At 37.3% G+C, this 285,941-nt stretch overlaps 6 protein-coding genes across 10 annotated transcripts; 4 read left to right on the top strand and 2 right to left on the bottom strand.

The window, feature by feature from the left end:
• Positions 1–7,758: 7,758 nt before the first annotated feature.
• Positions 7,759–47,367, top strand: LOC140161010 (glutaredoxin domain-containing cysteine-rich protein 1-like). Its single transcript, XM_072184388.1, has 4 exons — positions 7,759–8,330; positions 28,212–28,460; positions 42,066–42,131; positions 44,686–47,367. Exons 1-4 carry the CDS (start codon positions 7,845–7,847, stop codon positions 44,863–44,865), a joined length of 981 nt encoding a protein of 326 aa, XP_072040489.1. The 5' UTR covers positions 7,759–7,844; the 3' UTR covers positions 44,866–47,367.
• A 35,801-nt stretch (positions 47,368–83,168) lies between these two features.
• Positions 83,169–226,929, bottom strand: LOC140160081 (uncharacterized). The gene is made up of 11 exons (XM_072183352.1): positions 226,623–226,929; positions 217,562–217,710; positions 153,413–153,934; positions 148,403–148,565; positions 147,891–148,011; positions 144,563–144,682; positions 142,112–142,171; positions 122,993–123,065; positions 97,190–97,305; positions 95,832–95,958; positions 83,169–84,139 (listed from the first exon to the last, which is right to left on the bottom strand). Coding segments are annotated over exons 1-11 (2,424 nt in total). The 5' UTR covers positions 226,625–226,929.
• On the top strand, positions 119,113–239,957 carry LOC140161009 (UPF0462 protein C4orf33 homolog). Of its 3 annotated transcripts, none has more exons than XM_072184387.1 (6): positions 119,113–119,222; positions 233,341–233,555; positions 235,316–235,373; positions 236,287–236,347; positions 236,742–236,938; positions 239,253–239,957. In XM_072184387.1, the coding sequence occupies exons 2-6, from the start codon at positions 233,363–233,365 to the stop codon at positions 239,338–239,340; spliced, it is 597 nt and encodes a 198-aa protein (XP_072040488.1). In that variant the 5' UTR covers positions 119,113–119,222; positions 233,341–233,362; the 3' UTR covers positions 239,341–239,957. The 3 variants fall into 3 exon arrangements, with proteins under 3 accessions (XP_072040488.1, XP_072040487.1, XP_072040486.1); XM_072184386.1 differs by lacking the exon at positions 119,113–119,222 and adding an exon at positions 227,249–227,406 and having other exon boundaries at positions 239,253–239,956; XM_072184385.1 differs by lacking the exon at positions 119,113–119,222 and adding an exon at positions 227,420–227,625.
• Positions 239,958–243,605: 3,648 nt separating this feature from the next.
• Positions 243,606–248,291, top strand: LOC140160080 (UPF0462 protein C4orf33 homolog). The gene is made up of 5 exons (XM_072183351.1): positions 243,606–243,693; positions 245,009–245,066; positions 246,480–246,540; positions 246,821–247,017; positions 248,204–248,291. Exons 1-5 carry the CDS (start codon positions 243,606–243,608, stop codon positions 248,289–248,291), a joined length of 492 nt encoding a protein of 163 aa, XP_072039452.1.
• LOC140161008 (UPF0462 protein C4orf33 homolog) lies at positions 248,234–256,433 on the top strand. 3 transcript variants are annotated; one of them, XM_072184383.1, is made up of 6 exons: positions 248,234–248,345; positions 251,705–251,919; positions 253,369–253,426; positions 253,874–253,934; positions 255,001–255,197; positions 255,644–256,433. In XM_072184383.1, exons 2-6 carry the CDS (start codon positions 251,727–251,729, stop codon positions 255,729–255,731), a joined length of 597 nt encoding a protein of 198 aa, XP_072040484.1. In that variant the 5' UTR covers positions 248,234–248,345; positions 251,705–251,726; the 3' UTR covers positions 255,732–256,433. The 3 variants fall into 3 exon arrangements, with proteins under 3 accessions (XP_072040484.1, XP_072040483.1, XP_072040482.1); XM_072184382.1 differs by lacking the exon at positions 248,234–248,345 and adding an exon at positions 250,359–250,766; XM_072184381.1 differs by lacking the exon at positions 248,234–248,345 and adding an exon at positions 250,359–250,938.
• Positions 256,434–264,020: 7,587 nt separating this feature from the next.
• On the bottom strand, positions 264,021–278,188 carry LOC140161007 (uncharacterized). The gene is made up of 7 exons (XM_072184380.1): positions 277,998–278,188; positions 269,404–269,575; positions 267,831–267,917; positions 266,250–267,155; positions 265,679–265,925; positions 264,970–265,143; positions 264,021–264,278 (listed from the first exon to the last, which is right to left on the bottom strand). Exons 1-7 carry the CDS (start codon positions 278,011–278,013, stop codon positions 264,042–264,044), a joined length of 1,839 nt encoding a protein of 612 aa, XP_072040481.1. The 5' UTR covers positions 278,014–278,188; the 3' UTR covers positions 264,021–264,041.
• Between the last annotated feature and the right edge of the window lie 7,753 nt (positions 278,189–285,941).

The following is a 285,941-nucleotide window of genomic DNA, read 5'->3' as shown; positions in this document are numbered from 1 at the left end:
ACTGCTAATGTGAGGCCGTCGTAGGTCGTACGGGGCTCAAACTCGGTGGGTGGGTGTAGCTCTGTCCTGGCAAGAAGAAGTTTATGTTCGTTAAGTCATCCGACCCCGGCCCCCCCCCCCCCTCCCAGGGGTCATTTGAGGTCAAATGACTAAAGACTGTCATATGGGCATGAAACTAGGTCGTACGAGGCTCAAACTCGGTGGGTGGGTGTAGTTCTGTCCTGGCAAGAAGAAGTTTATGTTCGTTAAGTCATCCGACCCCGGGGCCCCCTCCCAGGGGTCATTTGAGGTCAAATGACTAAAAACTGTCATATGGGCATGAAACTAGGTCGTACGGGACTCAAACTCGGTGGGTGGGTGACGTTCTGTCCTGGCAAGAAGATGTTTATGTTCGTTAAGTCATCCGACCCCGGGGCCCCCTCCCAGGGGTCATTTGAGGTCAAATGACTAAAAACTGTCATATGGGCATGAAACTAGGTCGTACGGGACTCAAACTCGGTGGGTGGGTGTAGTTCTGTCCTGGCAAGAAGATGTTTATGTTCGTTAAGTCGTCCGACCCCGGGCTCCCTCCCAGGGGTCATTTGAGGTCAAATGACTAAAACTGTCATATGGGCATGAAACTAGGTCCTACAGGGGCTCAAACTCGGTGGGTGGGTGTAGTTCTGTCCTGGCAAGAAGATGTCTATGTTCGTTAAGTCATCCGACCACGGGGCCCCCCTCCCAGGGGTCATTTGAGGTCAAATGACTAAAGACTGTCATATGGGCATGAAACTAGGTCGTACGGGGCTCAAACTCGGTGGGTGGGTATAGTTCTGTGCTGGCAAGAAGATGTTTATGTTCGTTAAGTCATCTGACCACGGGGTCCCCTCCCAGGGGTCATCTAAGGTCAAATTACTAAAAAGTGTCGTATGGGCATGAAACTTGGTAGGTACAGTCAACATTTAAAGCAGCATTTTTGAAGGTCATTTTGGGGTCATCCAAGGTCACCACGGGTCATCTGAGGTCAAATTAGTAAAAGCTCATATATGGGCATGAAACTTGGTAGGTACAGTCAACATTTAGAGTTATAAGTTTAGGTCATTTTGGGGTCATCCAATGTCACCCTGGGGTCATCTGAGGTCAAATTAGTAAAAATTGTCATATGGGCATGTCACCATCAGCCTGGTAATCGCGCCCAGCCGAGAACCGCCAAATATGGGTAACCGCCTAGTCTATTTTAAAACTGATGCATCAATGACTATGTTCATCATGTCATATAGAGGCCTTGCATGCGACGTATCATCCCGTAAATATGGCGGACTACTCAAATGCATTCAACAAAAGCATGATTGCAATCTACCGTGACAGTTTGTCTCACACACATAATCCTGCACTACGATCAAATAGGTTGATGACAACATTTGATTGAATGGACTGCACTCCGCCATAACTACGGTGAAGGACACCGGTTGAAAACCTTTGTTTGGAGCCAATCAGTAATTTCATGCAGGGCCTCTATTGTATCATTCTCACATAGATATAGAAATACTAAATTCGTTCACTATCTATATTTTTACTTCTAGTAGAGCTCCAATCTAAGGGTTAAAGTTATGTTTAGGTTAGGTTAGGATTTTTAAAAGTACCCAGTACAGTGAACCTTATGGTACAAATGCGCGCGAAAATTTTAAAGCATAGGCCTATTGAAACTAAACTGGTGAAATATGGGACAAAAGTGGAATAAATTCGCGCAAAGCGCTAAAAATGGCATTTTGTGGCTATAAAATGGCCAAATATGAGGTTAATTTCGACACAAACCAATACACAGGCGTCAATATTGGGGGGTGATTATATTGACCATCCCCTGGCAAAATATTGTGGCATTTATCCCCCCCGATCTACGCCTATGTAATTTAGAGCCCTGTGACTCCATCGGTCTCCCTCCTCTCTCTCCTTCCCCCCCCCTCCTTCCTTTTTTCTTCCTCCCTTGGCGGAAACTCTAATAGGCACAAAGGACCAATATGCGATACGTAATCTATTTCCTCTTCTTTCTATATCTAACCTCCTTGGGCCTACATATTAGTACTGATATATCATACGCTGGCGAAATTACGTAATTAATCGGATTAATTAACATACTGAGCAATAGGTGAAAACAATTTTGACAAAAGGAGTTGTCCTTGTCAATTTGTAGACATGTACTTTTGATTATTTACATAGCTTCTTCTCCAATCACTGTGTAAAACATCCATCCAAAAATCTGATTGCTATTATTATATGGATGAATGGACATATCACAAAAGGATTGCTTATCTCAATAGGGCATGTAGGCCTACTTAAGCATTTTTTTTTAACTGACCGGCGTTATTGGGCGTTTTATCGGAGGTCACCGAGTAATGCCGAAGATCAAAATCGATTTTATGTATTGTGTATGTATCATAGGACGCTCGTATTAATTGTCTCTATGCGCTTGAGAATTCAACAATATAAATAATGGTAGCTCTATTATAATACACATTAATGTTTTAAGCAGATAAAATTCCAAAATATAATACGTTTTCTGCCTTTGCTTGTCACGTGGTAGGCCTATGTTGAAGTTGCGATTATATTTTTAAATAAGTTTCAGCTGAATAACAAGAAGACAAGTGGCCTAGTGGTCTAAGGCGCTAGGCTCATAGAGTACTAAGCGTTGCGCCGTGAGTTCGAACCCCGCCTCTGCCAAACTTTAAAAGAAGTAAATTAAAATTTGAATTTTTTTAATTTCATATTTGGGAAATGTGACTGGGAGAATTTATGTATGGTGTGGAGTGGTGTGATAGGGCATGTACTTTAACTGGCCGGCGCGGTCCGGTGACTAAGTCTTTATTGGGCGTTTTATCGGCAGTCAACGAGTAATGACTTAATTCCTGTTATCTACCCAGTAATGTTTGCTTCTCTTAATTGGATCCCAAATAATTATTGGGCCAAGGTTATTATCTGCATGGTATATTAATTGAATTTCAATAAGCCTTTGATAGTGATAATGAGTTTCTTGCTTTTTTATATTCCATAGTGTCGCACATTTAATATGTGATCCTGTCTTCTGGAGTACAAGAGTATGCTCTCACATGATACTTGATATGTGATCCTAATACAGTGTCTCATGTTGGTTTTCGTGTTCTCCTACCCACTATGGGTGCACATGCCCTACCTGTCCGATTCCACTGGCGTTCATTGAGTTCGGATTTGAATGAGTTAATTGATCAAATGTCTGTAATGTAAATGATTCTTTTCTCATATATTTTTTTTTTGCTTTGTGTGTGTGTGTTCTCGGCCACCGCTCTTGTCATGTCTTGTTTGTATGTTTGTTTGGTTTTTGAGTGTTTAATTTAATTGTCAGGTGGTGCAACATTTTCTCAGGCTTTTGCTTTTAGTTGCACCTCCTCCATCTTGTTTTTATATAAAGTTGTTGGTGTTATTATGTTTGTGCTTTTTGATGGAAATAAATTGAATATGAATATGAATATGAATATGATGGAGAATTATATAGCCAGAGGATGTAGGAGTCATTATGCCTCAAATCAATAATTTATTGTAAGATCAGTGCAGAGTACGTTAGATATGAAAATGGAAGAACAAATTTCTATACACCTGATCCGTGAACTGTGTCTTTTTGAAAGACTCTTCTTGTAAAGGTTTTTTTAAATCAAAAACCACGTTAGTTCCTTATATTAACCACAGTTACTCTGGTTACCATTAAACAAAGGCTATTCGATCAATTTTAAACGGGAACGAAAAGTATCGGCGAAGGGCATCTATGATGAACTATCTCAGGATTTCGTGTTGTTTTGACAACATTTTCTATGTTTTTCCCAAGAAGAAAAGCCCCGAGGCCGAAAGACCCCATTTTACCGGTACGCCGTCAGCTCCCAAAGACTCAAAATTTCGGGGAACATATACACCAAAACTTGGTGATGTGGCCCCAGGGTTTGTTGGTCAGTTAGTTTATCAGTATCAGTCAGGATCTGATAGTTGAAAATATTGAGTCTTTAGTTTTTAACCCCATAATTCGATTCATTAGAAAAAGTTGGAGGACATCTCCCATAATCACCCGTGAATGGTGAATTGACTACGTAATAATCATAGGCCAACTGCACGTGTCCACTCCTTTAGGCCAAAAACACAATTATTGATTTTAATGTGTTATCTTCATCTTTCATGCAAAAAAACAAAACATAAAACACCAAGCATCATTGTTTCGTAGTGAATCAAGCAGCACTGGCATGTACAGAAGGCTGTGTATGGCGGTGTGCTACCATTCATACTACCGTGAGTTTTTTCATAAAAATATCAAACTCACTCGATAGTATCGACCATAAGATATAATCGAACCAAATCTGGACACCATCCGGGTATTTTCCCTTCATGTAAATATTGAATATAATGCCCATATTTGGCAAACAATGGTACTCAATAATTGGCTGAGGACGGCGAGATGTATATTTGGTGATGATGTCACAGCTCATTAGAGTTTGTCACTCGGTCTAAGGCAACTTGTTGTAATGCTTTTAAAATGAATTTGTTTAATATTCGCCAAAACCTGATATTATTTGTAATTAGGTGGGAGGGGGGGGTAGGGCTGACTAATGTTGGCGAGCAGAGTCAATTTTTTTACTACCCCAATTATTGTGGGTTGAAATTATTTGATAACCCCTGTTCGGGCTGAAAATGTTTATGACCCGGGCTCCCCTTCCACGTGACATGTAATATATAGGCCTACCTGAAACAATGTTTTCCGAAAAGGGTCCAAAGGGGGAGGGAGCAAGCATTTTTTGGCAGGTAGGGCCTAACTGAAAAGGTGGGGGAAGAGATTTTGTTTTGGAAACCATTTTTTACGCCCTAAAAAGTGTAGGAAAACGTCAGGCACACGTTCAAATATGCAAAATTTCGTGCTCGCTATGGCGCATTATAAAGACACGAAGGTTTTAAATTTGGGTTCCCCAAAATTTTGCACCGGGGGCGTGGCACGTGAAACTTAAAAAAAGGCGGTCAAAGTTTTTTTGGCACGTGGAAAGGGGGAGATTGTTTGGCTCCATGCAGTGGCGTAGCGTCATAGCCGAAAAACGGCTTGTGCCCCCCAATCAGATCCGGTGCCCCCCAATCATGGTCGGTGCCCCCCCCCCCAATGATCGGACCCACGCTACGCCACTGTTTGGCACAGTCACAGGGGGGAGGGGCAAGCGATCTTTGGCAGATCATTTTGAATGAATGAATGAATGAATCTTTATTTCCATAATAAAAAACAACAAAATACAAAGATATTCAACATCATAAAAATAAAACAAGACAATTATGGAGGAGATGATCGAAAGGCCAATAAGGCCAGCATTGACCATCCCCTTACAGAACTAAATTAATACAAAAACAAACAAACAGAGTATATTAAGCCTATCACACAAGAACAAAAACGGGGCTCCAAAAACTAGTTGTAAAATGAGATTAGGTGTTCACAGTTTTATAATAACCAGTTTCCTGATTTTCTGGATGTACATATATAGGCCTACGTGTACCTTGCCATTCCAAATCCAGGCGCTCTTTACCCATACTGCATGTTTTACCAGATCTTGCGCTCTTGTTAATAAAGTCTGGGTGTACGGCGTCACCATTTCTTGTACTCCGATTTTAGTTCCTTTAAGTTTTTTTCTTTCAAGGATGAACTTTGTCCTGAGATTGTGGTGGGTAAATTTGGCAATAATGGGTCTTGTCTTACCATCTTTTGCATACTTGCCGAATCTGTAAGTGCGATCCAAGTCATCATCAGTCAGAGGCAATTTCATCTTTTCGTTTGCGAGTTTCTTGACGATTTCAGTAGTATTTTCGTCTTTTGTTTCAGGGATTCCGCTGATTACGACAGAATTTTGTCTGGATTCAGCTTGTAACTCGAAGATGGACATTTGACAGAGTTCGATGGTTTCAGTTTTGTTGTTCAATTGACGCTGTAAGTTATCCTGTGTCTCTTTCAGCGCATCATTTTCACAGTTTAAGTCGTGAATTTCGCCATTCAGTTTCTCGATTTCAATTTCCTGCTGATCAATTTTGTGTTTCAGTGGAGCAATATTTTGCTCTAGTGTAGCTCTAAGATCGATGGTTATAGCTTTCATAAAAGCTTTGAATCTCTTACTGTCCATTAGTTGATTTACTGCATCATTTTCGTCCTGTTCGGGTTCTTCCTTTGGTTCCGGTGCATTGTCTGGTTCAGTTTCTTCGTTTGGATGATTTTGTTCCATTTTGTCCATGTCATTTATTTCAGTTTTAAAAGTTCCATCATAAGCTATCATGCAAGCATTGGTATACTAATTACCATGATATTACTATGCTGTATTGGTATACCGTGTACTCAGGTTGATGCCTGGTTGTGTTGGTCAGTTCAGCTTAAATCGATTCACATTGCGAGAGCGACCGATTAACACGTCCGATCAGCACGACTACATCAGCTCATCTGAGAAATTCATCACCTTCAGGCTTGGGACACATAAAGACTACCATACTGCAGTTACTGTCCGTTTTCCTATACATAATACTCTTTCCCATTGACGCGTGACCTCTACAAATAGCCTACGTTAAAAGTATGGGGATATGCCTAGTTAACGTCGCTGTGTGAAAAATAACCGGCCAATATTAAAAGTACTCTTCTAAAGTTCTAGAAAATATAGTTTTGTAACACTGTCCTAAATTTTTAGCTAATTTAGATGTTTGGAAATATGCGTACTTTGGTGTTTTAGTTAATGTTATAGGTAATAGTACATTGCCTAGTTAACGTCGCTGTGTGAAAAATAACCGGCCAATATTAAAAGTACTCTTCTAAAATTCTAGACAATATAGTTTTGTAACATGTCCTAAATTTTTAGCTAATTTAGATGTTTGGAAATATGCGTACTTTGGTGTTTTAGGAAGGATAGGGCCTATGTAAACGACAGATAACACCAAAAAATATGAAGAAATTATTTCCAAACCGTGTTAAGTCTGCAAACCACCATATGTTTCTCATTTTCAAGAACGCTGGTTAACAATAAGCACGTATTGCCTCATTTCGTAAACAAAGACCACACACAATTGTTCTCTAGCGCTCGCTTTATAATCGTTCACCCAACTGAAACTATAATCCCAGCGCATTGCTCCATTGTACGTGTAAAAGCAGAAACATATGATGTGTGTATTTAACCAGAGAAAATATGATTTAATCCGTTGAGCTGTTTTCAATGAGTGTTATCTTGGTTTAATAGCTTTTAATGGGGTTTAAGTCCTGCAAAGGTCGAATTGAATTCTACTGTAGACATGACTGCATCATGCCAGGCGTATTTATAGTTTCATGTGCCGGGTTCATGTGTAGACTTCGGGGGGTAATGATTATACTGGGGATCATTCATAAAAACAGGAGGTTATAAAATTATTAAGGGCTTTTAATTCCTTTACCTTCAAAATTTGCACAATCTTACTTCAAATCATTGCGCGTAGCGCATTATAGGCCTAGTGGTGGTGCAATTATAATTATGAGTATCAATAAAACATAAATGTCACACGAACACCTGTTCGCTGACCAAAATAGAAACCAGCACCGGCTGCGCTGAGTTGAGCTATAAATTTATTTTTAATAGCGCCATCATTTTTATATGATGTTGCCGTATTGAAACAATAGCAAAAACAGCAACCACCTGATTCTCCTGTTTCTGATAGGGTTTTGAGGTTTACGATTTCAATAAAGGTAAACTAGTGCACCAATTCAATTAATTTACTTCATAACTGGCAACCCAGTATCCAAGTACGCTGCACTTGTTATCAGAATGGTGAACGCCTAGGTAGTGAATCATTTAGCTAAAATTGACATTAAAATGTCAACAATGGCTCACATGAAATCCAACAGAAGAAGTCTACCAGATAGACTACAGTTTATAGAAACAGTACCGGAGGATTCAGAACTCGACACACTAAGCGAACAATTTGCCAACAAAATGCGACCAAGTGCGAGTGATAATCATCTGACCAACGGCAACGGGGATCATACAACAGGTAGCAATGGCATCTCACACGGCTCACCAAATAGACACGGTAAAATGCCACCTCGGGTATCCGTCAAAAACCATCGAATCAACAAACAAACATCTCCGACTAAAGAGAACACATATTTTGTAAATGAGAATGGTAAGCCACTACGCCCTTTGGAAGATGATAGAACTTTGAGGTTTGTCGGTAGACGTGGTTTAGCGGTGGGTGACGGTGAAGATATCACGTCCAGTAAAGGGACGGTGCGGGGTGTGAAAAACCGTGTGCGAGCTGGTATCGCTAATTTTACCTATAAACCATTGGATTACAGCAGAGTAAGTATAGCCAGCAATTTTGATTATTTTTTATAGAATAAACAGCGTAATAAAGGGATAAAATTAAATAATTTGGTAAAAATTTCATTTGATTTTGAATGAAGCTACAAACAACAGCTGTACGGTCCGACTGTGATCATATGTATTTCAAAATACAATGCGAATGCACAAGTTTGGTGGTACAAGGATCGCTGTCAGTGCTCAACCAATATGGCATTTGTCTATCCGATATCGATTTAATAATATCGGTACCTGCGATATCGGTATAAAAATGTTTTTAAAAATGTCTATCTTTAAATTACCGATATCAGATCGGATCGGATATATCGGTAAAAGATAGAAATTTTTTTAAAATTATACTGATATCGCAGGTATCGGGCAGATATCCGATCCGATAAATTGGTTGAGCTGGGACCCCTATGCCGGGCCCCTATGCTTCTGCTGCAAACAGTCAAGTTTGCTGATGACAGAAAGCTAGCAAATTAATCAAGTGGCAATATTAAATACTAATGATGTCAACTAATGACTATGCAAGATGACATACATACGTACAGAGTATATGAAGACCTGATGAGACAAAATTCTGATAAATATGCAGTTGATGCACTTTCATCTTTAAAACCATTTCACATTAGCCCGAAACATCATGGCCCTACAGGGTGTATCAAAATGATTGGTACCGGGCTATACATGTGACATTTGCTAATTAATATAGTTTTTGTACTATAAATAGAAAGGGACATATATGTTAACTTATTGATCTAATAATCTGAAGATGATTGGTTGATGCATCTGGGAGCTATTGTTATTTAAACGAAGATCGACGTAATCATGTTTTTACTTACACAACACAAGATGAATAGGTTCACTGCTTGAACTTTATTACATGCTCTTCAATATCTCACCTCAGTCTACATAACAAAAATTGCTTTACACATGCTTTTAGAAAGATACTCCCGAAAGATAGTTCCTGAAGTCCCTGCCTGACGACTCTGGCAGTATGAGGTGAAGCCCTATCTTGAATGAACTTAACACCTGGGATGAATCCGTTGTGTAACTGCCCATATCAAATTGTAAAACATTGCAAGTTATAGCATGTTTGCATGAGATAGTCCTTGCGCTTGAAAACTGTCTTCAAAATATTCTCTGCACTTCTCCATAGCTTCGTGTCAAATGCACGCTGAAGTGTGGAATACTGTGGAAAACTTTTACCAGGTCTAACCTAACCTACACTGTCAACAGTCTATAGCCATTCTGCCCGGGGGGGTCACTCCCATTGTGGCCTGTACACCATCCGCGATAATCAACTTTTGAAAAGCACCCTAAACAAGGATTCAACCCTTGGCTAAAACAATACCCTAAACAGGGATTTTATTCCTTGCATCAAATTTCATACCCTAAATTTCATTTTCGCGTATTAGCAATTGCAATTTTGCTACCCTTTTTTCCCATTTTTCACGTTTTTGACACCCTAAACACGGTACGCGCGTATCGTTCCTACCCACGAAAAATAAAGTTTTCTAACGTGAAACAGTAAGAAAACAACTTTGACCCCATGCGGAACATTTCCGGGTCATCGGGTCATTTTTCCCGGGGTTTTCATGAATTTTGGCGCTATTGGGCTTTGGCCTATCAGAGCTGCTCTTGCATAGCGCTAGGTCACGATCATTTCCGGGTCAGATTTTGCATGGGGTTTCCATGGCTCTATGACGCTTTCGTGCTTTGACCAATCAGAGCTGCTCTCTCAATTGCGCTAGGTCGTCATATTCGGCGATTTAATTCATTGCATTATTGGATTCCAGTCAGGATAGACGGAAAATTTTTACTCCCACCCACCACTCCCAATTTAAGGGGAGCTCTTTGGGTTTAATAAAATAATTTAAGCAAGTGCAGCTATTCAAGAAAAATCATAGTCTGTTTATAAAAGCAGGTGCTGTCTTCCTTACATGAATGAGGAAAACAAGAAAAATTTTTGTTTTGCATGATATAGCATGTGTTGGGCATGCTGACTAAGCGCTATAAATACATTTAAATGAACTTTTGCACACAACAAGTGGAAATTAATTTATAAACTCCTGACATGTTCGGTCAGTTTTAATGGAATAATATTAAATTTTATCATAATGCTTATAGCTGCAGCAAAGGAATTAGCATCAGCTTATAGCATCTTTACTAATGCAAAAGCCTTGTCTTCTAGAAAAAATTAACAGATAGAAAGGAATCCACACAGAAGAAAGACACTTCAACCAGGATTTTACAAGTCTGTTTAATATTATTTAATCCATAAAAAACAAGTCAAATATTTAAGAAAAATGGAGATGTTTGTTTTATTTTAGCTTACATCGTCCAATTATATGCACTTGTATTCCTATATCTATTATTACGATTCTTTCACATTCATTCTTTCAGTCTTTGTATTTCTTCCAGGTAGGATTACCTTGAGGAATCTCCAAGGTGCCAACCTTCGAGCAACTGTTTGTATGCACTAATCACAGAATGAAAATTAATTGATTGAAAAATTCCAGCCATTATAAATTCCCCTTTGTTGGGTTTGTGTGAGCACCACGTTCCTCAGCACCGCTTGCTGTAGAATAGAAATTGGGTGGAGTAATTTTACTCTTATTCTGGAGTTCACCTTTTGATTGTGCTTGATTGGGATTCGGATTCTCCAGTAGGGTAATTACTGTTGAACAGAAATTGGGTTGAGTAATTTTACTTTTATCTTGGAATCCCATCTTTCTGATTTTCCTTTTGGATTTGCCTTGGGGTTCAGATTCCTCAGTTGGGTTTACTGTCGAACAAAATTGGGTCGAGCTGTTTTGCTCTCATCTTGGAATCCCAGGCATCCTTGTTGATTCAGGGTTGTGTACAAACCCTTTGCTTTTAATGATGTAATGGCTGGAATCTTTGCAAATTTATATGAAATAAATTATTGTCTATCCTGATGGCCAATAAGTAGACCAAAAATTCATGGTTCCTTGCGTTTCATTGTCTCCGTCTGGGGTTAACTACCCTTTTTACGCATTTTCATTATCGCGGATGGTGTACAGGCCACAATGGGAGTGACCCCCCCGGGCCATTCTGCCACACCATCTACTTAATAATAGTAATCTCAATACAAGTTAAATTACCGCCCTGGAAGGTGTTGATTCACAAACTTATTTCACCCCACCTAATTCAATAATAATTACTCTCAACCAATAAATATGAATGAAGAAATAGGCAAGGAAAAATGAAACATTTCCATGATTTTCAACATAACATTCTCACAAGGTATTTGTAGTAAAATATAGCTTTGAAAATGGTGCGCTACTGATCCAGCGTTACAAAGAAAAGTGTAAAAACACCTTTCCTTTAGAATCATGTAACTTCTGAACAGAATATGTTATATCTTTATGATCTAAAATTCTTAGAGAAGATAAAACTACTATAAATACAAAAACAATTTACCCCAAACTGGTACAAAAAATAGTTTTAAAAATCGGTAAAAAATGAAAAGTCGTTGGTACCAATCATTTTGATACACCCTGTAGTTGTTCCTTCCTCACCATATGGCCATGAATGCCATACGTGCACACTGCACGTACATGTAGAAACGGGGCAAATCCTATACCCAATGACCCCGTTTTTTCAGCAGCCTACACTGAATGGCCCCCTTTTTTGAACAATTGAATTAGTCCTCAAAATTGACATTTCAATGCGCTGTACGTGCATTTTCAGCAAAATGAATGAGTTTTGTCTATTTTATACTGTAAAATTGGGTAACTAAAAAGCTATGTTTGATTGTCAATGATGTGAAATTTTGGGTGCTCACATAGAAAATCACCCCATTTTTGACGTTGCCAAAACCGAATGATCCCCTTTTTTCTGAAAATTTCTACACACAGGTACATCACTTTCATATTCGAGTGCCCCCCGCACGCATACATTGTAGTTGTCATTTGGCGAGGTCTCTTGGCGTGTATGTTGTCACTTGGTCTTTGAATGTTTCTGAACTTATTATGTCAATTAAATTGTCCGGAATGTAGTTCCATCGAACGGCTATGGTGCGTGGAAAAAAGGATTGATGATAACAGTCTTTTTTGGTATGTGATCTTACATGTATGAAGGGGTTTTCAGGGACTGTCTTTTGGAATTTGCAGGAGAGCATTAAATAGCTCTTCTGGAGCCTTCAAGGAGAGCTGTTTAGAGCATTTGCAATAGAATGTAAGGAGAGAATGGTCATTTAAGGAGAGCTAAAAATCACTCTCCTGTATCAGATTTAAGGAGAGCAGTAGAGAGCGATTGCTCTCGCTCTCCTCAAAAGGCAGTCCCTGAGTTTTTTTTGTTTTAAAGACTGGATGGGTGTTGCATTGGGTTGGTGGCCACCTAATTTTTGACAATCCTATATACAAATACAATGCATTATAATGGTCAGTCTGGCAGCTTTCCTTCAGAGTTGAAGGCTGTCCCATTGAAGTTAATACTAGTACAATGTAGTTTATTTGGTGACACTGTGTGGTGAGTAATATTTGCAGAGAAAGCTGGCATTAAATACAAAAGGTTAGCAGTGTAAGGGTCCCATCCTCTGATCTAGTGTACGGTTCTCAAGGTGTGGTCTTTTATGATTTATACGCTGTGGATTTCAAATCAGTGGGGCAGAAATATGTATACCAGCAATTGAGGGTACAGTACTAGTGTTGGCCGATCCCGATCTGTGAATCGGAGATCGGTGCCGATATGGACTGCATCGGCCTTGAATCTGAATCGGCAAATGAGCTATCAGCTGCCGATCTAGCTTACCGATCTCTGAACTTGACAGTAATAAAAGTACACAACAATTCTTTAAGCTTACCATTACTTTCTTATGTAACATTACTACTATTTAATGCCAATATATTTCCAAAAAACGTTGTTACCACCGCAAGAATCATGTCGTTTCATACTGTATTTTATAATATTATCCACTCAGTGACAACACTCCCGACTGTACAGTGCGTCCCTGAGAAAAATGTGTAAACACTTTAACACTCGACATGTGCGCCCTTCAATGTCGGGTTTCCCAAGGTGAATTTGAGGGCATGTTATTTTTAGAATTGCGCACATTCGCGCTATTCCTCCTCACACGGACGATTTCATCTCTTAATCTCCGAACACGTGAATTCTTTCTGTAAACAACTCTGCACAACCAATCAGGATGGGAATTCGCGGTATTCCCCAATACGTCATATGCATAAATTATTATAATATCGATGGAGCTGATTTAGCTGCAGGGTCATCGAATCAATTCGCATGAGTGATTACGCTAACTTGGTACACACGCAAATCAAAGTTGATTCATGGAGAAGAAAGAAGAATAAAACAATCAAGAGAAATGGATTAATGATTAAACTTCCGACAATCGGAGGCACTGAGTGAGTAACGCTGGGACTTGGGGTGTAAAATGGTATTTTATTTGGGTTGATATTAACATGAAAAACCTCTAAAAACGGTCATCATATTACATAGTTACAGGTTTGGGGAATTAAGCTTTGACTGTTAACATTACTGGGGCCCGACTTGAATGAACTTGTACTGGTTGTAAAATAACATTTAAGGAATCTGAATCGGGATCGGATCGGCCCGATCTGCTAATTTTCAGATCGGAGATCGGCAGATCCGATCTTGGGTTGGATCGGCCAACACTATACAGTACTTTAAAGACCCAATGAAAAAGGGTATGCATTGCAATGCAATGTTTTTACATTTTTGACTTGAGTCAAAAATTTCTTGCTCCCCAATTTTACCCTCCCCACAGGGCTCATAATTATTGCACAGCCCCTTAGTGGGGAAGGCAAATGTCCAGAAAATAGTTTTCATGACCTTCAAAGTCAGATTGTGAATGCTCGCACAGTATTATAGTTAGGCAAACTTCCCGCAAAATTGTCACCCGAACTATTTCTACTGCGAAAATTACCGCATTCACCAACATGTATTACCGTACCTCAAATGGTGGTTTACTGATTCACTCGCATCACCGCGCATTCAGCTTCAACCGATCTGTTTTTACTGGGCCCGTCCTGCACGCTGTATAAATTAATACCAGTCATCATCATCATCATCAGTCGGCTGCGGAGCAGGCGACTACAAGCTTTCTCCAACTGTTGCGATCTTGGGCAAGCGAAACAATTTTGTTTGGCTGCAGCATCCCTTCAGTATCTCCCAGGAGGTGCTGTACATACTGTAAGTACAGTGTCCGCGGCCGTCCCGGTTTCCTCTTCCCATGTGGTGGAATATAAAGGGCATATTCTTTCACAGGCTCGTCATCTTCAAGACGCAGTATATGGCCGAGAAATTTGAGTTGATGAATCTTGACTCTGGCAACCAGTGGAGTGGTGTTCGTCAGATTGTAGATGGTTTCATTTGGGATCCGATCCACACGCTTGATGTTTAACATGACTCTGTAGCAAGATGTTGCAAAGGCATTGATCTTGTTTTCCATGTCCTTGGTGATTACCCATGACTCGCACCCGTACAGAAGGATAGTGACACAAGTTGTCTCAAACAGCTTGATTTTTGTTCCGATTGGCAGGGATGGGCTTCTCCAACAATTCCAGCGTCAATTCCAGAAGTTGATTTCTTCAGGAGGTAGTCTACCAGGATAATGAACAGGAATGGTGCCAACACATCACCCTGAAGCACTCCAGTTGTTACTTGGAAAGGCTCTGAGATCCTCTCCAGTCCCACCCAAATGGTTGAACTTAAATGTGCAAAAAATACCAAACATTAAAGTGTGGTGGGCAACTACAAACTGATCAAGTTGAGCTGTCAGATAATCTCCACTTTTTTTAACAGACTGTACATCATGCTCATGTACCCAGGGAAAATCTGTAAACACTAATTGATTGGAAACAAAATGCACTTGAAGCTGCTTGGGAAGTGCTAGTGCTCGAACCCGGGAGTCGGGACCTCTGTTACCTACAGGGGTGTGAGAGTTCAGATTAAATCTGAATTCAGATTTTTTGATCTTGATTTTTATCTCTTTTTCTGCACTTCCTCGGTACAAAAGTATAGGACCTTTCCAAATTCCAGACTTTTTCAGATTTTTTTATCTGTGGTCACTCACACCCCTGTACCTAGAACTAGTGGTACTGTAGTACAGACCACAAAAGAATTAAAATACCAATTATTTTCACCCCTGTATAATACAATGTACATGCAAAACAAAGACAGATTATAATATAAGTCATAGAATCAGCAGCCAATAGTCGCATCTTTTGGCTCGGATTTAAGACCTCATTTGGTGAAATCTGTCGAGAAATAAAGACACAATGATCCAAAATCCCACATGATGCAAATTCAAAATTTTGCAGTTTGCTCCATTGCATGCTCTATTGATTTGTACACAAACATGACAAAGCTTGAACTCTAACAAGAGAAACATTGTAGCACCGTGCTTTCCATTGATCAGAACATGAAACACAAAGTTTTGATTTTGTTCCTTCAATTAGTTTTAGATCACGGTTTCTGTAATAATTCTCAATCGATTTCAACAAATGTGGTCTTGATTGAATCAGAGCTATTTAAAAGGGTACAGGTATTAACTGCTAGTTTTAGTTTTGACATATCTGTCTTTGTTTAGGGTCAGGGGTGAAAATAACTGGTACTGGACTACCAGTAGATTAATTCTTTGCTGTCTACATGTATATGCCTGCATCAGGCCCGTGCATGAGGAATTTTTTTTGGGGGGTGCTGATTTTGAAAAAGTGGACTTTTTTCCGGGGGGTGGGGGGCGATTTTGTGAAAAGTGGACTTTCTTTCCAAAATTTGGACACTTTTGACGAAAAACCAGTAAAAAACCTGATTTTTTTGCTCACTTCGCTCATAAATTCAGAAATTCAGACTTTTGTACACTTTGGCAAATTTGGGGATGCATCCCCCCCCTGCGTCTGAGCCTGGCCTGCATGCACTGTGGACCATTTTCCAAATTTATGCAATGACATCATCTGACATGTCAAACTAACTTGATAAAGACCTAGATAATGAGAGATTGTATACAGAAGTTTCAATGTACCTTATGACTTGTTTACCAATGGTCTACACTGTTACTGCCTTAGACAAACAAGTCTGACTTCAAAAGTTGTAAAGTATGTTGACAGTAATGACCTTAAATGTGTGACACGATCTGATCCACTCACATTTTGAAAATTGAGTTACTAGCTTGCTCATCATACCAAAGCTTACGTACTGATTTTGAAATCCCTACACTAGGGCTGCTGTAGAGTAGAACTTTCATTGTCGACAATTGTCAAATCTCAAGATCCAACGTCGCAAGTTGTTGACAAAGCAAGACATGATAGACATCAATAGAGTCCAGATATTAAGTTCAGAGGCCACATTATATGTGTTACCAAATCTGTAAAATTTTACCTCTGCATGCAAAAGCTTGTGATATTCACCTCATACTCAAGGAAAAACTGCAGTGGTGCATGTCACTTTTATTTTATTTTAAAAATCGACCCCTGTTTGGTGTGGTTGGATATGATCATATGAATATGATCATGACATTTGATATTGTAAAGTTGTTGCAGGGGACTCCCCTTAAATGTACACACCTACCAGTATGTATAAGAGCAAAAAAAGTCATACAAAGTGATTTTTTTCCTCCTGTAGGGCAATTGACCCTAAAATGAAACTAAAATTTTACAAATTTAGATGTGTGTTTGCAAGCACAATCACATACATGTACATCCACATCAGCCCTCGAATTGTGATCTGAAGGGGCACGGCAACTTTTTTAGGGCAAGTTGATAATTGCCTTGGATTTTCACTGAAAAGGCAAGGCAGCACAGCAGTTTGTAATATTTCAAGAGGGCATCATCAATGATCATGACAACTGTTGAAAAATTGAGAAGGGCACCAAGGCAATTTCTCAAAAGTGAAGAAAACACACACAAGATGATTTTATAATGAAGGGGCAGGGCTGGGGCACCGACGGCAACTTCATTAGAGGGCATGGCAAGTAACTGCCATGGGTGCCGTGGGTTAAATAGAGGGCTGATCCACATGGAATATTCATATATGATAGTGGATGTATAAGAACTGCAGACTTCTATGCTTTGTGGATGGTGCTCGGGAAAAAAAAGACATAAATGCGATTTCTGACATCTTTATGTAACCCTTACAAAATTTTATTAATTTGCCCTTGTTGAAAGAATTGTCTTGAAATTCTTACATACACTTTAACAAATAAGGAGCTGATTCTGGCTGCAGAAGTTTATGTAGATGTAGGCTAATTAGGGTACTGTACCTGTGCAGACTTGGACCACCATGCTCAAAGCCCAATGATGCTATAATGTAGTTAAAATCTGGGTTTTTTTTAGCTTGTGAGTTGGCATTGAATCTAGAAGTCATTGTTGCATGCAAATTTTCAGTTTTCAATTAATGGTCTGACCTTTTACACAACTGACTGACTGCCAGTAGTGACTTGTCAAGTGATCAGAAAGTGCTTTCGCTTAATTTGTCAGGTATTTAGGGCATGCAATACATGTCTGTGACTTCTGGCATACATGTACTCTTAGAATATAAGAATGGAAGTATGGAACAACTGCCTACCCCTATTCCAGAAACATATCCAGGACTAATTTTTTTATGCTAAAATAAAAAAATATTATCCTGTTTTGCCAAATGAAACAATGGCACAAAATAATTGACCCACGGGGGGGCGACCCCCCCCCCCCCCCCAAAGTCCCTTTTTACCAAAAAAGTCCCATTTATGAGCATAGCAAGTGAAAAAATAGAGGTTTTTTATGCCTTTTGGTCCAAAAATGTCCAAATCTGCCCCCAGTCCAAAAAGGTCCAAATTTTGAGAAAAAAAAGGTCCGCTTTTTCAAAATCAGCACCCCCCCCCCCAAATAAATCCTGGCTATGGGCCTGAATGTGGACGAAAATTTGGCTTTCCCGCTCAAATCCTGGCTCCTTTAGTCAAATTCCATACACTGTAAGCCAGAATCTCTATTCAGGCCCTAGATCTTGGAATTTTTGTTTTTTGCCCTCACAAATCTGTGCAGGCCTGAATATATAATCAACATAAAGTTATATTACTGTACTGACGCGAGTATAGTCCCACCTTCGAGTAAAGTCCCACCCCCAAATTGTCGAAAAATTTCAGAAATTAAAAAACATTATATCAATGCATTCAAATTCAATGCATTTTGAAATCATAAGATAGAGTATGACATGAATACAAATTATCAATTTTCATATTAAAAATACAAAACATCTTGAATTTTTTTTATTTTTTTAAAATTTTTTAGGTGAACCATGAATGATCCTAGCATTTAGGTCTAGGTCCAGGGACACTACAAAACCGAAAAAATAAAAAACTTTTTTAAATTCGAGTATAGTCCCACCCCCAATTTTGAAAATGTTTACCCCAAAGCGGGGTGGGACTATACTCGCCAGTCACGGTAATTGAAAAGGGCGTACTCCAGACCTTGTAATAAGCCAGAATTTCTGATGGCAATTAGGGCCCTTGCTCTTAAATATTTGGGTCGTCACAAATTTTGAGGGGGTGAGACGAGGCGCAGATTCAGGGGGGAAGAAGAGAAGAGAAAGAAAAAAGAAGGAAAAAAGAAGAGAAAAGGGAGAAAAGGAGAAGGGAAAAGGTTAAATTGCACGTATAGTAGGCCCATATTATGCCTAAATCGCAGTTGGGTAAATCTATATAGGTCTGTGATTATTTTGCTTGACGGCGGGTCCTCTGCCCAAAAGCATGCGAAAATTACGGCGGGCCCGCCGATATATAGGGCCCGTCACATTTGGTCACCGAAATCATGTAGGCCTACATCTGTGCCGACTTCAATTCAACATGGATCCATGCATGCTTTAATTGCGAATCTCAAGCCTTAGGCCTATAAAGTGTCAGAGTAACATGTAAAATTTTACAAATTGAGTTCGGGCCCTTTTCTGTTTTAAAAAGCAATCATGTTATATAGTGTAAAAATGATGCACCAAATGGCTTCAATTGGACCTTCATTTTGGAAAATTTCCAAACTTCTCAGGGGGATATCCCCCTCAGACACCCCTGCGTATACAAACAAGTGCCCGTTTTCGTGTCTGTATTTAACACCCACCACTTGATGTTTAAACCAATAAATCATACAATAACAGTGAAAAAAGTGAAAAAAAAGTGGCTTTAATTGGCCTGTCATTTCGCAAATATTATATTTTCGGCTTTTTTTAAACTAAAATTTTGCACAATAATATAGTGCCAAAATGGTCCACCAAATGGCTTCAATTATGTCTTCATTTGTGACGTGTCATGTCAAAAGGAGACACTTTTGGGCAGGATCATAAATGGAGAAATAGCCAAAAATCTGCCCGGGGTGATTTTTTTCACAATTTGGGTTTGTTGCGAATTTGTGATGTTATAAATATTTAAAATATTGTCTGATAGTTTCAGACCGGAATATAACTGGCATCTTGTATTTTTTGAGACATTTTTCAAGGTAATTCCTACCCTCAACATTGTCAATAATATTTTTAAAGGCCGATATCTCAATTTCCAATTTTATGATACCATAACTTACTTAACTCAATATCTTTGCTTAGGAATGTCCGATTTCATTGGGGAAAACAGCGTTGTGGAGCAAAATATCTCTTTATTAAAGATATGTAAAAACCTCAAATTTGATAACCTGCCCAAAAGTGTCTCCTTTTGACATGACACGTCACATTTTGCAAAAGTTTCTCACTTCTGAGGGGGCACATCCCCCCTCAGACACCTGAGGATGAGGATTGCCAAGGTTGAGGATTGCCAAGGTTAAAGAATGAAATAAATACAGTTCAATTGTATTGCCAATGTTTTTTTTTGTGCAATGGTTCACAATACATCATTTGATTAGGGGCTGTGCAATAATTTTTTCAAATTGCATGCCAAAAATTGCTTGCCCCCCCCCCCACAAAAAACAAAAAATCGGTTGTCCCCCTTGGCCTGCTAAAAATCTTTGCTCCCACCCCCTTTTGCACATGCCAAAATTTTTTGATCCCAATTTGCAAACTTTAAATTATTTAGATATTTGTTGCAAGCACAGTGAGCAAAATAAAGCAAAGTGTAAATTTAAGCGTTTCTGTACTGTTTTCCTATGCCTTTTTAGAGCGTTTTATTTTTAAAGACGTCCCATGAATGTGTGCCGAAATCGCTCCCCCCTTGGCTTGCAAAAATTTGCCTCCCCCCTTTCAGCTTGCCAAAAAATTTTGCCCCTCCCCCCAAAAAAAAATTAACTCTCCCACCAGGGTTATTGCACAGTCCCACTACCTTCTGAATGAATTTGTTGAGGAAGATATCTATTGGACATAATTATATGCTGAAAATAAATCTTACTGATATCATTGTGTAATGTGTATGATCACTTTTTATCTGTTTGTGGCTGCAAAATACAGGCTGTGTAGTGTAGAAATCTGTGAAGTGTCAAACTCTCTACAATTTCCATATTGAAGTACTTGTTCTGAGACACACCCTGTTGTCACCATGTACCTGCCATTTTCTTGTGTTGCTATGACAACCTGGTCTAAATGGGTTTAATAAGCATGAAAAATTGTCTCTGAGGTAATAGCAGCAGAATGCCAGATTTCATACAGTATTAACAGGACATTTAATTACAAGTAGCCACACTACATCACCAGCAATTTTGTAAAAAAAGACCTTTATATTTCCACATTTTTTTAAACCTTTTTTTATACTTTTGCAATTTTGGATGACCAGAGTGTCGGAGATTTAGGGGCTGTGCAATAATTATGAGCCTGTGGGGTAAAATTTTATAATGGCGTGCCAAAAATTGCTTGCCCCCTCTCGGGCTGCCAAAATTGCTTACCCCCACTCTTGGCCTGCCAAAATAACACTCTCCCCCCACCTCCGCCTCAGCCTCAGCCAAAAAACAAACTTTAAATGCTCTAGATATATATGATGCGATCGTAGGGTGCAGGAAATTTTGTATATTTGAATGTTGCTGTAGTGTTTTCCTAAGCCTTTTTAAAGCGTGTTATTTAAAAGGTGCCCTGTAAATTTTTGTAGTCACCTGTGTGCATTTTATGCAACTTTGCAGAGAGTGAATGGGTTTTTGTATTCTGATTAAAATATTAAAACATTAAAACATAATACCGTTATTTAACTTCATATCAGTACACCAGCCATTTACTTTCAAGCTGCAGTCAGGTAAAATTATAGAGCAGTTATCGTACCATAGCTGAACCATGGGTCTTTGGCAGTAAATTATGGTAACGACTGTCACCCGAGGGTCATACCTTCTTGGGATTTAGAATTTCCAGATATAGACCCAAAATTGGAATATCCACCTGAGTCTTATGATGAGTGTCACCCCTAGTGGGCAAATTATTTGTATCTTTACCTTTTTATAAATAAATAAATAAAGCACACTTCAACAATTATTCCGCTGCCATTAGGATATATCAGAATCATTTCCGCTTCCACAAGTCCGCAACTGATGCGCAGGTACTCTCAGCTGACTTAGATTGTGATTACCCCAGCAGCTCCCCATTTTACACCTGGGCGGAGTGAAGCAATTGAGAATTAAGCCGTCTTGCCCAAGGACGCAACACACTGGCCGCGGTGGGGCTCGAACCCACAATCTTTCGATTATGAAACTCGCGCCCTAACCATTGGACCACCGTGCTTCCCGTTGCTTATGCCTTCACCGGAGGTATTATGTTTCCTGGTTGTCTGTCTGTGTGTCCATCCATCTGTCTGTCTGTCTGTCCGAGCTTGCGAGTGCAATTTCTTGGAACTGGTAAGGCTTATAGTGATGCAATTTGGTGGAGGGGTAGCAATTACCTAATTTGCATAATTTATGCATATCAAGCAAAATAACATTGTGCACAGATGATCTGGAGATCTGTACAAGTTTCAGTGATGAAACTTGGTGGAGAATAGGACAGCCAGAGGTTCTTGACCTGAAATTTGCATAATCACAAGGTCATTGTGAGGTCATTTGGAGTCATCCAGGGTCCAGGTACCGTTAATAATACCGTTAACGGCACATTAATGAACCAGGTGTGTACTTTCATCGAGCTGTAGTTAAGTAAACATAATGACAAGTCAATTAAAAGGATTTAGATTTTAAATGAAACCTACCCTTCTAAATAACTCCAAGCAATTTCTTTTCTGATTAACAGTTTCTAAAACATAATACCATGAATGTCACATTAATGAACCAGGTGTGCACTTTCATCGAGCTGTACATGTAGATAAGTAACAATAATGACAAGTCAATTAAAAGGATTTATATTTTAAATGAAACCTACCCTTCTAAATAACTCCATTTTTTTTCTGATTAAAATTTTATAAAACACGTACCGTTAATTTGATATATCTGTGAACCAGGTGTGTACTTGCATCGTGCTGTAACCCCCCCCCCCCCTGCTAAGCGACCAAACCCTGGGCCCAAACACAAACACACACAGCCCACTTAGGCATCGAGGGAAAAGTTTAAAACATTCCATAAATCCATTGCCAATGTGCAGTGTCTTTCCCCCTTCTAAAATAGCCTCTGTCCCCAGCAGAAACACAGAATCAAACCAAAACCTGTACTAACTTAAACTACAGCTCTAGAGTCCATTAGTTGAAGTGCCATATAAAGTGTATCTACCATTCATACAAATTATTATGCTACTGACCATTCCACTGGTCACTAGGCAAGTGTCCAGATCTATACAGACATAATGTATTGCCGTTATTTACTTTGTTATTTGGGTATTATTAAACACCGCCAAAACAAATACTAGTTATTTGTGTTTTATAATTGCATTCATAATCAGGTCTCAGATTAATGGCTGGAGTACCTGTGATTCAAGAGGAGTAGAATTCCTGTGTTGTGACCTATATTTTTTCTAGGGTGCCAGGATTGCTGATTTGTTTGAGTTTTTTTTAATAAATATAAAAAAATCAGAATTTAGATCTATTTTTTTTTTTCATTTAGTCGGGCTCTCATTCACGCGCGGATGGGAAATAGTGTTCACTTTATGTTTGATACGGTTTCTAGACTGAAATTTTATAGAACACGCTCCCGTAGTCCACTTTAATTAAAAATGTGCCCAAAGTGCTTTTTCGGGGGGTGACGCTAGAATGGGGGTCAAAATTACTAAAAATGTATTATAAGGCCAATTGTGGTGATTTTGGTGCAGAAATATATGTTTATGGACATGAGAAAGTCATTTAGACAGTTTACAAAATCCAAAATGGCTTCCTTATGTTCCAAAATTCAAAATGGCGGCCAAAATGGTGAATTTTAGCCAAACTTATTTGAACGGCTTTTTCAGGCCGATGGTGGTGATTTGAGTGTCTATGAATATGTCTGTGGGCATGAAAAAGTTATTTACATAGTTTATCAAAATCCAAAATGGCTGCCTTATACAAAAAATTCAAAATGGCCGCCAAAATGCCGAACATTATTCTAACTTATTTGAACGGCGCTCTCGGCCCGATGGTCATGATTTGGGTGTAGGTATATGTTTGCCGACATGAAACAGTCATTTACATTGCTTATAAAAATCAAAATTGGCTGCCCTATGCCTAAAAATTCAAAATGGCGGTCAAAATGTCGAATATTAGTCTATATCATTTGAACGGCATTCTCAGGCGGATGGTGGGATTTTGGTGTCCAGTTATATGTTTGGGGACATGACAAAGACATTCAGCTAGTTAACAAAATCCAAAAAAGTTGCCCTATGGTCCAGAATTCAAAATGGCGGCTAAAATATAAAGATATTCTTAGGCCGATGGTAGCGATATTGGTGTCTAGGTATATATTTGTGACATATAGGCCCCTATAGTGTACATGACCAAGTCATTTAGATGATGAAATCTTAAATGGCTGCCCTATGCTAAAAAATTCAAGTGGAGGTCAAAATGTTATATTGATTACACATACTTATCATATAGACACCCAAGTTCTTGGGACTTAATTTTTGTTTTAAATCTAAGGTCGCCGTGTCACAATATAATCACTACTTGTAATTGGTACATAGATGCCCAAATTATTCAAAATGTCGCCATTAACCAAATAATCACATTTGATGTCCATTGATCTATTATGATTTAAAAAGGTGGCCAACTGTTGTATATCCCGTAAAAGGTAAACGATTTCTATCTTTAAATCGGGGTATTTGAAGATCGGCCATAATATGGAACATAATAATCATTATAACGCAATTAAGGAAAGTGATTAACTCTAGAACTACTTAGGGGGTTGTACCACCCTTAAGGTTTTTCATCCGCCATAAAAAAAACCGCGTCTTTACGCCCAAACGACTTAAACTAATCGAAGATCCATCCTGTACGCTCTTTTAAGTGATACAATGTTTACCCCAGCACCTTACCCGGGGTATGACCGACCATCAAAGATGATTGACCATAGAGGGGGGGGTGAGGCCCACCATAGGTTTCTACAGTAAATACAGTTTCATTTCACTCTTGTAAAATTATTCCAAGATATATTGACTTTTTACTTGTTAGTTAGGTTAAAATAGTAATGTTCCTTTATATTTAGGAGACAATTCGGTGAAAATCGCATTTTCGTAGAATTTTTGGAAGAAGATAAATTTTGCCTATACTTTTGTAAATAACCAGAATTGAATACATTTTTACAAAAACCCACCCAAGTCCATCGAAAGTGATTTTGAAAAAACTAAAAAACAAATGTGTATCATACATGCGGGGTATAGGCCAATTTGGATTTCACATGCTAATACTAGACCCACGTAGAGGGTTGATTTGGATTCAACTTTTATACATATGATAGGCATATGTATAAGCAACAATTTTCCATGCTTAACTCAATTTGGCCAATGTATGGACTTGGGTGGGTTGTGCATTCATATATTCAATCTTGCAAGGATGTGCTTACATTATGACGTCATAGCGATATTATATGGGGAATGTTTGTACTTCTTTTGGTATCACTGGATAGAGGAGACCCATAGCTATACATTGGTACCTAATACAATTGAAAATTAGGGGCAACACCTCCCCCCTCTTCGTAGTCCGTGGTACAAAATAAGGCTCAGTAGTTCTCAGTAGTATATAGCGAATATTCCTTGGAGTCAGTAGGTAACTGCGAAAGCTGGATTTGTTAGAAAGCCATCACATTCGATTGTTTGGTAATAATATTGACCAAGACCTGATATCTTTAAGGCGAGTGTCCATTGAGCAAGGATAGATGATAAACAATAATTTCTACTTTTAGCACATTAATTTCACTCATAACAGATCAAAAGTGGAAACGTGTGTAAGTTTAACCCTAGAACTACTGAGCCATATTTTGTAACACGGACTACAAAGGGGTGGGGTGTTGCAACCCCCCCTAATTTGCAATTACAAATGTCATATGCCGTTCTATTTAGTACCAAAGTATAGCTATAGGTCTACTCTCTCCAGTGATTCCAAAAAAAAGTCCACATTCCCCACATAATATCGCTATGACGTCATAATGTGAGCACACCCTTGTAAAATTGGGACATTTTGGCTATAGGCAAAATAGATTCGGCCAAAAAAATCTACGATTTTAAATCTAAAGTGCGATTTTCACAGAATTTTCTCATATATAAAAGAAAATGACTATTTCAACCTAACTAACAAGTAAAAAGTCAATATATCTTTGAATAATTTTACAAGAGTGAAATGAAAATCATGATGGGCCTCACCTCCCCCACCCCATGGCCATCTTTGATGGTCGGTCCTACTCCCGGGTAAGGTACTTGGGCAAATATTTTATCACTAAAATGAGCGCAATTGATGGATCTACGATTAGCTTAAGTCGTTTGGACGTAAATACGCGTATTTTTAATGGCGGATGAAAAACCTTTGGGGTGGTACAACCCCCCCCCTACTTAGTTTATCACTTTATTTATTGCGTTATAATGCTTATTATATGATGTTTCATATTATGGCCGCCAAGGTCTTCAAGTGCCCAGGTTTAGAGATATAACTAGTTTACATTTTACGGGATATACAACATTTTCAATCGTCTTTGGACTACCCTTAAATCATAATAGATCAATGGACATCAAATGTGATAGTGTTGGTTAGTATTAACATTTGGTTAATGACGCCATTGTGAATATTTTGGGCATCTATGTTCAATTTATACCGGGGTAAGTGATTATATTGTTACACGGCGATTTTAGATTTAAAACAAAAATTAAGTCCCAGGAGCTGGGGTGTCTATATGATAATTAGATAAAATCAATATAAAATTTTGGCCACCACTTGATATTTTTATTCATTCTAGTCATTCTAGATTTCATCAACTATCTAAATGACGTGGTCATGTACACTATATGGGCCTATATGTCACAAACATATACCTATAGACACCAATATCGCTATCATCAGCCTAAGAATATCTTTCAAGTAATTTTTACTAAAATTCACTATTTTAGCCCCCATTTGAATTTTGGACCATAGGGTAATTATTTTATTTTGTAAACTAGCTGAATGACTTTGTCATGTCCCCAAACATATAACTGGACACCAAAATCGCCACCATCGGCCTGAGAATGCCGTTCAAATGATATAGACTAATATTCGACATTTTGACCGCCATTTTGAAATTTTGGGCATAGGGCAGCCATTTTGGATTTTTATAAACAATATAAATGAATGTTTTATGTTCTCAAACATATATCTACACCCAAATCACGACCATCGGCCCGAGAGCGCCGTTCAAATAAGTTAGAATAATTTTCGGCATTTTGGCGGCCATTTTGATTTTTTTTGTATAAGGCAGCCATTTTGGATTTTTTTAAACTATATAAATAACTGTTTCATGTCCACAGACATATTCATAGACACTCAAATCAACACCATTGGCCTAAAAAAAGCCGTTCAAATAAGTTTGGCTAAAATTCACCATTTTGGCCGCCATTTTGAATTTTGGAGCATAAGGAAGCCATTTTGGATTTCGTAAACTGTCTGAATGACTTTCTCATGTCCATAAACATATATTTAGACACCAAAATCACCACCATTGGCCTTAGAATACATTTTTAGTAATTTTGACCCCCATTGTAGGGGCACCCCGAAACGCACTTTGGGCACATTTTTAATTAAAGTGGACTACGGGAGCGTGTTCTACGCACAATTTCAGTCTAGAAACCGTATCAAACATAAAGTGAACACTATTTCCCATCCGCGCGTGAATGAGAGCCCGACTAATTATTTTGATTCCAAGCATTTTTGATATGAGAAGCAAAAATGTGTATGCTGCATAGAATATACATACTTCTGGTTGTGGTTCCCACAATTCACACCACATTTTTGCTCACATCATAAGGGAAAAAAATAACCGGAGGTAAAAAAGGCAACTGCCTTGGGTGCCCTTTTGGATTGGTGCCCCTCAAAATGTTTAACTTTGGATGTATTCTTTAGCATGTGATTGTCTTGGTGCTCTAACAAGCTTTTGCAGAATTACCTGACTGCCCTGGCAAATGCCAAAATGAACTTTTTTCCCTGTACCATCTAAATGAAACTTATCACAGACAATGCATATCATGAGAAAAATATGAGCTTTCTTCTGATACCAAAATCTCACTTTCGATGAGGAAAAATGGGAGATGAGGCTGTCGATTGAGTCCCTTTAACAAGATAATATCCTGCATAGAATGGTGAGTGATATCCAGTTGGAATCCATGCACCCTTTAATATGGAAGACATGACCTTAATCATGTTAATGGCTTAATCTTTCACACAGGGAGTGTGAATTTTAAAAGCCACCCATTTTGGTAACCCCATTTGGAATTGACACTCCCTGTGTGGAAGATAGGTGGTTATGGATTTCAACTGTAATAGCCCAATTTGCCAGAAGAGATGTGGTTTGGTTTTAATTATTTTCTTTTTCCTTTTTGCAGAAGTATATGCCAGTGAACAACCAAGACGAAGTCGGTAAAATCATCATCTACACTACAAGCATGCGCATCGTCAGACAAACCTTTGACGATTGCCAATTTGTACGAAAACTATTTCAAAACCATAGAGTGCGCTTTGAAGAGCGTGATCTCTTTATGAACATTGAATATCAACGAGAATTACAAGAGAGATTAGGAGAGGATCAACCTATCACACTGCCAATAGTTTTCATTGATGGAGCCTTAATAGGGGTACGTATACATCAGGGTTGTATAGCTAGCCCAAGTTGAGTGCCGGCTAATTTTACAAATGTATGATCAAATTTGGAGCACAGGCTTGGGGCGCAATCTTATTAGTGAACGTGATGGATCGGGGAATAGGCTGAGGGGTATCACTCTCCTATAAATGTTGTTTTTTGCTCTTTTTATGATGAAAAAATCATCTGTTAAAAAAATATTTAATTAAATTTAAAAACAAATTTTTGAGAGCTGGTCAGCCCCGATCTTATAATATGAAACTGGTTAATTTGTTTTTGTTTCAATTTTTTTTGGGCATATTTGTAATGTTTACACATAATTTTAATACACCGAAATGGAATTGGCCAAATGGATTGTGTTTGTCAGGTCAGCAGAGCAATTTTGGTATTATGTCGCATTCATATACATTATTAGTCCCCACTCCCCTTTGATATCCATGTTAAATGGACAGAAAACTTTCCTGACTGATGTTACTACAGTCCCATGTCTTTTATCTGGCCACAAGGCCTTTTTTGACCATTTTGGATTTTTTTTGACCATCCCCCACCCCCCGAAGTCACCTTGGCTCCCTCTGAAAAACATCCTGGCTACCTATAGCCTATGCTTTTATGGATGTATCAATGCCCATGTTTGTATGTGGTTTCAGCATACATGTACACATAGTGTTGCTAAAATCAAGATTGGACATTGGTCCTTGGGGAAAGTCCAAAATTATGAATAAACTGTGCAGAACCAAAGTCCTGTTTAATTAATATTTTAATTCCTGGTGTTATTATAATGACATCATACCTAGATAACGAGTCTTTGATATGTAGATTTCAGATGTGTCTCTCAAAGTAAATCATAGCAAAGCAGAGAAGATATCGTACTCTTCCCAGAATCCTTTGCAACATGATGCATCACCTCATTTCATCAAATAACACTCATATAGTATAACTTTGTTGTACAGGTTCCATTTGTTTTCATTTTGCGAGTAGACTGGCTAAAATGGGTTGGTAGTCAAATATGAACATTTAGTCACTGTCGACCCATGTTGCACTAGATAGCAAATCAGTACAGAAAATAGAAATGGGGGAAATGCATTATGGGAAGTGTTAATTATACCATAGATACTGCTTTTGATTCATGAGTATTAGTATAACATGTAACAGCTGTTTGGGGAATTCCCTTTGTACAATAAATAACCACATCCCTATGCACAAAGTCCATAATAGTAACATGTTTGCGCTGAAGGTAATTAGGGTGTGACATCTTGAATATTCTGAAGAGTAATAAGTAGTGTCAGTGAATCCATTGCTAGCTTCTTGAAATGGCATTGAGCATATGTGAAACCATTAACCATAGACCCTGAAATGTAATGAATATTTATCATAGGCTTATGAAGCAGAGGAACTTGCAGGGGCCCAGCCCCTCAATAATTTTGTTCTGGGGACTCAGCCCCCCCAATAATCCAGATGAAGTAAAAAGATGTGACCAGATACCGGAAAAATTTCCTGACACCCCCCGGTACCTCCCAGGATGGGTCATCAAAATATTTTGTTTGGTCATCACCCCCCCATTGCCCCCAATATTAAAAAAAATCTTCCAAAGCCAATGACCTATGATCAATTCCAACACAGATCTTTACTTGTGATTGTTTGCCATGTGATGCATTTACCACAAATAGGCCGCATTTAAGGGGGTACTACACCCCCTCGATAAATTTGTGTCTATTTTTGCATTTTTCTCAAAAACTAATAACACAGTGGTAACAAAAGTTATGTATATTATAGGGGCAAGGAATCCAATTACTACCCTGGAATTTCAGTGACCCAAGACGAGCGGTTTGTTATTTATGATCAGAAATAAGGTACCGCTAGGATGTACCTCGCTTCCTATCATATATACTGAACCGCTTGTCTTGAGGCACTGAGATTTCAGTGTAGTAATTGGATTCCTTGCCCCAATAATATACATAACTTTTGTTACCAGTGTTTAATTATTTTTTGAGAAAAATGCAAAAATAGTCACAAATTTACCACATGGGTGTAGTACCCCCTTAAGGGGGTACTACACCCCTGCCCAATTTTGTGCCTATTTTTCCATTTTTCTCAAAAATTATAGCGCATTGGGGACAAGTAAGATATGTATATTATAGGGGCAATGACTACAACTACTGCACTGGAAATTTTATTTCAGCACAGACAACAGTTGTGGAGTTTCAGTCAAAAATGAGGGAAACCAATATTTGATCAATAAATCAATAATTACTTGCTTTGAGTTGCTGAATTTTCAGTGCAGTAGTTGTAGTCCTTGCCCCTATAATATACATATCTTACCTGTCACCAATGTGCTATAATTTTTGAGAAAAATGCAAAAATAGGCACAAAATTGGCCAGGGGTGTAGTACCCCCTTAATGTTTGCAGGACTAGTTTTGAGATGTAGCCCATTGAACTTTTCAAAAAAACATTCTTAGTCAGTGGCTGTGGTTAAGCTTGTAAGCGCTAAATTACATTAGGGACCGTTCACAAACACTTGTAAGGGGAGACCTGATGCGAAAAAATTTCATCACGAAAATTTTTCGGGGCCCCCTTTACAGACCTCAAAAATTTCAGGGCCCCCCTTTTTGACATGAAAATTATGGGTCAACCCCATAGAAAAGCATATAAACATAAAAATATTTTTTTCAGGCCTCCCTAGGAGGGTCAAAAATTTTCAGGGCCCCCTTTTTGTATCAGGCCCCCCTAACAAGTGTTTGTGAATGGTCCCTTAGTCCCTGCATGTTGTCTATCGCACGGTAGAGGATATGGTCCGCATCGTTTATGGAACACGCTTGTTGAGGTGCACACTAGCTGCGCGTAAGTAGCGCATTGTAAGCGTAGTGCGTAATATGCCACACAGTTTTCGTTCATTTTAGAATAAGGGGAGTTTTCATGACTGTACATGTAAGTTTGTGACTTATTTTGTCCAAAATAAAACTAGATTTAGTTGACAAAATAATAATTAACTGACTAAAAGAATGAGAATAAACAATAGGAATTTTTGTCTTAACTATCCTCTACTGTGTGATAGATGACAGACAAGTCCAATGTTTTATTGTCGCTGTGCCAGCATCCACTACTCAAAATATTGGACCTGCCTGTTGTCTATCACACGGTAGAGGATACATGTAGTAAAAACAAAAATTCCTATGGTAAAAGTATGGTTTATTCTCTAAGTAGTAAACAAAGGATTTCCCATCCCATTTATAAATTTTTACTACTACCTTGCCAACAAACAATATGGACATACCAATTATAAAGGTTATTTTGTGAAGTATTTGCTTTTAAAAATCCAATATCTCGAAAAGTGAAAATGCCGATATTATAGCCAATTTGTGGTGAACGAGTACATGGGTAAATAGATTCTGTTATGTTGTTCCTTTGCAGTGAAAACTTGTGAATACAAAATTTGTTTACACCAAATGTTTTTGAAGTCCCAATCATATATCCCTTTGTAATGACCTGTTTTACTACAAATTAAATAAATAAAAAATGGTTCTCAAAATTACAAAAATGGTAAAATAACAAAAATGCAGATATGATATTCTTGCAATAACACAGCGGTTTGTTTTTCATACTGAATTGCAATATGTTTAAAACCTTAATGTACACTTTCAAGTTTCAGTCATCATTATTCATATGCCATATATTATAAAGTGTTCTTAACAATAAGTTTTCTGGTCATTTTAAGCCAAACTAATGAGGTAAAATGAAAGAAAACTCAAAAATCTTATCTGTGGTGTTCTTGGGGGATTTAATGACCAAATTCAGACATTAATTCAAAAATGCTCCGTTTTCCTAAAAGCACAAGAAATTTGGATGAATCCAATATAGGTGTAAGTTGTTGGGACTGTGTAAACATTACGAATATGCCAAAAATCGGGTCTGAAAAAAATGAACCAAACTCATTTTAAAAGATAGTATAATATGGCTTTAAACGTAAGTTTACTGACTTTGTAAGACTGCAAAGAAGCTGCTGATGTAATTTTACACTAAAATAATAATTGGTGATGAAAACATAAAATGAAGACCCCATTTACACAGAGCCTGAAGTCAATCATTATAGTCGAATTTGAACTGGACTTAAGTTCATTTGTGTGTAAACAGGGACCGCTGTGTTTTGAATTCAATTTCAGAAGTCGACTAGCTTCTAATGATGATCCAGAGCAACATTTGTCAACTTCCAAACTCCACTTTTGCAGTGAAATTGCTCATTAATATATAATTTTTACCAATATTTTGCTAAAAAACAATGCATAAATGTTCATAACTTTTTAAAACAGAATCTTGGCTTCAAACTTGGTCAAAGTGTTCCTGATGACTTCCATCATAATTCATGCATAATTAATTAGCTAGCCACTTTAATTTGCATAATTAATTAGCATTTATGCATATTAGCTCATTACTTATGCAAATATTATAGGGCGGCTTCACTATATAACACTTTGACCAAGTTTCAAGACAAAAGTATACAAAATAAAAGTTCTTATGCATTGATTTTTAGCGAAATATTAGCAAAAATTACATATTAATGAGTCTTTTCAGTCATAGTAACTCATACATTGATTATTGATAAAAACAATAAGATACACAGAAAATATAAATTGATATATTATGAAAACTGTATGTCTGATTTGCTTCAAACAAAAGGCATATTGGTCAGTGTAAGTTAGCCCTACTCTATTAATCTGTTTAAAATATGCTCAGATCATTTTCTAGTTTCCAGAAAATGCCTCATATACCACCTTAACCCAGTTCTTTGACAGCAGGAAGTTGCTGGTAGTTTTAAGTATGTCAGATGATGTTATTATTTGCTTATTTTATCTCTTGGCAGATAAAAATGATTATAATGACCTTTCTTTACCGTTTGTAAAGTGTGAATTAATCATTGACTTATTATTACTACCAGATATGACAATATTCCACCTATTTTAATCCACATACTTCCCTAATCAATGGACTGTTCTAGTTAAAATCCATACACCCCTTATGAAAGACATTACCTTAATCTTCAAACGGGGGTTACCTGATGGGTGACTCCATTTGTAATCTACACCCCCTTTGTGGTAGATTAAAGGCACTAGGCGGTTACCCGTATTTGGCGGTTCTCGGGTGTCGCGATTACCTGGCTGATGGTGACTGTACTCACCAAGTTTTATGCCCATAGGACAGTTTTTACTAATTTGACCTCAGATGACCCCATGTGACCTCGAAATGACCTTCCAAAATTTAGCTCTAAATGTTGACTGTATCCACCACGTTTCATGCCCATATGACAGTTTTTAGTAATTTGACCTTGGATGACCCCAAAATTACCTTCAAAAAATTTGACTCTAAAAGGTGACTGTACCCACCAAGTTTCATGTGCATACGACAATTTTTACTAATTTGACCTCAGATGACCCCTGGGTGGCCCTGGATGACCCCAAAATGACCTTCCAAAAATTTGACTACAAAAGTTGACTGTACCCACCAAGTTTCATGCCCATACGATAGTTTTTACTTATTTGACCTCAGATGACCCCTGGATGACCTCGGGTGATCTTGGGCCACTAACTGAAACAAACTTGTTCTGTCTGAGGTCCAGATGCACCCATCCACCAAGTTTGAGGAACGTGCGACCCCTAGTCTCCAAGAAAATAGGTGGAAAACAGTTTTTACTAATTTGACCTCAGATGACCCCGGGTGACCTTGACCCACTAATCAATACAAACTTGTTCTGTCCTAGGTCAAGATGCACCTACCCACCAAGTTTTATACCCATATGACAGTTTTTACTAATTTGACCCCTAGATGACCTCTGGTGACCTTGACCCACTAACCAATACAAACTTGTTCTGTCCCGGGTCAAGATGCACTCACCTGTCAAGTTTGAGGAAAGTGCGACCCCCAGTCTCCGAGAAAAACAGTTTTTACTAATTTGACCCCTGGATGACCCCTGGATGACCTTGGGTGACCTTGACCCACTAACCAATATAAACTCGTTCTTCCTCATACCAAGCTGCACCCACCCACCAAGTTTGAGGAACGTGCGACCCCGGTCTCCGAGAAAAGAGGCGGACAGACAAACAGACAGACAGACACACACACAGACAGATTGTGGTGAATTATAGTAAGAAGATGACATCCATAGGTGCTGTATGGATTTCAACTGGAATAGCCCATTACCTGACACTGTGGAACTAAACTTCTACGCACCTACTGTAAAAGTGGACATTTTCACGCTACATTTATTTGCGCGCTTTTCGCGTTCCAAGCTGCTACCGCGAAAATAACAACGCACGAATATGTTCCTTTCAGGCATGAGAATTTTCAGGTTTAAGCCTGAATTCAGGCTTTTTTGTGGTCCAAATTTCCGCACTTTCTTTTAATTTCAGCCCGTTTTGGGCCTTTTTAGCCTAATTCACGCGCTTTTTCAGGCTTTTTCTAACTTTTCAGGTTTTTTCATAGATGATCATTCTCATGCCTGTCCTTTTGTGTATAGGCCATTGTAAGGAAACTTAAGGTCGCAAATTTAGAAACAAATAACAGTTCAAAATTGGCAAAACGCGAAAAATTAATCAAGCAAAAATTTCCATTATTACGGTAGTTGGAAGTGCTGCTTTCAGCTTTCAAAGCACAAAACATGAAATTTGGCATGCAAGAAGTAAATTAAATCTTAGGAAAATCGTCTGCATATCAATTTGCTACATTAAGGATGTGACATATGTTCTAATTAACAATTTTATTATCAGAGTTTGGCCAGTGGCGGTGCCACGGGGGGTGGGGGCAAATACCCCAGTCAGAACTCTTTCCCCACCTGTTGCCCCCCCCCAGTAAAAACCCTAAAATACAAAAATTTCCACTTTTTTGCAGCAATTTTGCACAAAATTTGTTGATTTTGCCCCCCCCCCTGAAATTCACTTTGCTCCCTCAATGCCCCCCACTCCCGAAAAAAATCCTGGCGTCGGCACTGAGTTTGGCATGAAAATACCCAGTATGACTATTATAATAATACAGGAATCAAATTTCACTAGTCACTAGCAAATGGAGTGTATAAAATTTGCTCCAATTTTATCTTGGAAAATTACATGTGCACATTGCACCAGAAAAAAGGGTTTGGCACTCAAATATTTTGTGTAGTAATATAACTGAAGTATGTATAATATCCACACCTCAAAAATTAACAATAGGTGGGTTTATATTATGAATACAGGACTTATGAGACAACAAGAAAATTTTGCACTAATGAAATAGTAGGGTAGTGTTTTGACATGTAACAACCTTTTTGTCTCGCCTGAACTTTGTTCAGGATGGGACTTAGTAATCACTATTTCTGTCTGTCCGTCCGTCGTCCGTGGGCGTGGATGTGTGTGTGTGTGGATGTATGTGTGTCCGTCCGGAGCTGTATCTGGGGAACCGTAAGACTTACGGCGACGCTACTTGGTGGGAGGAAGGGTATCCAAGTTTGCTCCGTAACCGTATGTTTTCGGTGAAAAATATGCAAATTAACATAGCTAATTTGCATAATTTATCTAAAATCAGCGCAAATTAATAGCGGAGTTTGTGGACAGACTATCTCAAGATCCGTCGGGCGCGTAGTAACGAAACCTGGTGACAGGAATGATACACACCTGCTGATCACCTGATTAGTTTTTCGCTAAAAGTATGCGCATTTAGTTGTTAATTTGCATAATTTATGCGAACGATTCTACAAATATGGTTGGAAATCTGAAGAAATCCGCCTTATGGAGCTGTATCTGGGGATCCGTAAGATCCATAAGCCCTATGATGATGAAACGTGGTAGGGGGTTGTATTACCAGAGGAACTCAACCCGATTTGATTTTCAGCGCAAAACATGGTAATTAAGTACCTAATTTGCATACTTTATGCATAAAATGCAAAACCTATTTTCTCGGAGACTAGGGGTCGCATACGTTCTTCAAACTTGGTGGGTGGGTGCATCTTCACCCCAGACAGAACAAGTTTGTATTGGTTAGTGCGTCAAGGTCACCCGAGGTCATCCAGGGGTCATCTGAGGTCAAATGACTAAAACTGTCGTATGGGCACGAAACTTGGTGGATACGGTCAACATAACGTGGTAGGGGGTAGTATGACCAGAGGATCTCAACCCGATTTGATTTTCAGCGCAAAATATGGTAATTAAGTACCTAAGTTGCATAATTTATGCGTATTTGATGCGTATCAAGCAAAAAACCCTTGTGAACAGCTTATCTGGAGATCCGTATAGAACAGTGGCGTAACTTGGTGAGGAGTAGTGGGGCCAGAGGTTCTTGACCTGATTAGATTTTGAGCGTAAAATATGGTAATTAAGTACCTAATTTGCATAATATATGCGTAATAAGCAAAATACCTTATGAACAGATTATCTGGAGATCCGTATGGGGTACAGTGACGTAACTTGGTGGGGAGTTGCGTGGCCAGTGGTACTCGACCTGATTTTCAGCGCAACATACTTTATCCAATTTCGTGAGGTCAAAGGTCACATACAAGGTCAAAGGTCAACTGAGGTCACCAAATCTTTTAATAACTAATTTTCAACTGTGCATCACATATCCAACTAACAGCTTGATCGATTATGTAATTAAGGAAATATGACGACTTTAAGATAGTCGCTTTCCATGTAAAGTATAGCAAAGTAGCACTTTCAATGAGTGATAACTCGTAAAGGAAGCATCTTTCTGTTTTGATTTATTTGATGAAATAGTTCTTTGGTATTGCCAAATTTGATTTTTCAGAGCAACATACTTTATCCAATTTCGTGAGGTCAAAGGTCACATACAAAGTCAAAGGTCAACTGAGGTCACCAAATCTTTTAATAATTAATTTTCAACTGTGTATCACATATCCAAATAACAGCTTGATCGGTCATGTAATTAACGAAATATGACGACTTTAAGATAGTCGCTTTGCATGTAAACTATAGCAAAGTAGCACTTTCAATGAGTGATAACTCGTAAAGGAAGCATCTTTCTGTTTTGATTTATTTGATAAAATAGTTGTTTGGTTTTGCCAAATTTTTGGAAGGTCATTACGGGGTCATCCGAGGTCACTCAGGGGTCATCTGAGGTCAAGTTATTAAAAACTGTCGTATGGGCATGAAACTTGATGGGTACAGTCAACATTTCAAGCCAAATTTTTGGAAGTTCATTTTGGGGTCACCAGGGGTCATCTGAGGTCAAATTAGTAAAACTGTCGTATGGGCATGAAACTTGGTGGGTACAGTCAACATTTAAAGCCAAATTTTTGGAAGGTCATTTTGGGGTCACCAGGGGTCATCTGAGGTCAAATTAGTGAAAACTTGTATGGGCATGAAACTTGGTGGGTACAGTCAACATTTAAAGCCAAATTTTTGGAAGGTCATTTTGAGGTTACTAGGGTCATCTGAGGTCAAATTAGTAAAACTGTCGGATGGGCATTAAACTTAGTGGGTACACAGTCAACATTTAAAGTCACATTTTTGGAAGGTCATTTTGGGGTCACCAGGGGTCATCTGAGGTCAAATTAGTAAAAACTGTTGTATGGGCATGAAACTTGGTGGGTACAGTCAATATTTAAAACCAAATATTTGGAAGGTAATTTCGGAGTCACCAGGGGTCAACTGAGGTCAAATTAGTAAAAACTGTCGTATGGGCATGAAACTTGATGGGTACAGTCAACATTTATAGCCACATTTTTGGAAGGTCATTTCGAGACCACCAGGGGTCATCTGAGGTCAAATTAGTAAAAACTCGTATGGGCATGGAACTTAGCACAAGGGGTACAGTCAACATTTAGAGCCAAAATTTTAGGTCATTTCAGGGCCACCTGGGGTCATCTGAGGTCATATTAGTAAAAACTGTTGCATGGGCATGAAACTTGGTGGGTACAGTACAGTTACAAATGTACCATCAGCCAGATAATCGTGCCCAGCCGATAACCGCCAAATTCATTTACCTCTCTACCAACAGTTATCGCAAAAGCAGGCGGTCACAAAAGCAGGCGAGACTCGTGGTTCGAGAACCGCCTTGTTTATTTATGTTGTCTAATCATATAAACTGGGGCCAAAAAGAAACTTATAATTTTTCACATGGCCATATCTTGCAAATCTGTCCATCAAAATGAACCTAAATTACACACAGGACTACTTCAATACTCTACTCTAATGACATGTCAATATCCAAAAGGCTACCTTACTGACACAACTGAAAAATGCACTGGCATGGAACCGCTTGTGTATCACATGTTACAACCTGGACATTTCGGCAACATCAGTGGCATGCGCAAAGGGGGGCAGGGGGGCACAGGCCCCCACTTTCGTTGGTCATTCAGGGGAAATCAGTCATTCGGGGGAAATTGGAAGGTCCCGTGGAAGGAAAAATCTCTGAGAAATTCAGGGAAATCAAGAATATTTACATATGGTGTGAAAAAAAAGTATTTATGAAAGAGTCCGTCACTTTTAACGGTGCAAAAACATCAAAATTTGCCCCCTCAAAATAGGATTCCTTGGCCTTTTAAAATGCTAAAACCCCAGACCTTCAGGAGGAGGCTCTTTCCCTCTCTTTGCTTTCCCCATCCCTTCCTCCCTCTCTCCCCTCCTTCCCTTCTGCTTTCTCTTCCTCTTTCCTTTCCTCTCCTTCCCTTCTTCTCTCTCTCCTCTTTCCTTTCCCCCACCTTCCCTTCCTCCCTCTCTTTCCTTTCCCCTCCTTCCATTCCTCCCTCTCTTTCCTTTCCCCTCATTCCCTTCTTCTCCCGCTCTTTTCCCTGTTTCCTGTGCATGGGAATGTATACCATTTTGTGACAATTTTTATTTTAGTAATACATGTATGTAACTACATGTTGCATTGATCTTCTACTTTATGAATCAAGATATATTTATAGCATCTGTCTTATCATTTATGACTCATAGTTCCGGGGATAAAGGACAATTTCATGTAATTTTCCCCAAAGTTTGCAGAATTGAACATTGGACAGCCTTTGCTGAATAAATATCCAATGAATATTCAATGATAGGCATAGTCAATGATAACTATGAGTGTCATATTGATCTAAAATTGTTTTTATGTATTTTTAATTTGTGAGCAACTCACAATATGGGGCATGTGTAGTATTAGCGTGTTTCTATTGAGCATTGTGGATCTTAGTAATTTCTTCAATTCATTGCGAAAAAATTAAGCAGCAAAACTCAAGAAAAGAAGACTGAAGATATATGTTCGTATAAAATAATCATCATAGTTCTCGTATCACTTCATGCCATGGTATACATGTATGTAGTAGCAGTACATAGCACCTGGGTCTGGGATGGTCTGTCTGCATTGGGGAATCCCCATTTCTAATTTTGAGGATTTAGTATTGTGCGCAAGAAAAATAAAATAAAATAGAAATATATGATCTCGGAATTTGATCTGTCACAGTTTAATTTCACTTAATTTATGTTTCAGTGAAATAGTAACAACATAGCAACATAATATATTTTAAAAAAATTAATCGTAATTTTCTCTGAAGCATCCAATGCGGAGCTGATTTATTTTAGCTACAGACAGCTGGATTCATCTGTGGTTGTAAACTTTTAATTTTTTTAAATTTTAGTTCTTAAATATTCAGCAGAAATGTATATACATTACTATGAATATTGTTCTGCCATTTGTTATTAGCGAGTCAAGTATTTTTATACAGGGTGTCCCAGAATGATTTATACCGGAAAAGATGGAATTTTTTAGGTGTGAACGGCATTTCTATTGGTCATATTGTTTTGCATTTTAAGTTCTACATATATTTAGCTTTCTCAGATTTTTTAGATTTTAAAAATTGGACGGTTCTAGTAGAAGTTAGAGAGGATTGCGTAAAAATGATGAATTTCAAGTTTCGACAAATCAACCTATTTTGAAAATCTGTAAAAGTTATTTGGAAAATGTTATGCAGTATATTTGTTGTGTCCTGTTCTTACTTCTACTAAATAGTCGATATCTATCGTTTATTTATGATGCTACGAAGCAATCCTTGTATGGAATAAAGGATTTGCTATGCTTGAGTGACCTTTTAAAAACTATTCTTTATTTGGCGGCAGTTTTGAAGCCAATTATTGCATTGTGTGAGTTTCATCATTTGAAATGCCGGCAGAGATTGAATTTCATAAAAGTATAGAGAAGGTTCGTTCTTAGTGTCACAGCATACATTTATGTCCACAAACCCACAGCTACGTGACGAAGAAGATAAAATTTTACTGCGGAGGATGCTTGAGGGAGTTATATCCTCTGTAATAATGACATTTTTGGGTAAAAATTGTGGCAAAAATCACATAAAAAGTATGTTTTTCAACCTAAATATCTGATGTTATATTTAAATGTTTCACTTAATTCCATATCAAGAATTATTTAGCATTGTAAGCGCTACATCTGTGCCAAATTTGGTGTATTTCCTATAAAAGAATGTAGGATTTCTCCAATATATTGCACAGTGCGGCTGGACGATGGTAATAAAATATCCATGTGTTATGATGCCTTTGCACTGTAAATTACACACATGCCGTTTTTGTCCATTTTCAGTAACAGCAATGTCACGCGAACACGAATCAAGCTATTTCCATGAAAGTCACAGAATAAGTAGGAGACATATGTGGCATTGTATTGCACTTATTAAGATTAGAAACACTGTTGACTATATATTTTTGATATTTTGTTCAAACACAGTATAAATCATTCTGGGACACCTTGTATGGCAAGGCCTTTGATATTTTGCAAAAAAAAAAATAGTAAACAAACAATTAAGTTTTGCCAACACAATGCAGAGATCAATTTCGCAATCACTTCTATTTCCTTGCTTGTATGCACACTATCAGAATGGAGTGAGTTTCAATCAATTGGTGTTTGCTAGTAAATGTCACCGCTATTATCCTTCCTCAAGAAGGAAAATGTTACCTTAACTCTCACCACTACTCGCCGCTAAATAGCAGGGAAGCGCAGTTTCTATTGAGCAGAATTAATCTCTTATAATAAATCTGTCTGCTTACCGGTAAGTAGTCCCGATAGAAACACATCGCCGTACGCGTGAGAATAACATGACTGAAAATTTAATTGACAAACTGAATAAATCAATGCATGAATGTACTTTCCATTACAGAGAATGTACTTTCCATTCTACATTTAGCAAATATGCAATAATGCAAAAAAAAGCAGTACTTGTCCTTATAAAAAGTCCTGGAGGTACTTTAAGTTTGGTTTGGGTGGGGGTGTGCTGCTGACATTTGGAGAACTTGAGCCATCCATAAACCAATTATGTCTAGAAATATGGACCCATCACAATACCAAAAGTCACATTTTTGGCAAAATTTAATATAAATTGCCAACATTAATGACAAATTTTGAAAATTTTACTGCAGTTACCTGAAGGCAAAATTGGGCTATTTTTTAGAAAAAAATCGTGAAAAAGTGACCCATCCATATAACCAAAATTGGCATTGTAAAAGGGGTTGCTGATATGCCAAATGGCCAAAAATGAGACCTGTATAGTACCGAGTCCCTCCCCTGATAAAAAGTAAAGCATATCGGTTCCATCAATTGATATTTTATCTCCATTTAATTTTTTTTCTCTTTTTATAGGATGTAGAGAGATTAGAAGAATTGAATGAGTCAGGACAACTACGGAAGATTCTGGAAAGATTTGAGGTAAGATTGCCCCCCACCACACACAGACATTATCTTGGCTAGATTTGAGGTTAAGATTACCCCTCCCCCCTCCCCACCACCACCCACCACACACATAGACACTTAAGTTTGTTCGTTTTTGCTTTTGTGCATGTCCTTAAAGTCCATACATGATGTTATTAGTCTCATATTTTATCGCCAATTATAAACCAAGCAAACTTATCTTGGCCATAATTTATTTATCTTCAGAAAACTGCCAGCTGCACTTGCTCTGCTTCCTTGGATTTTCAATGAATTCTGATGCCCTTCGTTGATGGTTCCGTGTCTTCCAAGGGCGTACCGGGGTCCACAGAGGCAGGAGGAGGGGGCAAAATTTCCAAATTGTCCCATGCCCTGCTGCAAAAATTCCTTGACCAGGAGACTAATGTGAGCAAAGTGCTAGAAAATATTGAATTTTAATGCGAAAATGAGCCAAAGATGAGGCCAATTGTTGCATAAAATGCGGACAAAGGAAGATACAAATTACAAATTGTGGTAAATTTTACTCCAGTATATTTTGAGAGAAGACCCCCTCCCCCCGGTACGCCTGTGGTGTTTGGTGGGTTTATTTTGGTGGGTTTTTTTATGTCAAGACATCAAGGCATTTAGGGCTCATATTGAAATTCCCTTACACAGGAAGGTGTGCGCCATCCTGCAGCTTTCCTGTGCTAGCCTTCTTTTGTTAAAATCCTGGGCAGGGTGTATCACTGATGCATATAATCCATCCGTTTTATGACCGAGCTTTCCTGAGTCGCGCGCTTAGCGAGGGGAATCCTGCCTTCTTTCTGTGTGAAAACGTGGTAGGGTATTTCAATATGAGCCCTTACAGCTCTGAACATTATGGTAAAGCTGATGGGTTGGCGCTTTAGACGGGGCTTTAGATACCTAAACCTCCTTTTGGCATGTTTCACAATTCCTGGGATGTGATATGGGAGTGCATTCCATGTGCTGGCTGATGTAGATGGAATGAAGGAACGTTCATGACTATTGCATTTGAGTAAATTTACCTTAAAATTAAAAAAAAAAGCACAGCAAAAATAGCTTATATGTGATGCGATCAAGCAAAATCAGTCGGAACTCGGCAATAATAAATTTTCAGTTTCCTATAGGATAGTAAAAAGCATTTACAAAGCTAGATTTGGCAGAAAACCCCATTGAAATTGAACAACCAGTTCCAAAGATATGAGCAATTACAGAGTTTCCCAAACAAGAGGAAACAAAAGGAAAAGTTTCCTTTGTTTGGCTATATCTCAAAATCAATATTTCCGAGTTCCGACTGATTTGGCTTGATCGCATCACATATTACCTTGACTCGATCAGTATGGGCATCCATCTTGATATGTAAACATTGACAAAACTTAACCATTCATATTATGCTTTTGAGTTTATTAACTAATATTTAAGACCCATCAGTGATCCCAGTGCAAATTTAAAAAAATTAAAATTATTTATAAATTGCTTAAAAGTCATTCAAATTGTCATTTGGTATTTTTGAAATGAAAAATTTGGCAAAAAAACGACGAAAACAGCAGTATTGACGAAGTTGAAGCCCCATTCAAATATATGTAGCTAATTAATATACATTTGTACTGCCAGTATATAAATTACAGATTCATGTAAACTTTCGGCTAAACTACTTTGTATGTTAGCACATCTATGACAATGACAAAGGTACCAAAATCTGAATTTTGATGATTTTTATTATCATCCGGATGAGCATATCACTGAATGGGCCTTTAATAGAAGCCTCTTCATATACTACAATGCACACTAATAAAAAAGTAATATAAATTGCCTAAAATAGCCAATTTGATAAACAATAAAACAAAATGCTTCTGTCATGTGTTGAAAAGTACATGAATGCTATTGCTATGATGCACACAACAATAACACTTTCTATAATAATGAAATAAAAAGTACTATTTGTGTGTGACTCATTAGTAGCTATTGTATCATTGTCATTGTTATTTTCAAGGTTACAACTTGCATCAATATAAATTTGCGGTTTACGTACGATGTCAGTAGGCGGAGAGATTCATTCACTATGTTTTCATTTTACAGAAATTCAATCATACACTCGCTGGATTTAGATGTTTAGCTAACTTGGAACTTGTTCAAAGACTTTTGTCTGACACAGCATTTATTTTATAGGCCTAATTGGCATGCATCCAACACTTTACTTGGAAAACTACTTTTACAACAAAGGAAATGGTTTTTTTAGATTTTACGTTTTTGGCAGGAAATCACATATTTTTGCACTTTAAAAAAAATCCAAAATGGCATCCAAAATGGCATATTTATAGCAGGCATGGCATGTTGACTATGGGGATCAACGCTAAGTCAGGTACCACATGAGCAAACTCACACGAAAGAAACTTTGAGGGATGTCGTCAGGTCAGAACGCTGTACCAAGCGCCAGCTGAATTCGAAATGCACGCTTAAAGGGCACAGGCATGGAAGATTCCAGTCTGTGTGTTTATATTTATAAATCTATGATAGCAGGCCTAACTATATGTATTTTGTGTTCTTTTCACAGAAATTCAACCCTACATCCAACTGTGCAACATGTGGAGGATTCCGTTACACCCCCTGCACAACATGTAATGGAAGCAAGAAATCTCTGCTACGGAACAACTGGACGGACCATTTCCATGCTTTACGCTGTACATACTGTGATGACAACGGGTTGCAGAGATGTCGAGATTGTAACAAATAGTGTACATGTATATATAGTTTATTTATTCCCAGAGAAGATATCTTACACTTCCCACAATGCATTTCTTCCATTTCGATAATCTGTACTGCTAACCAGTGCAACATGGGTCAATGGTGACAGAAATGTACCTCAATATGTTATATTGTTGATCCATTGATTATCCTTTATTGGTGCATTGTGGGATAGAAAAGGGGGCAAATTAGCGATTGATTTCCCCCTTTTCTATCCCACAATGCACCAGAAAAGGATAATCAATGGATCAGCAATATAGCCTATGAACAGAGCACAGCCAGAACTTGTAAATTATGTTTATTTCATGACTATCGACCCATGTTTAGCCAGACTATTCTCATCATGAAAATAAGTAGAACATGTACAAAGTAATGGGAGTGTCATTTGATGAAATGAGGTTATGTATCATGCTGCAAAGGATTCTGGGAAGGGTGAGATATCTTCTCTGATTTTTCCCGTATATAAAAATACAAGCTCATAATTTCTCAGTGAGCTTGCAGGTGCTTGATGTAAAGCATGTATCACTAGGATCCACAACATGCTCATCTATCAAGGCACAGGTCTTTAACCCCAATACATTTGCACATTCATTGAATGACCTTTGTAAATTTGGGTACAAAAACTCATACTCTGCAACTTGAGGTCAAATTTTGCACTCAGGTGGTTTAATTGAGGTTATTGAACTATGCCATTGGGATGAGGCCATTGTGGTTCATAGTGTATTACCTTACGCATGCTTGTGCCAGCTAGCGTAAGAAGTTTTTGCAAAGTAAGCTAATTGCTTCAGTTCCTGGTTAAATATAGTTTAACATTGCATGGCACCATTTGTGACCATATAAAAGGGTCCTTTGGCAAAATATGCATACTACTATTATCTGCTCCAACTTCGATGACACACCTCTGTCATTTTCAAAGAAGTATTAGAATGACTTCATAAGACAGGTGCCCTGTTCAATTCTTGGCAAATCAATGCTGTATTGATTACATGTTTATTTGCTCCATTGCATTTTATACACCCACAAACCTCCTCTGACAGTGACTGGAATTTGTCCAGCGTGATGTCACTGTAGCATGATCACATTCCAGGCGGCGGATGACATGATCGAGCCGGCAACTTGTGAAACCGCCCGGCCGTATGGCATTTTCCAATATACATTTGTACTCGGTTAGTTAGAACCCCAACGGTTTTAGCTTGTATTTATATTATTTATCAACATTTTTTTTGTGACATTTCAAGCGTTTTAAAATTTCAAAATGATCCCATTCAATTACACGGTTGACGATGAAAATTTACTGAATTTAGAGAATGCAATGCGGCCACCACCTGATCACATTCCACTCATATAATAGGCTATTCCAGTTGAAATTCATTCATCCCAAATAGAAGACATGACCTTAATACCCCAGATGCAGGGAGTATAAATCTCAAATGGAGTCGCCCACTCAGGTACTTCCATTTGAAATTAAAACTCCATTTGTGACAAGATTAAGGTCATGTCTTCCATAGGGGGTATATGGATGTCAACTGGAATAGCCCAACAGACCTGCTGTGTGTCATTCAAACTCGGTCACAGCATTTGAACTGTAATAACACTCGCATTATGATTTTTACATACACGTGAATAGCACTATTAAAAAGACTATAATAGTCAATGAAGCACTAAATCAGGTTTTTGAATTTTTTAAAATTATAGGTGTGCTAACATACAAGTGATGAGACTGAAATTAGTGACCTTGACATTCGGCTATTCCATTTGAAATCTGCACTATCCCTGTGGAAGATTTTGGAAATATCTTCCACAGTGGGAGTATGAATTTCAAATGGAATTAACACATTATTCAATTCTATTTGAAACTTTCCCTAAGATTCAGGTTGAATCTTTTTAAGAGGGTGTATCAAATGGGGTGGCCTAATATGTTCATTCCATTTGAAACTCTTACTCCCCCTGTGGAAGATATTTCCAAATTCATCCACAGGGGGAGGGTGGATTTTAAATGGAATAGCCCAGTTAGTCAGGTGTCTGCCCATACAGACGCTTGTCACAGACACATGAAATTGAATGGGACTTAATATTTTACAATACTGCTGTTAAAAAAATATATACAATGTACAGTACATATATAATAGTAAAAATGGATTTATCCTTACTCTATTCCCACAAAATGTTGAATATTTTATCACTTTTGCCGAGATCACTGCATAGTACATTTTATATCACATTCTGGTGTCTGCTGGTTCTGTACATGTAATGTATGAATATATCAGTTATTATAGCAACAGACACATGTTTAACCACAAAGCATAGAGAAATTAAGAAAATATGTGCACTAAGTGTAAAATATATATATATAGTCTGTATGTGTGTGTGATCCGACCAAGGTCAAATCTTATATGATTGTTGTCAGTTTGTTATTTTGTCAATCTGTGATATTCACAATAGCTTAACATGCACTGTAGAAGTCTGGTGACCACTTTACATGTGTATTTTGACAAAAATGTTACATTATGTAAAAACTACAGTAAAATTATGGAGGTTTAATGCTTAGGACCAATGACAAAATTGTGTTTAAGCTTTGAGTGATTCTGAGCAATTTGCTTACCATGTATTGCTGGAATTAAAGGGAGTAATACAGATTCCATAATATGGGAACTGATTTTTATTCAGGAAACAAAATTGCTATTGTAAGAATATTGTCATTATTTTGAATTGCAAGATACCCTTCACACTGCATGTATCTTGGTACTGTACATTATTACATAAAACATCAATGTATAATGCAGCATGCCTCAATATACTTTCTCAATTTTGGGGACTACTTGTCCCCAAAATTTAACTTTCCGGAGCTACTTTCAGGATTTCCAGGGCTAAATACCCTAATTCTTTATTTAATTTGAGCCACAAGCCTCAAAATAGGTTCCTTACATTCTATTAAAAATCACCTGTAATTAAAATTTTTTTAGGGCTATTTTGGAATTTTCAGGGAAATCACCATTAGCCCGTCTATTTTGAGCAGCTGGTGTGAAGGTATTATGGATTTCTAATAATAAAAATAATTCCAGAGATGTTGCTGGATACTATGTTTGGCAACATGCTCAACTGGCAGTACAAAGTTCTTTAACCCATGCATACTCTTTCTGTGACCCCAGATTGAGTTGGGTACTTAAACTCATACTCCATAACTTAGGTCAACTTTAGAGCTCTGATATTGAATGCAGGGTTGTTGAACTTTGCATTGAAAGTGATACTATATTTTTGCTGCTACTCGGTGTACAACTTTCAGCAAAACCAGGATCCAAGATCTCAGTGATATGAAATGGGCTATTCTGGTTGAAATCCACATACCCCCTATGGAAGACATGACCTTTATTCTCCCATACAGGGAGTGTGAATTTGTGTGGAGTCATACATTCAGGTAAATTGAAATGCATACTCCCTGTCATGTCTTCCAAAGAGGGTATATGAATTTTAACTGGAAGAGCCCAGTAAATCAAATAGAAAGGTCACAAAACTTGTGACCGTAAGACTGACACAGGTGATGTAACCACCAAGTAATTTAACAAGCAGTATCATTCAATACAATTTTGAAAATCCTATTGACAATTTTGAATTGCATGTATGATTTCTGAGACTTTTTTAAATTATTATTTATATTTTTTGTATTTCTTTATGTACTTTTTTTTGTGTGAACATCTTTATTGAGGTAGCCATTAGTACTTTCATGGTTTATTTACTCAATTCTAAATGCACCTGAGGGGAGCTGCCTCAGCCAATATCCCAGCCCCAGGTTGAACCTCTGCTAAAGATGAGGGACCTTGTGCACCAGAAGCTAGAACCTAACTACTGCACCATGCTCCCACTCATAATTCAAAACAAAGGAAATAGACTCTTCTCTTTAACTTTTCTCCAATCATATATTTTATTATTGAGCTAAGAACAATTATAAACAGGTTCAACATTGATTCTTACATCCGTACATCAATTCAATAAACCTGTATTCCAAAATCATGCAATTTATGTCAGTACTGGTCATTCTGTGCGTTATAATTGTTTGTATATTACTATTTATTTGTGTGTTGTGTTTATATTGATATATCTGTATATATTGTACACCAACGGGGTAATATGCGATGGTGCATTACACTTTGCAATGCATTGTGGGACAGTTTTGGTACAGTTGAACCCTGACCTATCGGAAAAATTGCTTTCATTATTAATTATTCATTTATTATTGTAATAATGTTATCATTTAAAATATTTTCAATAATTAGGTGGTCACATTATAATATTTATATTGGGTTTTTTTCTAATTTTTTAGAAACAATCTTTTTGCAAGCACAAAAAAAAGTAATTTTCCCAAGAGGTCACAGATCAGAAGTACCAAAATTTGTCAAAATTGTGACCATCCACCACAACTGAGCCCGGATGTCGCCAGTGCCACTATTGAGATATGCTCCATTGAACTTAACAATAAACAATAGGAAACAAAGGATTTATTGACTGTTTTATTGATTTTTCACTACTTAAATGTCAAGTACTATAGACATGATATACATCATTTTAAAGCTAATTTCAAGCAGAATATTTTGGTTGAATATCTCAAAAATGATGATTGGCGACTTCAGGGCTCAGTTGTGCTGGATGGTCACAATTGTCCCACAATGCATTGCAAATTGAATGCCAAATTTGTCTTATTCAACTTGCTAGACAACCAAACTACTGAATGAAGCAAAAAGTACTAATATTTGAATTTGATAATGTTTCTAATCTACTCAGCCAAACTCTGTTTCTACCACATAAGAGTTTTTTTCACTTGATTAAACATGCATGATTCTGCAAATACACTAATTGCTTAGCACTTGTTTTTGTACTCATATCAAACAAACTCATTAAGAGTTGGGCTTTCTTTGATACCAGATTGTGGGCTCCTGTCACTGTCTGGGCGATACTAAATACTGTTAACACCATGGACATGCACTACCAGCCTAATTATCAGCCTGACAGCCTCTAACAACCATTTTGATTGGTTACAAAGAGAGTTATATCATGTATTGAGCCAATCAGAGATATGGTAAGAATAGTCGGTAAGATCTAAAAGCTATATTTTGATTGGTTACTCGGGTGATTTTATGATGTAACTAACCAATCAGCACCACTGTTAGAAAGGATATGTAGTGTCCATGGAGTTAGAGGGGATCAGTTGTGATTCACAATTGGCCTCTAGTGACATACAACCTAAATGATCTTTTTTGAGGATGTCACTTTTTTGAGGGAAATGATAAAAATGGAAAACAAAAGCAAGAGCAACATAAACATGTGCCATAGTCCATCTGGCTTCCTTAAGAGATTGACGTCAGTACTTACTACTTTGTCGGAGTTACTTTGTGCGTATACAGATGTACCACCTTCAAATGCACATGTAAACACGCCAGTTCTTTAAGTCAACGCGCACAATTCATTTATACTAAGTGCACTGGAGCATGCACTGATGTCACTCTCGAAAGGAAGCCAAATGGATTATAGTAGTATAGCTTATACATGAACTTCTTGTAAAACAAGGAAATATTCAAGTTGCCATTTCGTATGTAGATAATAATTCATTGTGCCTTCAATGTCATATTATGCATGATTCTCTCAGAATATCTAACCAAAAATACATTTAATAAATACCATACGATCAAATCCAGTTAGCCAAAGAAGTTGTGTACACTTTATTTAAACATAGATCCAATGTGTTCTGTAAAGCATTAAATATAATCATGTATGTCTAGAAAGGACTGTATTTTGATTGTACTTCTAAAAAGAGGAACTCTTCTATTTGACAAGGTTTTTTGCTAAAGTTTTACAAATAAGTGTTAAGAGAATAATCCTAAGGGTTATGGTGTAAAAAGTACGGACACATGAATTAGTAAAGTAGTTGAAACTTTTTTAGCTAAATATGAGTATCCTATATGCATGCACTGAGTATTGTTATGATAGCTTATTTTCTTATTGTCACCAAAATTGTATTCCAGTTGAAATCCATACACCTGCTATGGAAGACATAACCTTAATCTTCCACACAGGGGGTGTAAATTTCTAATGGGGTTACCTGAATGGACAGCTCCATTTGAAATCTAACCCCCTGTTTGGTAGACTACCCCGTAGTCCACTTGCCCATTGTGCATACTCTGGATATTGTATTTAAGCTTAAAACTCTGATTTAATTAATGTGTGCACAATTGATAGATTTTCACATCTGATCAGTCACCCTACTCCCTCTGTTTGTTAGCTTCCCAAGTGGACTACTGACATTGCCTTGCGGTTAAGATTTTTAACACGGGACTCTATGGAGAGTTAGGCCAATTTCTGGCCTAACTAAAATTGACAATGATGTAATGCATCTTTAAATGGATCTGCCTTGTGATTGGTCACCCATACCTCGCTATGGTTTAAATCGTCTGGGCCCGCGCCATTACCATTAACTACACCGTAAACAACTGTCTGTGGTATTTGTGGCGCTTTTGTGTTGACGCTGAAAGTTAATCTCTCATCAAACATCTAGCGCGCAGTACTTGTGGTTAATGGACTGATAAACAAGTATGCTTGACAGTGTGTTTTTAGAGAGCAAATTCCAGGGGGTAAAGTTCTGCTTACAATTCAAAGTTCATAGTCGAAATTTCGGGGTTCGCTATCAATAAACTGGTAGATTCCAAAATCAGAATTGTTCAGTATTAACGTGAGCCGTTATAATTATGCAAGATAATGTTGCATTCAATTACTTTTATTGTCACTAATCGTCTGATATCTTTAACTCTTTATGACCATTTTACTATTGAATACTTTAATTTTAATAAACATCCTATAATTTTGAGTTCAACGAAATGGGTTCATCATGACTAATAATAACATATTTTTAATAAAATTCGACTATGGCATAGTCTACCTGTTTGGGAGATTAAAGGTATTTCTTCCATGGGGGTGTATGGATTTCAACTGGAATTGCCCAAATAGAAACATAAGTATCTTTCACCAACCATTCACTTTTGTACACACAACATATTGTAGACTACTTCTGTATTTGATGTCAATAATTCTTTCATTAATGTTACACTTGTGTGCAACTTTTATAATTGTTTTGTCTTTCTAATTTATGACTTGGCAATATATACGTCACTGCTGGGCAGAACTTTATGTGTACATTCTCAAAACTAATGTTGTCAATACGTTGCATCAAAATCTCTTTAAAAGCACTACTGTGTGTAACTATAATGTCTTGTCTTTCTAATATCGTAAAGAGTCGTCTAATGGCGCATTATGGGCTCCGTTGACATAACTGGAATTTAAGGCACAAACTAAAAGTGCCCTCCCATAAAAATTCCACCTGTAAAATAAGTGCACAGACCCTTAATTGCTGGGATTCTCAGAGGAGGGAGCTCTCTATTTGTACATGAAATTTACCCCAAGACAAAGGAGCCCATGTGCGCTGTTAGGCGAATCTTTATGATATATGATTTTGCAATGTCACTGCTGGGCAGAAGAAACCTTATGTAATACATTTTCAAATCCTGGTACATATAGCCATTAAGCATTATGAACTTTTGACCAATATGGTATATATTGCAATATTAGTTTGGTAGGATTTGTTATATTGCACTATCAAAATTACAAAATGGAGTTCTTTCCCAGTTGCTTATTTGTTAGATGGGAGGTACGTATTTGAAAATGAACATAGGTGACACGATCTGGTCCATGGAGGCCAAAGGCGGCAAATTTGAAATTGATAAAAAAGGCAAAAATGTGGAGTAAAAACAAGAAAAATAAGAAATAGACTTCGCAAAACTTCAGAGCCAAGTATGCTTGTAGGTTTGTATAAGGTAATATTAACAATTTAACTCAATTTACGAAAATGCCGCCTTTTTTATTTGGCCTCCATGGTCCAGATCATGTCACATAGTAGATATTGTATGTCCAGTTCTAATGTGTAAATGTTACTGAAATCTATTACCATGTATAATATGTTAAACATTTGACAATGTTGTTATTTATCTTTTAGTTGTGTTACCTATTGTATAAGAAATAGAAAACTTTTGATCCAAACACAAGGAAATAATTCCTACCTCGGAAATTTCAGATGGTACTTCATCTTTCATCAGCGAGTGAGTGAATTATTTCCTTGTGTTTGGATCAAAAGTTTAAATCAAAATCAAGAAGAAATTGTATACTTTTATTGGTCACACCTTGAAATAAGCTATTGTAGTTGAAATCCATACACCCTCTATAGAAGACATCACCTTAATCTCCCACATAGGGAGTGTGTATGTCAAATGGCGTTGCGCTTACGTGAATGAGTGACTCCATTTGAAATCTACACCCCCTGTGTGGAAGATTTAAGGTCATGTCTTCCATGGGGGTGTATGGATTTCAACTGGAATTGCCTTCTTACAAGCATTTGATTCAATTATTTGTTGAAGAAGATACAAGTCAAGACAGGTGTGTGGCTTTATGCAGAACAAGTGTACAACCGGCTTACGAAGTGTACGAAGTATTTGATACATTATTGTGGTATTTATACGTACAGTCTTTATTTAATTATGGATATTCTAGATCAATTCCATAACCGCCATCAAATGGTGGTAACCCTTCATTCTGCCATTTGTTTTCTCCAGGCATCCAGTTCATCAAAGCAAGAATTTTTCACCATATCATAGGTTATTAATCACAAAGTTAGATGTTGTCTTTACTTGTCAAGTTAGCTCAATCGATAAGGCGTTCGACTATAGTGCGAGAGGTTGCGGGTTCGAACCCTGGCGGTGCCTAGTATGCTCACATGAGAAAAATTGAGTTAGCTTGAAATTCCCTGGACAAGGAACTTACTGCTAATTGTCTCGTTGTAACCCGTCGAAACTCGGGAACTGATCCTGGTTGCCAAGGTTATTTGTGGAATGTCTAGGGTGTGCGCTCTTGAAGCTGCAAAGTCCCTGAGTTGTTGTTAAATGGTTTATGGAATGATGTGGGGCCGTAGTGGTCAGCGACAACCTGTAAAGTGTGTGCTGAGGCTTGTGGATCAACGCTCTAGGCGTTGTGCCTGTGCGTAGCGCACTATAAATCACTGCGCTTTTTTTTTTTTTTTTTACTTGTCTTATCTCAGTTAAGTTCCTGTGATAAATTGGCATAACTTACAATGTATCAGTCATTATCACACTTTGTGAAATAGATATCATGCATCAGCTTGGTATGTTCATTCATTCAAAAACATTTCATACTTCTTTGATGACAGACCATTCTCATGCCTGATCATAATTGGTGATGGTGGTTGTGATTATTCTTCATGAAACGGACCCCGTAATGTTTTCTTGTACCTTTTGTAGGGGTGTATGAATACCATCTGGAATGGCACATTGAAAGTAACCGTGTCAAATTCAAGTATACTTTTTATCAGAAAGAAAAGTTATACATGTATTGGGCTAGTCCAGTTGAAATCTATACACTCCCTATAAAAGATATTTAACCTTAATCTGCCACACAGGGAGAGTGAATCTCAAATGGGATTGCCTGAATGGGTGATTCCATTTGAAATATACACTCCCTGTGTGGAAGATGAAGGTTATGTCTTCCATAGGGCTTGTATGGATTTCAACTGGAATAGCCCATTGTTGCAGCATATAGTGTTATCCCATTACCTTATTATTGTTGTCAATATATGTATGTATGTGTATAATGACATGTACAATGTATAAAATGTGCTTTACTGAAAATTTGAATGATCAAATTATAATATATATATATGTGACTCAAAAACCTAGGCTCTTTGTAAATGAAAGCCTTGACGCACTTATAGTACTAACAGTGATAAAAAGCCTTGATGATTTACTAGCAATGGATGATTTCATAATCAGTACACATAGTTTGACAAACCTTGATATATAAATGCCTTATTCAACCGCGACTACTGTCTTTCTACTGAGCATTCTGATTGGTTCATTACATAGTGTATTGTTCAGAGCGACCCAATTAAAATACAGATACTAGATATTATAAGCTCAAACCTCATCAGTCATACCACTTTTCTTACCATGTTGCTGATTGGCTCAATAAATCTTAGTAATCTTTGTGTAGCTAATCAGCAGGTATTACTCATGGGGTTCTGTGGTGTTGCCAGTCTGATGAAGAGCTGCATAAGGATTTGCTTTTAATCAATACAGGGAAATGACCTGTCTGAAAGGCATCATTGTTGTGAGATTGCATGGATGTAGACCATACTCTCCCAATGATGACCACTGTCTGTAATGGACCAATTGACAGTAGAGTATAGAGACAAGTGCCTATAGTGATCAACACCTTGTATCAATGGTCATTTCTTGAAGAGATGTTAAACATGTTCTGTCAATTTACTTTGGATTGTGCGTTGGACCCATTTCACCTTCACATTGGTTGATCATTGGAAGTCTGTGACAGTTAAAGAGAAGCATTATGAATAGAGACAAGATAATGGGCTGTTCTATTTAAGATCCACACTACCCCTGTGGGAGATGTTGGAATACATTCCACAGGAGGAGTATGAATTTCATATGGAATGAATGCATTAGGTAACTCTGAATTTCATACACCCTCTGAGCAAGATTCAACCTGAATTTTAAGATTCAACCTGAATTTTTCACAAAGGGTAGATGTGGATGAGTTTCAAATGGACTTGACTAATAGTGCAAATTCCATTTCAAATTCAGACTTTCGTGGGAGATATTTCCAATATATTCCACAAGGGTAGTGTGGATTTTAAATGGAATAGCCTAACAGTCACTCCAAGTCATGGTCAAATCTTTGAAAAGTTTGTGTGATTTGTCATGTTTACCATTGGACTATATACATGATAACTCTTTGAAACTTTTGTCATGGGTTAGAAAATTTCAGCTGGCAACCTTACTGTTGCCCAAATACACTTCAAAGATTTAAACATTTTAGAATTGGCTGCCACACACAGCATACATGTGTACGTATGTGGGCACAGATCGTCATAACCTCGATGATGCCAAATGAATGGTACAGGACTTGTTTAATGCATTTTACAATGAAATGATCATTTTACTTTCTTACATTATATTATAATTATTACACATTTATATAATATTGTTAAGAATGATATGTGCTAAAGAAAGTGTAAATAGTTTTTCTGCACTCAATATTTATTATTATTAATCTATAAGACATGGGCTAATCTATTTAAAGTATACACTCCCCCTGTGGAAGTTTTCTGGAAATATCTTCCACAGGGAGAGTATGAATTTCAAATGCAATTAGCACATTGTCTGACTCAATTTGAAACTCATCCACTCTCTGGAAGATCTTGGCTGAATAATTCTTAGAGGGTATATGAAATTCAAATGGAGTTTCCTAATGTGTTCATTCCATTTCCAATTCATACACCCCTTGTGGAAGACATTTGTAACATCTTCCACAGAGGTAGTGTGGATTTTAAATGGAATAGCCCAAATGTTATTGAATGTTATGTGTATATACGTAGGAATGGATAAAATTGGGTCTTTTTGAACCAATTTATTTTTATATTGATAAATATGGTACTCCATATTGCTATTCATAGCTATCATGTTAACACAGAGGAGTACAAAACTTATCTGCACCAATTTATTGGCATAATCCTATGCTTTTGTTATATTTTTTGCCTTTTCATTATGTTATACTTAATATTGTATTAGGCGCTATCTTTGTGAGTGAAAATTCATAGTCTGTTATACAGCTAAACATTTGTGCCCATTTAGTGTTAAACTCCCTGCATAACTTGTCTACATTCCATTATGTCCATGCCTTTCTACTGTGTTTGGTGGAAAATAGCCAGATCTGGAATGTGTGTAGTGGATGATTTTGGTTGAACTTCAGAATGAGGTGTTGCTTTCAGCTTGTGGATACACAGGCTAGACATTACCAACTTTACAGGAAGTCCAAAGTACGGAGTTCAAAGTTCAAAGGAATGTCTGTTTAAAACTACAGCAGCAATTAAAAAACATTGATTTTCAGAATGTTAAACCCTTTGCTTATTTTTGAATTGTCAACTCTTGAAATAATAATGTAGCTGCAAAATGTAGCTTAATGACTGGAAGTCACTGATTCTGTTCAGAATCAGAATTTGGTGCATTGTATCATAATTTATTCATCTTTTCACAGTAAACATTTTAAAACGATCCCACAGGGTTAATGAAATCGAACATGGGTTGTTTTAAAATGTTTACAGTGAAAGCTGGATAATGGGTTATTAATTGAAGATGAATATTAGATGCCTTTTCCTATCATAAATGATAACAGTAGGCATAGTCAGCTTATAATTGACAAAAGTTATTCAGTTTTTGTTACTGCACATGTCAATAGTCTCCCAAATTACACTCGCTTAAATTCACATAAGCGTGGGACAGTGATGCATTACACAAGAGCAACTAATCTGACTATGTGCACACCATTCTATATCAATAATCCATTTATAGTACAACCCCAAAATTGAGTTTACACAAATCTATATAGAGTGAAACAAATTGTAATTTATTCTATTTTATTTTCTGTAGCTAATCAGACATGCCAACTAGTACGGTTTCACCGTATTTTGTACGGTAAAACGTGCAAAATACGGTAGTACGGTCACCCCCAAAAAATACGGAATTCCAGAATTTTGATCAACATATTAAAATGTTGTGTCTTAAAAAGATAAACAGCTGCAAGATTAGACTACCGACTGAATTACTGGTATCATTTGACCACTTTCTTGGTCTGTTAAAGTGGTTGCCTACATCGTTTTTCTCTCGACTTTCGACTTTCGATGATGCATGCACATTAAAAAAATATAATTTAATGGGCCTACAAGATGCTTTCCGAAATAATTTTCTTCTGACTTGCAGATTTTTCATGCACATTAATATTTTTTATTAACCACCTAATGCTATGTCTTCTGAGGGTATTTGGTTAACTATTTAGCTCTATTGGTGCAAAAGAATAAGCCTACAAGAAGGTTTCTGACCTCCTTTTACTTCCGACTTTCGCACCATGCATGCACATTAAAGAAATATTTAATAGGCCTACAAGATGGTTTCCGAAATAATTTTCTTCTGACTTGCACATTTTTATGCACATTAATATTTTTTATTAACCACCTAATGCTATGTCTTCTGAGGGTATTTAGTTAACTATTTAGCTATATTGGCGCAAAAGAATAAGCCTACAAGAAGGTTTCCGACCTCCTTTTACTTCCGACTTTCGCACGATGCATGCACATTAAAGAAATATTTATAGGCCTACAAGATGGTTTCCGAAATAATTTTCTCCTGACTTGGGTCATTTTTCATGCACATTAATATTTTTATTAAGCATCTTCATCTAACTGCTACACATGCTATGTCTTCTGGAGGTATTTAGTTAACTATTTAGGTCTGCAAAAGAATAAGCCTGCAAGATGCTTTCCGACTTTTTATTAACCACCTAATGCTATGTCTTCTGAGGGTATTTAGTTAACTATTTAGCTATATTGGCGCAAAAGAATAAGCCTACAAGAAGGTTTCCGACCTCCTTTTACTTCCGACTTTCGCACGATGCATGCACATTAAAGAAATATTTATAGGCCTACAAGATGGTTTCCGAAATAATTTTCTCCTGACTTGGGTCATTTTTCATGCACATTAATATTTTTATTAAGCATCTTCATCTAACTGCTACACATGCTATGTCTTCTGGAGGTATTTAGTTAACTATTTAGGTCTGCAAAAGAATAAGCCTGCAAGATGCTTTCCGACTTTGTTTTCTCAATGGTGCAGCAGTGCACATTAATATTTTTAATATTTTTCTTTAACCATACATAGACAACTGCTATACCCAGTACAGTCTTCTAATTGACATTGGCATTAAACTGTTTTTTTTTTTTTGTTGAAAGCATGAACAAAACCTGATGTTAGACTGATACTATAATGATGATGATGATGATGATTCAGATGATGATGATCAATGATTTTCTGAACTTAAAAGTTTTAACAAAGCATGCTTCTAACAACATTAGAAGTAACAAAACCCAGTGTTTCCAGAAATATATCAATTTGTTTGGTCTACATACTTTATCAAATTTTGTGAGGTCAAAGGTCACATACAAGGTCAAAGGTCGACTGAGGTCACCAAATCTTTTAATAATTAATTTTCATCTGTGCATCACATACCCGAAAATCAGCTGGATCGGTCATGTAATTAAGGAAATATGACGACTTTAAGATGGCTGCTTTCCATGTAAAGTATAGCCAAGTAGCACTTTCAATGAGTGATAACTCGTAAAGGAAGCATCTTTCTGTATTGATTTATTACATTGATGGAATGGTTCTTTGGTATTGCCAAATTTGATTGCATTCGTAAGGTGGGCCCCTGAACCCCGGCTGTTATGTGCTCCCTCGCAATTATGTGTTCTACTTTTGGGGTTTCTGGGGTTGGCATGTATGCAAAAGGTACATATTTAAAAAATACGGTTTTAGGGTGCAAAATACGGATTTTTGTTCTTCTGAGTACGGGAATCTGGATTTCAAAGTTGGCATGTCTGTAGCTTTATAGAGTCACACAATGCTATCCCATTTGAAATCCTTAGCTAATATTCCACAGAGGGAGTATGGGTTTTAAGTTTAATAGACAATTGGATAACTTCCATTTGAAATACTCACTCCACTTATTGAATTGTGGAAGATATAGTAAAAGTCATATACAGGGGGAGTATGGGTTTTGAAACAATTTCCCTTGGTCAATTCCATTTGAACAACATACTCCCTCTGTGGAAGACTTTTATGGCAGGTTTCAAATAGACTACTAGCATGTTTCTAGTGATTCAAAGGACCAACTTACTGCTTATTTAATGCTAATTTGACAAATTCTGATTTTATATTGCAGAATAGGTGGAAATATATGTGATATCATTTGACAGATCCATATGCTGCATAATATCATTATGATTTTCGCACAGTGCCAAATAGTGATTTGTCCTTGTTAATGCTTTCAGTGTTGGCCATAGGCTACAACATGAAAAGTCTGCATTTTGAGATATTTTCTTTAAATATTGAAAGCTTTCTCAAGAACCACTGAACCAATACTAGGCTTGTTTGTACCCATTTTCATGCATTTTTCATGCTTATTCCAAACATGGTCATGAAAGTGTATAATTCTGAAATTTTTGAAAGTTTATAATTCTAACAAATTTGAATCTTGTCCTCTGCAGTCAACACCCGCGTGGAGAGAGTTAAAATCATGTTACGCATGAATTCTCTTGAATTAAGGAACAGGTATCAGACGGTTCTATTTATTAACCCTGTATGCCGCCTCTGTAGCTGACATACCACACTGAATATATTTTCGCTGTTAAATAATTGATACGATGCCTGTTTAGATTAATTCAGGGACTGCTCCTTTTCAGACAAGTAAAGAATTTACTGTTATTTGATTCACTAACCCTGTATACCGCCCTCTGTAGCTGACTTACCACACTGAATAAATACATTTTATAATTGATATGAAGATTAATTCAGGGACTGCTCCTTTTCAGACAAGTAAAGAATTTACTCATATTTGGCATTTTGTCAAAATCACAATGATATTATCCGAGTAATGCATCTCTTGAACCACGCCACCGCACACTGACTGATATTTGTATTGTGTAGATTTATGATTTGCTTGTCTGTAATGTTTGAAAATAAAACTGCAAAGTTTCTTTATAAAAAAAAAGTAGTGCTGCTGGTGATAATTATTACAATTCTATTGGTTAATGTCTGCTATGTTAAATGATGTATTGTTAAAAATTGTTTAGAATACAAATTGAGTCATTGGTGAAGCCAAGTCAATTTCCATTTTAGTTCCAAATAGTAACTTTCTAATATTATTCCAGAAATATGACAACTTTTATTTTTATAGCAAGCAATAAGCTTAATAATAATTAATTGTAGCAAGAAGTAATCAAATGTAAAACATTTTTGCAACATTTTCAAAAAAAGGTGTACAAAGGTTGCCAGAAAATGTTTGGATGTCAGATTGTAAAATCATTAAAATGTTTTAACAATATTTTCAAATGTTCCAACAAAATGTTTGCAGATAATGTTATTTAAATGTTGTTAAAAGATTTCTTCCAAGTGTTTTGCCAAAAATGTTTTACAAAAAATTTTTGTCAGCATTATCAAAAGATATAATATTTGATATAAAATGTTTTTCAAGCTATATTCACAACCGTTCATGTTAATCATTTTTATGATAACACTATTTTGAGAAATTTTGAAAAACATTTTAAATAACAACACACGTGTGTTTGCTGGGAAACTACAAATTTTGCTTATCAGGCCCACGTTCATCTCCCTTTGATTTTCCTTATAAAAGTTTGACTGGCTAGTCACTTCAATTATTGGTGAAGCAATTTTGTGTTTCTATTTTTGTCATTTCTATTATGCTGACTTTCAGTTTATCAATTCTCCTATGCTACGTTTCTATGACAACCAGTATGTCTATTTTAAGATGAATTTACATCGATTTGTTTCCCATTCTTGCAGTGTGTTGAAGGTTATGTGAAGTGAAATTCACCACACATTAATCAAATCTCACCTTTTTTACACCATAAAAGGATAATTGGGGTTGCGGTGGGAAATTGGACAATACAATACAAAGGAAACAAACCAACAGATTGATGCGGGTCATATGATCAAGTGCAAAATTGCTGGGTTCAATGACCCTCTCCGCTCCCCTTATTGAATGTTTGTTTAACCAGTTGGTCCAGGTGGATACACACTTGGTTCCTGATGGGACCAGGCTCAAGTAAAATGCTCAAGCCAAGCTTAAAAGCTTATGTAAGCATGCTGGCCTGTATAAAGAGAAAACTAAAAAGAATCCGAATGCAGAAAAAGGTCAAGGATAAGAAATGCCACTTCTAACAAATCAATTGTATAATTTTGCTCTTCGCCTTTGGGTTGAGAAGTAAGAAATTGGGAATTCTTACTACGTGCCCCAAAATGTGAAATGATTCGCCTTGGCGGAAATTTTAAACTGCATTCCATCACCCGTTTCGCCTTCCGCGAAAACACAGGTAGACAAAAGAATGATTAAAGTTTACAAGTTCGGCAAAACACACAGCTTCTACATGGTCTATTCGCTGTTGAAGTGACATAATAATCGGATTAACTACACGAGGTATCTATGCATTGAACCATATCATTCTGATCACTCGCACCTGTACGATAAGTAGGCCTATCTTTGAAAAAAGCGGTATTGTATTCAATCTATGATTGCAGACATACTTGTGAGTGATGAGTGCAACCTGCTTGTAGTGCTTGTACCAGAATATCTTGATTATCAGGCTTCAGGAAACCACCGAAAATACAGAAAAAAAACTAAATAAAAATGATCAATAATCATCACTTCTCTGAAAAATGCTAACAACCATAAACTTATAGGCCTATATTTACAATTTTTTTGGGGTGGGGGGTCTTTAATACTTTCCAACAAATTATCTATTGGAAATATTTCCAATTCCAGCGTGCAAATTGATCAACCATGGCGGTCTCATACACCATATCAAACGCTACAAATGGATGTACTTGCGAACAAAAGGACTGTATGAATAGATGCGACGGAATTACCTGTGGAATTATCTCTATTGTATATATTATTCAATTAACCCTCCTCGTCCTTGCATCTTCTCTAGGTGTTAGGCGGCTTTTATTTGCACAATGGGGCGCTCAAAACATCAGGTTGGTGCTAGCGGGTAATCAAAGACGGCCGACCAAATCCTGACCATGACTTGGCTCGTTGGATTTGTCTATAAGTCCACCCCCTATTTTTCAAAACGTTCTGAGAACAAGGGTGCACTCAGTACTCAGCACCCAGTACTAAATATTGGCCAAGTTCTTATCAAATCAATGGTTTTCACTCATATTTAAGAACAAATATAAAAAAAATATCAGTTGATAATTAACATTCCACACTTATAATTTTAAGAAATTGACATAGATGATAGAAATTACTGGTACATTGGGCATATACAAATGACAAATGGGGGATAATTGTTCTTATTTTTAAATTCAAGCACTAGCCCTTCCCAGGTTATAAGCCCACCCCATTTTGAAGTGAAATCTGCCATCTAAGAGGGTGGGCTTATACCTGAGTGGTTACGGTATATAACAATGCCCCATAGGATTGTACATACACTTCTGGTGTGATTACCACAAATCACTACGTTTTTGAATTCTCCCGATCAACATCGGATTAATTTCCCTTGATCGTGTCACAAATATCAACAAAACCTTATAAAATGCAACAAGTCCAAATTTTTGATTGATATGCATCATAGCATTTATTTGATAAATATACAAGCTGGTACAGTGTAGGTTCTCAAAGTCTATTTACAGTTAAGCAAGTTTATTTAAAGAAAGCATATCATGTTTTATCAAGTCAATTAAATTACATAATCAATATACAGCATGGGCGATCACATGCTTTTATACAAATTCAAAAAAACATGAAATAAGAATAAAAATGCATCTGGAATAACAGAAAAGTAAAATATTTTATTTTATATCGCTTTTGTACAAAAACCCATTATTTTACAAACAAGGGAATTGTTAATTCCCACAACACAAATAACATCACCATGTGGGGCTATTCCGGTTGAAATCCACACTCCCCCTGTGGGGGATTTAGCTAATGAAGGAGTATGGGCTTCACACAAAGAATAGGTGATTGGGTAACTTCTATTTGAAATACTTGCTCCATATACAGGGGGAATATGGTTGTTTCAAAATAGTTAACCCAAGCCAATTTCATTTGAAAAACATACTCCCTCTGTGAAAGACTTTTCTAAAATCTTCCACAGGGGGGTGGATTATTTCACATGGAATAGCCCATTGACATAATGAGACAAAGGTGAGTAACTGATTTATGTTTATCAATCAAACTTTTTCATGTAAATTGGTCTCCTTTCTATAATCTGGTCTCCCTCTTCCCATAACCCAGTCCCCTTCCTAAAATCTGGACCCCTCTACCCTTAATCTGGTCCCCTTTTTTCCATTCCTGCTCATTGTGCTGTATGTGCTTGCGCTCACTTTGAATGAATTTAATTTTAATAAAAAAATCTCAAAATTAATTTGTCATATTGTTGTGATTTTTCAAAATGCCGAATAACAGTTTACTACAAACCAGTCATACTGTGAAGTGATGTAACGCCGCCTCTGGAGTATAATATAGTACAAAAGGATGTTTAACAGTTGGATGTTATTCACCCAGGGAGGTAAAACACAAATGACCATACGGGTATATTCCCCCGGAAAGACCTACTTTAGGGCTGCACAGCTCAGAAGACCCCTGATTTTGACAATTTCAGCTCTAAAAGACCACCAAATCATTCCTCACATTTCTGTTGTTTTCTCCAAGCAATTTTCAACCAGAAAGCCAAAAAAATAAGACCCTTGAATCTTGTGATTTTAATACCATTTTACATTTGACAGACAAGCATGGCGATATAATCAATCACCTTACAATTAATAAAATTCAGAGCAGATATCTGCTTGATAATTGCTTGATAATTGTCTAATTGCTTGATTACAATTTAAAAGACAATATCCCGACATAACCATAATATGATCAACTGTACTGTATTTTAAGTATATTTGCTATGCAATAACTATGCTCCATACACTCAGGAGTTCATAAAATGTATTTTTCAAGGAAAGATAATCATTCTTTGTTCCAAAATTCTCTCACCAGCAATATTGTTACTTATTTAATGATATACTGAAAAAATACTGAAACTATTTACCACGTAAATTTTGGGATAACAAAGTTTGGCACTTAATCAAGAACATCTAACTTGCAGATTTACAATTTATAAAATTGAAAAAGCCCAGGTCAAAATGTGCTCAAAAAATGCAATAATTGCACAAATTTAACAAAAAAGATCGTAATTTGATAAAATCTCAATTTAGCTGAAGGGAAGTCTTTGTTATTACCATAAACACAACCCCTATATGGCAGGTCAATTGCTGGACATGCTTCCATGTTGTTTGTCCGGGTGCAGTATTTTAGGTGGATATAAATAATGATTGCAAATGTACCGTATTTCGTCACATAAACGCCCCTGGGGGCGTTACATTTTCCCAAGGGGGGGGGGCGTTTATTCAAGGTCAATTTTAGAACGATAAAAAACACTAAAATGATGAAATATGAACTAGAAACACTAACTTCTGGCTCACTTCCGGGTTTCCAATCCAGATTTTCGCCAATTATTGACGCTTATTATCGACCATGTGGGGAACTTGGTAAGCTTACTACACAAGATGGCATGGAAATATCAGCATTTTTGAAACATCTTGGTTAAAAAAAAAAAAAGTGGTGGGGGCGTTTATTTGAGGGGGGGGGCGACAATTTGACGAAATACGGTAGGTGTTGTTGACTAAATCAAGGCATACAGCATCTCATAAAGAGTTATAATAATGTTGATACAATATGTGAAGTAATTACACAAAACTAGTCATTTGTAAATATAGACCATTTCAACCTTTTTTCACCATCTTGTGAGGTAAATCGATACAGTTGCATTCCCATTTATTTAGTCATGGGTGCGAATCTGTGTAATCTTCGCCAGGTCATCACATGACTTTCTTTTTTTACCAACAAGATGGCCAAAAATTGTCTTGTTTTGTGTGATCCTCTCATAATGTGCTATGACATAATATACATGTACTTACAAACAATATAATAATGAATTGCGTATATTCCACATAATAACAGTGTAGGCACAAATGAACAAGTATTGGCTGTTCCACTTGAAATCCACACATGGAAGACATGACCTTAATCTTCCACAGTGTGAGTTTCAAAAGAGGTTACCTGAATGGGTGAATCCATTTGAAATCTACACCCCCTGTAGGGGATAATAAGGTCATGTCTTCCATAGGGGGTGTATGGATTTCAACTGGAACAGCCTATAAAAATGCAACAGGCACAATGAGTGACAGAGGTATGCATCAGATCAATGCTGTAAAAGTGGAAATTTTCGCAGAACATAAAAGTTCACCCTTTCTGTGCGTTCAACACAGGTGCCGCAAAAATAAACATGTGCGAATATGTTCTTTTAGGCATAGGACTTTGACGGGAAAAAGTCAAAATTGTGAGTTTAAGAATAAGCGAAGTAGTTCAAAATTGGCAAAGCATGAAGAAATTACACACGCACTAAAAATGACCACTTTTACATTAATACAGAGTAAACACAGTAACAAAATAATCCTGTAAATATAGAAATAACTGTAAAATTGCCACATCTTAACAAGACATGGTAGAAACTTTATATACAAAACGTATCCTTCCTTCACCTTTAATTACATTGATATTACAATGGTCTTCCAAAGCATATTTACATTTATACAGTTTTATTATAATAATATTGACTCTCAGCATCGACCTCAATTCACATTCAGTTTTAGACTAATGGATATGTATCATTGGTTTCCCATTGGACACCTAAAAATAAAGAAGAAGTCGTTTTTCATTATTAGGTAAAACTTCCTATTGCACTGGTCCAAGGTGTTGTGTTAGCTTCACACATGATTTGATTATATTTAACTGGAGTCATTAGTGCCAATCTGACTTGAAATGGGGGGGGGGGGCATTCAACCTGAATTGTCAAAAAGTAGCTGAAAAGTACAACAAATGGTCATTTTGCCATAAGGTGGACAAATTCCCTGCCCCCCCCCCTCCTCTCCCCTCGACATTAGAATCCATCTGTCTTGTAGGGGAACTATTGGCCTGAAGTGTCAAAGAGTAGCTGAAAAGGACAAAAAATGGGTCATTATGCCAAAAGGTGGGGTAGGACATGTCCCCCAGAGTGACATCCATGCCTGCAATTAAAAATCATGTGGGATCGATTAAACAAGTCGTTACAAGAATTATCAATTATTTTTTATACAACACCAATTCCTCTCCAAATGAGTCAAAAATATGATGACGGAATACCAACTATTTAGGCACTATCCTGTTAACTTGAAACTGAAGAATAAGAAGGATTTTACTGTTATGTTTGGTACATATAGGCCTACAGATAAACATGAACATTTGATGTGGGGTAATTGGAAACTAATAATTCATGTCCATTAGCCTTATATTCATGTATCGTGTACAATCAAATAACATAAACATACAAGTATCTTTTACTGTGTTTTCCAACAACTTATTTACACAAAATGATTATTTGGAACTTAAAAGAGTAACTTTCAGTCATCACCATTATGCTATTCAGTTGAAATCCATACACCCCTATTGAACACACGACCTTAATCTCCCACGCAGGGGGTGTACATTTCAAATGGAGTCACCCATTCAGGTAACCCCATTTGAAATTTACATTGACACTCCCTATGTGGGTGATTAAGGTCATGTCTTCCACAGGGGGTGTATGGATTTCAACTGGAATAGCCCTTTATCACTAATCATCAAAGATAACATACTGTCAACATAAAAAGCCCAATGCGTTAGCTATTCTCTTGTTCAGCCTACTTCTCAATTCACTGATTCGGTACAAACTATTTCCTCCACTAATTAAGTAGCATTAATCCGTCAGGCTACAATACTGCTAAATATGGCACAACTTACACCCACTGGGCTATTCCAGTTGATATCCATACACCTATGGAAGACATGACCCTTAATCTTCCACACAGTGTGTGTGAATATCAAACAGGGTTACCTGATTGGGTGACTCCATTTGTAATCTACACCCCCTGTGTGGGAGATAGGCAAAGTCTTTCATAGGTGTATGGATTTCAACTGGAATAGCCCTAGCAGTGATTGCCTTACTACAGAGGAAACCAAATTCATCTATTTTCACATTTGGCAATATTTTTGGTAAAAAAAACCACATACATGATAATAACTGAAAATGGCAAAGAAAAAAGAAATCTGAAATTTACTTGTAGTAAGATTAACCCTAACACTGCCCACAGAAGGGAAAAAAGGATCGAAAAAGAAGAGGACATGAACAAAGAAGTCACTTGGTACCCCCAGGATTTGAACCTTATGTTAGACCCCTTATGTGCCAAGCACAAGACCACCGACCAGTAGCCTCTGGGGGTTTTGCTGGCTCAGCCAACGAATCTCTTGTATTGTAGGACTGGGTGATCGATGATTGCATCATGGCATCACATGGCATGCATGCATGCACAGTGGGTTTTCTTGTAAGATCTTTTGTGGTTAGGGTTAAAATGTACCTAACTATTTGATTCTCACTCAAACATAGCTGTTGAATTTAGAGCCTGACTAATATACCCCCTATGGAAGACATGGTCTTTATCGGGACATTAATCTCCCATACTGGGGGTATAGATTTCAAATGGAATCACCAATTCCAGTAACCCCATTTGAAATTCACACTCCGTGTGTGGAAGGTTACGATTATGTCTTCCATAGGGGGTGTATAGATTTCAACTGGAATAGCCCAATACCTTTTCACAAACCTCATAAATGCTAAATGGGCTATTCCAGTTAAAATCCATATACCCCATATGGAAGACATGATGTTAACCAGGATCTGAATCTCCCATACAGGGGGTGTAGATTTCAAATGCAGTCACCTAGTTCCAGTAACCCCATTTGAAATTCACACCCCCTGTGTGGAAAATAAAGGTTATGTCTTCCATATATGTGGCTTTCAACTGGAATAGTCTGATTATACTTTTTCATAACCCTCATAAATCTCTTCAATAACCAATTCAACATCATCAATGTACAATAAAATGTATAATAATATACTAGAAACACACAATGTCCCTCCGTGCTTCATTCAAATCAGTTTTATCCTTGTGTGACCAGCACAAACATTGGCAACAAAATACATCATATTATATTCATATAAGTACTATACAGTCATGCACTCATGAGCAATGAATAACTCAATGCCCATACACTGCCCCTGGCTACATGATAAACAAACAAAATGGTACCATATCCATACATATACCTCAATTTACGTCATATTGGCCGCAGTATAAGCCGCAGGTATATAGAACATTGTATTTTATACAAAATTTATGTTAAATATTTTCTAATAAGAGTATGTTTATAAATAATTCTTTTGAGATCAAATATTTTCTTTCGCTCAGTGGAAAAAATGTACAAAATTGATGGTACACAAATGTTGGGAAGATCCAGAAGTTATGCAGAGGTGGTATCCATACATAGCCAAACTACTAACACCACAGTCCTGCTTTCTACTTAAAGTTTCCAACATTCTACTAAGAATTTGTTTAATGCAAATACTTCAGATAAATAATCAAAAACATTTCAGGAATATAAAAATGTTTATCTGGGTAACTGGAATCTTGTCATGCACACATTGACAATTAAAAACTTAGTTGTGCTTGCATTTTACATAAAGTTTAGCCTTTTGTGTCCTCGCACAGTAAATTGCACACATCTTTGAGCCTGTCAGGTTTTCTATGCAAGATATTTATTTTGTAGGCCTCCTTCAATAGTAATCATAACAGCAGGTATGATACTCAGCCACTTAGGGGACTCCACCATGATGGAATGGTGCTCATTGCTTTCTTACAATGCCCCTGATTGGTTAAGTCCATGATATAATCATCTGAGTAACCTATCAAATTAAAGCTTTTAGATTTCTCAGCAATTTTAAGCTTAATCTATTTCAGCCCTAGCAGCCATTCTTACCACATCTCTGATTGGCTCAATGTAAGACATATCCCACTTTGTAGCCAATCAAATTAGTCATTAGAGGCCGACAATTTGGCTGGTAGTGCCCATATTAGGGCTAATTGTGCACATGCTTGTCATAACATGTGATGAGCTCAAGGTGAATGAGACTAATGTTACTGAGATGTATATAACGGTGCTCAAATTTTTTTGATTGTAATTGTTTTCTGAAACTGATAAATTGCCAACCACTTCGAATTCAAAATGTAGCATATTAGCAAGGCTAGTCAAAAGACTTAGACTCATTTCCCTTGATCATGTCACATATACTGCACTGATTACACAGATTTATATGTACAAACCTTTGTAGAATGCACATAATTTATTACACCAATTGTTGCTCCATCATCTAAGGTCTCTGCCAAAAATAATACAGCTACGCTACTTAGGTCCCTGTGAATGACAATCCAATATAGCAAATATATGCATGGAATGCTATAGTAAACCTATGCAAGGAATGGTAATTTAACAAAAAGTAACACTTGCTATATTTATTTGATTAGCTGGATCAAAATTTATCTTTTAAATTTACAAGTAACATATATACATATACTGTTCACATCTTAAAGGGCATACATTTTGCACATATAGAAAATATATCACACAAATGTACCCTGTTTGACATCATATTCACACTCATTGGTCAATATTTAAAAGCTTGTCCAAGATCTAGATGGCACTCACACAAATTAAAGATAAAATAAGATACATACATTCCAGAGTTGTAGTTAGATATAATAGCTATACTTAATCTGCCTTTGTTACAGTGCTCTTGATTGGTTAAATACATGATATAATCATCTGATTAACCAATCAAAATACAGCTTTAATCCCATGGGCACTACTGTCTTTCTTACAGAGCTCCCGATTGGTTAATTACATGATATAATCATCTGATTAACCAATCAAAATACAGCTTATAGATTTCTTTGCACTTTTAAGCTTAATCCCCTTCAGCCATACTGGACATTCTTACCATATCTCTGATTGGCTCAATATATGATATAGCCCTCTTTATAACCAATCAAAATAGCTCTTAGAGATCCTTCATGAAGCTACACTAAATCTGTCAATGCTTCCGACAGATTCTGATATTGCACCTACATGTTGAACTTGTAAGAATGCGTCACACAAATTGAGGAAAATGTTATGAAAAGTCAGATTTTTACATCATGATAATGAAATCTTAATCAGCTCTAATTTGAAATGCCATCAAAATATAACATGCTATAATTGAAAACATTGGGCACATAGGACACAAGAATGGTAAATCAATAACTCAAAAACAACTTGGATATGACATTTTCCTCATTTTGCTTATAGCCTCTTAAGGTCCGATTTCTCGAAGCTTGGCTAGTGGTCAGGCTTACTAAGCCAGCAGGCTAGCCCTACCAAGTGGATACATTTTATTGATTTATCTTTCTAGGTGATAAACGATGCGAAATTGTAAGCACTGGTATATTGGACTAACTGGGCTTAGCCTGATGGCTTAGGAAGCCAGTAGCCATGCTTCAAGAAACTGGCCCTATCATATTTAGTCAAAGACAACATAAACTTGAATACTAATCCCATCTCGTTTGGCAGTAAGTATATAACCTGATATGAGACAGACTCTTGAGTAGGCAGTAATTATGAGCACATTAAAACATTTCTGCTTATTAAACGAGTTATAAGGCTAACAAAATTACATCTCAAAGCCTCGGCGTGTGTTTGTTTTTCTTAGCGAGTCCTTCAGCTGAAACGGCAAAATCATTTTTATTTATTTCTTTATTTATATTCGATACTCACAAATTTTCGTAAAATTAATTCAAAATTAAGTTTTTAAAAAATCTTTAAAAAACTGCCATAGGCTTTGAGACATAACATTTTTTAGCCTAATACCTCAAACTATAACATCTATGGTGACACCTGAGATGTAATGGGTTATTCCAGCTAAAATCCATATACCCCTTTAGGAAGACATGACCTTAATCTTCACACAGGAGTGTGAATTTCAATGGGGTTACCTAAATGGGTGACTCCATTTGAAATCTACACCCCCTGTGTGGGATATTAAGGTCATGTCTTCCTTGTACCTTGTAGAAGGATGGATTCAACTGGGATAGCCCAATGGCTGTATACTCAAAAAAGATATACACAGTACCCTACAATACACTATGTTCCATACCTAGACCTGAAAAGTTTGCTTTATTGGAACAAACTTTCTGGAATACACAAGCTAAAAGAGTAATAAAGCTTTAAAAAAATTTTTTTAAAAACCTTCTTTACTTTTATCTGGTTAATCATAGCGAAAGTTTTCACTGGAATTTACCATCTATATCAAAGAAATTGGCAGCTAATTTTAATAGAAAATTAATAATTTAATAGATTATGGAATAGAAACTTACAAATCAAATACTTAAGAGCTCCATTAATAATAATGAAGTGTCTCACATTCCTCTAAGATTTGAATAAGAACTGGCAAAATACACAAACCTGAAATTGCACTCAGTTACTGAGTGAGGAGCATTTGACTTTGAAAAAAAAACATGATGTAGTAATTTTTTTTCATTTGAAAATTGACATGATTGGTCCAAATTCAGTCATTCTTTGCTTACACTTTCAGCATTAGTGTTGAGTCAATCAAGGTAACAAGGTACTAGTGTATTGTAAGATACTGTGAATCCCTTCCCTGTGGCTAGCCAAAGAATTCAGCCTATTCAATAGAAAATTAAACTTTGCAGATGATACATTTGTACACTTCATAAAATGAACACTAATCTTAACATTGAATCTATTTAAGTATACTCAATCCGGCATGAAACATAAATTGTACTCCATCTGGCATGATATATATAAGCATTCATAATATTTCTTAGCTACAAGCCAATTCTCAGCAAGATGCCCAATTGGATAATTATTGTGGTCTCATTCCGGATGGAGTAGTACCTAAATACAATAAAATTTGCTCCCTAAATACACATTTTTAAAGCACCAAAGAAGGTTTCATATTTTTGATGATATCCTCATGTTGGAAATAGACATTGGACTGATATTACTTAAGCACCAAACATAGGGCTGACATTCCTTTCCAAGACGTAAAGTCATTGGGCAATATCTTTATTATATATTGGATGATATGCACTGGACTGACATCACACAATTCCCAGCTATAATGGCATAATTAAATATTGCATGGCTTTGTGTGTTGCTGTATTTCGCTCCTCAACCCATTAGGCGCTATTACAATCACTAGTATCAGAGACCTACATTCCAAAATGGCTCAAAACCCGTGGCAAGCTTCTTTCTTTCTAAATAACCATTGGGCCAAATTTGCATAAATGTCCATACTCTGTGCATATTTGTCCCACAATTTTGCAATTTAACCTGTTAGTATGTTGTCCACCCTTTTGTCTCTATCCACCATGAGAATATCACCTAATCAGTTGCATCACTCCCATTTCTATGTTGCTAATCTAATTCTAACCGTTTCTTCAGTATCTGGTTCTTCTCCTGCGTTCCATGTAGTTTACAAAATAATTTCCCCCCAACCATCAGTATATTCCCAATCACCAAGGTACGTTTACATTCCATACACTTCTGACACTGCTTATGAAAGGTCTTGCCGTCTGCTTTCGCCATCTCCGTCACATACACCGGTTTGTCGCACACTATGCACTTTTCCGTCTTGGGTATGAACGGCTTTCTATTGAGCGTTGGTCTCTTGCTCAGGCTTACTGTGTTGCCACTGTTTGATGAGATTTTTGACTCCACCTGTTGGTAAAAAAATAAACAAATATATTTAGTTTTATTTTGGTAACACTTTTGTACTATTAATGTCCTTATATGGCAATGGAATACAGTTGTGTAAATTGATTTAACTATTTGTATACAGGCTGTATCAAATGATTGTTTTTACCAATTTTCCATCCGATTTTGGTGGTTTTGACCTGAGACGAATGCCTGCCACTTCCACCTACTATTAGATCCATTTTAAAATGACCAGACCTGGAAATGAAGTATTAGTTAGGCTATTCCATTTAACATCTACACTCCCCCTGTGGAAGATATTCGACAATATCTTCCACAGGGGGAGTATGAATTTCAAATGGAATGAACACATTGGGCAGTTTCATTTGAATTCTATACACCCCCTGAGAACGATTCAATCTTAACAGAGGGAGGGTGGGTTTCAAATAGAGTTGGCTAATGTGCTAATTCAATTTGAAATTCATACTACCCCTGTGAAAGATATTTCTAAAATCTTCCACAGGGGGAGTGTGAATTTTAAATGGATCAGTCCATTGTAAAGTCTGGTCATTTCAAGTGGATCCAATAGTGTGTTTGGAAGTGGCAGGCTTTTACAGAGAAATCAAAAACGGATAGAGAACAAGTATTTTGATACAGCCTGTATTTACATCACTGTACAATTATATATGGATTTAAAACAATTAGTATATACAGGGTGTCCCTAAAGAACTGTACCACCTGAAACTTTCATTTTGGATATTTTAGTACCCAAACCAAACAGAATTAAATAGTTGATATTGTTGAGGAATAAAACAGCAATCTCATACGTTTTTAAATTTGGACAATTAACCACTACAAACATCTCATTTTGAATTAATTTTTTTAAAACAGAGTCAAACGTAAACTATATTTTAATAGCCATGACAAAACACGCTCAGTGCTTTGTTCTTCATATACAGATCATTGATCAATATTTGAATCTATGGAATGGATTTAAAATTGGGTTATTTTCGAGAACGAAATGGTCCAATTTTCAAAATTCAAAAAGGATATGAAAGCTCCAGTCACAATTCTGATGAAAGTCCCACAAATGTGGTAATGAAATATTAAATTTTGTTGAGAGAACTGTTTAGAACATTCAATTTACCATGGATATGAATGCTGTTTTACTGTGCAAAGTCATAAAGCATTCAAACATTAAAATAAAGTTTCCAATGGTAGAGTTCTCTCAGGGACACCCTCAGAGACAACCTTTTCTGGAACATATCAGTCATCTCCAGTAAACACAGTACCTGAACAATGGGGCTATTCCAGTTGAAATCCATACACCCCTAGGGAAGATATAACTTTAATCTCCCACACAGAGAGTGTAGATTTCAAACAAAGTTATCCATTCAGGAAACCCCATTTAAAATTCACACTCATGTCTTGCATAGGGGGTGTGTATTTCAACTGGAATTGCCCATTATGGAGCAGACAACGCTGAATTGGTAGTGCCATTTGAAATTTACACCCCCTGTGTGGAAGACTAAGGTCATGTCTTCCATAGGGGGTGTATGGATTTCAGCTGGAATAGCCCAACGATCAAGCCACTGCTCAGAATACATAATGAAAACATGTAGTCATAATGATTACAGTACTATCATCATAATAGATCAAAATGAACTTCAATTATACAAGGACCATAGACAAAAAATATACAGACCATTCGCCAACAGGCAAAGTCCATCATCATCTGGTAATGAGGGCTAATCATTCTATGAAGCATGCCCACAAAAACGCTACACCCATTCTGAGCCTGTTACCGCATATTTTTTCCAAGCACAGTCTTGACATCTTTCACGTACACGTACATAGGCATCATAGTGCTGATAATAGACCCTAATACTGTTTAATTATAGCCATACAGTCAGTCTACTCTGAAGTACAAAGTACAGACGAGGATGCATACATTGTGCTGACTTTGAAGGCATGCATACCTGCAGCAGAGACGCAGCACTACGCACCGTCAACACGCTGTATACACGCGCGCATTGTCACTTTGTACTTCAGAGTGGACAAACTGTAAACAGTGTGTGCGTAATCTGTTGGACATGCGCGTTCGAATGATTGGCCCTCATGAATATGCGAGAGTTCTCAGCATACAAAGCACAGGGACTTTGCCTGTTGGTGAATGGTCTGTATATTTTTATCTATGACAAAGACATGTGACCTTAACCTGAATTGACACTCCATTACTCTTACACTAGTTATTTTTCACAATGATTGCCAGTAACTTGAAAGGCAGTGCCTAGTAAAAATCAAAATGCAAGTTTAAGAACTTGCAAGTTTTGGATTGGGAAACTTGCATGTTTTTACTGCACTTGACTCACAAATGCTAGTAAAACTATTTATGCAAACACTCATTAACTTTAAGCACTTGACTGTGCTTGCATTTGCTCTTGCACCACATACTTGCATACTTTTCGTAACAAAGTCAAGTGCATTAACATTTTTGCAAGTTTCTTACAAAATATGCTAGTATTTTGGACAAATTTTTTACTAGGGTGATTGACTGCTGGTCAATGTAGATTGAGCAGCAGTGCTTATCTTTTTTTTAAACATGATCATACCCATTTGACACTCCAAAAAGTATGTGGAGCATTTAATATAGTTTCAAAAGTGTTGGGAGTATAAATGCAGCTTAAGGAATATATACACAATGCATTATTCTTGTTATATTGAAACATGTTAGTCAACCAAACCAATTTTATCTCACAAGGGCACAAACTTCTTACAACCATTTTCTATCCACTCCCATAGACCAGACCCTACAATGCATAACAGGCCATTAATGTGGTCTCGAGAATACTTTTCGGTTCTCTTGATAACATAAATAACTCCATGAAAGCAAAATACGAATAGAAAACAAGCCTCTAACAAATTGTGTGAGAAGTGCAGTGAAAACATTTGTGATCAAAATGGCATAACCCATGTCAAAATTTGCCTATCAAAAATAGGGCTATTGTTAAAAATGTATTATAAAAAAGCTTGTGCATTTGCCGATAAGATTTGTTATAAATATTTACATCATATACATTATATACATCATGATGTTAATATACCATATACTGGGCTACTCCCATTAAAATCCATACCTGGAAGACCTATGGAAGACATACATATATGACCTTAATCTTTCACGAAGGGGGTGTAGATTTCAAACAGGCTTACTTGAATGGACAACTCCATTTGAAATCTACACCCCCTGTGTGAGAGATTAAGGTCATGTCTTCCATAGGGTGTGTATGGACTTCAAACAGAATGGGCCATTGTATCCCTTGATTGTTATATCAGGTGCTGTATGGAGTTTAATGGTACAAGATTCATGTCAAAATTAGAAAAGTAACCAAACCCAGATAATATTCTGTTGAAATGGTGATAATTAAATCGGATCATGTTCCTGCACCTATATTAGAAAGCTGTGAGAATGTCTGAAACAACTGTTCATGTGTTCTGTGACTGTGAAGTTGTTAAACCAATTTGGAATGAGCTTATTTCTGTAATTGTCAACAAACATGATATTGATTTTTCCTGCTCAAAATTTAATAGAATGTTTGGTGTCCCAGGTGATAAATTCCTTACCCATTTATTCCTGATTTTAAAATATTATATTTATATTTGCAAATTTCAAAATAAAAAGCCAACTTTTATTGGACTTAGGGCCCATGTTAAATTTAATAGGGAAACAGAATACTTTATTGCTAAGGGTAAAGACAAGCTTTCTGCCCATTTCCGTAAATGGAGATTTGATTTGTAATTTTAGCTGTATCTATTTTATAAAGTTTTGAAGGCTGCATGATCTACATTGTTTGCTATGAGGTATGCTATGATTTTTCAACGTTTGTTGCTGGATTGTATCATTGGTGTTAAATTTGTGCTATTTTTTTTTGTGATCTTTGTGATTTGTTTTGATTGCTTTGTAATTCTTTTTTGTGTGATATCTTGTTAAAATAAAAAACACAGAAACATAAAAAAAAGAAAGCTGTGAGAATTACTTCATGTCATATAGTCAAATGTTTTAGTTGCTACTTGGGTCATTATTGAATACCATTATTACAGCCTCTTTATTGAAAGTATTGAAACCATGGAAAGGAATTAGTATGAATTCAGTTATCCCAATTACCAATTACCTCAATTTGTTTTGTTCTACTATTTCAAAGTATACAATACTGATGAAAACAATGAAAACAAAACAATTCTTTGAAAGATTTGTTTTAAGTTATGAAGAGTTTATTAGACATTCTGATTTATTTTCTATAAAAGCCTAAAGTAAAAAATTCTGATAAAACACTATATTTGGAATTGATTTTGTTTACACTATCTTAATTCAAATATCAAAATATTTAAAAAAAAATCTACGAATGAATTCTATCATCCTAGGTCCACATTAATTATCAAGATGATGTACAGAAGAGTATAATGCCCATCACCCAATTGATTTGATCAAGGCAGATTTAGTTGATGAATAAATAAACACAAACCAATTCTGGCTTCTTTCCAGGAAAAAGTATACAATTTCTTTTTTTTTCTTTCTTACAATTCAAAGATCATGACAGCATCTCAAAATTAGCAATCTCATAAAATATCCAATGCGACGTGGCTCTTGTGGATCGCCTGTAAAGTGTAGCAAAGAGAGTCGTCATAATTAAGCCTACCAATGCAATAGGCTATTCAAGTTGAAAATCATATACCCCCTACAAAAGAAATGACCTAAACCTTCCACACCGGCAGAGTGAATTTCAAATGAGGCTACCTGAATGGGTGACTTCAATTGAAATCTACACCCCTGTGTGGGAGATTAAGGCCATGTCTTCCATAGGGTGTATGGATTTGAACTGCAATAGCCCAATAACATGAATCTTTGCCATGTCCCATAGCATTGTCCATCTATCCCATATGTGGTGCACAGAGGAGCTTTAAGGAACAATGGCAAGATCCAATTAACTGCCCTGACTGTGTAGCACTCCAGTCAATGTTGTGAAATGACGCCCCTATCATATCCTTCCAATGAACCTAATATCTTCCAGATGCAATAATCCATCGTTTTAGCTGAGACCATAATACCTATTATATGGTCTCGGGTTTTAGTGCACAGGCCATTACATTTTATTAAAATTATGAAGACATCTGACCTATGAACCTTGTACCATTAAACAACCATGTTCACATGGTTATGTCAGTGATGTAAGTTACAAACTAACCCCATGGGCACTATCTAAGAACCATTTTGATTGGCTACAAAGAGAGCTACATCATATATTGAGCCAATCAGAGATATGGTACAAGTAGCTAGTACAGCTGAAGAGGATAAAGCTTATAATTGCCAAGATATCCAACAGCTGTATTTTGATTGGTTTTTCAGATGATTATATCATGCAATTAACCAATCAGGAGCTGTTTAACAAAGAGCAGTAATGCCCATGGGGTTAAAGAGTGTGCAGTAACATGACACAAATGCAAATCTAGGCAAAGCAATGGAAAATAATTATAAATGTTGATTTGATTTGATAAGAAAGTGATATTTGTACATAATATAGTCTAGTCATCCAGATATTATATGAAGTAATGTCATACAAGTTATTCATCTATATTTGAAACTGAATAGAGCATAGTAATGGCTTTATTTACAATGTATACTATTCTAGTACAATACAAAACAATAGCTATCTAGTGTACTACTACAACACATCGTAAGTGACCTGTTCCCACTAAATGAGCGTAAAATTGCAAGTTGGTGGTTTTGAGACCTTCCAATTGTTGTGTTGTTGTTCTTTGTTACTGTATGGTCAGTGGTATGTCATCATAATATGCTGTACTCTGTATTCAATTTTGTCCTCATTCACAAAGGACTTACCACTGCCAAAACAGGTGTCTTCAAGCAAAGAACATCTCGAAACTCAACTTTCAACTCTACACTCATTTCATGAAAGCAGGCTGCATATCATGATATGCAATCATTATGTTTAAATACTACTAATATTGTGAATTTCATCATGGCATGTCAGACTTCACACAGATGTAATCAAGTGTGTAGAAAAAGATTCATTTACGTAGATGTTATAAAATGTCTGTGTCAATTAATTCCAAACACGGATGAATAACTTAATTAGCCTATTTATGTGGACACAATACCTGATTCAGTCAAGGCCCTCTATCCTAGCAGGATCTTGATATGAGCAGCGTCTTCTAAAAATGCCACATTTAAGCATTTTAAGACTCAGTAGAGGCTGTGAGATGTCTAAACTTGCATAAACTTGACTTTTCCATTTCATTCAAGGAAACTCTTTATGTTTTAAATCATCAACATACAATTGTTTGTTGTTGTTGCTTTTTTTCTTCTTTATGTTGGGTAGTTTTCCCCTTCAAAACAGGAAGTTTTTAAATATGCTAATTGGCCAATCCATAAATTTCTTCATCTACACACTTGTAAGTGAATTTTTCTATACTACTATGTTTACAAATTACACTTGAATAGATAACCTACAGAGTGTTACAAACCAGAAACACAGGTGGTTTCTAAAATAAATAAAATGTTCTAATGTGAAAAGATCAAACCAGAAATGCAAGTGTAGGGAAACTTGATGTGTGAATTCAATTCAATCTACCGTGCACTGTAACATCAAAACAAAAAACATGTAGACACAAAATATGCTGGTTCCCTGCACCTGTTGCCTGTGTTTCTTGCTCAGACAGAGCAATAACAGTAAGCTCAAGGATACAGGGAACCAGCTAAAGAAATAGTCCTATTCCAACTCTCAATTTGAACTAAATTAAGGTAAATTGGGATATCCTACGTAGAATCCATCCTCCCCCTGTGGAAGATTTTGGAAGTGTCATCCACAGGGGGAGTATGAATTTCAAATAGAATAAACACATTATGCAGCTCCATTTATATTTCATTCATCCTCTGAGAAAGATTCAACTTGAATCTTCCAAAGGGAGGGTGAATTTAAAAAAGAGGTGGATAATGTGCCGATTCCATTTGAATTTCATACTCCCCAAAATCTTCCACAGGGGGAATGTGTAATTCAAATGGGATAACCCAATATCGCTGTGCTTCTTAAACAGACAGATAACATGCAGTATTTAATCTACATGCATTTCATACTTTTATGTTAGATTTCAAAGATTGATAAAACTATTTTTATGCAAAGTAAAATGTGGAGTTAAAAGAGGGGTGGTCAGATTTTTTCATATCCTGTTTTTTAAAATAAATTTTACATTGATGCCTATCAATCATTAAAACAATCTATTTCAAAATTTTCAATTGTATAGGTCTAAAGGTTTTGATACGACAAGCATAAACATGTATACGAATGCCCCATAAAATAGTACATACTTCGTTTTTTCTCCAACCATCTAAACAAAACATATCTTGGGCATTAAATTTTACTGGGGTATCTCAATTTTGATGAGGACAAAATGTGAATTGAGGTTGTCAATCTAGTCAGACACCTTTAAGAGCATTAGCATATATATATATCTTTAAACTATTGCATATTTTCTACCACATATTTATATATTTTTTGATAATAACATGGCTCTGATCAACCCACTTTAAAAAGAAACCATCACAGCCACAGCAGTTTCCCAACCATTCGTACAAACACCCTCCAGCACATTTTCTCCCAACTGCATTTAGACATACAAAAACAAACAAGCATAATTCTTGATCATAAACCCGGCAACAGCAATGCCCCAATCAGTCTGCCTTAAATATATAACAAACCGATTTGTTGATTAAATTGATTAACTCTTCAAAAAAGATATAAACTTCAATTTCAATAAACTTGTTGAAATGAAAGGTTAAACTTTGAGCTATTCCAGTTGAAATCCAGACATCTCCTATGGAAGAAATTACCTTCATTTCCCACAGGGTGTAGATTTTAAAATGAGTCACCTATTCAGGTAACCCCTATTGAAATTCACGCTCACTGTGTGGAACAATACATAGGGGTGTATGGATTTCAACTGAAAAATAGCCCATTATTTGCAATATGTGCAATATGATATTTTATTCAAAAGACCAGTATTACTAGAAATAAGTCATAAAGTCCATCTCAAATGGGCAGCTAGGATGATATTGACAATAAAACAGAGAATCTAAAATTGTCATGAAATTTGTTTTGCTAAATTACTTAATTTAATTAATTTTTCTTGGTATATTTCATCACAATAAAAGAAAGATACTGTATAATCTATATAGGTGAAGATGAAACTTGCATGGTAATTAATATTCATGAGATAAAGGATACATTCTTAAGGATTAGTGCCATTTTATAATTAATATTCATTAGATAAAGGATAAATTATTACAGATTGGTGCCATTTTATAATTAATATTTATGAGATAAATTATAAATGATTAAGTTATTATTGCCAGCTTATAATTAATATTCATGAGATAAAGCATGAATTATGAATTGTTAGTGCCATTTTATAACTAATAATCATAAGCAATTAGTGCCATTTTATTCTATTACCGCACATTAGTAACAAATATTTGCAACAATTGATATATAAAACCGGATTAACAGTTTTTATATAGGAAACTGTTTTCAGTATAAAGAAAGCTATGAGATATTTCTAAGCACAGCAATAAATACACTTCTAGTTGAAATCCTTACACCCCCTATGGAAGACATGACCTTAATCTTCCACACAGAGGGGACATACTAAGATTTCAAATGGAGTCACCCATTCAGGTAACACCATTTGAAATCCACATGCCCTGTGTGGAAGATTAAGGTTATGTCTTCCATTGGGGTGTATAGATATCAACTGGAACAGCAACAGCTTAATAAAGCACGCAAGATGATATGTAAAAAAACATTATACAAAATTGTCATGAGTTCTGTCTAAAGATGTTCCAAGTAAAAATTAGTTGAATGCCATTCCTGAAAGATTTCATGTATATCATAATTGTAACAAATTGGCATTGCCTACTTTGAAATAACAGCATCAGCATGTCATTTGTCTCCCAAATACACCCAAAAACAGCATCGCATGTCAATTATCTTCCAAATACACCCAAAAACAGCATCAGCATGTCATTTGTCTCCCAAATACACCCAAATTTCTCCCAAGTATGTAAATATTGAAATTGCCAATTGCCTGTTTGATAGCAACTACAGTTCAGCTTCATATCTTGTAACAGAACACATCACAATTGGACCATTCCAGTTGAAATCCATATACCCCCTATGGAAGACATATGCCTAATCTCCCACATGGCGTGAATTTCAATGGAGGTTACCCATTTGATATTTATGCCCCTGTGTGGAGTTTTAAGGCCATGTCATCCATATGGGGTATATGGATTTTAACTGGAACAGCCAATCGTGTTGTTGAAGATTGAGAGTTGGGTTAAGACAATTCTAAACTAATAACTACAACACTTAAACCACAACACAACCACGCAAAATACAAGCTCAACAAAACTACAAGCATATAATAATAACTAAACTAATATATATTTTAGTAATCGATACACTACACACAACACTTCCACACAAATAATATGTCAATGACAACAGTGCATAAATTGAGTACTCACCAACCACAGGACAATTTGGGGTTAAATTTGATGATTTTGATCAGTTTTATTTACAACATACTCACACCTGTTACACCTGGTTTTTACCTCTCTAGGTCATCCAGACACTGCAAAAGAAAATCAAAACATTATAATACCTCTGTCAGTGTTGTCTACCTCTTTCTTTCCATTTTCAATAGGCGATGACTTCGAGCATCCGTCACCTCGATGAACACATTCTTTGAGCAGCTTCACTTCGTCGCCGTCTTTGATGGTCCTTGTTTGGGCGTCTTCTTCCACGCTGGCTTGCTGTCACTGTTGGCGCCATTCTTTGACGCTGCGCTATTCAACAAAGCCATTCTCTCCTTCAAGCTTAGTGGTTTCGCCGGCGCTTCATCGTCCGATTTATCGTCGCTGTTTGCTGGTATCTTCATTTCTTTACGTGGTTTTGGTGGTGTGACTGGCCGTTTCTTCTCCTCTGAGGATGCTTTACTAGTTTCTTTCTCAACAGTTTTATCCTGTGATGCAAAGATACTTGGTTTGACTGAAGCAGGCTCCGACTCCGACACAGTCCTCCCTGCTCCAGCACTAGGCACAATGCTTTCTTCCTTCTTAGTTGCCACTGGTTTCTTATCAGTTAACTTATCTGTTGGAACTGGTGAAGGTGCTTTATTTTCCTTTTCCTCATCTTTAACAATAACATTGTCAGCTTTTGAAGGCTGTTTATCTTTAATATCACTTTCCGATTTAGAACCAGAACGTATCACAGTTACTACTTTGTCCGAGCTTGATTTAGGCTCCACCACAGGCACTTTGACGGGTGATTTACCCTTAATAACAGTTTTTGGTTTAAGATCCTTATTCTCACTGTCTTTTGGTAGTGAATCTTTTATTGTTTCTGGTTTAGAATCAGAAACAATTGGTTCTTTATCTTTTCGCTTTTGCACTTCGGGTGGTGCAAGCACTTTCTCTTTGCTAGATTTATTTACAAGAGGTTCTTTCTTATTTTCATTATCCTCCTGCACATCAGGAAGGACTTTGCTAGAGACTAGTTTACTATCATCCTCCTTATTGTCCTTTCGTTTGATCACAGGTGGAGGCAAAACTTTCTCTTTGATTGGTTTAGACTCTTCCACAGTCTTGTTCTTTGCATCTGATGAAGTTCTTTTAACTTTCCTATCTGAGTCTGACCTGTCGACTGGTTTGGTTCCTTTAGGCACTTCTGCAATATAACAAATAAAGTTTAAATTTAAAATTAGGTCGAAGGTCGTCATTGTTGCGTGCTGACCTAATCAGGCTGAAGGATGCAATTTTAACAATGGGTTGAAAAAGTTGAAATCCATACACCTCCTATAAAAGACATCACTTTTAATATCCCACACAAGGGGTGTAGATTTCAAATAGAGTCATCCATTGGGTCTGTGAATAACAACTGGTAATGTAGATTATACCATTATTAATCAACCCAATACATGGACCCTCAGAGTCTGATAGATATTTCCATTCCACTTCCCATAAGGTCATGGGAAGTTCTCTTTGAGTGATCCTGGGTCAGGTGAGTTTTCTAAATCACTTCCTTGGTCTCACTACCTTGCCGTTTTTGTAAGCGGCTACTTAGCCTGACCAATCAATGCAGATCTCAGCAAGAATGGGCAATATTTGAATGTGGTCATCATTGATAGTCTATTAATCATAACCAACATACACGCAAAATGACAATAGAACTGGGTCATGCATGTTATGTGCCTACCATATTTGAATTGACAATGGGGCGGGGGCTATCATTATTGACACAAATTGTCACTGTACACTGTTATTTTGAATGGACTTTTGTAACAAAATCAAACAGACTCGATGTTGGAGCAATAGTAAATTTTTGTGTTCAATAAAACGAGTCGATTAATTGAGTCCTTGTCAACACATAGTGCTCCAGGCGCATTAGGGTTCAGGTTATGTTGAGAGAAAGGCTGTGGTTTCAGCTGCGAGTAATTTAGAAGCGGATTTTGGAGAGAACTGAGAGGGTCACATTGCTTAAGATTTTGTAGTAGGCTTATGCATTGCTCTGTTACCCAGAGACAGAATTGAGGCTGTGGGTCAGAATACAATACTAAGCAGCTTTGCTATCAAAATTGTTTTTGAAGTTTCAATCAGGATTGAATTTGTTAAATTAAGGGTGACTTGACCACAACCTAGCTTTTCACATCTCACAGGAATAAGTTGGTTTACTGTGGTAGACAAGACGTCACTGAAAACCTTCAACTAAATTTGATCTTCTAAACAACTACGTAAGAAGCACTGAGTTGATATACTGCCAATATATGATTTGGATAATCATAAATTGGCAGTATGATAGAAACATGGGATGGGTGTGTATATGGATGTGATGATAGTTCAATGTCTGCATTAGTGTCATAGACCAGACGGGGAAGTCCTCTTTTGGTCTATGCACTAGCGTGTTTTTAACTGTGAGATCATGGGTTCGTGTCTCGGCAGGACTGAGTGGAGATAAAAGCTTTACCACACATGATGCAGGTTACTGAATGTTTCTACAGACCTGAGTTAGAAGTCAAAACTAAAATATTGGGCTTGACTATGTCTCACGCCCAATATTTTTAAAACTCAAGGTTCTACCAATAAATATGGGCTTAATTGATCCAATTTTATATCAAAATTACCAAATCTGTGCACATGACCTTAACCCAGGGTATTGTTTGGACGTTTGGGTGCTCTCCCCAGCCTTGTTCCAAGAAAGGCATCGGGGTGTGATAATTGGTCAGGAAAGGATAGTGTAGTCCTTACAATTTTACAAATGTTGCATGGAATTTTGGAAATTTGTTCTAATTTTTTTCTGTACCATAGCTGTATTTGGTTCAAAACCATGCATTACCCCTTGAATTCTTCCCTTTGTCTAAACCATCTTTCTAGCAACATAATGTTTTCCCAGTGACCTTTTGAAGACTCAAGAGTAACATCAACTGTAAGCAAACCAGTCCCTAACTAACACAGATAAACAATCCCACCATATCCCAAAATAAGCACAGGAGATCCCGAAATTGTCCATTTATAATTCAACTTTCCTTCCTTTAATATCAGGTTATATTTTGAAACAATTAATAAATCCCTTTGGCTATGAAGGGTTGGGAACTACCATGCACCTTAAAATAGAAATGTCCTCTCCTGCTATTAATAACCACTTCCAGTTGGCATTCTATTTAAAGCACATCCTTAAAATACTATACATATGAACATAAATATCAAAGCTTATAATATATGTTGACTCTTCTCTTACAAAAAGCCCTTGTTTGTTAAAGCCATAATATGTGATTTGCTCCAGAGTGCCACGCCTAATTTTACATTAATTTCTACTTTTTGCATGATTGTAATGCCCAATGGTGTACTAAAATACCATGTGAAAGACAGAAGTGCTTTATTGACAGTAAAAAGTAAGTTTATATAATAAATCTGTTTTTTCCCTCAAGTTCACTGATCGAGTGATGACTGATGAGTCTCGTGCATGTGTATCATTGAATCAGTGATGTATGAACTGTGCGTATATATGGCTATTCGTCTTATGACTTATTTATACATCCCAGCGATTGGCAAGTTAATACACACATTGACAATAATGATAGGTGCTGCAATTAAAGAGCAATTTTCTTTGATTTATATATTTTTCTAAAATTGTTCCCCCCCCCCTCTGCAGATCTACCACTGGCTATAATACCCCTCTGCATACCGCTATAATAGACATGGGCGTCACTCCCAGGCGGACACGGGGTCATGTCCCCAAACTTCTTACATGGGAGACACAATATCAAATGCCTCCCCTATGGCTACAGGAAATCTGCCATATTGTATTGTCACTCATGGAAGCCAAACACTTTATCCCTAAATACATTCTGATCAATGTAAATTATGAACATTGAAACGGTTTGTGCATGGAGGGTGTCCTCCTCAGCAAATATTATAATATTGATTTAATGATTTTTGTGCTGGCCATAAGTTTCAACATATAAAGTCAAAGTTTAACAGTATTTTCTCAAAACTCCCATCAGGTATCTCTAGAACCACTGAACCAATACTGGGCTTGTTTGTACTCATTTTAATGCATTTTAAATTGATTCTGAATATGGTCATGAAAATGTTCAATTCTGAAATTTTGTAATTTTTAATTTTAAAGAAAATTTGAAACTCGTCGTCTGCAGTCGACATGGGTTAAGACACACAGTCAGTCATCTCCATATATTATACTCAGCTCCCAAGTCCCGGTCCCAAGTAAGTATGCACTTATTTTAACATTTGCCAGAAACAGGCCAAAATAATCCACAGGTATGCTATCTTTGCCTCCCTCCCAAATACATGGCCAAGGCTACAATCTGCCAGTATAATTATAACCCCAGACAGGTGTTGCCTCCCTCCATTGTGAGGAGAAATCCCATGACAGACCGCCCAACGGCAACGCCTAGTATCTATTAATACACAACCCCTAATATGAAAACAGTACATAATTTCATGTGTCACATACTTATTGATATTTAAGGGTCAATGTAGTAACTTTCAAATGGTATGTCAAAAAATTGTATTGGCTAAGCTAATGCAAATTATCAAGGGTATGCAACCACATAACTGTGGAGCAACCCATACTCTCTCTTGGAAGATTTTAGTTAAATCTTCCACAGAGGGAGTATGGATTTCAAATGTAACAGCCAGTTTGTTCCATCAGATTCAAGGAACCTTTTCATATCCTCATGTGCACAAACCAGGGTGATCCCAGAGGATGTTTAAAGACATTCCCACAACCCAATGGGGTTTCTGACCTTGGTATGTCTGGCTTTTGTACACATGTGGTACAGTTGATCATACCTTGTATTGGGATTGTGTGCAAATATCTGGTGTTTTCATCCTATTATTTAACATTCAAAACATCGAGACTTAGGAATAAAATTAATGCAGTGGGACAATATGAATGTTTCCTGTAAGAAAATCAAATATCAGTCCTAAGTCTCGACTATTAGCTCGTTAGCTGCAGTTTTAAAATTACCATTTTGTGTGTGTGGCAATGGGGACTTTGCCTTTAAAATTAGGTTATATTGATCAAATTTCCCAATCATAGTGCATTGTAGGAATGCCTTTAAGCCTCCTCTGGGGTGATCCAATGAACATACATTATACCCTGAATAACCATGCATTATCACTAAGAAATCACAATGTCCAGATTTACAGGGGTTTTGTCCAGGATTGTCCCAAAAAAGGGGTGGTCTAAAGGATTCCACCGAACATGCAAAGTACCCCGATTAACCATGCACTGACTATGAAACCGCAATGTCCAGATATACAGGGTTTTGTCCAGGATTGTCCCGAAAAGGGGGTTGTCTAAAGGATTCCACCAAACATGCAAAGTACCCCGATTAACCATGCACTTACTACAAAACCGCAATGTCCAAATATACAGGTGTTTTGTCCAGGTATTTCCAGAAAAGGGGATGATCTCAAGGATTCCACCAAACATGCAATATTCCCCCAATGGAATCCCCATATACCTTGCACTATCACTACGTACAAAACTGCAATGTCCAGATATACAGGGTTTTTGTCCAGGATGATCTCAAGGATTCCATAGGCAAATGGTCAAGAAATAATGTTCTACTAATTTATTTTTAAATTAAAACTGCTTGTTTACTTTCAGTTGCAAACACATTGTTTCTGCCTTATTGACTCTAAACAAAATAAAAAACATTCCTCAAAACCAACAAAAAAAACCCCAGTTAACAAGATATTTTCCTAAAATTTAATTTGAAATATCTCATCATAAACATGCAAATCCTCTCTGGAAAGTTTGTATCATTAGGATACTTCAGTTGAAATCCATACACCCCGTATGGAAGACATGACCTTAATCTTCTGCACAGGGAGTCTGAATTTCAAATGGAGTTACCTGAATGGGTAGCTCCATTTGAAATCTACACCCCCTGTGCGGGAGATAAAGGTCATGTCTTCCATAGGGGTGTATGGTATTTGACTGGAATGGTACATTTTTGTTTTCATTTCTTAATACTGGTCATGCAGTCTGTTCATGCAGCCAAAATACCTTCACCAAATAGAAGCTTGTCAAGAGCAGCAGGTGAAAATGGATCATGTGCGCTACTAGTCTTTGCCACAGGAGTACCACATCCAAGTTCAGGGAAAGGCAACCAAGAATCTTCAGATGATGCAGCGGCTGCGCCAGAGTCTACTACATACTCCTCTGCAAATATATCAGCTGAGGGTTCTAAATCACCAAGGGAGAAGTCAAGGTTATTAGACTTGTGGTGAAGAGTGGGTGACGAGGTGGTGACAGGTGGTGATGAGGTGGTGACGGGTGGTGACAAAGTGGTGACTGATGGTGATGCATCAAATAGTGACAATTCATTCGTTGCATCTGCACTGAGATCATTGGAGTTCTCCACATGGTTTGCAATAGGGATGGCGTCAGAAAAATATCAACCACATCATCGTTATTCACATCACCCCCCCTCTGTTGAAAGGGGTGTCCCATTGCTTCCATTATCTGGATCTATCTCCGTGTCGGGGTGCAGTGAGCCCATATCATGGTGCAGTGAGTCAATATGTGCAGGTTTTGTGCATACAGGTGAATCAGGGTCAAACACAGAGGGCAGCGTTTCTGTCAGAAGGATTCCGCTATCTAGGATGGAGTGCAAGGAATTATGGGTAAAGGTGTCAGTGCAATGTTCTATCTAATAAGGTAGTCAACAAAGGCATGCTTTTTGACAAGTGTTTCTAGATCATATTCTCTTCATGCAAGTGACTTCTTGAATTTGCAACTAGTTTTAGCATGTCAAGGATATATGTGACGTGGTATATCAAAAAGAGACCCTTTTGGGCAGGCAATCAATTTTAAGTGTTTTACATATCTTAAATATAGAGATATTTTGCTCTATAACGGTGTTTCCCCCAATGAAATCGGACATTCCTAAAGTTAATTTTTTTAAACTTCCGTGGTCCGAGCTGTGCGCCTAGCGTAGATGAGCATGCACACAGAAGAAATAAACAATCACGCTGATTAGTTGATCAACCCACTTGACAACAAGCCGGTTGACCCACTGGTCTTCGGCGCGACGCGTAGTAGGCGACCTTGTCACTTCTACGCGATCGCAATTCACCAGCGCGTACCCGGACCACGGAAGTTTAAAAAATTAACTTTAAGCAAAGATATTGAGTTCGTAATTTATGGTATTATAAAATTGGAAATCGAGATATAGGCCTTTAAAAATATCATTGACAATGTTGAGAATAGAAATGACTTTGAAAAATGTCTAAAAAATACAAGATGCCAAACCAAAATTCAAATGGTTCCATTTTTTGGCTGAAAATTGTCTCCTAAAAATGTAAATTTGCAAGTCAAATTTTCAAAACTTTTGATCTAACTTTTGGTAAAGAACATGACATGCACAGCAGATAATCATGCCTTCATGTGTGGTTGGGTGCAATTCCATGTAAGTATCATACGGGAAAGTATGTTCCTTGAGTGTGCTATTCCAGTTAAAATCCATACTCCTCCAATGGAAGACATGACCTTAATCTCCCACACAGGGGGAGTAGATTTCAAATTGAGTCACCCATTCAGGTAACCCCATTTTAAATTCACACTCCCTGCGCAGAAGATTAAAGTCACAGGGGGTGTATGTATTTCAACTGGAATAGTCCAGTGCTCTAGATACTCAAAATGCAACACAATGCTTATACATTTATCCTGATGCTGAAATCAGAACAAAGGAACAAGCAAACAAAAGGAATTGCTATCAGAGGGGGCTTGTGTGACTCATCTGATGTGAAGGAGGGGGAAGGCATGCTTTAATAGCGTTACCATGCACAGTTAAAAACAGCTTTACCATATGACTCAAACTCACAACATTCCTGGTACTGACAAGCATTAACCTGAACCTCAGTTTTACCTCCCTTTTTCCTCAAATGTACAGCTCAGTTAGCACAACTTGTACGCATGACTTTACACCAACTATCTTTGTCCTTTATCCTATCCCTACGGTTGTATGGATTTCTACTAGAAATATCCCTATTAGGTTTAGGTCTACCAGGCAAAATACCATGGTAGATGCCTGTTGTGAGTCAGTCAGTCAGCCAGTCAGTCTGTCCTTCACATTTTACTAAGCTATTACCCATATGGGTTAAGTTAACTTGCTGTCTGTAGCAGCAGTCATGATAGTAGAAATCAGATTTGATAAGGATGTATATGCATCCTGTTTAGCATATATTGTGATTAATATCCGATTTATGGATGTGTTCGCAATCTATAGAGTTAGACATAGTGGACTGTTAGCTAGTGCTAATGTATTGGATGATGAATTGCACATAGTAATTTCTGGTAATACAATAGATTGGTCAAGTGTATGTGTCTACAGCCTATTATATAGGGTCCACAACTTATAGTTACCCCCTAAATACTTTTTTAAATAAATCTAAAAATATTTGATAAAATGCAAAATTATAGCATCACACATCATTGCATTCAGTCACAATATAGTTCATTATTTAAAAAAAAAAAAGAGACCATTTCTTAAAAGTTGTATCCGAGTCCATAGGAGTCAACTCTCTAACAGTACAGTTGGCCAGGTCTATTCATGTGTTTGTTAAAGAAAACCTGATTGCTATGGACTCAGGTGCAACTTTTAAATTAGCCTCTTTTCTTACACAATTAAACATTGTGAATGAACGCAATGATATACAACGCTATAAATTGGTCCACATGTGTAAAACAAATAAGGATATATATACCTTTTTACATTTTTACATTTCGTAAAATACTTTTTGGCTTATTCTAAAAAGTATTAGGAGGGAACTTATAAGTTGTGGACTCTATAGTTCAACTATAGCAATAGGCAAAAACTATTAAGGCTTTGCTAATGCACGCTTCAATTCGATTCCAACTTGAGCTTGCATAGATGGCACACTCAACTGTCATGTGTACGTCACGCTCAACTGTCATGTGTACGTCACTCGATCTATAGCAATCAAAAGTGTTATAAGTCTGAACTGTCATGTGTATGTCACTCTATAGCCATCAAAAATGTTATGTCTCAACTGTCATGCGTACGTCACTCTATAGCAATCTAAATTGATATGAGCTAACCTATTACGAGTTGAGAAGTTTAGCATAACGCATTATGATTAACATCCAATATCTGTATAACATGTCCACCATATAATATCACACACATTGGTCATCGCTCTGTTAACCAGCTTTGACGTATCTAATAACATTTGGTGATACAAATCTGCACAGGAAATACCCACTTCTGAGTCACAGAAACATTGCAATAAGACATGCCCTGTTTGCTAGGGTATTACAATTGAAATATATTCATTTTCTAAACTTCCAAGATAAGCTTTTTGTTAACACTACAGCAGATCATAATGGTGCAAACCAAAAAGCGCTATAAACGAAAGTGCCTTTGCTATGAGGCTGACCCCTTCCTTTCCTGCTGATTATATAAACTTGTTTATCAGCATTAAACATAACAAAATTTAATAGGCCTTTGAAAATTGAAATATAAAAAATTGGCTGGGAAATGTTGAAAATTTCAACCCAAAAGATAAAATTTGTTGATATGTTATCTATATTTTTCATAAACGTAATTAACCCTCTCAGCACTACCTGCCGATCTAACATGCTCTCTGATTGGTCAATTACATGATATCTTCATTTTAATCACCAATCAGAATGGAGCTTTGCAAATAATTCACCCTAATATTTTTGTGTGGTGAAATTATTTTAACAATGTTGCTGATTGGTCCAATTGATAATGAAAACTTCGTTTTAACCAATAAGCAGGTAGTTCTCATGGGGTTAAACTTTATGACCCCTCCCTTCCCCCAATGAGAGGATGTTCGTTTATAGAAAGATAAAATAATCCTGTAACACCTAGATATATGTCAAACCAATGACATTCATAATAGTTCATAATGTGTAGTATTTAGTGGTTCATTCATATATTTTCATGACTAAACAGTTGATTTTGCCCGAAGGGTCGCTTGCGGCCTGAGGGCATAATCCAAAGCATGTGTTTTAATATTAGAGAATGAAAGTTAATGTGTTAATGGATTCAGCATCACAGGTTACTGTAAATACTCAACCTCATATGATGTGTAGCATTGAAGCTGAATTTATACTCGATCAGTTTTCAGCAAAATCAATGCCATTTTGCACACTCACTGAGCATGTATGTGAATTGCTCTTCTGCAAAAGTGATCAATTAAAATTCTGCGTTAGTGTCATGTCATAATCAGCTATTCCATTTGAAATCTGCTATACCCCTGTGGACGATTTAAGAAAGGTCATCCACAGAGGGAGTGTGTTTGCTTTTCAAATGGAATTGGCTAGGGTTAATTATTTTGAACCCAGCATACTGCCGCTATATGTAGGGCCTATACGGCTTTTACCTATATCTTCCACAACTGGTGCGAGTACCTCAAAAAGCAGTTACCCAATTGTCTATTTTATTTGAAACCAATACTCCCTCTGTGGAAGACTTTTGCTAAATCTTCCACAGGGGGAGGATGGATTTCAAATGGAATAAAGCCCAATATATTCAGCCTTCACCTACAGTTAGTATGACACATTATGCATGGTATCTCAAAGCAGGTTGTTTCACTCATATTAGACTCCATGCTTAATACTATTAGAAACTTTTATTTTACAAGTCCAATAATTTACTCACGTTTTAGACGTTTCATCTTCCGACTGGAAGACTTCATCAGTAATGTGCCAATCTAGCAAACACTCTCAATCTCATTCACAGATCGAGTGTTCTGTTCCTTGCATTAATTATCATATACATGACTTAGTGAATATGCTCCTTCAACATGGTTAATTCACTAAATCATATATACGATCAGCCACTGCAAGTAACACAACACTCTGGGGATGAGTAGGGTAGTATTGCTAGATCGGCGCATAACTGATAAAGTCTTCTGATGCGAAGATAAAATGTCAAACAAATTGGGCTATTCCATTTAAAATTCACACTACTCCTGTGGAAGATTTTGGAAATATCTTCCACAGAGGGAGTATAAATTTCAAATGGTATGAGCACATTAGGCAGCTCTATTTGAATTTCATACACCCTCTGAGAAAGATTCAACCTGAATCTTCCCCTGAGGGAGAGTGAGGTTCAAATGGAACTGCTAATGTGTTAATTCCATTTGAAATCCATACTCCCCCCGTGGAAGATATTTCCAAAATCCTGCACAGTGGTAGTGTGGATTTTAAACGGAATAGCCAAATGTGAGTAAATTATTGGACTTGTAAAACAAAATGTATCAATGGTATGATATCTAACAGTCCTGATGCTCTTCCAGTAGACTCCATGCTTGCCTATAATTCAAGATGCATATCAGGCAATAGGCAATCTATCAAGCACAGACCAAGCATGCTCTTTTCACCTGTTACTATAGGTTCCCTGACTTCCTCTGGCTCCTTTGAAAATAACTTCTCTGGTGTATCAACTGACAATGTTCTGGGTGGTGGTTTCTCTACCTGTCTCTCTGGCTTGGGATCATCTAAGGAATTGGACCTCTTTTGGGCAAGCTTAGCTTTGTTGCGATCAGAAAAGATATCTTCCAATTCTGACTCAAAGCCATTGACCATATTGCAATGGATGATACGACCGTTGGGTCGGCACTTCTCCAAGCTAGATAGTGAAGGTAAACTATCAAGTAAATCTTGATCGTCCAAACAATGTCCATTTGAAAGCCCATTGGCAAGTGTAAGGTCATTATGACGCTTAAGATTCTCATTGGTAAGCTTAAGATCGTAATTAACAGGTTCTGTTTATGTGGAATGGGATTAAGCTAAATATAACGAGTGACTTGGTTTTATTCTGATTCGAATCGAGTTTCTCCTCGGGAAAATCAAGAGAGGTGGATCGGGGCTTCATGTGAACTCGCTTTTCCGCAATATCAACGCAGAATGACGGGTTGAGCTTTACTTCTGTTTCCCTTGACTTATGACTGGAGACTGAGGAAGCGGAGTTAGACCGATATGGTTTCACTTCAAGACTATTTTCCAGACAATCACTAAACAGTTTATTTTGTCTGTTTTTCATTTCAGGTGAGCCGATAGAAGACATTGTTCCATTGGTCATGCCGTTTGTGATCAAATTTAACTCGGGCTGTTTATTATTCACGGTATTCAAATCGGAGCGTTTATTATTCAAATTGTTCACAATGTCGTCTACAGATGACCTTTTTTCTACTTTGTCACTCTTTGATTTTGGTGGAGGTGGAGGGAAACAAAGCGCAACGGGGGGGAGCCGAGCAGGGCTTTTCTTTTGGTTTCGCCAGAACAGGTGGTGGCGTTTTCACTTCAGTAGTAGGCGGCGTTTTGGGTTCCTCAATTAGGAATATGTCCAATTCCGGTGAGAATATGTTCACTTCGGTTTTGGGTGAATTTCTGGGTTCAATCGGTGGTGGTATTTTCACATCAAGTTTGGGCAGACTCTTGGGTTCTACGGGTGGGGGCATTTTTGGTTCAGGTTTGGGTGGACTTTTGGGTTCTACTAGTGGTGGCAAGTTCCCAAATATGGGTAGATCTACCTGTGGGGGTGTTTTTGGTTCAACTTTGGATTGTGGCATTTTGATTGGCTCTGGTCTCATGACCTCGTATGGATTTGAATCATTATCCGCCATCAACCATGGAGGAGGATCGTCGTCACTGAATGTCGGCGATAGAAGCAAATCCTCTTCAAATATGGGTGATGTTGGACACATGGAAGGCAGAGGGGGTTTGTTATCTATAATAGGAGGCCCCGGAGGAGGACCTATGTCTAATTCATCACAAGACATTGAGAGTTCTGAGAGGTCAGGTAACAGGTCGGGTAACATAGGGAAGAATGACTCACTAAGTGAAGGCGGTGTGAGAGCTGTTGCCGGTGGTGGTGCGGCTAATGGCGAGATTGTCTTGGTTTTCTGTGATGTGTCCATGTCATCTTGTGGTGATGAGATGGGTCTTAATCTACTTGGAGGTCTCTGTAAAAAACAAGAACATAGAATCTACTGATTAGACACTGAAACCAGAGAAAATATCTTACACTTCCCACAATGCATTTCTTCCACTTCAATTTGCTGCACTGATTTGCTATCTAGTGCAACATGGGTAGATAGTGACAAAAAGTACCTCAATGAACAGAGCACATCCAGAGCTTGCAAAATATGTTTATTTCTTGACTATCGACCCATGTTTAGCCAGTCTATTCTCAACATGAAAACAAAGGGAACATGGACAGAGTAATATGTGTGTCATTTGATGTAGTGAGGTGATGCATCGTGTTGCAAAGGATTCTGGGAAGGGTAAGATATCTCCTCTGCAACGAAACAATAGAATGGGAGTTGATATTTCACCTACAATCATATCACATTCTTTGCAAACACAAAATCTGATCGGACAATTGCACAATTTTGGGCGTCATCTATCGGCCGTAAATGACCCCACGTCATCACAAGTATTGATAATGCGTAACAAGCTTGTCCAGACACATGTATGTAGTGCACTGTAGATGTAGGCACAGTGCGAAAGTTTGATTCAGACTTTACATCGTGCTGTACATTTTAATTTCATTGCGGATGCTGTGATGTTTCATGTGAGGTCGACATCTCCGTTTATGGTCATCATGCTGACCTTGATTTTCCAGCAGCCAATCATAAGACTAGTGTGCATGGCCGCAATATCGCAACGCGATGCAAAGAAAGTTGAACTCTCATCGCCAATAAAATGTAAGATTTCAGTTTTAAAAGCATTGCTGGATCAGACTAATATAAGCACGCAATCGAAGTATGCCAGCAGAAGGCACTGAACACACCCCACCCATACCCCCTCACACACCTCCCATACTTACTGAATTGATATTCTGTGTTTGGCTGCATCACTGACTAGTAGATTACTGGGTGCTGCTATTCACACCCCATACACCCCCACACACAACACCCCTACTTACTCTAGACCTCTGTGGTTTAATTGATATTCTATGTTTAGCTGCATTACTGACTAGTAGATTACTGGGTGCTGCTATTCACACCCCACACCCCCCCCCATACCACACACACACACCCCACCCACCCCTACTTACCCTAGATCTCTGTGGTTTTATTGATATTCTATGTTTGGCTGCATCACTGACTAGTAGATTACTGGGTGCTGCTATATACACCCCACACCCCCCCCACACACACACACACACACACCCCACCCACCCCTACTTACCCTAGATCTCTGTGGTTTAATTGATATTCTATGTTTGGCTGCATTACTGACTAGCAGATTACTAGGTGCTGCTATACTATCAAAATCTCCTAAATCTCCTAAAGTATCTGTAGTAGCTGAAATAAAGCAAAGAAAGAACAAAGTCAAGAATTAGTTTGATTCAATACTAATTAACTTGTTATCGGTTCATTTACATTATACAAGGTCAACATGTATATCAAGGGTTGTGAGCCAGAAAGCCTCAACTCACAATCACCTGCTCCCACAAAATGAGCATAAAGTCGCCAGGGCACTATACATGCAGTCCATTAATCATGACAAAATTCAATAGAAAACAAAAGACGTTGTGGAGGAAATATTGATCAAAGCAAGGAGCCAACTTTATGCTCATTTTGTGAGAGCTGGTCATGGTGAGTTACGGCTTTCTGGATCTGAACCCACGATAGGAAGAATCACATTGGGCAATTCCAGTTGAAATCCATATACCCCCTATGGAAGACATGACCATAATATCCCACACATGGGGTGTAGATTTCAAATGGAGTCACCCAATTAGGTAACCCCATTTAAAATTCACAATCATTAAAATAATTATCCAGTTAATACATTTGTTGTAATTAACTAATTAATCAATTTCCTATTCACTTCTGCAACCATTAAATTTCCATCACAATTACTGGAGGAAACAAAAACAGAAAAATAAGATGGTGGCCTACAGTTTGTCCACTCTGAAGTACAAAGTGACAACGTGCGCATAAACAGTGTGCAGTGCTGCGTCTCTGCTGCAGGTATGCATGCCTTCAAAGTTGGCACAATGTGTGTGTTTGCATCGGTACTTTGTACTTCAGAGCAGACTGACTGTACGTGGTATAATGCCAGATGAAACCTGAAGAGCGCACGCTAACTCCTCATTTAATTGAAATAATTGTCAACTTGCTCTATTTCATTTTCACTGCCTATACATCATCCCCATGCAACCGTGAAATCTCCATTACAAACAAGAACAGAAGAACACGATGGTGGCTTACACGGTATAATGTCACATCACACCGACAATTTTCTCCAGAATACGAAAAGTCTTCAAATCCATTTGCTAACATAAAAATACATTGGTATACACGAGCTCGCTTATTATATCGTCGCTTGTACATGGACTGAATAAGCAGTTCTGATACTCCAAATATCCATTTATTAGCAGAACATGTTGACATCACGAGAGACAATTTTCATATGGATCTCCACAATATTCATAGCAAGAGCTAGATAGAAAACTCAGGAAGTAAGACAGAATCCTTGATCTAATTTGAAAGCTTTTATGATTGACGTCCGTCAGCAGATGGCAATGGGATGAGTGACTTTTATATGATTTCAAAAGATTTTTATCGACTATATTTCACATGTATAGGCATGTGGTTCACCTCGCAGTGGGTTGTCAATGTAACTTTTGGCTATGTGGGTCAGAGGTGGCGCCACAGGGGGGGGGGGGCATGTGGGAAAGAACTCTTGCCCCCAGTAATAGCCCCGAAATAACGAAAAGTTTTTTCCCCCTGAAATTCACTTTGCCCCCCCCCCCAAAAAAAAAATTCCTGGCACCACCACTGATATGGGCTGTTTTTCATCACCTACAATCAAGGAAAATAATATTGGCACATACTGGCATACTAGATGTAAATTGCCACCCCAGTTCAATGTTGATGAAAGCACTTTTGCCATTGGGTTCTCCAGTCTCCCCAATATCGATTGAGGGGGAATGAGGGAGGGAAGGGGAAGAGGAAAAGTGGAAGGTTTGTATTTCTCATCAAACATAGTTATACTAATTTCACTGAACTCTCAGAGCAGCAATGAAGAGTTTAAACATTTTGTCAAGGTGTGCCAACTATTTTTTTCTTTGATTAGGTTAAGGGGTGGGGTATGTACCTTTGGACAGTATTTATTGTGGAACATTAGAGCACATCAGACATATCGAATTGCATTCTGAATACGAAGAATGTCCTTCTGATATCAAATAATTTTGATTATTTGAAATTCGCACTGTAATACACATTTTATGGCAAATGATTAAAAATTGATATTTTTTATATTTAACAGTACTCAAAGTAAACTTTATAAATCTGATAACATGTACTTAAAGTGTATGTAGGTGGGATGAAAAGCCGACGATCAATTGAAAATTTTGACCTTTCGTATTGAAGATATGGATTTTTTTCCCAAAACACAAAAAAAAAATTAGGTGTTTTGGGAAAAATCCATATCTTCAATATGAAAGGTCAAAATTTTCAATTGATCATCGGCTTTTCCTCCCAGCTACATACACTTTAAGAATATATCATTAGATTTATAAAATCTACTTCGAGGACTGTTATATATCAAAAATGTGAAAAATATCAAATTTTAATAATTTGTCATAAAATTTTTATTATATCGTGAATTTCAAAAAATGTAAATTATTTGATATCAGAAGGACATTCTTCGTATTCAGAATGCAATTCGATATGTCTGATGTGCTCTCATGTCCCACAAAAAATACTGTCGAAATGCTCAAAATGCTCATTCCAGATCCCTTAAAGCATTTGTACAGGCTAGTGTTAAATAAATTAACTGAATATAACAAAGGATCAAGCAAATGAAACTTCTATAATTTAAATTGCTGAAGAAAGCCTTATATTTGGACACAAATATCGACCCTGGATATGCAGTTTGGTCTTATCAGGATTCAAGTGTGTTTCAGCATGGTAAAAAAGGGTAATTAATCAATCAATCAATCTATCATGGAGGAGCAGTTAAAAGACCAATCATGAGGCCAGCAGTGATTGCCCCTAGAAGTTAAATATGAACTGAATATTACATTAGAGATTTTGAATCTCCAGGTCACTGGTCAATCAAATCAATGTAAACAAACAAACAAACAAACAAACAAATAAATAAATAAGACAAATGCCAATCTTAACCTATTACTTACAGTAAGGAGCAGACGTCCCTCCAAGTTTTAACTTCATCACGACAAAACATTGGATAAACACAGATTCCTTGCCCGATTTTTCAACAGAAATAATCCTAGTATGCATCGCGAAGATCGCATCCAAACAGGTCTATAATCCTATGTATATCATAAGGAAGCATTGATCACAAGCACACACAAACATGTTAACCTTACATGTTCTAATAACCACGTTGCACACGTAGCCCAGTTAACCCGGTTGATTGCTTAAATATCATATCATATATTGATGGCTAGTTTTGTTTCTTAGTGACAGCTTAGTGACAAGCCAAAGATGATAGTTAATGTATCCCACAATGCAACAGCAGGCCAATGTGATACTTTTTCAAATCAAAACTTTGTTGAACTGAGTTGCTATAGTGATCAACCCATACACAATGCAATGTTTCACTTTCTGGTTTAATGTATAAACCTGTGACAAGTCCTTGTTCCCATTTTTAACCGAATTCAATTTCGCTAGTTTATCAAACATATATGGTATAGACCACTTGACATCATTGTTTAACAACAAAGGCGAGGGACTGGTCTATCGATATGCTTGAACGAACCGCTACACTGTTCAATGGCTTTCTTGTACTATAGGTAATGTGGTGGGCGATTTAAAATGCACATGCACTGAGCAAACTATGATGCGTACGCACACTGCAGGGCAAAGAACAATGAAAATTGCCACAATTCACACACATACTGCCAGGCAATGACGTCACATGTCAAGTGGTCTATAGGGAGCACGGAGAGGGTGTAATCCTGGGAACCAATCAAATGCGCCGTTATGAAATCAATTAGGCTGTGCCATTGTCTAATGAATATGATGTCACATTCAGTATCTAATTACACGCATAAAGTTAATCACACAGAGCGTACAAACGCGATTTGTTGGCATGCTTGCGGAGTGACATTACTACCGAACATGGATTGCACCAAAGTATAGTTCCCTTTGAGTGTACCACGAAAGATGTAAATTCCCATGGACGAAAGAGATAACAGACAAACTCCAAATAGTCAAAGGCATCACCCGATAATGAGGGCTGACTGTTCCATGAAAGGCGAAACTGCTGCACACATACCACATATTTTTACAGTTTTTTGCATAGACACAAAGACACGCATATATACATATACCCGAAGGCACATAACGCTGGCATGATTGTTAGACATGCATGATCGAACAATCGACCCTCATGAATATATGAGAATTCACAGCATACAAAAATGAAGACTTTGACTGGTTGCGCATAGTCTGTAGTAGTGTGTGGGTATTCCATTCTGTGGATGCAGTATTGATACTACAATAAGTGTAATGCTGGCAGCAATGCATTATGGGAAGATGTGAATGCATTCTATAGGATGACAAGTAAACGTGACTGAGTAAACCCTGGAAATTTTGACCACTTTTTGTATGAGTGATACATATGACTTCTATAGAAGACTTGGTCTTTATCTCACACACAGGGGGTGTAGAACCCCATTTTGAAATTCACACTCCCTTCAACTGCAATATGATGGCCCAATATCAAAATTGCAAGATGTAGTAAGTGTGAGCCACTAAAACACACTCCTAAATCCAGTCAAAAACCTTTAGTACCCACATATCAAGAGAACACGTAAAGCTGGCAGGATTCGGCTAGCTAACCATTATACACTAATCCTGTGGACTCCATTGTAAACAACATATCTCTGAAGAGTGCATTAAGATATATAGCAATTGTCTAATATTATCAATCCCTGAAACATCATACCTTCCTGTGGAAGACACCCTAAATTTATAATTTTTGCCAAAAAAATCATGTCATTTTAATCCCAAGTGAATATGCTAACAACAGTTAACTTGCACAGGAGGTATAGATTTCAAATGAAATCAACCATTCAGGTAACCCCATTTGAACGAAATTTACACTCACTGTACAGAAGAATAGGCCATGTCTTTCATAAGGGGGTGTATGGATTTCAATTGGAACAGCCCAAATTTGAGCCCTGTGCTAAAGGATCTACATCTGTGAATTGCATCCATGAATGACAAAATAATTGTTCATGAAGTCTGTTGAGCAAAAAGTACGATCAAAATACTGCGAAGTGCATTGATCTTGATCTTGACCACTGCAAATTATCAAGCATTACAAGTGCTTAGTCATTAATTACAAAATGATTACTAATTTATTCAATTGTGTCATTGAACTAGACTTTGTGACATAATATCCACACAGAAGGTTACATAACCTGCAAGGAATTTCTGAACCTTCAGGTTAGAAGCTCCAGTCATAGGTCCAGTCCATGTGCAAAGACTTCGTCAGTCATAGGGTTAGGCTGTGTGCACAGAATTCACAGGTTTCATGCAGGCTTGCCTGGAAAGCCAAAACAGTTCAGCCAGAATCGCAGGTCAAAGTCGAAAAGTCCCCAATTTTTCTCTTAACCATTGATGTATATGGGACAGGAAAATACCGCAAGTCATGGGAGCCACTGCTAAAAAGTCGCCCTATTTTTTCTTAACCACAACATTTCCTTCATTATTATTATCACATAACAGGATACATAGATATCAAATCTCAGCAAAAAGGATAATATTGCGTTCTGTGTTTTTGCACCAAAAGATCAAAACTACTAAGATAAATAGATTTAATTAACACCAAATGTGTGCAAGACCACTTCTCAAAAGAGGCCAGCTATCCCTTTTAAAGGGAATTTTTATTGAGTTAGTCTTCAAACCACTTGATGAACATTGATATATCCCTGCTATAACATTGTGAATTTGAATAAGAACATAGTCACAACAATAATGTGACGATCTCAGCTGACTCATAAGAGGATGTGAGGGAATCCAGTCTTCAATTATCACTGACCCAGCCTTATGACCTGGATATCATAATTCTACCAGACTTCCTCTACAACTAGATCACAAGGATCACAACTAAAGACTTACATACCATGTCGTTAGATAACAGTCTCAAATGAATATAGATCAGTTGGCTATATGGACAATATAGCTTGATGCAATTTACCTTAATGTTGTATGGACGGACGTGTACAATATGACAGCATTCAATATGTTTCATGATTCAGCAGGTTTATATAATGTACTTTATATCCGTTTTTAAACCAAATTTCCAAATCATTACATACTGTGCACAAAAAGTATCCGAACACTCAAAAACAAATGTATCTTAGAATGCAATATCTTAGACACTAAGCCTATTTTACCAAATGAATTAGTCAATAGATGGAGAATTTTGTTCTGTTTTTTGAAAGCGCAGTGACATACACTATGCTAGTACACAAAGGCACAAACCTACAAGCCTTAGCACACTTAAAAGAAATTTGCTGACTACTAATAAACTATGACCCAAGACACACCATACGACATATCAGCAACAAACAGGGACTTGCAATTAAGAAGGGCACCCCATAATACTATAATAAACTTTGGTATCCAGGATCAGCTCCCCGAGTTCTCGTACGGATATCCGAGACAAAAAGTAGGTAGTTTCTTGCCCAGGAGAATCTCACGTAAGGACAATTAAATATTTCATGTGAACAATCAGGGACTGTGTCAGGGCTCAAAATCACATCACTGAACACCAATATGTTCTTTGTTCAGGTATATATCTCTGCATACATCACAGGTACAAATCATAAAGTCATAATTACGTGGCAAAGGTACATGACTAGCAAAGAAATATCATAATGCTAACCTTTGAAAATAATATTAATAATAACCTTTGATATTTTGCACAACTGTTTAAGATATGAACATTCAGATATGAACACACTCTTTTATTTTGGTCTAACATGGTTAGTACCTTCAAATGGCTAAGTAACTATCTAGGTTACAGATTAGAATCATTATATACAAAGATTATCAATGCTCTAAAACTTCCTGAATATGTTCAACTATGGTTTCAATTGTTTTTCCAGTCCAGTACGGGAAATAATCAAGTGGTGCACTAAGGTTCAATAGTACCACAATTAGAAACAACAACCAATTCAAAAGTTTCTCTCCACGTGGGTGTTGATTGCAGAAGACAAGTTTCAATTTTGTCAAAATTCAAAAAATTTCAGAATTGCACATTTTTCTTGACAATATTTATTTGGAATCAGCATGAAAAATGCCTTAAAATTAGTAAAAACAAGCCTACTACATGTATTGGTTCAGTGGTTCTTAAGATAGCTCGTGATATTTTGAAAAAATATCTCAAAACTAGGGACTTTTTATGTTGAAGCCTATGGCTAGCACGTAGAGCGTTAACATTGACAAAACTTTGTAGTCAGGATCTCCCACACTCGTACACTTGTACACACCCTGGGAAAATAAGTGTCATCAGTTGCGAGACAGCTCAGCTTTATCCATGCTACCACAACACAACAAAGTAAAAGCATGTAGCAATATGGTGTTTACCAAAAGTCATAATTGAATTGAGTATATTCTGAATAACATCCAGTACCGGGGGAGGTTTGCTTAGGGGAAGTGAATTTCAGAGGGGGGCAAAATCATCAAACTTTGCGCAAAATGTGTAAATTTTTGTAATTTTGGGTTACGATGTGCAAATCCAGGTCCAACCTTACAGAAAAGATCAATTGCATCTGTTTGTGTACATGTATCCGTTTGTGTACACTTATATATGACATGTTGGTAAACACCAGAATTCTGGACACAACACTGATTGCAAAAGGTGACCTCATCTCACACCATCACCAGTTACAACTCAATTAAAAGCAGCCAGAAGGCTTTCATCAATGTTTGCAGTTTTTGACCAATCATATGCATCACTCACAATCATCTATCAAATGACTGAACAAGGACAAGGGCATAAACCTTGGCATCGCTGTGTTACGACTTTTTTGTATAATGCAATTCGGCCGTTTGGCCGCAATGTTGTACAGGTTAATAGAATCATATCATATCAATGTTGGGACCACTGAAAGTTACTGAAAATCAATCTTTATTTTTACTTAATGATGTTTATTTAAGATTTGTCCTTGTTGACTCTTTTTAGAGCCACCAAAAACCATTTACATTAGCAGATAGGTGAGGTCTACTTGTTCTCTGTTGACAAGGGGCAGCCTTCAGCAAACGGCTCTTTCCAGAGCCACCACTTATTTGTAAACTTTCCTCTATTGACAAGGGGCGGTCTTCAGTGGCTCTTTTCAAGGTCACCAAAACTTTTACGTTAGCAGACAGGTGAGGTCTGCTTTTCTATGTTGACAAGGGGCAGTCTTCAGTGAACGGCTCTTTTCAGTGCCATCAGTAGGCAAGGGGAGGGCTACATGTCTCATTCTTAGGTACTGACAGTTCCAAACTTGTCCAACGGTGAACCCGCTAAAAACTTGTTTTACAATGACAATTTATTCCTGTGACCCCGGTCTATGATTCAGCAAGTTCAGTGACTTCACGACATGTACAAATACCAGACTCATAACCTAATTGTGAGAGGATTCATTCCTTCAAATACAAAACACTCAAGTTGAGAAAATGAGAACCCAACTTTTCAAAGGCATTTATAAGTTTCCTTAGATACAAGCCAGAGATGGTATCTTACCCTTCCCAGAGTCCTTTGCAACACAATATATCACCTCATTTCATCAAAACACACCCCCATTACTTTATACAGTTCCCTTTGTTTTCATTTTGAGAATAGACAGCAAAACATTGATCGATAGTCAAGAAATAAACATATTTTTCAAGATTAGGATGTGCTCTGTTCATTGATGTACACTTCGTCACTATCGACCTATGTTGCACTAGATTGCAAATCAGTACAGAATATTGAAAAGGGAGAATTGCATTATGGGAAGTGTAAGATATCTCTAGATGCAAGCCTGGTTATCCTATTGCAGGTCATTTCATAATCAACCATGATGCTTTTGTAATTTTATCTACGGAAGGGAAAAACAACAGTCTGCATATCCTTTAAGTCTGAATTGTGACAATTGGATTTTCTGATGTAGTGAATCGGAACCACTGCTAGCACCTTTTAAGTCTCTTCAAATGTTTTTTGCTTTTTTTCATACTTAAAACATTTGATACAAAACTCATATTACATATTTTATGCAAATTACTGAAAACTTTGAACGTCTAAAATAAAATGTGCATTAAGCAGGTGTATTAGGCTATTCCATTTAAAATCCACACTACCCCTGTGGAAGATTTTGGAAATATCTGACACAGGGGGAGTATGAATTTCAAATAGAATGAACCCATTAGGCAGCTCCATTTGAATTTCACACACCCTCTGAGAGAGATTCAACCTGGATCATCCCCAGAGGGAGAGTGAGTTTCAGATGGAGCTGCTAATGTGCTAATTCTATTTGAAATTTATACTCCCCCTGTAGAAGATATTTCCAAAATCTTCCACAGGGATAGTGTGGATTTTAAATGGAATAGCACATTAATTGGTTACCGAGATATACTAATATGCAAATCAGAAAATACTGTAAGAAAATTACATTCTCAGGGGGTTCACCTGTGACTAAAGAATTGTATCATTTCCTTTTCACATGAATTTGAGGCATTAGGGCAGGAAAGTCCTAACTGCAATAGCTGCCAGGTGTCATATTTTTACAGATGTGTATAATATAGAATGCAGAAATTGTCAAATGTTTATAGGGCAGCTATTGCAGATGGGGCTTTCTTTGCATTAAACTCTAACAAAGTGAACACACAGTATCAGTTTTGACATGTACACAGTGATGTCAACGCCGCGCCTTAGGCGCACAATTGGGCTACTTGGCGATCACTTGCCGCTACTCAAAAAAGCATGCCGCTACTTGTCTAAAATTGGGCTACTTTTGCCAGTCTCAGGCCGCGGCAGTAATTTGATGTATATTTCCTTTCAATTTAGCCGATTTATAAAGGTTTTGAGTCTTTGAAGCTCCAAACTGAAATTACAATGGGTTTTGTGACCATTTATTGATCGGTCAGTAACTTCCCAGTAAGTACCGGAAGTTTTAAAGTCAATTGCTTTTCCGTCCAATTGGGTGTTTTGCTTTCTAAATTCGGGTAAATCTGCCCAAATATCCGGTATATTGGGCGCTTTTTTGGAAGCTTAAAAAATTGGGCTACTTGAGAATCCTTTACCGCGGCCTGGCGAGTCAATGCTGATGGCGAGTCAATGCCTTGACGCTGAAAAGTTTTGGCAACACTGCATGTACATGTTATTAGGTACTGGGTGTCATCAGAGAAGATATTGTACATTTCCCATAATGCATTTCTCCCAGTTTAATTTCTTGTACTGATTTGCTTATCTTTGTAGTACAACATTTGGTCGACAGTGATGAAATGTACCTCAATGAACAGAGCACATTCAGATCTTGCAGAATATTGCTTACTTCTTGACTATCGACCCATGCATGTTTAACCAGTCTATTCTCAAAATAAAAACAATGGGAACTGGTACATGTACAAATTATAGTAATGGGAGTGTCACTTGATGAAATGTTGCAAAGGATTCTGGGAAGGGTTAAGATATCTTCGCTGGAGTTGCACTCTCGGTGACAGAATTGTACTAACTATGTCTCAACTTGATGATATGCTGATGACACAATCATTGAAAGAAATGGATTGTACAGACTTCCTGTACCAAATGTTTCTTTCTAAATGCTCAAATGATCTATGAGCATACAAATGTAGAATGGTAAAGTAATGTCATATGGGCATCCACATGCCACTCAGCACAGTGGTATGGGATCCTTACACTGCAGATCAAATTCTCCAACTGGAAGCAGTACAAAGACGAATCATCCTATATGTCAAACGCAACTATGACTGGAGAACTATATGCTTAAGAACTCAAACTGGTAGACCCAACAAAGACTAAGAAAGCTAGACTTTCACCCTTTTAGGTTAAATTTGATTTGTTTCTGAGTATCGTCTATGAGACCAAAGACGACAGAGCATCACATCCTCAGGGAACACATTTGTAGATGCCTGTACTTATCAGCGAACACGTCAACACCGTTGATGCTGGTGGACTCATCACAGAATTTCTGGTAGTTATTTTTTCTCTCATACAAATTTCTTACCTTATTATATTATGTTGCGTTCAAATTGCGTTCAGAATAATGTCACCAAATACTGCTAGAATCCTACAGAAACTAGTCTCTTTGTCAACAGTAGTCTCTTTACCACCACTAGTCTCTTTGCCAACAATAGTCTCTTTGCCACTATCCAGATGGAGTGAATTCTTGGATACTGATGACCATTCGAACAAGCCTGGACTATACTTAGGAGTTTAAGTGGCACAACCAATTACATCGAAATAAAGCATGCACCAGCATCATACAATCCAAAGCCACACAATTCGAAACTTTCCTAGACATAAAACCTGTCTCTGCGTAAGATTTCAGAATTCCTTGGATCACATCCTGATAAGATCACACTTCCCTCCACTCTACCACATGATTAATTAGACGACTTCCCACTTAGAATATTATAGTCAAATACCATGGTAACCAACCGGCCACAAAGGTTCAGTCTGGTAACATGTCTTTCCAACCAATTTCCCAATTGGTCAATTTTGAGCCTTTCATGTCAGGGCTGCAGAATATTGCAGCCAAAGTAAGGTTTTCTGTCAAAATTGGGGTGGTGATGGTAACCCACTTATTATGGCCCCAATTTCATATGAAAAAATAGACCTTTCATTTCTGCAAGTAAGTAAGCATGTATGATGATTCCTTGTAAACAAGATATAAGTCACTGATTTTAAGTACCTTCCAAAAGCTAAAACCTAACACATCTTTAGATCAATATTTGACCTTTTCATGGAAAATTTACCTTTTCCAGCCAGTGAAAAAAATTTCACTTGACCATTCAGGATTTGAACCTGGTAGCTTTGGATCACCGAACCGATGGTCTACCAATTGAGCTAATGAGATACCAAGACCCTTCAGATGAGACTCAGAATTGTTTTCGTTCATCTCTGCGCACTGTCGGCAAGGACCTGAATACTCCCAATTTCTCCCCAGAGCTGACAGCACTATTGTACTTGGCAGTAGGAAGTCCAGGTTCTCCTTCTCTAATTCTGTGGATTCATGTCTAAACTGATAGAATGTGCAGCAGTCTCACAATTTCAAGACTAGCTTTCCTGATAACAATCTTCATGCAAAAATGCAGTCTGCATATCGTAGCACGGAAACTGCTCTCCTTCACGTGCAACGACATCTTGTTTGCACTTGATAAACATAAGGAAGCCATCTTGTTGATCTTGGGATGTTTCTGCTGTGTTTGACACTATTGACCATAGCCACTTATGGCAGTGTTTATCTTCTCGCTATGGATTTAGAAGCATTCAACTAAAATGGATCTCTTCCTAGTTGACAAATCTAAAACAAACTGTGCTTGTAAATAATGATAAATTGCAATATTACTTCTGGTGTGGCGTTATGCATGGTTCTATGGGCCACTTAAAGGGAGTATTTTGTGATCCTAGCATCCTCTTTTTATGACATTTTTCAGAAGATATTAAAGAAAAAAGCTAATTCTCAAAATTTCAGTTGATTCCGATTTTGCGTTATGCATGATATGATTATGTTTATTACACTGCTCATAGGCCACTGTGTTGAATTACGCTCTGGTGCACCAGAACGTAATTTGGCGATATTTTTGCTAAACAAATTAATTAATTTTTTTGTACAAAAAGCATTATGTAGCCAGAGGTATCAAAATCTCTCCTTTTTAAGGAAAGTGGAGGGATGAGGCTGTGGATCACGAAATGCCCTTTTAATCCAGGCAATGTAGCTATTGTTATTCTCTCAACTTCAAACTAATTGGTTTATGCAACATAAATTCTTTACTACAAAGCATTTCTATGAGGTCATACTAGAAATTTAAAAACAGGGTCAACTTTGCATAAAACCAAAACGACTGATTTAGCAGGGGTCAAATTTCAAAGTCGTTCAAATCTGGTTAAAAGATTTTAGACCATTTTGATCAAAATTGGAACATTTGGGAAATTCTATAATAACACCATAAAATGTTGCAACAACAATGGAGTTCTTTTAGATTCATCATCTTTAAGCTTGAGTTATTATTTTGAGCAAATTGGTCTTAATCAACAGTACCTTGATGATGACACTACTCTCCGTTTCGTGCATGTCTTCTTTACATCCAGAATTGACTCTTGCAACTCCCTCTTACGATGGTCCCCATGCTTAAGATTTTTCTAAGCTTCGGTGCATTAAAAATACTGCCACCCGTCTAATATCTTTCTAAGCTTTGGTGTGATGAAAATACTGCCATTCGTCTAATATCTTGTCTTCCTTGATCACCCCATACATGTATAAATCCTGTTTTGATTGTTTTGCTACACTAGCTCCAAAATAAGGGAGTAGAGATAATTGGCGACAACCTACACAGCTCAGCCACTCGTCATAGGATGTGCACTGTTGGTGTAGTTCACTCGGAAGGTCACAGGGATGTCGATATAGTTCTTGTGCTTGGTAACTTCCAGCGGTTCCTGGGTTTCAGACCAGGCTTTGGCGGATTCAACTAGTTCTGCGATGGCCACAAGCGTCTCCCTTCCTCCAAGTTGCTTCTTGAGCTTGTATTATCTGCAAAACCTTAATCTTGACATCTATACATCTATAGCTCTCCTGATCTCCAGCTCACATATCAGAACTCATGAAATATTAAATGCCAGATCGTTACTGTTATATACCTAATATCTTGTCTAAATAATATGACAAAAAATCTTATAGAATTATGCTTTGCCAACTTTGTAAAAGAGTTTGCCTCTCAACATATGCCAACTGGACTCATTAGTCACTTTTAAGTCATTGTTAAGGCAGGTAGGATGGGAGCATGACCTGTAGCTGTGTTTGCATTCAAATAATGCAAGCGGAATGGTATGGGCAGTGGCGTAGATTTCTTTTTGACATTGGGGGGGATGGGGTAGGAAAAAATTTCTTGAAGTATAGTGAATCCAGCACTTTTTGGCGACAGATTTTGCCATTTTGAAGCTAAACTGATGAAATATGGTGCAAAAGTGTGATAAATTCGCGCATAGCGCAGACAATTTTAGGGCTAAAATGGCCAAATATAAGGTTAATTTGGTCAGAAACCCATATACAGGTCTCAACATTGGGGGGATGATTGTATGGACCACCCCGGCAAAATATTGGGGTGATTTATCCCCCCCCCCCCCCATCCCCTGGGATCTACGCCTATGGGTATGGGTTATACATAGAGATACCAAGTCTGGATATAAGGGGCACAATTTCCACCCCATGTGAATGGGAGGGGGAAAATGCTCAATACTTTTGTTTTGATATAATATTATTCAAGAACCACAAGACCTATGGAAATATAAATGCAATTACTGGCTTCCTTCAGATACGATAAATGCAAATAATATCAAGATTTACACTGTATTTTTTGTAGTTAAATGGCTAAAACTGGACAAATCTTTCTCCTGCCATGATGCCGTCCCACTGGCCTTAAAGCTCATCTGTTCAAGTTGTCATTTTCACAGATATCAAATTGATTTGTATTTGTTATGCTTTGTATATGTAAACTATCTTAGACTGTTTAAGACAGCGTTCAAGCTTTGACTTACGTTTGGTGGCCAGAATGGTGGAAACTTAAAATGAAAGATATCCTACTTATAGGAAAATTTTCTACGGTGAAATTTTGTGTAGAAACTGAATCTGACATAAAAAATGCATAATTGTCAACTTGAAAATTTTCCCCATAGCACTGTACAGGCATATTTCTGCCCGAAGTCCTCAAATTTGAACGAAAATTGGTGCAAAAAAAAAAGTCCTTCAAAACTGGGACTCTCAGTGCTAAACAAATATAAACTTGCTCTAGAGGGAGGTCTTGGCTATAGCAAGTTTATATTTGTTTAGCCTTAAACCTCACGGTTTTGAAGGACTTATTTTTTAAAAGGCCTTTTTTTTTCACACCCGCTTGAAAAATGTTAGGGGTAGGGGTAACATATTACTACTTTAATTTTTGTCAGTACATTTAACCGAGTCAGGTTTTATACCATCATTTAGCTATTGAAATACTGAACAAAAAGACACAAAAAGCATCTCAATAGCTCATACCATTGAGGAGTTATGGCGTTTTCAAGCTCAAAATTAGGCGAAAATTTCATTTTTTCCCAAACCAATTGTCACCCTGACCCCCAACTTTCTAACCCTGTTACAAAAATAAAGAAATAGATTTATCCCATTTAATGATTTGAATATCACAAATGTACCCTTGTCACATAATTAGAATAAAAAATAAGGCACTACTCAGTAGTTTTCATGTTCATACACTCACAGGAAATTAGCAAGTCAAACTTTTTGTCACCCCAAAACGGCCATTTTCGGCCAAAATCGGACCAAAAAATGAATTTTTCTCAAAATTGGTGAAAAATAAGGGGTTTTAAGTGCCAAAATCTGAAAATATGTGACATTTTACCCCTAGAAACATTTAAGTAATCAAGAATTTTGACTGTTTTCACCCCTAAATATTTTTTTCACACGCGTGTCCGCCAAACGTAAGTCAAAGCTTGAATGCTGTCTTAAGTTTTCTTTTCATATATTTCTTAGAGGCTGCTGCCTCATTTTGTACTTTATATAATTTCTTGAAGACCAGTAGATGCCGGTCGCAGGTCACCTACCTCCACAATGTAAGTTGCGAGATCTTTGTTAAATTTGACTTTCTTGATATAAATTTCTTGACTTATTATTATTTTATGTGTAAAGGTTATCGGCAGTCAATATGCAGTTATAAATGTTATTGCATTATTTTGTTTCAGAATTTTTACCAACACCAACATGTAACCTCTAAAATTTAAGGTGTGCATGATGCATGGATCCATGGACCATGACTCCCAAACTATCTAGTATGGTGCACCAGATGAGAGTCTTCATCGCCAGCACCCTTGGTTAATGTTTTCTATGTTTGATTTACGTCTGCACTCTGCACCTGATTATCATTTTGTCACCCTTGGCTTTACATCCAATCTGATAGAACCTGATGAGTATTCAACGTAAACATGTCTAAAGAGCTAGATGGCTGTTACACCTGAATGCTTAGGGCAGTGTGCAACATCCACTAGAAATAGCAGATAAGTAACAAAGAGCTGTATGAAGACTTTATAAGACTCTCACAGAAGATCTGAGAAAGAATAACAAGCTTCTTTGGACACTACTTTAGGAGAAAGAGCCAACCTGTCACCAATCTGATCAACTGGACACCCATGCATGGAGCAAGACCCTATGGTAGACTGTCCCTGATACATATGTAGATGTGCTCAAGCAGGACATTGGCCTGGAAGCATCTGACTTGGGAACAGTGATGCAGTACAGGGGATATGGAAAGCTGCCATGGTTCGAGAAAATCACCCAAAATAAGCAAGCAAGTAAGTAAGCATGTATGATGATTCCTTGTAAACAAGATATAAGTCACTGATTTTAAGTACCTTCCAAAAGCTAAAACCTAACACATCATTAGATCAATATTTGACCTTTTCATGGAAAATTTACCTTTTCTAGCCAGTGAAAAAAATTTCACTTGACCATTCAGGATTTGAACCTGGTAGCTATGGATCACCGAACCGATGGTCTACCAATTGAGCTAATGAGTCAGATTGAAATAAAGGCCTATCAAAATAGATAATAATATCACTGCTCTCTCCCATCTGATTCATTGGCTCAGTTAGTAGAACATCCGTCCGGTGATCCGAAAGTCCCAGGTTCAAATCCTGGATAGTTAGTGAAATGTTTACACTGGCTGTCATTTATGTATGTGGAGACTTGTGTTACAAACCTTTCTCATAATTGTCATAACATGTTAAGTTTATTGTCAATGATATCATCCAGGACAACTATTACTACTGGTATTTTTTAAGTATTTCGTACTGACTGAATCAATCAATGACAGGCACTGTTCTCGCAGCCAGGCATTACCCCGATCGGAACTGGCTGCGAGATCTTTGTCATTCACTGCATCTGTACCGAAATTCAAATGCAGTACATGTAATGGAGAGAGAGGATAACAAATTGATGATATTTTGCCTCCACCGGGAACTGAACTGAGAACCTCTTAAAACAGAGTCAAAGATCTTATCGGCTGGGCCATACTGCTCTGGCACGTTCTCTAAAATGTGGCTCAGTAGCGACTACTGCTCACGTACACATACACTCATCAATTAGCAAATGCCAGATCAGTATCTATGTCTTTGTACACATCACAACATAGAGAACCATGAGTTAGCTGACTGTATCATCTCCATGCAGGATGTGACAAATGCGCTATTCCAGTTGAAATCCATATACCCCCTATGGAAGACATGTCCTTGATCCTCAACACAGGGGGTGTAGATTTTAAATGGAGCCACTCATTCAGTTAACCCTGTTTGAAATTCACACTCCCTGTGTGGGAGATTAAGGTTATGTCCTCCATAGGGGTGTGGATTCAACTGGAACATCCCCATGTGTCATGTTTCTGCAGAAATTACAATGTCATGAACATTTCTTGCTTTATGGCCCAAAAGCGATGTATGAAATAATGGGTAAACAATGGTAAACAATGGTTTTTAAAAGTGTGTGCTTGCACAATGCGGGAGATAACAAATGATAAGCGCTATGCACAACCTCTATGGTATTCACTCACATATTGGGGATTAAGAGCAAGAAAGGTCTACCTGCAATAGCTGCCAGGTGTCATGTGTACAACATAGCATGCAGAAATGGTCACATTGTCTATAGGGCAGCTATTGCAGATAGGCTTTTTTTCCAAACCCTAATATCCTAATTAACAATATCAGCCCTAATGCTGTTCTAACAGAACCTCTGATTGGTTAAACACATAATATTTATCATCTGAGTAACCAATGAAAATTGAGCTTTTATGGCTAATTCTCTCAATTTTAAGCTTAATCCAATTCACCCCTATGACTATTCTTACCTCATCTCTGATTGGCTAAGTACATGATTTAGCCCAGTTTGTAACCAATCAAAAGCACAGAATCAAAAGAGGATGATAGTGCCCATGGGACTAATATAGCATCAAAACTGATTTGCTTTTGAATTAGTGTGGGCATGATGGTTAAGAAAATATAAGGAATGTACTTTATAAAGGTGAAGCATCCATCAAAGACCTAAATTAAATTGTAAACTGTCCAACATTTTACAGAGTGAAGTAAGACGGTTGCCATGGCAATCGCATATATTTCTCCTGTTATCGGTACAGTCCCATCTTCCTAAATCGATCACGTCCAATCCTGTGGTAATAAGTCTTCAATTATCCCTATAGGTGGCAGACTGGTTCATACATAGATGCACTTCTACCACAGATGTAGCATTCAATTTAGATAATCCAATCTAGCAGTATTATATTTAGTTTTCAAAATATTTTCCCCGAATGTTGTTCCTTAAAAGGGCATTCTGTGATCCACAGCATCATCCCCCCACTTTTCTCAAAAAAGTTGAGATTTTTTATATCACTGGAAACCTCTGGCTATATAATGTTTATGTACAAAAAATTTCTTGCAGATTAATTCATTTAGCAAAGATATCGTGAAATTTGAATTTCATTCTGGTATATCAGAACAAAATTACAACACTTTGTCTATGGAGCAGTGTAATACACATAATCAGGCATAACTCGCAAAACGCAAAATCGGAATCAACTGAAATTTATGGAATAAGCTATTTTCGTGGATATCTACTGAAAAATGTCATATAAAAAAAGAGGATGCTAGGATCACGAAATACTCCTTTAATAATACAGTAAAGAGCAAAACTTTTTTGGTTTTTGCATAACTGAGTATACTTAGTTAACAATAGTGATGGTGCAAGGGGGCATATCTGCACATATCTCTCTGAGAAATTCTATGCACAAATTTTTTTTGTGTTAAAACACACTTCAAACTGAACTCCTCAATAATGGGCTATTCCAGTTGAAATCCATATATCCTACCCCGTATGAAAGACATGACCTTAATCTCTTACACAGGGGATGTAGATTATAAATACAGTCACCCATTCAGGTAACCCCATTTGAATTTCACACTGCCCTGTGCAGGAGATAAAGTTTGTGTCTTCCATAGAGTGTGTTTGGATTTCAACTAGAATAGCCTATAGCCCAATCCAGGTTAAGGTTATTAACTTGGCTTATTCTAAAGCGATTATATCACTTTGTGTAACATTATACCTCCTATTTCCTATTTCTTTGATTTCAAAAGATAGTCCAATTTTACTCCTCATCAAATCCAGGTTCTGGGTATTAATTTTGCTTTATGCCATAATGATTATGTCACTTAGTGTAAGACCCAGACCACACTAGTATTTTGTCATCTTGTCGTAATTTCCCGATTATGACACAATTGTAATAAATGAATGATGAGAGCGTTCACACGTTCAGTACCACATCATCATGTTGTAATCACTTGTGGTTATAATCACACCACTGCAATTTTGAAGTCCATTGAGTAAACATGATACAATGACAAAATACGTACTCACATGTTAATTTTCATTGTCAATTCGCCAGCGAAGTGACGTAATAATCAGATTAACTACCATAGCAATAGATGAAAACAATTTTTGAATATACCGCGCTGCACTGGTACGTTCACGCGGTACCTCTGCATTGAACCATATCATGCTGCCCACTTGTACCTGTAAGATTAGTATCTTTGAAAAGACCAGTATTGTATTCAATCTATGATTGCAGACATATGCAGGTGATGAGTGCAACCTGCTTGCAGTGCAGCATGATATATTCAAAAATTGTTTTCACCTATTGCTATGGTAGTTAATCCGATAATTTATGTCACTTCACCGGCAAATTACAACACGATCATGCTACGAATCGGCCCAATAATGAAATTTTTCATCATTCGCAAATGACAACACAATTGTAGTATGCCGACAACATTGAGCAGAAACACAACACTAATTTTGTAATATGATTGTGACACGAAAAATCACACTCCTGTGGACCGGGTCTAACATTTCTTTGATTCCTGTAGCCCTCAATCCATATGTTATAAGTACATTTCCTCTTTACATCATAACTAATCAATGATAACCCAACTATTTACAAATCATCAAATCCTTTAAATCTCACATAATCCCTACAACACTTCCAATCCCTCGGTTCCTTTACACATTCCAACTCAGAAGTTTTAACCCCATGAGTGCTACCTGCTGATTGGCTGGTTGAAAAGGATTGGGCTTAAACATTTATAAGCTGTATTTTGATTTGTCACTCAGATGGATATTTTGCATAATTAACCAATCAGAAATGATGTAAGAATTTTTCCGCAGGTTGAAACTAAATATTGAAATACATCAATTGCCACAAAGTACAGCACACAGTAAAAGTAGAAATATTTACACATAATTTTTGTACATTTTTTGCCACTTTTCAACTCTTTCACTTATTTTTAATTTGCCATTCTCAGTTTCCTTACAATAAATGTAGCGTCAAAAATAAATATAGCACAAAAAATTTCCACTTTTGACATGTAAAAGAGGTGAGAGGATGCGCTGAAATTGAAGGAAGTCGGGCAACTGTATTAATAGTACAGACTATCTGGCACTGCACCATCAGTCACATCAAGGTACATTATATCAAAGCTAGTCTTGATTCAACGCCAATACACCACTGATGATGTCATTCACTGAATCCTAAGTAATAATATTATGATTTATATTCATACGTAGCTGTGAATTACTAAATAAAATGTAATTCTAAACTTCTAAACACTCTAAATTTTTGGTAGAATAAAAGTTTAAATTAATTTCTACTCAAGTTTTGATAAAGGAGGATGCTTATTATGCTAGGAGTGTCATTCACTAATTCCTATGAGTACCATCAATCAGGTGGAAGTGAGGCAGAACTTACGCTTAACTTTTTTATCAACTGGCTCCGTGTTTCAGCTTCTAAGACCATACCATTTTTCACCCTAATATGACAGTGACGTCAGTGCACATTTGATTAAACGCAGCTTCAAGTAGCTAGCGGACGCTCAAAGCGCTGGCGTATGGATGCATGCACTTAATGATGCCGCATAGATGCGTGTGAAACAGCTGCCTCAATGTGTTGATGTCAGTGCCACATATCAGGGTGAAAAATATTATAGTTGCTTTATTTCACAACTTGCCCACCACCATATCAACTTGCTATTATATGGCGTGACAGCATAATACAATGCCTTCACTTACAGAAAGTCATCAGAGGCTTCTGAAAATTTTCAAAAGGGGGGGGGGATTTCCCAATGACCGGTTCCCAAAATATCTTGTATATTGGTAAAATTTGTGGTAAATTTGCAATTTTACCACTAAAATGGGTCAAGATGGAGTTACATGACCAATACTATGGTATCCTGCACTTTAATGCACAGATATATGCAGTGAAATGATCTAACCCCGGAACAACCCTTCACAATCTCATTCCCGATGACGTAATCGTGAAGAAGTTTAATTTATTCTAATTCAACGAGGGCAGTATCAACCGAATAAATTTCCAAATTTTGTTTTAATGTTATCAGCATGTCCTGCGACCCTCTTTGGAAGGTTTATCCAGCCCTCAAATTAACCCACGGCACCCATGGCATTTTGCCGTGGGTGCCCAACCCCACTGCCGTAATGCCCTCAAAATGTCTTTTACCCACGGCAGTCACTTGCTGTGCCCTCTAATGAAGTTGCCGTCGGTGCCCCAGCCCTGCCCCGCCCCTTCATTATAAAATAATCTATCTATGTTTGTGTGTGTTTAGGCTTCACTTTTGAGAAATTGCCTTGGTGCCCTTCTCAAATTTTCAACAGTTGCCATGATGCCCTCTTGAAATATTACAAACTGCTGTGCTGCCTTGCCTTTTCAGTGAAAATCCAAGGCAATTATCAATTTGCCCTAAAAAAAGTTGCCATGCCCCTTCAGATCCTTAATTCGAGGGCTGGGTTTATCCTGTTCTAAAGGGTCACCAAGAGGTCAGTTAATGGATCATGACAGAACCTTTAAGTTTCCGGGTTGCTAGAAACAGGAAGATTAGATGTTCACATATGTATGCAGTGCTTGGACATGTAATTGGCATAACAACATTTCAGGTAAGTGATTTGAAATTGATGTCAAATGTATAAGGCCAAGTAACAACAATAACATGTTTGTTGTCCCCACCTGCTCTGATTTTGAATGCTGCACCAATGTTTTTGTTATTTAGAAAAATAAAAGCTTAAGGGCTCAGTCACCCACCTTTGCACAGTATATTTGTGGGACCTAAGAGCACATCAGACACATGCCATCAAATTGCATTCTGAATAAGAGGAATGTCCTTCTGATATCAAATGATTTTGATTCTTTTTTTAAATTCGCGATATAATACAAATTTTATAGCAAATTATTCTAAATTGATATAGACTCATAGCTACACCAATAAATAATGGGCGTAAAGCATCCAATATCATTATTATGTTTTGGGCTCAATATTTTCGCACACTTGGATTCAACAAAACGTAATAATTCTAAAAATAAGATGGATTAATTTTCCTATCTGTACACAAGCTTACCAATCATGCTGACTGGTTGCTGATGTCATGTGGAAGAACACCACATACATGCACTAAAATATAACATTCTAGAAAACATATCTCGCTTATTCTTCCGTATCAAAGTGAAAACGTAAACTTAAACTAATCCGGTAATTACAAGGGATCATATTTATTCTCCCTCATTTTGTCTTTTCAATTTAAGATCAAAAAGTGTAAAATGTCAGAAAAATAGGAAAAAATACTGACGTTGGTAAGTCAAAAATTCAATAATTTAATTTGATATTTAGATTCTTTAACTCTCACCATGTGGGTGTTGGCTGTAGACAACAAATTTTTTTTTTCCAAAATTCAAATATTTTAGAATTGTAAATTATCATGACCATCTTTTTGGAATCAACATGAAAAATGCATTAAAAATGAGTACAAACAAGCCTAGTATTGGTTCAGTGGTTCTTAAGAAAGCTCTTGATATTTTGAGAAAATATCTAAAACTTCGGACTTTTAATGTGTTGAAGTCTACAGGCACATAAGTAAAATCCAACCAAACTAGACATCCTGACTGTTGTGTGTTATGAGAGGTTTCTTGGTTGCAAGGGCTTGCATTTCAAAACAAATACTCTAGGTTGACATTGCAAAGTGAAACCCTCTAGGCTGACTTTCTTTCCCAAACAACCTACCTGCATGTGAGCAAAACATTACAGGCATGGTTGGTGATATAATTTTATGTAAATACAAATAACAACAAAATCAAGGACAAGCTTCAAACAGAGACAAAATGTGAATTAATCGGGGGTTTAGAGCAAGAAAGGCCGATCTGCAATATCTGCCAGGTATCACATGTTCAATATAGAAACCAGAAATGGTCAAATTGTCATAAGGCAGCTATTGCAGATAGGCCTTTCCTCAAAAAACAAACCAAAAGGCTAAATACGACATACTTCCCATATCATTACACTTGGAGCTACACAAAATCCGAGGTGTACCACATGTTGTACACGTACACTGCCCTAGGGTCACAGACTCATAATGACCAAGCATGTCAATGATCTCTGAAGTAGGGTTTCTTTTCCAATGTTGTTATGAGTGACATAAGGCAGTCTACATCTCAACGAGACTATGATGGTGCATTATTTGATCCCAATGGGTACCAATGCCATACGTATCTGTCACTTTTAAATTCTTTGATTCAGACTAAAAGAAAAGTTGTATTTCTAGGTATCCCTGAATATGAGTAGCATTCATTGGGGGCACAGCGACGCAGTGGTACAGGCTCTGCCTCGCAATTGGAGGATTGTCAGTTCGATCCCCTGTGGTGCCATTGTGTTGTGCACTTGGGAAATGCGCTTTACCTCACTTGCATTTCTCTACCCACGGATGAAATGGGTGAAGTGAGTCTCTTGGACTCCCTACCCTGATAGAGAGTCTCTTAGACCTTCTTCCCTGATAGTGAGTCTCTTAGACCACCTGCACTGAGAGGGATTATCTTAGACTCTCACTCTCAAGGGAAGAGGTCTAATAGACTCTCACTCTCAACAGAGGGGGTTTACTAGACTCTCACTTTCAAGGGAGGGGCATGAGAGACTTTTAATATCAAGGGAGGGGGTCTAATAGACTCGCTCTAACGGGAGGGGATCTATCAGAGCAAATCCCCTAAGAGTAAGAGTCTATTAGTCCCCTCCCTTGAGAGTGAGAGTCTATTAGACCCCTCTCTTGAGAGTGAGTCTTTAAGACCCCTTTCCTTGAGAGTGAGTCTATTAGACCCCTCCCTTAAAAGTGAGCCTATTAGACCCCTCCCTTGAGAGAGTAAGAATCTGTTAGACCCCTCCCTTGAGAGCGAGTCTATAAGACCCCTTCCCTTGAGAGTGAGAGTCTATTAGACCCCTCTCTTGAGAGCGAGTCTATAAGACCCCTTTCTTTGAGAGTGAGTCTATTAGACCCCTCCCTTAAAAGTGAGTCTATTAGACCCCTCTCTTAAGAGTGAGTCTATAAGACCCCTGCCCTTTAGAGTGAGAATCTATTAAACCCCTCCCTTGAGAGTGAGTCTATTAGACCCTTCTCTTGAGAGTGGGAGCCTACTAGACCCCTTCCCTTGAGAGTGAGAGTCTATTAAACCCCTTCCCTGAGAGTGAGAGTCTATTTGACCCCTCCTTTGAGAGTGAGAGTCTATTAGAGCACCTCCCTTGAGAGTGAGAAGTCTATTAGTCCACCTCCTTGAGAGTGAGAGTCTATTAGACCCCTCCCTTGAGAGTGAGAAGTCTATTAGACCCCCTTCCTTGAGAGTGAGAGTCTATTAGACCCCCTCCCCTGAGAGTGAGAGTCTATTTGACCCCCTCCCTTGAGAGTGATAAGTATATTAGACCACCTCCTTGAGAGTGAGAGTCTATTAGACCACCTCCTTGAGAGTGAGTCTATTAGACCCCCTCCCTTGAGAGTGAGAAGTGTATTAGACCCCCTCCCCTGAGAGTGAGAGTCTATTAGACCACCTACTTGAGAGTGAGTCTATTAGACCCCCTCCCTTGAGAGTGAGAAGTGTATTAGACCACCTCCTTGAGAGTGAGAGTCTATTAGACCACCTACTTGAGAGTGAGTCTATTATACCCCTCCCTTGAGAGTAAGAAGTCTATTAGACCCCCTCCCTTGAGAGTGAGAAGTCTATTATACCCCCTCCCTTGAGAGTGAGAGTCTATTAGACCCCTCTCTTGAGAGTGAGTCTATAAGACCCCTTTCCTTGAGAGTGAGTCTATTATACCCCCTCCCTTGAGAGTAAGAAGCCTATTAGACCCCTCCCTTGAGAGTGAGAAGTCTATTATACCCCCTCCCTTGAGAGTGAGAGTCTATTAGACCCCTCTCTTGAGAGTGAGTCTATAAGACCCCTTTCCTTGAGAGTGAGTCTATTAGACCCCCTCCCTTGAGAGTGAGAAGTGTATTAGACCACCTCCCTTGAGAGTGAGAAGTCTATTATACCCCCTCCCTTGAGAGTGAGAGTCTATTAGACCCCTCTCTTGAGAGTGAGTCTATAAGACCCTTTCCTTGAGAGTGAGAGTCTATTAGACCCCCTCCCTTGAGAGTGAGAAGTCTATTATACCCCCTCCCTTGAGAGTGAGAGTCTATTAGACCCCTCTCTTGAGAGTGAGTCTATAAGACCCCTTTCCTTGAGAGTGAGAGCCTATTAGACCCCTCCCTTGAGAGTGAGAGTCTATTAGACCCCCTCCCCTGAGAGTGAGTCTATTAGACCCCTCCCTTGAGAGTGAGAAGTCTATTAGACCCCCTCCATTTAGAGTGATAATCTATTAGACCCCCCTCCCCTGCGGAGAATGAGTTCTACCTACCTGCCAATTTCTTCTGTGTAATCTTCTGCTTAGCGGCAACAGCTGATGCACTCGTAGATGGCGAGAAACTCTTCTGTAGAAAGAACGGAAAAGCCATCGTGTAAATTTATATTATTCCTTTCAAATCGCTAAACATCTCCAGGTTAAAATCCCATACAATCGCAACAACTAATTCCGATACTGTTAGATATCCAATTCTGTTGTTAGATAGACATAATGTATTGTTATAGCAATGTAAGCAGCATTTTCACCAATGGTAAAACTTAAAACGTCTTAAAGTAGTCCTTGCCAGCCAGTCAGCCTGCTCACATATGTGTCCTGTTGCTGGCAAGGGTAAATAATAGCATGAGGATCCACAGCCAGCACATATGTCAGTTGTGTTGCTATGTAAAGTAATCTAGCACGAGAATCCCCTAGCCAGCAATAGACTGACAGCCTCATTCCCCTTCCTTTAAACTAGCCATTTAAGTCTTGCCCTATGAATAGCTGCCTTTTATGAAAAACAATCTGTATCATTGCAAATGTGATGTCTTGGGTTAGCAGTTTTTAAGAAATGCTTCCTAGAACAGTTTGGTCATCTTGTGATTATAATCAACAGCCACTAGCTCATGAGTTAAACATCTAAGAAGTTTTAGATACTCTGCTAGTAGACTTGATTTGAAATCCAACAAACGGCAGCTATTCTGCAGTGGCAAGGTAACCTCCCAGTCTCCTATAGTATTAGTGTACACCGCTGACCAGGTGCGTATTATCTATTAAGTTTAAATTAGATCGACCTAATCAGGAAATTAGGCATTAGCTAACAAGACGGTTGAACATCCTAAATGTTCAGCTTAACATTTACATCCAAGTCTTAAGAAACACATACCCATGCATGTACACCCGTATGACTGAAAACATAGGCCTCCATGTACACATACCCATGCATGTACACAGGTATGACTGAAAGTATAGGCCTCCATGTACATGTACATTGTACATGTATGCATGCATGTAGGGGTGAATTGAATTGAATTGAATTGAATTGAATTGAATTGAATTGAATTGAATTGAATTGAATTGAATTGAATTGAATTGAATTGATTGAATTGACACTCAAATGTACACCACACCCTCCCATAAACTTGCACACACAGAAACATTATTTCATTTATTGTTTCATTTTGTCTTAAAGACACACACTTTGTAAAAGTTGATAGTTTTAACAAAGTGAAGTGATTATGATTGAGATTGAATTGAGACGATATTGCCTTCTCGCCAAAAGCAATTATTAGTCAAGTTGATACAGCATCTAACTCAGGGCCGTGGGCAAGTGGGGCGGCCGGGGATGCCATGAAATTTCAGAAATTTGTTATGTTTTTCTTTATATCATTATTTCAATTTGGGCATATATTTGTAATTTGTACTCAAGGCAAGTAGTTATTGATTTATTGATCAAATATTGGTTTTCCCTCATTTTTGACTGTAACTCCACAACAGTTGTCTGTGTTGAAATAAAATTTCCAGTGCAGTAGTTGTAGTCCTTGCCCCTATAATAAACATATCTTACTTGTCATCAATGCGCTATAATTTTTGAGAAAAATGCAAAAATAGGCACAAAATTGGGCAGGGGTGTAGTACCCCCTTAAGCATTAGATGCAGTTTGCGTTTTTCCCAGTAGTAGCTTACATTCAACATTTTGAATCTATAACAAGTGAAATGCGTCGTAGTCCAAGTGACTCACAACCAACAGGTACCTGACATAACTTCCTCTTTTATTACATACCGATGTTACATATTCTCATAAACTTTCTGCATAAACCTTGCTATTTATAGGTTAATATAAATGCATATCACTTGTTGGGAGAGAAATTGTACAATATATTGCACATGTACTGAGATGTTGATGGGTTTAATGTACAAGTGGGAGGGGAGAGTGCATCAGACACATCAACATCTCTGTACAAGTGCATTATTTTGTATACTTTCTCGAGCAACAAGTGATTATGCATTTATTAACATATTTCATACACAAGAAAAAAATTGCATAATTTTTGCTGTTTATATAAAAAAATTGTTACTAAAAATGTAAAATACAAGCAAAAGTAAATGCGTCCGACAACACTGCGCGCATAGACGCCTGTGAAATTATGCACAATTAATGCATGGTTAGCATTTTTCTAACATTTGCTCTGATTGGTTCTCGCTATCTAAGAGTGTATGAAATCAATATCAATACTCAGTCATATTTTTATTTAATTTATAAATGTTAAATAAATAATAATAAATGTAGATATTTATATAGCGCTTTATGCCGTAAACAGCCATTTATTCCGCTGTCATTAGAATATGTCGGAACCACATTTGCAGCCTACAAGTGGCGCAGGGACCGGGTTCATCAGTACAATGACTGTGACTACCCCTAACAGCTTCCCATTGCACCTGGGTGGGGTGAGGCAAGCGAGGCAAAGCGCCTTGCCCAAGGGCGCAACACGGTGGTGGGACGGTGAATCGAACCCACGCACGTTGAGCAAGCTCTCAGATTATGAGTCCAAGGCCGTAACCACTGGGCCACCGTGCCCTCTCACTATAAAACAAACTTATCTATGAAACTAAGAGGTTTGGATAACATCTACCTATTTATAACAAAATACATTTAAAATCCGAATAAAAACAGAGAGTCTTTTTAAATGTTGGTAGATGCTTGGATTCAAGCCCACATTTAATACCTGGCAAAATTTTTCACAAAAACTGCCAATTTTTTTGATTTTTGATATTGATTGATGGTTTTTTATTGTCAACATTTACCGAAATGTAAAAACATTGCATCAGGATGAAAGGCCTTTGGAGACATTATTTGGTGATGTGAAATCTTCAGGTAACCCCATTTGAAATCCCTACTCCCTGTGTGGGAGATTAAAGTCATGTCTTCCACCGGGGGTGTATGGATTTCAACTGGAATAGCCCACTGATACATATCAATTACAAAGTCTAGACTTAAAAATATCTTTTCATATTATTTCTCCTGAATTCTCCAACAACATTAACACAATTTGTCCTTAAAAACCCCATTTTATTTATTCTAATATTGAGACCACGATTACTGATTCCCAGATCCAGGAAATCCAAAATATTATACCTTTTCTCCTTTCTCTGTCTTGTGAAACAAATTCATCAGGATCGTTCATAGTTCAATTAAGCTAGAAAAGGTTGTTTTTTTCAGATTCAAAAGCAGACTAACATCTAGAAACACCAGAGTGATCAAGATTCTTGATAAGAATTGAAATATTCCCGAGTGAGTATCAGTTTTTGGATCTGAAAAAGAACCTTTTCTACTTTAAATTTTTATCTTTGTATTGATCAGTCATGATTGTTGATTGTAATGGACTTTGATTGGTTAATATCCTATGGCAATTTACACAATCAGATAGCTTCCTACTAGCCAGTGTTGCCTAACTCACGATTTGGTAGCCCAATTGAGCGACTTTTGATGATTTTCCCCATAACTTTCTTAAATTTCCTGTCCCACAGAAACCAATGGTGATAAAACATTGGGCAACTTTTCAACATTGACTCCCATGACTTCCGATAGCTTCCTGTCCTAAGAGAAAAATTGGGTGACTTTTCCGATTATTTGACCCGCGATTTGGCAACCTTCCTACTAGCCAGAGCCTGATGTGCAGCAAGCTGAAGAGTTCACAAATTCCAAGTTTCCCTCAAGACTTCTTAAAATAAATCGAAAAGTGTTTCATGAAATTAAAAAATTAATACAAATTATAATACGTTCCAGCTACAGTGACACCTCGTGATGTCACGCTGAAAAAAGTCCATTCACTGTCAGAGGAAGTTTGTGGGTTTAAATGGAATGGAGCAAAAAACATGTAATCAATACAGCATTGATTTGCTTTTTTAAAAGCAAATCAATGTTTAAAAACAGCATTTAAATGTCCGGCTATACAAAGATCATGAAAAAGTTATAATCATGAAAAAAAATTTAAACTTTTTATATAAAACAAAACAAAAAAGAAACCCCACAAAAAACACTACAACCATATTTTCAAAATGTTTTTTATGTCTTGGGCAACATACTTCTTCAGTGTAATTGGTATCCCATCATCCTCTGTTCTGGTGGTAACATAGCTCCATCTCTTGGGGGCGTAGTCTTGAGAAAGGAGTGTGATGCGAGTACTCGCTTCATCAGAGAATCAATCTGGATTCGCAAGAGAGGTCCTGCCGTCATGAACAAAGAAGAGGGGCCTACCATTTAAGTCACGTGTATGACCCTCTCCTCAAGACCACACCCCCAAGGGATGGAGCTGTGTTACCACCAGCACAGAGGATAATGGGATACCAATCACTCTGAAGAAGTATGTCACCCAAGACATACAAAACTGTTAGGTTTGTGTCAAAATTTTGGTTTTGTTATGAGAACTCCAAATAATACATTTTGTAAAATATTTTGTCGGTCATTTAAAACTAACATTATGTTAAAAAGTTTTGCAGCAAGTTTTCAAAGTTTTTGAATGTTAATATTTTTAAAACATGTTATTCACTATAACCTCCTGAAATAAGCATGTTAGCAGCAATAACCTATATAAACTACATTTAAATGTTTTCCGTTTTGCCTTTTTTTGCTGGGTAGTACAAGATGTCCTATCTGCAACAGCTATCAGGTGTGTTGATGTGTACAATATAAAATGCAGAAATGGTCAAATGTCTACTCGGCGGTGAGCTGCTGCAGATAGGGCCTGCTTGCCCTAAACTTTCAATTTTCAGCATTTTCTCTGAAAGTTAGAACCAAGGGGTCAATATTCAGTATGTAAAATGTAGCTCTTTATTTATGAAAGTTTATTAAAAGAGTCAAAAGGAAGAATGAATCAGCGAACAAACAAAAGAATGAAAGGAAAGCATAAAACGTTTGATTATGAGTAGCGTTAGCATATATATGTATAATCAGTACACAGTAATACGAAAATGTTACAAGCTTAAAAGTCCTATTTTGTCAAATGCACAAATAGTTGTGTTTCTTGTTAGTGTTTACTCGGAGAATGATCATCCATGAAAAAAACCTGAAAAGTTTGAAAATGCCTGAGAAAACACGTAAAATTAGGCTAAAAAGGCCAAAAACAGGCTGAAATTAAAAGAAAGTGCGGAAATTTGGACCAAAAAAACCTGATTTAAGGCTTAAGCCTGAAAATTCTCATGCCTGGTTTACTTGTTATGTGTATTTTAAACACTGCATACCTAGGAGCATCTTTTATTGTCATCCTAATGCATCTAATTAAATATATCCTACCTTTGAGGTGACTTCCTAAATTAAAGGGCGTCTCAACTATCAACACAAACATAACAAACTTAACCAAACGTTGAGCCATTCACTCATTGGTCAGGGTCTAAGGAAGCTTAAAATAGCAATTCTATCAATATCAATTACAGCCATATTGTAACATTTACTGAGGATGCCACCTTCAATATTTTTCAAAATTCTGTTTTTTATATGATTGTAATGTACTTTATCAAACCAACATACCCTGCAAAAATCTATAGGTATTGTAGTCTTGTCAAAATCCAAGATTTTGAATAAGACGCGGGCACCGTTGTGTAATTATTATGATGGAAATATTAGTATGCAATGTACATGAAACAGTAAGTACATGGCGTGCGGGACGGTCAAACACACATCAAAGGGCTGTGCCGACGGAGTGACACACATTGCCGCTGGTAGTAAATTCCAATTTTCTTTGCTTTACCTTAGTTGTTCAGCTTTAAGTTAAAGGGGACATATCTGACTGTAACCACATTTCATGGAAAAAATACTAATCTATTTTGTTACAATGTTACAATACATCTATGGCTATAATGTGTGTAGTTGTACTTTAACCCCAAACTTATCCCTAATACTAACCCTAATCATAATAATAACCCTCAAATATTTGATCTCACCGAGCCATATTAAATTTTTACCCACACTACTAATTATCTAAATTATTAATACAACATGTTTTTAATCGGCAAAAAAATTCTGGAGAAATTTGCATAAGTTTCAGTATGTGTATATGGCAAAAATCTGTTACTTTTCAAAAAGGCCAAGTAAAAAAAATAACATGTATATCGCCCGGACTTTTTCAACAATCGGCGAGGGAAGTCCTTATTATTTGTTATTTTTTTACCATTCATTTCTGTGTAAAATTGCAATTACACAGTGTTTGTCAACACACCATAAAATCGAGGAGCCCCCTAATATTTTTGTTATTTCCCCAAAGCCCTACCCCTAGCTTGAAGAAAGTGTTTCCAGTGTGTTTATAAATGATAACCAAGAACTTCTTAACATGTCTTTTTGACATCACAACAATTTTAGAAACTAAGTAAGGAAATAAATAGGAAAAATAACAAAAATATTTAAAAATCTCAAAAAATCGGTGAGGGCGGGGACTATATACATGATATTTATTTTACTTGGCCTAAAATAGATATAAAAACAATTTATATTTTTGAAATTATTTGGTTGTGTAATATTTATTTATTTCTGTTTTGTTTATTTCTTCTTTACCCTGGGTCCATATTCAGATGGAATATGTATCTCTGTTGTTCCATATGGTCAGCTTCCTCTTACTTAAATACAACCAGAGAAAACAATTAGCAGGAACTATTTTATTGGACAGGAATCAATTTTATTCCACAACTTCCGAAATGAATGGAATTGTCTGGACGCATTGATGGACATAAGGCATTGCTTTCCTCCACAAACATATGTGTCCAGATCTGATCCAATCAGGCTAAAGTTGGCAATAATGAAACTGAGATATAGGCACAAAGTGAGGAGAAAAATGTATTAATTGTAGTTAAAAAACAAAATGTATGTTTCTAAATAATGAATGTTGTTGTTTGGGGGTATTGATAAGAAGTACAAAAGTTTCAAAATTCCTCACGTTAAGGCCTTTCAATGATCTTGTTAAGAACTTGGGCCAGATATTATTAGATCTACTAAAAAGCAGCAATTACATCACAAACTTTGCTTGAAAAAGTAATGCTGACAAATAATTTGGAATGAAGGTTCAGTCATCATTTTGCCTCTAAAAAACCTCGGAAACAGCTCCAAAAACTCAACATTTTCCAGGGTCTACAACAGGCTCTGAAACCTGCACCTTACTCTGTTATTGTGTCTTATAATCTAATCCGCAGCTCACATAATTTTCCATTGGTTATTTCTGGCCCACATAGTTAAAAAGTTACTGTTCTCCCAAGACAAAAGACAGCAGGAACTGCTTGCACTCAACACCTGTTTTATGTCAGGAAGTCTCCGATATTCACCTTTAGCTAAATAATGGTCAACAGGAATGGTCAATGCCTGCATGAATGATCAGTTAGGCCTAATGGTCACTGTACTTCAATAATTTACAATGTTTCCACTCAGGATGTAGTTCAGGAACCCACTTTTCCACAACGATATTGATTACATCCCCTTGGTAAAATATTTAACATTCATGTTGCAGGTGAATGCAGGATTTGAAATTGGTCATAGGGAAGGGGAAGGGGGTAATTGGTTAAAATATACTGATTGTGTAGTTTTGAAGGGGCATATGCCTTCCCTCCCCTGCATTTGCCACTGTAAGTATACCGTACTTTATCATTTCCACGTTCAATTAAACATCACAAGATTATAAGTTTTTGTTTCAATGAAAGGAGTGCTATTGTACCTGCAGGGTGCTAACGGAGTACCAACAGGCGCAGTGCACACATCGGAAAGCATTACAGCGTGTATTGCGTTCACATTTCTCTCAATTGATTTCATTACTTCAATACATCCAGATACTATTTTCGGGGTCTTCCAATGTGGTAGCAGGACGGGGCTTGGAGGAGGCAAAGGATGGGTTCCAGATTATGGGCACAGCTATGAAACAGAGTGGATCAACAGGTGTCAAGTTGGGTCAAGGATTCTCGAGTACTAATATACTATAGGATAAGCCACTCGTTTGCGCAAATGAAGTCAGTCACAGTCAATGCGCGATAATGCATGTGATGGCATAGCTGTACCCCTGTACGTGTAGGAGTGTATAACCTGTGGAAGAGATGATGCATGTTTACGTCATCGTTTCAAAAAAAATTAAATGGCGAAAAACGGCGAACATTTGGTCGAATCTTTCCATTACTATCATATCGTGAAAAATTAAATAGCTGAGGAGTTAGCTCAATATGCTACGAAAATATTCTCTTTGACAAGAGTCATGACGAGACTGGCTTAATAAGCTGTATTTTTGCTGGAAAGGGTCCGAATAATTGGCAGTCGATGTGCGCCATCTTGGAAAAATGTAGGGTACCAAACTCCCCAAAACTGTCAACCTACATACCGATGGTACCAAACTCCCTAATCAACATACCGATGGTACCAAACAGGTATGGAATGCAGGGAATGCCGGCGAAGTGACTTCAATTTTTATACAGGGATTGAATACGAGTGTCACGGCCCTGGCTGGGTCTTGATCATTAAGAGACGTCTCATAGTAGTTTTAAAGGTCAGGGCAGGTATATGGGTAACGGGTGTTCGGTAATTAGAGATATTGCATGAACCGCCCAACCCGAGAACCGCGAAATCTAGTACATTATAAAGCCAGATGAGATACTAATTCAAATTCCTAGCTAGACCAGGTTTTTAGAATCAACTTTGTACATTCTTTACTTATATTCAAAAGGTAGGCCTATGACTGAACAAAGTCTACAGTCACATGATCTAAAGTCATACAATATTGGGGGAAAAAATCTCCAAATATGGAAGAAAACTGGTTCTTGAACATTCACCACTCATGACTGATTCAGCAGGCTGACACTGGGAAAACCTTGTCCTACCCTGGTTGTGATGACATCATCAATATTTGATGTCATATGAGTACATGATATAGTGACTGATTGATGATATGATACCCTAGTAGGAATTGTACAATTTCTGCTCCAAAGTAAAAATGCAGTATTTGCAAGTAAAATGGGCCATTCTATTTGAAATCTGCAATCCCCCTGTGGAAGATTGGTAAGAGTCTCCCACAGAGGGGGTATGTCTATTTGGCATGGTGACTATATTCCATTTGGCTTTCTCAAGACACTGATGTCAGTTCCAATTGTTGTAATAACTTTGAATGTGTACAGATGCACCGCCTTTGATTATACATGTAAAATTGCCAGTTCTAAAATAAATTTCTAAAATAAATTTTGGATTTATAAAGCGGTGGATCAACAGGTGTCAAGTTGGGTCTTGATCATTAAAAGAAGTCTCATGGTAGTTTAAAAGGTCAGGGCAGGTATATGGGTAACGGGTGTTCGGTAATTCTTACAAATCTTCCACAGGGGGATTGCAGCAGAAATTCTTCTAGCTAATGTGTGCAATTCGATAATACACCAACTGGAGATTGCACTGATATCACTCTCTCAAGGAAGCCACATTATAGACTATTATATAGCTACAAAGGCTTTAACTTTTGAGCTACATTTAAAGCAAGAACAATCACATAAACCTTCTCAGCAAAGCTCAAATGATGTTGAATATATTGCTCCTGCAATATTGAAGTCACAGCTTGCAAGTAACAGATTGCCGGGGCAGCCCTGTTGCCATGGCTTCAAGACGGCTCCAAAGTAGCAGTCATGTTATTACGGTTAAACCTAGCCAGAAATGTTTAAACTCTCAATTCCCCTTTTTCAAATTGGTTTGGCTTATAATTGGTGAAGAAAACGATTAGACTCATAACATTGTGGATTGATATGGAATGGCATGGAAACAATTGGGTGCAACACTTACGCTAGTTGTGCATTGCATAATATGTGACTGGTGTGCGCCTATGTGAATTTACTAGTGAAAGTTGGAATATTATTGATGCACGCAGTACCAAAACCGAATATATTTTACCAAATATAAACCAAAGAATACATTAGGGTTTCATCACAAATGCTTTTGGCATTTTACCATTTTCGTCATTGGTTATGTACTTGTGGCCCTTGATCATGTTCAAAACAAAACTGCTAACAGGTTACATAGGAAGTTTTGCTTTAAACATGTTCAGGGGCCAAAGACATATAGGAGGTTTTTCCTGCCCAAAGACTAAAATAATGGTATATTACCACTTCCCATTTAAAACCCTGGTTGACACCCTAAACACATTTCAATTAAAGGGGTCTGTCCAGATCGACAGACTCATCCCTTCACTTAATCCTGTTATAATGGATACTGGCAGTTTGGCTCACACTTTTCTCATACTGCCTGTAAAATTTTAGTTTAGGCCTAGAATATGTTCCATTTAAATGTAATGAATGAAAAAGTTCGACCCTCATCCCATAGTGATCTATGGGCCATTGTGAAACATTTCTGCTTCTAATACTAATCCTAATGCCCGAAGGGCTTTTTGGCAACTGGAAGGGTGAGAAGGAAGGAGACCCCTCGCATGTCAAGCACTAGGTTGGCGACACTTAGCAATGGGTCTTAAGCTGGCCGGGCCAACAAAAGTGTGCCTTTATACACTGTATCACTTATAATTTGGTTCACTTCAAGTTCGGTAGTGACGTCAATGCTTTTTCGCGATTGCGCCGCAAGCGTGCCGACAAATCGCTCTTGTGCGCGTGAGTGTACACTTTGCATGATTAACTTGACGCACGCGATTCACTGCTTAAGCCAACGAAATACGCACATACGTCACTACCAAACTTGAGGTGAACCAAATTATAGGGTGACTGTATCATCACATAATGTGAGATGCACACAGACACAGTGCATTATAGCATGTAGTATTTTGTAGTACTCAGGCATATTAGGGTTAAAACTGCTAGTGCAATTTAACTCAAAACTTGGGAAACAGATTATTTTGGTAAAGACCTCAACGTGAGGTATAAAACAATATGAAAAAAAAATCTGACCACCCACATTTAATGACAATTAGTCTGAAGTGTTTTAAAAACAAAAGACTTGTGTGATTTTAGCTTAAGCAATGAATGCACATGTGATGTTTGCGACATCCTAAGACAGACATTTCCAATTTACAATATTCCCATGTGAATGTTATGACTCAATTACATACTGTTACTTCAGTGCTTTGTCATGTTGCTTCAACTTATGAACCCAAACATTAATATATGTGGTGTGATCGAGCAAAATCAGTTTGAAGTCGGACATATTCAATTTTTAGTTTCTTGTAGGATTGTAAAGAACATTTGCAAAGTTACATTTTGCAGAAATCCTCATTGAATTAGGACAACCAGTTCAAAAGACATGAGCATTTTATGAGGATGAGAATTTCCAAAACAGTATGAAACAAAAGGAAATACTTTCTTTGTTTGGATATATCTCAAAATCAATATTTCCGACTTCTGACTGATTTTGCTTGATCAACTAATTTTCGAAGATTTCCAATCAGCTGCTGAAAAGGTAGAGCTGACGGGAAGCACTCAATGGGCTATTCGATTAGACATCCATACGCCCCCTGTGGAAGACATGACCTTTATCTCCCACACAGGGGATGTGCATTTCAAATGGGTGTCACCCTTTTATAGGTAGTTCCATTTGAAATTCACACTCCCTGTGTGGGAGATTAAGGTCATGCCTTCTATAGGGGGTGTATGGATTTCAGCTGGAATAGTCCAATGTTGTTGCTGTGGATAAATAAATAAATATGGAGACTGTGCTAAACTATTATCCAAACATATGCAAAAGGTGCTGTGATACAGCGAACAAATGAACACAGCTAACACAATGAGTAGAACAGAAGAGTGGTGCACCACAGCGGATGGGGCATGAGAACTTTCCCCCTCCTCCCCAGCTGACCACAAATCAGAACACAAATCTACCGAAAATCACACTATTTTGGGTAAAAAATTTCAAATTTTAGGCAAACTTTCCTATATTTAGCCCTAAATATAAAAAAATACATTTTTGACTAATTTTCAACTAAACACGTCTCTATAAAATACAAATCAATCTTTTGCTGATAACCACAAATTGGAAAATAACAAATTATTACTGACATTCCCATGTGTGATAGATGCAATGAATAATGAAACCCTGCATAAGTATAATTACTCAATCTTCTCTTGGTTGGACACCACACCCATTGACTCACATACAACACCTTCGCACAAAACTTCCTTGTCTTTAAAACTATTGATCAGCAGGAAAGTTCAAGGTAATGGGGACATACCTGTGTTCACAGGCTAGAGTACCTGTTTGTTTTCCCAAGCAATTGCGTCAGACTCCGAGGGGCACATACAACAACTTCGCACAAAACTTCCTTGTCTTTAAAACTATTGATCAGCAGGAAAGTTCAAGGTAATGGGGACATACCTATCTGTTTTCCTAAGCAATTGCGCCAGACTCCAAGGGGCGCATTCTGGGACCCCATACCTTTTTATTTTGGATGGTATGGACCCCTTAATTACAAGTTGAACTTGATCAACGGGTTCAATCAAAACTGCATGGACCCCTTAAATTTTTACGATGCACGGAAGCTTTAATTATGTAAATCCTTTGCGGAGTTGCTCATAATGAAATTTTGTCATTGTCGATACAAAATAGGAACCAATTATGAAATTAAGAAATTACGAATAGATAGCGCATTCCAAAATCATGAAAATAACCAGTCAATACAATAACAACGCACTAACATCAATCTGCAGTTAGGTTTTGCAGGCCAATTAAGGGTCCGGAAAAAATCAACTGGACCCTTTAAAATTTTGAGCTCACACTATCGCTGTACACTCCTCCATGAAATGTTGTTGGTGGTACTACACCTCCTCCACAACAAGACTATTACCTTCCCAGCATTGAATAAAGCCTGTTCCCATTTGCACACCTGGGTGTGGAGAGACAATAGGGGTGAAGAGCCTTGTCCAAGTGCACAACATGTTGACGCCGCAGGGATTCGAACCCATGACCTCAAGCTACCTCACCATTGCGAGTCAGACCACTGTGCCCCCTAAATTATCAGTGCCTAAATGACCCTATATAGACCACTGTGCCCCTAAATTATCAGTGCCCCCTAAATGACCCTAATTGATCAATTAAATGGTAATTAACTGCACTTCAAAGAGAGTTACCATTGTACTGTCTGTGAATGTAGGCATACATGCTGCACCTGCTGCTTGGGTTGATCTATTTGAAAAAGTTCATTCTCGATTTGTTTAAAGGGCCATTCAACTATTTGAGTCTATTATATTTTAGGCAATGTTTATCACAGTGAGACACTACATGGCTATGCAAACCACCAAAACCCTGTCATCGCACATCCTAGACATTAGTGGGCACTCATCGTGCATGATTCTTGCACATTCACGCAATGCACGTACTACTGTAAGCGATGCTGGATGCATTCTGGGCACCCCCAGCACTCCAACTGCTACTTGTATGTGTGTACAAATTTGTGATACCCGACAATGCTAACCAGCCAAGTCATTCTACCTTTCACTGAAATCAAACAATTGCTACACTGAATTGTGTTCTCAGAAATACAAGCCCCATACAACCAACACAGCAGATGGCTATCTTTGCAAGTATATATAAATAGCACAAGTAGATATAAATGGCACAAGTCGTTGCTTTTTTTTTTAATTGGTGGAGTATATAGGACACCTGCCTCAGAAAGCTTAAGAACAGATATGCCATTTAAGCCATTACAAAACACAGTGTGATGACTTCTAGGATCTATATTAGGAATACAGTTGGGCCAAAAAAAAACGTTGTTTCCTTGTTTTCATCCGACCAACCATCTCTGCAGTCCCAACCGTTAAACTTTTTTTTTGAAAAAGGGTTTTTTTTTACAACTTTTCCAAAAAAGTCATGAACATTTCGTCTGAAAAACTGAAGATATAAAAGAAATGTTGTAAAATACCATTTCTAGCATGTTTCCCCCTTGTCTAGTCATACCTGGCTAAGGATTCTGATTTTTCATATAATTATCATCCTCTGCGTCTACACAAGTAAAACATTGTTGAACTTAAAAAATGCAGTATTTTAAGTCTGCCAGACATACATGCAAATAAAGTAGGGTTCACCTTGAATCTGTCTTTGGTGGAAATTCTGTGGTCAGTGAGAATTTTACATACAAACAAGTACTTCTGAGACGATTCGTTTCAGCTTCACTTTATACTTTTGGTACATGGAAAAAAAAAAGATATAAGAAAAAAAACTTTTCCCGACCGTCCGACCAAACTTCTGAAAGTTTTCTATGGACAAGCAAACAATTTATTTTTTTGGCCTTATCATACACCTAAAAGTCTCCAAGACTTTACCTGCGGTCTCTAAATTAAACGGGCTATGAATAAATGGGGTAAAGTATGATTTATGATATGGGGTGTTACCAAGGCTTGATATGATATGCAAAGGAAATTTGAGATATTGTTAAGTTTGATCTGCCCATTAGATTTGTTAAGGCTTTTGTGAAGGTTTTGTGAAGGCTTTTGTGAAGGAAATATCGATTACTTCCTTCAATGATGGGTTAATTAGTTAATATTTACCAGCTGTTCTCCTGCAAATTGGGCCATTACATCTAAAAATCCCCCGGGGGTGCCAGTTGAACAGTCAATGAAGTCATCACCGACCAAAATTTCGCGGTAAAAGGGTATCTTTTTAAGCATAGGCCACGTCCCGCTGCAAGGACGCTTTTAAAAGGGTCTCAATTTTGGTGTTTTCTGGAAAAAGGGTACCTTTTTACAATAGATATGTCGGCGTTTTGGGTTCATGAAAAATCAAAGTCCAGCATTTGACGTCAGCCGCTGTTTTCGTTCCTGATTGTATGTAAAGGGATTCGAAATACACTAGGTAAATATTGCTTTCTACCTTCGTCAGTGAAAAGGGTCATTGGGACATGTAAGGTCAGTGATATGGGTACCCTTGTTTGCACCATGGCTGTGGTCAGTGATTTGGGTATCCTTTTTTCATAGCAGGTCAGTGGTAAGGGTTACCTTTCAGCCCTTGGGCATGTCAGTGTTTTGGGTGAAAAATAAAAGTGTCTGGTCAGTGATGACAACATGCAATGGTATATGAGTGGCACCCCCGGGAAAAATCCACAATTCCCCCAGTGGATGATTTTGGAAATATCTTCCACAGGAAGGAGTATGAATTTCAAATGGAATGAACGCATTGGACACCTCTAACTGAATTTCATACACCTTCAGAAAGATTCAACCTGAATCTTCCACAGAGGGAGGGCAAGTTTCAAATAGAGTTGGTTAAGGGAACTGGAATGAGCGTTTTGAGCGTTTCGACAGCATTTTTTGTGGGACATGAGAGCACATCAGACCTATCGAATTGCATTCAGAATACCAAGAATGTCTTTCTGATATCAAATAATTTTCATTTTATGAAATTCACGATATTAATACAAATTTTATGACAAATTATTAAAATTTGATATTTTTCACATTTTGGAGATATAACAGTCCTCGAAGTAAATTTTATAAATTTAATGTCTTAAAGTGTATGTAGCTGGGAGGAAAAGCCGACGATCAATTGAAAATTTTGACCTTTCATATTAAAGATATGGATTTTTTCCCCAAAAAAAAACCAAAAAACAATTGGTGTTTTGAGAAAAAATCCATATCTTCAATACGAAAGGTCAAAATTTTCAATTGATCGTCGGCTTTTCATCCCACCTCATACTCTTTAGGTAGAAATCATCAGATTTATAAAGTTTACTTTAGTACTGTTAAATATCAAAATATCAATTTTAATGATTTGCCATAAAATGTGTATTACATTGCGAATTTCAAAAATCAAAATTATTTTATATCAGAAGGCCATTCTTCATATTCAGAATGCAATTCGATATGTCTGATGTGCTCTAATGTCCCACAATAAATACTGTCCAAACGTTCATACCCCTTCCCTTAATGTAGCTAATTCCATTTACAATTCATACTCCCCCTGTGGAAGATAAGTCCAAAATCTTCAACAAGGGGAGTGTGGACTTCAAACAGAAGAGTCCATGTCTATGCATCATTTCTCTGATTGGTACAATCTTCATTCTTTGTCACTATTGCACATACCCCCACCATTCTAACCAAGTAATGAAGAAACTTTGTATCATTTGTTTGTTTGATCTTGTTGATCTCCTCTGGTAATGCCAATACTGCGCTTGTGTCAAAATCATACCCACAACTTTAAACTTTTTACAATGAATTACAAGTCATATGATATACTACTAAACGTTCATCAGCAGATTATTTCTAGAAATCATATCACTATGATAAAAAAATCTCATTTTAAGTACTTCAGGTAATACTTGTAAGGGCAAAATTTACAGAATACGATGATCATGTGCAAAGACGTAAATCTCGGGGGATGGGGGGATAAATCCCAAAAATATTTTGATAAGGGAGGATGGTATATACAATCATCTCCTCAATGTCGACATCTGTATTTTGGGTTTCTGGCAAAATTACCATATATTCGGCCATTTTAGCCTGATTTTAACCTAAAAGTACCTATTGTTGTGCTCTTTTTGCACGAATTTGTTCTACTTTTGCACCACATTTTAGCATTTCAGATTCAATATGGCAAAACATTTTCACGCCCATTTGTACCATAAACTTATTCAATCTTGAAAAGATGCTGGATTCAATATACTTCAAGAAATATTTTCCAATCCCATTACCCCCCCTCCTCCCTCCCCATGTCAAAAAGAAATAAATGCCACTGATTATGTGTCAGAGCCCAGCTTTGGTTTGGGTCTCTGCTACATGTACACAAAATGTCCACGAGAAATATCCTATCCAAGCCTTAATAATGCAATGCCTTATATATTCCTCAGATCAGAGCTGCCATGATATTTGCCTTGTAAGTGACCTCTGAGACAAGAATCTCATTACGACATCAATTTCTAGTCATCGCAGTATGATCGCACAAAGAGGATATTAAAGCCCTATAATCAGAAATCAAATCGTTGGGCAGGAAAAACCTCCCTACGTGTCATTGGCCCCTGAACATGTTCAAAGCAAAACCTCCTATGTAACCTCCTGACAGTTTTGTTTTAAACATGTTCAAGGGCCACAAGTACATAGGAGGTTTTTCCTGCCCATTGACGCAATGTAGATTGCATCTGCACTTATACTATGACATTTCCAAGGAAACCAACTGACTACCGGTACCAAAACATAATACTCTGTCTTAAAACTCTCCATTCGGGTGTAAGTTCCAAATTTTCTTTACAAATTCAAAAATTTCAGAATTACACATATGCATTGCCATATTTGGAATAAGCATGAAAATGCAGTACAAACAAGCCTTGTACTGGTTCAATGGTTCTTGAGGTAGCTCTTGATATATTGAGAAAATATCTCAAAACTTTTATATTGAAACCTATGGCCAGCACGCAAATCTTTAAGGCACAGGCACATGATGTCGCATATTAGGCACATGATGTCGCATATTTCACACTTAGATGGGCCGAGACACTGATTTCCCTTCCAGGAATCAAGCCCCTATGACATCATATCTAAAACATTGGTCTATTTCACTTGAAATCCATACACCCCTATGGAAAACATGACCTTAATCTCCCATACAAGGGGTGTAGATTTAAATAAAGTCACCCATTCGGGCAATCCCATGTGGAAGATTAAGGTCATGTCTTCCATAGGGGGTGTATGGATTTCAACAGCAATAGCCCAATTCTTCCATGAAATCATATTGCTTTATACTGGCAGATCTGATTTAAGTGTAACTATGGCATTTATAGGATGACGATATTATGTTATCAAACCTACATTATGGGATTTTAACTGTTAAGCAGCATTACAGTGAGTAAGGTTACAAGAGTTCAAAATGGTGCATAGTGCAATAACCAATGAATTTCAAAACTTGAGATGTCGTATGTTGCATGTTTGTTTATGCACCGCAAAATGGAGTTGACATGGTACTGGACATGATTGGGTGATAAATGTGGCATATTTGCCGATGTGTATCCATGTTTATGATTTGTTATTATATACTACATACATAGATTCTTGTTGTTTGATTGGTTAAAACTGCATCACATGACATGAAATAGTTTAACTATTCTTAAGTTGAAAGGTTGTTCCTATGACAGAGGGAAATAGTAGTACTATCATGCTGTCATGGCAACAACCCAACTATCACGCTGTAGAAATGACACACACCATAGACACATGACATTTCCGAAAATAGTGGTTCTTTGTGTAAATATTTGGTAAAAAAAAATGTATAAAGTATTCAAAACAAATATTTACTGCCCTTTAGTCAGTGAATATCAAAACTATTGCTCCTTGTGATCTCAAAACCGTACTATTTTCCCTCAGCTTTGCTTCTGGAAAATAGTACCGTTTTGAGACCACTCGGAACAATAGTTTTGACCATTCACCTCTGGGCAGTCAATATTTGTATATACTATATGATATTTGATCAAAGTATCATATATAGCATTATAATAATTTGCTCATCCCTATACTAGCATAAAATTTCCATTTGTCCATCCTGTTGTCCAAAAATCCATTCAAGCCTGAATATAACATTCATGAAATGTACCTAAAAATTATAAGTCCACTTAATTGGTTTATAAGTTTAATGATGTAAAACTTTTTCCATATATCCCATCATGCTCTGTGGCAGGGGGAGGTCTTCCAGCCAGTGGCAATATTGCATTATTGATTGGAAGATGTACCATTGCAGTCTCCACGTAGCGATGCGATCAAGCTAAATGAGTCTGATGTCCATCAAAATCAAAATTCAATTTCATTACATGAGCCATTATCTGAGCTTTTTTCTCAGAAAACCCCATCATAATTAGACTAATAAATCAATATTTCTGACATCATCCGACTCCTTTTGCTTGATCACATCACAATTGTGGACAAGAATGTATACCATGACACAGCTCCCTGGAATAATGCATCATGGGAAATATAACAAAAGTCTATAGAAACAAGCAACAAGTGCGTCAAACGTTATGCGCAACAAAACCAATTATAACACAATGTTAAAGACACCCAAAATAATGAGTTCATGTGAGTAACTGAGTAAGCAAGTAACTGAGTTCATGTGAGTAAACAAGTAACTGAGTCCATGTGAGTAACTGAGCAAGTGAGTAACTGAGTCCATGTGAGTAACTGAGCAAGTGAGTAACTGAGTAAAACATTGAGTGATAGGTGTGCAATTACCCATGGTCTTTTCACTGGTTTGGTCTTAGTCTTCGGCTTGCGGGAATTCTGTACATAGTGCTATAGAGGGTGCATATCAAGGGAAACAAAGAAATCACCACACATGCAAGACACAATTTACATAATCATTGTATATATACATGAAGTATGAAGCACATCACTCATCAAAAATATAACATGAATAATCTGACTAAAACCCAAACAAAATTAAGTTGTTTTTCCAAAAATTGGTCTCAGCTGGGAGTAAAGTTTGTTCGGCTTATGTAAGGCAAAAATTAATTGGGTTTTGTTACTGCACGCTTCAGTAAAGTCCCACCTCAGGCTCGAGTAAATTCACAAAAGCATGCGCCAGTCATGCATCACAAAACACGCAACTAGCGTAAGCATTGCGCCCAACTGCTTGCATGCCATTAATACATGGTGTTATGAGTCTTATTTTTTCCGCCTTATATAAGCTGAACAATCTTAAGCATCTACACTTTTGCAAGCTATAAGGCCCGTTCAATATTTATGCCAGAGGAAGTGGGAGTTTCAAGGGGAAATTCTTTTTGGGGTCTTGAGGGGAGAATCTGAAGTTTTTACTTGAACCATGAGGGGAAAATGTTAAGTTTTAAATAGAGAAAAAGGGGAAAACAAAGTGGGGAACCCAAATTTTTTTGTTTAAACTCCCACTCCCCCTGGTGTAAATATTGAACGGTTCCTAAGAGAGACTGCATACAAGGCCTATCAGGCAGCCAAGATCAAGAGTTGTACACTTCAGAGTGCACTTTGTTTCACACTAAATTTGGTACTAATTTTGTTGGTTACAGTATCGAATCATGCATGTGAACCTAATCCCGCAGCATGTATACATATAAACATCTACCAAAAAGTAATTACTCCCCCTTTATTATGAGATAATAACTCAAAATCTATGCATGAAAATTTAAAACTGAAATAGCAAAAGGAAACCCAGTTTTGTTTTGCAAATTTGATGCCTCATTTGTCTTTATAGCCCAAAATAAATTTGTTGCCATGGTGACACTTTCAATGAAAAATACCCCCATTCAAAAGTATCACCTAAACCCATTGAAAATGTTGCCTTTGTTGATAGAGTTGCCTGTTTGTCATAGGTCACCGCAGGTCATCCTTGACCAGTCATGTAGATAATGTAATGGTACATTGACTTGAGTAGCTTTTTAGTGTAACTTTTGAAAATGCATCTTTTTCATTCAAAGAGTCACTGTGGCTACAAACTTTAAGCTATACAGACAAATGAGGTATCATAATTTGCAGAATTAACCTGGAATTGTTTTTGCTATTTCAGTTTTTAAATTTGATGCATAGATTGATCGGAGTGCCCATCTCTCTTTCATTGGCGATTGGGCCAGACTCCTCCATGTAATGTTGCTATAGGGGATCGCTACACCTCCTCTACAGCGAGTCTGTTACCTTCCAAGCATTTAAGAATGCCGGTACCCATTTAAACACCTGGGTGGAGAGGAGTAATCGAGATAAAGTGCCTTACTCAAGGGCACAACACGATGGCGTCGCCGGGGCTCGAACCCACAACCTTTCGATTATGAGTCAGTGCCCGTTCCGCTAGGCCACCGTGCTCCCTGCCGGGGTAATAAAGGGGGATAATTACTTTTTGGTAGGCGTTTATAAGAGTAGGTTGTCCGCGCACACTTGCAGTGCCACTGCATAATAGCACCAATATTACTAAACTCCACTGAGGTGAAACCAAGTGTAGTTACTTCATACTTCAAAATAAGTGCTGTATTTTTCTGGAATCAGAAGTAAGCATCTGCAAATTTATACCAGAAGATGCATGCCACTCCAAGTACACCTTTCCCATATTCACCTGCGACTGCGGACATCTGCATTTTACCCAGAAAGTTATATTGCTGATAGCCATCGATAGGCACACGTGATGCAAGCTGGGAATGAATAGCCCTCAAGAGCTGTACAATTTGTCACCAGCAACAGTAAATTTTAGCCCTTTTCATTCCCAGCATGCCTCACTTTAGCCTATCAATCGCTATCAGCATAATATACCTTATGACCCAAGGATTGACATTTCAAGTTGAAACCATGGACTTTTATGTATATATCTGGCAATTAATCCCCACACCTTGTACCTGTGGTACTTCAATTGGGGGACCTCTGGTTACCTAAGGGAGACACCATTATCCCTGGTATTAGATTCATTACGAACTAATTCTTGAATACCATGTTGCTGATTGGCTGAATAAATCATATATAGCATTTTGTAGCTAATCAGCACATAGTATTCATGAGATTAACCATATACCTCGTCACCTAGGGACATACCACAATCCATGGTATTGGATTCATTAAGAACTGATTCTTACCATGTTGCTGATTGGCTCAATGATTCATACATAGCATTCTTGTAGCCAATCAGCAAGTAGTATTCATGATATTAACCATAGACACTTGTAATCTTACCTCTTCACTTAGGGACACACCACTATCCCTGGTATTGGATTCATTAAGAGCATCCTCTTTCTTCTCTGTTTTCTGTAATGGTGTCGTCTGCCGATTCTGTAGTTTGGATGCAAGCTCATTCTGTGAGATGTGAATATGACAAAACAATAAATCGTAAAATGAGCTATTGCAGTTGAGATCCATACATCTCGTACAGCGGACATGACCTTAATCACCCACACAAGGGGTGTATATTTCAAATAGAATCACAGGTAACCACCCTCTGTGTGTAGGAGATTAAGCTCATGTCTTCCATAGGGGTATATGGATTTCAACTGAAATATTCCACTAAATCATAGAATATCATATTACTCTTACGTGGCATTACCATCATCATTGTTATTATTATTTACTTACTTTATAATGCATTTAATGCAGAAACTATGCAAACGTGGATGTCCAAATCCACATACCAAGGATGTTTTCAGCCATTTTGGCAATTTAACCTAGTAACTGCGGGCGTTATATCTAATATAACGATAGAGGACGTATTTCGCAAATACGCTATACATGCATTTGCGGTCGTTTGCAGACCTCCACTAACCGATGACAGTCCCCTGTTGCTGGGTGGTCCACAGTTAGAATGTAGAGTGCTCTCAAGTGTGGAGTTTTTAACCGTGGAGGTTCACACTCTCATTCTATTGCGGAGCTCATCCATACACAATAGACTAACTGAAGATATTCGAATCACAAAATGGGTGGTGTTATTCCCCCTCTATGGCTCAAAGACACCGGTATGACTGTCTCCAACTGTGTCTCCAACACGGTTGCGATAAAGCTCTACATTTGGTATGTGCACACCTCCACAGTTTGAATGCGGTTGTAAATGCCCGCCCTACATGAGGAGGGCAGTCTTTAATCTAAGTAAAACCCGGCAAATTCAAAAGACTTGCATAAAAAATGTAGATATTTTTATAGCGCTTTAAACAGCCTCAAAGTGCTATACATTTACTCTGCCATCATTAGAATACTGTAAAACCACTTAATTTCGCTAGGGATTTAATTTCGCTAATTTTGCTAGAAGCCTTAATTGCATGCAAATTAAATACCCGAAATTGCACAGTTTTACATTGAATTGTACACATAAATTGCTGGATTAGCGAAATTAAATACCCACAAAATGGCGGTCATTGGCAATTAGCGAAATTAAGTACTAGCGAAATTAAATAGCTTTACAGTATGTCAAAACCATGTTTGCAGCCTACAAATGGTGCAGGGTTCATCAGTACAATGACTGTGACTACCCGTAACAGCTTCCCATTGCACCTGGGTGGGGTGAGACAAACAAGGCAAAGTGCCTTGCCCAAGGGTTTAACACAGTTGTGGGACGGGGACTCAAACCCACGCACGTCGAGCAAGCTCTCAGATTATGATTCAAAGGCCATAACCACTGAGCCACCGTATCTTCTGAACCACCAAAGCATAAGCTACACATGAAGTAACGTACACCAACATATTCACAACAGCATTTCTATATTCATGATAAAAATAATAGTACGATAACAAAATAGAAGTAAATAATTTACCCAAACTTGGACGAATGGTTCAATGCGTTCTTGTATATCCTTCTGTGTGTGTTTATACTGTGCTGCAAACATGTTTACCAGTAAAGTCCCACAAATGTGAGCGACAACAAAATTCCAGGCAAACTTTGTTGCTGAATATACTACCTGGGACGAATATATGTCCCAGGATCAAATCAAAAACGCACAAATGTTCCCACAGACGATATGTATCGGCTATCTATATCCCCATATATCCAAGTTGCTAACGACAACAAAATTCCACACAAACTTTGTCACTGAATATAATACCTGGGACGAATATTTGTCCCAGGATATACTGTATCCAAATCAAAAACACACAAATGTTCCTACAGATGATATGTATTGGCTATCTATATCCTCATATGTCCAAGGTGCTATATTTGTATTATAATCCAAGAACAGATGGCCACACCCCACCACTACACTCCATCAAACTCAAGTGAGATCTATTTTGGTTGCTTGTTACTACTTTCAGAAAATGACAGCAACAACAAAATCTAACTAAGATAATTAACAATGGACAGTGTTAATGCAATTAATACAATCTAGTTGCACATGTCGGATTATCATGAAGTGATTGACTAAGGTGCAAATTGTATAATAAAATTGGTATGTGATAGGTGTGAATCATGACTGGGTTACTTTAACAACACATTCTGGGAGACTGCTCTATCAACTTACAAAAAACAATTTTGCATGAACATAACATATTCAGCTTTAAGGTAAGCTTAACGCTGACATTAGTTGGGCATCATGATTGCCAAAGTGGGGGACCCAGAAGTAATTAATGTAAACAGGAAGTAAACTGAAAATGACCCGTGTTTCACGGATTTATAGCTTACATAAAGCTTACATAACACATTTTTTCTAACCAAAAAAAGTAACTTCTAAATAAATGCCTTCCCCCTTCCATTTCAAAATGTAAATTTTCTCATGGAAGAAAATCTGTTGGCTTCCAAATCAAAATCTGCATTTGATGTGATAATCACAGCTATCCTGGGTAATAATTGCCCATGACGGCACACTTTGTGTGCTCTACAATATTTGCCCATTGACAATCTTTGTCACTCCATTGGACAATAACAGCCTTTCTGGCCCTAAATCTCTGTCATTGCTCAATCAATTTCTACAAATGAGGTATTAATTGAACAAGACATCTTCCATAACCAAAGGTATATTTCAGATTTTTGTTTTTATTGAATGATTTACGAGCAATGGCGGCTTATAAAACTGAGTAGTACTTGTGCCAGGTGTATATAGCTAGTGATGACAAGGGAAGGTATTATAGGAAAAGCGTTAATTAAGTGTGATCATGATCATAGACCATTTTCCCACTCTTCACACTACATTGATAATGAGACGCATACCCAATGCTGCAGTCAATGTTGCACTGCCCTATAAAAAAACCTGGGGTTTGGTTCAAGTTTGGTTTGGGTAGTGGCGTGGCACTCAGAATTTGAAAGTAGACTCGTCAATGTATCAATTTTTCAAAACATTTGGACCCATCAATATACCAAAATTCTTTTTTCAGCCAAATTTAACACAAATTGTCTTCATTTTTACAACTTTTTCTCCAAATTTTGTTACAATTTCAAAAAAATTCTAAAGCTCTGTGATGTGTATTTTCTGATGTATTTTATTATTTTTTACTCCATATTTTTGCCTTTATCTCAATTTCAAATTTGCCCCATTTGGCCCTCATGGACTAGATTTTGTCACATTCAAAGTCTTCCAAAACTTACTGCAAAGTCTTTATTAGCTGGTGTGACAGGCCTTTGATCATCTGAAGGATCTGGAGAGAACACGCTATCTTCTGACATACTCATGGGTCTACCTAGTAATGCTGGTGATACACTCTTACTCCTGTGTAAAACAAAGGTAGAACATTAAGAATACATCAGATGGTGATATCACTACTTTTCAAAAACTCTTCCTACTCCTTTGTACATGCAAACCGTTGTTAATCGGGGATGAATTCCCACTTATACAATAACGTATACGTGAATGCAAGCCTGACAGAAGCATGCATATGCATTATGTATGACAAGGTAAAATTGGTCATGCCTGGAACATGTATGCGCACACACCCCTACATATTAAATTCATTATTTTTTTGGAAGTGGCTACACATTGCTGTTTTATTCTATAGTTTTATTGCTGAGAACTGAGAAATCATCGATTCTCTTGTAATGTTGAGTGGCAATGTGACACAAAAGTATACAGCACCAGCAGTCATCATACACAAACACCTTACCTGTCCATATTTCCCTCCTCAGGCTCTGTTCTGTCTAGATGTCCTGTAGATTTTGATAACTGTTGGATACTAGGTGGTAAATTGTCGTCGTCGTCTTTTCTTTTCCTGAATAATTTGCGTATTGATTTGAATGGCTGAAATCGTTTCTTCTTTTTATCTGCTGCTGTATTAGAAAAGAAAGTCGTAAATCTGGATTAACACAATGGTGCACAGTATTTAAGCTATAAATGATGACATTATCACAGTAAAATTACTTTGATGAATACTTGATCACAGTAAAGTTACTTTTTTTTCATAGCTGGGTTAAGTTGCACAGCTAGGGTACGACATATTCTGGATCATTTTTCTCAACACTTTAGGACATCTCTGGTCACGACCCTATGGTCCACTTTCTCAAAGCTTGGCTAGTGGTCAGGCTTCCTAGGCCAACAAGCTAGCCCTACCAAGTGGATCGATTTTATTGATTTATCTTTCTAGGTGATGTACGATGTGAAATTGTAAGCACTGGTATAGGACTAATTGGGCTTAACACAGTTTGAACCAAAAGGTTGTGAGAATCCTAAGTTCCTCTGTTGTACGTAACTTTCAACTATAGCATTCTTTTCTTCACAATTATGTTATGGGCATAGACTAACAACAACAAGATGGTGTACCAAAAGGCTCAGTCCAGCATCATCTGAGAGCATTCTGATTGCATGCAAAGCTCAGGGACTTTGCCTGTTGGGGGACTGTCTGTTTCTGCTACAGAAATTTGAAATAGGGATATACAGTTCTATTCATTTTGACACAAAAAATGTGAGACCAACTTATCTAATATTTTGAAAAAATGTGTAAGCTCTGATTACAAACACCAGACCCTGCTAATGAATTTGATTCAAAATTGTTTTCATTATATTCTTTAGTGCAATAATCGACTGCTCAGCGCCAGAAGTAAGTGCAATAGCTGCCATGTGTAGATGATTACAGCATACTGTGTGTAAATTGCCAAATGTTCACAGGGCAGCTATTGCACTTACCCACTTCTAGCACTGAGCCATCGTAATGTGTGATTTGCTCACATCAACTTTGCCTTTGCTGGACTACTACCAGTGTTCGAAATATGCCTCAAAAAGTTACAGGCCAGCCGGGCTTGACCTTAAAAAGTTACCGGCCAGCCGGGCCGGCAACTAGATGCCAGTCAGAAAAGTTACCGGCCAGGCCAAAAAGTTACAGGCCAATGGCCGGCTGACCGGCCCTATTTCGAACGCTGACTACCACTTCTTATTTATGCATGCCCTTTTCATCACTTTTGGTAGTGCACAGCATTTGCTCTCTTTTAACAGGTATCGGTTGGATCTTGTTGTCGTGGCGGGCCAGAATTAACTATCTTGGCTAATTAAGATGGGGTCTGGTGGACCATGCCTGTATGTTTGTCCCCTTCACCAGAGCCAAGTACAGGTGAATAAAATGGAAAAACATGTTTTCTTGAATTTCTTCTTTTTACCCGATTTTTATATTAGGATAAGTTTTATACAAATTATAGCATGAAATTGTCACTGATCAAGGTATGAAACATCAAATTTGGATTTGTTTAGAAGAATTTTGAACTATTATATTTCATTAACAATTCTGATTAACTTACAATGCATCTCAATTAAAGCATTGGAATACATATTGTGTATGAGTTGATTAATTAAGACATTCTCAGAGTTCACTATGACATGATCAAGGGGAATGAATCATGTGTCTGCAATTTTCAATTTGAAGTTTTTAACATCATTTTCTGGCAGTTTACAAATGTTACATTTTGATGCAAACCCCATCAAAATTAGACATCTGGTTACCGAGTTATGAGCAATTGATCAATGTCTGAAAACAATATAAAACAAAAGAATTTGAACCCTGTTTCTGCAAATATCTCAAAAACAATCCGACTCATTCCCCTTGATCATGTCACATATGCTCTTATTCGCTGGCGTAGTGCACGTTACAATATGGCCATTGCTAGGTCAACTGGCTCACGCTTTCCTTGATTCGAATCACTGATCAAAATGACCACAACACAAAGCCTATGGCATATCATAATTCGGAACAGGTGTATGAGCTTAGGCTTGAACCAATAACCAATGGATGCTAACGTGCACTACATCAGCGAATATCAGTAAACAAATAAACAAATGCATCTCGGTTAAGCCCCTGAACTTCATAATATTGTGTGAATAGATTTTAGGACTTGAGACACTGTGTGAAACCCATAGAGACTGTGCTGATTATGAATCACACAGGATATCCTATGCAAAGTTCAAATATTGATATAATACTTTCCATACGACCTGATATTATATCACACAGATATCAAGCAATGCAACTAGAGATTCATATCTAGTAATAAATGCTAGTAACAGGCTTTGTTAGGGACACTGGATTTGAAGGGAACAGTCTATTTGGCCAAGAAAAAAAGTTGTTTGGTTGTCTTCAACCACTTTGTAGAAGACAGGATCGGTTGATTGGCTTTTCAACAACTCTTCCTATACCTTTGTACAGGAGCCAACCATTGTTAATCCGTGATAAATCCACAGTTCAGTAGCGTACACACGAACACAAGGTTACGCGTACGCGTTACACATGAGCGCGTAAAATTCGTCATGCCTGGACCATAATGCATAAACATGAACTCTCTTATGTTGGCGGTAGCAGCTAAATATTACCGCTTTATTCTTTAGTTTTATTGCTGATATCAAGAGAGAAATACTGCAATCTTTTTGTAAGGTTGAGTGGCAATGAAAAACAGACATTCCGAATGAAAGAATCATATGAATTAGAAATCTTTAGCTTCTTTCGTTGTTGAAAGGGATTCAATCATGTTTCGCCATTGTTCATCACCAATTAACAACTCGCGTCCGGCGCGTCTGCGTGGTTTACTTAGCTCGGTAAACCAGACGACGCAGACGCATCGTTGTTAATCGGTGATGAACAACGGTGAAACATGATTGAATCCTGATTATTTTGAAAGGTCATAGCCAAAATTAACTTTTAATAATAAAGACTTAATTGTGATCTTTCATTACTGTACTTCATTCATGTTTTAAAACATTTTAGAAGGGTAAAGAAATTGTTTAAACATCTTTTCCGGATGGCAACATTTTTGAAAGGGAAAAAAAGAAATTCGACATAATTTCCAAAATTAGGGTCGGTATTTTTGTGTACAGTCAAAACTTTTTTCCAAATTTTCAAGATTAGGGCCGGTCGGGTATATGGGTTCTAACTGGAACCCATTATGCTTCTCATAGCTTCCCATAATGGACATGTTGTGCTTCTAAATGTATAAGCCTGAAAATTTGAAAGCTAACAGCTAACAGCCCTCTTGCGTTTGCCTGATTCAATCAATCTCTCAGACACTGTACTCTGGTACTTTGGTAATGGTAACAGTGATCACTAGAGGGCTTTCAACACTTCATAGTGTGTTCTCAGAGGGCATCAGTCATGACAAAATCCAAAAGTATCTAATTTTTATACTATAAAAGTGAATAATGTTGTAAAAGAGGGGAAATTAAAGTTGAGAACGACTCAAAAGCATCTGTATACATTAGCACGATATCACTTGTAGCTGTTTAAGCCTAAAATTTGGCTAAACATGATGTTTTGTTTGAAAAACTAATAAATGATCCCATCAAACAACTGTGATATATGAACCTGACTTGCAAAGATATAACCACTTTCTTTGGGCTATATTCCAGTTGAACCCATGCACCCCCTATGGAAGACATGACCTTAAAGGAAATCTGTACCATAAACTAATCAATGGCTAATATAGTTATATACCCCTAAATTAAACATACCAGACGGTCTATATGAATTTCGGAATATTCCTAACAAAGAAAAAACACTTTTAATCCTTCGTTTCTGCGATTCATGGAAGCCGCCATGATAGCTGCTTGCGAATCCTTTCTGCCACAAGCGGTAGTGTAACCTTTCACACAGACCACGGCGAAAGCGTAGGTTGCTATGGCATTCGCGACCCCACAGCGAATTTTGGTTTTTAGTGCTGTTTTTACTTTTCATTCTCAAAAGACATTGTTGATCATAAATATTACTTAAAATACATTTTTTTATGTTCTTCTGTAGTTTTATGGGTAAAAATTGTCGTGTTTTCTTTTGAACGAATGTTGAATCTGAACTTTGGTAGTATTCGCTTTGTGTCACCAAAGTTCACGAGGGACGAGGCTGGTCACGGATTTCGCTGGTTTCAAAATCGGGGTACCGTTACAGCGTAATAAAATACATCGGGTATCAATATGGCCACCACCATGGATTACAAACTGATCGCTGATTGTCGTAAGGAATTAAGAATTTCTCCTTTATTTGGACGTATATAAGCTTGGGACTTTTACTGTTTGTCGTTTTTATTATTACTGCAACTATATAGCCATTGATTAGTTTATGGTACAGATTTCCTTTAATATCCCACACAGGGAGTATAGATTTCAAATGGAGTCACCTATTCAAATAATACCATTTGAAATTCACACACCCTGTGTGGAAGATTATGGTCTTGTCTTCCATAGTGGGTGTATGGATTTCGACTGGAATGGCCCATTTTTGGTTATTCTTGATTACTCTAAACTGCAACATTGCTTGCATTGAATACGGTATATTGCTGATAGTAATTGATGCACAAACATGATGCATGTTGGGAAAGAAAAGGGCTCAAATGCTCTTCCGTTCCCAGCATGCATCACATTCGCTATCAGCGATATACCTAATGGTGCTGAAAAGACAGCAATATTGATTCATGCTTCTGAAATATAAGAAGCTCATGCACCCAAGCTATAGAGTATACAAACTATAGTCTGTTCAGTATCAGGTGGAACATGACCCTATCCATTAACCTTTGTTATCTCATACACCCTGGCCAAAGTCATGTTCAATCATTCTTTTAAATGATCTCTAACAACCAATTTATGTTAGTTGGTAACATGACCTTTGCCCCATTTGTGCAACTTATACTGAACAGACTGTAGTTTTCCTTACATGTGGGTGAAGTTGGTGTGGTGGGTGTCACTACAGGGGATGAAGAAGCTGGCAGTGTATGTGATTTAGAAGTAGGCTGTTCTACAACAACGCCCTCAGGGAAGTCAACATCTTCATCATCATCAGCAGCTTCGCCTTCACTCTTTGAGGCACCAGTTCTTCCTGTTTTTACATTTTCAACATTTGCACCATCTTGGCTGTTATCTGTGGCAGCCATTTTATTGTCTTCTTCATCATTCTGATCTTTGACCTCTTCACCTTTGATCTCAATGTCATCATCCCCATCCTGTGTGATCACAGGGTTTTCTTTATCTGTCATGATGACTATATTAAGGTCTCCAGTTGACGCTAGAGACTCCTCACTCTTATTGGATTCCGTCTCTTGCTGACTGCTGGAAGATTTCTGTCTCTTAGATTTGGATGTTAAAAACCTCCTGGTTCCTTTGCTCTTCTTGCGCTTTTTCACCTCTATCTCCTCTACAGCTGGTTTCTCTTCAGTTCCCGCGGATTCTACATCTGAATCTATAGGCGAAAATAGGGGGGAAGAAAAAGAGAAAGATGGGTCAGGAATGGATGTATAGAAAGTTCCGTAAACCAGTGCACCCTACATAAATATCGAATGATTTGTGCAAGAAAGCTCTTTCTGCAATAGCTGCCAGGTGTCATATATGCACGCTATAGAATATAGATATTATCAAAATAAAAAGGGCAGCTTTTGCATATACGGCAACCTTGCACACTATACCCTCAAAATATCAAATTTCAGAATGCTAAGGTGGTGGCTCTTGACTTTGGTCAGCCCGGTTTTTTTTCTTCTTCAAAATCATCCCCCTTTGGCTATTTGTGGGGCAATCAACATCCCCTCAGCCACAAGTCTAACCTGGGGTTGTTTCACAACAACCTATGATCCATTTATGAGTGATAAAACATGATATACCTCAAAATTAATTCCGCATAATCACACAAAAATGTGTATATTTTCAAATTTAGTGATATAATAGAGGAGAAGAACTTAAATCTTCTGGGATAAAAAACACATAGAAATAGAAGACATGCACACACCACCAGAGCTGTATGAAAGGCAGTAGACACACCACCAGAGCTGTATCCATAAAATGATATGAATACACTGCTTGTTTAATACTCCCTGCACGGAGTTATAGGCTGGGGCTAGGGGTTGCTGTTAAAATGTTATATTATGTTACAATTAATTTGCTGAACATTAATACTACTTGAAGAACAATGTTGTTGATAAATGTGCAGGTAAATTCAATTTTCCTTCTCACGATTTAAAATATTTCTGACAAAGAATATCACGCTGCACTTATGATAGCATATACACTATTATTTGGTTAACAACACATATGATTCTTTGCATACTGTGCACAAAAAGTGCAATATCTAGGCAAGAAATAAAGCATAGTTGATGAGCTGCAATATTTACACTGTGCACACAAAGTATCCGTACACTTTTTAAGAAAAAAGAAATATCTTAAAGACACTAAACCTAAATTACCAAATAAAGTAGTCAATAGATGGAAAATTTTGTTCTGCGCATTTTGACCTTATTTGGCATGATGCGACTTTATTTTCCCAATTTGAATGAACAAAAAAAATATTTTAAAAGTGACAAAAGGTTTGCATCAATTGACTTTTCTCCCAACGCATGCTACTTGCGAGCATTACAAATCTTGATCTGTCACGCTGTAATGAGCCTGTTACAAAAGCTGATGGGAATCGCCCTGAAGGAAGAAATATCCCAAATGTGACACTGTTTAAATGCTCTATTTTCCATTCAAATTGGCAGGCCTGCACACAGAATTTTTTTTGGGGTGCTGATTTTGAAAAAGTGGACCTTTTTCCCAATGGTGGCAATTTTGTGAAAAGTGGACTTTCTTCTCAAAATTTGAACCTTTTTTGACCCCAAAACCATAATTTTTTTTGATATTTGGCGACTTTTTGTATACTTTTGCAAATTTGGGGGGTGCAACCACCCCCACCCCTACGTACAGGCCTGTAAATTGGTATAACTTCAGGGAATAAAGTCACATCATGCCGATATAAGGTGTCAAAATATACAGAACAAAACTTTCCATATATTGATTACTTTATTTGGTAATTTAGGTTTAGTGTCTTTAAGATACTGCTTTTGTTTCAAGTGTACAGATACTTTGTGTGCTAAGGGACCGTTCACAAACACTTGTAAGGGGGGCCTGATGCAAAAAGTGGGGGCCCTGAAAATTTTTGACCCTAAGGGGGGGCCCTGAAAAAAATGACCACAAATTTTCCTGGAAAAATTGAGTTTATATGCTTTTCTATGGGGTTGACCCATAATTTTCATGTGAAAAAGGGGGGAGGGGCTGAATTTTTTGAGGTCTGTAAAGGGGGGCCCCATAAAAATTTTACGATGAATTTTTTTGCATCAGGCCCCCCTTACAAGTGTTTGTGAATGGTCCCTAAGTATATATTGTAGGTCATCAATTATGCTACATTGCTTGCATGAATGTTGTCTGTTTGCATTTACATTTATATGACTTGGTTTCATCAGAGTAACACAAACACTTTTTTTTAGATCTGGAAAACAAAATATATTGCCAAGTCATTGTACTTCATGAAATTAATCTATTAATAATCCATAAATAACAAAACATCCATTGTTTCAAAATAGCACACAGTTGTACTGATCAATAGCATGAACACATGGTCTCTTCCTGAAAATATTGACCTACTTTTATTTTCAAACTACTGAAGTCATGTGTGAAGTCATGGCAATACAATTCCAGTTGAAATTCATATACCCCCTGTGGAAGACATGACCTTAATCTCCCTACACAGGGAGCGTGAATTTCAAATGGGGTTACCTGAATGTGGGACTCAATTTGAAATTTACACCCCGCGTGGCAGATAAAAGGTCAACAGGGGGCGTATGGATGTCAAATAGAATAGCCCAAAAATTCGGAAAACAATTGTTATTTTGGTATTTGTTGATGTTTCATATTAGCGGTCCTACTTGTCAAACACAGTCTTTTCCTGATTTTTGACACCCCAAATGTGTATCGCAACATCAAACATCCCAACCAATCACACACTTGCGACAATGTATTCCATGAGCATGTGGTGTGGTATGATTGTTCATGCCAATCATGTACCACGTTGCCCAAAATAGCGGAAAACAATAGTTATTTTGGCATTTTGTTGATGTTTCATGTTAGAGGTCCTAGTAATGTCAAACATACCTTTTTTCCTGATTTTTGACAATTTTGACACCCTAAATGTGTACATCCGTATCAGAAAGATGGACTTGTCGGCTGCTTTTTACAAAATATTTACGAACAAATACTAGACTCAGGTCACTTCAAATCATGCCAAAGCCACATGGTTTATGATTGTTGTGATATACCTAAACAATGTACATGACTTCTTGGAGATGATTTGAAGTGACTTCCACTTGAGATGAGTTTGGTATGCAGCGGACAAATGCATCCTTTTGATATGGATATGCACAAATGATATCTGCATGTACATCACTTACCCATGAAAAACTACCCTTTTTACAAGTTTTTTTAAACAAGCCCATGATATCCATCTAATAGAATACAAGTGCCCACCCCTGGGCTTTCCTTCCTCCCTCCCTCTATGGCTATGCCTTAAGATTTATCCCACAATTCATTTTCTCAAATACATGATTTTGTCTTTCTTCTGCAAAAAAAAGGCTTCAATGCCAGGTTTTAATCTATACTACAGAGTGATAACATGTCAGTTCATTGCATGTACCATGTAAATTTTTAAACATCCATGTGCATTGATTCATTATTGATTAAATTAGTAGATAATTGAGTATGGTAGTACTATTTAGTATACTACTTTGCATAGATATACAATTTCTTGTTACATATCATGATTAATTAAGCGCATAATGAAGCTAGGCATGTATATAGACTAATTACCATGTTAGTGGCATTGATGTTGACTATAATATACCAGGTACATGTAATGTTATGTCCATTAGTGGAAGCTATAATAGCTTATAATTTCAACAGACAATTAGCTGATTACCAAATAATATGGAAATTAGATTGAGACTACTCCTGATTGCAGAAAAATACAGCACAAATTTTTGTTGGATTTAAAAAATATCCTGTTTTGCCAAATAGAACATAGCTAAATCCTTATCCTTTTGTTAGTTCTAACTGGCATTAAAAGCCAAATTTTAATACTTTTATCATTTGAGGGAAAATATGACAAAAACATGCAAATTTTGCATGTTTTTTTTACAATTGCAGTCGCACAATTCAAAGCCTTGGAACAAGTCTAAGCAGTCCCCATTTTGAGCATAGGCTATAAATCAAGTTGCTCATAATTTTAATATTTTATGTTAATTTTGATAAATTGTTATAAAAAATATTAGAAAATGTGATTTTCAAAATTTAGAATGCATAACCTGAAATTAGTCTTACAGTCTTTTGATTTGTCACAGAATACAAAAAAAAAACCCTGCAAAACACATGTTTTGGCCCTATTTTCCAAAAATTTGCCAAGTATTAAAATTTTACTTTCATTGCCAGTAAGAACAAACTAAAGGTTTATGTATGAGCTATGTTTGATTTAGCAAAACAGGATAATATTTTTTTTATCCCAAAAACTTAGTGCTGTATTTCTCAAGAATCGAGAGTACACCACATACAACATGCACACATAGTGAATCCTTGACTAAGACTAGACATGCTTTTTGACCTACTTTTATCCATTGCATTGTAGAATATGGGCAAATCATCGATAGACCTTACTGGCCTAATATCCTATAATGCATCATTTAAAGGGGTACTTTCCCAGTGGATGGCATTCTTATGACTATTAGATGAAACTAGAATACAAAATTCTGAAATGATGCATTGTGGGATATGTGAAAAAGGGTTTTTACAGGGTGCTTCAATAAAATGGACCCTAATAAATGACATCACAAGCACCTTCCTTCAACAAAATTATACTTGAAAATAAAAACAACAAATGAAACAAACTAAAATTCAAATGTACAAATGTACGTGTCACCAACTTACTCTAGAAAATAATAAAAAATAAAAAGATGTTTTATGATGCAATACTATAATCTTACATTCAACCAGTGACCCATTGTTAGTTTGATTTATAAATGCAGCAAAAGCAAAGGATTATGGGTAGTTAATCATGGGTAGATGCATCCGACAAGCATTCCCATGGTTACCGATGACATTTTTCTAACATAACATCTCACATTTTCATTAATGTACACTGCTGTTATGACTGCGTTCTTCTTCTTATTAATTTGTCAACTCACACACATAACCTTTGTGCCATATTGTTTACGACACAATTTCAGGTTAATCAATTTTCGATGTGCTTTGTTATGACACAAACTGTGTTAATCTGATTCCACAGTTATTTGTAGGCCTAAATTATATGGGGTGTATAGATTTCAACTGCTGTCTGCTCACAAAATTCACAATCATAATTTGTATACTAACCTAGGCAGCGTTGGTTTTATATTTTGGATAGCAATTTTTAGCGAAAACATTATTTAGTTAATGTTCTTATGATGATATTAGCATGTATGTTTGCATTGTGCAAAATATTGCTATATAAGCTTAAATTGGTGCTTAAATAAGGAGTATTTTATTCTGCTACACCAGGTAAATCTGACACTGAATCTAGGTATATTTCGGGGAAGGGGTCCTACCAATCAGTATACCAATTTTTCACAAAAATAAAACCACCCAAAATGTATCCAAATTTTTTCTTAAGTGGTTGCTTAAAAGGCACATTTGACCAAATGAGCATAATTTTGGTCTCCACTGAAAACCTGCCAATCGATATACTGAAAAAAAAAGTACCCCCCAAAACTGTGGCACATCTTCATATATCTTGACCAGGAAGAACCCCCCCCCCCTCGTATAGTATGGTCTTCAATGGATTTACATAAGATGCACTCCACAGGTGTGGTCAATTCTGTCCCAGTATTTCACTAAACTAATAAGTGGTCTTCATTATTTTCTGTTAGTGTTACTTTTCAATAACCAGTATTGACCCTGCAATTAAAAGCCTGCAAAGGTAAAAAAAGTTAGTCAGGTTGGTAGCTTGGGATTGTATGACAGCAGAAAGCTTTGCAGGCGACTATACCCAATGGTGCAAAGTCGATGAATATAAAACACCACCAAAAAAGAAAGTCTACGCTTGTTTGAATGGTCATAGTTTTTAATATTTAATTAACAGCTATTAACTTGATATGAACATTTTAAAATGTATATGAAAACTTTTGTTAGCTGCAGTTGATGCCTCACTTGTTACCAATATTAATTAAAGGAATAATTATATGCACATTGTAAAGTTTTGCGGCACAATATTCTTCAAATTGACAATGGACACAAGCTGACCACCATTCATTACAGGTGAGCAAATTTTTGCACAATCTGCCAACTTTTGCATTTACAAAATGCATATTTCATTTGATTTTTTAAACATGGAACACTCTTAATTCATATAAGTGACTTATCAGACTACAGCTACCAACATTTAACATATATTCACATCAATTTCATAACTTTTAATTAATTAGAAAAATGATGACCATCCGATTGGAGATGAGGCTAGGATCTCTCACCAGAACCAAATAGTTGCTTCCATTCATCTTCCCATATCTTCTCTGTGCTTGCGCTATTCTGCATTACGATTTAACACTCCTGTGCGCATATCCAATATGGCCGCCAAATTATGGTGCCACATTCAACAGCAACTACCACTGCTATCTCAGTGTCATTGTCACAAGGATCTAGGTGTATAAAATGGGAGTTTACATCATCATTCTTGGTACATTTTACAATCAGTTTCATTGCCATGGAATTTGGGAACAAAAAACAAGGAATCACCATCTTGATACATTTTACTCACAATGGCCAGTATTCCTAGAAGTAATTACATATGATTTGGTCACAGTGATACCCTCATATTTTTTTTGAATTTGTACTTTTTGCACAATAGTTAGACACTTACAGAGCCTGTGAAAGACTAAACCTGTGAAAGACTAAACCTGAAGCTGTTACTAATAGCATTTAATAAATTTTGGCAAAGAATAACAACATTAAAATTTGATCAAAATCATATATTACAATTTAATTTTGGTCTTTAATCCTGAAAGATTCACATTAGCACAGGCTCTGTGCTATACTCTGATACCTATGATCAGTGTCCGAATTAAGAAAATAAATGGGGTTTGTCCCACGGACAACCAGGTTGTAATTTCTGGTTGTCCACCAAAGTTTTTGGTTGTCCATAACCTGCCACAATCTGAAACAACTACATGTGACCAATAAAGTGTAGTCAATTTATGAACAATTACTCTTAAATATTAAACAATTCATCAGTTGTGTCAGGTTTGAACAAACTAACATGCTGAAAAAGTGACTTTTAGCTGTAGATCTTTGGTTGTCCGCCGGACAACTAGAGCATTATTTTCTGTTGTCCGATGCATGTTTTGGTTGTTCGTTCGGACAACCAAAATTTCGAACACTGCCTATGATGATCCAAGATATTCCACTGATACGCTCACTATTCGAGGGGCGTTGCGGTTTGTGAACGGGGCTAGTTCTAGACTCGCATGTGAAATAGTTCAAAAAAGAGTAATGGTTTATATTCAACTCTTTGATGAACTTTATTTCACATTCATCTTTGTGGGTAACAAGTAATGATTTTGCAAGTTATGCCATAGATATAGCTCCCAACACAATACTCATGCTATTAGTTTACAAGCCAATTATATTTCCCAAGAACTTTTGGAGAAAAACAGTCAATGCCCAATTTTTTTTTAAAGAAAATCAGTTTCCACGGCACCAATATTTATTATAAATTCATTTTCAAGAATTGCAAGAACATATTTTTTGGGTAAAAACGCTATTAATGCCATTTCCAAGACATACCCTATTCGCTGTCGAAGTGATGTAATAATCGGATTAACTACCATAGCAATAGATACAAACATTTTTTGATTATATCGCGCTGCACTACAAGCAGGTTACACTCATCACCTGTGCATGTCTGCAATAATTCTTTTAATAGATTGAATACAATACCGCTCTTTGCAAAGATACTAATCTTACAGGTGCAAGTGATCAGCATGATATGAATATTCTATAGAATTACGATCCAGGACTTTATCCCTACTCTTTGACATCTATGGTTCATTGCAGAATGCAGAGGTACTGTATGAACATACTAACAGCATTGGAAATAGCTGGTATCGAAATCAATTTGCTACACAATTAGTTAAGAAGCATTTTTATGCCATATACTTACACGCTGAAGTATGTAAATGTACCAAGAGAAAAGTAATGAAAGCAAATTTTGCAACGCATCAAAAAATGCTTAATTCCAACACTGCATACTAGTGCAGCACGATATAATCAAAAATTGTTTGTACCTATTGCTATGGTAGTTAATCTAATTATTACGTCTCTTCAACAGTGAATACTTTTGAAAATCTACATGGCACATACCAACCATTCCCTACATCATCGACATGCCATTGCCACAAACACATAAATGTTATTTCTGAACGAAAGTGATTCATTCTCAGACTATTATCTGATATAACTTCCCTAAAACTTTTTATGAGACTGATTGTGTAATTTGGGTTCACATTTAATATCATTATAAAAAATATATATTGTTTTAAATTTGTTCTGAAAATTATCTATCACATTTTTTAAAGTTTCTGGTAGCTAGTAACATGTTATGAAATCATATAATGACATAATTTGAAATAAAACTATAAAAAAAATTCTTATTGCATAAAAATAAATTCCTTATGCATGATTGCCCGTCAAATGGTACAACATTCACAGAAAATGCTTGCCATGCTGCTACCTAAATTCTGCACCCATATGACACACACCAAATTAATCCATGTTAATTGTTACAATGGTATAAATCTTACAATGTTATTGTAATCTAATTAACATTTATTCCAACTTATTTCATGTGCATTGTATGAGATAAAAACTATTTAAATAAATTTAATTTGATTTGATTTGATTTGATTACAATATGCTATATACAAAAATCAAACCACACACAAGGATATCATACACAAATTCACTATACACATGTTTTGCTGCTGTATTGCTTCATTTACACACCCCACACACACCCCTGATGCACCCCTCACTCCACACGCACACACCCCTCCCATAACACCCCTACATATGCACAAACCCTAAATTAATTATGAAAAGCACTTAAACCACTTACCTAACAAAACAACACATTACGATACATGTACCATTATCATACATGTACATTTAATAGTACCAGCTGACATGTATGGTGAATTCATCTACCTACGTATAGTATACCAATTGTTTTCTTCAACAATACGCATAAAAAATACAATCGCTGAAGAGAGTACAAAACTGACACGTTAATATGCCTGTCAGTTAAGCAATGTTTTGAATGACCTGGCACTGTAATCCATGCAGTAGTAAATCAGATGTGTACAAGTCCGCTGAACAATACAAGAAACCTTTTGGTGAAGGTCATTTTGGGTCCATTTGTTGGCGATTTCAATAGAAATTAGTTGTTTAGCAGACTTTAACACTTGTCAATGAACTTCGTCATAGGGTGTGCATAACCCCGGAAAATATCCAGAAAATCAGCCATGCGTGGTCAAAATATTATCCATATTAAATATTATTCAGTAATTTGTTTGTAATATTTTTTTCATAATGATCTTCATTATTCCTATTACATTGTTTCCATAGTAACACAAATAATATCATAAAAATGAAAGTAATACAATTTGGCTGATAATAATTGAATTGTTACAATATCTACATGTTATCATATTAACTACTGCATTACTTTCTATCAGGATATTTTCATGATTTGTTTGCGATTTGTGATGCCTCCAAAATATTTTTGCAGAGTCTTTCATCTGTGGTTTCTTTCATTGAATTCAAAACACTTTTTAGGGACCATTCCCTGGGCCAAAATATTTCACTGACTTATATATTCACATTAAACCTTTCACTCACAAAAGCATAAAAATAACAAAATTCACAAAAATTGACTCTAAAAATATATTGTAAAACGTAAACAATTTGCTACTACATTCCAGCCCCCCTTTAATGCTTTGTACAGCGCTTCGAGATTAATTTTGTAAGCGCTTAATAAATACGTGCATATTATTATTATTATTATTATTATTAATATCCGGACCTCTTTTGTAGGACCTTTCTGTTATCCCGATGTGTGGATTTCACATAAAAACAGGTTTTAATACCATACTTGTACCTTATTATTTCATGCTCTGAAACATTCAGAATGACATCTATATTGTACATGTCACTTTTAAGTATTTAAAAAAACATCTTTCAGTGTTTTGACCCGTGTTGAGTAATCTGTTGTTCTAATTTTGGCATTTTGTTCATTCAATGGAGAATTACACATAATCCAGATTTGCCACTTATCCGGGCCAATGCTTGGTCCCATCATGGCTGGATAAAAGAGGCTGGACTGTAGATGGAAAGAAATTGCCAATTTTTTGTGCATGGAAAAATGTTATTTTGCAAATAGTGTATGAATTTGTAGTACAGCGTGGGCCAAAAAGAACTTTACCCAATTTGGAAGGTTCATTTCTCAGAGTTTAGAGCAGCTATTCTCAAAAGTGAGAGAAAAAGAAGCCAAAGTAACAAAATGGCAGTAGTTTTACGTCAATGGGTAGAAAATCACTTTGTCCACACGTAATTCAATGGAATGTATCCGATTACTAACATTATGCGTTAGGCGTGTATATTATTTGTAAACACCATCGGCTTGTCATTCAAAATGTTACACGCATGAATGAATTACTATCTAAGATCTTAATCCTCATTAGTCATGTTAGATGAAACAATATGCCCGAAATTAACATAAACATTAACATAAACATTATTAAAACAGAACAGAATTAACATAAACATTATTAAGCTAATTCCAATTTTAATATTAAACTAATGTAGCAATTAGCCTACACAATGACATTGGTTTCACCTGATGCGATTTTTGAATTTGAATATTTTGACTGCATGGATTTCTAGACAGGGTTTCAAGGTGTAAAGATAAGGCAATTTACAATACAACACAGAAATTTTTGACAGAAGTAAACTTAAGAACAGTGTGTTTTATTGGACGTGCTGCGTGAATTCGAATTTGCTTCCAGAATGTGAGAATTCCACCCAAACTTACCATAAGCCTACATTAGAAGTAACTATATGTTGAATAGATGTAAAGAACGGAGTGGACGTAATAGAACTGGTCAAACTCCTGCCTAATACTCCAGAGTCAGTTATAAACGCAAAAGTTTGCCTCACATATCATGAATGGCGTTTCAAATTGTTGTTGCATATTTTGAAAGAGTATTTGATGTAAAAGTTATTTAAAAATAAATTGTGATTGTTTTGTTAAATTCAAATTCTTTGTCATTCGCGAGAGTATAGTTCGGCTACATTATTGTATCTAGCATGAATAGTGAGGATTAAAATCTTGGATTGTAATTCATTCATGCATATAAAACATTTACCACTTTCAAATTAATGACAAGCCGACTGTGTTTACCAATTACATGTATGCCTAACGCAATGCTGATGGTAATCGGATACATCCCATTGAATTACGTGTGGACAAAGTGATTTTCGACCCATTAACGTAAAACTACTGCCATTTTGTTACTTTAGCTTCTTTTTCTCTCATTTCTGCACCACATATTCTTAGAAAGATATATATTTAGCATATATAACACTTTTGCGAATAGCTGCTCTAAACTCCGAGAAATGAACCTTCCAAATTGGGTAAAGTTCTTTTTGGCCCACGCTGTAATTGCATCACAACCAAAGATTTATATTCCAATATAATGAAAGTTTCTATTATTAAACCACAAACATAATTGTGTTTCACTATGAATTCCTAACAGAATAAAGAATGTGTCTCAATCAAATATTTTCAAATAAATCAAAACTAATTTTGAACATACCATCTAAAATACATTAATTATGATTAAAAAGCGTGTGCAGTGATTTATAGTGTGCTACGTACAGGCACAACGCCTAGACGTTGATCCACAAGCCTCAGCACACTTTACAGGTTGTCGTTGACCACTACGGCCCCACATCATTCCATAAACCATTTAACAATAAATCAGGGACTTTTTGCTGCTACAAGAGCACACACCCTAGACACTCCACAATTAACCATCGCAACCAGGATCAGCTCCCCGAGTTTCGTACGGGTTACAATGAGACAATTAGCAGCAAGTTCCTTGTCCAGGGGAATTTCAAGCTAACTCAATTTTTCCACAAGAGCATATTGGCACCGCCAGGGTTTGAACCCGCAACCTCTCGCACCATAGTCGAACGCCTTAACGATTGAGCTAACTTGATTACTGTACAGTGGGATATTTTTGCCTGGTTAATTTTTGCAATTTGATCAATTCTGGACAGTTTAGTGGGTGTTTAACTTGTGTTTCCAAATCATGAAATAGGCCTATATTCACATTACGTACTATGTGTAATAAATATTTTCGCATGGTTAAAATTTCATGGCTGTGGGCTACCTGCTAGGCCGGGAAAAGTGTGAAAATTAAACCAAACGAAAATGTCCCGATATACAGCACCTTTAGGCTTGACAGCAGTAAGTGATCTGACATACTGGAATATAATTATAATTATGGATCAATGATTGGGTTTATTAATTAACTTGTCAGTCTGTCTATATTTCTGTCATATTCATGAATTCAGTACAATCCCATACTCTATAAATGTAATTGGTGTGTATTGCCAAAAGAAATTATATAAACAGTGGCTTCAGAGGTTTTTCAATATATAGGGACCTGACAGTTACCAAATTTTGTTGATGATGATCTGTTTTGGGGGTTCTTCCTCGGAGTCAGAAAAATGAGCAAAAATTGCATTCTTTCCAGTATGAGTATCTGATCAAGATCACAGTTTGACATTTGTTTTACATCACCTGGAATTGGGGTGGTTGAAGGGTATTCGAGCTCCAGCCTATGATGAAGTACAATAGAATACTAAGCCAGGGGGCTTGGGGGCTCAGCCCCCTCAATAATTTTGCAGGGGCTGGAATACCTTTCAGCCCCCCAATAATCCCAGGTGAAGTCGAAAAAATGTGATAAAATAAAGGGAAAATGGGTGTGTGTGACCTATATTTTGCACAATTTTCTGACTCCCAGGGTGCCCCACCAAAAATTTCTCAATTTTCAGCCCCCCCCCCCATGTTGAAAATCTTTCTAAGCCAATGAGTAAGTGCACCATAAAGCACTTACAACCAACCTTTTTGCATTTATAATCTGTCGAGTATAAGCTTGAACATGACCTACATCAAAAATGCATGGATCTTACACAAATGGGGAGCTATGGGGTAATGTTATGGTGGAACATGACTTTGGCCAGGGTGTATGATAACAAAGGTTAATGGATGGGTCATGTTCCACCTGATACTGAACAACCTATAGTCTACTTTGATGTCTTGCACAGACATTATCTACTTTGGCTTACTTCATAAATACACCATCTATTATACATTTCCTTTTAATAGTAGAAATTGTGGAAATTCTAGACTATTTTGATTTCCATAAATTGCCCAACTTCCCCTCTTCATATGACATTTAATAAATGCCCTGAATACTAGAGCTTGTAGTGATTTCAATAAGAGTTCCTTGAGCACCATATCATGTACTTGCATATTCTACAGATTTTCTATGCAATACATTGTACACACTGAGCCAAAATTGTCTCATTCCTGGTGGCAAAGTCCATGCAGCAATCTTAGCTGATCTGTGAACTTTTGACTCTGAATATAATATTTCAAGCTCTTCTACAAGTTTGCATCTTGGAATTATTTTCATATTAAGTGTTCAGCAAAGTATAATCCGAGACAGAGTTAAACAGATTAGTTTGCATCTGATGTCACTGTATAATCCGAGACAGAATTAAAAAGACTAGTTTCCATCTGACGTTACTGTAAACTAAATTCCCCACAACCCTTGATAGTGCACATAAAAGGAGGGTTGACCGATCTGTAAACTAAATTCCCCACAACCCTTGATGGTGCACATAAAAGAAGGGTTGACTGATCTGGTGCTGATCGGAGAAAAGAATTCGCAAAAAATGGCAAAAAAATTACAGTACTTTTACAAGGTGAAACATTTTGCATTGTTGACATGGTGCCTCCAGGAAAGAAAGTTTCCAATTACTGAAACCTAACTTTTGAGATGTTTTTTATATTTAAAAAGTTTTGTTGCAAACCCCTCACATCCACTTGAGCAATTTTGAGAACAAATCAAAAAATCATCAAAACAATCACTGATATAACTTGGGGTTTTCAACAAAAGCAGTGTTTGGCGGATGCTCATCCTACCCAAGCAAACACTGAAGAAGTTTGAGATAAACAATTAAATTAATATAGCCTTATTCAATTCACTTGTAAGTTAACATGCAAACACAAATAAAGATCCAGCCCTAAATGTAGCAATGATTGTGCAGTCGGAGGTCTTAATTGGCTATTAGAAAAATGTTTTGAATGATAATTTTCAGCAATAGGCCATGACGTTGCTGAAATGTCACAGTGTATACAAATACACTGAATAATATAAGCAATGAAAGTACACTAGCATATCACCCTACACCTTGTACTATTTTTAGAAAGTTCAATTTATCGTATCACACAATGCTAAATTGCATGTATGTGAAAAATCACAGATTTGATCAAATAAACAGGCATTACTGAAATGTAATTGCAAAGGGCATAGTATAAACAGAGGGGTTCCATGGGCAATCTCAATTATTGCTGCACACATACTAAGTGTATTATTCCTATTTCCATACATTTTATTGGTATTTTAAATGCAACTTAACTTAAATTTTGAGGATCTAGCAAATTTCAGTTGGCTATCATCACTGGTAGTAAAAGACTACTCCCCATTCCAGATAAATACAGCACTAATTTTTTGGGATTAAAAAAATATGATCAAGTTCTGCAAAATAAAACATAGCTAAATCCTAATCCTTTAGTTAGTCCTAACTGGCAATAAAAGTAAAATTTTAATATTTGTCCAATTTCTTGAAAAAAGAGCCAAAAACATGCATTTTTGTCATGTTTTCTGACAATCGAGTCACAAAAATCAAAGACTTGGAAAAAGTCTAAGCATTCAAAATCTTGAGTAGATGCCGCAATTTTGCTCTAATTCCCACTTTTTTGTGTTACTATAATTAAATAATGGGTTATAAAACTGAAACATGTCTTTTCCAATAACGAGAATGCATAAACCGAAATTAGTCTTAGTACAAGTCTTTGAGCTTGATTGTCACAGCATACTGAAAAACACCCTAAAACGCATGTTTTTGGCCCTTATTTCAAAAATTGGCCAAGTATTAAAATTTTACTTTTATTGCCAGTTAGGACTAACTAAAGGATTAGGATTTAGCTATGTTTCATTTGGCAAAACAGGATAATATTTTTTTATCCCAAAAATTAGTGCTGTATTTTTCTGGAATAGGGAGTAGAACTGAATCGACTTCATAGCTATATCAGTACAGTGCAAATACTGGAGTTTCACAATACTGGAGTTTCAAACTTTCAGTTTCTGTAGGGTATAAAATAATTGATTTGCTCAGTGTTTTCATTCCTTCTTTTTCATCATTATCTTTTTTTTTTTTTTTTTCTTGGGAAAGGGATGGGTACATATATTTCCCCAAAAATAACCTTTCACTATTTATATTGATTAGAGAGTATTCAAATAGGCAGGGCTTAAGTAGCTATGTTGTACAATTTTGTTTAGTTCTAAGATGTCAAAGGCACAGGTCTGTAGACCGATTCCACAACTGGAGAATAAGTAGAATTTTATTTTAAATGAATATGAATAGTTGAATCATGTTTTATGTTCAACCTCTATAGAAGAACTTTTATAATCTAAAAGCAATTTTCTGTTGACAAATACTTTTACAGAAAATCTGTTACCCATATAAAACACATACTATTTAATGACCCAAATGTGATGGGGAAAATATTACAATAAGAAAAAAAAATTGAATAATTTGATTTTTTCCCCCATAGCCATAGTGCTATACTATATAAATAAACATTTTCACACGTTCCCCATTTTAGCGTAAGCTCAGACGAATGCATATGGATGACAATAAATGGGCTATTCCAGTTGAAATCCATACACTCCTTATGGAAGACATGACCTTAATCTCCCACACATGGGGTATAGATTTCAAAAGAAGCCACCAATTCAGGTAATTCAACTTGAAATACATACTCCCTTTGTGAAAGATTAAGCTTACATCTTCCATGGGGGTGGATGTCAACTGGAATAGCCGAATAAAGTAATATATAGGGCAAAATAATTCAATTTTTACAGTACCTAGAGCTAAACCAAATTATTCACTTATTAGATGTACACTTTTCTATCGCACTTTGCAGTAATTGACCAAATTCAAGCAAGGATCTTATACCATAAAAGTGGCAATTTTCACATGCGTAATTTTTCACAATTTCGCCAATTTCAAACTTTTTTTTTTTTAATTCACAATTTTCATTTTAGTTTGCATAGACCTAAATACAAGATTGTATCCACACAATTTTATTTTTGCCGTAGCATGTGTCAACCGCGAAAAGCAGGATAATTAATGTACCACAAAAATTACCACGTATATAATATTTCTTTAACAAATTGAAGAAGCGTGGTGAAAACAGTTTCATCAGCATGATTTGCGGGCAAATGTAATTGTTGTTGTATCAAAAGTGTGTGGCATCGATTGACTAAACTAGTTAAAAAGAAAACTATGTGAAAATCAAGGTCGATGACTAAACACAACAAACCACAGATTATGAACAAACACATCTAAATTTACAGGATCATATGTTGCCCACGTCTATGATTTTCATTGTAAGTTGATTCTGACTGCTCAGACTGGTAAGTACAATAGCTGCCCTGTGAACATTTGGCAATTTACACACAGTATATTGTACTCATCTACACATGGCAGCTACACATGGCAGATATTGCACTTACCCACTTCTGGCACTGAGCAGTTGATTTGCTTGTTTCATAAAACACATCAAACATGCTCACTGTCAGTACACAGTTCTTTAACCCCCATAGGTTTCTACATGCATAGAAATGACCTTTGATTGTGTTGGGTACAAAAACTCATACTTCACAACTTGAGGTCAACTTTTGAGCTATGCATGTTGAATGAGGTTGTTGAACTTTGCTGCTAGTGATGAGGTCATTTTGGATCATAATGTATTCAGTGAATGTAAGCCACTGTTATGGTTTGGTATACCAAGGTCAAGGTCAACAAAAGCAATAATCATACAAAATATGCTGTAAGCTTTCCCCATGTTGTATTAATTTCAGACAGGTATAACATATGGCACATTCCATGTGCTATCTACTGAAGATAAGATACAGTTGAGTCAATTTATGTTTGAGTTAGACAAAATTGGAATGTCAATATTTTTTGCTGTAAGTATCTCCAAAATACATCCCCAACAAAATTTGCATAAAACAAAAATGGCTGCTTATATATGCACTTATTTCTGAATCCTAATAATGAGAGGAATACAAATTATTAGATGGTTTTATCCATATTCGCCCAATTTAAAATTTGAGCCCTACATTACCGGCCATTTTTGTTTTATGCAAATTAGCATTTTTTTCCCTATTCCCTTTATTGCCCCTTTTGGATAAGCTAATCAGGGGGACGTTTGGTGTTCTAATTTTGTCTAGGTGTACCTATTATTTTACTTGTCTAATAATAGAGTATTCTCTACCTATTACCAAGTTTATCCACTGAATATCAATACTTTATTTGGACGTAATTTACTCTTTTTAAAAAAAAAAAAGCTATGTGTGGTTAAAAGGTATGTGTTGTTAACCATATTACTTCCAATTACAAGCTGGATGACCTATTTCAACTACTGAACATAACATGCTATTTATAACAAGCATGTTATGTTTGGACTCCTTATCACTGGATGCATAGATGTTATATTCACTTGACTTGTGATTGCATGCTATAATGGCCTATTTGAATGCTATCTACTGAAGATAGCTTATCTCTAAATATTTATATGTATAGAAAATTTGGCTGCAATGCAAATCCGCTGAATTTCAAGAACCTTATACTATTATACTATCTACTGAAGATATCAATTGTGCTAGTTACCAAAAATAACAATGCGTTACTTTAAAATATATAGACCTACTTACTGCACACAATGATAGTAGAGACAATGGTTGATCACTCAATTTAAGACTTCTAAGGGGTGTGACCAGACCAACAGCTTTATCATCCCCGCAATTTATCCTATCAAAATGAACATTTCAGCATAATCCCAATGACATATGTTCTGTTTATATGCTAATAAACTGCACTGTTCAATGAGCTTGATATGTTATCATTATACTCCACTGAATTCAGGAGAAAGCAATTCCACCTCTAATCTACAGAAGATAGCTAGAATGTTACTTAAACATTCACTTCTGAACAACCAAATGGCCTAATATACACATGCTATCTACTGAAGATAGCTTATCATGACTAGAATTCTTTCAGCATTATGCTACGATTTATTGTGCTATCTACTGAAGATAGCTTATCATGACTAGAATTCTTTCAGCATTATGTTATGATCAATTGTGCTATCTACTGCAGATAGCTTATAATTACTAGAATACTTTCAGCATTATGCTACAATCTCTAGTGCTGTCTACTGGATATAGCTTATCTTTCAGCATTATGCTATGATCTATTGTGCTATCTACTGAAGATAGTTTATCATGACTAGAATTCTTTCAGCATTATGCTACAATCTATTGTGCTATCTACAGAAGATAGCTTATAATGACTGGATTCTTTCAGCATTATGATACAATCTATTGTGCTATCTACTGAAGATAGCTTATCATGACTAAAATTCTACTGAAGATAGCTTATCATGACTAGAATTCTTTCAGCATTATGTTATGATCAATTGTGCTATCTACTGAAGATGTATTTATTTCTTATTTAACCTGGGGATCTTCAGTAGATAGCTTATAATTACTAGAATACTTTCAGCATTATGCTACAATCTCTAGTGCTGTCTACTGGAGATAGCTTATCTTTCAGCATTATGCTATGATCTATTGTGCTATCTACTGAAGATAGTTTATCATGACTAGAATTCTTTCAGCATTATGCTACAATCTATTGTGCTATCTACTGAAGATAGCTTATAATGACTGGATTCTTTCAGCATTATGATACAATCTATTGTGCTATCTACTGAAGATAGCTTATCATGACTAAAATTCTACTGAAGATAGCTTATCATGACTAGAATTCTTTCAGCATTATGCTACGATTTATTGTGCTATCTACTGAAGATAACTTATCATGACTCTAATTCTGTGAGCATTATGCTATGATCTATTGTGCTATCTACTGAAGATAGCTTTAATATCATGACTGAATTCTTTCAGTATCATTAGGCCTAGAATTGTGCAGTTTAAAGTGATCAATGATTATTACAAAAAATTGTTGTGGCATATAAAATCTGCCATTATCTTTGTGCTGAATTCAAATCAATACAAATTCTACAACTTTTAAATTCAGGTTTTTTCTTTAAAAACACTACTGTGTTATTCCTATTGAACAACATAGGACATATGTGGCATCAAAATGTGTAAATAAACCATTATTCTTTCTACATTAAAATATTGTGAATTATTACCCAGTACGCTTAATATAGGCATATTTATAACGGCTAAAGTTACTTTTGTGAAGTCTTTACTAGATGACATTGAACTCCATGCAAATTTGTGTTCAACATTGTATAAGTGTACATTATAAACACTATGTAACATCCATTTAAAGACCTCGACATAAAAGCCTGCAGCAAATACTCTTAATCAGATCTCTACCATCTAAAATCTAAAAATGGATACACTTTCTAAATAGATACCCTTGATGAAAGTAATTTCATTACGTTATATAGTACAGTACATCATTAGGCTATTCCATGTGAAATCCTTACGCCCCCATGGAAGACATGACCTTAATCTCCCACCCACAGGGGATGTAGATTTCAAATAAAGTTGTGCTGTTTGAAACTCATACTCCCTTAATGTGGAAGATTAAGGTCATGTCGTCCATATGGGGTGTATGGATATAAACTGGAACAGCTCATTAAAGCTTGATTTGTCTGTTTTTCAACACACATCATCAATGCTTGCGCAATCAGTATTAGTAGTCTTCATGTAAACAAATTACATCAATGTAATACAAGTAACAAAACAGCGCAAGGTGGCCAGATTTTGATTCAAATGCTTCATTTTAACTGGTAAAGTATTTTTAAATGTTGTTAAGTTGGGTTATGTTATAAAATAATGTTGTGACCATTAGAAAACATGAAATAGAATAAATACCAAATTTAATATCCATTTAAACATTATGCACAAACACACAAAAAAGTACAGAATTTCTACTTAAGGCATGTCAGAAGGGTGCATGAGCTAGCAGTGTTTCCACTGAAATATTGAGAATTAAAGCTGACACACAAGAGGAATGATTTGGAGAGCACTTTTCTTTCCCATGTGTATGATTTTTTTTACGAGGGGAATAATGCTTAACACTTTGAATTTGATATATTAATTATTAAAAAAATTAAATTAAATTGTGGATTTATATAGCGCCTTTTTTCCAAATCTTAGAGGACTCAAAGCGCTGTAATTTCGCTGCCATGGTGAATCTTCACAATCAGGTCGCATCAACTAGGCCATTTGCTGCCGAACAGCGCAAACCTATCCACACTTAGATTGTAATATCCACCAATTATCTGTGCAGCTCCCCAAATTCCATCGGGTGAAGGAAGTTTTTTGATAACCAAACAACTAATCACCAATTTTTGCGATACACGAGGAAACCGGAGAAAACATGCGAGAGCGAGCATGGAATCGGGATAAACCAAGTGCACATAAGTCCTTGGGCCGCGCCGGGGCTTAAACCCGGGACCTCAGTGGTGCAAGGCTAGAGAACAATCGCTCCCCCTTAATATATATTATTGGCCTTAACGCAAGAACCACAAGACCTATAGAAATATATATGTGATTATTTGCTTTCTTAAACCATCTCTTATAGGATCAAAGTTTTAATATTAAGAAGAACCAAGCAGTTTTATATTAATGGATAAAATGGGAAAATATGCCTCCTGCTATCCCAGTCACCTTAAATATAAATATCAACAAGGGATGTATTAACATTAAACAAATTTCTAGTTTTTAGATTAGACAGGAATATATATCAAATCAGTGGTTTTCATTATGTAAATACGAGTAAATATACATGTAAATAAACCAAATCTGACACATGCAATATCAATACAAAAACCACAAAATATTCCCACATATAATCCAATCAACATAATATGAATATCACTTATCAATATCACTAATTGATTTTACCATAGGGAATGCACACCACTACACAGGATATCACAACATTGATTTCTCACCACCAAACAACTGCTTCCATTCGTCCTTCCACAGCTGCTGCCATTCAGATTCCATCATTAATAGGACCCTTGTTCAACTTTCTGGGTCTTAAGTTAACCAAAGGGTCTTATACTCCAAAGACCTCTGTTCAACTTTCTAGGTCTTATGCTAGATAAGACCCTGCAATTGCTTTTCACAGCTCCTGCCATTCAGAATCCATAATTTGTTGAGTCTAATAAGACCCTTGTTCAACTTTCTGGAGTCTTATACGCCAAAGACCCATGTCCAACTTGCTGGGTCTAAAGCTAACCACAGAGCAATATATGATTATCCATAATTGCTGTTCATTGTGCTGCTGTTCTTATTCCATTATTTTCTGCTTTTAAAAATCACAAAGACCCACATCCAGTCATGGTCAGGAAAGGACAATGTATATTCCACCACCTCCATGATCGCTGTTCATATAGCAAAAAATTGCAGAAAACATGGTTTAGATCCTTGGTCTTCAGCAAAATATAACTTCACAGCAGCCATGATTGTTGCCATTCATATTCAATTCAAAACCTTATAGCTGGTCCTAAGTAATCAGTAAAGCACTATAAGGGAAGACCACTTCCTCAAGTCCTGTGAAGTTCATAGTGCTAGGTAGTGTTGTATTCTAGTTCATTCTTCTTCACCAAGCCATAGACGTAACAGAAGTTCGGTATTAGAAAAATTCCAAGACATTTCTTTCTGTTCTAGGATTATTGTCAGCTGCTTATTCCAGGATTTTCATGAAGAGCTTGGATCTGCACCAGTATGAGCCACAAAGACCTCATTCCCGAAGGCATAGTCCAATGAACCTTATTGAACAAGCAAAGCTCAAATTGTGACCTCATATTATGGAGTATGAGTTTGTATAATGTATACCCAATACATTCAAAGGTCATGTTGTGAATGTACAAATGTATTGGGGTCAAATAACTGTGTCACGACAGATGAGCATGTTTAACTCTCTCCACGCGGGTGTCGACTGCAGACGACATTGTTCCAAATTTTCTTTAAAAATTCAAAAATTTCACAATTATATATATATTTGGAATCAGCATGAAAAAGGCATTAAAATGAGTACAAACAAGCCTCGTTTTGCTTCAGAGGCTCTTGCGATAATCTCTTGATATTTTGAGAAAATATCCCAAAACTTGAACTTTTTATGTTGAAGCCTATGGGTAGCACATAGATCATTCAAAATACATGCATCTTTTGCTTTGTCACCATATTTCAGATAAAATGTGCAGTTGAAATAATTGGCAAAAGTACACAGTCAAACATTGACCCCAGCAATATCTTCCATTGATGTCTCAGTACAGTAAATCCAGATTTGGCAAACACACAGGAGTAAACTTTTGTTTGGCACATCATCATCAAGTTGCTGCCAGCACAGTCATTGTCATGATGGTAGTGAATTCCTTGCACCTAAAATATATCACTGCTAACATTACAGATTGATCTCCAACACCATCCCATCTATATTAGTCTTAAATCCTAAAACTAATAAAAACAAATCTTGCATTCAATTAAGCATGAGACAAACAATTCCTAATGATGAGCTCCTCATTTGCATATTGGACATATGCTTGATAGACAGTTGTCCAATAATTTAATATTTGTTTCCATTTCAGTTGACCCGATACATATTATTATCCCATTGTACTATAAATGATATTCATTAGATTATGCCATTAACTGTGTAAGTGGTAATTTTCGCGCTGTATTAATTTTCGCGCTTTTCACTTTCAAAAGTATTTTCCAAGAAAATAACAATGCACCAATATTATTCCTATTTTTGTAGAGGTCCATATCCGGAAAGCTTAAAATCACAAACTGAAAACAAACAAACTAGGAAACAGTTCAAAATTGGTAAAGTGCAAAAAAAATTTAAGTGTGAAAATGCCTACTTTTATGTAAATGCTATTATCAGATTCCTGTGCATCTAGACTTTCACTAACGAACTGAGATCCATTTAGGATCAGTGTTGCCACATGTATTTTTCCACCCATTTGGGCTACATTAAAATGGCATTATTTCACCCTTGCAGATAATTATGCTACCTCTGTTATGTGCAGGTTTTTAAAAAATAATTTTCTTTTGCAAATTTGAGTTTCCAAATGACAAAGTGCCCTGTGCTATTTTGAAAGTGTGTACATTCACTGCTATAAATATATTCAACCGCAATCAACCAATCAGCATTTTAGGTGCTTTTGTTTTGGCTACAAATTGGGCTACTTGACTACCACCTGTCCTACAATTTGGTCTGTAAAACTGGCAACCTTGTTTAGGATGCATGCCTACAGGCAATGCTGTCACTGTCTAAAATACCCATTACGGGATGGCTTAGATTCCATTAAATTCCAATTTATGAAATTCACCTCCATTACAGCACTTACTAACTACCACTGTAAAAACAAAGTAGATGGATCTTTATATAGCCGGAAAAGTGGTCTAATTATTAGTATAGCTAGTCAGAATCCATGCACTCTACCTACAGTTTGAAACCAATAGCCAAATTTTAACTTATAGTTGAAAATGAATAAACAGTATCTTTTTGACTGAAATTAAAGGCTTCACCATTTGGCAACACATAATCTTTTTTACAGGTCCAATCGACCTAGATTTTGCATTTTGGGAGATTTTTTTATTGTTGTTTCTAAAATCATGTAAAATGAGCAATTTTTGCCAAAATTGATTGATTTTGACTAAAAATTCAAAACATTTTCAAAATGTTTGTAGGCCTATATTTCTTCCAAATTTTCAAGCTTTCTGTGATATTTTAGGGTAATTTTAGCCTTCATAAAAAAGAAAAGAAAGAAAACCAAAAATCCAACCGTCCAATCCTAATTGAAAAGTCTGCCCGTCCGTAAAACAGGGTTTGTTTTCGTTGTATTAAATACAAAAACTAAGTCTAGCCTATGACTCTCTGTGACCGCATTGTTTGTGATGTCCATAATCCATTATCAAGCCAGCTGTCATTGTAATTCTATCAGCAATCTTGAATCTCAAATCCATACAAAGATATGAATGCCAGGTTTGAATGACATTATATTTTGACCATCATACTTACAAAGGACAAACAAAGATTTTTTTAAAACTAATATTATTTATATGTATATACCAGACAACAATTAGACCATAACCTGGTTTTGGCACAAGATTGGCTAGAATTCAAAATAAGATTTTTTTTTTCTTCTGAAATATGCAATCAACAATATCCTGGTGTTTCATTTTAAGACAGAAATGACATCTGGCGTATTAGTTCAAATCACAAAGATGACATCACAATGTGATGTGATCAAGCAAACTCAGTCTAAATTCAGTCATATTCAATTTTCACTTTCTTATTAGATTATAACAAGCATTTGCAAAGCTACATTTTGCAGAAAACCCATTGAAATGGGACAACCAGTTCAAAAGATATGAGCAATTAAAGAGTATCCAAAACAACAGGAAACAAAAGGAAATATTTCCTTGTTTGGCTATATCTCAAAATCAGTATTTCCCATTATGATGATTTTGCTTGATCACATCATATATGTGATGCGATCAAGCAAAATCAGTCGGAACTCGGCAATAATAAATTTTCAGTTTCCTATAGGATTGTAAAAAGTATTTGTAAAGCTGGATTTTGCAGAAAATCCCATTGAAATTGAACAACCAGTTCCAAAGATATGAGCAATTAAAGAGTTTCCAAAACAATAGAAAACAAAAGAAAAATTTTCCTTTGTTTGGCTATATCTCAAAATCAATATTTCCGAGTTCCGACTGATTTGGCTTGATCGCATCACATATGTCTCATACTGCATTTTTCAAACATAGTTACTTTTAGTAAGACCAAAGTATTCTAGTAAGATGCATTATTGGGCTATTCCGGTTGAAATCCATACACCCCATACTTGACTTGACCTTAATCTTCCACAGAGAGAGTGTGAATTTCAAATGGTGTTACCTGGATGGATGACTCTTATTTGAAATCTACACCCCCTGTGTGGGAGATTAAGGTCACATCTTCTATAAGGGGTGTATGGATTTCAACTGGAATAGCCCATTTGGCAAAGGCAATCTCTGAAATGTCCATTTAAAAGTTGACCTTCTCATGAATAGAAAACTTATTGGCCTATATACTCAGCCTATTTCAAACCATTATTTAGCAGGAAATGTGGTATTAAAAGCTTAATTAATTAACAAATGCATTACCCAGAAATTAGACAAAGAATTGGTTTATTTTACGTTAATTAAAGGCATGCCGCTAGTTCAGCCCTCTTCAATACATTCATAAGCTGGCCTAGGTCTGGACTCAAAATTTTACTAAAAAAACATCACTAACAGGGATGTGTTCCAGGGAGATTGTGCAGGGGCAAAACCCATTTGAAAATCTTTTTGGTGAAATTGGAGAGATTGAAATTAATTATGCTGAATCATACATTTTTTTCTCTTCCAGGAAAACTTTCTTAATAACAAGGCTTATTCATTCCAGTTGCGTAGCCATGCAGACCTTTTCAGGGGGCAGGGCAAATTTTAAGTGGGGGGGGGGGGGGGAGAAGGATAAAATTTGATGAAAATTGTAAAAATGAACAAAAAGTACAAAAGGTACCTATACACATGTTAAATATCGGTGGCCAGCATCTTGCAGGGGTAAGACTTCTCACAGGGGCAGCTTCCCCCCTTTTCTTCTTCCCGGACAACTTTCTCAATGACAAGGCGTATTCCTTCCAGTAGTATAAACAGGACCTTTTCAAAGGGGAATGGCAAGGCAACTTCAGGGAGAGGGGTTATGAAAATTGTCAAAAAAGTACAAAACAGACCTACACATGTAAAATATCAGGGCGGCCAACATCCCAAAGGGGTGCAAGACTTCTTAAATGGGACTACTTCCCGTTTCTCACCCCTCCCATCCTAGCCTACACCACTGGTTCCTTCCTGGAACAACCAGCCTTGTCACTCACCTGACTACCTGACTACACCTGACTACATCTACCACTAGAGTCCTAGTGAACAATTTGGCACATATTTTTTATATAAACCATGAAAAATTTGTGCCATGTACACCTCAGATGTAACACATTATAACTAATTCTTCATATGACATACATAAACTCCTCTTTTGATGGGACTCTGTAATCATCATTTCATGGCCGACTTAAAGTCTGCGGTTCAAAGATGACTGAATAGTTGTAAAATATGACAAGTTGATATGCTGCAGTGTTAAGCCTTGCTTCCCTAGTGGTATGAAGGTGCTATCTTGTACCTCCTTGTGCAAACGCTCCTCACTATACAAAAATGCAGCGTGTCTCATCTCAAGTTGAAAGTAACACCATGTTGGATTCTATAGTTGCAGATTCTAATCAGTGCGTTTTCGCGGTTGCGTCACCAGTGTATGGATAAATTGCCTTTCTATGTGTTTGTTACCGCCCTGCGGGATTATGTCAGCATGCGCGATTCTGGCTACATGTGCGATCCTGGCTATGCCACTGCTATACATGCAAGGTTATCCCCATGATCTACTGAGTGGAGTTGCAAAAACATACAAATGTATTTCCTGAAACTGGATAACAGATTTCCATGAATGATATCACAAATCCTCTTGGCTAGCCAATTCATGAAGTCTTCTCATCAGTAGTGTAATGAACATACTAATGCGGAGCAAAGATCATACCATCATATTGATATTTTAAGTAGTCTGACAAGCACTATACAAACATGTGCATCACATGGGCAAAATTGAGTTACAGTCAACACAAAGTGCTCATTGAGCACTAAGCCAATGCTCCTAGAGCACTAGCCCTATTAACCCTACAGCAACACAATTATAGTGCTCCTGGAGCACTGTGTATTGATGATAACTCAATTAATCCATCATATGGCAGAATAAATGATTCATACATAAAGACCTTAGGAGATACCGAGAGAATATATATCTTCACCCTTCCTAGAATCCTTTGCAACATGATACATCCCCTCATTTCATCAATAACACTCCCAATACTTTGTGCATTCATTTTTTTTTTTTCATTTTGAGACTGGACTGGCTAAACATGGGTCGATAGTCAAGAAATAAACATATTTTGCAAGACCTGGACGTGCTATGTTCATTGAGGTACATTTCATCACTATCAACCCATGTTGCACAAGATACCACATCAGTACAGAAAAATTGAAATGAAGAAATGCATTGTGGGAAGTGTAAAATATCTTCTCTGGGAAATACCTGAATTATGAAATCATAATCACAAATGTAATGATGAGAAACTGGAATCACATTGAATATCTGAGTGATGTATGGTTGAGCCTATTCATCAATGTCACCCAAGTACACATGAATTATTTTAATGTAGGGCCTATAAAATCATATCGACACTTTTACTTCTGCATGAAATCCAATTTGCATTCAACCAATGACATACTTCTCATTAATATTCATCATTGATTCATATGACGTCATATTTGTCCCTGCATTGGACAATATGCTAACTTACAGAGCCAGATGGTCAGGGTTGCCAAACCCCTGATTTGGTAGCCCAATTGGGCGACTTATGAAAATTTTCTCCGCGACTTTTGACAATTTCCTGTCCCATAGAAACCAACGGTTAAGAAAAATTTGGGCAACTTTTCAAAATTGGCTCCCGCGACTTCCGGTAGTTTCCTGCCCCATATAAACCAATGGTAAAGAGAAAAATTGGGCGACTTTTGGATTATTTGACCCATCATTCGGGCTGAAATCTTTTGGCAACCCTGCAGATAGTACTGATGAATTATCATTTTGGATTTTGTTTGTCATTCTGTCTGCTGCTGATATTCCCACAATTATGTCTAATAGAAACCTCCTTCGCTATTGGGGGGTGTTAAGAGAACTGGAATGAGCGTTTTGAGCATTTCGACAGCATTTTTGTGGGACATGAGAGCACATCAGACCTATCGATTGCATTCTGAATCTGAAGAATGTCTTTCTGATATCAAATAATTTTCATTTTATGAAATTCACGATATAATACAAATTTTATGACAAATTATTAAAATGTGATATTTTTCACATTTTGGAGATATAACAGTCCTCTAAGTAAATTTTATAAATTTAATGATATAGTCTTCAAGTGTATGTAGCTGGGAGGAAAAGCCGACGATCAATTGAAAATTCTGACCTTTCATATTGAAGATATGGATTTTTTTCCCAAAAATACCTAATTTTTTTTGGTGTTTTGGGAAAAAAATCCATATCTTCAATACTGAAGGTCAAATTTTCAATTGATCGCTGGCTTTTCATCCCACCTACATACACTTTAGGTAGAAATCATCAGATTTATAAAGTTTACTTTTAGTACTGTTAAATATCAAAATATCAATTTTTAATCATTTGCCATAAAATGTGTATTACATTGCAATTTCAAAAATCAAAATTATTTGATATCAGAAGGACATTCTTCGTATTCAGAATGCAATGATATGTCTGATGTGTTAATGTCCCAAAATAAATACTGTCCAAACGTTCATAGCCCACCCCTTAAGGGCTGGGGTATGAACGTTTGGACAGTATTTATTTTGGGACATTAGAGCACATCAGACATATCAAATTGCATTCTGAATACGAAGAATGTCATTCTGATATAAAATAATTTTGAATTTTGAAATTAGCAATTTAATACACATTTTATGGCAAATCATTAAAATTGATATTTTTGATATTTAACAGTACTTGAAGTAAACTTTATAAATCTGATGATTTATACTTAAAGTGTATGTAGGTGGGTTGAAAAACCAACGATCATTTAAAAATTTTGACCTTATGTATTAAAGATATGGAAAATATAAAACAAAAAAAAAAAAAAAAATTAGGTCTTTTTGGGAAAAAAATCCATAGCTTCAATATGAAAGGTCAAAATTTTCAATTGACCGCCTGCTTTTCCTCCTGCTACATACACTTTAAGAATATATCATTAGATTTATATAATTTACTTCGAGGACTGTTATATATCAAAATTCAAAAATATCAAATTTTTATAATTTGTCATAAAATTTGTACTATATTGTGATTTTCAAAAATGAAAATTATTTGATATCAGAAAGACATGCTTCAGATTCAGAATACAATTCGATAGGTCTGAGGTGCTCTCATGTGCCACAAAAAATACTGTCGAAACGCAATAAACGCTCATTTTAGATCCCTTAAGTTGAATCATATTTTATGTAACCTCTATAGAAGAACTGTTATGATCTAAAAGCAATTTTCTGTTGACAAATACTTTTACAGAAAATTTGAACCCATATTAAAATGACTTAACTGAGTAATGAACATATATTTTGTTGTTATTGTTGTGTGATTCTGCTGCTGTAATTCATTTTAATACATTGCAAACAGCCATGAGCAGGCCAGTATGTAAGATTTTTTTGGGGGCTGGGGTGCTGATTTTGAAAAAGTGGGCAATAAAACGGTACAGGTACATGTGGCCAGCTGATAATACAAGAAACAAGAGCTATACATGATACAGTGATCTATAATTCATAACCATAACAAAATATTATACATATCAGTTTACCAATCAATAATAATTGGTTTAAATACAAGTACATATTGGTATCAATACTGTCCATGCAATTAAAATATTAATATTACATACCAGCAGAGTTGCCAAATCCATGATTCTGTAGCCCAATTGGGCTGTTTTTTTAAGATTTTTCCTCTGACTTTTAACAATTTCCTGTCCCATAGAAACCAATGGTCCAGAAAAAAATTGCGCAACTTTTTAACATTGGTTCCTGCAACTTTAAGTAGTTTCCTGTACCATAGAAACCAATGGTTCAGAGAAAAATTGGGTGAATTTTCGATTATCTGACCCGCGGTTTGGGCTGAATATTTTTGGCAACCCATATACACACAGTCTGCTAATTACTGCTGCATCATGTGTCTTTTTGTTCTCTCCCCATATGTTACTGTCAAAATATTATCACTTTTGTATCAGCTTTTTCCCTTGCTTTTTCACATTTTTATCCATTTTTATATTTAAATATTTTTGACACTGTGTTTATCCGACCAGGCTGATGGAGACTATTCTGAAAATGGTAATTTTTTTGTATTATTATCATCAACTTGCAATATATTAAACCAAGTTTCTATTGCTAAAATCCTTATATTCTTAGGATATTTAAAATGCAAATTTTCTTATGTATTTTATTGTACTCTATATAGTAAAAAAGTTTGGAGAAGGCTTCTAATGCATTTTGTATCCGAAATCTTGACTCTATAGGTGTAGGGGGAAATTTCTTGATTTGATACCAGCTTCACCATAAACCAATATCTGCCAATGAGATATTCCATTTCAAATCCATACTCCCCCTGGGGAAGATTTAGCTAAAATTTTCCGCAGAGGGATTTATGGGTTTCAAATAGCATGAACTAAAATGGGTATACTTCCATTTGAAATACTCCAGTTGTGGATGATATACATGTACATCATGCAATGCCATATGGAGACCAATTCCATTTGAAAAACATACTCCCTCTGTACATGAAACTAGTAGACATAGCTTCATGCTCTGTAGCCCCGGCCCCGGCCCCCGCACTCCGTGCATCCGCGGGTATTCATGCTCATCAAAAATTTCGAAAAATAAGGGGTGTTTTCAGATGAAGAAACGCGATTCGCGAAACACACAAAAAAGGGGTGTTCGCAAAATTGAAAAAAGGGTATTTTCATCGAGCAGCCTACACATTTCTGCCAGAAAAGGGTATATTAAAAATATCATTCGTGTTTTAGTGGTATTGTCGAAGGGCAAATAATTAGCGAAATCGCTAAAAAAGGGGTGTTATTCCCCCTAAAAACTTCGCGAAATGAGATGCAAAAGGGGGTGTTTTTAAAGTTCACCGACAAGCATGAATACCCGCGGATGCACGGGGTGTGGGGGCCGGGTCTGTAGCAGACTTTTCTTAAATCATAGTGTATGGCAAATGCCTGTGCAGATACCAAATGGAACAGCCACAGCCCAATGTAAATGTACCAAAGTAATACATCATGCATAGCGCTATATATATATTACTCATTGGGAAGCAAAAATAAACATTTACTGATCTCACCATCTGTTCCCATAATGCTCCCAAACTAATACTATTTCCAATTTAACTCCCCCCCCCTCTAATTTATATAAGAGGGGGGTATATTTTGCATTGAAATACAATTGAAATTCATAAAACAAATGTATTTGGAGTCCCTGGTTCAAATAAATTGTACCCTACCTCATGGAATGAACACAAATTACAAATTGTGGCAATGGTTCAGATACCCTGAGAGGGCTTGTTGCCCACTTCACCACCACACAATGCCATATCATTATATACTCGGGGATCACATCACACAATTCTGTGATACTTCTTTAAATCATGGCATCATGCGATTAAATTGAAATAATCCATGCGATGTATTCACTATATTGCTAAGATGGTATTTCTGTAGGCCCTACATCATAGCACGATAGCTCAAGCATGAGGTTTAAATACCGATACCCGACCTTGATTTCCTGACATCCACATCAGCGCTATGATATCGCGCAGCTATGTGAAGAAGTTAAACAAAATTCAACTCTAAACGGTGGCCAGAAATGAAAATTGTTTTGTGGCGGTTCTAATTATCTGGCTATTATTTAACTGTGGCTGCGGTGCCACAGTGTATACACCGGACATAACGCTTCTTAGGCTTGTTTTTTGAGGGCATCTTGATAACTTGATCTGTGAAACTGGCACAGTACTAAAGCGGCCCTTGTACGTACTGATCTATGTACTTCCTAGCCTGGAAAAGGAGGTACCTCATCAATCAACAGCACATTAATTTTCAGCGTTTTCTCTTATGCAGCAAATGTTTCATGTTTTGGACCAGGGCTTTGAATCAGTCCGTACCATGTAGTCATGTTCTGAGCATGATGAAATATTTCCTGCCTGTAGGAATCTCCCATCTGGCATTAATATAGGTGTCCGATCATTCACACATTCTGGTGCTACAGACAGTGTCCTGTTCATAGAGCTAGTTATGTCAATCTTAAAGAGACGTACAGACTTTTGCACACATCCTTTACCAGGCCTCAAAATACATTTTTTTTGGGGGGGCTTCTGAAAACAAATTGCCCCCGTAATTGAACTTTTGGGGGCTACTTTCAAGATTTGGGGGCTAAATACCCTATATCCCCTTTTACTTTGAGCCACAAAAGCCTCAAAATAGTTTCTAGGAGCAAACTGGCCTTCCGCCTTTAATACATGTATAGCCCCTGTCTGTTTGAGCGCTGCTCTCATTTATTCTTCAATGAATGCTGCTGATCAACTGACCAAACTGGGAGTATTTTAGCACAATTGTGTCCATATATGTTGGCTTTGTGGCATTTGAACTTTAAAACAATTTAGAACATAAGCCTATAGCCATGGAAGTAAGTGTTCTCCCATGGAAGTAAGATCTCCTGATGAAATGGAATGCAACAACATAATATAGCAGACATATTGTAGGATGGTGCAACTTTCTTCTCAATAAGAACTGCACACACCTAATTTCTGTGTCTCATTACACAAGCGTCTATGGATTCATACACTCCGGTGGCTATAGAGTCCAATTGGCTATACAAGAACCTTTTAAAATCAAGATCAGCCCCTGGTTGTGGAGCATTTGCACAAACTATGTTGAATATCTCTGTGTCCCCTTTTCAGCCTGCTGACTTCACACTACAAAATCTATACTGCTCCAAGAAAGTATCCTTACACTTGGAAACATAATCACAATTTCAAAACTGAACTATATTGGGGTAACTTTGTTTTTTTAATAGATGCACTATCTAATCCAGCACATTTTGACACCCCATTGAATCCAATGTGACTTCAAGAAGCAAAGTTACAAGCATTTCATACATACTCACGATATAACGATGTTTCTGATTGGATTTTGGACGTAATTTGCTGGTCATAAATACCGTTTATGACCAGTACGCAGGGCATAAACAAGCTGCGTCACGCAGCGTTGGAACCTAATTAACGTGATCCATGATTTGCTAGTGTTGCGTGCACGCCAAGATGTCACCACGCCTTGCCGGGCCAATATCACGCAGAGCGCAAAAAAGATGAACGCGACTCCCGGCCGTTGACCTCATGAGCGAGCTGCTTCCCGCAAGTAGGCCTACTCATTTTCTCCCAATTTGTGAAGGAAAACGGTATGGAAATGTTATTTAAACTTGTAAACCCTTATTATTTTCATTTGTATTGAATTGCTAACAATGTTTAGAATGTTGGGTATGTATGAGCGGGGTTCATTCATAGATTTCGGCATGATAGTTGATTTATGCCCTCGGCTCACGCCTCGGGCATAAACATCGATCATGCCCTCAATCCTATGAATGAACCCCTAATTGATTACTGATTAGACGAAGGTCCAGTTTTAAAAGTGACACACTGGCCTATTCAAAACTCCACGGACTAGACATCTGGTTTGAAAGTGGTAAATGGCTAATTTGTGTGTGCCTTTAATTTAAAACAAAAGGAACAAAAGAAAACTGAAACAAAAGAGCTGACAAATAAAATGCAAGTTTTGAAATGTACAGAGAAGTAAAAACTGAAATAAATACTGCTTTAAATAATGCTTCATTGAAGAAACTGTGTAGTCGCTTTGTTGCGGTTGTTGGAATCTTTTTGCGCCTTGTATAGGCCAATTTGTCACTTTTAAAACTGGACCTTCGTCTATTCAATTGCTTGTAACTTTACTTCTTGAGGTCATATTGGATTCAATGTGGTGGCATAATGTGCCAGATTAGATAGTGCATCTATTACAAAAACAAATTTAACCCAATATGGTTCAGCTTTGAAATTGTGATTATTTTTCCAAGTGTAAGGATATTTTATTGGCACAGTATATTTCGACACAAGGGGATAAAGCATCACATGAATGTGTCATACTTTGTGTAGGCAACATTGGGATTTGCTTGTAATGCAAAACATTCATGTGCCAATAACATTAGATGCATTGTGTAATGTGTCAAGAGGATTTCAATGTGCCATATCATCACCCTGCTCCTGGGGACCCTGCTACATGATAATTGCATAATTGAACCATATTTTGTACTTTGTTCTCAAAATAAAAAAAAATGACTTTGCAATTATCGTAGCAGGCTGACGATATATATTTGTCATGTCACAAGTCATGTGCACACAGTAATCTAAACCTCAAAGGAGTTTGAACCAGGGTCTTTGCTATGATTTTTTCAATTAAGTGCCAGTCAGTTTTACCAGATCTATGCCCTTTCTGGGGTTTATGAAAGGTACCTCAATGAAGAGAGCACCTCCAGATCTTGAAAATGATGTTTATGTTTGTTTATGTTGAGGACACTGTGGCTCAGTGGTTACGGCCTTGGACTCATAATCTGAGAGCTTGCTTGACGTGCGTGGGTTCGAGTCCCCGGCCCACCACCGTGTTGTGCCCTTGGGCAAGGCGCTTTGCCTCGCTTGCCTCACCCCACCCAGTGCAATGGGAAGCTGTTAGGGGTAGTTACAGTTGTTGTACTAATGGACCTCTGCGCCATTTGTAAGCTGCAAACATGGTTCCGACATATTCTAATGAATAAATGTGCTTTGAGGCTGTTTACAGCATAAAGCACTATATAAATATATCTACATTTTATTTATTTATTTGTTTTTATTTCATGACTATCAACCCATATGTTTTGCTAGCATATTCTCCACATGAAAACAAATGGAACTAGCAAAAATGTAAGGAGTGGCATTTGATGAAATGAATTGATGTATCATGTTGCAAAGGATTCTGGGAAGGGCAAGATATCTTTTCTGGGTACATTTTCAAACTGGTCATTTTTAAAATAATGCTACAAATATAATATAAAGTCAATCACATTTGTTGAATACTTTTCTGTGCAAATTGTTAGGCCCTGCTAGCTATAACTATTAAACTGCACATATTCTGCACGTTTATACTTTTTTTTTATTTTTTATTTTTATTTTATTTTATTTATTTTTATTCCCTGTGCTTGGAACTGATGGAGGGAGAAAAGACATACATAATGAGCCATCAGTTCCCAACGATCATGAACAATAATTACATAATCAAAATATTCTTTTTTGAGCAACAGGTACAAAGAGAGACAGACGAGACAAAGACTATGGACGAAGACAACGAACACTCACACTCATACAAAACATACAAAAAGACAAACAAGAAAAAAAAGGATTCATATTCTACTCACACACTTAAAAAAATCTAGCCATGATATATACATAATATACATAATATAAAAGTTACTTGAAAAAAAAAACACAATCAAATTTTATCGATGTCGAAAGAAAACTTTTTAAAGTGCTTGCCAAGATTGCCATTTTTCTCAGCAATTTTGTACTCAATATTGAATTTAAGCTTAACAAAATTATGGAAATTCTGAAGAGAAGGAGCCACCTGTTGAAATTTGCATCTATGAATATAAAATTTAAGAAAGAGAAATAAAAAGTTAATGCCAGTACTATGAGGAGAGACGTCCTTAGTAACTCCAAATAATCTCTCAAATGTGGAAAAGGTTTGATTCTCCTTAGTTATATCATTGATGAAAACCAAGAGATTATCCCAAAGAGGAGTGATAATAGTACATTCACAAAATAAATGCACAAGGGTTTCGGTGGACCTGTCACAAAAGAAGCAATTGGGAGATGTAATTCTGCCTATCTTATGCAGGAATTCATTTGTACAAATAGCCCTATGGAATATTTTGAAGTAAAAAGATTTGATTTTAGTATCCATAGAACATTTGAAATTGTTGGCATGAATATCGGACCAATTAATGTCGTCCTTGCACGTTTATACTTAGCACCTCGCATTACCATGCTTTCAAGTTCACCCACATTTTAATCCTCTCACCTTCAATGGGTCGTTTCTACTGCGCTGTAAATGCAGGGTAACAATTCACTATACCCATGTACTTCGTGGGGAAAGCCGAAGTCCAAAAAATAGTTCTTGTGACCTTCAAGGTCAGATTTAGAATGCTCACACTGTATTGTAGATAAGGCTAACTTCCAGTGTCACCCACAAAATCATCACCCTAACTGTTTCTACTGCAAACGTTATTGGTTGAAGGATTCAGTCGCATTACCACACCTTCACCTTCACCCAATCTGTTTCTGCTGGGGTCGTTACCATGTATTCTTCGCATCGCCCCAAATTCACTCAAATTCACCTGCAATCGTTTGCTCAGTAGAAACACGCTGATAGTGAAGCAACCTGCCTTTTGTCAGGATATACTAGACAGATTCAGGTGCTACTTTGTACTGCCCTTAACCCACTGCATGCTGATGGTGCATTCATATTATATGACAACCTGGGTGACAAACATTTTTAGTCAAATATGAATTTTAATCCTCTCCACACTGGTGTCGACTGTAGATGAAAAGTTTCAAATTGTGTTCCAAAATTCAAAAATTTTAGAATTGTACATTTTCATGACCATATTTGGAATCAATACGAAAAATGCATTAATATGAAAACAAACAAGCCCAGTATTGGTTCAGTGGTTCTTAAAATAGCTCTTGATATTTTGAGAAAATGTCTCAAAACTTTTTACGTTTTTTTCTGTCATTTGTGATCAATTTCCACAGCAGCATTTAACTGTACATATAGGCCTATAGTATAATTGACAATTATCCTGCAATAACCTTTGTAAGGAAACATGGGATTTGCTGACAGCTACTTGGCATAGTCCTTAGAAGGGTCTGTGTACTAGGAAAGGTGGGAAATGGAAGTCCACATGAGGCCCCAAGTTTCAAGGCAGATCTACTAACCTGTTTGGGTGTCTGTAAAACTAAACCTAAGAGTAAGACCTGAAAACTAAGACCTGAATTTCTGAATTCGACAAGCAAGGCCAAGATTTCTTTTCTTCTAAGATTACCCACCTTGAGGGGACCCATGAAATTTCTATAGACCCCCTCATTAGACTCCCACCCCCTGGTTATGCATGCAGCTAGCTGGGGCAGTGGCGTAGCATGGGTCATCATATTGGGAGGGAGGGCACCGTCCTTGATTTGGCGGAATCCAGTCTGGGGGACAAGCTGTTTTCCGGCAATTTTCTCAATTTTGCACAATCCCCCCCCAGTGCCCCTATTAGCGTGTTTCTATTGAGTCCCCTGCATTTTACCGGTAAAACCGTTCGCCGTCAAATAGCGTTTACCGGTAAATAGCGGGGAAGGTCAGTTTATATTGAGCAGAATTAATCCCTTTACCATCTTTTTACCGGTAAATGGTCCCAATAGAAACATGTTATATGACGCCACTGATCTGAGGGAAATTTTGAATACACACCCACCTCTAAACCACTTTACTGAAAATTGCAACCCAAACTAATGTACCAAAAAGGCTGAAAATTCAACCCGAATCTGCTACACATCAGTGGGGTATCCAGGAACTTTTCAGAGGGGACAAAAGGAGACAACGGTTACAAGTCTAATTTCAAAGGGTGGGAAAATGTGACAAAAATTATCAAAAATGGGCTGAACAGCAAAATAAAAAGCCTACAAATTTAAATATCAGAGTGGCCAGCATCCCATGGGGTGCAAGGAGGGGACAACACTTCTCACAAGGGGAACTTGCCCCCTCCATCTCCCTTGGGTACACCACTGCCGCACATCATTGTGCCCACCTTTCCATAAAAGAAAACCGCCGCTCCTGTTTGAGGGCGTCACAATCTGTGGAACTGAGCCAATTCTACAGTCTTACATGAAAACAAGCGCAAAGCTCTGACCAATGACGCAGGCTTGCTAACAGACATGGCCTGACAGCAACATAAAATTACTAGGTGTTGACACCGATGTCAAAAACAAATCAATAATGTTCATCATCTGAAGTGCTGTCAACCCTAAAAATCAGGGCAGCCTCAGGATTCAGCTTGCATGGACTCATCTAAAACAATATTTTGATATTTTACAGTATACAGATGCAATGCAGCAATGCCTATGGACTTTTTGGTATACAAGTAAAATTATGCTCCATAAAGGAAATTGCAATTTCTTGTCAAGATTTTGTGGTCAATTTGAATAATTGTAGAGCCGTAGCCAGGACATTTTCAGAGGGGGGAACAAAGGAGATAAGGCAAACTTTCAAAAAATGTATTAAAAAGTACAAAAAAAGGGATCAAAATCTTAGATCAGGGTGACCAGCATCGGGGGATGGGGGAAGAGGGGCTTTTTACAGGGGGAAGCTGCCTAACTCCCAAGTAGGGAGGGTACTCAGTACAAATGGCCCTATGGGGATGTGCCACAAACATGGGTAGCATTTCAGCCTTTTGGTAATCAATGATTTTCCCTAGGGCCAATTTTGGTATATGGATGGGTCCTGTTTTTTTTAATTTTCTCAATTTTTTAGGAAAATAACCCAATTTTAATCTAACTGTATAACATTTTTGCAATTTCCCCGAAATTTGAAGGAAAATTTGTGAAAATTAAGACCATTTGTGTTAAATTTAGCAAAAAATGTTGAATTTTGTACATCAATGAGTCCAAATTTCTTGAAAAATTGGTATATTGATGGGTCCCCTTTCAAATTATCAGTGGCACACCCCTACCCAAACCAACTTGAGTAGTGAGTACCCCCTGGACCCCCACCTTGGCTATGCCACTTAATAACTGATAGTGATTGAAAGCAATGCTGTAGCAATTACTATTGCTATAAATGGAATCACAACCATTATTCCACATCAAAACTTTCATACTAACCCCTGATAACTACTGCATTCATACAACATTTCTGATTGGTTAATCACACAACATATATATGTGACTCCTCGCCACAACTGAGCCCGGATGTCGCCAGTGCCACTATTGAGATATGCTCCATCGAACTTAACAATAAACAATAGGAAAGAAAGGATTTATTGACTGTTTTATTGATTTTTCACTACTTAAATGTCAAGTACTATAGACATGATATACATCATTTTAAAGCTAATTTCAAGCAGAATATTTTGGTTGAATATCTCAAAAATCATGATTGGCGACATCCGGGCTCAGTTGTGGCGAGGAGTCACATATATGAGTGACCAATTAAAAGACAGCTTATAAATATTAAGCTCAATCCTCTTCAGCCCTACCACCTTTATTACCATGTTGCTGATTGGTTTAATAAATCACAATAGTGTTCTTCTAACCAATCAGCAGACACAGTACTCATGGGGTTACCAGTTTGTTGTCAATTTTGTTGTCATTGTAAGTTATATCATGATTCTTGAATTTTATATTTCGTTTTGATACTATTTAAATTGTTATCTCGACATCTCTGGTCTGCATACCTTAAATTTTGTTGTTGTTGTTGTGCATATTGTTATACTGGTATTTTTAGTTAAGGTAAAAAATAAAAAAGTAAAGGAGACGATCCTGTATAAACAGTGATCAGAGTGCCCATCTCTCTTTCATTGGCGATTGGGCCAGACTCCTCCATGTAATGTTGCGATAGGGGTATCGCTACACCTCTACAGCGAGTCCATTACCTTCCCAGCATTAAAGAATGCTGGTACCCATTTATACACCTGGGTGGATGGAGAGGAGTAATCGAGATAAAGTGCCTTATTCAAGGGCACAACACGAGGGCGTCGCCAGGGCTCGAACCCGCAACCTTCAGATTATGAGTCGGAGCCCGTTCCATGTTGTATTATATTTTCATGGGCAAAAAGATGGACGGGTTGGACGGATCAATTAACTTTAGCTGACTGCCAGTTAAACTGTTGTGAAACCAGTCTTATTGTTGAGAAGCAACTCAATCAGTAAAATAAATAAGATCTGCATGCAGTCACCATCTATACATGTACATGATAAATCCAATCATATTTATGTGGTCATTATGAACTTCATTTATCCTAATATGTAACCAAGTTCCTTGAAATTCATGGATGACTTGTGTCATCCTTCATTTTAAATGAATTTCAATTAGTCATAATTACAGGGTGACCTTGCATTATTTAAACATTTGTAAATCAACATGTTTACAACATTCAAATTTATTAATCATTTTCATCTGTGAAATGCAGCTATTAAATTTTCTTAATATGAATTCAGATTATCAATACACACCCAAATGCCCAATACTGAAATCAATTTATGCTGATCATAATTCAACAGAAAGAACAATTGTTTGTTTGTTTGTTTGTTTGTTTGTTTTCTTTACTCCAGTATAACAAAAATGAATTCCAGAATTACATAGCATTGACAGACAAAGATTGTCACCTTTTCCTTGTCATGCATGAAGATGACGAAATCAGATGACTCAAATGATACATTTATAATGTGCAATAGATGTTATCCGTGTTCTAAAGCTGCATATCCTATCAGCGACTGCTATATCTTGTTGAGGACTTTTAAAAGAAGTACCTGCATGTGCAACCATGACTGCTTCAAAATAGCCCGCCAAAGTCACACAGGTAACTCCGAGGTCGTGCAATGAATTGGTTTGAATGAGGAATACTATGGGAATCAGCGCCTTTTGTTAGAAGTCATGCATGAGTAAAATGGATGACATCTATAGCTAAATTAAAGTTCTAACCAAGATGAGCAGAATATGAAACTCAACAAAAGATACAAGAATCAAACCAGTGTTTCTATTCTCTAATGTCCTAATTTCCACACACATCTTAGTCTACTTTATAGCCCATTTTAATTTATAAATCATCCCTGCAATCTGGCCTTCCCCGCTCTGACCAGGAAAGCGCCACCTATCCTGTTCTCAACTCTCAATCTTGAATGTTGGTGGCTCAATCCGAAAACCACTCCACCCCAAAAACCGCACCGCTAATGCATTATTCGTATTTTGCTCACCTGCCATTGGTGGCACTTGGACCGCACACAAAGTTTGCTTCATTATGAATTCATCTCAATTGCGTGATTTAACCCCAGGTAAACCGATATAGGGAGGGTTGAAGGTCAAATCCAAATTCAGTAGACCCTTTTCACTGTTGAGCATTTTCGGAGTGAACCACCAACGTGGCACTACCCTGTCTGGGGGAGGCCAGATTGCAGGGATGATACATTGAAAGGGGCTACAAAGTAGACTACACATATCAAGATCGAAGTTCTACACTGCCAACAAGTTTTGAGGAGGTTTTGCTTAAACATGTTCAGGGGCCAAAGACACATAGGAGGTTTTTCCAGCACAACGACGATATTTAAATCTATAAATATCTTAATCTTAGGGGATTTCCTGGAGAGACCTAATGACAAACAATACATCACATCTACGTGTCGCAAACAATATGACAGGTGTCCGCCTCACGTGATAAAATGGAAAGCATGAAAACGGTATTCCGCTATTAGACATGGTTGCTAAGATATCTCTCATTCTGGCTACTACAATGTCTGTCCTTGAGATCTAACCAGAGGAGATATCTTACCCTTCCCAGAATCCTTTGCAACATGATACATAACCTCATCTCATCATATGACACTGGTATATGTACATGTTCAATTTGTTTTCAAGGTGAGAATAAACTGACTAAACATGGGTTGATAGTCATAAAATAAGATTTGCTAGATGTGCTCTGTTCATTGAGGTACCTTTCATCACTATCATAAGCCTTTTTGAAGTATGGCAGGCACAAAAGGAGAGGGCATACTTTGGTTTGAGTAAACCTTTGTATGCTTTCTCAGCTGACAAAAGTTTACTCAAACCAAAGTATGCCCTCTCCTTTTGTGCCCGCCATATTTCAAAAAGGCTTATAACTATCGACCCATGTTGAACTAGATAGCAAATCAGTACAGAACATTGGAAGCAATGCATTGTGGGAAGTGTAAGATATCTTCTCAAGGTTCCATCAGACACACGTAATATCCTGAGAAAAGCTTAAAATCCTGGCTATGCTATGTATCAATTAGTGTCGTTGCAATTTGAACATGATCATCAGTTCATCATTTGTTAGAAACAAGTGCAATTACACTGTCACGTGCTACACTAGAGGCGGCATATTACCTTGAATAAAATGATTGCTAACATTTTGCTAATGCTTTGCTCCAAGAAGAGAAAAAAAGTATATCAATTTTGGGAAGCATCTGCTCTACTGAGTATACATAGTTGGTTTTCAACTTTTAATATGCAATTTAGACAGCAACTAGACAATATAATACATTAGAACATTATTAGAAACAATTTGACCAAGTTTGAAGGTAAAATTCCAACAAAATGAACATTAATACAATGAAATTACATATTCATAAGCTTTTTCAGTCATTTTAGCTCATTAATGCATTCGTCAATTGCAGTCCCGGCTCCTGGGTACCCGGGGCACTACGGGGAAGTCGGCATCAACACAATATCAAAAAATCGAGTAACTGACGTCTTCCCGACGGTACTCGCCAATACCCGCAATGCGGGGCAATATTTGATGACGAGTTTCCGACGAAGTCTCGGCCCTATACCCGGGAAATTGTGCGTGTCCCCGCCGACCTCCCGACGAAGTCCCCGCCGTACGTGTCAGTCAGTACCGTGCTAGATAGCGACTCATCATCATCATTTTAGATAAAAGAGCATCAACGGCATGTGACAAACATCCCGCAACACGCTCTGTGTGTGCTTTGTGTATATTTATGTGTCACACGTTATATGAATATTTAATGAGATGGGATATCGGTTGAAATCCCACAAAAGTCCTAGAAAAATATTTTTTAGAAACCATGCAAATAAATTGCATGTACGATAGTTATTGTTCGTCGAACAGTTATTAGAATTGAAAAATGATTTTTTAAATGTGATTTTGGAAATTAATTTCAGCGAGTTAAATCACAAAAAAGGGCACAAAATGTGAATAGCAAAACAGCAGCGCCTGATACACGGATTTTCTTGAAGTAAAAGTTGTAGAATATTGGTCCACGCACGGGACCATCGAAATCTGTCCAAGTTTCGTCTTGCGGCCTGCGGCAGACGACGTCTTCCTCTTTCCAATCATCTATAAATTATATAGAAACACCGCTCCTGAGAGGTTCTACACAGTTTATGAATGAACAGAACTTGCTCCTCCCATTTTCAACGAACTCGTTTCGGTACTGTCCGAAGCAGTGAATCGGACCTACTTTTTTCGCCGATTGAGTGATCGGCCGCTCTTCGGTAGCATTTCCCTGAAGCCGAGATGGATTGACAGTATCAGGGGTTGCCTACTTTGATAAGAAAGGGCTTACACTTTTACTACGTCATCAAGGTTTGATGTTCAGTACTATGAAATCCAAATGACAGATTGAAAAAATCGCCAATTTTGAATATAAATTCCACTACTTTGGATTATTCAAGTGAGTATATTTCAAACTGATATATCACGCATATTTATATATTAAAAGGACAAGTTCATTGAGTAAATAAAAGAATAAAGCGAACTTTTTCGCAAGTTTCCATCTTCACGAATCACGGCACTATTTTCAGCAGCACATTGCCTACATATAATGGTGTATGGTCGTCGGTCAAAAAAAAAAAAAAAAATCATTTATACCACAGCAACGAAATTTTTGCCGATTCACGAGTCTCTGCCGAAGTACCGACAAGTTCCCGGGCCCCCACCCCGGCTCCTCCGACTCCACGACGAGTACTGCGAAATCTTCCCGGCTAAGCGGGCGGAAATTGCTGACGAGTTCCCCGCCATGTCCCGGCTAGGTCCCCGTAGTGCCCCGGGTACCCAGGAGCCGGGACTGCAATTGACGAATGCATAACTACATTGGTTTTATTGATAGAAAATTAAATACAAAGAAAATATAAATTAACATGTTATTATTTGCTTCAAGCAAAAGGTACCGTATATTGATCAGTTCAGTGCTACTCTGTTAAAACATGCTCTGAGCATTTTCTAGTTTCCAGAAAATGCCTCATATCCTACCTTAAGATGATAAGTTCAAAACTTTTTAAATATAAATTCCCCTACAAAATACACTTCATTGCTTGATAAAGGTTCACAATATATGCAATCATAGACCATAAAGACATTATCTTTCTGGTCTATGGAGCACTTAAAGTAAAAGTATGTTATATCATGTGCCAAAAGTACTGATATCTACTCAAGATAGCAAATAAATGCTCAGGTGCACAGTGAACAAGGTCACAAAGTAAAAGTATGTTATATCATATGCCAATGAAGCATTGATATCTACTCAAGATAGCAATAATGCCCAGCAGCGTTCGAAATTTTGGTTGTCCGGTTGCCCGGGACAACTAAAATAGTCGCCGGACAACCAAAAATACTGATTCGGTTGTCCGCCGGACAACCATAAATCTAGCCAAAAGTCACATTTGTAGGCCTACGGACAACCAAAAACTTAATAGACAGACAACCAGAAATTGTAATCTGGTTGTCCGTGGGACAACCATTTATGTTTCCTAAATTCGAACACTGATGCCCAGGTACATACCACAGTGTGCAAGGTCATTCATCCATAGGTGTTGGATACACACAGTCTGCCTCTCAACATAAACATAATGATAACATTTTTTACCTATAAAGGCCCAGTTCACATGACCTGACATAATTTTTGCCCTAGTGATTTGTTATTTTTGATGACAACTTTCTTTTGACACCAAACATGTTCTGCCGCATATGATAAAACATATTCAACAGGTACTGTGCGGCAGTCTTTCAAAGTGGTATAACCAGTGTGATAGCCAGGATTTTAGTGTCAAGGGCAATTTCCGTTCCCATTTGTCAATTTTGGTCCCATTTTTAGCCATTTTAAGGACACTTTACCGTCCCCATTTTAACACTGAAAAATTTCTAAAAAAGTTGTGACAAAGCAACACATCAATAAAGTAGTTTGGCAGGATTATGCAATCGCATCATGAGGGATGCATGGTCTTGCAGTCACTTCATGCTGTAAGCTTTTGCATGGTCTATAGCATTCGAGTCTGAATTTTTTCCAGTTGAAGTTAACATTCCACATGAACTTCACCGGCGTGTCCAGGATCTTTTCCTGCAGGGGACTCAGAGGGGCTTTCAGAGTTTAATATGCGGGGGGCTTAAGGTTACACAAAGAGACGTATAAAAAACGTATAAAAGACGTATAAAGTTGTTCTCTAAAACAGAGTTTTCTCAGTAATCAAATATCGCAGCGAGTGAAATGTTGGTGCATTGGATGTAGCTTAACATTTTTGTGTGTGTTATATACAAATTATTACAATAAATTTGAAAATCCTTCGCTTAAAGCATTTTTACCAACCATGTTCACAAGATCAAAAACACGCTCCATGAGGTTTTTTTTCAAATGTAAAAGCTCCGTATAAATCCACACCGAGCGATTGTTTTTTTATTTTTCGTCTTATATTACAAATCGATCAAAGAAATAATGTTGCCATGGGGAAGAACCAAATACAGTACCGATTAAATTTTAAAAGCCCGTTTTTGGGGAAAATTTTGGAGAATTTGCTTGAGAAAAAGCTGGTTTGTGAAATTATCGATATCTTGATTACGAGACATTAATTTAGACATCTGAATACCTACATTATTTCTCAACATTCTGCCAATTGCTATTCCATTTGATTTTCACTCCAAATTGAAGCTAGTTTTGCAAAAAACGAGGTTTTCCTCCATCAGTTCGTTCAAAATTTCAGCGCCGACATGCATGTTTATTCTAAGAGCCATAATGCGGACGCAATTGTAATCATGTAATTGCATCCAATTACAGTTAAATCATCCGCTTTGAGAATAGTCAATTGCGTAAGCTGATCTATGGCCGAGTGGATAGAGCGTTGGACTGGGAATCTAATATGAACTATTTTTGTGGGTTCGAGTCTCCGTGTGGCTGAATTTTCTTTTTTTTCTCTTTTCTCATTTTACTTCCTTTCTTTCCTCTTTTCTTTCTCCTTTCTTTTTTCATTTCTTTTTTTTTCATTTTTTTCTTTCTTTTTTCATTTTCGTTTATTTTTCTTTTCTCTTTCTTTCTCTTTTTAACTATGTCTTTATTCTTTCTTGCTCATTTCTTTTTAGTTTTATTTGATTGATTCGCTGAGTGCAGTGAATCGTGATTGATTGTTTTTCACTTTATATAATTCAGAAATTTGTAGGCCTGCTAAGTCTGTCTTGTTGATTTTCATCCCAAATTCGATTTACAAATAATTGCTTTTTGATATTGTTGTTGTTGCCTACCCTTACATTGTAATCAGGGGAATAGCAGCATTGATTTCATCAAAGATATCAAGGCTATAAATTCAAAATGCCCACAATAAATTTTAAAATTTATAAAATCCTTGTGAAAATTGCGAAAACGGCTTGTGCCACCCCGCATCCGAGCTCCGGGCACGAGCTAAGCCAAGTTTCATAGCCTTTTCATGTCTTGACCGTGGATCGATATTCTATTGTAAGTAGGCCTCGTCCCGGTACGCTTTGTTCATTTTCTGCATGGCTGTTTCTGTTATGAACTTACGCCCTCTGAAATCAAGCGCATGAAAAACTCTCGGCGGCTAACCTTAATGGCTAAAATCACCAAAAAATGGCTAATGATTTTCAACAAAGTGCAGGGAGCTTCAGCAGTCAGCACCCAAAGCCCCTTCCCCAGGACATGCCACTGAGCTTGTTCAAAATATTCAGAAGCTTGTATCTGTTAAGCAGTACTTATAAGACTTACATGTATATAACCGTACTTATAAGACTTATATGTATATAACCATGTGTTATCAACATTTACCCATGTTGACCCATCAAACCCAAACAGAAAGACAATGATGACAATTACACACTTCATTAGTGAGCCAATTATGCGCATAATTGTAGCATGCAAGTAACACATCATACTATACTGGTTGACTCTAGGGTTACAATAACAAAATATCATATACACCTACAAGTCTCCTCATTCAACCTGCAATGAGCTATTCCTATTTAAATACACCCACCCCTATGGAAGACATGACTTCAATCCCGGGGGTTTCACTTGCATACTAAAGTAGTACCCATGCTTGTCACAAAATTTGACCCTAAATGGCGTATTCAGGGTCAGCAAATTTCACCTTTTATTGGCGTAAAATATTAGAAATTTTATCCCCTAAATGGACTAAGACACTGAACCGGACACCCAAATAGCGTAATGTGTAATGACAATTTTCTCACTAAATTAAAGAGGAAATTCACCCCCCCCCAAAAAAAACAAATTTGATTTTTTTTTTTTTTTTTTTTTTTTTGAATCAGTCCTTTTTGAAGGGAAATTTACAAAAGTCCACTTTTTAGCCACTCTCACCCCCCCAAAAAAAACCCTGTTTATGAGCCTGTTTCCATTATCTTTGCCAGTTACGAGTTAAAAAAAACAAAAAACACACATTTGAAAGTCTCAAGTTCAGTGTTAACTTGTTAAGTCTACATATACATGTACTTCACTCCAGGCGCGGATTCAGGGGGGGGGCCCAGCGGGCCGGGGCCCCTCCCCCTCCTCCCAAAAAAAAAGAGGAAAGGAGAGAAGAGAAGAGAAAGAGGAGAAAAGGAGAAAAAAAAGAAGAAAAAGGGAGAAAAGGAGAAGGAAAAGGTTAAATTGCACGTATAGTAGGCCCATGCCTAAATCGCAGTCGGGTCAGTCTATATAGGTATGTGATTATTTTGCTTGAAGGCGGGTCCTCTGCCTAAAAGCATGTGAAAATTACGGCGGGCCCACCGATATGTAGGGCCCGTCACATTTTGTCACCAAAGTCAGTAGGCCTATTAAGACGGACTCCGAGCCGACTTCAATTCAACACCATGCATGCATGCTTTAATTGCGAAGCTCAAGTCTTAGGCCTATAAAGTGTCAGTGTTACATTTAAAATTTTACAAACCTTTTTTGTTTTAAAACGCAATGATAGTGTAAAAATGGTCCACCAAATGGCTTCAATTAGGTCTTCATTTTGCAAAAGTTTCTCACTTCTGAGGGGGGCATATCCCCCTTCAGACACCCCCTGTGTGCGCAACTTTATGTTTACATCTAAAGCAATATAGGGTAATTTATTTATAAAGGTTAAAACTTGTCCACCTAATGGCTTCAATTGGGCCTTCATTTACATAAATTTTCGCCTTTTGAAACATAAAATTTTACACAATAAATAGTGCAAAATAGTCCACCAAATGGCTTCAATAGGCCTTCATTTTACAAATTTTTCTCACTTCTGAGCGGGGGGAACATCCCCCTCAGACACCCCCTGCGTGCGCAACTTTATTGGTACATAATTATAAAGCAATAATTCACACAATAAAAGTCAAAACTTGTCCACACTAATGGCTTCAATTGGGCTGTTTTTCTCAAATTTTAGGCTTTTTCAAACCAAAATTTTACACAATAATAGTGACAAAATGGTCCACCAAATGGCTTCAAATGGGTCTACATTTTCCAAAAGTTTCTAACTTCTGAGGGGGCACATCCCCCTCAGACACCTCTACGTCGCAAGAAGCGCTCCGGGATGAAGGCCTTTCATGCCATTACTTACATTTTTTTTCTAAAATTGGGCCCCCCCCTCTGACTGCTCTGGATCCGCCACTGCTTCACTCTCTCTAAAAAATAAAAAATAGACAAAAGATTTTTCCCAGTTTCAGATTTCCCCCTTTTTATAATTTTTATGTTAAAACAGAGGTATACCAGATGTTCTTGAATAAAGTGCAAACAATGGCTTATTGTAATACAATCCCTGGAATACAATACTATTCATTTTCCTTTGGATCAAAGGATTTACCCCCAGTGACCAGTCACCAGTCCCAAATTTCCAACAGCTAGTCCAGCCAATACAAAAATCATTAAAAGATAGCTTTTAGTCCATTTCCATCTACTTTCCTCCAATTCACTGTGATATTCAATACATTTATAAGATACATGTAGGGCACCATATTTTTACAGAACACAAGCAATTTGAGGGATAATTTTTAGAAACATGGAAGTTATTGAAAAAATGTATAAATTTACATATGAAAATCTACTGTCATCAAGCATAAAAATTGGAAACTCCTTTCAAAAATTTCCTTTCAAAAACTCCTGTCCTTTTGTGAATTCTTTGAAAAAAGGGCTGCTTTCCATTGTGCTTTACAGAAAAACGCTCTCTTTTTTCGGATACCAAAATTCACAAAATTTTCTATGCTAAAATATCTTTCTTTACAGCTGACAATACATTTGAAAATAAATGATTTAAAATTGGAAATTTTCATGGAACATTAATTTTCTCTACTACGAAAATAAAATTGCAGCAAATATGTGTGTCCACTGGGTGAAATAATTCATAAGTGCTCTTTACATTACAATCCCTAGAGGGCATATTAACAGGTCATTTACCTCACCAGGAACAGACTCCATGGTAACCAAAACAAAAGAATGAGCCTATCAAGAAAGGCACTTTATAATTCGATACTTTATTTGCATGGGAATGGAAGATTTTTAAAATAAACAGGATAATACAGTTGTGCAAAATAATCCAGAAAATTTATTTTTGGTCTAATTTTTTAGTTTATTAAACCCAAAAATATGTTGAAATTTCAGTTCAGAGGCCCCTATTTAGCTGGAATATCAGTTCTCAGTGCCCCAACTTAGCGCCCCACACCACTGGCACTACATGTACCAAAATGACAGCTAGTGTGTCCCCTCCCTGGCCCAATTGCCTCTCCACTAAGAAACTTCACCAGCAGTTCATGATCTTCATCCAGCCAATATTAATTCCATCAAGACTGGGGTTTAGGAACCATGTGAAGGAAATGTTTCAAATGCAACCATAAGTAACCAAGGTAACTAGAAAGGTCATAATATTTTAGAACGCATATTCTTTGTTGAATAAACACATTTAAGTTCTACGTTGTAAATAGGTGCTTACTGCATGACTTCTTCTATAATTGCCTCTCATACATGACAGAATCTAACTGACAAATAAAGTTCACAAATAAAAAGGTTGATTTGATTCAGTTCACTTATTTCAGGTTTTACATTAAGGTCAGGCCCATACGCAGGATTTTTTTTGGGGGGTGCTGATTTTGAAAAAGTGGACTTTTTTCCAAAGGGGGGCGATTTTGTGAAAAGTGGACTTTTCCCCCAAATTTGGACCTTTTGACCAAAAAAAGCGTAAAAACCTTTTCTTAAATTTTGGGACTTTTTGTATACTTTTGCAAATTTGGGGAGGGCCTGATTAAGGTGGTACTACACCCCCTGATAAATGTTGTGGCTAATTTTGCATTTTTCTCTAAAAATAACTACACACTGGTAACAAAAGTTCCAGTGTAGTAACTGGATTCCTTGCCCCTATAATATACATATCTTTTGTTACCAGTGTGTTATTATTTTTTGAAAAAAAAAAAAAAATAGTCACAGATTTATCAAGGGATGTAGTACCACCTTAATATCAGAATCATAGACTAGTGTCTGGTACATGTGAATTTCAATTTCACTTCTTCTTTAATAATGGTTTTCCTGAGAAGTTCTTAACATCATTTCCTTCTGATAACCAAAACTAAACTCCTTGTTGAACTCAGAAATGTACTTTCTTAAACCATAAAATATCATAACAAAAATCAATTCTACTAAAATTTCTAGAATTGTCAAAAGTGATATTTAAAACTATATATTATGATTTTTATCTTGACCTTTACATGTTAGACTTTTAACACCAAAAAAAAAAAAAAACCTTCTCTTCTATAATTTTCAACAAAGTACAAAGCTCACTTCCTGTTTTTTACTTGACGATAAAAAGGAAGGGAAATACTATTTGCAAATATTACATTTCATTTTCTTCTAAAAATATTCCTTTTGAATTTTTTTTTTCTTCTTCTAAAGCAGGGAGAGTATGACATAGCAAGGTATGCATTTAAATATTGAGACAAATAAAGCTGATCCACAAGAGGAATGGTATGGGTTCTTAACGGACACAACAAGGCTTAATAAGGGGCATCATTTCTTTCGTGTGTGCATGATTTTTCTTGGGAAGGGGAAAACACTCAAAACTTTCATGTAGATATATTATACTTTAATACTATTAAGACCTACATTGTATAAAAATATAAATGCAATTATAAGATTCATTGACTCATCTCTTACATGTATAAGCAGTCTTCAAATGATTTTTTTTTACCTTGGGGTGCACTTTGGCACCCCATTTTGATAGTTGTGGTGCAATTTCATCTGACGCAAGTCAGTACAATGTGGTATCGCAATTTTGCACCACACTTTTAAAGTTGTATCGTAACAGGCAAACTTTAGGGTGCAAATTGCACTGTGATAGGGCTTATTTCGAACACTGGTTATAAGATGACAATGTGTCATAAACATCTCAAAAAAAGTAACTAACCCCCCTTAAATAATGGCCATTACTCAAAAACAAGTTGTTGTATTACAAATCTTTAAAATGCGTTGGAAGCAGAATTTATTTCTGCGCATTTTGACACCTCATTGAATACAATAGCCCAGAAAACGATAAAACGCCGGTCAATTTAATGTAGTGAGGTCCAGATTTGAAAGTTGCACTTACAACAATAGAAAAACACTCAGATAACATTACACAGATTTCCTTCCATTACACTGAATACAAAGCAATAGAATTTACTGCAACTTTCAAATCTTGGGTTACATTGATTTAAATGTACGCCGTGACGCCAATATTTAGACAATTGCTACAAATGAGGTGTCAAAATGTGCAGAAATAAATTCTGCTTCCAACACATTTTACAGATTTGTAATAAAATCACCCATTTTTTGAATAATGGCCATTATTTAAGGGGGCTTAGTTACCTTTTTTGAGATGTTTATAAAGAAGTACAGTTTTTTACTTATATGGCTAAAACTGGAAAATGAGGCTCCTGCCACCCCACTCGCCTCAAAGACAGGAATTAGATTTACAGACTGCAGACTGGAAATGTGTCAATTATTTTTAATAAATCTATTAACTTCATGAACACTGTCTGCACACTGTAAGACTTGCATCAGCAATAATTGTAATTGTATTTAGGCATTCTAATAACAATAATCAAATGAGGAAATGGGGAAAGGGGTTTGACCAGGGTTGACAGGGTGTAGGTACCATCTTTGCTGCAAGAAAACTAAATTTTGCTCTTTCATGGTAACTTTTCTAAACATGGACCAATGTCTACATTTTATTTTTGTAATAACCTTCATGTCCATGTACCCCATTTTTATTCTACTTTTTACTCAAAAATGACCATGATTGGTCAAACTTCTTAGACTGGTCCCACTCTCACATTTTGGTGCTTCATTTGGTCCTCCGTTTGGGGTCGGTCCTAGTGTTTTTCAATACTGGTATTATGGTATACAATTTTGACTTTAAAAATTATTTTGTGGTTTAGATGTTTTTTTGTACTTGGTAAATTTAATATTTATTGCGTGTGATTATGCCTGCAGAGGTCTGAGCCAGACATTTGTGTCTACTCAACCCTCAGGTCTGACATCATAATGTTCTCTATTCTATTTAAGCACTTTATAATGGAATGATGAAATTATAAAAAAAAAGAAGAAAAAAGAAATCATTTCAACAACAAAAACAAAACTTCCCACTTATTTGTTTAGCTCAAAAGTAATAAAATTGACATGAACATGGGGAGAATTTTGTTAGCTTCAGTGTGCTACCAAACTTGTGTAAGAAGAAATCAGAATAAAAACATGACTAGTGGCATGTACAATAATGTATGAAATAATAAAGACACTTAAAGATCACATGACATGAACATAGTTGATGCAGGAAATCGGGGCTATCATATCCCGGCTCATAGGGGACCCGGTTCACTTCAAACTAGCACTGATTGTGGCACTATTCATGCATGCTTGCCTGATGTTACTTGTTAGGAACGGGAAACCCCTTCATTTATTGTCACACTGACTTCATCTGTCAGTTAGGCATCTACTAAGCTATGTCTAGATTTGACTAACATTCTCTTATGTAAGGCGCATGATTTCTGTGTCATCCAAAGAGACTCTATGCTATATACGATAATATACTCAAAGAGTATCTGAGTACTTCATAGCCCCGTTTTGAAAATCATATTCTTCAATATCAACTCATCTCTCAACAATTACAAGTTAGTACGGCACCTCTCTCATAACAATGACGTCCTTAAATTCAGAAAACTTGAAAAAATGACATTTAGCTACAAATATAAAAAGATTTTTAATTAAAATTAACACCCAATATATGCAACTCCCCTTCTCACTGACTCTGACTTTCCCTTTTAAAGGAAAGTTTTATTATATAAATAAATGATTGCAAAGTCAAGAACCACATATCTGCAAGTATGTTTTGTATTGTACCGATGAACTGCAACATATTATTTGTTTAAGCAGCAACCATTTATACACATGACTTGTGCATTTACTTTGCATTATGACCTCCCATACATACCTTTTCCAAGCCTGGTTTGTGAAGACCCCGGCAAATGTCTCATCCCTATTCGTGATAATCTCCTAAACCAAACAGTTGCCATGGTGATCAAAAAACGACTCGTGAGAGGTTACAGAAAAATATATACAATCCAATCTATGTGTGTCTCACTGAGCTTACGGAAGCATATGATGATTTTAACTATCCACACTGACAGGCTCTCTGAACGAATATGTCAAATCAAATTCGAAATGATGAAAATTGATGCAACAAAGCGCTGTCCTCAAATCTCAGCTAGGTTATTGCATAACCCTGAATAGGAAATCATCCAAATTGGGTCATTTGTAACAGCCGTACGTCTTCAAAATAGTGATATCTACAAATGCATTAACTCATCCCCTAAAACAGAAACTTTTCAGCTGCAGTATCACCTCATCCCCAGAGGTACACCATATGGTATAGTGTTGTAAGATTCTTCTAAGAGCATTTTAATCCAATAAACACACATCTATCCTGAATGAGGATGACATCGTTTGTTGTGACGCCACACCTGCACATGAATCCCATGTATACCATCACGGTTCACGCAACATTCATCGGTGGAAGCAGAGTCAGCTTGTGTTGTGTTATGTATACAAACATTTAGATATGATTGAAGCGAGTTGTCTAGCTAGCTAGCCAGCTCACAAGTAAGACAGATACTGAGTTAATTGTGTCATAAACTAAATGGTATACATGTAGCAGCAACCTGTGTTCCTCTCTCTCTCTCTCTACCAGCCAACCATCTGAGCGAGATCAGTGATGCCAAAAGTAACTTCATAGTAACTAGACGTGGTGAATCTGCCTGTGAAGTTGCGGCAGATGACTATTTAAGAAGCCCAAATTTTGTTCAATTTATAGGCTAAATCTAAACACTCAAATTTTGGGCAAAAAGGTGGTAGCAAAACTTGATAGTTTCCATCAATCTCACAAGCGAGGAGTGAAGCAATCGCAAGCACCCAGACTCATTTCACACTGGTGGTGTGTAGCCCAATTGGGAGCTAAATCCCAAAGGTCTAGCAACACTGAGAGTTTCCATCCCTACTACACTGGTCAGCTACCAATCTCAAGAAGTGATCGGAGAATATGTAACCCAATTGTGAGCTAAATCCACAATGCTGGCAATACTGCGAGCTTCCAATCTAACTCATTTCACAATAGGTGGTTTTACTAGCAACGCTGTGTGTTTTCATCCAAGCTACCCTGGCCAGCAACCAACCTCACAAGTGAGAAGTGAGAGAAGAATATGTAGCCCAATTGTGATCGAATCCACAATGCTAGCAACACTGCAAGCTTCCAATCACACAAGTGAGGAGTGAAGAGGAGTGAAGCAATCTCAGGCAGCCAGACTCATTTCACGTTGGTGGTATGATTTACAATGACTTGACACCAAGGCCCTTACATGGCAATAGGATATATCTTACATCACAGACCCTTTTTCTAGGGTCTGTGCTTACATTGTAGGCCTATGTTCGCAGTATCATACTTTCCTGAACCATGGAGTATCTACATGGAGTATTGTTTATACCATTTAACTTGGATAAATAGTGTTAAAAAAAGCACAGTGATTTATAGTGCGCTACGCACAGGCACAACACCTAGACATTGATCCACAAGCCAGGGTTCGAACCCGCAACCTCTCGCACCATAGTCAAACGCCTTAACGATTGAGCTAACTTGACAGCTATAGTGTACACAGTAAGAATCATCTTTTAAGGGTACCTTGGGGCTGTGGTACCCCATGTGCATTCCTTCTATTTGGACATGTGTTTTATACGACAATTCCACATCCCCAATTTGGGCTATTCTAGTTGAAATCCACCCTATAAAAATCATAACCCTAATGTCCTACACAGGGAGTGCAGATTTCAAATAGAGTCACCCATTTGGGTAACCATAATTATTTGAAATTCACACTCCCTGTGTAGAAAATTAAGGAATGTTTTGAGTGTATATGGATTTCACAACTGGAATACACCAATTTGCCTACCCCCTCCTTCGGTAGACAAGGGTCATAATCTCATACATGAGTCTAGTTTGTGTGAGGGAATAAATTAGCCATCAGTGAATTGTGTTGCAGTATTAATCAATACATGTAAAAGACTGAACCACATCAAGTCTAAGTAGAGATGTACAGCGTAGGGTATTTCATGTGTAAACAGACACATTGTCAGCCTGTGATTAACTGGGAAGGATTCAATCTGCCTGTGTACATATCATCACCACCTGATATAACAAGACAATGTGATGACATACACACACGGTTTCCAAATACACCAAATTGGGTGACAAAACACACCCAATTGGGGGACAAAATACACCCAATTGGGTGACATTTGAAGAATGAATCCTTCCGAATTAATCACAATATGTAATGACATACACACAGGTTTACCAAATACACCCAATTGGGTGACAAAATACACTGATTGGGTGATATTTGAAGATTGAATCCTTCCCAGTTAATCAAAATGTGATGACACACACACGGTTACCAAATACATCCAATCGGGTGACAAAACACACACATTTGGGTGACAAAATACACCCAATTGGGTGACATTTCAAGATCAAATCCTTCCGAGTTAATCAAAATGTGATGACACTTACAGCTTTACCAAATGCACCCAATTGGGCAACTTTTAAGAAATACTCTGGGACTCTTGAATATTTCCCATCCCACAGAAACCAATCGACTAATTCAGCTCTAATAAAGCAATGTCATAATGCAATGCCAAAGATACAAATTATGCACTTCAGATCAAACTATTCAAACATTACTATCAGCATTCACCATCTAGGGTCTGTGATCATGATATATACTGTGCCAATAAAGTATCCTTACACTTGGAAAAATAATCACAATTTCCAAACTGAACAATATTGAAGTAAATTTGTTTTCTTAATAGATGCACTATCTAATCCTGCACATTATGACACCACAATGTGACTTCAAGAAGTAAAGTTACAAGCATTTGATTAGACGAAGGTCCCGTTTCAAAAGTGACAAACTAGCCTATTCTGTCGGTCGGACATCCGGGCTATCTCTAGTCTCGGGCCCAAACTGCATGTGGCTCACGGTTTGTTGCGTACAACAGAAACCGGCTGTGAAGGAGGCTACATAGCGATGTTGCTGGAGTGGCATTTAATTTCGAAAAAAACGTCACTCGACCATGGAATTTAATTTTAAGTTTGTCAGTATATAAACAGTAAATCAAGTAAGTTTCTATCACTCTGAAGACTTAGAGACGGTTGTTTGATTCCACTGACTGCGATCTAAATTTACATAACACCAATGACAGAAATCATCAACAAAAATCGAATCACGGACTTGTTTTCACTCGAACATCATCAACCGGAAGTGACGTGAAATGGACCGACAGAATTCAAAACTCCACAGACCACAAATCCGGTTTGAGAGTGTTGAATGGCTAATTTATGCGTTTGACTTTAATTTAAAACAAAAGGAACAAAAGAAGACTGAAACAAAAGAACTGACAAATAAAATTAAAGTTATGAAAAGTACAGAGAAAATAAAAGATGAAATAAAAAACTGCTTAAAAGAACGCTTCATTGAAGAAACTGTGTAGTGTCTTTGTTGTGCTTGTTGGAATCTTTTTGCCTCTTGTATAGGCCAGTTTGTCACTTTTAAAACTGGACCTTTGTCTATTCAATTGTGTGTAACTTTACTTCTTGAGGTCGCATTGGATTCAATGTGGTGTCATAATGTGCAGGATTAGATAGTGCATCTATTAAAAAAACAAATTTACCCCAATATTGTTCAGTTTTGAAATTGTGATTATTTTTCCAAGTGTAAAGATACTATATTGGCGCAGTATACTATGATGAACCATACTTTACCAGTTGTGACAAAAAAATCTCCCTTTACCCTTCCCTTGGCTACACCGTACCACTGATAAGCAGGGTTCCCATCTAGATCAGGCTATTCCAAGTAATGTGACATCAATTAATTAGTGTGGATTAATTATTCCTCAGCTCTAATAAGGGTAATGTAATTCCTCAGCTCTAATAAGGGTAATGTAATGTCGCAATGCCAACGATTATGTACTTCAGATCAAACTTCTCAAAAACATTATTATCAGGATTCAGAATCATGACATACAAAACAGATTTTACTGACACCATGTACCAAAAACAAATCCAGATTTGGATATTCAAAGTAATGCAACATAAATTAACTAGTGCAGATTATTCATTCATCAGCTCTAGATTGTAAAAAAGGGCGTTGTAATGTCATAAAACCATGTGTTCCAAACATACTGGAGATCATGGGCTGAAAATGTCTAATAGCAATATCTAAGTATGCAGCATTTTTAAATCACTGTTAGACAATTAATGATTTGTTAGTAATTGTAAGTTTATATTTGTTTCATTTCAAATATAATTATTGCAAAGACAAACATCAGGTCAAAGGTCTATTTTGCTTCCAGGTGGGTGGAAAATTTAACATACCTGAGGAGGAACTCCTTTTTAAGGGAATTTTTGTTAGATGTCCATCAAGCAAGTCATTTGTCACCAAAATTGATTTCAAGATACAGTTAGAAGTGCTGAACTTCTTTCATATTTCTTTTCAGTGGCATGTGCAAAGAAAGGAGGCAGGTGGCCACAGCCCCCCCCCACGGATGGGTGGTGGTGTCTGGTGGATTTTGGGAGACCTCTCTAATTTTAACCTTCACTCAGTTAAGTCAGTTTCCATGACTACATGAAAATCACATATAAATCTAATAGTATCCAAATAAAACTTCATTTGCTTTTAAAATAATGCAGTTTCAATTTACACAGGAAAGTGTTGTTATCATCATTCATTTGACTATAGACAGACTCCTTATTGCAGACATTTTCCCCCAGTTTTGCCTCCTTACTGACTTCATAGAGGAAATACATTCTCTTTGCACATATTTTTGGGATCTATGGTCCAAATGTTGTCATTTTAAAGTTTAAATGTAACACTGTTGATATCATTTAGGTTGTATGCATACAAGTATGTGCTTATCTGCGCACAAACATCTCTACTAACACTGTAACCAGGCCTGTAGCCAGAATTTTTTCGTCAGGGTGCAAATTTGTCAAATGCAGACCTTTTCAAGAAAAATCTTCATTCTGGCCAACAGTAGACCTTCATCCCCTTTGTAATTGATTTTTGGATCCTATTTTTTAACAAATTTCACAGAATCACAGAAAGTTTTTGAAATTTTTGGCCCAATTTACAGACAAAACAGAACTTTTGCAGATGGGGGTGTGTCACCCCACTGCACCTGACTACATGCCTGTAACACACCCCATACAAACTCACATTACATGCAGTCTACATTTGACATACTTATGAATGTGTTAAATGAGTTCATTTAAAATTTTGGGATATCCGGGTACAGTATTCCAGTGGCGTACGCAGCACATTGAAAGTGGGGGGGGGCAGGTTGTTCAGTTCCCCCGAATATGGTCTGATTAGGAGTGTAAACGAGCAGAATGACAAATTTCCCAATTTCCAACAAAAGTGGGGGCATGTACCCCCCTGCCCCCCCTGCAGTATTCTGTTAATCTTGATTCCCCTGACTGTTTAACAATTGGGAAATTGGTAACTCCTTAATTCCCCCGACAAGGCATTTCCCCAGACTGACTGACAAAAATGAGGCCCCCATCACACACACAACCCACTCAAATACACGCAAAACAAACAAACATGTAGTCTTCCACATCACACCCAAACATTTATCCAGTCCATATCACCATGATCACACACACACATGGAGGTCTATCCCCGGGGGCCTATCATGTAAGTGGGGAGGGAGGGGGCACCTCAATATTGGAGGTGATCCTGACAATGTACAGCCCCCTTTTTCAGCACTGCTCTCACTCAAAGACCTTGTTTATTTTGGTTGTTGTTGTTGTTGTTGTTTTCAAATGCATGCTCTTGTCACCCAATTAAAGACCATATTTTTCATTGGAAATGTTGCCCAAAGACAATTAGTTTACATTTACAAACTTTTTCAACTTGAGTAACATGTCAAGAGGGGTCTATGCTTCACATATATTACAAGCATGTGTCACTGGTCACTCCTATTTTTGATAAGGTACACATTTTCAATTGTTTAGTAAAACTTTTTTCCAGGATTGTGAAAACTAGCAAAACAAAAATAAACATAAACAGGAAATCATAGTTGAATGCCTAGATTACAAAATCATGACAAATGTGACTAAATAACTATATATGTGTAGGCTACATGAATGCGCTCCAATGATCAGCAACACCCTTATATGGATCATTAATGTACATGTATACATGCAAAATGTCACAGGGGAAATTTGCTGAAATCAAAATGAAGGCAGAGCATTTTGAAGGGACATGGAGAAAATATATATTTTCAGATTATACTTTTGCCACATTTTTCTTTTCTTTTCTTCTTTATAAAGCTCTGAATCCTCACCCCAAGTTAAACCTAATCTTAATATCGTCAGCCTGCTACACTATTAATGCCTAAGTCATTTTTACATGTTTCTCATTTGCAATTTCGATTTTCTGAGTAATAAACCCATAATTCATCAAATTTCTAGTCACATTCTTTATTAACTTGTGGAATACATCAAAAGAGATGTATTCCACAAGTTAATGAAAAATGCGGCTGGAAATTTGATGAATTAGGCCTATGGGTTTATTACTCAAAAAATTAAAATTGCAAATGAGAAACATGTAAGAATGACTTAGGCATTTAGCGTAGCAGGCTGACGATATGTTAATCTCAGTCCTAACCAGGCTTGTAAGCAGGGGGAATGTGCTAGGTGCAGCATCCCCCACCCCAATCCACAAAGGTCCACTTTTTTGTTATTTTTTCACTAAAAAGGTCCAAAAGTGGGAGAAAATGGACATAACATCAACTTTTGGGTGGTAAGAGATATTCAAAAAGTCCCAAAAAGAACAAATTAGGGTTTAGGTCCACTTTCTACAAAAAAAATATGTGCAAATGTACACTTTTCATTCAAAAAATGTCCACTTTATGGAAGTTAGAGGCCTGGTCCTAACCATATCAATACTCCTTATATATGGTCACGTGTCATATGGTGGGGCACATTTGCGTTACAAACACTGATTTTGATCATTTGTCTTCATTTTCACCTAAATTGATACATGTCTAAAACTATACATCTCACACCAACAAAACTATACATTTTTGGAAAGCTAATGTTCCAAGGAATCCAACAATGCAAAATTGATGTTGGTATACAGGGTGTGTAAGAAAATATATAGGGTGATATCATGAAAAAAAATAATTTTACTAGAAAATTGATAATTTATTGCATTTGCTACTGATATGGAATACCTCTAATGTAATCTAATTTTGTGGCAGGCAACACTATGAGCTTTAATAAAATGTGTACTTTTACTATGTTATGATTGGCCAAAGTGGTGATACAGGGTGTGAAAATGTACGTAACTTTTTACGCACAAATGTTGATTACATTTTTGAAAATATTTTCTTTAGAGTGTATCCTACATTTATTTTAACTGCATATTTGGATTCCCTGGGTAAAATGCTTTCCAAAAATGTATACTTTTCCTATCTTAGGGTGTATAATTCTCAAGTAACAACAATTTAAAGCCAAAACGCACGTTGTGACTGAAAATCTTGGCATTTGTGTGTAGTGAATAGGGAAAAATTGTGGGTCTTGTGACTTGCGGTTCTCAGTGAGTACTTGAAAACATGAAATAGATCAAACTAATAGTTGAATATGAATAATGAATGAACAAGCTTTGATTTGAGATATGATTTGCATGTATAGCACAGAATTTGGCACTGATAAAATTTAAAATTCAAAAAGATATCATGTTTCCACAACATTTCTCATAGAGATTGCACATACTCCTCTACCGCTTATCCTCTACCGCTTATCCTCCAGGTTTATCCTCGTTAACATTTTAATATTTTTCACTAATTAAACAAATGATAATTTCAAATTGTGAAACATATTTGAAAAGTAGAATAATCAAGCTGTATAATGAGCCCAAACTTTATGCAATTGGACAAAGAATAGCTCTGTACCAACAAGTTAAATCTGGAAGAGGAGAGAAAAATGTAACGCCTCCCACTATTTTGGGGTCCCACCATATGACACATGACCATATAGGGGTAAAAAAATAAAAAATATTAGTGGGAATAATTCTAATGCCTTATTCTGAACATACATGATACAGATACCTTGGTATGTCAAAAATTATATGTTCTCAGTCAAGGTGTTGGGCTACATACATACATGTTTACCAGGTTCACACATCATCAAATATTATATTGTGTAAACTATCTGACAACAGGTTATTTGTAGACACATATATTATAGGCTTATTATGTCAATGTATGGTAATATCACAATGCCTACAGGTGTGTCTACATTATGTACCACGGAACATGTACACCTAGATATATTTCAAGTAAAAATGCTTTGTTTCGTCAAAGGTACATGTAAACACCTACACAAACAAAATATATCTTATCTGTTAAAATTATAACATGTGCAATGTCAAACTTTAAATGCAATTATAATTTTGGTTTGTTTTTGCAAGTCGACATGAGCATCATTTATTGGCAGATACCAGCGCTATAAAAGTTTTTTGGGGCTTTTTTATCACTTCACAGTTATTGTACATCTAAATATTTTACAGGTCTTCTGGGGAAAAAAATGTATATCTTCATTTTTCAATACTAAATGTCAATTTTTATATGATGGACGGCTTTCCCACTTTTCATCATATCAGTCTAGATTTACTTCTAAGAACTATTAAATATCAAAAATATCATTTTTCAATCATTTGTCCTTTAATTTGTATTATATCGCCAATTTCACAAAATCAAAATTATTTGATATCAGAAGGATATTCCTCGTATTCATAATGCAATTTGATGTGTCTTATGTGCACTCAGGTCCCACAAAAACACTGTGAAAACATCGCTATCTGAGCTCTGAAGCAGGGACCAAATTTCATCAAGCTTTTTGTCCTCTCTTCGGAATTTGATAACCAATATCTCATTTAATTTATTTTGAGAGAATATCATTTCTAGAACTGATTCTCTGATTCTTACTCAATTTGAACCCTTTATGAAATATCTACATCCAGTTATTCTAGAAAGTCAATCACTATAAAAAGCTTAACTTTCTAAAAATTCACAATTTCAATTGACCTTTTCGCTAAATCCCACTTAAGCATTTGTGGGTGGACCTGTGATGAAGACTCGACAAGACGGTGTGCATATCGTTACTGTGCACTTTATGGCTTTGAAATGCAGAGTACCAATTTCACTAAGCAATGTGCACATCTGCGCAACGACAAGTGACAACAATTCAGGTCTACCCGTAAACGTTTATGGATTCACCGAAAAGGGGGAGCACACCGACATCGCCTGGCTAATAATTATTTGGTGCAGCAGAGACACTAAAATGAATACACGGGATCGATACACGTGAATTGCTATGCACGATTTTGATATCAGCCGAAAATCTTCGGATACTGGGTTAGAAAATGATGAATATCTCCATAAATGATTTTTCTCAAGAAACCAGATGTGGTCTCATACACTTGAAAATATGTGTTGAACAGATATGATAGTCGTTAGCGTGCGCTTTGAAAATTGGCCGTGCGCTTTGAACTCAAAATCTGACCAAAACTCTAATGTTATATTGCGTTGGTCCTGTATGGACTACAGCGCAGCAGGCTATAGCTGCACTCACTACTCAGTGGAGGCAGTATAACCATTGACCGCAATGTCGTGATACAAGCTTACTCACACAGCGAGAAATCAATTACCCCGGTTATTGTCAGTAGCCTTAGTCAGGTCACTTCGCTAATTATGCATCTCATAAGGTCCGAATAAAATGGCCATGGGTGGCTGTGGATTCAACCTACCATGGCGATTTCTACCATGAAGATATCGGGGCGATGTCACTGTGGGGAGCAGCATGGCAAGGACCCCCTCAAAAAAATGTTAAAATCTAATTCCGTTCTCCAGGAGGCTCATCTGGTAAAGGCGGGCCAACTGGTCCATGATAAAAGACCTTGTTACAGTCGATTCCAATCAGGGTAATAAACCTGATTGTTGGCTACACTTGCCTGTCCTGTAAAAATCTATGGCAATCCCCTTCACCAGGTTATTTGTGCCTGATCGAGGTTTTGTCAGCATTATCCTATATATTTCAGCTGTTAATGCCTAGATATGCTTAAAAAAAGGTGAATTTTTTTACCTGCTCTTAGTCGCCTCAAGATGCGTGGTGATGTTGAGTTGAACCTTGACCTCCCCTTCACAGGCTTGAAAGTTGATTTGGCTGATGTTGAGTTGCGTCTTGACCTCCCTTTCACAGACCTGATGGTAGATTTGGCTGTAGTCGCTTTCCTATACATGGTGAAGCAAGACAAACAAACAAAAAACCAAAAAGTCAGTAGCAAATGAAGATGATTCCTTTGTGAAATTAGACTTGAGCAGGCCTGGAATTTAGCACCTGTCCCTTGGCAAAAACCAGCCTATGACTCGGGCAAGCTGCAAATGTTGGCGGGCAAGTTGTAACATACAGCTGACTCAATTGGCAACTGGTCCAAGCTGAAACAGTGGACCAGTTGTAAAAAAGGTTAAGTGCAAGCCCTGGACTTGAGTATAAAATCCAGTTCCAGAATCGTAGAGTGACAAGATAAAAATGAAAACAAAGGTCACCAGGAAAAATAAATGATCTGTAGTTCCAGAATCAGAAATGAAAACACACAATTTAAGGAAGAGTCATTGTGAAGATGATAATTTCTTCCTTTTTTGGAGTAATCTAGTTTCAGAATCACAAAATAAACTACAATATGATGATGACAATAATATTTTCCTGATTTCAGGTATAATATCCAGACTTTCCTCTCATAATGAAATGTATGTCGCAAGAGAGTCAGAATGATGATTTATTGCCTACTTCGGGTGTTATATCCAGGTTCAGAATCATTCAATACAAGTAAAACTGTCCACGAGATGACGATAGATGCATGTTGGCGAGACGAAATAAGCAAAAAGTCATGCTGAAGTATACAGAGCTGATATCTTCCTGCTTTTAAATTTCAATATACATTAGTACGTATCAAGTGATGGTAAAATACTCAAATAGATGATGATGTATATATATACATCTAGATATATATATATCCTAAATTTCCATAACCCTGATCTCTGGAATTGCTAACAGAATTCATGCTTAGTACAAAAAAAATGTACATCCTGCTATGTCCAGAACTCAGTCAGCTTATAAAAGTTTTACTCTTTTTGAAATAATTTCATGCCAAGTTTATTATTCATCATACAATGGGGGGATGTCATTGCCATTAACCCTTCAAGCACTGATGCCAAATCAAGTTGGCAGCATCTACAAACAAATTTCAATACTGTAAATTTTCAAGATAATTTTGAAATCTATTGAAAAATGCATTAAAATGAGGACAATCTTGCCTAGTGTATTAGTTCAGTGGACAGTGGTTCTTAAGATTTTAAAAATCCTTTTGACCTAATATGGCCCCATAGCAGCATGCATAAAATTATTCCGTGCAATACCATTTACGTAAGCAAATTTAGCGGTCTGTGAGGGATGTCCCATTTGTACTAATGAACAACTTCCTATGCATGATAAATATCATAATTTATTATGATGTACTTGGCTTTGTTTTCTTATTATAATCCATGTCTGATTTATCAAATTTAGTAATGGTCATAATTACATGTAGGCCCCCACATTTCAGGCTAAAATTAATTACCAAATGCCCACAAACACAGTATTCAATCAATGCGTTAACAATATACATGTAATTCAGTCATAAATTTGATGATAATTAATTTTGTCATTCAGTATTTAAAATTACACATATATTTTGTACATGCACAATGACAAGTGTTCAGTCACACATATAACACTTGTTGTTTTTGGCACAAGGACAGGGCAATTTTTTTTGTTCTATGGAATAAGTACATCCTCATTGCAATATAAGGCGCGTGAAAGTCGATTCCGAGTTTTCGTCCCCCGCCCGCGTCACTTTTTGGAAACCAAAAAAACCCGCGTCAAATTTTCACAAATGCCAAAATATTTCATTATTTTCAAAGTATCAGTGTTTTCACCACTTTTCGCAATTGGAAACATATATTTTTGTTTGTAAAACATATAAATTCATAACTTGGAAGCAAAACCAGGCTCTTTTCTAACTTTTCTAGTCCCTACCCATATAAAAACCTGTTTATAAATAACATGTATGAGTGTGGCTTTAAATCAACACGCATTTTAGGTCAATAATGAAATCTGATGAAAAAATGAAAAATGAAAAATGAAAAAGTCACCTCACCAACCCGGGAAAAAAAAGGGACGATAAACTCGGAATTGACTTTCATGGGCCTAACCATTTTTTTTAGAAAACAAATAAAAATAGACGGTATTTCAGAGCCACTTCTCTAGTACAATGTAAGTGCTCTCTGTAATTTTTGAAAGTCACAACTGAGTTTTAAAGCACTTCTTTTTTCAGGGGCGTAAACTATATCTTATATATTGGGCGGGAAATGGCCATCGCGTCGCGCTCAAACAATGCAGGCAGTGGTCAGTTACTTTCATTTCATCATCTTCGCAAGTAGATTTTAGTAAGATACGTAATACTTTGGGTTTTTTTTTAAAGGCTGTGCACGATAAACATGATTTTTTTTTACTTTACCCTAGTTGTTAATTCGAACTTTTCAAACCTGAAATTAAATTATGCACTTTTCAGAATTGTCATTTTTTGGCAAAATTTTCATGTATGGGAATTCCCTATATTTTCTTTAAAATTTGTTTGCCTTCTGTAGGAGTGTACATACCATTCATTTCTTGAATAGCCCAATTCACTTGATACCCACACGTTCAGTGTGAGACTCACAATTTGGACACTTTCCTTTCTCTCATGTCTAGAACAGTAAAATCTCACACCGAGGTAAAATAAATCTCACGCCAAGGTAGCAAAATCTTACGCATCCCCCACCCCACCCCACCCCACTTTTTAGATTCTTGAGCGCCCTGGCTCAAATAATCATGGGTCAAAAATGAATAATTGCACTTTGGCAAACAATAATTCTGTCCCGGTACGCCACTGTTCAACAGTAGGCCTATCATCTCATGCCAAGCAATCCAAAAAAGTTGACAGCCCTGGTTGTTGCCATGACATGTTTGTAGGCTAGGTACCTGTTACTCAAGTCAAAATTGACTGATTATAACATCTTTATGTCAAAATCAATTACCGGTACCATAACCACCCAATCATCATATACAAATGAAGTGCAATATGCCTAAATTGGCTATTCCAGTTGAATTCATACACCCCCATGTAAGACATGACTTTAATCTCCCACACAGGGAGTCCAGATCTCAAATGGAGTCACCCATTCAGGTAACCTCATTTGAAATTCACTGTATACATATACGATCAGGTCTGAAATGTCTTCCATAGGAGCTGAACTCGGGAACCGAAATAACCCAATGAACCTGCCGTTCTAAACACCTCAAAATAAGACCACTGATTGGGTGGTAAATACATTGTAACTTTTCACAATTGATTAGGCTAAACAAAAATGTTTATGTGTTTCCAGTAACAGTAAGTTCTCCAATAAGTTCTTCAATGTTTATGTGTCTCCAATGAACATTAGGCTAGATTATAAATACATGTATTTAATGAATTCTGGGAACCCCAACCCGAATCTAGTATGGGGCACTAGTTAACAAAACTGCTCCATTGACACTGCACAATGTACATAATTTCGATCAACAGTCTGGGCATGCGCACTTTGAAATTAGCATAGCTAATGTTGAGCTTCGCCCACATGCAGAATGGCGCACGCAATATGTTTTACCATTGAATTTATATCATCCACAACAACATCCATGCATGTCAATTGTGCTGTATTACTTAATGGCAGTGCTGTCAGCTGAAATGAATTCGGCACCAAAAATAAAATCTGACTCTCAACTGGTATAGTACACTAAAACTATACCTGATTGCTGAAAAAACCTATTTAAAAATCGACAGTTAAAAATTTTGTGATCCCAAGTTCAGAGCTGAAAACTGACTCAACATAGCAATGAAAAATTTGTTATAACTTGCAAGGGTAAAAAGTATTCTATTCACTAAATGTAGGGCTGGGCTCAAATGTACAAGAAAATATGACACCGGAAGGGTGTCCCCATCAGTTTGCAATGACAAGTCAATGTTTGCCAATCAGGAGATCGATTGGTTTACCCAGCGCTAGATTTTCTTTAAATTGATGAAGTCATGTTTACGATCTGCCTAATTTGGGTAGCGATCTACCTATTTAATTTGGATACAATCCGATAATTTAATGTTCGTAAAATTCAGTACACAGTTTTCTATTAGTGTGGGGCAATGTTATACATAACATATAAAAATCAGACAACACCCCTTTAAAGCTAAGTCATCGCACATTCAATTTTTCTTACCAGGTTCATGTCAGCTGAAACAGCAAATTAATTTTTATTTCCATTTTTTTAAATAGATTTTTGCCATAAAATCATGAAAATTTCCTTGATTCGATACTCCCATTGTTTTAGGTACCGGTACTGGTATTGATTTGATAAATATTGTTTTCCTAAGCCATAAATGTGTGCCAAAAATCCCCCCACCTCGGTTTGCCAAAATTGTCCCCCCCCCTTTGACTTGCCAAATATTTCTCCCCATTTTACCCTCCACCAGGGCTCATAATTATTATTGCACAGCCCCCCCCCCCCAGTGTGATGGACTAGTAGTGATGTACTCTCTGTCTATAGTCGTGTTCACACAGTCAGATTCAAGTGAGTTATTACCGGTAATAAGCGACTTACAATGTATAACCGGTATTAGTGACTTATCACCGGTATTAAAAGGGCATTTCGTGATCCACAGCCTCATCCCCCACTTTTCCCAAAAAAAGTTGAGATTTTTATACCCTTGGGAACCTCTGGCTACATACCAAATATTTCTTGCAGATTAATTTGTTTAGCAAAAATATCGCCAAATTTTAATTTTGTTCTGGTATACCAGAACGAAATTACAACAGTGGCCTATGGATGGAGCAGTGTAATACACATAATCATGCATAACTCGCAAACGCAAAATCACAATCAACTGAAATTTTGGGAATAAGCTTTTTTCGTGGATATCTACTGAAAAATGTCATAAAAAGAGGATGCTACATTGTAGGATCACAAAATACTCCTTTAAGTGATTTAAATCCGACTGTGTTTTAAATGATCTTCCCGTAGGAATTCGACAACAACCCATATTATACAATGTTATAGGAGAGCTAGGGTTAATGGCTCGCACTACCCCCATCCCCGGTCTACGCCAAGCTGGCCCAAGTAGGCCAATTTCGACAAACTTTTACGTCTTTTAGGAAATGCCATTTCGTAAGACGGAGTACCTTTAGAATACCCTACCACATTGACGGCGCCATGAAACTGCACCTTTTTTTTTTGTAAAACTACACCGACGTCGGTAAATTACTTAATAAAGGGATATATTTAAATTAAGTTAGAGGTATATGAGTCAGGTTTTTAATAAAGTATGTCGGCGTTTGACTTAATGAAGTTTGCATTCATCAAGGTAATAAGTGTTAAGTACGATTGAATTATTGTGGTTACTTCTAGATAGTAGTAATGTCATTTGAATTTAATTTAAGCATAATGAAATAACTATATTGCATTATATAATGGCTTAGAAGTATTAATTATGCGTAATACTAGTAATAGATTTTAATGTACTCAAGTAATAATGATGACCGCATCAAAAGATGATGTTAATAAGCATGATATAATTATAATTAGTGCGACGTATAAGAGGTTGATTGTAATTGGTTATGAATGATTATATAATTCTAATTATTATGATGGATTAGAGGGCGATGGTAGTTAATTAATAATTATGACCTAATAATAATGAGTGTGAGCGATAAGAGGGTTGTTGTAAGTAGTTAACAATGATTGTTAATAGTGATTAAAGTTATATTGATAAGAGGAATGTTAATTGTTAATGAGTGGTTTGATTAAGAATGAGTAGCATTTATTTCATGGAGTAAATATGTTAAGTATCATATATTGAATAATGATGTGATGGTGAATGAAAGTGTCGTTGTTGCTGTGCTACAGCGACGCCGCAAAGGTATCGCTGTTGCCGTGCTACAGCGACGGCGCAAAGCTGCCAGCGGTAAGGTAGACCTATTTCCGTAAGGCTACACCGACGGTGTAAAGGTGCACCTTATGTAGGCCTAATTGTTAAAGTTGTCATATTAGCAAATGAGTGTGGTGGAGGAAGGTATCGTTGTTGCCGTGCTACAGCGGCGGCGCAAAAGCTAGGCCTTTTACAGGACTACACAGGCGGCGCGAAGGTATCGCTGTTGCCGTGCTACAGCGACAGCGTGAAGCTATACCTTTTCAATGGGCTACACCGACGGCGCGAAGGTGTCGTTGTTGCCGTGCTACAGCGACGGCGCGCCGCGGCGCAAAGCTAGACTTTTCGAGGTGCTAAATCAAGGGCGCGAAGGTATACCTATTTTCGTATGCTAACACCGGCGGCACTGAGGTATACCTTATTTGGTCATGTCACCAAATGAATGTAGGGGAGGTAGGTATCGCTGTTGCCGTGCTACAGCGACGGCGCGAAGCTAGACATTTTTGAGGGGATAAACCGACGGCGCGAAAGTATACCTATTTCCGTATGGTAACACCGACGGCACTGAGGTATACCTTATTATTATTTTATGAATGTAGGGGAGGTAGGTATCGCTGTTGCCGTGCTACAGCGACGGCGCGAAGCTATACTTTTTTTACTGGGCTACACCGACGGCGCGAAGGTATCGCTGTTGCCGTGCTACAGCGACGGCAATGCCAAGCTATATCTTTTACTGGGCTACACCGACGGCGTGAAGGTGTCGTTGTTGCCATGCTACAGCGACGGCGTGAAGCTAGACATTTTGAGGGGCTAAACCGACGGCGCGAAAATATACCTATATCCGTATGGTAACACCGGCGGCACTGAGGTATACCTTCGCGCCGTCGGTTGAGCTGCATGTCACCAAATGAATGTAGGGGAGGTAGGTATCGTTGTTGCCGTGCTACAGCGACGGCGCGCCGCGGCGCAAAGCTAGACTTTTCGAGGTGCTAAATCAAGGGCGCGAGGTATACCTATTTTCGTATGCTAACACCGGCGGCACTGAGGTATACCTTATTTGGTCATGTCACCAAATGAATGTAGGGGAGGTAGGTATCGCTGTTGCCGTGCTACAGCGACGGCGGGAAGCTATATCTTTTTACTGGGCTACACCGACGGCGCGAAGGTGTCGTTGTTGCCATGCTACAGCGACGGCGCCGAAGCTAGACATTTTGAGGGCTAAACCGACGGCGCGAAAGTATACCTATTTCCGTATGGTAACACCGGCGGCACTGAGGTATACCTTATTATTATTTTATGAATGTAAGGGAGGTAGGTATCGCTGTTGCCGTGCTACAGCGACGGTAGCCGGCTATACTTTTTTACTGGGCTACACCGACGGTAGCGAAGGTATCGCTGTTGCCGTGCTACAGCGACGGCGCGAAGCTGTATCTTTTACTGGGCTACACCGACGGCGTGAAGGTGTCGTTGTTGCCATGCTACAGCGACGGCGTGAAGCTAGACATTTTTGAGGGGCTAAACCGACGGCGCGAAAGTATACCTATATCCGTATGGTAACACCGACGGCACTGAGGTATACCTTATTTGGTCATGTCACTGGTTGGGGCATTTTATGAACGACGTATACACTGGTTTATGTGATTTCATAATTTCCAGATATTATAAATACAAACAGGACCGTGACCACTGAAAAGTGGTTTAAGAAGAAACAGAACTTTTGCACCTGGTTATCACTGGTTGGGGCCTTTTATGAACGACGTATACACTGGTTTATGTGATTTCATACTTTGCAGTTTTTTATAAATAAAATCAGGACCGTGACCACTGAAAAGTTAATTAAGAAGAAAATGGTCATACAGTCCCGACTAATAAAGTCATTTCTTTTACAAGTTCAACAAAACAATTGTGAATGAAACAGAACTGTTATCTTCCATCTTTATTCAGATTTGTATTGAACGTAAGAACGCGGTCAATGTAAAGTAAAGCTTGTGAGTGGTAGGGCGTTTATGAACGACGTAAAATCATGATAATTTTTATCATTTAGGCCTATACTTAGCAAGGTCTTTTAAAAAGAAGAAATTTGGTACAAAAATCATGGAAATCGGTAGTAGGGTTGTTGAGAAATTGTCGTTCAAAGTTCACACGGCGATGTCACTGTAGCCCTGCAACAACGATAACCTTCCTCATAGGCATCGCATTAATGGGTGAATATTTGTAAAGTTTGTTTGTTTGTTAATTAATTCATTAATTATCAAACGGCGATGTCGCTGTAGCACTGCAACAACGATAACCTTCCCATGGGCATAACATTAATGACTGAATATTGATAAAAGTTAATTGTTTAAGAATGTTAATTAATTGATTAATTATCAAACGGCGAAGTCGCTGTAGCCCTGCAACAACGGTAACCTTCCTCATGTGCATCATAATTTACATATTATACGGTAATTAATGACTGAGTATTGTTAAAAGTTAATGTTATCTCTTCTTAGATAATTAATGAATGGAAACCGATCATTATGCATGATTCCTGGCTGATTATGGGAAGCAAAGCAATAATTATGAATATTAATTAAATTTAAAATTTACTAATGTTCCTCTTCTTCATTGTATAGTGGCATTATTAATTAAATTACTACAATGTTGTTTTGAATCTCTCTCGTTTGTTTATTTAATTTGCTGAATTAAGTGATTTATTCATTGCACTGAGTTAATCCATACATCATTCAATGTAATCCTATCATCGAGTTTCGCGCCGTCGGTGTAGCAGGGCTAAAACTAGGGTAGCTTCGGCGACGGCCAAATGTGGTAGGGTATAGTAAAGCTTAGCCCGTAAGACTTGCATCTTGACAATCCTTTTTGGACGGTACAATATTTGCTCTAGCCTTTTGGGTAACGAGAAAGGTTTAACTGATTCCAGTCTCTAACACCACTAAGCATGCTAATTGGCACGATGTGAACACGGCTTTACTTTTATGTCTGATACTTTTAAGTTTGGACAGTGACAACACTGAAGGCGTGTATAAATGTATCAATGTAATAGTGCAAGTCCAATTAAGATGGGCATGAACGGCATAATATTGCAATACACTAGTTTGTGAATAAGCTTACATGTATACATGTATCGTATCATCATCATGTGAAGTACTGAACCACCACCCACCTGTTGTTGTGCACACGTACTCGCACACACAGAACTTCCAAATCCAATTCCTTCTGATTGGATTGTCAACAACTTCCTTGACGGAAACAATTCGCTGTATAATCCAACTACCAATCGCTAATCATCCCCATCTGTAAGACAGATAATTCTTTGTATCTTTAATTCACACTTTAAAGATTAAATTGCTACCGTGTTACGCCTAGTTTAGCAGGTGGGAGCAGCCATTTATTGCCAACAACAATTCAATGATTCTATAAATAAATTGACGATCATCCCAATGTTGATGTACAAAAAGAACAAACCATCTAATAATTTAGGGGTGTCAATCTGTAATAATGTTCTTGTTATTTGTCTTGGCAGCTGGCTGGCAATAAATAACACAATTTTATCTTATTTCTAATTGATATATTTATATTCATGCTGATGATATTATTTTTCTGACAGTAAAATGGAAATTGAAACTAAAATTAGAGCATTATGAATTTAGTTACCCCTATTAAATAGTTGACGAGTCTAGATGGTTGTAGCCGACACAACAACTCCCTATCCCTGTTTATGTCCCGGGGTTTATGTTTTACTGCAGTGAGAGTAGGCACAGAATGATGATGTGGATGATGACGGGACTGATAATGTTTACCAGCAATAAGCTTATAATCGGATTTCCCGGATTACCAACTCAAGATCAGACGTCACACATCAGTGCATCTGTGGACAAACCTACAACAAGATCATGTTATGTTTGCATTGCATGCACTGAATGCATTGTCCACCCAGAGAAGATGAGAAGATACTTGAAGCTTCTCAGTATCAGATGATCTTTGCACTACAGCCCGACTGCAGCAGGTTTATAGTGTCTGAGTGATTGGGACTTGTTTGGAAAGGAGGTGCAGGGCTGGAACTACATGCTTTACTCCTAAAGGTTACACTTACTGAAATCATGGAACTTGGACGGTACGAGAAATCGAGAATCGGATCAGACAGCGCTTGGCAGATCCGCTCAGGAATTTGGGAAAGGGGGGCACACTTGAGGTTTTCCCGGGGTATGTTCCCCCCTGCAAGTTTGAGGCGGTGAGTCTTTGGGAGCTGACGACATACAATTTACTGGTAAAAGGGTGTCTTTTGGGGCTGCGAACAAGTAAAATGGGGGCGTTTGGAGCTGCGAACAGTCAAAATCAAGGGTATTTCTTGGCTTTCTGGGTTGAAAATTGCCTGAAAAAAACAGAAATATGAGGAATGAGCAATTTGGGGGTCTCTTAGAGCTGAAATTATCAAAATCAAGGATTTTTCAGAGCTCTATTTTGGTCAAATATAGGGGGTCTTGTGGAGCTGCAAAATCCAAAAAGGGGGGTCTTTCCGTGGGAACATACCCGTATGGCCGTATGGTCATTTGTGTTGGAATTGTTTTTAAACTTGTATTAAGGCCAATGTTGACCATTTATACAAAGAAGTGTCACAACTGGTGTCCAAAAGAGAAGCCAAAACAGATCAATAGTATACGTGGGGGAAGGGGTGTCTGAGGGGTATGCGTCACCCTGAGTATTTGGAAAAATAGAGAGGCCCAATTGAAGCTATTTCATGGATCATTTTATTTATAATTGCTACAAACAATCAGTGTAGAGATAAGCAGAATTAGCAGAAAGGGCTTTTTTTTTAATACGCAGGGGGTGTCTGAGGGGGATGTCCCCCCTGAGAAGCTATAAAATTTTGCAAAATGAAGGCCCAATTGAAGCCATTTGGTGGACGATTTTGACACTGTTATTGTATACAATTTTAGTTTAAGTTAGGAAATGTGTGAAAATGAAGGCCTAACTGAAACCATTTGTGGACCATTATTTACTATTCTATGATGATTGATTTGTTAAAACACGTCACGTGAGAGCCCATTATTCTGCAATAATGGGTCAAGCGCCTAACACATTCTACACACAGCATTACGCTTGGTTACGTGTGCAATATTTCTGCGATACGCGCTGTCACTTACGCGTACGCGCTAACTAAAAATATTTGTGCCAAAAAAATTGATATTTTCTCTTTAAATCACACTATTTTCTAATAGAATAGAAATAAAGGGTGCAGCATTATCCTTTACACACAAATAATGAGTCCATAGGCGTAGATCCCGGGGGGATTTATCCCCCCCTAATATTTTGCCAGGGGATGCTCCATACAATCATCCCCCCCCAATGTTGACGCCTGAATATAGGTTTCTGACCAAATTAACCTCATATTTGCCCATTTTAGCCCCAATAGTGCAAATTTTCGCACGCTTCTCGCGCATTTATTCCACTTTTGCACCATATTTCATCAGTTTAGCTTCAAAATAGCAAAAATTTTTGCGCGCATTTGTAACATAAACTTATTTTGTCACCAAAAGGTGCTGGATTCACTATACTTCAAGAATTTTTTTCCAACTCCATCCCCCCCAATGTAAAAAAGAAATCTACGCCACTGGTGTTCTCGGCAGTAAAAACGTTTAAATAATGGGTTCGGCTGTGCCTCACCCATTATTTACATTTTTACTGCCTCAGACACATTATTTGCATGTAAAGGATAATGCATTACACTTTATTTCTAAATTACTGCAGGCCTATATTATTAAGCTATAAAACTTCAACTTGTGTCCAATACAGAGGCGAAAATGGCCAGTTGTTTATCCATACGCAAGAGGGTGCCCCCCCCCCCCAAGATGTTAGGAAATTTTGTCAAATGAAGGTAAAATTGAAGCCATTTGGTGCATACTGCATCACTCTAGTTTTACACAAAAAAGGGCCCAAACTCAATTTGCAAAATGTTCAATGTTACACTGGTCCACTGATGACACTTGTTAAGGCTTGAGACTCGCAATTTAAAAAGCATGCCTGGATTGATGTTGAAGTCAGCATTGAGTCCATCTTAATCCTGTCTTTGGTGACAAAATGTGACGGGCCTGCATATCGGCGGGACAACAGTAACTTTCACATGCTTTTGGGTGGAAGACCCGCCTTCAAGCAATGGTGCTCAAGTGGTACCCGGGAGTGGTACTCAAGGAGGAGGGGGCTTATCCCTCAGAATCTCACATTTGAAAAAAAGAAAAAAGGCCACCTCATTTTTTGTTGGACAAGATTGAAAACAACTAAACACTGCTAATTTCCGGGTGGGGGAATTCAGTTATGAAAGTGACATGTATGTACATTGTACAGTTGCAACTCTCAACTTAGGGGGTCTTTTGGAGGCAGTTTCTAACAAACTTATGAGTCTTTCAAAGACAGATCAAACAAATATCAAAATTGAGTAGCATTTAGCTCTGCAATACCGGCTATGGGCAACGCTACCAAGAACTCAAGGAAAAAGAACTATTTCTTGTTCTTTTATACTTACTGTTTACAGTGGCGGCACCAGGAATTTTTTCGGGGGGAGGGGGAAAAGTGAATTTCAGGGGGGCAAAATTGGTGCAAAAAGTGGAAATTTACGTAATTTTGGGGGTTTTGCCTCAAAATTGGGGGGGGGCAAGAAAAATATTTGGGGTCAAATGCCCCTTGCCCCCCGTAGTGCCTCCACTGACGGTTTAAATATGCACACATTCAGTGAACACCCAATGCATGCAGACCATTACACAGGGAGGTGCAGCCGTACCCCATCCCCCAAATTTGCGAATTATAAAAAAGTCACAAAAACCACAATCACACATTTTGGGAAGAAAGTCCATTTTTCACAAAATTGCCTCCCCCCTTGGAAAAAGACAAGATCTTTACAAGATCAGCACCAAAAAATCATGCATATGGGCCTGACCCCCGGGCCTGACCCAATGTGTATCACCGGCGTGTCCAGGATCTTTTCCTGCGGGGGGCTCAGCCCCTTTTTCAGATTTATGTGGGGGGCTTGATGGCTATAATCGCCAAAAAACGGCTGATTATACATGATTTTTAACAAAGTGCGGGGGGCTTCAGCACCCAAAGCACCCCCCCTGGACACGCCACTGTGTATCACCATTTTTTCTCACACTGTGCATGCTGATATAGGCCTACCAGTAAAATTGGGTTGAAATAATAATAGTCAATGGGCAGATTTTTCCTTTGCCTGCTCCCTGACAAAAAGTCCAGGCATGCCAGTGACCTCAACCAGCATTAGGATAGGGTTGTGTAATGCACACACGTATACCCTCCCATCCCACCCCACCCCAATGTGGATCCTATGTAGTTAACTGCACTAACTGTAACTGACAAAGTCACTATTGAAAGAGTGCATGACTTTTGTGGTAAGACTATGTAACCGCCAAACTGTGGACTTTAGTACACCTTTAAATGGGGGACATAATACCCATATGCATGGAGCATAGCACCCTCTGTAGTATGACCAGTCTTGGTGGTGCGCAAATAAATTCATTGACTTTAACTTTGGACTTGTCAAATGTAGTAGTATTTACATACCAGCAAAATGATGAGACTTTGCACTATTTATGGGTTTTAGTACATGAAGACCCCATCTGCAATAGCTGCCAGGTGTTATACTGTACAATATTCATATAGATCATTGCAGAAATTGTCAAATGTCTATAGGGCAGCTATTGCAGATAGGGCAATTTTTCACTAACCTCTCAATATAAGTTTGGAGATATTTTCTCAAAATATCCGAGAGCTATCAGAAGAACCACTGAACCCATTTGTACTCATGGTCTATGTTTTAATACATTTTTCATGCTGATTCCAAATATGGTCATGAAAGTGTACAATTCTGATATTTTTCAACTTTTAAAGAAAAATTAGAACATGTCATCTGCAGTCGACTCCATCAGTGTGAAGAGGGTTAAATGGCAAAATTTTACTCCAAGCACTATGGACCACAATGGCCTCATCCCAATGGCATAGTTCAATAACCTCAATTAAACACTCATAGTGCAAAATTTGACCTCAAGTTGCAGAGATGAGTTTTTGTACCCAAATTTTCTAAGGCCATTCAATGAATGTACAAAATATGTATTGGGGTTAAAGAACTGTGCTTTATAGATGTACAAGAATACAGGTCACTGAAGCCATTGTCCTTCTAATGCTATCAATTATTGCAAACTGGTTTATTTGTCATTTGGTCCAGTGATACTGACTATACACAGCACCATCAAACATGGAAAGGTTAGATATTATTGAAACTTTGGAGCCAAAAGAGTTATTTGTAATAATTGTAAACCTACGATAGCTACTGGAATGGACTTAAAATTTGTAAAAATCTTCACAGCACTATTAATTACATGGGTAATACTTGTTATCATTTGGTCAAGGATTTTGTCAACAGGATCAGCAAATATGGCAAGGTAATAGAATTTATCGTATCATATTTTAACCCCATGAGAACTACCTGCCGATTGGCCAAAATGAATATTGTGTCCAATTTTGAACCAATCAAGGAGGGTATTAATAAAATCATTTGCAAATTCAAGTTTGACCATTTAGTTTAAACCATAGTCATAATTGGCAATTGATATGAACATTTCAAGTTATCAACCTATCAGAAATGCTGTTAGATGACCAATAGTGTCCAGGGGGAGGGGGTTAAACAACATCGCCATTAAGAATACAACAAAGTCAGATCCCTGGTCAGATGGAGGAGGCCTTGCAGCTGAAGGTAATTGCCTGAATAGTGAATGTTGTTTCATAATGCTTGGCATGCTTGCCACAGGCTTCAACATACAGTTAAGTTTTGAGATATTTTCTCAAAATATCAAAAACTATCTTTAGAACCACTGAACCAATACTAGGTGTGTTTGTCCTCATTTTAATGCATTTTTCATGATGATTCCAAGGGCTGTTTTATATTAAAAATATCAATTTTCCTTAAATAATATTCATAGATCAGAACCATAAAAGCTAGAACCATAAAAACTAGAACCATAAAAGCTTGTTTTCTGAATTTATTAGTGTGTTAAAAACGTCCATTGTAAAATTGCTTGTAGTCATTATACCGTATCATAACAATTAAAAAATCTAAAATAACTTAATTGCTATATTTATGGGTGAATATCAATTAGAAATATACATGTTTTTAATATCCACTTACTTATAGTTTTGCTTTTGTAACAGTGGAGTGACCGCGGTCTTGCACTATGTGACCGACTGATGCTGATTCCAAATATGGTCATGACAAATTTACAGTTCTGAAATTTGTGAATACCTGCAGGGAGAGAGTTGATCAAATTTAGAAATAACAACGATTCACTAAGGCCTAAAAAGAATTGTTTTTTTCTTATTTTGTTGCAAAAAAAACCAATTTACAGATTTGTGTGTGTAAAAAAAAAAAATTAAACAAACAAATTGCAGACGACCAACCCTAATTTTTTTTATGTTGTGCATGCATTTAAGTTATTTTAACAGACTGGAGAATGCATCAGACTGCACTGTATTGTGTTTAATTCATCCAGGATTTGAAAAATATTCTAAAATTACAGCAGCCTTCAAGGCCAACCTACATTTACTGTTACTGTTAAATACCCAGAAGTGGGGGGATTTTACCGATTTTAAAGGCCAATAGCACCCTCTGCACTCCAGGGTCCTCATGAAAAATGTATGTTATGATGTAGGACCTATTATTATGAGCAATTATCAAGCTTTTTCTTGGAGGCCTCAGGTGACATAGCGGACCCAATATGCATCCCTGTGGAACACAATTCTAAACTTCTCATTCTATTTTTGTTTACAGAGTTCCTAACCCACCACCCAGTATGACTTTAACATTTGAAATAACACAGGAATGGGATGGCAGCCCAACAGGACATGATCCCATCATGATAACTCTCTCAAGGTCCGGCAATGCTGACTCAATCACCATGGAAGTTACTGCACCATTCTTCAATGATCCAGGGAATCCAGGAGGGGAACCAGGAAAACCATTTTGGGAACTTTGGGAATATGAAGGTTGGTGATGATATGACTTGGTTATAACAATTATGTTTGATTTGAGTACCAGTACAATTGTATCAAAGTCACACTGCTATCCAGGGTAATATTTCTACTAAACTACACCATGGCTTGGTCTATGTGAAAGTGACCTCAAGTGTTAATAAAATTCCCAAAATATCTGGCATATAGATAAACATCCAAATTGATAAATTTCTCCAGATTGGGCAGCTTTAGTTGAAAGTTATATCTTTCCTAAAACTGCAATTATCTTTTTGGATGAAACATTTCTGACATTTGTTCCAAAATATGATCCAAAATCCAAAATGGCTGCAGGTGTCAGGACATGTGTGCCTCCTAATGGTTGAAAAAATCCTAAATCTATAGTAGCATATTGTACAAATATATGACCAATTCATATTGTAACTTCCAAAAGTTTTGGACTTTGCTATGGTGGTAGTAACCAAAGCAAACAAAAAATAACCCATTTGTACAATCAAACTTTTCCAAAAAATCATATTCATCCATATAGTAGTCCCCAACAATAAGTAGCCCCCTACAATAACCCATTTGTATAGTCAAATTTGACACACACACAAAATGCTTGGCTCCACCACTGGGCACATGTACCTACCCTTTTGTACACAGACACCCCCCCCCCCACAGGGCCTATTTTATTAGTACCAGTATAACGGATGGTTCATTTTTAACTAAAAGGTCTTTTGCTTTGCAGTTAGCACTATTAGAGGAGCACGGTGGTGCAGTGGTCTAAGACTTCAACTCCTAATCGAGAGCTCGAGGTAGTGAGTTCGAATCCCTATGGCACCATCATTTATGTGCACTTAGGCAATGCTCTTCACCCCTATTGCCTCTCCCCACCCAGGTGTATAAATGGGTACCAGCCGTATTCAATGCCAGGAAGGTACAGAAGGTACTCGCTGTGGAGAGGGGGATCCCCCTCAGCAACCCCCCCCAGGCAACAGGAGGAATCTCGTCTAATCATGGTCTAATCGACTCTGGCCTGTGAACACTATTTCAGTTGTTTCTAATAAACTTAACATTGACCAGTTAAGTGAATATTAATTGAATAGATCAATTCATTTCCCATTTCATTCACACACAGGATCCTCATTAATCTAAGGATAATAAATGGGATATTCCAGTTGAAATCCATACACCCTTAATGGAAAACAAAACCTTAATCTCCCACAGAGGGGGGGGGGGGGAATTTCAAATGGGCTCAACTGAATGGGTGACTCCATTTGAAATCTACACTCCCTGTGTGGAAGATTAAGGTCATGTCTTCCATAGGGGGTGTATGGATGTCAAATGGAACAGCCCAATGCAAGTGACAACTATTTCATTTTATAATTGACATCTGTCCAGATTGATGGACATAACAGAATATTGGACTGAAGGCCTTCACACTACATGCATGTATGGCCCTACATATTTCTATGTAGTTTTTCTGAATTTATCTGGATATTAAGGTATTCCAGGTACAAGTATTTTTGTAAACAACAAGAGAAAAAAAATTCTTGAAAAAGAGCAACAAAAAAAAATGAGGATACCCATAGCCTATTCCCAGGACTGGCTCTCACATTGCAAATGTTTGGCAATTTTCAGAATTTGGACCCAGGTTACCTGTGTTACATCTTTGAATTATACTGTACTGTGTCTTTTAGTGAGGTAAAAAGTTAGAAAGGAGTATTTTTTTTTCCACTAAATAAAGTGGGTATTTTCTAACTGATAACAGATAATCTCTTCTTTTTTTTCAGTTGTAGAAGCATTCTTCTTGGGAGAAAATGACAAATATCTTGAGGTAGAATTTTGCCCGTAAGTGACTTTTTCAATAAATCTTTGTTTGAGGGGGTACTCAGTACAAATATAGCATACAGCAATGTGCTGTAAACATAGGAGGCCCGTTTTCAGTCATTTGGTTTATCAATGTCCCCTTTATTAAATGTGTTTTGGTGTTTTGGTGTATGCATGTGTTGTTTTTCAAAAGTTTTGTGAAATTACTCAAAACTGCACATATGTCTTAAATTTGACAGAAAATTTGACCCTTCAGAATTCTGAAGGGTCCTATTTTCATGGAAAATTGGTATATAGCAATGGGTCCACTTTTTCAGAGAAACCCTCTGGCGGCTGTCTGGGAAGGGTCTTCTGATATCAGGGCTAAATAAGACCAAGGCAGTGTGCATGTTAGATCATTCTTCCATAATTCCCCTTAGAGCGTAAGCGAGTATTTTCTGAAATCCAAATGTATGTGGGAATGGCCAAGAACCTGGTGCAAAGCAAGGACATAACAGGTATTGATTCCCCATCAACACCACTACTATACATGCATTATTGACAACACATGATTTGCTGTAGGGCAATGGCCTACTGCAAACATAAAGTGGTGGTAAACAGTGGCATAGGGGCATGGGGACCCCCCAATCGATTGCAAACTTTAAAATCCCATAGGAAAATTGCCAAAAACTGGCTTGTGCCCCCCCCCATCATGTGTCCACCCCATATTATGATCCACACTCGCCACTGGTGTTTTATTAACATATTGAGTAGTCCACATGTTTGAAGTGAAATTATAAACTTTGGGATGTCAAGATTTGCAGATATTTAACAGAAGAAAAATATTCCTTTAAAAAAGCAACTGGAATATCTAAACCTGGTATAATCATTCCTATTTCATTCCAAATGTTCAAATAAACAATCTGTTGACTTCAATTATTTGTTTTAATTTCAGGCATGGGCAACATATTGTGTTAATGTTGAATGTGGTGAATGGTGTCAGGAATACAATTAAGGTAAGTTACCCGGGTAAGTTACCCATGCAACCCACCGCCACCATAGGGAAGGCAAGGGTAACATCTTGTGTTAAGGGCTGCCTACCTACCCCACTCTCCTTCACCTATAAGAATAATAGTAAGCAGTTAATTTTGCAAACTTTTTCAGCATGTTGCTCAGTTTCGTATTTTATATTCAAATTGTATAATTGGGTCAGTTTTAAGAAGCCCAGCCCTATCCTCACCCAAATCAAGTTTTTTACTGTCAGCGAATTATGACTCTCTCCGACAGACCAAACTGCCATATAACTATTCAGGAGACAAGATAGACATATTAGTTAAGACATACTGAGCTGAAAATACCACTAGAATACCACCATATACATGTACACTAATTTAACCATCTCTTCCACAGACCAAGCTGCCATTAGAATTCAAAGCCAAGATCAATGCAGAAGACAAGACATGGCAAGGCGTAGCAGAGATACCACTAGAATATCTACCACCTAAAACAAGCCGCTTTAATGCATACGCTATACATGGCTCTGACAAGAAGAGACAGTATGAGGCGCTATTCCCAGCTCCATCGGGAGAACATGAAAATCCAGATTTGTAAGTTTCTTTGATGTATGTTTTTGAATAATTATGGTTGTGTGGCTTAGATACCTTTGGGGATAAGCCGCTTGTATGCTATTGTCATTCCTCGAGGAGGCCCTCACATGTGTAGCCAAAAACATCATCTACTTATGTGAAAATACCAACATGAACCCAAATAAATGGCATTCTTTGACTTGAAAGGGGACCATGTAACTTATCGCTGTCTATGTGTGGAAATTGGTGTGGAATGGCCAGGCCACAAAAACAAGTTTAATATGTGACACAATCTGGTCCATGGGGCCAAAGGAGGCATTATTGAAAATTGAGTTACTATAACTATTACCATATACAAACATTTGGCTATCATATACTGAAAACACCAAAGCTCTAACATACGTTCTAAGGTTATGAAGTTTTGTGATGTCTATTCTCTTGTGTGTTTTATTGTTTTTTTACTCCATTTTTTTCCTTTATCTCAATTTTAAATTTACCGCCTTTGGCCCCCATGGACCAGATTGTGTCACTATATTAAAGCCATATTATAACATTTTCATACAAAATAGATTGGCATTTCTTTGCCACAAAATGTTAGTTTTTACTGTCGGATATATCCCCTTTTATTTTTGAGCCGAACAACTACGGCAGAGCAAAGAAAATTGGAATTTACTACCAGCGCATATGTCGCAATACTTACCACTCCTTCGGTCATGTTATGGTACGGCCCTTTGTTGTGTAGATCACCGTCGCGCACGCCGTGTACGTACTGTGTGTTATGAACATCGTGTATGCGTTCGATTAATAATTCCATCGTAAAACGCTGATTCAGGCGTTTTATTCAAAATCTCGGATTTTGACAAAACTACAGCACCTAGAGTCTTGATTTTTTCAGGGTATATTGGTTTAATAAAGTACAATATAATCGTGTAAAAAAATTAATTTTAAAAAATCAGTGAGGGCGTCCTCCTCAGCAAATGTTATAATATGGCTTTAATATAAAACTTCCTAGCCTAAATGGTAACTTGCATGTTGATTGTACCATTAGCCTACCATTTGTAGCCAAGGAGCCTGAAACTTGGGACCCTAAATGGGCCATTCCATTTGAAATCCACACTACCCCTGTGGAAGATTTAGCAAAAGTCTTCCAAAGTGGGAGTATGGGTTTCAAATAGAATAGATAATTGGGTAACTTCCATTTGAAATACTCACTCCAGCTGTGAAAGATATAGGTAAAGCCATAATACAGGGGGAGTATGTGTTTGTTCAAAATGATTAACCCTGACCAATTAGTAATTTTTATACATTTGAAAAACTTACTCCCTCTATGGAAGATATTTCCAAAATCTTCACAGGGGTATAGTTAGGGGTACGGGAATGTTACCTTCCCAACCGGAACAGCCCATTTATGCAGTCCGCATAGACCATGATGTTGGGTGAAATCACTACTGTGATGTGCCCTGAGTAATTTGATTTAATTTAATTATCTAACTTTGTTTACAAGCTGAAAGTATGTGATGAGATGGGAAAGCCCCTTAATATGTTTGATGTCCAGATTGTACTCTTGCAAGGTTAAACTCCACCTCACCAGTCTTTGGTTTTTGTTCTTCATCCTGTTGATGAAGGTGAGGGATTGTGATCTGTGAAAACAAGCACAGGGTATACTGTGGTACCCAAATACACATCAAAATGTAGCAATGCTAATAGCAATGCTAGACACTCCTTCTCAATTGTGGAGTAATTTCTCTGGTGCTTGTTGAATTTCCTTGAAAAGTAACAAATGGGCTACCCTTTTCCCATAAATCCCCCAATAGGCTACATTTGTTCCAGTGGACATAGGTGTTCTAATTTCATTAGCAGCTAGGACATACAACGTCTTGAGCATAGTGGTTGCCAGTTTGCCACTGACTAAATATGATATTATGGTGAATAACAACACATCCTGGATAATAATATATATAACCTTTCAAAACTTAATGCTGAAAATAGAAAATGGAATTATTGCCAATTTATAATAAAGGACACAATTTAAACAGCAATGAAAATATCAAAAGTGGTAAATTTATAAATAAATAAAAGCAGGCCTGTTGTATAATCCAACTTGACTTATATATTCAGACTTAAAGAATTTACAAGACTTTACTTTGGTGATTGACTCAACTACAAGTCTGTTCTATGTGATACTACACATTTTTAACTCGAACTTGCAATTGCACAAATGCTTGATGGTTTAAGTGTGAAATAAGAAGCAACAGAATACTTCTTGCATTCAACAAAACAATAACATTGGCTATATCAATATAAAATATTTGTTTGTTTATTCTAATTTATACAGCCATAGATTACAGTACTTCAAGACAGTAGATTACAATGTTCTTCTACCGGACAACTACCAATCTAAACTATGGAGTGAAGTCGAGTAGACGACGGTGATGACCTATCAATCCAAACTGTGGAAGGACAAGATGATGGTGAATGGAGAGACAGGATTCCAAAGTGGTTTTAATTTGACTGCTTATTTGCCACCTTATGACATGGTAGCCTAATGACAGTCATGTATATGACCCAATTTTGAAGACTGGAAATAAGACGCAGAAGTAATCCGGAGGCACTACTTTGCCCTACATGAGTAACACACAAACGTGGTGGAGTCAACTCTTTAATGGTTGTACCTCATTGATGAAGACACAAAGAAAATAGGGGAAGACTCAACTTTTTACTTCTCATGAAACTTTTATTTCAAGAAAAGTTGAAACGATGAGTAAATATCACCATTATTGGGCTGTTTCATTTAAAATTCACATTCCCCCATGGAACATTTTGGAAATATCTTCCACAGGGGGAGTATAAATTTCAAATGGAATTAACATATTAGCAGCTCCATTTGAAACAACTGTTATTTGAAACTAACACTCCCTCAGGGGAAGATTCAAGTTGAATCTTTCTCAGAGGGCGTATGAAATTCAAATGGAGCTGCCTAATGTGCTCATTCCATTTGAAATTCATACTCCCCTGTGGCAGATACCGGGGGTCACTCGCATACCAAAGTGGTACGCATGCTCGTCCCCAAAAACATCGAAAAAGGGTTGATTTTTTGGCATTGTGGCGGGTCGACGTTTTTTTAGAAAAAGGGGGTGCTTTTCAGGTAAAGTTTTGACGTTTAGGGTATATTTTTCAACTTCAGTGGGTTTGTTTTAGAATTTACGCCATTTAGGGGTCAATTTTAGTTTCTTACGCCGAATTGCGCCATATTTTAGGGGTACGATTTACAGAGCCTTACGCCAATAAGGGGTGAAATTTTTCCACACTGATTACGCCATTTAGGGTCCATTTTTGAGGGGCTGGGACGAGCATGCATACCACTTTGTTATGTGAGTGATCCCCCCGGGGGCAGATATTTTCAAAATCTTCCACAGGGGTAGTGTGGATTTTAGATGGAATATCCTATTGTAAAACTATGTACATATTGTTCATTCTACATAGAGATACAAAGAGTAAGTACTATCAATTTACAGTAAAAATGTATTTTTGTACAGAGCCAATAAAAGTAAAAGTGTATACAAAAATCAGATTGTGCAACGTGTTGTTTCCAGTATCTAGTTAATATTTCATCACTATGTATCAACGATGTATGTTAAATGTTGGTATTTATACAGCGCCTTTCACATGTGTACATGTACCAAAGCGCTTTACATTTATTCCGCTGTCGTTAGAATATATCAGCTGCCATACAATGCCCAAGGCATGCTCATACCTTTGGGCGGCGCTCATGGACGATATTCATAACAGCTCCCTATTTCACCCCTGGGTAGAGAGAGGCAAGTAAGGTAAAGCACCTTGCCCAAGAGCACAACACGATGGCACCGCCGGGCTCGAAGTCGCAATCCACCGATTACAAGGCAGAGCCCGTACCGCTGCGCCAACGTGCCCCCAACGTGCATTATGCATCAACCCAATAGATGAATCCAATTTCGTGCATTCCTACACCTCAATGTCAGCCATAGCTGGGTCCCTGCTGAGTCTATTCCACCAGAAATGTGAAATGAGGCATCCTTGGCGGGAATTTTAAACTGCATTCCATCACCCGTGTTACATGTAGACAAAAGAATGATGAAAGTTTACAACACAATACAATATAACATTGATTTTTAAGTGGATTTAATCCACCCAATTGGGCAGTCACAACACCAGTTTGGTGCGCTGGGGACCCAGTAATGGCCGAATGAATTCTGACCATCGCTTGGCTCGTTGGATTCGTCTATATGTACTAATCACCTGGTAAGATAATAAGAAGTCACAGATCCCTAGTCCATACAAAATTAGTTATATTGTGAAACTTGTTGTTTCCAGTATAATAGTTAATATTCCATCACCATGTAGCAATAATGATGTATTCTGCATCAACCCAATGTAATCACCAAGTTAGATGATAAGTCACAGATCCCTAGTCCTGTAGTCCATACTAAATTTAAATGAGATTATTAGATTAGTTTAATAGATTGTGCATTTTGTTGTTTCCAGTGTAACCTTTTTCACCTTGATATGGCAGTGACGTCAGTGCATATTTCATTGAGCACAGCTTCAAATCGCTAGCGTTTGCTCAAAGCATTGGTGTAAACATGGACACGCTTAAAGATGCCGCATAGATGCGCGCGTGAAACATCTGCCTCAGAGCGTTGACATCACTAGTTCTGCCACCTCATGAAGAAAAATGGTATAGTTACTATTTCATCACCATGTATCAATGCATTATGACTTGGTTAGATGATTATAAGTTACAGACCCCTGGTCCCTATTAACAAAATTACATAATTATGAAGACACATGCATTTATGTGAATAACTGAAAAACACCCAGTCTTAGTTTGACCTAACTGAAACAAAAATGATTTAGCAATATTGTCATCTGGGCTAGCTTTTCATGAGGCAGATACCGCACACCCTCCCCCACCCCCAGCATCAATAGGGGATGGATTGGAAACCAATGACCATGCATCTACTCCCTGGTGCTGTTTGTGTACCTACAAGGTCACTCAAATATAAAAGTACTACACTACCGCCTCAATAAAAAAATTCAAAAAAGGGTAGGAGTTTGAGCATACCTCTGCGCCATCATTTAGGGGTCCAATTTTGGCTATATCATAATTTAGGGTTACATTTTCGTGTTACAAAGCATTTGGGTCAAGGAATTTTGTGATTAGTGACAATAATTTTTAAATTTTCACAAGAATGAGCTCTGGGTCCAAGACATTCCTATTGTTAAGTCTTTTTCACATCATTATTTTTAAAAAGTGATTATGCAATTTAGTGGTTACCCCGCATTTTGGGTATAAATGTTGGGCAAATTGAATGCCATCACGGGTCTATTTTGAATTTTAAAGGTTCACTAATGAGCATGGTGAGCACTTTTATATTAGAGTGACCCCTCCCCCCTCTGCTCAGATGTGCCTGCCCCAGTGTTGTAGCCAGGATTTGTCAAGGAAAGAGTGTGGTTAGGGGTAAGGGGTTGAGGTAAATTTCAGCCAAATTTGATAAAAATGGTTGAGAGCCTTAAAATCTAATACCAAACTGGCCAGCATTGAACCAGTGGGTCCATGGCAGGTGCCCCTTGGCTCACTGGCCGGTCTACTCTACCAACCTCCCAACACCTGTGCATTTGAAGCAGCATTGAGCATTTATAATACATTGGTATAGTATATGGTGTTACCCAAGTACATTGACCTCAAGGTACATTGGCCTAGTAAAAGTAATGATCAGACTTTGCACTGCCAGATTTATACTGAATTTACACGAGCCAAGCCAATATTGGTGTACACGTACACAAGTATACACATCACTGATGAAGCTGTTAATATCTTTACAGCACTATCAATTATTGCATACGTAATTTGTCATTTTGGTTCAGCGATACCGACTACACCGCCCGGCTACACAGCACCATCAAGCATGGACAGGTTAGCTACAGAAACTTTGTAACCATTTTGAATAGATCATAATAAATTACACTATAGCTCATGGACTTAAAATGTTTTAAAATCTTCATAGCACTATTAATTATCTGGGTAATACTTGTTATCATTCATGGTCAAGGATTTTGTCAACAGGATCAGCAAGAATGGCAAGGTTAGCATATTATTTAAAGTAAACAAACAATGATTCATTATGTGCATAAGTTATTTCAATTGGTAACCATGGGTTGGTAACCAAAGAATGCTTTATATACAAGCCATCCAAAATCAAATCAAATAAAGTATTATCACACTAAACCAACTTGTAATCCTTCCCCAGAGCAGCGAACAAAAATATAGAAAAAAATACCTACGGGGGCAGTACCAATTTGTTGATTTGAGGGTGGGGGGGCTACCTTAGCCTCTGCACTCCAAGGTCCCACATAATTTATTATTATGAGCATTTGCTTGTCAAGCCATTTCTTGGTAGACAGTCGGGTGACATTTTGACATACTAGTATATCATTTACTTTAAGTAGAAACAATAGTGGACCCAATATGTATCCTTGTAGAACGTACACCATTCAAAACTTCTCATTCTATTTTTGTTTACAGAGCTACTTTCCCACCACCCAGTATGACTTTAACATTTGAAATCACACAGGAATGGGACGGCAGCCCAACAGGACATGATCCCATCATGATAACTCTCTCAGGTCTGGCAATGCCGACTCAATCACCATGGAAGTTACTGCACCATTCTTTAATGATCCAGGGAATCCAGGAGGGGAACCAGGAAAACCATTTTGGGAACTTTGGGAATATGAAGGTTGGTGATAATAACTTGGTTAAAATGTGTTTGATGGGAATTGAATAACAGTGCAATTACCTCAAGACAGAGAAACAAAAGGAATCGCATCAAACCAATTATTTGCCACACATCTCAGCCATTAATTTGGGCATGGTCGAGGTTTTATTTGCAAGCATTAATGAAATACATAATTAATTTTAATTTATAAAATATAGCAAACTAAAGGCTTCAGCAAAGCAATCCTAATATTTCATGATGAATAATCTAAAGTAACATTTATGCAAGAAGCTGGTGTGAGTTATGCCAAATAGCTGAAAGCGAGATACTTTAGAAGCAAAAGCAGACAAGCTGGATTGTCAATTGCCCCAAATAGCTGAAAGTGAAGTACTTTTGTAGCCAATAATGCAAACAAGCTCGTGTGCATTATGCCAATCGCTGAAAGCAAAAAACTTTTAGAAGCATAAGAAAAGCTGATTGTGAAAAAAAAAAACATTTTGGGAACTTTGGGAATATGAAGGTTAGTGATAATAACTCGGGTAAAATGTATTTGATGGACCTGTGCAATTTGTATCAAAGTCACATTACACTGTCATGGGGTTGGTCCTAGTTATCTGGGGTCCTATCTCAACTCAACTATGCAAATTCTTAATATTACTTGACATGAAAGTGATCTCAAGCATTTGCAGTGCTTGAAAAATAAGTCAGCCAAACATCCAAAATGCCTAAATATATACTATTATACTAATAAAAAATAAAAATGTCAACTTTAAGTATTAAATTTGTTTCCTCAAAAGTGAAAATGAGCATTTTCAATTCCATCCACAAGCATATAATATAGTCCATATAGTGGAGTGATGCGACCAGGTTGCACTAAAAGTTGATAATTTGTTGCAGCTTATTATCTCTGGCATAGAAGAACATCACTTGTTTATACATTTTGAGAGCGTGTACAGCATAAACATGAAAGTGGGGTTCTGATTGGCTAATTCAATCATCTGACAATCATAAAAACAAACCGATAATCTGATAGGCCGATTACGCATCAAAGGGATGGTCGGTGCAGAGCAGTGCTCTTGAAGGGAACACATTAAGCTCTGTGTATGGCGCTCACTACAATCGGAGCAAAAGACTGCTGTACTTCTCTGGAAGCTAGTGTAAGTTTAACAGCTTAACATATATTTCACTTAATCGATATCAGAATACATTGTATATCTTGTTTTCATTTTCAGTTGCATATAGAAGCATTCTTTTACTGTATGCATTTCCGAGAGTGCACCGCTGCCATAAGCTTAACATTCACATAATTGATACCATCTCTTGTTTTTATTTTCAGTTGTAGAAGCTTTCTTCTTGGGAAAAAATGATGAATACCTGGAGATACAACTTTGCCCGTAAGTGACTTCTATATACATCCTTTACAGGGGCTGATTTAGAGGGGGCACCCCCGGCGCGCGCCCCCTCTATTTTTTGCAGATCGGCGCCTGACTCTGTGTATTTTTGAAGAGCGGCGCCTGACTTTGTGTGGGCGCCGAGCCGCAGCGGCGGCGGCGGTGGCTCGGCGCCCCCTCTATTAAAAATTCCTGCTTTAATGTTAGGAATGAAGGAATACATGTAGTAAAAGCCAAATGAGGAGAGTTCAAGACTTACACTGTTTAACCAGTCTATAAATCGAATTGATTAATTCGAATTAAACAATTTATTAAGTGGCCATGGGCAGCGCCATTAGACATGATATAAGACTACCAAGTGACAGGTGATGCACCGTACACACACAAAAGAATAGACACTTTTTTGTTAATTTTCATCAAGGTTAGGCAAAAAAAAAAAGATTGTTTGCTTGTCCTCCACAACTTTTTTCAGAGTTGGGTTAGGTCGGGAAGCGTTTTTTTTTTTTTTTTCGATTGCACTCCCAAGTTCCTACCCCATGACCCTCTCTATCATCGATCTCATTTCCTACACTTGTCTTACTTTCTGCCACTTTAATACACCTCAAACGAACTATTCCTTTGAACTCCACATTATCCACATTACCGTTGTATACCTCAAATAGTGTGGAATTAATTAGAATGCTGCAAACCCGGTCAAATAAAACTTTAATACAGTTTTTGTTGAAAAGTAGTACTAAAAATTAAAAAAAATTCGCACAGTCACAAATATGGGTCGGTCGGTCGGTAAAAGTTTTTAAAAACTTTTTTATTTTTAAACTCGGGTGGTAAATTACGGTCGGTCGCTGGAGGACAAGCAAACAATCTTTTTTTTTGGCCTTACTCAAAACTTACCCAGCTAATTTATTATACAGCAGTGGTCTCTGCCTTTTTAATATGTTATGAAAAACTTAATTTAAAAAATATTTACCGACACAAACTTACAAAAAAATCTGAAAAATCCAAAATGTTGGTCTAAAAATTGGCCAAGGTTACTGTTGTCCCATTCAAAAGCACAGGAAGACCACCCACAGCATTGAGGTCACCTTTCTAGACTTCCTGTCTACTGGCAGTAATGGCTACTACCAGTGCTAACATCAATGAATTGTTTAAAACGAATTAATAAATTCAGTATTATAGACTGTTAACTGTTCAAGACTTTACCTGTTAACTGTTTAACTTTAAGACTTCAACTCTTTAAAGTACAGAATGATAGCTCTTTGTCAAACAAAGCAACTTGAAATTTTAACTCCGGTGATAATCAATAATCATTCCTTCAAAACCATTTTAACAACAATCCAGATGAACTTGTTCAAAGAATAATCATTCCTGTTATATTTCAGTTGTTCAGATACTAATCTTCCAACTCTGGTCTTTCAGGCATGGACAACAACTTGCATTGATATTGAACCAGGTGAATGGTGTCAGGAATATAATCAAAGTAAGTTATGCCCTCCAACATGTTCATTGTTCAGCTTCTTTTTTTATTTTGAATTTGTGGGTCAGTGTAAAGAATTGTCAATTAATTATGACTGTAGGGCCTACTTTATCTTCCACAAACCATGAAGCTTTCATAGAATTCCAAACCAACACCAATTCAGTAGACATTAAGACCATTAAGACTGAAATACCACTAAATACCTATAAAAAAAACCCACCTAGCTCCCCCCGCCATCCTTACATAATGTACATGTCCACTAATTTGACCATCTCTTCCGCAGACAAAGCTGCCCTTAGAATTCAAAGCCAAGATAAATGCAGAAGACAAGACATGGCAAGGCATAGCAGAGATACCACTAGATCATCTACCACCTAAAACAAACCGATTCAATGCATTCGCTATGCATGGCTCTGACAAGAAGAGACACTACGAGGCGCTATTCCCAGCACCATCAGGAGAATATGAAAAGCCAGAATTGTAAGTTTTTGGTGATTTTAAGTAATTATGTTTGTGTGACTCGGATACATTGTAGGCCTACCTCTGGGGATAAATCTTTAGTAGAGCCTCAAGCAGGCCATTATAAACCTTCATCTGTAGGGCACGGTGGTTACGGCCTTGGACTCATAATCTGAGAGCTTGCTTGATGTGCATGGGTTCGAGTCCCCGTCCCACCATCGTGTTGCGCCCTTGGGCAAGGCGCTTTGCCTCGCTTGCCTCACCCCACCCAGGTGCTATGGGAAGCTGTTAGAGGTTGTCACAGTCGTTGTACTGATGAACCCTGCGCCAATTGTAGGCTGCAAACGTGGTTCCGACATATTCTAATGACGGCGGAATAAATATCTACATTTAAACACTGATCTACTTCATTTAAAAATACCAACCGCCAAGGAGCCTGAAATTGTGTCTGCATGGTCAATGCCCGGTCCCCGCACTCTGTGCATCCGCGGGTATTCATGCTCGTCAAATATTTCGCGAAATAAGGGGTGTTTTCAGATGAAGAAACGCGATTCGCGAAACACACAAAAAAGGGGTGTTTTTTCAAACCACGTGTTTCGCGAAATTGAAAATAAAAGGGTATTTTCATCGAGCAGCCTAGCGTTTCTGACAGAAAAGGGTATATTTGAAATTTCGTTTGCGTTTTAGCGAAAATAGGGGTATTGTCGAAGGGCAAATAATTCGCGAAATCGCTAAAAAAAGGGGTGTTTTTCTCCTAAAAACTTTGCGAAATGAGATGCAAAAGGGGGTGTTTTTAAAGTTCACCGACAAGCATGAATACCCGCGGATGCACGGAATGCGGGGACCGGGGGTCAATGATGGTGAAATCCCTTCCTTTGCCACAAATTTCTGCTTTAGGATGACAAAACATTGGAAGAATGTGCCCTTAGACATATAAATGTGCTGGAGACGGGGTCTTCTCAGTGGCTGGCCCCAGAGCTTGGTATAATCTCCCAAATCATATCCATAATTCTCCAACAGTTGAAACCTTCAAATCTGCTCTCAAAACTTATCTTTTGATTTCCTATGTTTAGTTTCTCTTGGTTTTTGCTTCTTTGGTTTTTTTTTTATTGTGCTTTGTATCCAGCGGTAAAGGCGCTTAAAAATGTGATGTGATGTGATGTGATGTAATAGTGAAATATTTCTCTGTTTATTCTAATTTTTACAGCCATAGATTACAGTACTTCAAGACAGTAGATTACAATGTTCTTCTACCGGACAACTACCAATCTAAACTATGGAGTGAAGTCAAGTAGACGATGGTGATGACCTACCAATCCAAACTGTGGAGTGAAGCAAACTAGATCGTGGTGAGATGGGATTCCAAAGTGGTTTTAATTTGACTGCTTTTGTCACCTTATGACATGGTAGCATATGATATTCCATCAGGCTGTAATCTAGCTACTAACCGCTACTGCAAATGTGGCATTGACAATATGCAGAATGCAACAATCACACGCTTTGAATCAAAGTTTGCCAGGCACATAACAAAGTAATTTGGAGGTAAACTTCTTTGGCCCACATGAGCAACACACAAAAACAAGACAAAGTCGGTGCTCCTTGATTGTACCTCATTATAGTGTGTCTCGTCTCAAGTTGAGAATAACGCAGTGTTGGATTTTGCGGCAGATTCAAATTGGTGCATTTGCGTGGTTGCGTCGCCAGCGTAGGGACAAATTGCCCTTCTACACATGTCTATACACTCCGCAAGATTAGGTTAGCGTGCATGATTCAAATCTGCCACTGCAAAATCAAACATGGCGTTACTTTCAACTTGAGACGAGACAAACAGAGAAAACAAGGGGAGAGAGACTTAACTTTTCACTTCTCACGAATCATTTTATTTCAAGAAAAGTGGTAAGGAGTGGTAAATTTCACCATTGTTGTATAATTGTATGTACATATTGTTCATTCTGGAAATAACTATGAGTAAGTACTATCAATTTATAATACAGTTAAAGAGTATTTCAATTTATAATAGAGTTAAAGAGTATTTTTGTACAGATTTAATAAAAGAAAAGTGAAAAGAAAAATCAGATTGTGCAACTTATTTCCAGTATGGGTGACATTTAATCACCACAATGCATTATGCATCAACCCAAATGTTAAATCTAGCATAGGCTCGATTATAAGCACTGGGATGCCAGTTTTTAGGCAATTGCCCGGGGCAATTGCCTATTTCCAACTTTTTGTTACTCCAAATGTCCACACTTTTATTTATTTTCAGCCTGATCTGAGACTTTATAGCCCAAATTTGCATAATTTTTCCAGGCTTTTCCTTAAGTCACTTCAGGCCACTGGCATCCCTGTTAGCAGTCACTGCACTGATCCCTACTCCCCATTCCAGAAAAATGCAGCACTTTATTTTGGGGGATTAAAAATATATTATCCTGTTTTGCCGCATAAAACATAGCTAAATCCTAATCCTTTAGTTAGTTCTAACTGGCAATCAAAGTCAACTTATAATGTTTGGTCAATTTTTGAAAATAAGGGCCAAAAACATGCATTTTTAGGGTGCTTTTCGTATGCTGTGACAATCAAGCCCAAAGACATGTACTAAGACTAATTTCAGTTTATGCATTCTAATTTGTTGAAAAGACATGTTTCATTCTTATAACCAATCATTTAACACAAACAAGTAAACAGAGCAAAACTTCGGCATATACTCAACATTTTGAATGCTTAGACTTGTCCAAGTCTTTGATTTTTGTGACTCGATTGTCATAAAAAGTGCTGAAAAAGCATGTTTCCTTTTTTCAAGAAATTTTAATAGTAAAATAGTTAAATTTGTCTTTCATTTCCAGTTAGTACTAAATCTATGATTAGGATTGAACCGTGTCATTTGGCAGAACTTGATAATATTTTTTAATCCCCAAAAATTAAAGCTGTATTTTTCTGGAATGGGGAGTAAGTCCATACTAAACAAAATACATAATTGTGACCCAACGTCAGCAAATGAGGCTGATGGTCACAGACCAAAATTGACATATCATTATCATCTTATTCTACATGAATCAAGGAACATTTTAACACCTAGAAGTGGGTTATAGTACCATATTCCTCCCATTCGTTACAAGTAATTAAAATTATTTTTGCCCAGGTACAGTGGCGTAACAAGACCTGACCTTTGGGGGGGGGGCTCAATTTAAAATTTCCCAATTTCTGATCATTTGTGAAATTTTGTAACCAAGCTGTTTATGTGACCTTGGGATTTTTCCAGGGGGAAAGGGGCCAATGTGACATGTCAGGGGAGGGGGGAAAAATTGAAGAAATCGGCAAACTTAGTCTAAAAATATCACAGTAGCAGCCAGCATCCCTAAGGAGAGAAGAGGGGGCAAGATGATCCATAGCAGCTGCACCCCCTGGCTACACTACTGGCTTTCCCCTATACCTCAAGCCCCCCCCCCTACCTATGCAACCAAACAGCATTAAGAGCTACATCGGTATAATACATTGACCCCAAGCTACGTTGACCCAGTAAAATGTACTAGTATTTACATACTAGCAAAATGATCAGACTTTGCACTGCATACGGTACTTAACCTATGAGCCAGCCCAAAGCTTTTGTAATGATGGTTATTCCTATGGTCCCAAACCAATATTGGTGTACACTAGTGCACACATCACTGATAAAGCTGTTGTCCCACCAGCACTATCAATTATTGCATACATGATTCATTTGTCATTTGGTCCAGCGATACTGACTACACAGCACCTTCAAGCATGGAAAGGTTAGACATACAAAAACTTTGTAACCATTTTGAATAGTAAATTATACTAGCTCTATGCTACTGGAATGGACTTAAAATGTTTTAAAATCTTCACAGCACTATTAATTGTCTGGGTAATACTTGTTATCATTTGGTCAAGGATTTTGTCATCAGGATCAGCAAAAATGGCAAGGTTAGAATATTATAATCATGGAATTTAAAGTAAATAAACAATGATTCATTATTGTGCATTCAAGTTGTGTTAACTTATTTGTAACTATATGGGTTGGTAACCAAAGAATGCTTAGAAGCCATCCGACTGAACCAACTTTTAATCCGTCCCCATGTTGAAAAAAAAATCCCAGTGCATCTGACCGGATTTGAACCAGCAATCTTTGTATGACTATGCTCTAACCAATTGATCTATAGAAAGATATTGGAGCAGAGCAGAAGATTGAAATCTGTAGGTATTGGTTGAATTAATTATTTTCCTAGTAAAAGACATAAGAACCCTGCATATTTTAGCAAAAAATACACAAAAGTTGATATACATATAATAGTAAATTATAATTATTTCATCCCCATGCTCTGCTCCAACATGCCTTGTGTGTCGTGCTAGTCATACAAAGGTTGCCAGTTTGAATCCGTTCAGATGCACTGTTTTTGTTTTTGTTTTGTTTTGTTTTTACAAAGTTTATTCTCAGCTGGGGAAAGATTAAAATTGTTAATCCTAACTAAGCAGTGTTGGAAATATGGCAGGCCTTGTACCAAATGCCTGAAAGTCACTGCGTACCTGTACGTATTATTATGAGCAATTATTTGTCAAGTTTTTCTTTGAGGCTTCAAGTTACTTTGCCAATAAATCATATCATTTACATTAAAAAGAAACAGTAGTGGACCCAAAATGTATCCTTGTGGAACACCATTCTTAACTAATTCTCATTCAATTTTGTTGACAGAGCTCCTAACCCGCCGCCCAGTATGACTTTAACATTTGAAATAACACAGGAATGGGACGGCAGCCCAACAGGACATGATCCCATCATGATAACTCTCTCCAGGTCCGGCAATGCCGACTCAATCACCATGGAAGTTACTGCACCATTCTTTAATGATCCAGGGAATCCAGGAGGGGAACCAGGAAAACCATTTGTGGAACTTTGGCAATATGAAGGTTGGTGAAAATGATTGAGAATTTTGGTTCAAATATGTTTGATGGGAACCACCCGGTACAATTTGTATCAAAGTCACACTGCTGTCATATGGGGTTGGTTTTATATCAAGGCCATTGCTTGGTCTATGTGAAAGTGACCTGAATTAAGTTCGCCTGACATACAAACACCGAAGCTACCAAAATATTCCCAATTGGTTATATACCGTATTGTTTGTAATAAACGCCCCGGGGGCGTTGCATTTTTCCAAAAGGGGAGCGTTTATTGGAAGTGAATTGTCAGTGAAAAATGCTTAAAAATTAGGTTCAATTTCCCGATGGTGCTCCTGTTAAAAGAAGGGATTTACGACTATACATGATGGCGGCGCCCACAGAAAATAATATTTTCATGGGAAATACAACAAAATTACACCTGTAAGTGCATGGAATTAGTGAAATTCTACCATAATTAGGCAATGAAATGGATGGGAGTTGAGTCATGATAGGTTTTGTCCATGCAATTTAGTGATCGTGACTGACATGACTGATTCAAGTTTTAAGCTTATACCTACACGATATGGCATGGAAATGTTTGCATATTTGTCAATTTTTCACAGAAAAATTGGAGGGGGGCGTTTATTAGAGGGGGAGCGTTTATTACAAACAATACGGTATACCATAAAGATTCGCCTAATGACGCACTTCGGCTCCTTTGCCTTGTGTTAAATTTCATGTGCAAATAGAGAGCTACCTCCTCTGAAATCCCAACAAGAATAAACGTTCCTTGCACTTATTATTGGGAATTTGAATTTTACAGGAGGGCACTTTTAGATTGTGCCTAAAAATTCCACTTTATCAAGCCAATAGTGCAATTAGGCAAACCTTTACGGTATTGCACAATAGGCTTTCAAAGGGGTTGCCATCGGACAGGTATCAAACTGTCACGCTTTTGTCATTTTGAAGACATTCAGACAAAACTTGTATGGACTGATGGAATTATCCAACAGGCAGGTCTTGATTTTAATAACAGTGCCTACGAGTGGAATTCTTTATCATTAAAAGTCAGAGAGTTCAGTGGACATGACTCACTGGACCAAGAAGATGGCAACCGGGCAGAAGACCGATAGTAGATAATTTGTTGCAGCTCCAGATTCTTAGTGGAAAATGGGTTATGGGGATGTGCAGCATATTTGGGTGTATTTTCAGCCTTTTAGTATAACCTTTGGTTGCAATTTTTCAGAAAATTGGTTTTGAGATAGGATAGAAATTTGAGACAATTTTCCAGAATTGGGCAAATTTTGTGTAATTTTGAACAGGAACAATAAAATATGTGTTTATTTTTGGTGTCTCTTTTTTGTTAAATTTAGCATATTTTTGGGGTATGGTTTGAACCAAAGTCAAGAACCCCCCCCCCCCTTCCCTTGGTTGCAGCAGCTGAAATTTTAACATAATTTTTTTTGTTTTTATTTTCAGTTGTAGAAGCATTCTTCTTGGGAGAAAATAGCAAATACCTTGAGGTTATACTTGGCCCGTAAGTGACTTTGATATCTTTCTTTTAATGTTGACTGCCTGACCGACCCTACTTGAAAGGTCTGTAAGCCCAGTGGCGTGTCGAGGGGGGCTTTGGGTGCTTTTATTAAAAATCATGTAATATCAGCCGTTTTTGGCAATTTTAGCCAATTAAGCCCCCGCATAAATCTGTGCGGGGGGCCTAGCTTAGATCCTGGACACGCCAGTGCAGCCCATAGGGTTTTTTCCGTCGCCTATGGGACAATTTACTCACATATCAATGGTCAAATGGCAGATACTCTTTAGACAAAAACAGTCTACAAGGTAAACCGGGCAAAGGCTTGGTAGTTTTATACCAGTTGAAACCCACAGTCATAAATATGTGTAAAAATAAAGATAAAGCAACTTGAAATTTAAACCCTGCTATTGCAACTGTTGAAATAATAATCTACTGATTTTGTACTTTCAGGCATGGGCAGCACTTTGTGTTGATATTGAATGTGGTGAATGGTGTGAGGAATCACATCCAGGTAAGTAAACCCAACTCCAACTTTGGGAAGATCTCCTCTTCCCTATCTCCTTGCACCATATATTTCAGGTCTGCAATCTTATTCTCTGATGCAGTGGCATTAACCATTAGGGGCAGGGGTGGGAGCAGTAGTGTAGCAAGTGGGGGGGGGGGCAGGGGAGATCTCCTCTTCCCTATCTCCTTGCACCACTTCAGGTCTGTAATCTTATTCTCTGGCAGAGTGCCCCCCTGACAAAAAATGAAAGAAAAAAGTGCCCCTCTGATGACAAAAAAATGAAAGAAAAAATCAGGAGGGCAAAGGAATAGAAAAGGGACAAGGAGCCCCTTTTCTACCAAAATTCAGCCCGATCTTGGGCCAAGATAGTGTAAAATACAAAAATTGTCTGTGCCGCCAAAATTATATTTGCCCCCCGACCAAAAAAGCTGGCTACGCCCCTGGGTGGGAGCCCCCTCTCGCTTTCTCCCCAAATGAGTTGACCGTATGTACATGCTTTTAATGCAGAATCTGTATTGAATCTGTATTTCAACCCCCATCCCCCCAATAATACCCACATGAAGAATTTCCCCCATATGCCCCTTGTTTACAAGTTTGTTACCCTATTGATCTGATGTTAACTTTAATGTGCATGGTGCAAGATGACAAAAGGTATATATTTTTACATTAGTTATAGTACAGTATTTACTGGGTTCAATGTGCATCACATCAGTAGCTACAAATGTAATTTATTTCACCTTGAAGGCATGGATAGTCTTGCAAATATGGGATAACTTTCTCCTGGGCCATCCAATGTGCATGTATTAGTAGGACTACAACCGGTATCTACTGCTCAGTTAATACTGTCATTTCCACATCCGTTGTTTTTAGCTGTGCCTAAAAGTGCCTTCAAAATCTTTAATATGTTATAGGACCATAAAAGGAAGTTAAAAATGTTGGTTTGGTAGTGAGATGTAAGTTAAACTCCGGTATATACAGGACTGTTGTGGGTTAGTTTTTACGAATCCCAGCCCAAACCCCAAATTAGTTTCTTATACAGATACTGATTTGTCTTTGATTATCTCTTCCACAGACCAAGCTGCCAATAGAATTCAAAACCAAAATCAATGCAGAAGACAAGACATGGCAAGGCATAGCAGAGATACCGCTAGAATATTTTCCTCCTAAAATGAGCCGTTTCAATGCATACGCTATGCATGGCTTAGACAAGAACAGACAGTATGAGGCGCTATTCCCAGCACCATCGGGAGAACATGAAAAGCCAGATTTGTAAGTTTTTTATTTATTTTTTAAATACATGTATGTTTAAGTCAAGTGACTCGTTTACCTTCGAGAACAGCACTAGGTTTAGGATTTTATGCATAACAGCAGCATCAACATTTTTGGCCATATCAACATGTAGGGTCTATTTCTTACAATCAATGATTCAAAAAGTGATGTAATGCAATTTAGAGGGAAATGATTATGCAATTTTAGGGAATGAAATGTTTAGTTATGTCATTTAGGGTAACAAATATGCCATCATCAATTATGCAATTTGTTGAGTGTTTTGATTTAAGCGATACACAAACATGGTGTAGTTGTTATTGTATCTACCAGAATTGATAAAATAGCGAAAATTTAACCCAGCCAAAGTATCCCACTACACAGTACGTCTTGCATACTTCGCTGTAACTGATAATGATATAATTCTTGTTTTTTCTTATTTTTTACAGCCATAATTTAAAGTACTTCAAGACAGTAGATTACAACGTTCTACTACCGGATACCTATCAATCCAAGCTATGGAGTGAAGTAGAGTAGATGATAGGCATGCAACCACCTGAACCTTGCCCTAAAAATACTCTAAATCTTTATCACTTGACTAGACTATGTCATAGTCGATTTTTGATTAATAAAAATGTGATATGATCAATGGGAATGAGGCACATGTCAGCAATTTTCAATTAGAAGTTTTTTTTACATCATTTTCTGGCAGTTTACAAAATCGGATCTGGTTACCGAGTTACAAGGAATTTATCAATGGCTGAAAAGAATATAATTCCTATCCTGGTAACTGGATAGTTGTCCAAAATTCTGCTTTTTGCCCTGGCTATGGATGGTCCTTTAAGTGGCCCATTAAACTGACTTCCTTAAGCACCTGGTGCGCTAATCAGGTCAAATTCTATACATTCTTTTGACATGGAAAAGGCGAAGAGACTCAAATTTGTTCTTCTAAGGAGAGGAGTCCTTTTATTTTATGAAAATTGCAAGAGTAGTAAATATGACCATTATTCTATGTACATATTGTTTAGGCTATAAATGATATAGGGCGACAAAAAAAGACAACGTTTTACAGGCCTGACCGACAAAGATTTTGCAATTTTGGGAGATATTTAGCAAATTTGACCAAAATTGTAAAATCAGCGTTTTTATTTTCTTCAGTGATATTATAGGGTTATTTTAGCCCCCACAAAAAATCCTAGTCGACCGACCTATCTGAATGTATGTCAACCTGTTACATCGCCCAAGTAATAAATTGATAATACAGTATTTTTGTACAGTTCAATAAAAATTGTATAAAGAATCAGAAAATTTAGTTTGTTCCTGTATCATTATGAATAATATTTCATCGTCATCAAATAATATTGGGCAATTCCAGTTGAAATCCATACATCCTCTGGAAGACATGATCTTAATGTTCCATACAGGGGGTATGAATTCCAATAGGCACTTCCATTTAGAATTCACACTCCCTGTGTGGAAGATTAAATTCCAGTTGAAATCCATACACCCTCTGGAAGACATGACCTTAATGTTCCATACAGGGGGTATGAATTCCAATAGGCACTTCCATTTAGAATTCACACTCCCTGTGTGGAAGATTAAGGTTATGTCTTGCATAGGGAGTGGATATGGATATGGATTTCAACTGGTATAGCCCAATTGCATCACAATGGATAATATTTACAACCCTTTACACCTAACCTAGGGAACAAACCAAAAGATCGATGACATCCTATAAACAAAACTAGTTCAGTTTTATAGCTGACTCCCTCCCTCCCCATCTGTAACTAAACCAGAAGGTGGTCACAATATAAGGAGACACGTATCAACATTATTAAACCCCTCCCTCCCTAACAAATCTAGTTTCATTTATAGGACATCATCAATCTTTTTGTTTGTTCCCTTATACAATTGATCATTTACATGCAATTTTGGTCTTCAGTTGATATCTCAACCAGAGGTGTTAGAATTGAACTATAATCTGTTGCAAGGTTCCTTTAATGCTTTAGCCATCATGTATACACATGTGACGTCAAGCGTGTGCATAGGAAGTTGTGAAAAATAATATGTGCTAGACCGTTAGCATTACACTTAAAGCCATATTATAACATTTGCCTTCAATATTTTTCGAAATTCTTTTTTTACACAATTTAATATATTGTTCTTTATTAAACCAACATCCCGGGACCAACATACCTTGCAAAAATCAAGACTCTAGGTGCTGTAGTTTTGTCAAAATCCAAGATTTTGAATAAAACGCAGGAACCAGCATTTTATTATTATGATAGAATTATTAGTTGAACACATACACGATGTTCATAACACAGTACGTACATGGCATGGAGGACAGTGATCTACACAACAAAGGATTGCACAATAACACGACTGAAGGAGTGATACGTATTGACGACATCAGCGCTGGTAGTAAATTCAAATTTACTTTGCTTTGCCTTAGTTGTTCGTCTCAAAAATAAAAGGGGTATTTTTTGACAGTAAAAGCTAACATTGTATGGCAAAGAAATGCTAATCTATTTTGGATGAAAATGTTATAATATGGCTTTAATTTGTAAAACAAAATCTGCAAAATATTTTATCATAAGGTTGAGGCCATGTTCATTTCACATTGAACTTGGCCCCTAAAATATGTCCACTTTACTTATATACAACCACCATAGGGTGGATAGAATACATAATTTATACACCATAACATTTCACCACATATATTACAATATGTGACATGATCTGGGGTCCATTTCACTAAACTTTTAACCCTTCATAACTCCAGTAACCGTTCGTAAAGTTACGAATACCCAATACTAGACGTAACTTTCACGAAGGGTTCCTGTAGTAAATCCTATTACTTACGAAGGGTACCGTTAAGTAAGTGAGTTTAGTGAAATGAAACTTACGACTCGTCGTAAGTTACGAACGATTTCGAGACTTACGAAGCTTCGTAAAGTTTAGTGAAATGGACCCCAGGTCCATAAAGGCCAAAGGAAGCATTTGTAAAAAAAAAAAGTTACTATAATTAGCACCTAATACAAACGTTAGGCTATCATATACTGGAAACATCAGAGGTCTAGTATACTTGGTTCGAAAGTGATGAAGTTTTGTGATTTCTATTTTCTTATGTATTTTATTGTTTTAAACTCCATATGCCTTTATCTCAATTTCAAATTTGCCACCTTTGGCCTACATGTACCAGATTGTGTCACATTAATATTATGCTGCATTAATATTAGCAGAGTAAAGGAGTGAGGACTTTCTTTATGTTCGGTGTTTAGTTCATTGTTCAAATATAAAACACTAGCAGCCACAAATAATTCAGTGGGCTCAAACTACACTGCTCAAAAAAGTATTATTCGCTTGAAATAGTAGTCATGATTTAAAACCTAAAAAGAGTATTGTGCAAATTAATAAACTCATTGAATCCAGCATTTCATATACTATGAGTTTTGACATATCATTTGTTGCGTTGTGATCTTGTTAAAAAAAAGTTACAAGCATTTCAACGGTTAACAAAGTGTATGATTTTAAGGATTCTGCATACTGTAAAAGTAGAAATTTTTAGAGGTTTTTATTTTCGCGAATTTCATGAAAAGTGCAAAATTGCGAAAATAAAACTCGCGAAAATAACCTTTTGCATTAGGTTTCTATTGTATCAATATCAAAAACCGCGAAATTTAATTCTCGCGCAATTGACAAAATCTTCAAAATCGCGAAAATATCTTCTTGCGAAAATATTGACTTTTACAGTAGATTACTGGATGAGTATCCAATGTGGTATATGCTTCATTGTGTGCTCATTTCCATTCAAACTTAAACCATTATGTTTGTCACATGGTTGATTAATCAATTAAAAGCAGACTTGAACACAACAGAGAACCTATGACACACTCTGAAGATGGCTAACAAGTACATCAAGCCAGACACATGCCCCTTAAGGGTTGGTGTTGCATACTTTTGAGAAAGTGAAACAGCATTGACCAAGAAGAAATAAGACACCTCGCCAGAAGCATGCAATGTCGTATTACAGCGATTTTGAATAGTGATGGAGGAGAGGGGATATACTTAGTAAGTATTGAAGGAAACTACTGGAGAGTAAAGAATAAATTCATAAAAACAAGAGTAGAGCGAGTGTAAAAAAAATTCTGTTATGATTTATAGCATGTTTATTGGCTTTGCACTTTTGCATAGGGGCTACTGCAACTTTTGAGTTTGCTCGGTCAATACCCTTTTGGGTTTTTAATCATCGCAACATTTTCAAGGGTAGCGATACTTTTTTTGAGCAGTGTATTTGGCGTTCTTGTTTAGCTGTCCATTGAAAGATGCCTATCAAAGCTTTGCAGCTTTATACATAAATACAATTTAAAAAGGCAAATAATATACATTGCAAAATATCCAGGGGGAGAGGCACTTGACATTGACAAGAGGGTATCATCAGTGAACTTGGACTTCCAAGAAACAACCTAAACATTGCTCTGAAATGCACCCCTAAACTAGTATGTTTTAACATACTTGTTAAAACATACTTGTTAAAATCATCTTTTCTATACCCTAAACAAGTCTTCGCATTTTTTCACACCCAAAACAAGTTCAATTATTAATTTCTTGATTCTGACCCTGTATTTTATCCATAATTACAAAACTGGAACAACACTTCATCTCACAAGGTCAGAAAGTTTACCTGATTTCATATGTGACCAGATCTGATCCAATCAGGCTAAAGTCGGCTGTAACAAAACTGAGATATATGCAAAAAGACAGGAGAAAAACAATAAAAAACATTAAGAAAATAAACATATAAAGGGTTCATTGCACCCAACTCAAGAGACCTTGGGATTCAACATCAGTAAGTGTATATGTAGGTACTGAGCAAGTTAGTAATGGTTGCAACTCATTTTTCAATATTTCCGACTTTGGCCCGAGTGGATCAGATCAGGTCACATACGTAGTATGATTTATTGAGCAAGGAATACCCTTTTTCTTAAATTTGCTTGTCTTGGATACCCTATTCATGTTACGTACCGTATGTACAGTTCTTTGTTCCTGAAAATGGCCCTTTATACCTGAATTTTTGTTCACAGATAATACCCACTAGTCAATGACCAGTACCCCCTTCCCCCTTGGCAAAATATTTTAATCACGACTGTGATAATGTGTTGACCATCTTGTGTTGTCAACCATCCGGGTCATCAAATTCCTCTTCCAAGGCCCTATTGTAATTACATCTCAATATGAACTCTGTAGGTGCATCTGGGGTAAATCTTCTAGAGAATTCACGAGACATCATGATCCTTGAGATTGTCTGGTAACAACGACCGTCTGCTCTCCAGCCGGATTGATCGCCGTACCGGAGTGATCATAAGTCCTGGAGTGTAGTATGGAGTGGCGTTTACTCTGTAAGAAAAATTGAAATGGACCGAAAAAGGAAAACATTATTTAGAGAAAAATGACTTTGCAGAAGCTTGTTTTGAGAGTACTCTGAAAAACATTATACTTTGATCAGCTCATAATCAGCAGGCCTTAAAACATCACAGATTAATATCTATATACATGTATATATTTTGTTTTGAGAATTGTTTTGTGATGATCTCGCCAGAAACATCACAAATTATTGAATTCAAGTCCTACACATTGTTTATTTTTTAAACACCCACAATAGAGACCAGCTACGTCATCTATACTAATCTTAATATCGGTCTTCTTTTCGGCATAGTGATAAAAGCCGAACAATTCCCCAGATGAATTTTGCACAATATGGTCTAAAATTAGAAAATGTTGGTTGAAATTCCCAAATCCTTCACACTTTTTATTGGTTGTTGGATCTGGAATAGTTTAAACTGGTTACTTTAGTTAGGGTTCCCAAAACCTGGGCATATAATTGTAAACATGTAGTCAATATTTGTACTATACTATTATATGCAGAGATTAAGGGAACAGATAAAACCCCAAAACATTAATACCACCAAATTGATTCGCTGTATAAGTGATGATGTAATAGGATTAACTACCATAGCAAAAGATATCAATTTTGAATATATAGCCCTGCCCTGCCCTCCAGTCAAAGCACCTTTATGTTGTCCTCAGGAGGATATCAACCAAGTAAGTAAGTAAGTAAGTAAGTACCTACAACGTGTATGCGGTACCTATGCATTGAAAAATACATGTCAAAGAAATGCTGATTACTCGCACCTGTAAGATTAGTATCTTTGAAAAGAGCGGTATTGTATTCAATCTATGATTGCAGACATACACAGGTGATGAGTGCAACCTGCTTGTAGTGCGATATATTCAAAAATTGTATTCATCTATTGCTATGGTATCAAATGAAGGATAAAACCAACAGCGACATCCAGACAGGCTTCCATATTAATGCAGGAGCATGCAAGGTTGTGCGTCATTTAGAGAAGAGCATGCAACATCAACTGGCCCTCATGAATATGAGTAACACAGAATTTATAGAGCATGTGATGATTTTGGGTGTTCAGAATGATTAGGCGTCGGCGATTCCAGTTGAAATACATACACCCCATATGGAAGACATGACCTTACTCTCCCACACAGGAGGTGTAGATAAATTTCAAATGGTCACACATTCATGTAAACCCATCTGAAATTCACACTCCCTGTGACGTGTGTGGAAGATTAAAGCCATGTCTTCCACAGGGGATAATGGATTTCAACTGGAATAGATCATTGCATTGCTCTTTATTAGTATGGTTCAAAGATGTTTTACTTTAGTAAAACCTAGATACGCTTATGCGTATACTGATGCATGGCCCTGAACGTAACCGTCCTGGCTGAAATCCAGAAATGACGTCATTTGTTCTGGTGCTGTCACTTCCGGTAACGAGGAGGAAGAACATGCCTTTTGCAAACAAAATGGCCGACAAGTCCCGGCCCCTTTCCAGCGAAAATACAGCTTATTTAGCCAATGTGAACATGGGGTCATCGCCAGAAATATTTTCCTATCATATTTTTTATTTTATTTTTTATTTTTTATTTATTTCTTCTTTAACCTGGGACATGCAATCAGTGACCAGCACTGTTCTCCCTTGCTGCCCAGGATACAACACAGATAAACAACAAACATGAATTTAAAAGTAATTAAAAATATACATAAAAGTCATAAAATTAATACCATATAAATTATACACATACTAGGTACAAGAAATTTAAATAACATATGATAATTACATTTACAATGTGCTACATAAAAGAGATATTATTGCAAGTTAGTATATATGTTCTTGAAGACATTTGCATTGACAGGAAGGGGATTTTTGATGTTCCGGGAAAGATCATTCCAGGCCTTAGCCCCCCTGAACAGGAAAGTTCTCTTGCCAGTCTCAGTGCGCATCTTATTTATAACCAGATTCCCAGCGGTCGATGATCTGAGAGTATGATTGGTATAAGCATCAATACACTTGGTGAAAATATATGGACTAACACGTCAGGTATATGGTCTATTGGACTAACACGTCAGGTATATGGTATTTCACAATATAACAGTAATAGAAAGAAAAGGGGAAGTGTTTGTTTGTCGGATCTTTGACGAAACGACCAGTTCTAATGACGTCACTATGTAAACAACGTAGCGGTATTAATAATTAATTAGGTAATACCAAATATGGAAACCTCCAAAAGTATGCTAATTTGAAGTTCAACGAATCAGAATACGATCCGCTACCTCCAAAACTATGCAAATGAGTTGAAGGAGGTTACGTGAACATGTAGAGTATTTCTTCTCTTGTTTATAGTGGACCTCTGTGGTATGGTTACTTCAGATGACACAGGGCGAGTTTCCTTCCACAAGGTTAGCACTGCTCTTTATTAGTACGGTTACTTCAGATGACACAAGGTGAGTTTCCTTCCACAAGGTTAGTACACATGCACACACAAAGCAACCTTACCTTTTGAATAACGGTGTGGTGTCTGTCAGGCAGTATTTTAATCCAGAAAGCTGGGCTAAACCAGTTGGTTTGACGACACTTGAGGCAATCTTTTCAACTGAATGGGCTTTGGGTGTCTCCTGCATAAATACACACAAAAGATGCAATTCAATACTTTTATATACACTAAATTGCGTTTTGATGTACGTTTGTAATTTTAAAATCATGTTTGCACCAGGTATACATGTACCAATTACAAAATAGTAAACACCCTCCATCAAAACCAGAAAGAAGCGTGAGGAGCAGTACAAGATCATCAGAACAAGAACAGAAGTATACAAGAACAGCTATTTCCCATCGACCATACAGAACAAATTAACTCCCTGCTTCAATAGAAAACTCAACATCAAGCCAAACCTTCAGAAGCAAGATCCAGCAGCTGGCCTCCGGTGATCAATCTGAGCTCTATATGGGCTCAGTTGCTCCAACAACTGCATCACTCAACTTGTCTGCACCATGTCTTCACTCTATATATTTTTGCACCCTTTGTCGTGAGTGTTGTGGTTTTTATCATCGTCATCGGTGGTGGCAGTGATTTGAGTGATGATTTTGTCTGTTCTGCACTGGATGTGAAGATGCACCGCTAGTCATAATACCATGTATATACATGCATGGTCTACCCAGAATTCAGTAGAAGGGTAGTAAGTACATATTTGTCCTATCTTCCCAGAGAAGATACCTTACACTTCCCACAATGCATTTCTTCCATTTCAATTTTCTGTACTGATTTGCTATCTAGTGCAACATGGGTTGATAGTGACAAAAAGTACCTCAAAGAACAAAGAACATTCAGATCCTGCAAAATATGTTTAGTTTGTCTATTCTCAACATGAAACAAAAGGGAACCTGTACAAAGTAATGGGAGTATCATTTGATATAATGAGGTGTTGGATCATGTTGCAAAGGATTCTGGGAAGGGTAACATATCTTCTCTGCTACCTTCCCAAACAGAAAGAAAGAACCGGTTAATAAACAAACCAACCTGTAATTCTGGTGAAGTATACATCATCTCTGATGGTGGTGTGAAGGTAGGGGTGGATGATGGTGTAATGTCTTTTGTTTCCTCATGGTCTTCTTTTCCCATTCTTATCACAAAATCCTTGAGGGCTTCTTTGATCTCATCTACTGGCTGTCAGTACAATATTGTTAAATTCAACACAGTTATTAAAAATCATTACATTTCAATTCAGCATGAAGAATACAAACAATGGAAGGCATGACTATAATCTCCCACACTTGATTCCATCTGAAATTCTGTTCAAATTCACACTCCCTGTGTGTGAAAGATTAAGGTCATGTCTTCCATAAATGGTGTATGGATTTCAATTGGAATAGCCCATTTACAAAATGGGTACAATTACCGAATAGGGTACAATTTGCTAGACTTTAGTCCAGGCCTCGTTTACAGAGTTTAGGGTGAGGGTTAGGGTAGGGCAATCTTGTAAAAAGACTAGTTGAGTTGCACCCTATTTGGTAATCGCTCCACAAAATGTTAACAGTTCAATTTTATCAAGTTGTTTGTCTGTGATGATTATGTTTCAGGTACCGAAACTTTATCAGTCAAATCACTCACATGCTCAAATATCTGTTCACTTTTGTTCCACCCTGTGGACATAACTGTCTTTTTAACAGTGTCTCTGATTGGTTAATTACAAGATACAACACCTGAGTACACAATCAAAATACAGCTTTAAGATCTCTTAGCAATTTTAAACTTAATCCCCTTCAGCCCCTACTGACTATTCTTACCATATCTCTGATTGGCTCAATACATGATACAACCCTCATTATAACTAATCAAAATAGTTCTTACAGCTTACCTGAGCACCAGCTTCTGCTGCCTCTTCAAAAACTCCCACAACATCATGATAATCGGCACCATCTAACTCTGTTGCAGTAGCCCTGCATAACCAGTACTTAGCGCACTGTTCTACCATAGGAAGACGTCTGCTGATATCATCTAACCAGTTGTTTACATGGTCCACAGGACATCCCTGTGATTGATAAACATATTAGGTACTGATATTTGGGCTATTCCAGTTGAAATCCATACCCCCCCCCCCTATGGAAGACATGACCTTAATCTCACACACATGGAGTGTACATTTTAAATGGAGTCACCCATTCAGGTAACCCCATTTGAAATTCACACTCCCCGTGTGTAAGGTTAAGGTCATGTCTTCCATAGGGTGGTGTATTTTAAATGGAATAGCCATTTGCTATGAGGTAGTTATAGCCATAAAGTCAAACTACAATCTTAAACTTTTTCTCTAACAATATCATGATTAGGGTTAGGGTTCATTTTCAAAATGTTCAATAAAATCACAAAATAATGAATTATATCTGCAAATGACTTTCTGATGCAGCATAAAAAGGAAGATCATGCGCGCAGGCAACTTAGTGCTCAGAGGATGGTCCTCTCTGAATAGAGTCCCCATTTGATGTCAGGAATGATTTCAAATGTTTAAACTCAGTACTCAGTAAATTATCCACTTTTCAGTTTTGAAACTTTGACTCTAGATAACTTACTTCGTGTAACAATGTAAGACACTCATTAAGTGTAGCATTGAGTTCCTCTCTTGCCTGGGTACTGCATTTTACCTCACCGTCTGGTACGTCAACATGGTGAAGATGAGGGCGTGCCGGTGTTGGCGTGTGAGACCTGCGTTTCTCCCGACGTCGACGATCTGCCGGTGTGTTCTTTTGGAAGTTGAGCAGATGGCTGTATCTGGAAGGAGTCTTGCCTTTTTCTATCAACCACTGCTGTAAGCGATCCCTAAAAGACAAGTAGATTGATTAACTCATTCCTTCATTCCTTCCTTTGATTCATATTTCACACAAAAAAAACCTTCAACTAATCCTATAACATGTTTACGATCATAAATACCTTCACAACCAGGATCAGCTCCCTGGCCGAATTTAAGCACAGGTTGCCCGAGAGTACTTAGCTAGTTGTTCTTTGCCAAAGGGAATTTCGAGTCGGGTCAATTTTTCACAGTACAAACTTATGTGACTGTGCAGGGGCTCCACCTCTCATCACCACACACTGATACACCGGAGTCATAACCCTCCTACAAATTCTACAATGTTTTACACGTACCTCATGTCAATTTTCTTCTTGGGCGTGACACTGGGTGTTGCAGTGGCTCCCTCTCCAACTTTTGCCAAGCGAGGGCTACATCTGACTGGTGTGGTGAATTTCACACTCCTCCGCTCTGTCCTTGCAACTTTGTTGACTTGTTTCAAAGCTGATTTGCCAACTGATCTCTTCCCTGCTGATCTGGTAGCACTCTGATGTTTTTGCCCTTGGAATGATGGTCTATCACTTAATGAAGTTGAGGGTGTTGTGACCGTGTTTCTCGTATCGATGCTCATTACTGTTTCAAGTGTGGAATGTATCACAAAGTCACACTCATCGTCACTCAATATTTCTTCAGATTCTGCTGATTGTACCCTGTCAACTGTTGATGTTAAGTCTTGTTCCACCCCTGTGTTAGAAGTACAAGGGGATAGAGTGGTGGAACCAGCTAAACCATGTGTAACATGTTCCAAGTCTTGTTCAGCTTCAAAGTCCTGTTCTGTCCCTGTGATACTAACCCTACCAGGATATAGAGCTAAACTGATGGAACCAGCCAGGCCATGTGTAACTTGTTCCGAGTCTTGTTCAGCTCCAAAGTTAGAAACATTATGAGGTGATGAAGATGGAGACAGATTAAACGGAGGAACCGGGTCAGTTTGTTCGTGTTGCCAGTTTTGTTCACCATTCTTCCCTTGTTTCTCTGTGGTGGTAGGGCGGGTGCAAGATAAATTATGTGATCTCCTTTGCTTTGAATTCTTCAATTCATCTCCAAACATGGCAGATGTTTTACAATCAGCTGGTGTCTGCCTTGATGAACGTTTCCCGGTGTTTATTAATGGTGTGCCGCCTCCTCTCCATGGTCTCTTCGTTCCTTTGGTGACTGACTGCTCATTTCCCTTTTTGGCTTTCCATCGTTCTAATTTTTTGCTGTTTGAAATTATGATTGAAGAAAACATTAAATAAAATATTGGATTAGTTAACTGTTGTTACTGAAAACTAAATTAGAGAAATGGTACATGAAGTACAATTCTAACAAATTGGGACTTTTTGTGACGCTACACACAGGCACAACGCCTAGACGTTGATCCACAAGCCTCAGCACACTTTACAGGTTGTCGCTGACCACTACAGCCCCACATCATTCCATAAACCATTTAACAACAAATGGAAAAATAGGTAATGAGCCAATTTCACATTGTATGGGATTATTACAGATGTACTGGTTTTTTTACAGAGCCCCTGATTGGATAATTACATGTAAATCATCTGATGAGTAACCAATCAAAATAGAGCTTATTACAGAACTCTTCAATGTACTTTCTTATCCAGGCCCCTCTAGTTTGGGACCCTGGGAGGTTTAAAAAATTGTGAAACCAATTGAGGCTATTGTAAGCTCAGTCGCTAGGTGGCGCTAAGCGCTTAAAATTCTTCTTTTTTTTGCTCTTTGTATACCATAATGCCAGGATGTACCACATGTATTTTAGGGTCATTTTAGCCTCCAGAAAAAAAAATTAAATCCTGACCGACTGACCCTGCTTAAAAAGTCCATCGCCCGTAAAACAAGAGTGTGTTTTTTTTGTCACCTTATGGTCATTTATTTACCTCATAGGTGTTTCTGGTGATTGCGGTAGTTGTCTTCTTGCTTTTATGGGATTTCCATTGGCATGTATCAACTCCTTCTTCTTCAAGCTGTTGCAAATAAATATAGCATGAAATCAGTAGCTTGTTCGGCTCACAATTGACAGAAAAAAACAAGACTCATAACATTGTGTTTTAGTATTAGAATGGCGTGCACGCAGTTGGGCGTAACACTTACGCTAGTTGTGTGTTGCAGAATGTGTGACTGGCATACACTTATTGTGAATTTACTTGAGCTTTATTGATGCACACAAAAACAAAATCATTTACGCCAAGTATAAGGGCTAAAGTTTGTTCGGCTTATAGGCAAAAAAAGAAGACTCATAACATCCGTGTATTGATATAGAATCTGTGTACGCAGTTGGAGGCAGCACTTACGCTAGTTGCGCGTTGCATAATGCATGACTGGCACGCTTAATATAGCGGAATTTACGCGAGCATGATTTGGGACTTTATTGACGTGCACAGTAACAAAAATAAACAGCTGTCCCAGGTAGGTTGTCCAAAGATATGGTGAACACTACACATAGGTCATAGTAAATATTCATGTGAAACATTATTTTTGCATTTTTGTGAAACCCTTTCCATTTTCAGACAATTTGACAAGTTGACCTCAATTCAAATAACCTCTGACCTCAGTATATGACCTTCAACACCACCATAACATGGAAGTTCCTAAAATGCAGTTTTGGCTTAAGTTTGGTTGAAATTAGATGTAAACTGTTCATGTTCTGAGACCAGAATTTGTATTTTCAGCCTATTTATAAGTTGACCTCAAATGACCTTTGACCTCAGCATATGACCTTGAACACCACCATAGATGAGGGTTCCTGTAGTACAGCTATGACCCAAATTTGGTTGCAATAGGATTTGAACTGTTCATAATTGTTGACGGACAAACTGACTGATTGACGCACACACTGACTGAATGACGGACACATGATTTGTGATGCCATAATAAGGTCTTTTCCTTTGGACGACCTAAAAACCGAATAATTTTTGCCTATTATAAGCATGAGTGCACCACCACATGGCAAATTACGATCATTCATATTTCGCAATATAAAAATGGCAACTGTTGTTCATGTACATGTTTCACTATGCTCCAACTGTGATAATGCATCAGAAATTGCATTTAGTGGCTGTAATTGAAGGTGTTGATTTTACTAACAAATATTTTGACTTTTTAAAGCATATTAATTCTATACATTTATCTATAATCAAATTAAGTCATTCTTGGCCAAACTGGAACACTGTGAACGCTAGCGGCTCCGCGATAAACACACACGAATATAGCGCGGTACAGAAGAAAGTATACACTCGCCTTACACTGCGTACACGCTTAGTACACTACATGGACGCAACGCGCATGTTCCAGTTTGGCCAAGAATTACTTAATTTGATTATAATTGGGGATGTCATACATGTTATGCATTTTGGGGTCAAAAGTTAGGTTAAGGATTTTTCCACATATCTAATTTTGAGATTGCAAGTCTACAGATGGTCAGGTCTCTGGCTAACACCTGTACTCATTTACCTTTGCCTCCCAGCTTGCTGTGTCTTCTTTGTCATAGTCACATTCTTTGTATTGGCTGCATGCAGTGGCTTCTTTAACCCAACAGTGGCTTGCTTCCCTCCTCTTCCTCCTACTCCTGCTTGTTTCTTGGTGGCGGAAGTTTTCCATTTCTGCAGCCTCTCCAGCATAATCTCTGAAAATTGAAAAAATAAACAGAAGAAATTTGAGTGAGTGACACACAAAAAAGGGCAAAAAAGAGTACATTAACCCTAACACCCAGAGCGGTAAAGTGCTATCCAAAGGGAGAGAACAAACAACCCAGAGGGGTAAAGTGCTATCCAAAGGGAGAGAACAAACAACCCAGAGGGGTAAAGTGCTATCCAAAGGGAGAGAACAAACAACTCAGAGGGGTAAAGTGCTAGGGAGAGGAGGGGTAAAGTGCTATCCAAAGGGAGAGAACAAACAACCCAGAGGGGTAAAGTGCTATCCAAAGGGAGAGAACAAACAACTCAGAGGGGTAAAGTGCTATCCAAAGGGAGAGAACAAACAACTCAGAGGGGTAAAGTGCTATCCAAAGGGAGAGAACAAACAACCCAGAGGGGTAAAGTGCTATCCAAAGGGAGAGAAAAAACAACCCAGAGGGGTAAAGTGCTATCCGAAGGGATAGAACAAACAAAAAAGGAGAAAAGATGAACAAAGAATTCACATGGCACCCCCGGGATTCAACCCTCAGACCCCACGCAGAAGATCACAGACCTGTAGCTACGGCGGCGTTTCCGCGGGCATATATGACTTAGGGTGATTGCGTCATCGCATCATGTGACATGCATGCATGCGGACAGGTTTTCTGTGTTGGATTCTGTTGGATTGGGTAGTGTTAGGGTTAACAAAAACCAAACAATTTTCGCCCTATAAGACGAACAAACTTTAGCATGCCATGTGTACCTGCTGTAATAATGCCACTGACATTGACCAATCATAAAAAGAAGATTTTGGGGTAAGTTAGGCAATTTTGACAGATGACAAATGGTGAGAATTTTAATACCAGAATTTATGCCTAACTCAGCTGTTTTGTCTGAAGATTGAAATTGCTCTTTGTCACAGGCCAAAGTTTCAGAAAGTCACATGGTTATGTTTAATATCACCTTAATCCTTTCTGATGATTCCTTTTAATTTGTCTCATTATCAATCTTGTTGAAAGATTGGTGAATATGTTTTCATGCTCAAACCATATTTTGTACTTTTTCTAAAAACTACAAAATTGAGTTGGGCACTTACCCTTGGACAGAGAAAACCAAAGGACAATGATACAAAGTTCTGCTGATCATGATGGCAATTAAACAAGTCATCCTTTCTTGCGCACTTGGAATTTGTTTCCGAATCAACACCAATTACCTCTGATCTCATTTATATGTGGTATACATTGTACTAACAAAGTATTCTACCCGCAACCAACTCAAAGATGAACTTGTTGATCAAAACAATACAGTACACATTCATACAATCACAAGAACAATCAAAGATTGGAATGATCTGCCGGCTGCCACCAAACATAACCTCAACAAATCAATTACTGAACCAGCCCAATTCAAGCAAGCACCACACACCCACTTTGAGACTAAGGAATCAAAGACTACATAAATAAATCTTCGCATGCACACTCATTGTATGTGCTCATCAGCTTCCCTACACTCGGTTTCAGAGAAGAGGACAGTCCCTTGCTTAGATTGACATATAAGTGCCCTGTTTTAATGAGTGCATGAGTGACATTTGCGGAGCTTTATGCAATTCCCTTCATTTCAAGAGCGCTGATCTGCACCGACCAACATTTTGATGTGTAATCGACCCAGGTAATCGGCCAATCAGATTATCAGTCTGTTGTTATGATTGTCAGACAATTGAATCAGCATATCAGAACCCCACTCTTCTGTGTTTACGCTGTGCACTCTCTCAAAATGTAAACAACTGCCGGTTAGAAGGATTGAACAGTATTTGAAGAGCTTGTTTTCCCAAACCATGTTTTGCACTGTTTCAATACAAAGCCATGCTCTGAGACAGGAAAACTGGTCTCTGAAACAAAATTTCATCATTAAAATCTTGATTTTTTTGCCGAAAAAATTATAGAAATAACTACTCAGGTCACTAGTATGGTTCCAGTTTATTCTCTTTATTAGTAGGCCTACTCATAAAGTAAGAAAATTGTCATATACACATTACGCCATTTAGGGGTCCGTTTTCGTGTCTTACGCCAATAAGTGGTGAAATTTGCAACCCCTGAATACGCCATTTTTAGGGTCGAATTTTGAGATGATGTGACAAGCATGGGTACCACTTTAGTGTGCAAATGAACCCCTGGGGTTCTTCTCTGCCAGAAACTGTATGTAAGGAGGAGGAGGATTGGGCAGTCACGTACAGTATTTACAAAGAAGAACTTCAAGAAGAAGATGAAGTCAAGTACCTTTAGTTAGTTCCAGTAACTGTAACTCAGTATCTTAAAAATTTATCATTAGGAAGATTTTGGATTCAGGTCCGTAGATGTCATGTGTATGATAAACTGACACTCAAAGTCTTGCTTGCATAGTCTTTGAGGGTGGTGAGCGTGAGCCGTGAGTCGCAATGGCCAATACCCTCAAAGCCAACCGGATGCTAGGACTCATCAAGAGGAATCTGAAACACTGCCACAAAAAAATAAAAGAAAAGGCGGACATCTCCCTTGTCAGGCCCCATCCGGAATATAGCTCCACTGTGTGGAATCCCCATCATCAAACTATCATTCAGGTTGAAGCCATCCAGAGGAGAGCTGCCAGATTTGTACAGAATGTGTACCAGCATACTGAGAGTGTAACAGCATTACTCCAGAACCTACAATGGGCCTCACTTCAATCCAGAAGGGAATCAGCCATCAAGATCATGATATACAAGATCAGTAACAACCTCATCACCACTGACAAAGACCTGTACCTAAACCAGATGGTCAACACCAGACTTAGATCTTACCATCCAGCCAGATACCAACTTCTCACCACTTCTCGCCCCTCTAGTGATCACAAAACTCTTCTTAAATGATGTATGCATTTACAAAGCTGTAAAATAAGTTTCACCTTCTGAAACATCTTTTTTTCAACAAGTTATTACTGAAAGATTACAAAATAAAAAGAAATATGAAAAATCTTCAAAAAAGGAGGAGGGCGCGGACGAGAAACATGTAAATGATGTTTTTTTTTTTTACTCGGCCTAAAGTGAGTATTTTACTATAATCAAATTAAGTAATTCTTGGCCAAACTGGAACATGCAGTCATGCACGTTGCGTCCATCTAGTGTAATAAGCGTGTACGGAGTGTAAGGCGCGTGTATACTTTCTTCTGTACCGCGCTATATTCGTGTGTGTTTATCGCAGAGCCACTAGCGTTCACAGTGTTCCAGTTTGGCCAAGAATTACTTAATTTGATTTAATACTAATTAGACTAATGCAAACAAAACTTGCCAAAATAAAACCCTGGAGGCACCTTACGGGAGTATCTACAACAATCAGCAATGACGCAGACGCCGACAAACTCCAAACGCCAAAGAACCAATACAACATACATATTCACTAAATCAGAGATGTCACAGGCTGACCCAAAAAATCCTGAACTTGCGGCGTGAAGCGAGCGGTTATCAACAAGAAACATGGCCGGGGGTCCGGGGCACGCTTAAGGGGTGGTAGGGGTCGAGGAGGCGAAGCCCCCCGAAGCCAGATAGTTTCTGCACATTTAGCACCACAGTAAAGGCCATTTCAGAGGGTAAAAAGAACAGTTCAAAGCTCCTGGCTTGTTCTACACTTTTAATAAAAAGTGCTTGCTTCTTCCGGAAAACATGCTTTAAAGTTTTCAGTTTCCTATACTTTTATGTACAAGAGACACTCTTTTTTGGCTTTATTACATGGACAATATGGCTGATGTTGTTATATGTGAAGCAGAAAGATACATTGTAAGACAATAGGGCCACTCCAAAAGCGACAAAAAAAAATTATAAAAAAAAAAATTTAAAAAAAAAATTGTAAAAAAAATCCGAATTTTTTTTAATCCCCAAATCGAAATCCGGATAAATCCGAAATGTGACATCTCTGCTAAATGGTTCCGTTCTTAGTCAAACAAATTCACACACATATCTTGGTGTAGACATCTCAAACAACATGAAATGGAAAAATCACATCAGTCAAGTAGCTGCAAAAGCTAACAGATCACTGGGATTTATAAAAAGAAATCTACGGGGATGCACTGAAGATATCAAGAACATGGCTTATAAATCATTGGTGCGACCTTCCATGGAGTACTGCGCTGCAGTCTGGGACCCTTACATCGCGGACCAAATATACCAACTTGAAGCTGTTCAGCGCAGGGCTGCCCGCTTTGTTAAAAACATCTATGACAGGTGTAGCAGTGTCACCGACATGATGACGGATCTGGAGTGGCCACTTCTATCTACCAGATGGAAGATATCACGTCTCAGCCAGTTCCAGAAAGCCTATGAAGGTCACCTAGCCATCCCGGTCCAAACCCTACTGCACCCGGTAACACGCTCCACCAGGAATAATCACAGCAAAGCCTTCATACCACCACAACCGTCAAAGGACACCTACAAAATCTCATTTCTACCAAGGGCTGTCACCGAATGAAACTCACTGCCAGAATCATCAATAGCAATAACTGATAGCCTTCAAAGCACATAGAACTACAAGAAATTTACAAATAGTGAAAAAAAAAAAGCACACACACCAGCCGAAATCCGGTTTATTTTCCCCACCTGGGGTGTTTTAGACTAAACTTGCCAGTCCTATATACGCCCGTACCTATGTATATTAAGGACTGGCTTACGCCATTTTGGATGTCAATGGGAAATACACACTTAACGATTTGCGCCGGTTAGAAACTTGAAATCTTTAAAATTTCATCAATGTATCTAGTGGTACCAACCTTATTGTGCTTGCTAATTTAAGACTTGGTTGAAACAAAATTAAGGATCGAATGCATTTTAGTGTCCAAAAGGCAAAATTATCGTCAAAGTTCTGTCGAAATCGGCACCCTTATGAAGGGTTCAGAATTCAAATCGAACGAAAATATCCGATCTTTAGATCAAAAACACAAAATTACAACTTTAAACGTACTATTGGCAAAAGACATTATTACCAAACAATATAGAATAGAAAATTTGACATCATTTTCTCAAAATATTGAAGAAATTTGTAGGTATGCCAGGCAAACACATTTGCTAGTCAGCCAAATTCACCGAAAATGTCAATGCATTTTTACATAGAAATTTAAAACAACTGGCAAGAAGGAAACCTACATAAATATGTTTTCTATACTTCACTTGACCCAAATATATGATTTTTTATGGTGATAAGACACTTTCGCTCATGGAATTTTAGAGGATTTTGATAGCAGTTCCATTAAAAAACCTGCTATCATTATGAGACAAAAGATCTAGAAACACCCCCGAAATGCCGTTTTGGGGAATTTTGCTAGCTGAATCTTTTTGACATTGTTTGATGAAAGTCAATCTTTGACAAGATGTAACTTTGCTACGGAAAGTGCTATGAAAAAAGGGTTTTCAGTTTTGGCTTTGTTTACTCAAGGGCTTTAATTTGATATATAAAATGATGCAGTTTGATGGCAAATTTGAATTCACCTAGCATACCTAAAATTTGCTCACTAGACATCGAAAAAGTACGCAATCCAATTCCCGTTCAAACGCGTGGGAAACTGAAAGACAGTGCATAATCCCAGAGAAGATGTAATAAAGAGGAGGGTCAACGGAATTGTATCCTTGAGATAATCCCGTAGGTAATCCTGTCGCATCTATTCATAGTCCTTTATTCTCAAGTAGTTAGACATCCACTTGAAATATCCTATGATGTTATGTGCGTGACCGCCCATGGTTGAACAATTTTCACTTCAGAATTGAAAATATTTCCAATGTTTCTATAGAGAATTTGATAAAAAGTATGAAACGTGTGTGTTAAGGACCTGCTGCTTGGATGGGATACCACATGTGGATAATACAAGAAAGAAATCGAGTGCTGTAAATTTTCCCCCCAAATCCACTGTTTTTTGTAAATATGTAAATTTCTAAAGAAGAAATTTTTAGGATTTTTTTAGAGAGGTGATGATTTGTTGATCATTTCTATTTTATTATTTTATGTATTTTCCTGTCATTTCCTGCCAACCTAATAGGCCATGCGTTTTGAGTTGGGGGATTATTGCCGGACATTGCATATTTTTGGGAAATCGCACCATTTTTTGTTTAGAATTAATTATTTCAGTGCCTGTAAATGCTACTATAGGCAAAGTATACATATTCTGAAAGGAAATTTCATGAGGAATCCAAAAATGTAGTTATTTCTGATGTAGGGGCAGTGCTAAGAAATATATATGAAGTTATAGAGGGAAATTTTTTTTTTAAATTACCAAAGATCAAGTGGTCCTATTTTAAAAATGCCTTACCCTACATCAAAATAGACTCCATATTTGCATTCTTCCCATCAAAAGCTTTCAGAAAATATATAGTTTTACTTTGCTACCTGCTACGGTGCTCAAATTGCGCAAGGGTTAAAACGCTCCATTCAAAAACGGTGCTAAATTTGATGAAATTAACAAATCATGCTCTGTCTAGAAAAATTAACTTTTCTAAAATACAAGAATGTCATATATATCATGTATCAAGTCATAATGTAGGCCTACAACTAGTTATTCACAGTATTTTGAAATTTGTTGTCCAAAATATGAAGTTAGAAGTTACATGTAGTAAGTTGCACATGATATCACAGTCATCAACAGGATTTAAAATAATAAGTTTCGCTGCTTTGCAGAATTTCAGATCTATGTTTGCAAGTCAATCCCAACACACAAAACAGTTTCTTTTGGAATGACTGCCTCCTGGGAAAGTTTCTTGTACAAAATTACTTAAAGAAAGATACAGGTACTGGTACAAACAATCGCAAAAACTGAGATTAAGTCAATGCTAATACACATGTATGCTCAACTGATGAACATTGAAGTTGACTTTAAATACATGTAGTCCTTTGAAATTGTGAAGACCAAAGGAGGGGGGGGGGTAGGGAGTTGAGCCATCCCCCACCCAAAATGAGTTGGTTAGCTAACTCAACCCCCACAAAAGAAAATTTCACCCCCTTCCCCAAAATTAAAAACCCAACGGCAACCCCCCATAGTGTGAAATTGAAAATTGGCCTGGTAAATACAAATTTTCTCCTTAATTTTGGGCTTAAATATAGTGTACAATTGACATTTTTTTGCACAATAATCACACCCAGTAATCACAGTACACAGGGTCCACCAGGAATTTGTTTGTTGATGCACCCTCAGAAAATGTACCATGATGCACCACTAAACATGTATAATACCTGGACCCCCCCCCCAAAAAAAAGGATTTTTAAAAAGACCATGTAAAATTAAGAAGGTTTGTAAGTTAAATATTTAAATATGACAGTGTATATCAAATCAGAAATGCAATCCCGATAAGTTCTCGCAAACTTCACTGGAAAAGAGCATATCCTGAGGCGGCATTTTCCGCGCAGGCACATCGTAAGCCAACTCCATCCTGGCTAATTAATTTAATTAAAACCCTAAAACTCTGAAGATTGCACATTCAGGATACTTAATAGTATTCAGGCTTGTCATATTTAGGCAATTTGACTAATTTGGGGCAAAAAAGCAAATCAGAAACAACATGTAAATAAGCTGGAGCAAACATATCTATAACACAAAAGTGCATATCATGGGCCAGCATATCATGGGCTGACTCCACCCTGACATTGTTTTCGTTCAGCTGCTATAACTTTTGAAGTATACATGCTATATTAAAAGTTAAGGTACTAATTTGAAGCACTCACTAAGAAGAGCTTTAATTTGGTATATAATTTACCTATGTAGGTATCTACAGTAATTAAACAATTCAACATTTATGCAAAAAATTCTGCGCAAATGTCCGGGCTCCAGCCTATGAGACCCCCAACTCATAACACATGGCCAATAAAGATATTCTGATAATTGATAACATTCTTTATCATAAATAATAGAGTCTGAAAGTGGCAACAAGTAGCAAAAATTATAATTTGCCATGGAACTTCAGTCATATTTTATCTGAAATCTGACAAGATGACAGGGCCTGCATGCATGGTGTGTATGTCATGATGACATGCACACACTGACCTATCACTAAAAGCAGTTAGCTGCAACTTGTGTATCACACCCATCCCTGGTTCAAACCCTATTGTGGTATTCTATTGTAAAGCAGCTAAATAGGGTGATTCATCATTTACTTTGAGTGAGCGGTCTCACACATATTTTGTTTGAGGATATCTTGATCAACCTCCTCTTTATTACATCTTCTCTGATAATCCCCCTGACTAGGGTGTTTAACCGTACTGAACTTGTCTTGAACTTGAACTTGAGAACAAGTTCTCAAACGTTCGAAATTTGTAGTTACTAAAACTACCAGCTTCACATGCACCTAATTTTTCACCTCAGCTAGCTTCACATCCAGAAGTCATTTACGAAGTACATGAAGAGAAGTAAGTAAGCTTAAAAATCAACCATGCAACCATTAAATCTTACCGTGTTCAGACTTCATTTTCGTGCGAGTAACTTAAAAATTATTCCAGTGCATTAACGTGTTGCTGGTTCATTAACATTTCTGTAAAATACCACCATGCCAGTGGCAGCAATGGCAGGTAAACTTCTGTTTTTGCCCGGGGGTTTTTGCTTTCTTTATTTGTTTACTTTCTCGAACCGGAAATAAATTGGAAAATCCGCTGAGCAAATCGGTGACAAAATTGACCAATCAGAAGACAGAATTTGGAGGGTGTGAGCGCCCTCTATCCTAAGTGGTGACGGTCTGTGAAATAGAAAAAAAGTTTCTTGAATTGAATTGAATTGAATTGAATTGAATTGAATTGAATTGAATTGAATTGAAGTTTCTTGAATTGAATTGAAGTTTCTTGACTTGAATTGAAGTTTCTTGAATTGAATTGAAGTTTCTTGAATTGAATTGAAGTTTCTTGAATTGAATTGAATAGGAAACTGGGTGGGCAAAATATTGATTGCCCAATAAATTATTTTGGCCACTCAATCAATTCAACTTGCCCATTGCCCACCCAGTAAATTTAATATTTGCCTACATAAAAATTGGGAACCATAATATCAAATATAAACCATAAAATTAGAAGCATGCATGATGCATCTATTGAAATCAACTTCCTTCTTGAAGGAATAGTACATATCACACAGAAGCATAATAGCTCATAATGGTGTAGGTGTGTTTTTAATAGATTTGAAACATCAGATTATTTGAAACTTAATACAATGAGCATGCTAATAATAATGATAATAAATATTATTATTATTATTTTATTATTATTATTATTATTTATTATTGTTACGGTATCATTATTATTATTGTTAGGCCTACAATTGTTTTATGAAAATAATTTTCTGCAAAAAATAGAACCTTTCAATGTTGAAAGAATGTATTGTCTGTTGTTTATAATATTGTTTATTACTTTTAATACCTTTCGACTGTGATTCTACCTCCTATTTATATTTTGTGCAACATTGGAGCTTATTTATTTATTTTAATATAACTAATGGACAAAAGCCGCAAAATACATATGTTAATTATAAATACTTGGAAAATATGTTAATATAATTCAGGGTTGACCATTTATAGGCCTATACTGTCAAATAAATACAGCAAAGATGCCACTTAAGGGCTGGGGTATGAACGTTTGGACAGTATTTATTTTGGGACATCAGAGCACATCAGACATATCGAATTGCATTCTGAATACGAAGAATGTCATTCTGATATCAAATAATTTTGATTTTTGAAATTCGCAATTTAATACACATTTTATGGCAAATCATTAAAATTGATATTTTTGATATTTAACAGTACTTGAAGTAAACTTTATAAATCTGATGATTTATACTTAAAGTGTATGTATGTGGGATGAAAAGCCGACGATCAATTGAAAATTTTGACCTTTCGTATTGAAGATATGGATTTTTTTTCCCAAAACACCAAAAAAAATTAGGTCTTTTTGGGAAAAAAATCCATATCTTCAATATGAAAGGTTAAAATTTTCAATTGACCGTCGGCTTTTCCTCCCTGCTACATACACTTTAAGAATATATCATTAGATTTATATAATTTACTTCGAGGACTGTTATATATCAAAATTTGAAAAATATCAAATTTTTATAATTTGTCATAAAATTTGTATTATATTGTGATTTTCAAAAATGAAAATTATTTGATATCAGAAAGACATGCTTCGTATTCAGAATGCAATTCGATAGGTCCGGGTGCTCTCATGTCCCACAAAAAATACTGTCGAAACGCAATAAACGCTCATTTTAGATCCCTTAATGCTCTGCGTGCTACCCATGCGCTTTAATGTAAAAAGTTCAAGTTTTGAATTATTTTTTCAAAATATCAAGAGCTATCTTAAGAACTACTGAATCAATACTAGGCTTGTTTGTACTTATTTTAATGCATTTTTCATGCTGATTCCAAATATGGTCATGAAAATTTACATTTATGAAATTTTTGAATTTAGATTTTTTTTTCTTAACTTGTCGTCTGCAGTCGACACCCGCGTGAAGAGAGTTAAACAAGAAACCGTGTGAAAAAAAAAAAGAAATACTGAGTCAATTTGTCCCAAAATGGGCTGAAGAATAAAAAATAAATAAATAAAGCATTACCCTTCACATGAATGATTTTACAGCTAGGACGTCATAAAGTCATAAGGGGCTATCATTTTCTTCGGAAGGGGTCCCTCCCAAATATACGGGGGTGGGGTCATAAATTTTGGAAAGTAAAATGGGGGTCATACAATTTCTGTGACCAAAATTTAGGAGTCACAAGATGCACAGATAGTGTATTTATTTAAATTAGAACCTTTCAATGTTGAAAGAATGCATTGTCTGTTGTTGACAATATTGTTTATTACTTTTAATACCTTTCGACTGTGGTTCTACCTCTATTTATATTTTGTGCAACATTGGGGCTATATATATTTATTTTATTCCCGCGAAGCGCGCAAAATTATGCAATTTTACACTATTTTATACCAAATCAAGGTGTTCACCGAAAGTGTGCGTATTTAAACAGAACTATACAAGGACTATTTCTTATAGGCCTACTTCTTTGAGTTGTTGGGGGGGTCAAAGAAAGAACTTTAAGAAGGAAATATTTAATCCCTGCTGATTTAATATTTAGTCGGCTTTTGTCATGTGTATCTGCGTCTTGTTTACTTTAGTCTTCAATCCTTCTACTCAAGTTCCGTCTTAGTTCCTCAGTCTCCAGGCCCGAGGCTTCTTCTTCCTTTCTGTCGCTGGCGTAGGCCTATAGACAAATACCGGTCAAGTTTACGGGGACATGCGCGTATCGTTAATCACACAAAACTTGTTATACTATTTTAGCCCCCAATCACGGTGAATTTGAATGTGACTTTTGAATTTGAATTTGGTGAAGTGCGTGCCGCGGAGCGCGAGGAAATTAACAATTTTATACTATTTTAGCCAAAAATCAAGGTATAATAGCGAATATTGCCAGTATTTTTACAGTAAATCTATTTAGAGCGGGAAGTATTAGCCGAAACGTGGTGATGGTGGTGGGGGTGATATTGTCCCCCCCCCCCCATCACTAAATGTGTGGGGGAGTGCCCCCCCCCCCCAATGCTTAGCGCTTCAGAATACCAATATCAGCAGTGTAGCTACTTCATCAATGCCAATATCAGCAGTAGACATGCTACTTCATCACTGCACTACCAAGATCAGTAGAAAGCTACTGTATCAATGCCAAATATCCACATTATATTATACTAGATTTCGCGGTTCTCGTGTCGGGCAGTTCTTGTAATAGGCCTATCTCTAATTGCCCAACACCCGTTACCAATATATCTGCCCTGACCTTTTAACTACCATGACTACTATGATATAGGCCTAGCGCCTAGGCCTACGTCTTCCAAGGAGGATCCCGAAAATACCCCGAAATTAGTAAACGCAATAACGCCTATATAACGGGTTATAATGCCTTACCATAACTGATTATTTTAATGTTAACCATTCTGGATGACCCCGGAAATAGTCATGTTCTACTGAAATAGGCCTATGCACGCGTTCCTTATTGAAATATGTGTTTAAAATAGGCCTATTGGTCCGATGAGATGCACCTGGTAGTCTAGTCACACTGTTAGGCTAGGCCTAATGCTTTCAGTTGCACACACTGCGCCCGTTGGTACTCAGCGAAAGCGATCCGCGCGCACGCGATAGCGCGCGGACTCAACGCAAGCGATCCGCGCGACGCAATAGCGCGCGGACTCAGCGAAAGCGATCCGCGCGACGCGATAGCGCGCGGACAGAGGACGGACACGCCGTTATTAGTATTAAGATGGCTATCATTAATACCAATATCAGCAGTAGATAGCTACTTAATCAATGCCAATATTAGCAGTAGATATCTACTTCATCAATACCAATATCAGCAGTAGATAGATAGCTACTTCATCAATGCCAATATCAGCAGTATACAGCTAATTCACCAATGTTAATATCAGCAGTAGATAGCTATTTCGTCAACAGGTCAATACCAATATCAGCAGTAGACAGCTAGTTCACTGCAATGCCAATATCAGCAGTTGATTAATATCAGCAGTAGATAGCTGCTTCATCGATACCGATATCAGAAGTAGCCTGACAGCTAATTCATCAATGCCAATATCAGCAGTAGATATCTACTTCATCAATGCCAAGAAGTATAGAAAGGGCTACTTCATCAATGCCAATATCAGCATTAGTTACTTCATAGATAGTTACTTCATCAGTAGCTAGCTACTTCAATGCCAATATCAGCAGTAGATAGCTACTTCATCAATACCAATACCAGCAGTTAGATAGCTACTTCATCAATACCAATATCAGCAGTAGATATAGCTACTTCATCAATGTCAATATCAGCAGTAGGTAGCTACTTCATCAATGCCAATATCAGCAGTAGATAGCTACTTCATCAATACCAATACCAACAGTTAGATAGCTACTTCATCAATACCAATATCAGCAGTAGATATAGCTACTTCATCAATGTCAATATCAGCAGTAGGTAGCTACTTCATCAATGCCAATATCAGCAGTAGATTGCTACTTCATGAATGCCAATATCAGCCTTTTAGACAGCTACTTCCTCAATTCCAATACCAGCAGTAGATAGCTACTTCGTCAATGCCAATATCAACAGTAGATAGCTACTTCATCAATGCCAATATCAACAGTATAATAGATAATTCTAATATTATAGCAGCAACTTCATCAGCAGTAATTTCGCATTCAATAGCTAGTTTATCTGCAATAATATCCGCAGTAGATAGCTTCTTCACCAGAAGGTGTCTGATTCATCTACAATGATATCAGTAGTACCCATCAAACACACACAAACAAATGTTTTTCAAACGTTTTATCAACGCGTTTTGTTTTAGTTTTGGTCAAAAAGTTTTAATAACATTTAAATGTCGGTTTATATAAAGGTAATAATTTATTATCACTGATTATGAAAAACGCTACATTATTTTTAAAATGTTGTCGAAATGTTATTGCAAACTAATTCTTGGCAAATATTTTTGCAAACTATTTTGCTAACACTAACACTATTTTAAAATGTTTTGCAATGTTTTTGAAAAATGTTTTCTGAATAGAATATGTTATTAAAATGTTTTATACCCTTTATATAACTCGACATTTCAACTTTTTCTCCCAAACCTTTGTTGTTTGCTGGGTAGCAGAGTTGGAGCAAGTCGAGTCATTTCATGGTCGATTCGAGTCATTTGTTGCAATATCTGGAGTCGACTCGAGTCACTATGGGGAGAATTTGAAAATCTGAGTCAAGTCATTTCATTTTGTAAATATAACTATAAACTTTGTCTTGAGGCATTTTCTTGAAAGCTGCTTTGTCTTGAGGCGGCCTCTGAGCATGTTTCAAACAGATTGAGTAGGGTATATTGTGAGGGACATACAATATGGGGCTCACAAAATTGTCCATCTTCAGTGGCGGCACTACGGGGACAATATTTTCTCCCCCTTTAAGGCCTTGTCAGCCTTAAAAACCCAAAATTACGAAAATTTCAACTTTTGTGGCCATTTTACGCAAAATTTGTTGATTTACCCCCCAAATTCACTGAACCCAATGCCCCCCGGGGCACTCCAACTTTGGAGGTGACGCGTATGTAGGGCTGTTAAGACCCCCTTTTTTCAGCATCGCTGTCACCCAAAGACCCCATATTTTTTACGAACACATGCTCTGTCACCCGAAGACCCCTTATTTTTCCATTAATTTTGATCTGTCACCCAAAGACCATTACAAGTTCAATTTGAACAGCAACTTTCATTTATCACTGATTTTGTTACTTATTTTGAAAAAAAACAAAGAAATTTGAAGCCATTTAGAACTAGAAATTCAATTTTGGATGTTTCTGAGGCGCTGTTTCGGTTCTCACCCAAAGATTTCATTTAAAAAAAGGTCATGTTCTCACCCAATGACCCCATATTTTTACATTTTGCTCTCACCGAAATGCCCCTTAGTGCGAAAGTGCCAGCCCTACACCTATATCCATTTCAAATTGAAGTGCCCCCCCCCCCCCCCCCGCAAAAAAAATCCTGGCGCCGCCACTGTCCATCTTCTCATTACCCCCCTCTCGAAACTTCTTTCGTAATGTGCCCACCACGATCAACTTCGGATTGAAGCCCCTCCGTAGATCATGTATAGCAAATAATTATTCACTGAACCGTTAGCCTATAGATTTGCCGAACTTGTATGAGATCGTGGCAACACTTGGTAACATTCTTTACGCCAACAATCTATATTAAATAGTATCGATTGAGGATATCAGGGGTCACGGTCTTTATTCCTTGTTGGGTTGTATCAGAGGGTGAAAAGATGACAAATTAATCCAGGGAAACTGCAAGCATGTTTTTGCTTCCTAAATTTAGGGGGGGGGACGAGCACGATAGATCCGGTGGAGGGGAGGGTGTATGAATACCTCGTGCATAGTTTGATAAGGTATATACCATACAATGGAATTAAGTATAAAATCCCCGCCAAGGCTGTGCCACATTTTAGGTGGGAAGACGACGCGACGACGTGACCCAGCCCGGGGACCCAGCTATATGCTGGGTCTTAGGCCTTTGAAGTGTAGGAATCCCGGGTATAGGAATGCGTGAAATTGGATTCGTCTATAGCAAAATCGGTAGAACTTAACCGGGCCGCAGTAGCGAGCGCCTACCGCCTAGTACCATCTTTTTATAGGTTTATATTATTACTCGAGAATCCTTGATAATACAATTAGCCACGGGTTCCGTCGCCATCCAAATCACAGTCCCCCGGTGGTTTGTATGGTTGCCAAATGATGACGTTGGTCATTGTTATGATAATGACATCATGAATGACAATGGTCGATCGTCGATGAGGTTTTCTTGACAATGAAATTCATTGTTGACCATGACATGCGCAGTTCATGCAAAGCTACACAGCTGAACATCACTCCCGCCCGAATTCAATCGTCGAGTTGTCAGCATTGTGAACAAACTGTCGCTGTTGTTTTCCCCGCAGTAAACTTGACTGATGCTGAATGCTGATGTATAATGGTGTGTATAATTGATTACATTTACTGCATTAGATGCTTTTGAGAGACTGAAACTATCATAAATTATAATCATTTTGGTCCGACTGTGTGGTGCAATTTACAATTTTATATTGTTTTCATTATGTAGGCCTATTTCTTCTAGCTTGCTAGTCGGGGCTGGGCTCCGTGCACAGTTATTATCGTGATTTTAATAATTAACGCATTGGTTTCAGAAAAAAATCATTTGGTGCCACTAAGGCCGTATAAAATTAATGTTTTGGTTCTCGTCCAGAGGATTTTCATGAATTGATGAGGGGGAGGAGGTTTTTTTTTTTTTTTTTTCAATGTAAAATTAGCATTGTCAGTAGTTTTCGGTCTTCTCCAACAGTGCTCGAGGAAACGATGAGGCCCTTTTTTTTTTTTTTCAAATGTGAGATTCTGAGGATAAACCCCTAGAGTACCACAAAAAGACTTGGAAGTGATGCTTGTTCTCTAATAAACTTATTTATATGTATGAAGATTTCATAAATCATTCCAGAGTCTAAAAAAATTGAAAAATCTATAAAAAAAAAAAAAAATCTGACAAATCCCAGAAATTGAGGAGGAGGGACGAGAACCAAAATATTAATTTTACACGGCCTAATAGAGGTCAAACTCTGATTAATGATGCTGGGGAAAATTTTGTGGCTATCATTGGTCAATATTTCTCACATTCCCATTGTTCTCATTATCATAATGAGAACAATGGGAATGTAGGCCTACTGATGACCAGTTTGCAACTGGATTTCTCCAAACACCTGTTGTTGTATGCATGTTTTTAATATGATATGCAATTTCATTTATTTTTATTTTCTTCGGTATTAATTTTAATTAATTAATTTTA

The sequence above is a fragment of the Amphiura filiformis genome, chromosome 9 (genome assembly GCF_039555335.1).
Source record: "Amphiura filiformis chromosome 9, Afil_fr2py, whole genome shotgun sequence".
In the NCBI taxonomy this organism is placed as follows: domain Eukaryota; kingdom Metazoa; phylum Echinodermata; class Ophiuroidea; order Amphilepidida; family Amphiuridae; genus Amphiura; species Amphiura filiformis.
Note: the sequence above shows the minus strand (reverse complement) of the source record. Positions and strands in the feature narration are given on the sequence as shown.

Coding starts and splice junctions, on each gene's coding strand:
- LOC140161010 (XM_072184388.1), top strand. CDS start 7,845: ATGTCAACAATGGCTCACATGAAATCCAACAGAAGAAGTCTACCAGAT. Junction 28,461..42,065: donor TTGATGGAGCCTTAATAGGG/GTACGTATACAT, acceptor CTCTTTTTATAG/GATGTAGAGAGATTAGAAGA. Junction 42,132..44,685: donor AGATTCTGGAAAGATTTGAG/GTAAGATTGCCC, acceptor TTCTTTTCACAG/AAATTCAACCCTACATCCAA.
- LOC140160081 (XM_072183352.1), bottom strand. Junction 153,935..217,561: donor CTTGAGGCGACTAAGAGCAG/GTAAAAAAATTC, acceptor TTTCGCCTATAG/ATTCAGATGTAGAATCCGCG. Junction 97,306..122,992: donor TACACAGAAGAAATTGGCAG/GTAGGTAGAACT, acceptor GCTTTATTTCAG/CTACTACAGATACTTTAGGA.
- LOC140161009 (XM_072184385.1), top strand. Junction 235,374..236,286: donor CTTGAGGTAGAATTTTGCCC/GTAAGTGACTTT, acceptor TTTTAATTTCAG/GCATGGGCAACATATTGTGT. Junction 236,939..239,252: donor GAACATGAAAATCCAGATTT/GTAAGTTTCTTT, acceptor TAATTTATACAG/CCATAGATTACAGTACTTCA.
- LOC140160080 (XM_072183351.1), top strand. CDS start 243,606: ATGGAAGTTACTGCACCATTCTTTAATGATCCAGGGAATCCAGGAGGG. Junction 246,541..246,820: donor GTGTCAGGAATATAATCAAA/GTAAGTTATGCC, acceptor TCTCTTCCGCAG/ACAAAGCTGCCCTTAGAATT. Junction 247,018..248,203: donor GAATATGAAAAGCCAGAATT/GTAAGTTTTTGG, acceptor TAATTTTTACAG/CCATAGATTACAGTACTTCA.
- LOC140161008 (XM_072184381.1), top strand. CDS start 250,832: ATGGACTTAAAATGTTTTAAAATCTTCACAGCACTATTAATTGTCTGG. Junction 250,939..251,704: donor GGATCAGCAAAAATGGCAAG/GTTAGAATATTA, acceptor TTTTGTTGACAG/AGCTCCTAACCCGCCGCCCA. Junction 251,920..253,368: donor GGAACTTTGGCAATATGAAG/GTTGGTGAAAAT, acceptor TTTTATTTTCAG/TTGTAGAAGCATTCTTCTTG.
- LOC140161007 (XM_072184380.1), bottom strand. Junction 265,926..266,249: donor AAGAAGAAAATTGACATGAG/GTACGTGTAAAA, acceptor CTTGTCTTTTAG/GGATCGCTTACAGCAGTGGT. Junction 264,279..264,969: donor CAGCAGAAGCTGGTGCTCAG/GTAAGCTGTAAG, acceptor TTGTACTGACAG/CCAGTAGATGAGATCAAAGA.